General features: G+C 38.8%; 12 protein-coding genes and 1 long non-coding RNA gene across 17 annotated transcripts; 6 read left to right on the top strand and 7 right to left on the bottom strand.

Moving 5' to 3' along the window:
• Nucleotides 1-23,885: 23,885 nt before the first annotated feature.
• LOC117295478 (nuclear receptor subfamily 2 group F member 1-A-like) lies at nt 23,886-69,908 on the top strand. Of its 5 annotated transcripts, none has more exons than XM_033778149.1 (4): nt 23,886-24,307; nt 52,504-53,184; nt 54,897-55,412; nt 68,892-69,908. In XM_033778149.1, the coding sequence occupies exons 2-4, from the start codon at nt 52,536-52,538 to the stop codon at nt 69,164-69,166; spliced, it is 1,440 nt and encodes a 479-aa protein (XP_033634040.1). In that variant the 5' UTR covers nt 23,886-24,307; nt 52,504-52,535; the 3' UTR covers nt 69,167-69,908. The 5 variants fall into 5 exon arrangements, with proteins under 5 accessions (XP_033634040.1, XP_033634043.1, XP_033634039.1 ...); XM_033778152.1 differs by lacking the exon at nt 23,886-24,307 and adding an exon at nt 51,857-52,094 and having other exon boundaries at nt 54,900-55,412; XM_033778148.1 differs by lacking the exon at nt 23,886-24,307 and adding an exon at nt 51,861-52,094.
• Nucleotides 69,909-88,687: 18,779 nt separating this feature from the next.
• Nucleotides 88,688-96,712, bottom strand: LOC117295825 (snake venom 5'-nucleotidase-like). The gene is made up of 8 exons (XM_033778591.1): nt 96,350-96,712; nt 95,432-95,648; nt 94,680-94,865; nt 93,877-94,080; nt 92,531-92,770; nt 91,676-91,831; nt 90,583-90,783; nt 88,688-89,647 (listed from the first exon to the last, which is right to left on the bottom strand). The coding sequence occupies exons 1-8, from the start codon at nt 96,710-96,712 to the stop codon at nt 89,523-89,525; spliced, it is 1,692 nt and encodes a 563-aa protein (XP_033634482.1). The 3' UTR covers nt 88,688-89,522.
• Nucleotides 96,713-100,597: 3,885 nt separating this feature from the next.
• LOC117296188 (zinc finger protein 474-like) lies at nt 100,598-109,872 on the bottom strand. The gene is made up of 4 exons (XM_033779079.1): nt 109,699-109,872; nt 104,080-105,793; nt 102,978-103,167; nt 100,598-101,919 (listed from the first exon to the last, which is right to left on the bottom strand). The coding sequence occupies exons 2-4, from the start codon at nt 105,622-105,624 to the stop codon at nt 101,771-101,773; spliced, it is 1,884 nt and encodes a 627-aa protein (XP_033634970.1). The 5' UTR covers nt 105,625-105,793; nt 109,699-109,872; the 3' UTR covers nt 100,598-101,770.
• A 239-nt stretch (nt 109,873-110,111) lies between these two features.
• Nucleotides 110,112-134,580, top strand: LOC117295945 (peroxisomal multifunctional enzyme type 2-like). The gene is made up of 22 exons (XM_033778750.1): nt 110,112-110,297; nt 113,798-113,851; nt 114,432-114,539; nt 115,225-115,284; nt 116,185-116,253; nt 116,917-117,066; nt 117,579-117,701; nt 118,282-118,398; nt 119,821-119,886; nt 121,002-121,064; nt 121,542-121,633; nt 122,492-122,570; nt 123,304-123,464; nt 124,052-124,175; nt 126,398-126,504; nt 127,560-127,695; nt 128,336-128,442; nt 129,586-129,672; nt 130,214-130,294; nt 132,301-132,448; nt 133,441-133,571; nt 134,101-134,580. Exons 1-22 carry the CDS (start codon nt 110,243-110,245, stop codon nt 134,188-134,190), a joined length of 2,208 nt encoding a protein of 735 aa, XP_033634641.1. The 5' UTR covers nt 110,112-110,242; the 3' UTR covers nt 134,191-134,580.
• A 10,997-nt stretch (nt 134,581-145,577) lies between these two features.
• Nucleotides 145,578-149,669, bottom strand: LOC117295958. The gene is made up of 3 exons (XR_004519703.1): nt 149,374-149,669; nt 148,492-148,587; nt 145,578-146,953 (listed from the first exon to the last, which is right to left on the bottom strand). It is a non-coding gene; the product is annotated as an uncharacterized LOC117295958 (long non-coding RNA).
• Nucleotides 149,670-150,033: 364 nt separating this feature from the next.
• Nucleotides 150,034-151,939, bottom strand: LOC117295682. The gene has a single exon (XM_033778393.1). It carries the CDS (start codon nt 151,937-151,939, stop codon nt 150,260-150,262), a length of 1,680 nt encoding a protein of 559 aa, XP_033634284.1. The 3' UTR covers nt 150,034-150,259.
• A 3,108-nt stretch (nt 151,940-155,047) lies between these two features.
• On the top strand, nt 155,048-160,469 carry LOC117295971 (protein pygopus-like). Its single transcript, XM_033778796.1, has 4 exons — nt 155,048-155,167; nt 156,834-157,053; nt 157,752-157,855; nt 158,470-160,469. Exons 2-4 carry the CDS (start codon nt 157,011-157,013, stop codon nt 159,079-159,081), a joined length of 759 nt encoding a protein of 252 aa, XP_033634687.1. The 5' UTR covers nt 155,048-155,167; nt 156,834-157,010; the 3' UTR covers nt 159,082-160,469.
• Nucleotides 160,470-163,339: 2,870 nt separating this feature from the next.
• Nucleotides 163,340-171,657, bottom strand: LOC117295773 (DNA-directed RNA polymerase III subunit RPC3-like). Its single transcript, XM_033778516.1, has 11 exons — nt 171,463-171,657; nt 170,631-170,877; nt 170,182-170,358; nt 169,634-169,713; nt 169,131-169,235; nt 168,320-168,493; nt 167,552-167,603; nt 165,976-166,103; nt 165,139-165,374; nt 164,339-164,488; nt 163,340-163,429 (listed from the first exon to the last, which is right to left on the bottom strand). The coding sequence occupies exons 1-11, from the start codon at nt 171,607-171,609 to the stop codon at nt 163,354-163,356; spliced, it is 1,572 nt and encodes a 523-aa protein (XP_033634407.1). The 5' UTR covers nt 171,610-171,657; the 3' UTR covers nt 163,340-163,353.
• Nucleotides 171,658-172,962: 1,305 nt separating this feature from the next.
• LOC117295247 (coiled-coil domain-containing protein 87-like) lies at nt 172,963-189,354 on the top strand. Its single transcript, XM_033777784.1, has 24 exons — nt 172,963-173,056; nt 173,945-174,071; nt 174,590-174,662; nt 175,122-175,171; nt 175,773-175,886; nt 176,559-176,630; nt 177,107-177,203; nt 178,052-178,133; nt 178,734-178,863; nt 179,672-179,907; nt 180,264-180,414; nt 180,866-181,024; nt 181,342-181,442; nt 181,742-181,907; nt 182,253-182,369; nt 182,927-183,090; nt 184,553-184,856; nt 185,169-185,281; nt 185,514-185,629; nt 185,938-186,170; nt 187,028-187,177; nt 187,592-187,706; nt 188,083-188,225; nt 188,996-189,354. Exons 2-24 carry the CDS (start codon nt 173,973-173,975, stop codon nt 189,164-189,166), a joined length of 3,156 nt encoding a protein of 1,051 aa, XP_033633675.1. The 5' UTR covers nt 172,963-173,056; nt 173,945-173,972; the 3' UTR covers nt 189,167-189,354.
• A 1,735-nt stretch (nt 189,355-191,089) lies between these two features.
• On the bottom strand, nt 191,090-196,836 carry LOC117295681 (acetylcholinesterase-like). Its single transcript, XM_033778392.1, has 7 exons — nt 196,456-196,836; nt 195,166-195,325; nt 194,649-194,726; nt 194,032-194,150; nt 193,274-193,444; nt 191,680-192,299; nt 191,090-191,288 (listed from the first exon to the last, which is right to left on the bottom strand). The coding sequence occupies exons 1-7, from the start codon at nt 196,834-196,836 to the stop codon at nt 191,090-191,092; spliced, it is 1,728 nt and encodes a 575-aa protein (XP_033634283.1).
• A 3,034-nt stretch (nt 196,837-199,870) lies between these two features.
• On the bottom strand, nt 199,871-226,261 carry LOC117295680. Its single transcript, XM_033778391.1, has 17 exons — nt 225,812-226,261; nt 224,815-224,974; nt 224,491-224,568; nt 218,533-218,651; nt 218,083-218,244; nt 217,040-217,656; nt 215,987-216,174; nt 215,683-215,788; nt 211,802-211,812; nt 211,039-211,454; nt 210,258-210,417; nt 209,731-209,808; nt 204,378-204,496; nt 203,660-203,830; nt 202,521-203,137; nt 201,273-201,460; nt 199,871-201,146 (listed from the first exon to the last, which is right to left on the bottom strand). Exons 1-17 carry the CDS (start codon nt 226,178-226,180, stop codon nt 201,037-201,039), a joined length of 3,669 nt encoding a protein of 1,222 aa, XP_033634282.1. The 5' UTR covers nt 226,181-226,261; the 3' UTR covers nt 199,871-201,036.
• Nucleotides 226,262-229,358: 3,097 nt separating this feature from the next.
• On the top strand, nt 229,359-237,295 carry LOC117295765 (cholinesterase 2-like). Its single transcript, XM_033778505.1, has 8 exons — nt 229,359-229,727; nt 231,548-231,707; nt 233,043-233,120; nt 233,576-233,694; nt 234,068-234,238; nt 234,757-235,373; nt 235,629-235,816; nt 236,022-237,295. Exons 1-8 carry the CDS (start codon nt 229,362-229,364, stop codon nt 236,126-236,128), a joined length of 1,806 nt encoding a protein of 601 aa, XP_033634396.1. The 5' UTR covers nt 229,359-229,361; the 3' UTR covers nt 236,129-237,295.
• A 2,014-nt stretch (nt 237,296-239,309) lies between these two features.
• On the top strand, nt 239,310-280,801 carry LOC117295815 (protein dead ringer homolog). Its single transcript, XM_033778577.1, has 7 exons — nt 239,310-239,533; nt 244,997-245,701; nt 255,056-255,128; nt 274,284-274,467; nt 277,066-277,286; nt 279,030-279,245; nt 279,794-280,801. The coding sequence occupies exons 1-7, from the start codon at nt 239,456-239,458 to the stop codon at nt 279,949-279,951; spliced, it is 1,635 nt and encodes a 544-aa protein (XP_033634468.1). The 5' UTR covers nt 239,310-239,455; the 3' UTR covers nt 279,952-280,801.
• Nucleotides 280,802-288,358: the final 7,557 nt, after the last annotated feature.

The raw sequence follows: 288,358 nt of genomic DNA, 5'->3' as shown, positions 1-288,358 counted from the left end.
TGTGTTTGGACCGACTAGACAATTTGTGATCCAGTAATGGGTTTTTTATCGTACGTATTAGTTCAAGTTTTAAGGACACTTGAAATTTGTTCCGGCAGATATCACCAGAGAAACTTATTAAGTATAAAACAACTAGAAAACAATACAGTTAAGATTCGGAATAACTGTTGATTCTTTTACAAAAAAGTTGAAAAATAGGAAGGATTTGTCTTCAGTTGTATTGACAAATATAGTATGCAATCGTCATGGGTTTGCCTGTACTGTTTGTTCTAGTTCGAACGTGCAAGACTGCACCGGGATCACCAGTGCAGGTTGTATTACCGCTACATAATATGCAAATCATCCACGCGGATGACAAAGGCGCGCGAACTGGTCTCAAACCTAAACACCTGCCCATTCAAAAACACACTCAACTAATTTAGTTTCTAAGCCCTTGTTTGTAAGAATTGTTATCCTCAACTTTGGCGAGCACTTGTGTTTCCAATGTTTAGTTGGATTATTGAAGCTCTTCATATACTGATTTTGTTCTCGTTTTTGACGCTCGTGTAAACAGTATAGTACTGGTGCATCGGACTAAAGGACTCTATCACAAGGGGATAGCACCACGAATCGCAGGGGACAAAGCAACGCAAGAGCTTCGTGTATTTGCGGATTTGGCGGGAATTTTGCCGCCAAAAAACGCAGCGTCAATAAGACCTGATAACAAGGAGAGGGCTTACGCTGTACAAACGCACGGACGATAACTAATGCGCCATTGATTGAATCTAAAAACCGGCTGATATTTCCAGAGTTGTCAGTTTTTGGTTTCCGGGGGAAAATAGAATCAACGGGGAAAATGTGCGCCATTTACGGGGGATGAAGGTGGCCGGTCTGGTGGCGTATCGAATGACTGGTGGGGATTAAATGGAATCTGCCTGGAAATTCAATTTATAAAATGGGCCCATGCTTCATTTTGGATTTTTTTTTTCCATTTTGAAAGTTTTATTGCTGGAAATAAAAAAAAATACGTTTGTGGAAAGTTTGGAGTGGGATAGCTGGGAATTGTATTTTGTCTAACTTAATTGAACACTTATAGGGGTTCACCGGTTTTCAACAACACCTAACCCGTCTGTTTTATCTGAAGTTGAGTAATGCTTAACGGCGTAATAACTTTCCTGGTGTTGATTATGTGTATACTGTTTAAACAGTAAGGATTTGAAACTTTCCATGTTGGAAGTATAACTAAGAGAGGTTTACGAATCATCGTGTGGATATCTCTTTTTGAGTAGTGGTGGTAAAAAGAACCCGTCCGGTAGTTGACAACTCAACGTTTCGATCAGTACCGCAAACCTCTCTTAAGTTGTTTAATTGTCACTTTGTACAATAGATGACGTACAGGGAGGAAACAGTGCCCTCTCGTGACATGGGTGTGGCCACCCACCACGCTTTGTAATATAGTTAACTGCAATAATGTTGTGTACGATTCAGACCCTCTTTTACTCTCCACTGTACTTAATTAAATAGTGTCAGCATGCCGACAAGTACTAGATCCTTGAAACGTGTAGAACCGCACTGGTTTTCAGCTGTCACTTTGGTGTAAGACTATACACAATATTCCATCATCCTCATAACACACTTCGTCTGGTAGTGGTAGATTTCTTTTAGCTTAGACGGTAAATAACAAAGACAGTTGATATTCAGCACAACAAAATGAATATGACTTAAGATAATACGCCTGGTGGAACTTCAGTTGGTAACCTGAGCATTGTACGTGATAAAGAAACAACTACAACCAAACGATTTATACTTTCCTAGTTAGACAATAACGATTTATCAAATGATCAGTCCGCATACGATATATGCACTTTTTACAAGTTGGAAGTGTTTTCATACCAAATTGTAAAATCAATTTTTTTGTACCGAAGTTAATGTTACCAAGACCGTAGTCAAAACACCTTGTAATTATCTTGTCAATTTGATAAGCCATAAACCTATATAGCATGACTTGAGAGATGAAAGATTTTGCCAACTGTATCCCGGCACGTGCCTCGTACCCGTTACCCCCCTCCGTCGCCCCCGCTAAAAGCAAACCCATCGATCCTATGAGTAAAGGTAGACGGGTAAGAAAATGAACGAAGCGTGATCCAAGCCCCAAAGTGGCCGGAGCAAACGTGCCGATCGCCCGGTCAAAGCCGGGTGCGATGCCCCGCTGAGTGGACAACAACCCACCAAGTTGCGTTCAAACCTAATAGACTTGTTAGTAAACAGCGAAAGGGTTTTGACTGGGGCCATAATTATCCCCTTCCGAGACCAATTAAGATCAACTAACCCGGCTATTGTTTTTCGTGATTGTGCGGTTATCAGGTGTAATTTAGGGTGTTTTGCACACCGGAGATCGTTGAGTGCGGCAAAACCACTCTGTCCTTCAGCGTGTCCATGGGTCACTGGCCGACCGGGGATCAGCGCTAATTTCCAGTCGTTCTCTCTTGCCGCAAGTCATGTCTGTTCAACACCTCCATGTCCAAACTGTCAGTTTAAACTTGGAAAAAAAAAACCGTGGTGGGTAGCAGGTAGCATGTTGCTTATTAATTTTTACTGTTCAATATAACAATAATGTGTACACTGTTTTCCTCGGTCACTTTTATTTATGAATTTATTTTTGAACAAGATGTGAGTTGCGGGCTAACAGTTTTTTGTGGAGAAGTTGTTGACATGTTTTATTGGGGAAAAAATAAGAACATAATTATGACAATTAGCGACAGTATAGTTTTAATAGCCATGGAAATTATGTCAAATTAATAAACAAAATGTGTTTTAAAGGTTTTATTAACAAAAAATCATACTAGCACCTAAAAGCATTTTGTACAGAATTGAAGATAATTGCGAAGGTAACAACTGTCTAGTGTTTTTACCCAAATCAATATTGCCTCAAAGAAACAAAGATTGGTGGTAAGGAAGGCTGGGATCCAGTCTAGGTTAAAGATCAATGTTAAGGGGGAGATACAGTAATGGGAGGGGGGGGGGGTAGTGGCTTGGGTCCAACCAAGATTGATGACCAGGAACTAAAGACCGGTGGTAAGGGAGGGAGAAAGGGACATAAAGGGAGGGGGGGGGGGTAGTGGCTTGGGTCCAATCTAGATTGATGACCAAGAACTAAAGACCGGTGGTAAGGGTGGGAGGAAAATGTGTTGATGGGAGGGGGGGGGGGTTAGTATTTTAGGTCCAACCTAGATTGATGATCAAGAACTAAAGACCGGTGGTAAGGGAGTGCGGAAGATATAGTGATGTGAGGGGAAGTAACATCCTTTTAGGGGGCATAAGGGGTGCACCTTTTTAGGGCAGGTTTCAGTCGCCTTTTTCTTAAAAAAGCCTTAGTGTTATAAGATAATCTGGCGTTAAATAAATTGTCTGCGTGTAAGTGGAAAAAGACTTGTTAAAACGAAAAGTCTGGAGATTTCCAATCCCAAAAGACCATATTTGAAATGTGTGTGTGTGTGTGGTGGGGGGGGGGGGGGGTGCACATGGAAGGGGCACGGTTAACCATTTAGGGCGCGATTCCACTCCACCTTACTACGCCACTATGTGTAACACAGTCTCCCTAACCCATGCAATGATGGCGAGAACGTTCCTGGTATACTATGCAATGTCAGTGACTAATCGGCAATACAGGCAACTGGTAATCAGTGGTTACCAGATCGTGACGTCAGCTCTCTTTGAATACATTATTGATGCTGATGACATGTCTTGCATTTCACCTCCGAGTTCAAAATTAACCAAGTTGGACCAGGCACATTTTTATTGCAACCAAGTTGCATGCGGCATTGTGTGTCGCCCAAAGCTATTGTCATTGTTAAAGACATGTTTTGTGTGCATCAAATCTTCGTCAGTTTCTTTCAAACTACACACGTTCACTGTATACGCATCATCGTTGCATGCCTGTATGTTTAGTTTTTGAAAGGGCACGAGGGCACCAAGTCATTTTCTCCTTGGTAAAGGGCACCCTTTAAACTTTTATTGGAGCATTTCAAGGGCACCAAGGCAATGACCAGGGGAATGGGGCAATCGCCTTCGTTGCCTCCTTTAAAGACACTGGACACTATTGGTAATTGTCAAAGACTATAGCCTTCACAGTTGGTGTATCTCAACATATGCGTAAAATAACAAACCTGTGAAAATTTGAGCTCAATCGGTCATCGAAGTTGCAAGATAATAATGAAAGAAAAATAGCCCTTGTCACACGAAGTTGTGTGCGTTTAGATGGTTGATATCGAGACCTCAAGTTCTAAATCTGAGGTCTCGAAATCAAATTCGTGGAAAATTACTTCTTTCTCGAAAACTATGGCACTTCAGAGGGCGCCGTTTCTCACAATGTTTTATGCCATCAACCTCTCCCCATTACTTGTCACCAAGTAAGGTTTTATGCTAATAATTATTTTGAGTAATTACCAATAGTGTCCACTGCCTTTAAGTGTCAGCCCTGCCGTTGACATTTTGAAGCAGTTCGAAACATGACTTCATATTGATAGGTTATGATATAAGAACAAATTTTGAAAATGATATTGGACTATGGGTAAGACGAGACAACGAGCAATATTATTATCAGTGTGATCATTGGAGAGGTCGCCCGGCCGGCCATTGCCCCCCGTCCCCCCTCTCCATCCCTCCTCAGCCCTACGCCTCCTCTCACCCTCCTCTCTGCACCCCCACAGGGGCCCTGAGATACTGGCTTCTTGACCCCTCTCCCGTAGTTGACTCAAACACGGTCGATTTCTGATATGAGTGACGGAAGGCCGGTTTGATTCTATCGGATTGTAACCTCCCTTAGGGGTGCATGGTGTGGGACAAGATTTTTCGTCTCTTGTCGTGTGGCCAAAAACGATATCTGAAACTATAACCAAATTCTTACATAAAAAAACCACTGCCTGTACAATGTAAAAATGATAAGTTTTAAAGGCAGCGGACACTATTGGTAACTACTCAAAATAATCATTAGCATAAAACCTTTCTTGGTAACGAGTAATGGGGAGTTGGTAGTATCAAACATTCTGAGAAACGGCTCCCTCTGAAGTAATGTAGTTTTCGAGAAAGAAGTAACTTTCCACGAGTTTGATTTCGAGACCTCAGATTTAGAACTTGAGGTCTCGAAATCAACCATCTGAAGCACACAACTTCGTGTGACAATAGTATTTTTTTCTTTCATTAATATCTCACAACTTCGATGACCGATTGAGCTCAAATTTTCACAGGTTTGTTATTTTATGCATATGTTGAGATACACCAACTCTGAAGTCTAGCCTTTGACAATTACCAATAGTGTCCAGTGTCTCTAAAGATTGCAATCTGACTGGGAGGTTTAGAATTGCATATTCAAGTTGCTTGCCGGTGCGTCTCAAAAACATTATTTTGTGTTTTCGGTGAAAGATAATTCCACCCAATTTTCAGTGAAATTAGTTTATTAACAAATACAATTGTTTATTACTTGTGTCACTCAAGAAAAACCTAGGGCTGGAGAGCTCACAGTTGAGCGCCGGTACGTTTAACCGGAGGTCGTTGGTTCAAAGCCCGCTTCATAGGTAAACTTTTTACTTTTGGGTCAAAACATTTTACAACCATGTATCATTTCTGCTTGAAATTAAATTTTAACAATAATTCCATGGTCTAAAACGATGATCTTGATTTGTATCTAAGACTACTTTAATTTGCTCCGGATCTCAATATTTTACCCTTAAAGACACTGGACACTATTGGTAATTGTCAAAGACCAGTCTTTTCACTTGGGGTATCTCACCATATGCACAAAATAACAAACCTGTGAAAATTTGAGCTAATTTGGTCGTCGAAGTTGCGAGATAATAATGAAAGAATAAACACCCTTGTCACACGAAGTTGTGTGCTTTCAGATGCTTGATTTTGAGACCTCAAATTGTAAATCTGAGGTCTCGAAATCAAATTCGAGGAAAATTACTTCTTTCTCGAAAACTACGTTACTTCAGAAGGAGCCGTTTCTCACAATGTTTTATACTACCAACCTCTCCCCATTACTAGTTACCAAGTATTTTGAGTAATTACCAATAGGGTGTCCACTGCCCCTAAAATACACAAACATTTAAAAATCCGGTGGGGTCCTGCTATAGTGATGTTCCTTTCCCCCTTTTCTCTGAAGGGTACCACTAGGACAAAGAAAACCGTGTTGGATAAGCCATAGTTGCTAAAAGTACCCTGGTGTGTGATTGTGTTTTCATTGGAATACCAGTAATTTTATTTTTTATTTTTTTTTATTGGGGGGGGGGGGAGGAACGGTGGGGGGGGGTAGCATAGAATTATAACGGCCACTGCGTTCTAAAAGAGTAAAACAACTGCATGATGCAATGACAATAAAAAACTTGCCGATGGTGGTCCTTTGTTGTATAGAACTGCTCTTACCAGCAGTCCAAAGAACGACCACAGGGTGAACACACTCTTAATTTTATTTCGTCGCTGTTGCATAAAAATCCACAATCATAATGTCATAATCTGTTTTCTAATCCTCTGAAATCGTGTTTCTTGAAAGAAAGAAAAAAAAAAACCGCGCACATCTATCCAGATTCGATTCGATTAGGAGTTACTTATTATAATCAATTGCCAACAGGAATTTCTTAGATTGGATCAGCTAATAATTATACCTACGAGAGAATTTTTCTCGGCGTAAACAAGTTCAGCTCAGCTTTAAAAAGGTAATAATAATAACACCAAATCTTGTGTTGAATTAATTAATCAATTATCCATCACTGTCTGGTGATAATTTTGCTTTTGAAAAGAAGAAATCAGGATTTGTTTTCCTTTAAAAACTCCCCGATTAAATCGGATAAATCACAATTTCTTTCCCGGTGGTACAAAATTACCTGTAAATTATCACTGAGTTTTGAAAAGTATACAGCTCGGCATGAACAATCTTTATTGGATAAATAAATATGGTTAAACTAAGTTACCTACATGAATTAGCCGTTGTCTTTACACATGAGGAAACAAAACAGCCGTCATGTTTTGTTTGCAATGAGCGTGCGCATGAGTATAACAGTGTAAATTAAATGCCACACTACATGATCAACAATAGAACTCCAAAATCAACTTTAGCGTTTATTCAACATCAAAATCCCGTGAAAACAATAGAGTACCCGCGCTTCACTTGAGACACTTTGCTTTCCACAATTCCTTTAATGTACCTTTAATCACCTTTCAAAAGAAGTAATTATATCAAATAACTTGGTACACAGGAACACCAAACTAAAACTCACGGTAAAGAATTAACACACAACAAAGTTTGTACAAAAACTGAGAGCTAACTTTTAATCAATCACTCATGATACGCGCACATAAATAAAGAAACAAATAATTTATAAAACAAATAATGAATACATGAATATACGAATTCATTAGTACATAAACAAACAACTACATAAATAACAGTCATGATAGGCATATACTATTAATATATACTATTAGTGTACAGCCTGACGTGAAGAGTTATACCGGCACCAAGGAATAGGTGGTCTTTATTTTGGATGCTAATGTCATGAAATAATAACATTAATAATAGTAATTATATTAATTACTATGATGATTTATTATTTAAAAACTAATTTATCATTTTATATTTCGCTTTATAAAAAGCTAAATTTCATCAAAAGTTCTTGGAGTAAGATTTCTATAGTTTTGGAAAAAAGGGAACAAGTAATGATACAGATTTACATATTAATTAGCTAATTGATTTCAAAGCTAATAATAAACCCAAATTGTGGGGTTAAGTTTTTGATATCATAGAATTTCAGATCAAAAAAGTAACCGGATTGAATATCGCCATGTGATTGGATGTTGTGAAGCGTCATTCTTGTCACACGATCTCAAACTTACTTCGCGATTGACGGAGTCGCAGAATGACCTCGTTTGACCTTTTAAGATAATTCAAAATTATCTTACTGTGCAAATTACAAGATTACACAGCATAAATCAGATTGCGTCTTGAACTTATCTTGAAGGCATCGGACACCTTTGGTAAATGTCAAAGACCTGTTTTCTCACTTGATGTATCCTAACATTATGTATAAAATAACAAACCTGTGAGAATTTGTGTTAAATTGGTCACCGAAGTTGCAAGAAAATGAAGGAAGAAAAAACACCCCTGTTACACAAATTGGTGTGTTTTCAAATGCCTGAGAAAGGCCTTTTCCAAGATTCAAAAATATTCCTCAAAACTAAGTCACTTCAGGAGAGGGAGCCATTACTCACAATGTTTTAACTATCAACAGCTCTCCATTGCTCATTACCAAGTAAGTTTGTATGCTAATGTATATATTCTTAAGTAATTGCCAAAGTGTCCAGTAACTTTAAGTCTACATCACAACCCGTTTCTGTTTTTGAAACAATAAGACGCGTCATAATGATGTCATCTTCTTACATAATCACAAACAAAAATGCGCATCAGTAGCAGACGTCTTCTACAGCACTCTCTGTCGGGGTCAGGTATATTTAGGGCACGCGAACGTTGACTGCGATGGTGAAGTCACGTGACGACGTTGCCATGGCGACCGTCCTCCTTGAGGGCGGGAAACCGGAGTATCACCGGAACTATCAGCGGATGTACGAAGCGGCCCTGTAGGGAGAAACGATTAAAGGGTGGATCGCAGAACCCCACCACAGTAGTACAAAATGCACTATACTGTTTTGGCGCGTTCTTTTTTTACTCCAATTATTTATTTACGTCTGCTAGGTATGGGGGAAAAAATTGAAAATACCTGAAGACTTGCCGATGTCCGATTTGTTTGATACACTGTTAGAGTTTAGAGGGTTAAAAAAGAAAAAAAAAAAAAAAAAAAAAAGATTTTAGAAATACTTTAAGTGTAAGCGTTTATTTCCAGGCGTATATTTTTTTTGGGTCTTTTCAAAATGAAAAATTGGGTTTTATTTCCCCTGGTGAGATAACAATGTCGTATTGCGATTGACTTAACGGGCCTCTCACTTAATGTGCAGCACATTGTTAGGTTGAAGCAGAAAACCCCCCAGATTTTGTTGCTATTGAAATATTTGTTTTTCGTGTCTAACTGTGTAAAGATTGTTTAAAGACACATGACACTATTGATAATTGTCAAAGACCAGTCTTCTCACTTGGTGTATCTCAGCGTATGCATAAAAGATCAAACCTGTGAAAGTTTGAACTCAATCGGTCGTCGAAGTTGCGAGATAATAATGGGAAAAAAAATAGTTGTTTTCGTTTTTAACTATCTGCTGAAACATGTCAAATGCATCCGTAACGGAAGTCATTAAGCACTATGGGTAAAGATCAAAATGTTTTTCAAAATGTCGGTTTTTTGTACATCCTTCTTTAGATCTTTATATTTTTAACCAACAAAATAACTAGTGCCCTTTTACCGTTTCAATACGCTTGAGGTACATTAAGAGCTATTGGCGTGCCCCTTTAAAGCTTAAGATATGGCCATTTAATTAAATTATAGTATGAGACAATCATATTAGGTCCGAGTTAAATAATAAGCGTCGGCCTCGTTAAAGTACAGGCCATGGCTGGGGACGAGACGGACGTATAGTTGGCTGTGTGTAGCTGCAACTGCCGTCAACAAGCGTACGTTTGGCTGAACCCGCTTACGGCAAATGCAGTTGCAAACATAATATATGACGGTAAAATAGTTTAATATTGGATGTTGGACATTCGCATAGGTTTGTACAGCGAATGTCCAATTTGGAGTTTCGAGTAAATGACAGTGAAAATAGTTTGATATTGGATGTTGGACATTCACATAGGTTTGTACAGTGAATGTCTACTTTGGTGTTTCGAGTACATGACAGTGAAAATAGTTTGATATTGGATGTTGGACATTCACATAGGTTTGTACAGCGAATGTCTACTTTGGTGTTTCGAGTACATGACGGTGAAAATAGTTTGATATTGGATGTTGGACATTCACATAGGTTTGTACAGCGAATGTCTACTTTGGTGTTTCGAGTACATGACAGTGAAAAGAGTTTGATATTGGATGTTGGACATTCACATATAGGTTTGTAAAGTGAATGTCTACTTCGGTGTTTCGAGTACATGACAGTGAAAATAGTTTGATATTGGATGTTGGACATTCGCATTAGTTTGTACAGCGAATGTCTGCTTTGGTGTTTCGAGTAGAAGACAGTAAAAAATTATGTTGTATACTGGACATGTATGAGGTTGACTACTGAACATGTATGAGGTTTGTATAGTTTGTATAGTGAATGTCTGCTTTTGGTATTTTGACATTGGACGTTCACATACGGTTGGTAGAGTGAATGTCTACTTTCTGTTCATAAGTTCGATGTATATTGGACATTCACATAGGTTTGTACAGTGGTATTTCGATATAGGACACTCTCCTTTTCATCTATAGTTTGATATTGGATATTTTGATATCCACAGGTTTGTACGGTATCTCGATATTGGACATTCACGTACGATATGGAGTGAATGTCTACTTTTCATTTGGATATTGGGTTTTGCTGTACAATCCTATATGAGAATGTTCAATGTCCAATATCGAAATGAAGACATTCTCTGTATAAACCCACTGTATGTGAATGTCATGACTGGCATACATACAGATCACATAAGTTAGAGTTTACAGTTTACCCTAGACGAAGGATGTATGTTTATGTTTTTAAAGGCAATGGACACTATTGATAATTGTCCGAGACATAGCCTTCACAGTTGGTGAACGAGTAATGGGGGAGAGGTTGATGGTATAAACGATGTGTGAAACGGCTCCCTCTCAAGTGACATAGTTTTCGAGAAAGAAGTAAATTTCCAGGAGTTTGATTTCGAGACCTCAGATATTTCTTTTAAACGAGCATTTTTATCAATTTGTAGACCAGATATTTCAAAAAGCAGAAGGTTATGATGAACGTTAATTTTTGAAGCAAAAGTTGCTCGCAAACATGACCAAACAAATTTGAAATAGCTCCGATATTGTCATTTCAACATGTACCCAGTACATGTCTATTGAGCCTTTCACTTCCAAACTTTTGCCATTGTACTCTGAAGATATGTCTCATACAAGCATAATATACTTATTTTGATTTCCTTTGATATTTAAATTTGGTGTTATGTACCCTGTCTAGTCATCATTTATATAATTTATAAGAATTTGAATGACTCCTATAGGTTTTTTAATCGAGAGAAATAATTATTGCCCGCCAAAATGAAAACATCAATTGCCTACCAATGAAAACACCAGTGACGGTATCAAAAAAACATTCGCAGTCTAGAGTTCATTGACATTATCACTCACAGAGACAGCGGCTTTTAATTTGAGCAATTATAGAATCTCTACGGCACTTTGTGCAATCGTGAACGTCAATGAGCACCAACAAATGCTAAAGAGAAATCAGTGTGAGGAATAATGGCTCAATTAATGATGGCTGCTTAGGACAATACATAAAATCAATACAGTTAGTCTGACATGGGACATTGTATTAAAACACAAGAGGTCGCAGTTTTTTTTTTAAATTCAATCATTTATAAATCAACTATAATAGGGTCTTGGCACTGGACACCTTTGGTGATTGTCAAAGACCAGTATTCTTACTTGGTGTATCCAAACATATGCATAAAATAACAAACCTGTGAAAATATGAACTCAAGCGAAGTTGCAAGAGAATAATGAAAGGAAAAACACCCTTAAGACACGAAGTCCTTCATCAGATTCAAAATATTTGAGTGAGATATTTTCTCTTTCTAAAAAAATAATTTACTTAAGAGGGAGCCGTTTCTCACAATGTTGTAGTATACTACCAACAGCTCTCCATTGCTCGTTCCCAAATAAGTTTTTATGTTAACAATTATCTTGAGAGTGTCAATTCAGTGCCTTTAATGCTGAACATCTTGCTAAAGTGTTGTGGTGCTTGCTTATTTTGTTCGCTCGTGTTGTGGATTTGAAACATGGAATCATCATGAAGTCACCCAAGGTGTCATGAGTAACAAAACAACGGAAAACAATAGTATCAAAGATGTAACGAGTTACCCCCCCCCCGCCCCCCACCAAAAAAAAAAACACCCCTCAGTACTCGAGAGAGATCCTTAAAGACACACCAACACACTCATTTACAGGAAACCAGTTTTTAAGCCGATCGCAACAAAAAAAGCGTTTGTTCAGTGGAAATAGTATTTAAGGACTCTGCAATTTTCCTGTGGATGTTTCTCACAGAACTCGGGAAAGTACTGAGTATAAAATGCTTAATACACATCGGTATAAGGGTAAAAACAAAATTGTCATAATTGAAATGTTACTTTGGTTTTATCATCATGGCCTTTTCCACCACGACTCTGGAAGTCACTTCCTGAAGACCTTAGACAAAATGCACAGCATCACTCTCTTCCAGCAGAAACCCAAAACACACACACACATCTTCATGCTTGCTTCCCTACAATTTGACAATACTTTAACTTAACTTCTACTATAGACCGGCGCGTTTGAATATCTTTTACATGAAGGTTCGCCCTGCAAATGCTGTATTTATATTATTTATCATCAGTGTTGCTTGGTGTGCAAAATCTTAACACCAATTGCTTTTTAACCTTATCAGAAATTGTTTCCTCTTCTTTGAAGCACCAATAAAGAACACACACATAATACATCATTTTTGTTGTCTGATTTTAAGGCCCTCTCTTCCAGCAGAAACCTAAAACACACTTGTTCATGCTTGCTTTTGTAGTGAATTCCGTGTTAAGAAGAAATAAAGCCTTCTTCGTGTGCAGAAGAAACACGTTTGTGTTTCCTTCTTCTTTTGAAAAAAAAATACAATTCAACAACACTTTAGCTTAACTTCCACTACAGACCGGCATCTTTGAAAGGTTTGCCTCGTGACCTATAAAACATAAATTCTACCTCACGATTGGCCAGAAAAATCCTCATTTTCTTCGAAAGTTTTCTGCGCACAAATGAGACAACATAAATGACTGCCGCCTTGGTAACTCTACATCTTATCTCGCCCTCCCCCTCCTCCTCCCCTCCTCCCCTCCTCCTCTCCTCCTCCTTACCTTTCATCCACGGTGTAAGAGAGTCATCCACCCTCATCATCCCCCATCCACTCACACACATCCTCCCCATCAACTCATCTCGCGTCCAAACAACACCCAAAATTCGATTGGAACCTTCACTCAAAAAACCTTGAGTATCGGTGCGCGATGCACTATGAGAGGAGTTTCATAGAGTTTTGTACGGGGAGTAGACGCGTCGTTAAGGGCATTGTCACGCGGTAGTCTACTACCCGGGACTCAAAGCCTTATAACAGCTGAAATCTTTTCTGTCTTCATCTATCATAAGAGAGAGGAATAAGAAATGAAGGTGGGGGACTGGAGACGAAGATTGTAAAGGATGAGGGGACGAGTCCCAGCTGCGTCTGATATCGATTTTAAATTATCGATCGGGGATTAATTAAGACAGATTTTAATTGTAGATGTATATTTAAACGTGACAGTGTTTGTGTTTTTGGATGTGGGGATGGCAACTCGGCAGCATTTCACTGTTTAATTGTTTAAATCCTTTGCAACACAAACGCGGTGTTTTTTGGGTGAATGTATGTTGGGTTGACTTTCATTGGTTTGATAGTGATTACATGGGTTTTGCTAAAACCTGACCAAATTATGATTAATCGATACAATAATAGTTTTTAGTCTTTACCATTACTGTCATTAAAAGCCCTGGACGCAATTGATAATTACTCAAAATAGTTGTTAGCATTACACCTTAATTGGTAACGAGGGTAACGAGCAACGAAGAGCTGTTGATGGTATAAGACATTGTGAGAAACGGCTCCCTCTGAAGAAACGTAGTGTTTGAGGAAGAGGTAATTTCTCACTCAAATATTAAAAGACTTCAGGCCTGCAGAGGCATCTTACTATTTTGTGCAGCAAGGGTGTGTTTCTTTAATTCTTCACATATATATTGATTTATTATTTTAGTGCAAGATGTTGGGATGTATACACCAAGTGAGAACACTGGTCTTCGACAATTTACCAAAGGTGTCCAGTGACCTGAAAGTACGGGATAACATCGCTCATAGAAAAACAACAAACTGTTAACATTAATCGTGGCATTAGCGTATAAAATTGTCAGGGAAGTACTGTAGATCGTTACAAACCACATTTATCAAACTAAACCACCCAATCTATTGATAAGCTGCTTATTAAAGGCAGTGGACACTATTGGTAATTATTCAAAATAATTATCATCATAAAACCTTTCTTGATTACTAGTAATGGGGAGAGGTTTATAGCATAAAACATTGTGAGAAACGGCTCCCTCTGAAGTGACGTAGTTTTTGAGAAAGAAGTAACGAATTTGATTTCGAGACCTCATGTTTAGAATTTGAGGTCTCGAAATCAAGCATCTAAAAGCACACAACTTCATGTGACATGGGTGTTTTTTTCTTTCATTATTATCTCTTAACTTCGACGACCGATTGAGCTCAAATTTTCACAGGTTTGTTTTTTTTACGCATATGTTGAGATACACCAACTGTGAAGACTAGTCTTTGACAAATACCAATAGTGTCCACTGTCTTTAAGGAAACCTACAATTTTTTACATTTGAAACGCAAAAAGAAATACATAAACTGCAATATTTTTTATAGACGAGATAATACTTTGTGTTTCATGGAAAATTTGAATTTCAGTCTGTGTCGATTTAAGATAAAACTGAAACATTAACCATTTTGATGGTGGTTCTAATAGTGTTAGTGGTTCTTATATAATGATTCTAATAATGGTTCTCATATTGGTTCTAGTTATGGATCTTATAATAGTTCTATTAATGATTCTAATTTTTATTTATTTATTAATATTTCTAATTAGAGTTCTTATAATGGTTCTGAATGGTTATAATATTGGTTCTTATTATGGTCACAATATTGGCTCTAATATTAGTTCTAAAACGGTTCTCATAATGGTTCCACTGTTGGTTCTTGTTATGGTTCTACTAATTGTTCGATTGGTTCGAAATTTAGTTCTAATATTGGTCCTAATAATGGTGCTAATTATCGTTCTAACAATGGTTCTAATAATGGTTCTTATATACTGTAATGGTTCTAGCAATGTTTTACTTATGGTGCTGATAATGGTTCTATTAACGAACGGTTGTAATGCTTCCATTAACGGTTCCTACGGGTTATGGAGAAGACCAAATCGCGCCAATCAATGATAATGTGACCCTCAGTTTGTAGATTTTTCTGGTCAACTAAAAGGTTTTAAAATCCAAATGGGTTTGCAACACTAACACCACCTGCTGGCTAGTCAACAAACACGGGCACGGTAATCAGTTGAAAGGCCACCTTTTCCCAGAACGGTTTCGCGGGCTTTTTGCATAATTGAAATTATGAAATGTTGGAAATCCGAAACTGACTATTTCTATTTAATTTTTTTCTTTAAAAAACTATTCTGTTATTGTAAGAAAAAAATGGGCGGTTGGATTTTGGAATAACATTGACAAGCATACACTCTATTGATTCATTATTCCGTGTCCATTTTTACGGGTAAAGTAAACTTAGAACTTCTTGAGTAGCTTTAAAAAAAAACGTGTTTTATTCGTCGATGCAATCAGTCGCAATATGGGTTAGTGGCAGGTCCAACTTGTCGGTTCTCGAACCCTCTCTGACTCACAAATTCTAACTCGCCACGAATGTTTTCTTTGTGGTGAAACCGTAGATGCTTATTTAGTTGCTATTGATGCCCAGTTTTTTTCCCTCTTATCTTCTTCAATATTCTCTGCCCATCACGATTAGTGAGAGGGAACGGATGTAAATTATGCCTAATGCGCTCAGATTAAGCTTTTTGAAAGACGCGCGAGAAACTCGAATCGCCGACAATGTGTTTTTGATCCGGCTCTCTCCACCGAACCTGCGCCCACCGATCTCAATTTCTAATCACTAGTCATCAAGGTAGTAGCTACTACCACCCACAGACCCCGACCGCTTCCCAAAGCCCACGAAAAAAACACAGAAAAAAAAACCCACGTTCCTCAACGATGGAAGAAAAATAATAGAAATCAGCATTTCCACTGTTAATCATCTGTAGCAACGTGCCCCTTGCTTACCCTCCTCTTTCTTCATACCCAACTCTCCATGCTATAACTTCCTTGTAAAATGGAAAATCGCCGACTGGTAAATTGAGATAAAGTTTTTTTTCTTTTTTTACGGGTGGGGTTAAGCCCTACCTTCTCGTCTGCGTTTTCTTGCAATTGACAAGTTGTCACCAAGTCCCACTTAAGACGGCATGGGTATGAACTGCGAGCCCCGTTCGTTGATTATTGGGCTATTAGCAACGGATATTTGGATGGTCCATTTTCATGGGTGTTGAAGACAAGATGACTTGGCCTGGGACTCAAACGAGAGTACTCTCAAAAGTTCAGTAACTTGGACGGACGAGTGGGACTGTACTTTAGAGGTACTCTTCACTTTGCTCGTTGAAGTGTTCTCAAAGAAAAAAAACAAGTATAGCTGAAAAAGAGAACGTTGTACTATAGTCTCATTTACAAGAATTGGAACAAACAAATCCAAACTCCTTGAATGTCTCATTTGGTTGTTAATACGTCACAGAAGCAGGTGTTGTGAAAGTTTATGAAATCATTATCAACGGAAGTTATAGAAATTGTAATTTCAATTTAGCTTTGTCGAAATTTAGAAAACACTTAAAAGTGTTCAAAATATAACAAAAGTTGAAATATTGAAAGTCCACTTTAAATGTTTTTGTTTTTGTTTTTGTTTAAATCTTCCTTTGACAACAATTTCATGCATATGATATTACGTTTATTAGGGATTGTTGTAATTAACTCACTCTTGGCATTAAAAAAGAACCAACCTGTGCTCTTAGGAAATAGTTATATTCTTGTTTTGAGTATAAACAGATCACAATACAGACTGCTTGGGCACTAGTTTGAATTTCGACCTAATTCCTTAATGAGTGTCCCAGTTGCAAGCCTCGTGGCGTGACCGTGAGTGTCTGCCATTGCTATCGCCGTCAGACAGCGCCGTTTCACCCGCTAGCATCTTTTAAAATTCCCGCTGCTTCAAACGTGGAGAACGGACGTGTTCCCGGAATTAAAAATGTCGGCAGCAGTAAACACCGGTCAATTCTCAAACAAAGGTCTATTGATTTAACAAATTAGTGTGAAATATTGAAACTTTGAAGAAGAAAAAAAAATGTTTTTCAGAAGGCAATGTTTTCGCTTCTGAAAGGTCATTTTTAAATCGATAAACACAACCGCACTTGTTTCTTGAAAGGTTTAAGTTTCAGGACCGGGAACTTTAGATAAGAAGGGACGGATTATTGAAATTGTTAGGTTTAGGCTGGCACGTTAAAGATAACAAATAAATTCAGACGTACATTTGATACTAAGATTAAATGTGACAAACGCATTTTCTCCATTTGTTTTTGTCTTTTGATCTGTACAATCGGGCTTAACATTGACGTCAGGTGTCTCTTGTCTTATCTATAATTCATAATCACTGTCAATTTACGATTAATGTTTCCGATTTTCTGGAAAAGGAAGAAGAAAAAAAACCAAGGTAATAAGTGAAGCTTCATGTAACGATTACAACCTGTTCAATTGTGATATAATATCATGTTTCCAAAATGCATGCTGAAAAAAATGAAACCCGAGTGATTTGCCTGTTTTTTTTTCACAGACCTCGGGGAAGTACTGAGTATACTCCATACACATATGTATACTATAAGGGTAAAACAAAATATTAATTCTTTATCCTAAAAGTTAACAGATGAAATCGTTGCGGTACCCACTGCTATACACACATGATTCGAACTGCCTCTAGCCACCAGGCTAGCTCTGTGGTCTAATGGTTAGACATCTGGCTCTAGCACTGCAAATGTCGTGGGTTCAAATCCCACCCGAGTGATTTGCATTGATTTGTTTTCACAGCACCCGGGAAAGTAATAAGAAAGAAGTAATTTTCCACGAATTTGATTTCGAGACCTCAGAATTAGATTTTTAGGTCTTAAAATTAAGCATCTGAAAGCACACAACTTCGTTTGACAAGGGTGTTTTTTTCTTTCATTATTATCTTGCAACTTCGACGACCGATTGAGCTCAAATTTTCACAGGTTTGTTATTTTGTGCATATGTTGAGATACACCAAGTGAGAAGACTGGTTTTTGACAACTACCAAAGGTGTCAAGTGTCTTTAATTTTCGCCGTATTAAACATAGTGGGTGTCGTAAAACAAAGTCTTATTTTATTAAATCAGTAATAAATCAAGGTAACTTTCATAAATTGAACACATGTTTAATTTATTGTGACCTTGTTGTTATTTGTTGTTGACTGTTGAGCGTTCATTGCTACCGTAAGGTCAGATCAAGTCAGGTCAGGTCAATTTGCATAAATTGTAACTTGTTGACTTTAATATTCTTTAATTTACCGCGAGTTTTACCGCTGATGTGCGACCATTGTTTCACTGTAATTGGTTGGCTGTCTCCTTTGTGGAATAATTTACATTTGAATGCCAGAGCCTTCACACACGTGTTACAGCGTACGTCATTAGTTTGTTTATGCCTGGAGGAAAACTGGTGTCATTTAGAAAAAATAAATATGTTTAGATGCTTTCTTTATTCGGGTTACCATGGTTACCAGACAAGGATAGACATTGGTAGACACAACATACAAACATTCGTTTAATGAGACATGGATGCTCTGATATTACGTATCGTCTAGAGTCAAGGTTGGCGATCATTGAACTTACACGCCACTGCTTTTTTCCCTTTTTTGTTTTTGTTTTGTTTTAATTTTCTATCTAAGACATTTACACGCGTGCGCGATCGCACTCTAAGAAAACAAAATGCATAGGACGTTAAAGGTACTGGACACGTTATAGTTAGAGACCAGTATTCTCACTTGGTGTATACCAACATATGCATACAATAATAAACCTGTAAAAGTTTGGGCTCAATAAGTTGCAAGTTTATAATGAAGTAACTCAACAGCTCTCCATTGCTCATTACCAAATAAGTTTCTATGCTAACAATTATTTTTGAGTAATTACCAATATTGTCTAGTGCCTTTAAAGATGTCACACAATAGTGATTATGGTGAGAAAGCACTGTGCGGCCTCTTTTTTTTAATGACATGTCATATCCAAAGATATTCTAAGTTTGGTCGTTAGCCCTTTTAATTTCCTGATCTTAGTATCATAATCATTGGTCATGTTTATTGGTCACGTTTATTGGTCACGGAAAGAAATGTTACATCGAATAGAATAGAATTGAATAAAATGCCAGATATAATGTTGAGGTAGGCCTACTCTATGGGTATTTTACGAGCACCGTAGACCTACTTTAAAGACACTGGACACTATTGGTAATTGTCAAAGACCAGTCTTCTCACTTAGTGTATCTCAACATATTCATAAAATAACAAACCTGTGAAAATTTGTGTAGTCGAAGTTGTGAGATAATAATGAAAGAAAAAGCACCCTTGTCACACAAAGTTGTGTGCTTTCAGATGGTTGATTTCCAGACCTCAAAATCTAATTCTGAGGTCTCGAAATCAAATTCGTGGACAAATTACTTCTTTCTCGAAAACTACGTCACCTCAGAGGGAGCCTTTTCTCACAATGTTTTAACCTCTACCCATTACTCGTCACCAAGTAAGGTTTTATGCTGATAATTATTTTGAGTAATTACCGAGAGTGTCCGCTGCCTTTAAAACGACATATCCAACACAACAGAAACGTGACAAATTTACAATAAATTGGTGGGTGAATGCTATTTTGTGCGTGCATGCTAATTATTACGTACATGCTAATTATAGTGGCGTGCTAATTATTACTTATATCGCGTAGACCCAAATGCTAGTTAATGAGTACTTTAACCCAGTGACAGCATATGTTTGTATATTATGCAACTCATACAATGTATGCCAATAATATTTGGTTTACAAAATTTGTACGCGATAAACTACTTTGTAACCAATCTCCACATTTCGTTGTTGTATTTTGAATGCAACAAAGTTCTTTTTTTGATCTCATGAACAACGCCCCCATTGTCCACAATAAGCAAACGCATCTCTTATAACAGAGCGGTATAATCTAGATTGTCAAGTTTTCAGGATATTTTTCTAGTTTCAAATCTCTAACTTTAAAAAATGATTTCACATACTATAATGAAAGTGATTTGACGTCATCATTCAGCACATTATTTTTCATTATACCATCGTAAAATGTGTCATCTATTCTCAGTGTGTTTTGTCTTGCATCGTTCATTCGTCAAATTTTGACTACTCGTCAAAAGTAATTTTTTCTATACGAAATCCTTGGTTTGTTTGATTCAACCCCGAAATATTTACCTTTCATTAATGTTTTGATAGATTAAATTTGCTTTGAGGTCTTGGACCGCAACTGTTGTGTGTCAAATTTTGAAGACACACAATGTCTTCTAAAAATGTCTTACGTTCAGTTTTTAGCTTTCAATTATATTCCTTTTTTTTTAATATCACAACTTGCAACTCATATAAACATTTTTTTGTAATTGTCTCTTGAAAGATGTCTGTATCTTTTCACCACTGTTTCGTTCGTAGTGAAATCAATTAGTATCTAATTTACTCAAATGAGATATGTGTTTGGTAAAAATTAGTGAACATGTGATTGCAGGATACAAATATTTTTGCTTTAAGTTCAAACCACAAAAAATAAAAAAAAATAAAGAAAATTAATGTTTGGAATCAACAAGTAAAAGAATATATTTTGTAACTTTGGTGCCAACATTTTAATCATACTAAATCTGATTTTTCCTGATTTGACCCAAAGATTTAGCCTTGAATATTTAAATAGCTATTTTTCTAGATTAGAGAAAGTTATAAGGTTTCATTTAATGTGTACCACGAAGAGAAAAACCACTAATGATAAGTCATAGTAAATTAAATTAACTAAACTGAATTACCATCAACCATGTACAAACAACGTTTGCTTGTTTTATCTATTTTGTGCATTGTCCATTACGATTTGTTTGGTATGTTTTCCGTTTTGAAACAGCATTATCTGTCAAAATTGATACAGAGAAAAAAAAATGATGTAAACAAACGCTTTCGGCAAAAGTAGCCAGGTCATACAACTCTTAAGGATTGACTTGCAATACATGCATATCGGTTGATATGTTATACAAAAAGCAACCCTTCAAGAAAAAAAAAAAAAAAAAAAAAAAAAAAAAACTCTAAACAAAAACGACAGATCCCTTAACTCTGCATGACTGCATGATACGGTTCGTTACAAAACGTCTGTCAGTTGGTCCGCCTGGTTAGCTATTTGTATCATATTACCCCTCTATTGTAAAGTACATCATACCCCCATGTCTATTGAGATTAAAATAAGATGACGTCATGGGAAAACAACACCCAAGATCAACCGATGTAGACGAGTAAATCAACAAGGCATCATAAAATTGACAAAAACAATGTTGTTTCTGACTTTCTAAAACTAACACAAAATGCTGCATTTTATTACCATATATACCGTAGGTATAGCACTTGTATAAAGTCAGATTTTTGGGTTGGTGTGAATTTCAATTTTCACAAAGTTCAATCCGAAACTTAACATTCTCATAATCATTAAAAAGCTCACTGATTTACAAGTCAGAGTTATTGGAACTGGTCAAATTGAATTAGCTGTTGCACACTGCTTATCAACCGAGATGACCAATGGTATAAATGCAAAGAAATAGTTAATGGCCTGACGTTTCGACCCTTGCAGAGTCTCTTTCAAAGGCTAAATGACAACACAACGCACATGGACAGGTTTTGAAATTAAAACACAAAATAAAGGCAATGGACACTATTGGTAATTACTCAAAATTATTGTTAGCATAAAAACCATCAATGGAGAGCTGTTGGTAGTATAAAACATTGTGATAAACGGCTCCCTCTGAAGTAACGTAGTTTTTAATGTCATTTTGTCACACAAATATTAAAATACTTCAGGCCTGAAGAATTGTATTAGGCATCTGAAAGCACATAAACTTGTGCATCAAGGGTGTGTGTGTGTTTTTTTTCTCTTGCAATTTCGACGACCAATTGAGTTCAAATTTTCACAGATTTCTTATTTTGTGCATATTTTGGGATACATCAAGTGGGATTACTGGTCTTTGACAATTACCAATAGTGTCCTGGGGTTGATTTCACAAAGAGTTAGGACTCGTCTTATCTCTAGTAAGGACGAGTAACTCGTCCTAACTTAGGATTAATCTTAAGGTCTGCATGCTACAGTGCAGGGTTGGGACTCGTCCTAAGTCCTAAAAATAGTCTTAAGTTAGGAAGAGTTTTGTGAAATCGACGGCAGTGTCTTTAAGTATTTATTTATATTCAAAAAAGATAGTTTTAGACAAAAGCAGAAAGCCTATCATTAGCTTCGCTTGGAATGAGATGGAGTACATAGTAAAGTGACTGGAAAAGTGGCAAATATACTCCTGTGAATGGTTAGAATTGAATCTGGTAAAATATAGGGATAAGACTTTTTAAGGGGTGTGGCGTTTTAAGCAACAAACCGCGGATATTGGTGGTACCCGTATAGGGTACATGGTAACCAAGAGTAGCGGGGTATTTGACATTGTAATGGTGCAACACGTTTGTCCTTGCTCTTGAGGTCTTTGTTACCACGGGTGGGTCTTTGTCCCCAATGCCCCCCTGGGTCATGGTGGGTCTGTCACTGTTCAACAAGGGGTGAAGGTACCAGGGGGAGGGGAACAAAGACATGTCAACAAAACAGTTAGGTGGGTCTAGCGCCCTCTGCTCCTTACCCCGTGTCAAAAGATACAATTCCCATTGAAATATGCCAGAGAGTGCAGCCCGTATGAACAGACGCTTTGTAGGCTACAGTGCAAACAACGTATGTCCGAATGCTCATTTTTGTTGAAGTTTTGGCTGCACAATATTTTAAAGTAATCAATGGTTTTCTTTTTACGGTACACGTCAAATTCCACCTCTAATTCCACATTCGATGTGTCGATGATGGATTGCTCAAAATAAATTCTTTTAAAGGGAGCGTATCTCACTTTCTTCTAGATGGTATTTTTTTGTGGACTGGTGGACGAAATTATGAAGTCGCTTAGGTTTTTTCGAAGATGGTGTTTGGATCGAGTGGTCGGATTAAACAAATACTCTAATTACCGTTTGGTGGAAATTGTTCGGCAGCCATGTTTAGATTAACCAGCAATAATTTACTACATGTACCCAAAAAATAACGGTATAATACAAATCGCATACCTCGGCCTGCTTTCTGCTTAATGAAACATTGGAGGAGGCAAAAAAGCTTAGATGGATCGGCATGACAACTCGGCCCCCAGTCTGCAGCTCGAGCCCTCGGTACGTGTTGGCACGCGTAGCTGAGACGAGAGACCCCGGACAGTCCGCGTGACTTTCCCCCCTTCTTCGTTCACGCCACTCACCCTCCCCGAGTCACACCCGGTCGGGAACTACCGACCAACCGCAAAACAGTAGGGGACAAATTAGACATCATTGCTGCCAAAAAAATAAATAGAAATGACAGCGTGCTTCTTGTGCCAGCCTATCAGGAAAACCGAAGTGTTGGACACAAAATTATAGTTTAATTAACATAAATAATTAAGCGCAGTGTCAGCTGGTTGGGTCGCCTGACTTGAAAGACCCCGCCCATAACAGGTTGTGATAGGCGAATATGCCAAGGGGCCGGGTTGTGCAAGTGCAATTTTAGGGCCGGCCGATACACACGCTGCCTTGCCCATATTGCCACACACAAGACATGATACCTGTGTATTGGAAATATACACAAACCCCCGTGCGTTGTGATTCTCTGCCCGTGCATTTATTAATGTGCTCGGGTTCAGGGGTTAAAAGTGCGCAGACATTCTTTGCACCGGAGTCAAAAACCGGCACACGGCCTGCCATCGCACGAGTTAGAGCATTGTATTGCATGGGCTTAGGAGCAGAGAGTCTGCCAAAGTTCGGCACCACAGCACGGCAGGACGAACTATAGGCTCGCATCCTCATGGTAGGACACCGTCCAGAGAATTTGTACTGTATCTGAGTCTTCAGAGTCTGATCGGGGGATTTAGAGCAGTGGATAGAAGTCACGCAGTTTTGGAAAATCACCGTGCTAGGGCAGGCCTCCCATACCGTGCCAAAGCGCCTCCCGCCCCGTCAACATTATAGAGGTGACGCGCTAGAGACACACACCGCGCCGTGTGGAGCTAGTGGAGGGAACCCACCCATCAGTGCAAACCGGCGACCCCCTCCACCGAGCCTGACTTAGGAGGTGCCCGCTTGCTGACATCGCGTGTTCAAAGGTGAGACAGAGGCTAAATGGCAGCAACCATTGTTGCCCCTCAGCTGCTTTCAGTTTATAAATAGTCATCATAGACAATATCGAGAGTTAAATTCAGGGCGAATGATATGTGGCTAATGTTTGCTGTGTGTGTGTGTGTTGTTTGCCTAATGCAGGGTTGCAAGTTCACTGTCAACGGTTCAGACAAGGACTGTAATGTGTTGATTAGTTACCCGAATGACGTGCATTATTTAATCATGCACTTCAGTATCCAAAACACTTTTTGTTCGATGAACGTAAACCTGTAGGTACCACACTGCCTTAAAAACACAACCCTTAATGCACTGTGTGTACTCGCACTATCGCAACGTCGTTTAGCTGCAGACATATCATGAACAAACAAATCACAATGATTTTTTATCAACAAAGAGTGTCTGTTATTATTCCACGTTACCCGAAGCTAAAAAAAGGTTTTTGTTTTAGATGGTAAAAGTACTGTCTTAAACCATGACTTTGTGTATTGTTGTAGTTAATTTTGCTTGCATGATTTTCGCCCACTTGGCATCACAGCTAGAAATGTTACTTTAAAATATTGATGTTTGGATTCTCCACGCAAAGGTTACTGTCAGTTACTACTGAACTGCAATTTTAAAATTTGTTTCACTTCTGGTGTTTTTTCCCCGTTTAAATGTCGGTTTAGGGAAACGGGCCTCATTGCATCGCCAATTTCTTTATGACAGCGTCTGTGATTATATTCTATTTATCCTTCCATAAATATATACTGTAGTAATTGGCAAACAATTAACAGAGATATTGTTTCATTCCTATTGATTCGTTATTTAGCTGTAATATCGGTAGGAGATGCTTGTAGTATGAAACAAAATTTGTAGTCATTCCATGCACTGCATGTTGTATAGTTAATCCCCTGTTCATAACTGCTATCTGCCCGGCGGATGTATATAGGCCTACCCTACCCAAACCATTCATTTTCATCATTTGTATCTAACAATCTTTACAACCCTAAGTCTTCCTCCCTATAAAGTGGTATAAATCAGACCAAGAAAGTGGCACAGTCACATATCTTCATCAGCCATCATTTGAAACAAAATCTTGTCCTCTAAAAACAAGCTACACTACATGCTTCTATGAATCTACAACTACACGATAAAAACTAATGCCTGGCCGATCTAGACATGTTTTTCAACGAAAAAACATATGGTCTGATTAAAATAAATTGTATTTTTGTTTATGACAATTGTACGGACCCTAAAACTCAAGTCAATTACAAAATTTACTTTATGAACATTGTATCGGAGCTGGTGGATTAGAGAATTTTAACAACAGAAGGACGTGTACTAAATGCACTTGTTGTGGCGGGTTACTTATGAACTGCCATGCATTTCCATACACAATGATTGTGAGCTATTATTTAGTCTGTTTGATATTCTTAGGCACGATGGAAAGTTGAAATGGATTGTAAACGTTTGGTAATTGGAACCCACTGTAGTTTCAATCCTATAGTCTTAAAGGTATACCATTAAAACTAACATGTTAAAGGGAAGGTACACGTTTGGTAATTACTCAAAACAAATATTAACTTAAAAACTTACTTGGTAACGAGCACCGTAGAGCTGTTGATAGTAAAAACATTGTGAGAAACGGCTCCCTGTGAAGTAGCATAAATTTTGAGAAAGAGGTAATTTCTCACTAAAATAATAAAAAGACTTCTAGCTAGAAGTCTTTTATTCCTGTCTGAAAGCACACAAATTCGTCCAACAAGTGTGTTTATTCTCATCATTTTCTCTCAACTTCGATGACCGATTGAGCCCAAATTTTCACAGGCTTGTTATTTTATGCTTATGTTGGGATACACCAAATGAATAGACTTGTTTTTGACGATTACCAAACGTGTACATTCCCTTTAAAAAAATATCATTTCAAAAGGTGGTAGCGTTTTTGAGATATGGTCGAAAATCTGGAGCGGTTATGTCCTTGCAGGAAGACTCTGCAATTGAAATACACAATCTGCGACAGTAACGCTTCTCAGATTCAAATTTGGGGAATAAAAAGTTATATCTTTGACCATGACCGCAGCATTTCGAAGTGAAAAGTTTCTTTTAAAAATGCATTATACTATCCAAAGCTGCTCTACTTGTTACCAATTAGTTGTGTTTTGTGTTCTAACTTCCAGAAAGGCTCATTTGTGTTACCCAATCTTAAAATGGGGAATAGTCCTCGCTTAAGTAGCTGTGTGAAACTGTTAGGTTTTCATATTCAGGATAATCTTAAATGGGATTCCCAAATTGACAAAACAAGTAAGTTTGTATCGACATTAATTTTTAAGAGTGATTACTAAACGTGTAGGCTACAAAACCCTTTAATTAGTTACTCGTGTATAGTAGTCAATCGAAAAGACTTCTTATTATCTCCCTGCCATTATGATGTCATGAAGGAGGTCTGACCAACTTCTTTAAAGTTATGACCACGAAAAGTGGTTTTCAGGACTTAACTTGATCCATGAATAATCTGTAAGACTGCTGTTTGAGTTCGTTTGGGGCAAACTGCACACCACCGTTGTAAACAATTTGAATCTTAGCCTATGTAGTTTGTATTAAGCTGTCAAGGAAACACAATAATTTAGGCTTGTTTATCGTCCACTTTATGGGACTTGGTTGGTAATAGAAAACAACGAAGGTGTAGCAAAGTAACTGAGTGTAATGTTTTTTTTTTCTCTGATTACTCTTGATTTGAGTGAATTGTATTCGGTTAAGATTAACTAAAAATTAAAACTCCCTGTGCTATCATACAAATTAATTAGTGAAATTACACAATTACGTTACAACCTTTATTGAAATTACTCATATACAAAGGTAATTAAAAAAAAAATCGAAGCTCGTGATTTAGAAGTTAATTGAAAACAATAGCATTTGATTTTAGACAAATATAAATTGTTTCCCTCTCATGTAATTTGCAGAAACCGATGTCAATTAAAAATGTTTAAACAAATGTTGGTCACAAGCAAACATATACCCTGAACAACTTAACTGTCAATTTGTACTGGACGCTATGGGTAATTGTCAAAGACCAGTTTTCCCACTTGCTGTATCTCAACATATGTATAAAATAACAAACCTGTGAGCTCAATTGTGGTCGTCTAAGTTGCGAGATAATAGTGTGAAAAAACCACCCTTGTCAGACGAAGTTGTGTGCTTTCAGATGTCAAATTCTAAATCTGAGGTCTCGAAATCGAATTCGCAGAAAGTTACACTTTTCACTTCAGAGGGAGCCATTTCTCACAATGTTTTATACTTTCAACAGCATACCATTACTCGTTACCAAGTAAGGTTTTATGCTAATAATTATGTTGAGTAACTCCCAAGAGGGTCCACTGCCTCATACTGTTAATTTGTACTTAATTCGACTTTGCACTTGGAACTTCCATGTCGAAGAATACATTATTCAATTTCGTTTGGGTTGTTGAATGTTGATTTACCTGTTGACATGAAATCCTTTTCCTTCATAAAACTTTGACAAGTACCACTCTGAAAACGTAACCAAGAGCTTGTGTTTCTGTTCATTTTTCTCTGTTGACCCAACGTCAAATTTAAACTGTTTAAATAACGTAAATTGGGTCCTTAAATTGGCGGGGTATTTCCGCCATGATAGTTTGGGTTTGGTGGTGGTTTAGAGTGTAGCTGCACGAGCGGAAACTATGGTGTTGCCTCATGTTAGTTGACGCTATTTGGTGCCAAATACTGTGAACTCAGGAAAGCTTAAAGGAACATTCCAGAATTAAAAAGCTGATGGCAGTGTAATCCACCATATACATAAATTGACAAACCTGTTGAAGTTTGAAAAAGATCGGCACGAGAACAGTGAAAAACCGATTACACATTTTGCATGGTGTCGATTAACAAAAATTAATAAAACGCTCACTGAGCGATAAACGGGAAATTAGTTTTTAAACATTTCTCATCAAATATGACATTTCAGACACAAATATTTCAAGAAATGTTTTCTACTCTCATCATTGTTAGACCGTGAATGTAAATCTGTGATCTTTAGACGAGTTTTTTGTCTGACTTATTATGTAATGTTCCTTTAAGAGAGTGGGATGGCCTGGAAGTTTGCGCGGGAAATGAAGGTCACAATGTATGTTGTTATCACGTCTGATCACAAACCCTCCTTCCTTGTTGTGTTAGAATAGACGCTTTAGAATAAAGGCACATGGACACGTTTGGTTACTACTCAAAATATGTAGGCCTATTAGCATAACAAATTACTTGGTAACGAGCAGTGGAGAGCTGTTGATAATATAAAACACTATGAGAAACGGCTCCCTCTGAAGTAAAGTAGTTTTTGAGATAGGTAATTTCACTAAATGTTTTGAATCTGGCATCTGAAAGCACACGAATTTGTGCAACAAGGGTGTTCTTTCTTATTAGTTCTTTCTTGCATCTTCGATGACAATTTTCAAGTACTCCCTAAAAAGTACCCAATAGACAATGCTGACTCTGGTTGTTATACAGAAATGTCTTATCTTCTAGGTGAAAATGTAAAAAAAAAAAAAAAAAAAAAAAAAAACTTGCAAGAAATGACAGCCACAACTTCAGATCGAGACGAGCTTTACCAATTAGCAATTAAATCATTTTGTGAAATGTAATAACTAGTCCATTTGTAGATAAGAATAATGAGCACCCAAGTTTGGCTCTTCTTGAATGAAAGGTGCAGCCTGAATATACAGCCTGCGTACCGACAACTTTACAATTTGTCCTAGAAAGTTCTGAGCTTTAAAGTAGACGTGTAGAAATCCTACAGTCTAATGAGTCAATACAAATTCAAACCAGAGAGTCGACTGCTCGATGTTTGTTCAAAATTGAAAATCACCACCCACCGATCCCGACTCTAGAAATGAAAAAAGGGATCACACAGTCGCCCCAGAACGAAGAAGGGGGGAACTCGGTTAATTGGTCATGGTCTGGCAGGTCCTTACCGCCGGGGCGCCGCTGCCGTCGAAGCGAGCCGAGACGAGGGTGTCCTTGGCCGTGAGAACCAGGCCGGGGCTCCCCGTGCGTGCATCATGCTCCATACCCAACCTCTCCCGTAAAGAATCACAACCTCTCTCCTCTCGCACGCTGTGAGTAGCATACTGCGTGAGATTTCAGCTCTGTGGCTTTTTGGCAGCACGTGGAAACCTTGGGAAATGATTTGCTACAAACACGCACGCTTGGTGTACCATGTTGTCGCGTCTTCCGTTTCTAATTGAAAGTTATAGTGTGCTGCAAATGAAAATTTATGAATCATACTTACACTTGCACTTTTCTATATAAAACAAACTTGAGTTTTAAAAGCTTGCACACTGTTAACAACCGTGTTTAAAATTAACCTGTTTTACTCGTGTAAAATTAACCTGTTTTACTCGTGTAAAATTAACCTGTTTTATCGTAATTGAAAACAGGTCAACACAGTTAACAATCGTTTTAAAATTAACCTGTTTTGATCTCTCCTCGTTTACTAAGTCACAGTGGGTGAATCCAATATGCAATTGTAAAAGGTGCTTTTGGACACAGACACTTTGTGAAACATTACAATGACAAACGAACTCAAAGTAAATGCTTGGTTATTTCATCTTTGTCAGATTTTCATTCCAAATGTTGAATTGAATCAGTTTGCAAGAGAATCTGTTTAAATTGACACTTTGTTCTGTCCACTTTAGCTCTTCACTCAAATTCGCCTAATAGTTATTGCAGTTCTTCATTCAATTAAGAACATCGGCCCATGTACTAATACCATTCACTGTTTTAAAATAATTTTTATAAATCAAAACTCTTTGGTTTGAATTACGGTGATTTGTTTGTAGTTCTTTTCTTTTCCGTCAAAACTTATCCACTAACTTAAGTTTCAAATATCGACTAGTTACCGTCTTGTCATTACATCAAAAAACATTTTGATTGGTGTTAACACGTTGCAAGTTTGACGTTTATATGAACAATTTCTTCTGCTAATCTTAGAATTTACAAAACATAATGCATTAAAATAAAAAATTAAAAGTAATATTTTAAGCACTCAGAAGAAATGACAACGACTTTGTTTTATAAAGTAGAGAACAACCATAACCGAGAAGAGAATTAATGTAATTATGGCGGACGATTTATTAAATTGCCAACCTCTCTATTTCAAACGGTAAAGTTTCGTCATAATGACCGTGTATTTATGTTCAGCCAAACACAACATTCACTGATCTAATTTACTCTGTGAATACCGTGGAACTCGCTGACCTTTCTGTATTCACGTGACCTGTTGTATCATGGCGGGAAATCTAGTGAGAAATCAAATTACAAGAATTGCCCTGAAGACATATTCTTCGTTAGGTTTACGTCCGTACGGTCTGTATATAACATGATGCTTTTAATTTTTACACGCAATGTTGCATGTTTTTGTCCTCAAAAAAGAACGTACAAAAGCCCATAGTTATACTGCCATAGTGGATTCGAGTAAAGGTCGCCAACGACTAAAATCTACGGTATTTATTGTTACATATATTGTCTATATTTTGAATACAAATAGGCAACTTTCATGCAGTAAGGTTGAATAACGTCTTCATCACAACAAAATGAAATTTGTAAGGCATTTTCGTCAATAGGGGGCGGTATGCAACTGTGACGTGAACTGCAACAATGTGCCCGCTGCGCAGTGTACCATTATTATGAACTGAATGGTTGAGAATACTTTCGAGTGACTACATTTTTAATCAAAAAGGCAAAGTAGACTTGGAGGCTTAAACATGATTTAAAAATAAGATAGCGTGTTTTTTAGCGCAATTTTGGGATAATTCCTGCTGCTTAACACTCCGTTGTTTTTTGTGATATGTTATACCATAAAATCGCTGGTTGTCTGTGATCATTAATTTTTATTTCGGCCTTTCATTCGATTTGCATCACTGGTAAACGATTGTAGAATATTGATGTAAATATTGAGTATTTGATTCAGCGCAATATATGATTGATAGAGTTGCAAAAAATTCTTTACGTGACTCTTCCATTACCGTGTGTTTAGAACATTATTCAAATTAAGCAAGACTTTGCTCAAATTTCGCCACAGCATTGTTTGCGGTATGGTTTTAGTTCTGTTCTTCATGAGATAATACCCCGGTCGGGTTCACAGCATTCTGAAATCAAACACCTAAGATCATATCTAATAAAGCATAACCGAAGAGGGTTTGATCCCTGGGGACAAGGAACTTTACCGTGGGATCGAGGCAGGATCGAACGACATACGCGTCTAAGGTTCTAGTGTATTTCCCATTGAATATGGATACAGTAAAGGCAACTTCACATAGCACCGTACTTCATGATTATGAGGTTGTAAGTGTATACATAAGTTGTGTTGGTCATGAAATGAAGGCACTATATAAGAGAGACATGATGCAGATATGTAAGATGATATGACAGGAGGTCAAGTAAGACGGTGGCAGTCACTTGTAATTGTCTTTTATTGTCACTGAATATCTTGAAGGTGTATACTTCGGCGGAATTAGCTTGATTGCAAAGCAAAGTATTACTTCAGAATCAGTGCCTCAGCACAACGAGAACACACTGGGTTAAAGATGTATCTTCGAAATTAGTTTGATTACGAAGTGAGCACATTAGGTTTTAAAGGTATAACTTCGGAATTAGCTTTTTACAAAGTGAAGTGTAACTTCAGAATTGGCTTCATTGCAAAGTGAAGTATAACTTTGAAACTAGCTTCATATCAAAGTGAGGTATAACTTTGAAATTACCTTGATAAAACAGCGATTACATTGAGTTATAGGTTTAACTTTGAAGTTATCTTTATTACAAAGTGATGTATAACTCCGATAGCTTGATAACAAAGTGAGGTATAACTTCAGAATTGGCTTCATTGCAAAGTGAAGTATAACTTCGAAACTAGCTTGATAACAAAGAGAAGTATAACTTCGGAATTGGCTTCATTGCAAAGTGAAGTATAACTTCGAAACTAGCTTGATAACAAAGTGAGGTATAACTTTGAAATTACCTTGATATTACAGCGATTACATTGAGTTATAGGTATAACTTTGAAGTTATCTTCATTGTAAAGTGAAGTATAACTTCGAAATTAGCTTGATAACAAAGTGAAGTATAACTTCAGAATTGGCTTCATTGCAAAGTGAAGTATAACTTCGAAACTAGCTTGATAACAAAGTGAGGTATAACTTTGAAATTACCTTGATAATACAGCAATTACATTGAGTTATAACTTTGAAGTTATCTTCATTACAAAGTGAAGTATAACTCCTAAATTAGCGTGATTGCAAAGTGTAGCACAATGGGTTAAAGGCAGTGTACACTATTGGTAATTACTCAAAATAATTATTAGCACAAAACCTTACTTGGTAACGAGTAATGGGGAGAGGTTGATGGTATAAAACATTGTGAGAAACGGCTCCCTCTGAAGTGATGTAGTTTTCGAGAAAGAAATAATTTTCCACGAATTTGATTTCGAGACCTCAAGTTTAGAATTTGAGGTTTCGAAATCAAGCGTCTGAAAGCATACATCTTCTTTCATTATTATCTCGCAACTTCGACGACCGATTGAGCTAAAATTTTCACAGGTTGGTTATTTTATGCATTATGAGAAACACCAAGTGAGAAGACTGGTCTTTGACAATTACCAATAGTGTTCAATGTCTTTACCAATAGTGTTCAATGTCTTTAAAGGTTTATACCTTCGAAATCAGCATGGTTACAAAGTGAGGACGTAAGGTTTTCCCAAGGCTCGGTGGGTATATAATATGATCTTCCACATTTCCGCAATATTAGTAATTTAATTTCCGTTGAATGCCACATGAGGAATATGCTCCCATGCCAAGAAAACAAGACAAAACAAAACAGAAGTCATGCAGACAATGTACACAATAGCGAATTCTTTATTCGATTGTATTCCCACAGGTTTTTATGACAATTGGCGGATTGTAATTAAAGTTCTTTTCCACAAAAAAACCCTCTGATACGCCAAACCCCTTATAAAGAACTTCCACATATTGATGTCTGATCTTATGATGAGCTCGTAGAAATAGCATTTCAATACGCCGTTAATCACTGTTGCTTATCTCGACTACAATCAAAATCAACTTGACATTATCGTGTACAGAGTCGTTATTTGTACTTAAAGGCAGTGGACACTATTTGGTAATTACTCAAAACAATTATTATCATAATACCTTTCTTGGTGACGAGTAATGGGGAGAGGTTAATGGTATAAAACATTGTGAGAAACGGCTCCCTCTGATGTGCCATAGTTTTCGAGAAAGAAGTAATTTTCCACGAATTTGATATCGAGACTTCAGATTTAGAACTTGAGGTCTCGAAATCAACCATCTAAACGCACACATTTTTGTGTGACAATGGTGTTTTTTTCTTTCATTATTATCTCGCAAGTTCGATGTCCGATTGAGCTCAAATTTTCACAGGTTTGTTATTTAATGCATATGTTGATATACACCAACTGTGAAGGCCAGTATTACCAAAATTGTCCACTGTCTTTAAAGGGACACATTGTATTGGATCGGGCGAGTTAGTCTTTGAAAACGTTTGAAACAGTTTGTTATGAAATGCAAATGGTTAGAAATTGTACAGTCTTCCTTATACGTCGTGAACTAACACGGCACGCCGATCGACCGTGTTATATAGTTTACAAAGTAAAAGAGAAAAAAAAGTCAAAATCGAGTCATATTTGTTTTGATCATTAAAGGCAGTGGACACTACTGGTAACGACTACTTGGAATCTGTTGATAGTATAAAACATTGTGAGAAACAGCTCCCTCTGAAGTAATGTAGTTTTGGAGAACAAAGTAATTTTCAACGAATTTGATTTCGAGACCTCAAGCATCTGAAAGCACACAACTTCTTGTGACAAGTGTTTTTTTTTTATTTCATTCATATCTCGCAACTTCGACGACCAATTGAGCTCAAATTTTCATAGGTTTGTTGTTTTATGCTAAATTATAAGTTTTAAAACATCTTCCTAACAATATGCATTTTATGAAACTGTTTCAAACGCTTTTCATAGACCACATCGCCCGATCTTAAGGCAATCTGTCCCTTTCAAACACGACAACAGCCGTGTGTTTACTGAAAATAGAATATGTGAATCACCGAACAAAACACATCAATACAAAACAAAACATTGATGTATTCTCTCTTCATGTCTGTAAACAAAAACCGATCAAAATTCATATTCAGATAATCCAAAAATCCAATCGTGTATTTTTGTTTCCTCAGACAACTTTAAAAATTAAACTTGATGGATTTTGATCACTTTACGTAACATTGCCGGACATGGTATAATGGCAAACAATCGTCAAAGCATATAATTATTACACTTTTACACCCCGTAACTAAATAATGACTTGAACTCCTAAATCACGACACTCGAGACTAACCAAATGTGACAACGCCCGAAAAATTATGAGAAATAATCAAGAAATAAAAAATCAGCGACTTTTAAAACGAAGACATCAGTAGAAGTGTTATAGTAACCGGAGTATGAAACAGATTGGAAATGTTAGATCGTATTAGGCCTTAATGTCTGAAAACTACTAAACTCAAGGGTTTTTGGAGAAGAAATCAAGAATATACCCAATCGTTTTGAGCAGTATTTGTTGTCTTGAGGTTGCCAATAGCAGTCAACGTCTTGAAAAGTAACTTAAAGATGCTGAGAACTACTTCAACTTGAAGAACGATTGCTTGCCATTATTCTGTGCGGTAGTATTAAGTGCCCAATACTATCAATTAGAGTCTATAATTTGTTTGGGGAAAAGTCATACAAATTCCATTTCTGATTTTCTGAATCCGAATTTTGATCGGTTTAAGTTACACAATTAAGAGAGAATTAATCACTCGGAAAATTTGTGGCGATGACGTCCATATTGGAAAAAAAAATCTACCATTGAAATACACATTCTGAGAAACGTCACTGTCGGTAACGCTTCTTAGATTATCATATGATAGGGATAAAAATTATGTATTTTTTTTGCCATAACCACAGTTCCTCGAAGTCAAAAGTTCCTCAAAATGCATTGTACAATTCAAACCTGCTGTATACTTCTTATCAAATAAGTTTTTATCATGTTTCCATTCATTTTTAGAGTCATTACAAAACGTATACAGACCCTTTATTTACGGAATATCAAAATGCTATTTAGCAGTAGATCAGACCTCACGTTCGGCATAAAACCGAGGCATCAGAATTGTTTTTGATCTGATTCTTCTCAAACAGATTTGTTTATCATTAATTTGAGGACAATGGCTCGTTAAGACGGTTGCATTTATGGGGGCACGTGTAAGCTGTACATCAGCGGGGCTGGGTGTGAGTGGGTACCCTGGTCATCGCTGACAAGACACCGGGGTAAGGAAACGCCTCGTTAGTGACAAGCTGCGACCGGCAAATGATGAGAGAGGTTTTGAAGATGCTACAAGTGAAACGATTTCTGTTGTACACTCTTTACCAATTTCAAAATGTCGTGTGGTTATTATTTTAACACACCCTTTTTATACACATTCTCAAAAAAGCATCCTTGTGGAGCATTATTTTGTTCTTTCCTTCGTCCCACAGTTTCCCATAGACTTTGTACACAAATTTCCAATTTTCCAATTTTCCAGGTCTTTAGAATTTCCCTATAGAGTCCTTTCATTGCCCTTTTTGTTTTGTCCTTGGCCTCCAGAAGGTACCCAATTATGAGCACACACTGGTTGAATAGCAGTATATTGAAATACAATTCAGTTTAGGGAGTTATTCCAGCAGGCAAACTATCCACCAAGACCACTTCAAGTTTTCCAGCGTTTTGGGCATAATTTTGTTCTATCTGAAAAAAATGTTCTTCGAGTTTTAACTTCTTTCCAATTACTTTATACACAATCTGAGAAACGTTACTTACAGTGACGCTTCTCAGATTCCAGTTTTTGGGATACAAATTTATTTCTTTTTCCACAACCGCGGTACTTCAAAGTGCAAGGTTTCTCAAAGTGCATCATCCCAAAGCTGCTGTTACCATGTAGTTTTCACTGCCGCTAATTTTCATCGTCTTACAAAAACGCATAAAACACTTGTTATGAAACATTTGAGCAGTATTTATGGAATACAAATGTTTGCCCCATTGGTAGTAAATTATTATTACATGTACGTCATCATTCCTATGCTGTAAGTCTGACTAATGTAATCGTATTCGAGTTATGTCATTTAAAGGCAGTGGACACTATTGGTAACTACTCAAAATATTTATTAGCATAAAACCTTTCTTGGTGACAAGTAATTGGGAGAGGTTGATGGTACAAAACATTGTGAGAAATGGCTCCCTTTGAAGTGCCATAGTTTTCGAGAAAGAAGAAATTTTCCACGAGCTTGATTTCGAGACCTCAGGTTTAGAACTTGAGGTCTCGAAATCAACCATCTAAACGCACACAACTTCGTGTGACAAGGGTGTTTTTTCTTTCATTATTATCTCGCAAGTTCGATGACCGATTGAGCTCAAATTTCCACAGGTTTGCTATTTTATGCATATGTTGAGATATACCAACTGTGAAGGCTAGTCTTTGACAATTACCAATAGTGTCCACTGCCTTTAATATCATAAGAGTCATGTATCTCGAACGAGCGGTTTTTAACATAGACCTTTTGGCGAGCGTAAAACGTGCACGTAATGTCATGGCAATGCTTATTATGATCGTTTAAGCCTTGACTCATACTCAACGTATGTAAACGATCCTTTACGAGTATACACGTTACTTCATCTCATGCATTCTAGAAACAAGGGTAGCATAATTGTCGGTCTTGAAACCTTGGAAAGTTTGACAAATCTTTTCTTTTATCGACGAGATTTACGGCAGAATATATAGAATTAGCTGTTGCAAAAAAATAGTTAATGGCCTGACGTGTTGACCCTATAGCAGAATCTTTCTTGAGATTTAAGCATTGAGTTTGTAAATGCATTTAAAAGAAACCCCTGTAAGTGTGAAGCGTAGAGGGCGTGGTGACATGGTGTCAGCTTTACCAGTGGTTGGTGACCTTTGACCGTAACTATAGGTCTATCAAGTAATCGAATGTATATGCTATAAAAGCTGTTATAAAAACGATCAACACGCTTTATTATTTTGAACTACCATTTTTCATTGGTACTTGTTCTGATCACAGCTTCTTCTAAAAACTATTAAATAACACTTGTTCCACACTTGTCATCGGTTCTTTAAAGACAGTGGACACTATTGGTAATTGTCAAAGACTAGCCTTCACACTTGGTGTATCTCAATATCATGCATAAAATAACAAACCTGTGAAAATTTTAGCTTAATCGGTCGTCGAAGTTGCGAGAGAATAATGGAAGAAAAAAACACCCTTGTCACACGAAGTTGTGTGCTTTCAGATGCTTGATTTCGAGACCTCAAATTCTTAATCTGAGGTCTCGAAATCAAATTCGTGGAAAGTTACTTCTTTCTCGAAAACCACGTTACTTCAGAGGGAGCCGTTTCTCACAATGTTTTATACTATCAACAGCTCCCCTTTACTCGTTACTAAGTAAGGTTTTATGCTAGTAAGTGTCCCCTGCCTTTAATGGCCTGACGTGTTGACCTTGTAGCAGAGTATTTCTCGAGCTTTAAAGCAACGAGTTTGTGAATGCATTTCAAATAAACCTGAGAGAGGGCGTGGTGACATGGTTCCAGCTTTACCAATGGTTGGTAACCTTTGACCGTAACTATAGGGCTATTTGTCACCTGTTCTTCTCAAAACCAAAGTTCTTATCACAGCTTCCTTTACAAATCTACAAATATCATATTTTGACCACTTTCACCATTTGTCAACGGTTCTTTAATGATCACTGATTCTTATTCGAACCTTTATTTGATAGCTTCTTCAATGATCATTGTTTCTTCTTCGAACCTTAATGAAATCGGTTCTCCAACGATCACTGGTTCTTGTTCGAACCTTCATTTGATCAGTTTCAGTCCTTCTGTGAGTTTTCATTTGATCGGTTCTTCAATAATCACTTGTTCTTCTGCTAAACTTCATTTGATCGATTCTTCATTGTTCACTGGTCCTTCTGTGATGTGATCGGTTCTTCAATAATCACTCATTATTCTCTGTAACTTCATTTGTTCGGTTCTTCAATGATCACTGGTCCTGTTTTGAAACTTCCTTTGATCGGTTCTCTAATGATCAATGGTTCTTCTTCGAAAGTTCATTCATTCGGTTCTTCAATTTGTGTTGGTTCTTCTTCGAACCTTCACTTGCTCAGTTCTTCAATTATCACTGGTTCTTCTTTGAACCTTCATTTTATTGGTTGTTCTTTTCCGAACCTTCATCTAATCGGTTCTTCAATGATCACTGGTTCCTCTTCGAACCTTCATTTGATTTGTTCTTCAACGACCAACGGTTCTTCCTAGAACCTTCATTTGATCGGTTCTTCAATGATAATTGGTTTTTCTTCGAACCTCCATTTAAACATGACTTCTCCCATACTTCACAAGCTATGTTAGATTGCATTTTGAAAGTCTTTGAATTTCATTAGGGATTCAGTACACTCACGTGATATGACGCACTTAACTTTACATAATCTCTGATGACCGTTCTCACTAATAAAGATCAGACGAAATAATATGGCTCGTAATCTGTAAAAACGTCATTTTTATACGCGTTTCCATGGCAACCACCGATATAAATATATTAGTTTGCACGGATTTACTAGGCTCAATAAAATATGGTATTTTCCGCACAAATAAAGCTCCCGTTTCTTTTAAACCTCTTTACAAAATGTTTCTCAAATGGCTTTGAAAACATCTAATGAGTCGTTTTATTTGCAGAGCTCGCCATCCCGTCCACACGCCCTCTAGGGGGAAAGATCCCCAGGGTGTCTGAATATATATTTCATAATTTCTTGGAACATCAAGTCACCTTTTAAGTTGCGAGCATAACTTGTTGAGCGGGCAAGCAACCTTGAAAATAAAAATTTTACAAAGTTGAAGGTGGAATATATACGTTTGATTTGTCAGCAACTTTCTGCTTCCTGCTTTCTGCTGTTTCTTTGTTAAGTATTGCCGTCGTTTAGATAGTTATGCCATCTAGAGTTGCGTATATACTTTAGTTATGAATGGCCCGTTAATATGGATGGGTGTATTTGTTTCGCTCCTTGCAATGTCGTGTACTGTTTTGATCCAAAGCGAGGCAATGTAGGTAAGTTCATATGGTTTCAATGGCACCATAGAGACAGTAAAACGTAAGCCAATTCAAAATGGCCGCTGATGAAACGACCAATATATATTGATACATTGCTTGCGAGAGAACCACATTGTACCATATCCCCCCGCCACCCAGATCTGAACTGCTCCGTACATAATTGCATATAGGCATTCATTAGGCATTCATTAGTAGCATTGCATGAATGTTATGAAATATGGAATATTTTTGGAATATTATTATCATTGAACCAAACATTCCATGTTTGACAAAACATGGAAACAGAACAACATGATGAGGCATCGTCTCAACGTCACTCTAAAACGGGATGACACGTTTCGGAAGTCTTCCCATTGAAACTTCCCAGAGAGATTTTTGTTTTACTCTTCTCCTTCTTGACTCTAGAATCAAGAATGTGTGTACAAAGTACAGGTATGCCTTCTAAAAGCGAACTGCCGTGGTGTCAGCGACCTGTATTCAACGCAGCACATAAGAGCTCCATGCAGATGCGATATCCATTTTTTTTTTTTTGTAGAACACGAAAATATAATACGCGAAATTTTCGGCAGGGGCTTAAAAATCAGTCGTTGTTTGGGTAAGGTGTGTGGTTGCATAGGTGGTATCAGTAACCGATAAGTGAAAAGAGTGTTCGCTTTCATTGTGCTACGTTGAGACAGCGAATTACAGAATATTTTGCACGGGGAATGTTTTTGGCGATGAGCCGATTTGTGCCAGGTAACCGAATTTGACTGATATAGATCATCACTTTGGAACTGAAGTTGGTGACATTGTGATGAGGACAGGGATTTTTTCTTCTTCTTTTTTTTTGCTGGTGCAAAATGCTATTGGTATCTGACGTGTAATACATATGGTGTTTTCGAATGCGATCACTTAGCGAGTAGTGTAATGCACTGTGCTAGTTCGCCTTCTCACTCGGATGGGTTACTTGCATTTGGACGGTGTTAAATCTCTCTGGATGTTTTCACAAAGTATTCTATCAAACCGCATCCAGTAGAAGCAGGAATGAAGACAATTTTACAGTTTTTTTATGCATCAGATCCTAAAATGAGGTAACAACACTTTGCTTTTTGATTTCATGTCTTGGTTTTCATGGATGACACAAATATATCCAATATCGATGTACAAGGTATATTTATAGACATTCACTGTACAAATGTCCAATATCCAATATTGATGTATAAGAGTTATAGGCATTCACTGTACAAACCTACAGGAATGTCACACATCCAATATCGATGTGCAAGGTAGACATTCACTGAAGATGGGAATGTTCAATATCCAATATGGATGTGTATAGAAATTCACTGTACATATTTACGGGAATGTCCAACATCCAATATCGATATACAAGATAGACATTCACTGTACAAACCTACGGCAATGTCCAATATCCAACATTGAAAAAGCAACAATGATAATATTCGCTGTACAAACGTAATGTGAATGTTAAAACCAAACTAACTTTACTGTCATCAATTTTCACCTCCAATGAAATCTCTAGAGACAAGACAATTTTTTCAGTGTGCAAAGTGGAAAATCAATATTTTGTCAATGTGTGACCAATTATAGCTCTACCGGGACCGGGCTTTTGTTTAACGGTTGACATGGTAACAGCTGACCCCTAGAACAACTATTTCTCTACTATGTGACCCTAGATAAATATTGGGGAAGGACTGAACGTTTGGTAGGGATCAGATGTAACGTTATAAGTTTTGGGCAAATATATAGTTGGAGTGACTGCCCCCTTCCCAATATGATTCATAGTGTTGGCGAGAGGGTGTTCCTGGTGTCTTTTGGATGGACACTCTGTTTTAATTCGGGACACCCTGTTTTATCTGGCATTTACATGTGAACACTATTGACACCCATTTTCTTTTTAAGTTTCCAGCAAATGTTGACACCCTTTGACCAAATCCTGGAAAAAAAAACCAATATGGTTAACAGTAACCAGTAGTTTTCCGACGGCAACTTGTTACATTGAGAAATAAGATATTGTTATGTATACTGTAATTGTTTAACAACTCTGTAGTCAAGCAGAGGACATTTTGAGGGAAGAATTTCAACATTTGTTTGATTTAACCTACTATTATTTCCATTTATCCCTTCATACATTTCACTTCAAGATGACACCTGTGAATTACAGTTTCACTTCTGAACTTCGTATGTTGACTTTCAAAAAATTGTGATAAAATTTGCATTTAAAGAGATAAAGTTTTACAATTATTTTATCTAGAAAATCTGAATGAAATCGAGCCTACATTATTCACAAGTATGTCGTACTAACAACAACGAAATGACATCCACCTATTATACGTCTGTATAATATCACAACTCAATCGTGACCAGAATATCGACTGCAACCATAATGCAGTCGAAATATTTCATTGTGAAATTTGTATGATAAAATGTCATGAGCTGTCTTTTTTTCGCCTTCTTCTCTAAGACATAAAAAACAGCCCCTTAATTGGAACAGTAACATACTCAGTCTCCTACTCGAAGACGAAAAGAAGAAGACGAAGACTAGCCAAGGGCCAACCTGTTTCAAGACCTACGCACGCCTTACACCAGAAGCCCGAGAGTAGCGCTGCTATACCCACGAGTGTATCATGTAATTTATGTAACCCGCTTCAGGGTTGTGATGCCATTAGTTTATGTCAAAATTATATTGAACGAGACAGGAAAGTCGGGACAATAATCCGGCGTTATCATATCCCCTTTTGAACTACACTTAGTCCCGTGGGACCCACCCGGTTGTAGTGTTGATTAGCGCCGAGAAGTAAGAAAAAACGACGGGGTGAAGGAACGAGGAAATTTTCTCCCCTCTGTCCCCCGGTCGCGAACGGGGGAGTCATGGAGGCCCCGAGCTTATTAATAAAAAACTATGGGCTCTTTTACCGTGTTATCCAAGAAAGGCTAGACGGGGGATACTCGGGGTCAACTCGTCAAGTAGGTCAGCGAACCCGATGCTTTTTGTCCGAAGGAAGAGAGGTGCTTGGGGAATTATTATCAGCACGAATAGTAAATTAATCATATATCACCTCTCACTCTCGGCTCCATGCAGTTATTCTTTTTAATAATTGCATTTATTTCAAATCAGAATAAGGGCACGGTAGGATGGAGAGGTCTTCAAGGCAGTGTTGCGCGGTAGAGTTGTGTCATTTGATTTAAATTCGAGGCACGGAAATAAACCCTTTTTGCTAGCGGCAATTAATTGTCATTTAAGAAGCAATAAAGCTAAAGATTTGTCCTTGTATAGGTGTACAAAATAATAAATATACAACAATTGAAAACGTAAGAAATAAACTTGACGTTGATCGTTGCATCAATATATGTTTTGTTTTCCTAAGAAATATTGCTATATCTTTCATGCCAGGTGAAGAGTAACATTTTCGCAGGGTATTTTTCGGCATTATCTCACAAACGCAACCATGTTTCGAAATGAAATTTTACATGTTAATTTTATTGTATGGGATTATTAAAACAATCAAACACTTCCTAAAACTAAAGGTATACTTTCCCCTAAAGATGTGGCGAGATGCAGTTTGTGTCCAGTCATTGTCATTTTTACTTTGCCAGACAAACTTGATTTGATTGGATAAAAATTGATTCAGATAAAATGCAACAAGAACACCATAAAACAATAGTTAATCCTATTTACATTGAAATCCTTACTTTGTTTAACTAATAATTAACACTCAAAAAATCATTACATTATTTCAAATTTCACTTTTCCAAACAAACTTAAACTACTTTTATTATTTTGGCTCAATCAGATCCAGTTTTTTTTACTTTCCTCAAACTTCACCGTTTTCCTGGTATAGCTTTTAGGGGTCACATGTTTGCTAACATGTTGTCTGCGGACTGATTTCTCCCCTAGCGGTCATGTTACAACAGCATTACGGGTGTCTTCATCCGCGCTGTCAATTAACACCAAGGTATCTATCTAGGCGTGTAACGAATTTAAGTAAGGGGAGAGGGGAGGCGATGGACGATCCACGAGATGTGATTTGTGATTATAGGCCTACCTCTCAACGTAGGGAGGGGATAACGGTCAAGTCCCTTGGATCATTTACAAATTTGGTTCCATCATCGGCGGCCATTTTGAATTTCTTACGTTTCGCTGCCTAAAGGGTGTATAGTTGTGAACATCGCTGTTGTTGGCAACTACATGTTGTACGCATAAGATCGTTTGAGATGACTGAAATCTTAGATGAAATGGTTAAATTTAGGGAGGGATTCGGTCAAGTCCCACGGATCATTGACACATTCGGTTCCATCATCGGCGGCCATTTTGAATTGCTCACGTTTCTCTGCCTCAGTGTGTTTAGTTGTTAGCATCGCTGTTGTTGGCAACCACATGTTGTACGCATGAGATCATTTGAGATGACTGAAATCTTAGATGAAATGGTTAAATTTAGGGAGAGATTCGGTCAAGTCCCCCGGATCATTGACACATTCGGTTCCATCATCGGCGGCCATTTTGAATTTCCTACGTTTCGCTGCCTCAGTGTGTTTAGTTGTTAGCATCGCTGTTGTTGGCAACTACATGTTGTACGCATGAGATCATTTGAGATGACTTGAATCTTAGATGAAGTTTTTAAATTTAGGGAGGGATAACGGTCAAGTCCCTCGGATCATTGAACAATTTAACTTCCATTATCGGCGGCCATCTTGAATTTCGTACGTTTTCGCAGCTGCCCTTTAGGGTGTATCAGTTGTGAGCATCACTTGTTGGCAACTTGCTGCACTACGCAGAGATCTTCTTGAAATGACTTGAATCATAGATGAATTTGCTAAATTAGGGTAGGATACGGTCAAGTTCCCATATAATTGACTTGGTTCCATTATCGGCGGCCATTTTGAATTAGGGTGTATTAGTTGTGACCATCTGTGATATTTTTGCAACATCATGTACTACGCAGAGATCATTATTTTGAGATGCTTGAATCATAGATTTTAGTTTATTTAGAGAGGGATACGGTCAAGTCCCTCGGATCATTGAGAGATTTAGTTACATCGTCAGCGGCCATTTTGAATTTCTTACGTTTCGCTGCTGCCCTCGGGTGTATCAGTTTTGAGCATCACCGTTGTTTGCAACATGTTGTACGCAGAGATCATTTTTGAGATGACTTGAATCACTGAGCTGAAATTATATCACAAAATGATACTCATCCGCAAATCGAGTTGACAGTAGAGGGCGCTGTTCGTTTAATAGTGAGTTTACCTTGACTGTACTGCGCATGGTTCCCTTCCTCCATGAGTGAACTTACCTTCATACGGTATTTTTCTTTAACATTAAACCAATAATTAGACGCTTGTGGCCTGGGTAAACTTTTGCAGTTGAAAACAAAAACATTTTTGACAACAAGTATTTAAAGGTTTTACGCAGTGTTAAGAGTTCACATAAAGACAAGATAGTATTAGAATGTTGAAAATAATAAGTGTTGTTTATCAGAGACCTAAACAAACGTGAATATCTCAACTTTAAACCTAGTCATTCGGTCGTTACCAATCGTTTCCAGGAACAAATTCCGTCTGAAATGTTGTCAACTTGGAGAAAACCTAACATAAACAGCCTCTTACATTCAGTTTCAACCCAGTGAGCCAAAACAAAAATGCACTGTCAAAAACAGCAATTTACAGAATTGTTTTGTCGCCAAATGAATGAAACACAAATTACACACACGCACAAATCAACAAAAAACTTGATTGAAATAGAGTATATCCATCGACAATTTTAGCGCTTCATTTGATCTTTTTGTTTTCTTCAAATTCCCACGTGTAAACTGAATTGACTTTTCCAATAAAATGATTTATGATCGCAAACTTAATATGACCTTAGCTTAAGGTCAAAACAGTTAAGTGTTACGTAACCGTAATTATTATTCAGGTTAAATTACTCATATAACTGTTAGCATAAAAAAATGTACTTGCTAATTAGCAATGGATAGCTGTTGATAGCATAAATCCTTGTGAGAAACGGCTCCCTCTGAAGTAACGTAGTTTTTTAAAGAGGTTATTTCTCACTCAAATAAGATTAAAAGACTTCAGGCCTGCAGCCCTTAATTAGACATGATAGCACACAGATTTGTGCAACTTCGATGACCAATTGAGTCAAAATTTTCATAGATTTGTTATGTTTATGCATATGTTGGGACACACCAAGTGAGAGTACTGGTCTTGACAAAAGGTGTTCAGTGCCAGCCATTAGAAGCAGGGGTTAGTCGGTCATATAGACAGCATGTTGGTGTTTATCGAAGAATGGGCAACATTGTGACGTCATAGTGTCCTGACCCGCTTACCAGTGACCTTAGCTAGAGGTCATTGACATACAGGTCACACTTATTCGACCACTATCTCCCTTGCAATCTATCCATGAAGATAGTCCAGATTAATGAAAGATCAGTTGAAAAAATAACCTCTAATCGAAGGCAAATAAATCCGGGGAATTCCCTAACCGACTGGCAGATTGAAACTAACATGAAGTAGTATACGTGTTGTTGTGTTTTGCCTTTCCTGTCGTTTATACTCTAACGGGATGTGATGTTAGCTTTATGGCCTGGCCAAACTGCTTCCATCGACTGATTAAAGGTGATGTGTGCCGCTGTTTACCAGTGGTGGGTTTCTGGAAAACGATTGATTGGAAATTGTACAAAACATTCCTATGTAGGGAAAACAAGTTACCGTCTTTTGAGATTCTGAGCTTAAAGGGGAGTTATACGTTTGGTAATCGTCCAATACAAACATTTGGTTAGAAGCCTACAGCAGCTTTAGATAGTTTTGAGAAAAACTTTACTTCGAAGAAAAATAACGTGGTTATGAAATAATAAAGAAATTGTTATGCCCAAAAATTTAAATCTGAGAAGCGTTATTGCAGTAAAAGAAATGCTGTTTGAAAAATGCTCGAAAACGGCCAGATTTGATTTCTCCATTCTAACATGACTCCAAGCTTTGGATTCATGTTTGGGTTTTAATGAAGCCTAATTAATAGCTTCAACGAATAATATTGTACCTTTAAGATACACAGTTGCACAACATATTTTGTTTTCAGTGAGCTATCCAATAATAATTACAATACACTGAGTATACATGACGCCAACTTGCAGTATCGTTCAAAAAGTGGTGATCCAGACGACTGATTAATGTATCAAATAAAACAATTTGGGCCTTGGGATGCACTTTTGGCTAATATAAACACCAAACAACCGTTGGTTTTTGAAGCAGGCAAAACTGGTAATCAGATGGCATATCTTTTGGGCTATGATGTTGAACTTTAATCACTGGGTGTGTTGCCGTCAACAATAGACAATGATGTGATGATATAGAGGCGAAGTTTAACGTGTCTTTTCAATACATTCGTTCATGTTCAGAACCAAGTTATCTATGAACCCATTAGGGTCACGATGGCATTTTGGTGTACATTTCGTTGAGAGTAACCTTGCGATAGCGCCTTCTGCGTTGGTCGCCAATTGGCACAACAATAATATTGTTGTGTTTGTGCAACTTTTTTGAGGGTAAGTTTCCTTTTAAATCAGAAATCATTAAATTAAAACAATATTAACGTTGATTGTGACTTTGCAACAGACTGCGAATGTCTTGTAGAAGTTCAAAACGTGTTTTACTATTCGAGTTTCCCGCGTAAATAGAGACGTTGCTTCATATGTGGATGAAAGCAAATTTCACACATTTTAACGGGACCAAATCGCTCTGCACGTACAGGCATTGGACACTATTGGTAATTGTCAAGACCAGTCTTCTCACTTGGTGTATCTCAACATATGCATAAAATAACAAACCTGTGAACATTTGAGCTCAATTGGTCGCCGAAGTTGCGAGATAACAATGAATGAAACGACACCCTGGTTACACGAAGTTGTGTGCTTTCAGATGCTTGATTTCGAGACCTCAAAATCCAATTCTGAGGTCTCGAAATTAAATTCGTGGAAAATTACCTTCTTCTTGAAAACTACGTCACTTCAGAGGGAGCCGTTTCTCACAATGGTTTATACTATCAACCTCTCCTCATAACTCGTTACCGAGAAAGTTTTTATGCTAACAATTATTTTGAGTAATTACCAATAGTGGCCACTGCCTTTTAAGGCATTGTTCACGTTTGGTAATTGTTAAAGACCCGTATTCTCACTGAGTGTATTTTATAATCTGCGTAACAAATCAGCGATAATTTGGAGTCAATTGGTCATCAAAGTTGCAAGGGAATAATGAAAGAAAACACACCTTTGTTGCACAAACTTGTGTGCTTTCAGACGCCTTAGAGAAGGCTTCAGGCCTGAAGTCTTTTAATTATTATTTGAGTAAGTTACTTCAGAGGGAGCCATTTCTCACAATGTTTTTTAATAAACATATCCCCATTGCTCGTTACCAAGTATGATTTTATGCTAACAATTAGTTTGAGTATTTACCAATAGTGTCCAGGCAGTTCCTTTAAGACTGGCATAACCCCATAGTCTTAAGTATACCGGGTTAGTATGCTTAACATTGCATGTAAAACAAAGTATTGTGAATGTTTTATAACTATAAATAAGTAAATCTTTGTGATAAAGTGCAGAAGTACTGCAGCTAAAAGGTCACATGTATTGATAATGTTAATCGACCCGTATCCTGTATAGGTTGAATCTATTGAATGCAACCCTACATAACTACACAATCTGTATATCAAACTGGTTGAAATAAAAGCCTACCCACGCTATACGGTTGAACAAAAACAGATAATAGCATTTTGTAATAAAAGAACAAATAACAAAAAAACATACATTCAGATTGTATGCAGAACAACATAAAAATTATGATCTGTAAGAATTGAAACAGAAGTTAATATCTTTGAAATAATTTGTGTAAATAGTTTTTGTTGTTGTCATAGTCAACTCGGTCCATTGGCATTATATGAATCGAATAAGATAACTTAAAGACAGTGGACACTATTGGTAAAATGTCAAAGACCAGTCTTCTTACTTGGTGTATCTCAACATATGCATAAAATAACAAACATGTGAAAATTTGAGCTCAATCGGTCATAGAAGTTGCGAGATAATAATGAAAGAAAAAACACCCTTGTCACACGAAGTTGTGTGCTTTCTGGTGCTTGATTTCGAGACCTCAAGTTCTAAACTTGAGGTCTCGAAATCAAATTCGTGGAAAACCACTTCTCTCTCGAAAACTACGTCACTTCAGAGGGAGCTGTTTCTCACAATGTTTTATACTATCAACCTCTCCCCATTACTCGTAACCAAGAAAGGTTTTATGATGATAATTATTTGGAGTAATTACCAATAGTGTCCACTGCCTTTAAGCGGTAATAAGAAGCACCATACATAAGGGCTGTTTACAACATTACTAATGTACAAATATTTCCATACGACCCTATACATAGCAGCATCTACTTTTATTTTACCTTATTTCATGTTACAGGCCTAGACCAATGTGTGCTATACATAGTCCTGATGGCATCTATTAATTATAACAAGGCCAACATTATTAGTTCGTATGTATGATATTGTCCATCATAATAATTCACGACAGAATCAGAGCTATTCATTATTAAAAAATTGAACACCAATCCTCAAACTCGCCGATTTTCTGGTACACCAGTTGTTGCCGTAAAAAAATGCTTCCCCCCAAAACCAGCGGTTTATAGATGTTGAATGGTAATTTCATGTTCAATGCCATACTCGTAACCACTGGGGTAGAACGTCGTTCATGTCTCCAACGTCAAACTGTTTGCATGCGCTTGGCAAGTCAACCACTACCAAACAATATAATATCTCAGCGCATAAAAGGTCCTATATCGATTCATTGGTTTGTCTGGCTTTTTTTCTTTCTCCTATAAGGTCACCACTTAACAATGCCGTCAGACAATACTGTCTGGCATGCAAACACAGAAAAGAAAATAACCCCACGGCTTTGAACTTGGGCTGTGATGACCTATAGATCGCTACAAGATGGGTATTTATAAATTTATATCAGTGCATGAGTTGAATGCAAAATTGATAACCAACCAACCCTTTGGGGGTAAGGTTTAGGGTAGATCGTAAAAACTGTGTGTGCAGGTCAGAAGGGGATAGAAAGCAAGTGGATAGGCCGTGTCAGTCTAGTGTATTGTAAGTAGTTTCTAGAACAGAATGAACTTGAGCTGACTGATGCCACCCTTGACCGAGTCGTTTCATGTAAATAGTGTTAGCAAATTGAGCGCGAAATTGAAGAGTGGTAAGCTGTCCGAACAAGGGCGGCATGAAAGAAACTTAAGATCAAGATTTTAAAATGACGGAATGATTTATTTGTATACATAGTTTAAGCGATGTTTGAAGCTTTGCATGGTGTAAAGGATAAGAATAAATATATTAAAAGTAGTAAACTTGCGAGTACATAATCTCTTGCATTCCGTTTGATGGAGTGTTGACTATGAAAATAGCCGGTTTGGTATCGACGTTTCGAACAGTATACTCTGCTCGTCTTCAGGAGAAAATCTTGTACATGGTTGTACCCGCAAGTTATTATTTAGTTTATTATTATACATAGTTTAGTAAGATTCTTTTTGGTCTATGTACTGCAATTGCAGCGCGAGGCTGGATGTCTCAGCAAGAGTCACATGCGCCATATTTGCGTGTATACACCCCGAACAATCAAAAAAAAAAAAAACAAAAAACAAATAAACAAACAGACGCAACAACAAACCGTCTAGACAGCATAAAAATGTATACAAACAAACAAACCATGAATTATTAACGAGCACATTTCAGAGTCATCTCTTCTAAATGATCCGTTTCCACGCAGCAAAGTCACGAACAACTAAAGGACAACCCGCGCATTCATCGTTTGGCAAAAGTTGTTTTATTTGGGTCGGTGTTTTACGGAGGGGTGAGTGTAAGTACTTGGAATTGCGAGCGCAGGTTCAAACGGCTATTCCGGGTTACAAAGCTGGGATTACCCTGGACAGCCCGTGCGTATACACCGGTACTTTTTTCCCCTTCTGTTTGATATGAAACTTTCATTCAGGAAATACAATGAAATATATGCAAGTGTATTTAGTATTTGGCAATGGGCTGCTGGTATAAATATGTTCTTTGATGTGATAGACAAGACCTTTTTTTGTTTGTGTAATTTCTAGATTGGACAAAATGTTGTTTGCCACTTAAAGTGGTTAGATCTAGTTGTTTGAATCATCATGTATGCATCTTGCACAAACTCGCAACATTAATGCACAGGGTTAATATTACTTATGTTAAATTTGCAAGTTATTATGAATTTCTCATTCAATGTCATTTCTTCAATTTGTATACGAAGCTAGTATTTTCATATTAAGAACGAACGTTCTAGTTTCAGATTGCAAAATATGACAGGAATCATAGATTTCTCAGTTGTAATGACATATTGGCGGTTTCCCTTCGAATAATCATAGACAAAAGACTTATATAGAATTTTATGTCATATAATTTAATCAACATCCCATAGTTTGTTTAAATTACGTATGCTATACCTTGGCCAATTTCAGGTCCAACCTCAACACCCACCTATTTCAACTATTTTCAACTGTTTTAAAGTGCTATTATTTAGGATTAAATCATTATTATTAGCTTATTTTATAGATTTTGTTGATGTTCATGCAATTACAAGTAAACAATCATGCCTCCATTTGGGAATCTCGTCTTCCATACGCATGCAGCCACGTATTTATGCTTTTTATCCCTAATTTCATTCATAAATGTGGTTGATATTTTTTTGGCGATTATAAGTAAACAATCACTCCATTTTGGGAATCGAATTTGGAACAGCATTCCTCTTGATGACTGTGTCACATTGCAGCGGTGTCCACCAAACTAGCGCGCAGACGTTAAATCGGTCAATAGTTCTCACAACACGGCGGGAATCTGACGAGTCGGATGGTTGGATTGTTCCCACACGCACACAATACTGACTCTCGCTCTGCCCTTGTGACTTGGCTCAAAATGTGCCAGCTGAGTGCCAATAGTGCAACCCATAGGTTAGGAAGTCACTGGCGAGAGAGAGAGAAGAGAGATTCTCGATAATACTTGATTAGTTTACCAGTTGCCAAACAACAGTGCTGGTAATCCCCACACCACGGCGCGCGTAGGGATATACCATACCCCAGAACACGCCCACAACCTCATGCATTATTCATGACTATAATTTATCAAATCATGATGGGAGCCAATCAGGGGATGCACTGGTTGTTCTGACTGATGGACCCCGAAGGCCGTGACCGTGGTTACACTGATTAACCATCCGCCAATCAACCCGGGTGAACTCGGCTGACATCCCCCCGCCATAAAAGGCAAGGGGCCGTCATGGTAACCCAACAGTTTCAAACAGTCAGTGTCAGAGTTCAAGCTATTGTGCCGAGACAGCGAGAGCTCACGCCCCCGTTTGCAGGAGCGCGGCAGAGAAGGAATTACTCCGCTCCGGCGGGCTGGCCAACCGACGATGTCACTTTAGGCATTTTGCCCTGTCTGCGGTTCTAAGGTTACGAGATAGGTAGTTAGAGGTCGGTGGTGAATAAGCGCGTTGATCTTTACATAGCTCACCAGGTGAGTACAGTACCGTTGCGGCCGTGTGGCTGGCGTTTGATTCACGTTGTATTTCATCATTACACACACCACTCCATGCAATGCATTCGGGCTATTGAAATAATGGCATGTCATCTAGACCTTAGTTTTTCTACTCTTGATTTAACAGGATTGTTATAAACACGACCTTTGGGTAGCTGCTGGGGTTAGTAAGTTTTCTTATTCTTCTTCATTCTTCCCGGATGTTTCGCTATTGGTTGTCATTGTACTTCACAAGTGACAATCATGTATTGGTAACAGAAGCGCTTTGGTGTTTTAACCTCGACACTAACCTTGGTTTCTTTTTTTCCCTCTCTTGTTGCCCTCTCTCCACCCCTGGTTTGCCCTTTGGTGGCCCCGCTTTGACACCGACTCTTTACAACAAGTGCAGCCCGTCGCAGACCCACCGTACTCCGCCGCAACATGGCGATGGCAGTTAGTACCTGGAGTAGCGACGATCTGGCCGGGGATAAATCACGACAGCAATCGCAGCAGCAACAGCACACTAACTCCCAACCGATTCAACCCCCACCGGTGCGTCTTGGCACATGGAGCCGGGACGAGCTGGGCTCGGACAAGTCTGTGGTGTCCCAACCTCCATCACATTGGAGCACTGTTAACGTCAACGATGAACTTGCCGGGGATAAGAGCCAGCAGCATGCCCCCCAGGCCACCCCACAGCCGCCGCAAACACCGGGAACTCAGGGGATCGGAGTGCAGCAACAGCACCAAACACCACAACCCACCACCCCGACGCAACCCAGTCAAACAACACCCACACCAGGGCAGACGGCCCAAAGTCAAGTCCCCCAACAAACCCAACAGCAGCAACAGCAGAGCCAGCAAAGCCCACCCCACATTGAGTGCGTGGTGTGCGGGGACAAATCAAGCGGGAAACACTACGGGCAGTTCACCTGTGAGGGGTGTAAAAGTTTTTTTAAGCGGAGCGTTCGACGGAATCTGAGCTACTCGTGTCGGGCGAATCGTAACTGTCCCATAGACCAGCACCACCGTAACCAATGCCAGTACTGTCGGCTCAAGAAATGCCTGAAGATGGGCATGAGGAGAGAAGGTAAGCCAGCCTTAAATTCTAAATCAAAAGCGGATGTTGTTTAATCTATTTTGACCTAATTATTTCAAAGTTTGTAGTGTTGGTAACAATTGGTGCCATTTCCTCGAAGTCTTTCAGAAAAGTTTGTCAACTTCTGTTCAAAGTGTGAAACTGTTATACATTAACTTCTCAAGAAGATATTTAGCTTATTACGATGATACATTGGTGAAACTAAAGAATAGTAATATTGAAATATCTGAAAATCACACTAGCAACTTCCCGTGTGGCCTATAATATAATCAACAAACTTCAAAACACAATTTTTTTATAGACTTTGCAGTTTTCGCATTTCTTTTTTGCAAGTAGCTTTGAACCATCTTAATTTAGAAGATCTGTGAATTACCAATAAATTAAGAACTTCCCTAAGTTTTAACCCTCCATGTCCATTTGGAAAAGTTTAATACTTTTAAACTTATAATTGCACAATTCCATTTATACGCTTGTTCAAAGTATTTGGAACACTTTTAAATACGTTCGAAGGATGTTCTGCATTAACGAAACCTACATTCCACCAGTCAACTTGAAATTCACAACCTTTATACGTTCCTAGATTTTTCCTTCAACAAATTTACCAAGACATTTGTATCCGTTGTAATTCACCTATCTCTTTTACCGAAAATAAAAGTGATACCTGAAAAGAATTCTAAAACTACCAGTTTCCATGCTGACTACGTTTTAAAATTTGTCCATAAACTTTGTTTTATTTAACTTGGTACAATATTGGGTGTGCACTATGTTAAAATATTATTTTAAGTACGAGAACACTAACTATCTGAAGCTATCTATTTCAACGTTTCATTCTAAGTCGTTATAAAAAAGGGCGCAGTTAATATCCTAAATTATAATGTTTTTTTTCTACCGATACTAAAATATTAAGTATAAAATATAGTTGCACTTACAATACCCTTACAATAACAGTCTATATAATAACGTGTGTTTTGATTCATGTTCTATATTTAACATGGAACTGTAACGATGGGCATGACATATACAAACTAAAGAAAGGATACAAGAACTTCTCATAAAGGATTCTGAGAATGGCCGACAGACTTGAGTTTGTGCCCTTGCTCTTGTTGCCTTCAAAAATTATGATTTGATAATGTTAAAGAAACACACACAAATTAGTATTGGACCAAGACGCGTTTTTTTTTTTTGCATGCGTGTGACTTTGTTACTTTAGAAGTGGAAAGAAAAAACCTTATTGTATTCACTAACTGTGATAAAGGCTATATCAAGTCTATATAAATTATATTTATAGTAGTCTGCTGAAATATAAAACTTGTAATAATCAAGAAGTTGCTATCGTTCAAATCAGAATCAAGTTGGCTTTAGCAGTGGAGTTAAAAGTGATTTGATAACAAATTATCCTCGTCGCAGTTAGAATCTGCAACAATCAAATTTAAATGCGCACTTTAAAAGTTATTAAAAGTTTGGTCTTAATGGTTACAAAAACATGGTTATAAAAAAAGTTACGTAATACCGGTTAAATATTTCTCTTATAAACCACCCACTGCTATCAAACTCAATTATTACATTTGTTCAAGTTAAAGGATCACTCAAAACACAACTTTTCAAAACAACTGAGAAGTGGGAACTGAACTATAAATACGTTTTAGTTTTTTTTTGCCCAGTGAATAAGTTGATAACGTAACGCAATTCATGGTCTCTTGCAGCAGTACAGCGCGGACGAGTGCCACCGTCACAGCCAGGACCAGGCCAGTACCTCGACGGCCGATTCGAGGGCCACTCGTTCCTGTCTGGTTACATCTCGCTGCTTCTCCGGGCCGAACCCTACCCCACCTCCAGATATGCCCAGTGTATGCAGACCAACAGTGTCATGGGCATTGATAACATCTGCGAATTGGCGGCGAGGTTGCTCTTCAGCGCCGTGGAATGGGCCCGTAATATTCCCTTCTTTCCGGACCTTCAGGTGACCGACCAGGTTGCCCTGCTCCGTATGTGCTGGAGCGAACTCTTCGTTCTGAACGCGTCCCAGTGTTCCATGCCCCTCCACGTTGCCCCCCTCCTCGCTGCCTCGGGACTCCACGCGAGCCCCATGTCGGCAGATCGGGTTGTAGCTTTTATGGATCATATTCGGATATTCCAAGAACAGGTTGAGAAGTTGAAGGCGTTACACGTGGATTCGGCCGAGTACAGCTGCATGAAAGCAATTGTTCTCTTCACATCCGGTAAGTTCAAATTCATTTGCAATTTTTCCATAATAAATGTAATAATACAAAACTGCCTCAGGGTTTCTTAAGCCATATTTACACGACAGCAATATAACTTGGGTCCCTTGCTTAATTTTACCATGGCTGTAAAAAGTAGCAATGTTTGACAAAGAATTTAGAAGAGAACTTGGACAGTAGAATTTTTTTGTCCTTTCACACGAGGTACATTTTGAAAAATCATGCTGCAATTTAGCAAGGGACCCTTGCTAATTTTCTCTCGTGTGAAAGGGGCTTTAGTGTCGTACGATAGTGAATGTATACCATGACCAGGTTAGAAATGACTTCTTTCTCGAAAACTACGTCACTTCAGAGGGAGCCGTTTCTCACAATGTTGCATACTGTCAAAAGCTCTCCGTTGCTCGTTACCAAGTAAGTTTTTATGCTAACAATTATTTTGAGTAATTACCAATACTAACCAGTGCCTTTAACTGCCCAGAATCCAAATATGTGACCATGGCCTTTATAGTGAGACATTGGGACTACTTTTTTAACCATCTCGAACCAGACGACAATTTTACTTTAAAATGTAATTACGCTATTGTATCATTATGATTGAGCCCTTGCTTTAAAAAAGAAAAATTACTAGGGTAACGAAATTGTGTGATTTTTACCTCCGTTGCCTGGATGTCGTTTGCGTCTTAGGAATTTTGTATAATTACTATAACAGTTGACGTCATAACATTCTAGAACTGTTTCTTTATTGTGCAAGGCAGTAGGCCTACATGAACTGTATGTTCATTTATCAGTCTCCATGACTGTCTCGTCTAGACTCTAATGTGTCGTTAACACCACATGATATGACCATAGCAACATGACTCTCCGGTGCACAGTACAATAAAGGCAAATTGTTATGTATTACAGTTGGCTAGGCGGGAGAGCGTACATGGGCACAAGGCAGGTCTAAGCCCCTTACACACAATAGCAATTTAGCACGGGTCCCTTGCCAAATTGTAGCAAGGTTGTAAAAATTTACAAAAATGTACCTCGTGTGAAAGGACAACAATTTTGTATACTGTAGAGGCCTACAATTAAGTTCTCTTGCAAAGTGTTGTCAAACATTGCTACATTTTACAATTATGCTAAAATTATGCAAGGGACCCCAGTTAAACTACTGTTGTGTGAATAGCACTCTATAGACGATGTGACCTGTGACATCACATAATTATTTACAAAAGAGCCACAGGGCCTGGACTTCATGCAGGCATGATTTGTACACAGCCTAATAGAAGAAAACATAAAATCTTATATTTTACGGAGATAACACTGTCTAAATCCTATCAACTTTGATATAATGAAAGGGGCACATCTCAAAACTTGTCCAGCTTTTACTTTCATAACTCTTGGATTTATGTGTAAATTATGACACAAAATGTCAACTTTCACATAGTTCCAGTGCAGTGTATTGCCTGCCAGAATACCTAAAGAATGCACCAGGTCACACTTATTGTAAACAAAGTTCACATGGTCTATAGGGCCCGTATACGCTACTGACAATTACAATCATATTTCACATGGTCGAATTTACTAACACGTGATCAAGGTAAAACGTTCAATAGACGGACGTGGCTTTGTTTTGCCCGGGAGAGAGAAGGCGAGAGAGATTAAACGAGAAGACAATATAGGTCGGGATGACACCTAGCCTGCTGACGTGTTGTTATTTACATCACTTGGGTGTTAAAAGTGATGCAAGGGTTAAATCCACAGGTTAGCCCGAAGAAGAATGTGCGCCAAAAATGATATCATGAAAAGCAGACGTAGATGTCTGTGTGTGTACAATGATGGCATTGTGGCCTGGTGAAACGAATTCATTTGTGATCAGTTGATAATTCATACGATGGCGATTATGATACACCCGGGCTTCACGCCATGGGTAGATTTGATGCATATGGTTTATTCATTCAATTTTGCAAAAGGCTATGTAGTTGAAATAACACGTGTTATTGAAGTAAAAAACCATGGCGGTCGTCGCAAACACTTCTAAACGCAAAGCTTAACATGCACACTGTACATACCTCATACATTTTATGTACACAATCTAAGTAAATACTACTTCAGGATATCATAACTACTTCCCTCATATTTTATAATTCATTCAATACTTCTCAAAATACACTGGTTGTAATGATTGTGGTTCTAAAAAAAACATACATTTATTCAACGTATACATGTATGTACCTACCATCATCATTAGACTTGATGGTACTATAACTACATGTGCATCTCAATACATAGAGCAATTACTCTATGGAAAATTTATAAGCTTTCTGGTGTTTTATGGACGAATCAGGCTTTTAAATATGCACACTGTATGCCGATATCAATACATTGTCTCGTCAATAAAACACCCCTTTCAGACAAAACTTCAAGGTCGGGTCTTATAGCCTATTCATGGTATCATGGTTTATATCTCTTGATTAATCGCAGCCATTTTACTTTACACGTTCATGTAGCTATTCAATTGAGGGAAACAGTTTCAGAAATCAGTGCCCGATTTCATACTTTGAAAGCTGATAAGCAGATAGTTCTGCTCAGCAAATAGTTATATTTGATGAGCAAGAATTGAGTCGGGGCACCTGTCACAAGTTCTCTCACAACAATGTCAGTTGGCTAGTAACTTATGTCTGCTAAGCAAAACTATTCCGTGCTCAGCAAGTTTGAGTGCCTAAAAGTTTTATGAAATTTGACCCTGGGGCCAATTTTATGAAGCCTGTAAGCACAAAATTTGCTTAGCATGAAGTTTCTTCCTAGGTAAAAACAGGATTACCAACCACATTTCCACGTGATTTTCAGGATTTAGCAAACAACAGCTGAATACCAGTATCAAGCAATATGCAACAAGTGAAAATTTGTTTGGTAATCCTTTTATTACCAAGGAAGAAATTCCATGCTAAGCAAGTTTGTGTGCTTACATGCTTCATGACCTTTGACTCTGGTCGTTTCCTCTGATGAAAAACATTACCTCACATTCATTTCACCTCGAACTATTGATGTGGTGAGATACCAGTCCATTATTCCAGATCTAGAGCAACCAAGGCCGTGTCCGAAACGGCGACTTCGGCTACAGCTACGGCTAGATCGCGCGTGTCTGCCTATTCAACACTGGTAGACGCGCTGATCTAGACGTAGCTGTAGCCGAAGTCGTCGTTTCGGACACGGCCCAACTAAAGTCTTAAAGGGAAGTCAACGTTTGGTAATTACTCAAAAGAAATATTAACTTAAAAACTTAAAAGAAATATTCACTTAAAAACTGACGAGCATTGGAGAGCTGTTGATAATATACAACATTGTGGGAAACGGCTCCCTCTGAAGTAACGTAGTTTTTGAGAAAGAGGTAATTTCTCACTAAAATAATAAAAGACTTCTAGCTAGAAGTATTTTATTCTGATCTGAAAGCACACGAATTCGTCCAACCAGGGTGTTTTTTCTTTCATAATTTTCTCGCAACTTAGATGACCAATTGAGCCCAAATTTCCACAGGCTTGTTATTTTATGGTTATGATGGGATACACAAATTGAGAATTTACCTCTTTCTCAAAACCTATGCTACTTCAGAGGGAGTCGTTTCTCACAATGTTTTTTTTTTTTTTTACTATCAACAGCTCTCAAATGCTTGTTACTAAGTCAGTTTTTAAGTTTTTAATATTTGTTTTGAGTAATTACCAAACGTGTACCTTCCCTTTAAAACTACCCGAACGGGTTCCATAAACCAAAGGTATACTTTCCCTCTAAAATATGGGCCAGAATGGGCCAGTACCTTTTCACGAATGCGAATTATAGTCTGTTTTAAGAAAATAACTCTCATTGATTTCGAGCACTGTTGGAATCTACCCTCAGCGAAGATTAAATTGTACGCATCTCAACTGATGACCAATTAAAAAGTAGACTCCTACCATATCAAACTAGCTAGACACAACCCTTTAAGGCCATCTCACTGTCAACTTTAAATGAACCTTGATCTTTCTGAACTAATGCAGTTAGTCAAGTCAAGTATTAACCCATTAAATATTAACAGAAAAAAGAAAACAAAAACTTGAATACGGATCAGATTCATTCCGTAATCGGGAATAAATATTTAAAAGCACTTTCTATAAAAGGCAAATGGAGACCACCAGCAAAACATATGAAACATATCAAGAAATACAACACCACAGCTCCTGTTTTAAAAATGACCAAACAAACAGAAATCCATTCAAAGCAGGCGAATTTGCCAGACACATTTCGCGAAACAAGACTTTATTTCGTTGTTGCGCGAACTTGACTCGTTGCCACTAGACGGGTTTACAGCGACGCGACGCCATTGAATCCAGGTTCAAACAGTCGTGCATTTTGACAACCCCAGGGTCACATCAACTTGACCTTCTAGAGGTCACGGGGGTCTAACCTATAGACAAGCAGCATTACTAGACTGTCGGGGCTTATCTAGGTTGCTATATGATTGCAGCATAGACTATAGGCTATGTACCATGGGGACTGGCTGCAGGCGATAAAAATGTTGACTTGTTTCTCTGTTTTCGAGGTGATAAAAATTTTATGTTGTTTTTCCGTTACGTTATTGCTGGTATGTTATAAACAACAACAACAACAAATCCAATGTGACATGAGCTACTCTTTGTACAACGTGATTTTTAGTTTTTGCACTCCACTGATAAAGTAGGCTAACTGAACTCGGTGCTTTCCGAATATTGCAGAAAATAAAAAACATACAACTTCTACTAGGCCTACATTTTATTAGACCTATATTTTATTAGCACTGAAGATTAATTTGTTCCATATGTTTCACGAACCTGTAAATATGTTTAAAGAAACATTACAAAATTGGTTTTGCTAACAAAACAGTTGCTGGCAGTGTAAGCACTTTATGTAATCCACCATACATAAACCTGTACAAGTTCGAGATCGGTCGGCCTTCTGGGTCACGAGAGAATAGTGAAAAAACGATTACAAATTTTGCATTGCATCGATGCCAAAACAAAATATGAATAAAACGCTCACTGAGCGATAAACCCCAAACGCGAAATATTAGATTATTTATTTATCATCAAATATGACATTTCAGACAGATATATTTCAAGGGATGTTTTCTACCATTATCATCATCTTCAGGCCGTTTATTAAAGTTTAACGTAAATCTGTGATATTCACGTCTTTTTGTTTCTTATCAATTTTGCAGCGTTCCTTTAACTTGTAGCTCAAACCTTTAGCCTCGTTTGACATTGTGAAACTTCTGTTTTAATTACGTCAGCATCAAAAACAGTTTAAGTTGTATGGCCCATGCACCAATTTTCAGGGGAGATTTTGGCGCCAAAATTTTGACAAAGGAACGGCGCTATCATTGAAGACGTAACATTTTGTTATAACTTTGGATTCTTAATGGCTAAGTAAATCTTTTATTTTTGAGCTGTTCGATTGTTTTAATCCCAGGATTAGTTAAAAGGGTGTTAACATTTGCGTCCAAAATATTATTGTTTACTTACAAGGCACTAAAACGTGTAACTGGTGTAACAACAACAACAACAACAACAACAACAATAACAATAACAATAACAATAACAATAACAATAACAATAAAAACAACAACAACAGCAACAACAACAAAAACGACAACAACAACACCAACCCCAAAACCCACGCTATGATAATAACAACAAATCAATACGCTATATTTATTGCCGCTTGGGTTCCATGATATAAGGCTCTAATTAACCGCACCTTCAAGTCATTCTAGATTGCACGCAAAACGTGTCTAGAACCTTCAAATTTTACCGCCTGTAATGGTTACGTCCTTGCTATGTACGCCGTGGTTTATGCACCAGACAGTTGATTCCATGACACCTTGATTGTTACCAAGTTGAAGGTCATTTTATTTTGAAGCTGCATTCAAAAGTCTTAATTTTTATAGCGTTTTGCCGTCGTTTCCTTATAACGTCTGCCATGATAAAAACGAGAAAATAGAATATGGTTTTGGAAACAACTTATAAACCGAAGGGACCTATGGTATAAATGAAAGAAAGAAAAAAAGAATGACCTGACGTTTCGACCCCGGACTCTGATGGGGTCTAAACGTAGACCCGTATGCCCTTTTCGAAACCACGGCTTCGGCTTTGGATGCAGCTCGGGCTAGCTTGGCCCCGCGGTTGTTTTGACAACTGCGCGTGTTTTGCGTACGCACGCAGGGCTTCAGACGTGAGGATGGAGCTTGAAGCAGAATCGTAAGCCGAAGCCCTGGTTTCGAAAAGGACCATAGACTCTAGCAGGGTCGAAACGTCAGGCCATTAACATTTTTTTTTTGCATGATAAAAACGAGACACATGAATGCCATTCAACGCGAGAGACTTAAATTATTTAATAAAGTGGAATTTCTCTATTGGCAGCCCCAAGACGAGGAAATAACCTAAGTGAAACGAATTAACTATGTGTAACAAGGTGGTTGAACTTACAACCCGAATGTGGCAAGAACCGGACCTTGTTTCTCACAGTATTTTTCCGGAGTTTTCTAGGCAGAACATCCGTTACTTTTTTTGTTCAATATAATAAAGTCATATAATCTCGGACAAGCAAACAAACACGTGTTAATGAATGTGCTCAAACTGTTTATCATAGCACATTACAATGGAATGATAGCCGCCATTTTGTTTGGGTGCAGCTGGTGGTATCTTATTTCAAAGATGGCCGCTGTTATACTTTGTTCACTTCGATGCATCATACAGTCATCAGGAAAAAGACAATAACTTTTTCAACTAGCAAGACACCGCCATTAAATCACAACCAAAAGATATTTACGCACTTACACTGTTACCAATTACCTATTCGTGTGACACTACACTAAAAGTAATGGACTGATATCCATTTAAAAAAACATTAGAAGTTTCGATCTGAGAACCGAATGCTTATAAAGTTATACCGGTCACAATCTATATGTCAAAGTCGAAAAGCATCCGACTCCCAAATTTCAATTTAAGCCCATAGTTGCCATGCACAACGAGGTGATAAATTATCAACAATTAATTTACCCACAAAAACGTGATAAAATTGCATTTTTTACCATACAATGTGCAGTAGTCTTGTTGATCAAGAATGCACCTTTTGTTGAAGCTGTGAACTTTTTCATCGATCAATTGACTGATCAATCGATCGAATGATCGATCCATCGAATAGTCTCTTGTGATTGGCAATCCATGTGGTGTTTTCATTGATCATAAAAGTAATAAATATGAAGGTTCCGGACCTGTTTATCGAACAAGTGTTTGAGCACGTGCGCTACAGGAAGGGAAACAACAAAACAAGCAACTGCTTTTTCATATTTTGTTTTAAAGAGACGGCGTCATTCCTTTTGTCAGTGACATCTTGTTGTGACTAAAGAAGCCGAGTTCGTGAAAGACGCAACAATTACTTGTTGAAACTGGGTTTTTTTAAAAGACAAATTGGAGATGCTGGTAGAATGCTAATAAATCAAATAAGTTGTAATTACCATTCAATCAGAATGGAAACTTCACAGTGCAAAATCCAAAGCTACACAAACTAAGGGTTTCACGAAGCCAACTTGTGGTCATTCTAAGCTCGTATCATCCTTATATCAAGCACTCTGATAGAACAAATATTGAACTTGCTAGTCCCGTGAACCCATACCAAAGTGCAACACGAATCACAAAGGTCCAGCGTGATTCTTCCAGTACCCGGTTAATTTTTAGACCAATTTTGAAGACACTGGACACTATTGGTAACTATCAAAGACTACCCTTCACAGTTGTTGTATACCAACAAATGCATAAAATAACAAACCTGTGAACATTTCAGCTCAAATGGTCATCGAATTTGCGAGATAATAATGAAAGAAAAAAACACACTTGTCACACGAAGTTGAGTGCTTTCAGATGCTTGATTTCGAGACCTCAAATTCTAAATCTGAGGTTTCGAAACCAAAATCGTGAAAAAACACTTCTTTCTCGAAAACTACGTCACTTCAGAGGGAGCCGTTTCTCACAATTTGTTACACTATCAACCTCTCCCCATTACTCATTACCAAGTAAGGTTTTATGCTAATAACTATTTTGAGTGATTACCAATAGCGTCCATCTTTAAAATGAACGCCAATAACCAGTTAGGCCTACGTGTGCTATATTGTGAGACAGTAATAGTTAGTCAGGGTATACATGTACATATCCACATAACCCTACAGTATTAAACCCGTTTTATTTGGAAGGGTTTTCCTCAAGTCTATAATTGATACAAAAGTGCATTGATTCGTCGTAGCAAGGGGTCAATCGAGATCAGAAGGGTAAGATATGGGGGTTAGAAGCAAACAGAGATCGCTGCAGGCGGTTCTCATTCCAGAGCGGTGTGAAATGAAGACACGGCGAGAAAGAAAAAAACCTCAACCCCAACTCGATATGTTTTTCACGCCCCTGGCAGAAAAACAGCCGAGTAATTTACGCTGGATTTTGGACCCTCTTTACATAATGGATTTGGATTCTTCCGCTAAAGAGTAGAATTGCTGACTGTATTTTATGGGAACTTATTATGAGTTAGAGTTTCAATGGCGATAGTGAAACTGAGATTTTTCTCCCGTGTATAAAATATGAATATACAAAGTGACGAGTATTACAAAAAGTATGTGTAGGCTAACTTGTCTTTGTTGACTAAATAAGATTCTGCCTTCGTTGTTGTGCCCTCTTTATTTTACTTGTTGCTTGGTGAAGGGGTTCCATTAAACTTACAAAAAATTCCACTGTGTTGTGAATTGGACGCATAAGCATAAAAACTTGCTAAGCACAGAAAAACAAATTCTCCACTGAAACTCGTTACCAGCAAAAATTCAAGTTTAACCTTTTTGCAACTTGTGCCCCACTCATGTTTTGCTTAGCAAAGCAATTTACCAAGTAGCATCTTCTGCTCAACAAATTTACGAAATTCCGCATGCGCTGCAATGCAGCTCATGCGGAATTTCACTGATGCTAATTACTATATACGATAGAGTAAAGATACTAAATGTTCCACTCAGAACAGACTACCCAAGAGTGATGTACACAAACCTCACCTAATTTATACTTCCACCATGCAAAGTTCCAAATCCTACTGGTATACCAATCGCGAAAGAGTAAACCATTACTGATGTAGTAAAAGGTTTCGTGTTCAGATTGCAGAAGCAGCAGGTCCAATGTTGATACACACAGAGCTATCAGCCGCAGTTTCACAACATTTCCCCTATCTCTTATTTAAAATGCAGAACCTGACGCTGTGGCTCATTAGCCAAACTTTATGAGAAACAATAGAGCATATAATGACTTGGTATCCTGACAGACATGGGCGTATATATCATAGTTGGCGAAGGTAGATCAACTAACATGGTCAACCACCCATGTACTTATCGTCGTGAATGGATGGATATGAGGAGATGCTCATTTATAATGTTCATTCGTGGTTCCTTATTGGTACAATACACTGGTTCCATTGTGGTTCCTTCACTACACTGTCATGTTTTGAAATATTTCGATAGGTTACTTACTGGTTCCTAATTGGTACAAAGCATTGTCAAATTGTGAGATATTATTTCGATAGGTTACTTACTGGTTCCTAATTGGTACAATGCGTTGTCAAATTGTGAGATATTATTTCGATAGGTTACTTATTGGTTCCTTATTGGTACAATGCATTACATTGTCAAATTGTAAGATATTTCGATCTATGTGCCTAGGTTCCTCCGTGGTTCCTTATTGGTAAAATGCACTGTCATTAATATGAGATACTTCGATAATGTTCCTTCGTGGTTCCTTATTGGTAAAATACACTGTCGTTCTGCATTACTTCGATATGTTCCGCCGTGGCTCCTTATTGGTGCATTACTCTCATATTCTGAGATATTTTGAAAGGTTTCTTATTGGTCTGAGATACTTCGATTAGTTCCTTCGTGGTTCCTTATTGGTACAATACACTGCCATATACCAATATATATCGATAGGCACCTTTGTGGTTCCTTATTGGTAAAATACACTACCATTCTGAGATACTTGACATTGATAAGACATTACTAGATTAACGTATGATTGATTTGGAAGATGAAAATCTCATTTGAAAGTATTGCGTGTGTGATTGCAAGGTGCGGTTTTATGCACTGATTGGTTGTAACTATAATTAGGAACGGTCTAATAGTGGACACGTTTTTTTTTAATTTGCTGATTTGTTTCATAATATTTGTGCTTATTTGGACTTTTTGGTATTGCTTGTTGACGGGCGGGGTTGGGAAGAAGTTGGGTGATCATTTTGAACCTTCTGTTTTTAAACAATGTGACATCGCCAAATGTTTGCTCATAACGCTCACTAACATTTGGTGTAGCTCTCAATGTAAAATAACCCATACACGTTCATGCATAGCAATTGATGATATGAATTATTTGAGCGTCATTTGGTATGCAAATTGGCCTATCATTTTAAAACCAGTTTTGATCTCCTATAGTTCGAACACAAATTCGCAAAATTTAAAATAAAATACAAATTAAGAAAAAAAAGTGCATGTGATCATGCCTGACCTTTAGGTAACTCAATACTAAGTCTAGGTTGGCTTATTAATACAATCCCGAATTAAAACCCATGTTTAAAAACCTGACCCCAATTGCAATTGTGAACCACTACACAATTGGACCCACCAAGTAACTCGTGCGTAATGAATGGACGATACGGATCACAATCACATAATCCGACTGTGCGTGTACACACACACGGTTTCTACATCTGTATGAGCAGCCAACCCAGGGGAAGATTTGATTCTTTTACTAGTCTGGACCCGCTCAACCCCCCCCCCCCCACCACATACACCAATAATCGCACTGCTGTGCCACGATGACCTTCACCCAGAACACTATTTAGAAATCAATTTGAACTTGTTTTTGATAAAAGACTGATTCTATAGCCTTCGCCCTAGATCTGTAAAGCTTTACCGAAATGTAATAACACAAGCTACACGACAACTGCAGTGAGTATTTTCATTGAAGACTTATAACCCATATTTACAACAATATTTCTGGAGTGGAATTTAACAGACAGAAAGAAGGTTTATTTTATTTACCTCACGTGTTGCATAAAGACATAATTGCGCCAAATATACAGAATATTAGTTTGTGATGTCTGTTTTTTTTTAAGCGGGGGGGGGGGGGGGTAAATTCACAATTTTTTAATGTTACAACAATATTTTAATGTTACACTGTGACAACACTAAAGTAAACTTGGTTTCAAAATCAGTTTTATTCAGTGTACCCAAATATTCCTTTGATTGATGATCCTTTGATTGACTCGATCAAAAGTTCTGAAAATACATCGCCCTTTAGTTTAAAACTCTTGAGTAAATATCTTAATGGGCTCCAAGCATGTGCAATCCCGAACAAACCAATAACTAATATTTGAATCATTGATAGGTTTATTGCTACTTATATACAATAGAAATTGACCAAATCAAAAGATAGACTCAAGTTTGATGTACTTTTTTGAATCCTTGGGTCAAAGAACTTATTTTTTAAAGACCGAGTCCACGAAAGGCATATGGTTGGGCGGGGTACTACTAAAGAGTCCGGTCTCGGCATATGGGTTGGGCGGAGAAGTCGAAACAGCTCCCCTGCGTCAATCAACAAATCTGACGGTAGACGTGTTGCGGTCGCCTCGCTGCTATGTTTAAAATCACACCTACTCCCGGGGAATGGTTCTGTGGTGTTGCGGCACGTAACACGTCTAAATAGCTTCTCATTTTTAAGTACTTTTCCCAGATCAAGAAATCTGACGTGATATTTTCACCACGTCATAATTCCTTCATAGTGAGAACTGTTAAAGCAGTGGACACTATTGGTAATTACTCAAAATAAATGTTAGCACAAAAACTTAGGGGTAACGAGAAGTGGAGAGCTGTTGATAGTATAAAACATTGTAAGAAACGGCCCCCTCTGGTAAACGTAGTTTTTGAGAAAGAGGTCATTTCTCACTCAAATATTGAAAGGCCTCAGCCCTGAGACCTTTTCAGGCATCTGAAGGCACACAAACTTGTGCAACGAGGGTGTTTTTCTTTCAATATTTTCTGGCAACTTCAATGACAAATTGAGTAAAAAAATTCCGCAGATTTGTTATTTTATGAATAATATTGGGATAGATATACACCAAGTGAAAATACTGGTCTTCGACAACCAAACGTTTCCAGTCCCGTATAACCCAATACTATCCTGACTTCAGTCTCCATGCCATAATCATAAAAAAAAAATAATAAAAAAAAATAAAAAAAATAACGAGATAACATATTTAGCTTTGAAAATTGACTAAACATTATTTCAGAATTATCTGCTTAAGACATTATCAAATATTTATAAGAATGCTGATCTTCACTGATGAAAAGCAATGGACAGTGATAATATTTTTGTTCAACTCAAGGGAATGCGCTCGAATGGCAAGGTCGAAAAAAAACAAAGTAGGCTATTTATACTGTCCAAGAGTAGCAGATAAAAAGACAGACAATAACTCCAGAATACGATCAGAGCATACTGATCGAAACGTCGAGTTAATCCAACGGTTCTTTTCAGAACCACCCCAACTCATTTAAACTCTTCTATTTATATATATATAGACAATAACTTGTTTCATATACAGTCTCCATAGAAAAATGATTGTGCTACAAGTTGTTCGTTTGTATTGCCTTAATACGGGTGTGGGTGTTTGGTCATGGGTTGTATCGACCATTTTATGGGCCTCGAATGTCCTATGAGATCTTCTCAGAGAATGTTCTTGGCGGTGGGGATGTGGAGATGGGAGATCATGGAAATGAACTGATTGACTTGTCTCAAAAATAAAATGAAATGTAGCACTTCTTTCCTCAGTGTCTGTTTGTGTCAATATTAAAGCAATTTGTGTGTTAGACTTGAGCAATGTCTGGTACATTGACTCGCTTAGTTACAATGCACCGCTTACATTTGAATTCCTCAGACTATCAAGACAGTTGCTACGCCACGTGATTAGGGGCAAGCTTTGGCGTGGTTACGTAATAGACGGTGAACACCCATACACAATTCTGAATGGATGTATGACACAATGGTACCAGGGTTTGCTCATCCTGAAAGTTTGCTATTCAAAAGCTTGCCCCTTATCACGTGGCGTACGCAACTGTCTCGATAGTCTGAGGAATTAAAATGTAAGCGGTGCATTGTAACTAAGGGAGTCAGTGTACCAGACATTATTCAAATCTAGTTCAACGAAATAAATTGAGTGTGCAATATATATCACCCTGAACAGTGCAACCACTAATCAGTGGCGAAATGAGGAGATACATGAGGAAAGCCAACTTAATTCCCCAAAACTGATTGGTGGGGAGCGTACACATAGTTTGTGTTCGTTTGATGTATGATTAAATAGTATTGTACCTTATGTTTGTTTAAAATCATGACTTTCAACCAATCAAATTGTGTCTTACAGATGCCTGCGGTCTGTCCGACGCCGCACACATCGAGAACCTCCAGGAGAAATCACAGTGCGCGCTGGAGGAGTACGTACGGAGCCAGTACCCGAACCAGCCTAACCGATTCGGCCGTCTCCTCCTGCGTCTGCCCTCCCTCCGGACCGTGTCCTCGCAGGTCATCGAGCAGCTGTTCTTCGTCCGGTTAGTGGGCAAAACGCCGATAGAGACGCTAATTCGCGACATGCTACTATCAGGCAGTTCCTTCAGCTGGCCCTACATGACCGTGCAGTGATATTAACACGGGTTTGCCGTTGAGGGCGTGTTGTCATAGTAATATAGGTATGTCGAATTTATATAAAAAAAGGAAGCAAGAGAGAGGGTTAAACAGAGACGGGAGAGAAAGAGTTGGGATTTATGAGAAAAAAAACACTCCTCAAAATGACTGTGTTTGGAAACTGTTGGATAAACCAGAGTTACTTGAATGAATCTAAGTCCTACAATGATATCTAACGCAAGGTGGCGCCCCTCCGATTTGCGAACACTGCTGGTGTGATAATGAGTTTAACTTATACTTAAAGAGCTTTTCATTTTTACAAGAGAGCCTTTCAAAAAGGCTGTGACGTCACTTCGTTTATAATCTGTCCCACATTTCCAAGGGAAAATTTAATTCGTTTTTTGGCTTCATGAAATGAAGCATAGAAACAATGTTGTTTTCTTCGGTATTAATTAATACCTTATTGTAATATATTATTATTCTTTTGAAATAATGTACTTGTTTGCGATTTGGGAGGTATTGGTGGTCAGAGCAGGTTATGTTCATCTTAAATAATTATTCGAAACGGTTATGAAATTACAAGCTAATAAAGTCCTATTCTCAAAACCATAAATTAGCAACGGCAATTATGATGATGACTTAACACTGAGTCTGACTAACTCACATTCATACTGTTTAAGCTAACATTAAAGACAATGGACACTATTGGTAATGGTCAAAGACTAGTCTTTTCACTTGGTGTATCTCAACATATGCATAAAATAACAAACCTGTGAAAATTTGAGCTCAATTGGTCGTCGAAGTTGCGAGATAATAATGAAAGAAAAAACACCCTTGTCGCACGAAGTTCTTCGCTTTCAGATGCTTGATTTCGAGACCTCAAATTCTAAATCTGGTGTCTCGAAATCAAATACGTGGAAAAGTAATTCTTTCTCGAAAACTACTCCACTTCAGAGGGAGCCGTTTCTCACAATGTTTTATACTATCAACCTCTCCTCATTATTCGTTACCTAGACAGGTTTTATGCTAATAATTATTTTGAGTAGTTACCAATAGTGTCCACTGCCTTTAAGATAAAGCAGTACATTTGGTACACCTGACGTCACCGCGGTCCTGCGCAAGGAACAAATTGTGCGGCCCGGGTGACGTCACTGGAATCTGGACTGATAACTGCAGCATAAACATGGTGCTATGGTTTCTTTCAATGGAGTGCAAAACCACAAGAAAGTTTGCGGGTTTGAAACCATTTTCCGTGTAATCAAAGGCGGCAAACAAAATTGTTAGTAAACAACTTGATGATCATAACATGACAAAATGAGCTGTTTGGTCAAGTTGGTGCGGCTTCATCAGAGAAACGTTGATGCTTTTCTTAACAATTATGTGTGAGACTTAATGTGAGAAATGGATGTCAGGGCTTAATATAGGTCTACAACTTGCAAAGTGTGGTTCATAAGGAAGACAGTCCTTTGCCGTTAGATTTAGGAGTGTTTTGTTTTTGTTTGTTTGATAGGTTTCATATTGGTGGATCCCTCAATCGTTCAGACCATTTCCATTCATATTTAATTGAGTTTAAAAAATTTGAGTCTGGCACATCGACTACCCTATTTCAGTATGGGGTTGTCCATTTTTCAACTTGATGTAATAACTTCAAATTTATACACAGACTGGAACCACCCAAATTAATTGCACAACTTTTTTTGAACAATCGAATTGGTTTGCCCCCTTTAACTCTTCAACTTTTGGAGTGGGTTGATTTTTCGAGACATCACAACTACACATTTTCAAGCAATTTACTACCATTAACCACTACTATAACAGTCACACCCGAAACAAAATCATCAAAAAAAATAGATAATTTTGCAAACATTCAAGGGGAAAACAAGTTCAAGATCGCTGCAATATTTTGCCAACTTAAATTAAATTTTGTGTACACGAACATAGTGCCCGTCTCAAAAGACTATAAATTGTTTAGAACTTAGGGAGTCTGTAAGAAGCAAGGCAAACGAGTATCATAAAAAAAGAATGAGAATAAGTACAAACTGAAATTAAAAGAATCATTATCTTCAAACGTTTGAGTCAACTGAGGATAATATTTTTTACTGTTGTATAAGGAGTGATGAGAGTAAAGCAAAAGTGTGAATTTTGTAAATAACTAAAAAAATAAACAATAATAAACAAAAACTACTCATCCACCTGTTACTGACAAGACAATTTAAGATGGCTGCCGTTTTTCACTGCTATATTGTATACTTATTTGTTTTTTTTTTGCTGCTTGTGTTTAGTTTGTGTCCAGAGTCACAAAGAGGGCTCCCGTGGTTTGTTTTTTTGTTTAAATAATATTAATTAGTTTCATAACTTTAAAGATTGCTTTTAAATCAATTATGATTTTTGTATCTGTTTGATGATTTCCTTTTATATATTGTATGCCATTTCTTGCTATCAAAGGGTGTAATGGACTTTTAAAAGGTGTTTTTAAGTGGGGGGAAATACAATGTCAACTATTTGCATAACAAAAGAAGAAAAAACGAAAAAAGAAAAAAAAAGAAAAACTAAAAAAGGTAATTCTTAAACTTTGCAGAGCTATAATCTTTTTCGTACTAAACTGCCAAAGCCAAAATTCGTTAAATGTACGGTGTATTTTGTATTTTGAATATTGAGGTAATAATGATGTTCTCACAGTGATTAACAAAAACGATAATTTTTTGTCATAAAGAAATTTTAATCCTGGTTTTCGTTTATGTAGAAAAATCAACACACAGTCCTCCATGAAAGGCTCATCTCAAAGAATTCTTATGGGTTTTATTGCCATTTTTTATTTAACTTTACAAAAAAGTATGGCTTTTGCCATAAAACGAAACAAACGAACTCATTTACTTCCCGTTGGGTTTGATGTCCTTCCCCTGTTTATAAAAAAACTTACTATATAATAACAACTTTAAGTTAATTGAGGAGGGAACAGCAGGCCAAAGCTATATTTCCAATATTAATACTATCAATTGTTTACTGAAAACGCGAATCATGTGTCAAGTTTTAAAAGTCTGACAATAATTGTTACGTCCTAACCGCAGCTGGAAAAAAAACCTTTGAAATGAAATAGTTTTTTCTTAATTGCAGTATTTTTTATTATAAACATGAACTTATTCCACATTCAGATTTAATACTATTATATCCTATCTTTTTACCGTTTAGAAACTTGTATTTCAAGACACTTTAAAAGTGAAAATTGGTGACTGGGGGGGGGGGGTAATTTAGGAAGAACTTTTCAATGAAATAGAAAAGGTATTATTAGCCTATTTGTTCGGCACTGTTTGAACACTTCTCATTAAGGGCATGGAGACTTTTGGTAATTACCCCAAAAACTAATAACCAAATATAAATTAACTTGATAAGAGCATTAGGAAAGAGCTGTTGATGGAACATTGTTAAAAACTACCAATTTGAATAGGGGAAAGGTGAGTTTTGCACCCACAAATTTAAATCTGAGAGTGGCTTCATACACAGACCCTTTCTCAGACATCTCGAAGCACACAAGTTTGTTTTCTTCTTTTCTTTTTCGAAGACCAATTGAGCCCAAATTGTTAACAGGTATGTAATTTTATGCATACGCACCAAGTGAGGACACTGGTCTTTGACAATTACCAAAGGTATACACTGCCTTTAAGTTAAGGTGTATTATCAGTTCCAGTCTCGAACCTGTTTCAACTTTGAGTTCAAATGGATTTATTATGATACAGAGCTAGTTTTAAGAGTTAATCACTCTTGGTCCGTTTAATAAACATATCAAGTTGTTATAAACAATAGTTTACCATGCAAATCGAAATACCAAAACCAATATGTCACTGGCAAAAACAGTACAATGCTATTGTTGAAAAAAAAAAAACATATATGAATTTCTCACTCTTCTCCAAAACGAACGATGGCAAACAATCGTACAATTTCCAAATTGAAAACAATTTCCTAAGATACTGCTATAAGCTTAAAATAAATTGAAATAATTCCACGCTTTGTTTTAATACACTTTATACTGCACCAAATTATATTGTATCATAATATACAAAATGAACTATTTTATGTTTATAGGTAGTTTTAGGTCTATTGTTTTGGCTGTGTAAACATGTACTATACTCATGCATATATATGTGAGGTATATCTTTATGTATAAATTTATAAATATGTTGCGTAAAATAATGTATACATGACGTATACGTACACAATGCACATATCTATGAATATGCATATTTATATACGCTTTGAAATATATATGTATTAATATACCCTGCCAATGGACATGCCAATGTTGTATTTTGTCTATAGTACTGTGTTTCTAGGATTGTTTTGTATTGTTTTAACCCTGTAGTCCCTGCACCGCCCGAGTTTGCTGAAAACTAATACTTCAAGATTCTTGCAGTTAATTACTGGAATCGTAGTTCAAATTTTAAAAGATAGCCACAGCTTAACTTTTATGCACAATTTGAACCTCGATATTTGTATAAAAGTACAAGTTCGCATGAGAACAATGAATTGCTCTCGTTAAATTAATACGGTAATTTTTATGCCGAACATTTGTTTGTAAGGATAAAATGGACACAATAGCTTTTCAAGGCTTTTATCTGACTCAATTACTATACTGATTAAATGCGTTTTGTTGGGATAAGAGCTAAAATATTTCATCACCTTTAGCTTCATTAGCTTAATAATGACTATCGAGGATTCTGTTGACGTTCCTTTTTTCTACAAACACAAGCTAGCAAGGTTTCCTCCTACCACATACAGTATATCGATAGGCGGCTGGGCGGTCCAGTGGCTAAATGGTTAAAACAATGTAATTTCACATTGTATAAACCCATAGGGGCTAGGTATATAATAACATACTCTGTAGACCTTTGTATTACTATTTTAAATAGTTGGGCTTTGTCTTATAATTGTATTTTGCTGTTTTGTACAAAAAAGTTCTGGTTAAAACCAGAGAGTGTAAGAGAATTGTTTGTTACTGGAAAATGTTTTTTATATCCCAAAAAGCTCTCTGTAGTTATGTAATAATGTAAGGCAGAAATACACTCAAATTGATACAAAGCAGGAAAATGACATATTTTTGTATTCATAAGAAAATGTCTTTATATTATTAGAAGTAGTTTCATTCTATTTAGCATCCAACAGTACAGTGCAAACGGTGGGTAAGGGCAGGTCGTTTTCTATTTGCGAAATATGTACGCAGCTTTGAGGTTTTCCAACAGATATCAAGATGTTAAAACACCATTGTTGATCAGAATTGTTTGAAACGTACCTTTAACATTGTGCGGCCATCTTGTCCCCCTTAAAATTGCCGTCACCATTCCCAGGCAAAAGGGGAGATAGTATGGTTCCCCTAAGCAAATATCGTTTATTGCCAATCTGTACAAGGGGAACCAGTCATGGTTTGCTGCTATATGGTTATGGGTATGTAGTTCTTTGACCTCAACAGTCTTTCGAGAATAAAAACCCTTACGTATTTACTTTTAAAGATGACGGTAAAGTTAGTTTGATACTGGCCATTAGACATCGACGTCATATTAGGCCTATGTTTGTACAGCAAATATCATTCACTGTATAATGCCCAATATCAAATATCTTTGTACAATGTAGACATTCAATGTACAAACTAAACCTACGGGAATGTCAAATATCCAATATCGATGTACAAGGTACATTCACTGTACAAACATATGTGAATGTCCAATATCCAATATCGATGAACAATTTATACATTCACTGTGCAAACCTATGTGAATGTCCACAGTCCAATATCGATGTGCAAGGTAGACATTCACTGTTTGAGTGTCAAATATCAAACTCACTTTATTGTCTTTCAAAGACTCATTATTATGTTTCCCACCTCAGATTTCCTTTGATGTTGTTCAATGTTACTCCACATTATATCCACATTTGTTGCGGATGTAAAGGAAAATTTGTAGCTACTTGTTTTGACTTCAGAAGTCGTCACAAACGAACAATGGGGGACTTTGTAACGCTAGGTGGCAGCAGACTTACAAGATACATGTTCATTGTTAACGTAGTTCTGAGCATGTGCACATTACCAAGAACAATGGATTTAGCTGCTGTCACTTAGCGTACCAAAAGTCCCCCATTTAAAAGAGAAGAATAACTGGCCTTCCATATTTCCGAATTAATTTAACACATTTTGCTCTGTGTGGCTCTTCAAACACGAATTTAAAACAACAACCGGTGAATTTAAGGGAGTTTAGTTTTCAAAAAAATATTGAACAACCAATCATGGGCTCCAAGATGTAGGGTTAGACAATTTTGTTATCGTTACCATAGCGACCGTTTTTCATTGTTCTATTAAAATTGTCCTTTCACAGTTCAAAATGAAATGTGACGTGTGTGTGTCTCTAAGACACGATTCTTGAAATAATAAAATATACAGTATGTACCAAATTTTGGGATATGCGGATAATTTGTTTGTCTTTTTGTTTGTTTCTGTGTATGTATTGACTCTTATAACGTTTCTAAAACAGAATCCAGCATTCTCCTGAAGACGATCAGAACATACTGAGCGAAACTTGAGTTGTCAATAACCGGTTCTTTTGAGAACTACTACTCATTCAAAAGTGATATCCACATTTACCGCAAGCCTCTCTAAGCTCAGTGTATTTAAATCATCCTTTTCAAAAGTACTTAACTTATTCTAAAGTTTGGTTGTGATTCTTTCGAGTTCTTTTCAGAACCACCCCAGCCCATTGAGAGATTATCATTTACACGGTGTTACCGCAAACTTCTCCATATCGTTTCCCCACCATGCATACAGTTTCAACTACTATTTTGTTGTTAATATGCAAGTCGCCCAAAAACAAGACTAAAAGCCACTCTAGGTAAAGGGCGAAAGGAAGAAAGCATAGAAATGCAGAAACTCAGTGGAGCTGAAGGTAGAAATTGACATTCCTGTTAAAAGATGGAAGATATGATGAGGGGAAACATGCACCAGGCAATAAGTTCCAAAGAGAAGCAGTACGAGGGAAAAAACTGCTGGAGTAGCTCTTTGTTCTACATCTCGGTGATTCTTGGTACACGTAACTTTGTTTGTATTGGTTGCCAAGACTTTACGGCTCCCCGAACCATCTCATGCTCGATATATGGCATGTTTACCCCCCCCCCTTCCCACCCCACCATTGTGTCTTCATCTAATCATTATATGCCAGGAATCTCAGGAATCCTTTGGAGGTTTTCTCTTTGTTTCTCCGAAGAGGGAAAGAGTTATTGTTTGGGCCAAGTCAGACGAAGCGACTTTCACAGACAACTTTGACTGAGACAACTGCAGTGCACGCTACAGGACCACTTTGGTAGCACATGGGTAATTTTTTCAATGTCTTATGATCCACATGAATAATATGTGAACGTACGAATGGGAATGGATTCTCTTCTTGAAGATTGCCTGGAACTGGTTGCCTGTGAAATTGCTTTGTGTGACATGGCACTTACACAAATGGGATAAATACTCCACCACATAATTGGCCACGAGGACATGGTATCCAAGCCAAATGACTATGACACCGGTCGCCACCTTGACCTTGCCAAAGAGGAGCTACTGTAGGCCTAACGGTAGTACCGCATCGGAGCTAAAGACATAATTATCAGTGATATTTCTACCTCCATGATATAGCCTAACTGTACATCACTACTGACGCAACAACGAGACATAACCTATACCCAAACGTATCTCACGATGTACTGGCAACCTCCAAGCTGATAACTTGGGTAAGATTACTGACTTAAAGACAGTGGAAACATTGTCAAAGACCTGTCTTCTCACTTGCTGTATCTCAACATGCATATAATAACAAACCGGTGAAAATTTGAGCTCAATTGGTCATCGAAGTTGCAAGATAATGAAAGAGAAACCACCTTTGTCATACGAAGTTGTGTGCTTTCAGATGCTTGATTTCGAGACCTCAAATTCTAAACTTGAGGTCTCGAAATCAAACTCGTGGAAAATTACTTCTTTCTCGAAAACTATGGTACTTCAGAGGGAGCCATTTCGCACAATGTTTTATACCATCAACCTCTCCCCATTATTCGTCACCAAGAACGGTTTTATGATAATAATTATTTTGAGTAATTACCAATAGTGTCCACTGTCTTTAAACCATGATTCCTCCATACTGGAACGCTACACGCTGGTGGTGTTCAGCCAATTCAAAGATCACCTTTATTATACACAAAATAACAGAGTATGCATGTAATTATTTTGAAGTTTAGCCGACCATCATGTCTGCCATCCAATAATAGCCTGCACAATACGAATTCCTCCAAACTGATTGTTGTAAAGGCTCTACAGTTTTTCTTGAGCACAATTGATTTAGGAAACATTTTCATAGAGCTGCTTAACCACAAAATAGAGCAAAGCCCAACGAAAGTATGCTTTTAAAATTAAGGTTTCCAGTCAAAATACCAATATCCTGCTCCTCTTTGCTTAGCTTAAAATCTTAAGAATTTTTTCCTGATTATTAAGAAGATCTCCAATAGTCCGGCCATCCATTAATCTAATCCGATTTTTGTTTTGTTTTTTAACTATCAATTAATATATTAAGTTTGTTTTTTTAATAAATGGCGAAATACAAATTTTTAAATCAACTCGCAGAGAAAAGCAAAGTATTTAACAAAATGAAGTCAATAAACCAGAGGGGAAACTGAATAATTAGGTTAAATAACAAACAATATTGTGTTAAAAACTGCACTATGTATATATAGGCCAAGTAAGAGCGCACGCTGTAATAGGCGCATTAAAATGAAATATAATTTGAATATTCGAGCGAACGTGACCGATAGAAGAACGCAGTGTATGAAAGATTAAATCATTATTAGATGCTCTTTTGAGAAGATTAAGTAGTTTGCTTCCCCAAAGTATAACCTCATGAATTATAGTTCCAATATCAACAAAGATCGGGACTTTTCTTTCAATTTATTTACATACGTCCCCGGCTGTTGCCAAATTGTGGGTCAAACGTTGCCATCAAAACAAATTTACCTAGACGATCTTTCGGTAGCTGCCTTTAACTCTGATTCCAACCTCTTAAGAGAGAAAAAAAAAAGGAGAAACATTTAATTCAAGGGCAGTCGTCCAAGGGCAATTGCATAAAGCGAGAACCATAATTGGGTCCGCCGGCTGCCGAGCGCTCAGCGCCGGTGGAAAACGAGGCTAATTCGTGGCGCAAATGTACACAGGGGGTCAATTAATGGAGGACTTCCCGGTAAAAACCAATTTATGATGATTACAAATGACGACTGTGTGGTGGAACGCCAAGCAAGCAAGTCAAGTCCAATCGCATGCTTAGGCTTGTTGTAAAAGCTAAGCATAGCTATACCAGCTCACGGAAGAAGTGCTCGGGCGGGAAAGCCAAGGAGCACACACAGCCCTTGACTTAGTTGACTATCATTGATGTTGGCATGTCTGCTGTGACTGACCCTGGCCTACTTTATCATGTCTTATGTTTGTTTGTCTCTCTCTCTCTCTCTTGAGATATGACTGCATAATGAGGTGAAACTCTAAAAATAATTTTGCTAATTAACTGTGATAATTAAGTGTGCATTTTTTTACCGACCGGTTTGCGTGTCGTGGATTTTTTTGTGCCCAGTGCAACTCAAATGTTTTACATAAATCACAGGAGAGAGTTTTTAACTAAGGGAGGGGGGATTTGTGCGTGTCGTCTGTATTTTGTTTTTGCATGGTTTTTATACTGTCGCCTCTCTGTATTTTTTGTCAATCTTTTTTATGGTAATATGTTTTTAGAGTTGTGTGTCATAATGTGGTTTTATGTATTTTTTATATACTTTTTACATTAAGGAAAAAATAATTCCATGTTTTTTTAACATGACTCAAATGAAATGATTGAATTACGGAAGCGTATTGCCGCCACGTGATTAAAAAAAAACTCTATACTTTCGTGTACGTACACAATAAATTGCGATCCATCGTGTACGTACACGATAAATTTGGATTTATTTAGTACCTAGGGGCCTACACAATAAGTTACTCTGTTCGTCCACATTAAAAAGATATACTTTAATCTTTTTACTCCGTAGACTAGGATGCTATGTTGGCAGGAAAACCATTCAGAAAACATGCCTACTTTTACAGTTCCGTATCTCAAAATATTCCTCATCACAAAACAGTGTTACTTAGATGCTTTGACGCTGCAAGCGATTTTATATTTTTTCAAGGCAGTGGACACTTTTGGTAATTACTCAAAATATTTATTAGCATAAAACCGTACTTGGTAACGAGTAATGGGGAGAGGTTGATAGTATAAAACATTGTGAGAAACAGCTCCCTCTGAAGTGACATAGTTTTCGAGAAAGAAGTAACTTTCCGCAAATTTGATTTCGAGACCTCAGATTTAGAATTTATGGTCTCGAAATCAAGCATCTAAAAGCACACAACTTCGGGTGACAAGGGTGTTTTTTCTTTCATTATTATCTCGTAACTTCGACATCGAATTGAACTCAAATTTTCACATGTTTGTTATTTTATGCATATCTTGAGTTAAACCAAGTGAGAAGACTGGTCTTTGATAATTACCAATAGCGTCCACTGTATTTAAAGCAAACATTTTATCGGGAAGGAAATATAATGTGAGAGGGACGAGTGAGACAGGAAGCAACCACCCTTGGAAATACAACTTCAGTTAGATCTCTTGTTCTTGAATTCGTTTATTACCTATTTTGTAAAAGATGCGACACCGCTCTAGAATTGCAAGGGTCGTGGGTTCGAATCTCGCCCGAGTTCATTGCCTGTGATTTTCTTCACACAACTCGGGTAAGTACTGAGTATACAGTGCTAACACACATCGGTGTATATGGGTAAAGACCACAATGAATAGTATCCGTTTTCTTTAAATTATTTGATTAAGAAAGAACTGTAAGCCATTGGTGTTGTTGGTGGTGATGGTTAAAGCCATTGGACACTTTCGGTAAACAGTATTGTTCAAAGGCCCACACTTCGTGTATCACATATATAAAATAACAAACCTGTGAAAATTTAGGCTCAATCACTCATCGGAGTCGGGAGAAAATAACGGGAAAACCCACCCTTGTTTCCGCACGTTTCGCCGTGTCATGACATGTGTTTAAAATAAATCCGTAGTTCTCGCTATCGAGAATTTATAATAAATTGTTTTAATTTTTTTCTCAAAAAGTAAAGCCTTCATGGAAACATATTTCAAGAGAAGTCTTTCACCATTACCTTCTGTAAACCCTGTAAGTTATTTGTAAATCTGTGAACTTTTTTTTTTTTTTTTCTGTTCCGAAAGTGTATAATGGCTTTAATGATGCTATGTCAGATTTTTGACCGATTTGACCAAACATTTTTTATTTAAAATTCAATAGGTATTTTGATGGTGGTCGAGAAAGTTACAAGCTTTCATTTGAGCCATTGCTCGAAAAAGTCCGCCAATTATTAGTAGCAGTGAAACAAAGTGCTCAAAATTTGTTTTTGTCGGGATCCCGACAATACACCACGTGACCAATTCTTATGTGTTTTATAAGAAACGTTTTAATTTTTGGTCATGGTTCCTGACCATTAAAAGTAAAAGTTAAACTTGTTTTCGTTAGAGCGGGTGATACTCTTAGAAATACCATTCACTCAAAAAATCAATTGTTTAATGTTTGGGGCCAAAAATCTGACATAGCATCTTTAAGTGGTTAGGGGTGTGGGTGGGAGGGGTGGGGTGTTGGGGATAGTACTCGATCACGTTAAACATCTTGATGAATAAGATAAGTATTAACTAATAGTAAACTTGGGTACAACCATGTATACAATGTAGGTTGGCTCGTTTTGAACAGTATTTACTCTGCTTGTCTTCATCGTCGGTTTTTCTAAGATGGCGGCTGTATGACGTCAATGCATGAGGTCCGTTGACTTCACAAGATGACCACACCCTTTCGAAGAGATGAAGTCATGAGCAGAGAGAAATGCATCCAATAATCACTGGAAAGCTTATTACACCCATTGCGTAGATTAATTAGTTTCCCTTATGGTTTACCAGTATCTGTTAAGGGGATAACCTGAAAAGAGTTTTACTCGATCTCCACCAAATACAATAAACCGTTTGGCAAATAATAGCCCCCCCCCCCCAATGCATAATATTTTCCCCGGTCATTTTCGACATTTAAGCGGCAAATTGGAACATCTCGTTGTTCCATTTAGCGCGCAATTGAAAACTCCTCACCGAATAGCCACTCAATATTTCACTTACTGTGTGAGTAATTCTTCTTTCGCGCCATGCGATTATTAAACAATTATAACCATTCAATAAACATTCAACTCGAACAGCATTTAAATTCGCAGCAGCTTTTCACAGAGAAGTGCTAATGGCTTCTCCAAACGCTTTACATTATAAGATTATTTAAATATAATGCAAAGTAAATATGCATGCCTCAAAGTGAAATGTTGTAACTGAAGAGGCAAAACCGGTTTTTCTCACGAAGCCGCGATGAAAATGTATTAGGGAGCTCCATTACCAGAAAACCTTTAAAGACACTGGACACCTTTGGTAATTGTCAAAGACCAGTCTTCTCACTTGGTGTATATCATTATATGCATAAAATAAAAAACCTGTGAAAATTTGAGCTTAGTTGGTCGTGGAAATTGCAAAATATGAATGAAATAAAAAAACACCCTTGTCGCACTAAGTTGTGTGCTTTCAGATGCTTGATTTCGAGAACTCAAAATCTAAATCTCCGGTCTCGAAATCAAATTCGTGGAAAATTACTTCTTTCTCGAAAACTACGTTACTTCAGAGGGAGTAATTTCACTCAATGTTTTATACTATCAACAGGTCTCCAATGCCTTTGTTACCAAGTAAGATTCTATGCTCAAAATTATTCTGAGTAATTACCAATAGCGTCCAATGTCTTTAAAATAAGTGATTGTCAGCTTTATTTAAAGGGAGTGCATACTTTTCGTAATTACTCCAATGTTCATAATAGCAACCAAGTTGAAATACATGAATAGAGAGAGAAAGAGGCAAACAGCATCAGAAAAGCAAGGGACTCACGAGAAAGGAGACAGGAAGGGAGGAAAAGAGGACGGTTTGACCACAACAAGTTTGAAAAACAAATGATAAGATCAAAGGTGGGAAGAGGGATAAGAAGCAATTAATTAGTGAATGAGGCAGGCTAAAAAAAGAGGATATTTGTGGGGGGAAAAAGGGAGAAGGCAAAGAAATGAAAAAGTATCTTGTAAGAATGATTAACCAACTTCAAGGGTTTGCGAAACGTTTAAACGAGGTCATTGATTTCATGGTTCTGTCACCGCCACTAAAGACGAGAGAGTTCGAGCACTGGGGAAGGGTTGGCCACTCCACCCCCTTGTCTCCCCTCTGTCTAGTCGATGACCTCCCCCGTACCTCCCAAATGAATCTAAGGTTTACTGTTATTTACTCTAGATTAGCCGATTTGGGCATACGGGCGCATCCCCGCTCCAATTATCTAGAGAGAGAAGATGTTGTGATCGTCTTGTTGATGATGGACGGGTGGGGTTTATGGTTGATGGGCGCCGGGGATGGAAGACGGAGGGACGGCAATGTTGGATGATTACCGGTCATCAATGTGATCTTGTAGATAGGCTGATGCACAATTATTAACCATGTAGGCCTATGGGTCAAATATGAGAAAAATGATATGAAGAATTTACTGTAATTGCCACATAGATGCTAAATTCTGGTAAATAATACTTTATATATTCTAAGATTATCTAGTGAGGTTAACTTTCATTGTTTAGCGTTCTTAAATTATAAGGTATTATTTTTATTTTTTATTTGTTTAGATTAATTCAAACAGTAGGCCTATAATTCTAATTTACGTTATTGTGTAAATGCGTGCAATGTGTGCACCGTTTTGGTTGTATCATTTTCCCGTTTTGGTTGTATCAAATTCAAAGATTGTGGATAATCTTTTTCGCATAGGCCCTATCATACAGTGAAGTTTTTGCGAAGCAAATCCTGTCCAATTTTTGTAAAGAGCTTCCATGGCACTCAGATCATAGAGCTCTATGCTCAGATTTACGGTCCTGCCCACTTTGTAAATGAAAATAAAAATAAATCAGACTTTTGTAAAAGTTGTTTAAAGGATTTGTCCTAACTTTATGGTTTGAATGATGGGCACTACCTAAACCTTCAGAAGGAACACAGCTCAAAGGGATTGTATACGTAAGGTGATTGGAACCATATTTTTTATTTCAATCTTTTTTGTTAAAAGAAACTTTTTCAAAGGTGGTAGCGTTATAGAGACATTGCCAAAAATCTGGAGCGGTTATATGTCCACGTAGGAAGAATGATCTGCAATTGGAATACACAATCTGAAACACGTCACTGTCAGTAATGCTTCTCAGATTCAATGTTTTTAGATACAAACTTATATCTTCTTACAGTACTTTGAAGTGAGAAGTTTCTTAAAACGCATTATACTACCCGAAGCTGCTGTGCATGTAAGATTTTATTGGTATACATTTTCAGAGTCATTGCTATACATATAGGCTACACCAGACCCTTTAAAATCAGGTCAATGTTGATTGAACTACGAAATTGAACCCCACCCCACAAAGCCTTTGGCGGTTGATGATTCTTATTTCGTTTTCCATTTTCTTTTGTACCACCAGAAAACAAGTCTAGAGTTGTCGGGCTCCTTTGTTTTAAGAAACACTCGACATTATTGCCTCACAGCAAACAATACCATATAGCATTCATCATGACATCATCGATCACCTTACGACTATCATTATTCTATCGCCTTGTAAAAACTTCTTGTGGATTTTGGATGTGTGTCTGTGGTTAATGCATCTTGCTTGCAGCTTATTCAAAGCTTTTCAGATTTCAGTTTTTCAACCTCCCCCATCCCGTCGATCGTCGGTGCATTTTTTTTTTTTTTTAATGTGAGGACTGAGTAATTTTAACGATCAGCTTTCTCAGGGGCAGCCCTACATTGTCCAAGTCACGAATGGTGATCGACCCCTCGTATGCACAACATCCCCGTCCCTCAGAGAGCAACAAATGGACACATCCGGCTTTTAACTGCTTGTTTGTCAATCTCCGTGATCTATTGGGGTCCCCCGGTCGACCTGGGGTCCGCTGACAAGAGAGGACACAGTGCACGGGGGATCTCGACGGCACGACCTTCCGAAAGAGATACCCTGAGACGCGTCTATTTGGCGGGGGAATGGACGTGGTTTGCCCCGCCCGGTTTGGCTTTACGTCCCCGCTGGGCCGATCGCTCCTCCGTAACGCAATCCGTACCTCTATTCAAGCTAAGAAACTGCCTTTAGTGGCCGGACACAATAGTTAAGGAGATGTGTTTCATCCCGGGTTTCTTTTGATCGCTTCCTAGCGACTCAAAGACCGGTAATGGAGCAAAGCATCTCCTGCTGAACCTCTATTATCAGCCGTAGGTAATCAAGATGGGACTGCCCAATACCCTCCTCCTAAAAGACGAACGCCCGATCGAAGTTGCTACAAAACCATGGTCATTGAACTTGTGCCGTGTGAACACAAAACACAATCGACTCGGGATCACCTCTCAGGCAGGCTTCGTGTGAAAGTTGCTATAGAAATGAATCCAGGGAGGTGTGTTTCTGGGAATGAATTGGTCAGAGTTTTTTTTTAAAGGTGCTGTGGAGACTTTAAAGTACTTGACTTGGTCTAGTTACATGCTAATGAGGGATTGGAAATAGTATTTAAAATTAAATTAAATAAAGACAACTGGACTTGTTAAAGGCAATGGACACTATTGGTAATTACTCAAAAAAATTATCAGCATAAAAACTCACTTGGTAACAAAACTGTGAAAATTTGAGCTCAATTGGTCGTCGAAGTTACGAGATAATAATGAAAGAAAAAACAACCTTGTCACACGAAGTTGTGTGCTTTCAGATGCTTGATTTCGAGACCTCAAATTCCAAATTTTATGAGGTCTCGAAATCAAATTCGTGGAAAATTACTTCTTTCTCGAAAACTACACCACTTTAGAGGGAGCCGTTTCTCACAATGTTGTAGACTATCAACCTCTCCCCATTACTCGTTACCAAGTAAAGTTTTATGCTAATAATAATTTTGAGTAATTACCAATAGTGTCCACTGCCTTTAAAGGCAGGGTAATTACTCCAAAAACGCATAACCAGACAAATTAACTTGGTATAGAGCATTGGAGAGCTGTTGTATCTCTTAACATATGCATAAATAACAAACCTGTGAAAATTTGAGCTCAATTGGTCGTCGAAGTTGCGAGATAATAATGAAAGAAAAAACACTCTTGTCAAACGAAGTTGTGTGCTTTCATATGCTTGATTTCGAGACCTCAAATTCTAAATCTGAGGTCTCGAAATCAAATTCGGGGAACTCGAAAACTACATTACTTCAGAGGGAGTCGTTTTTTTCACAATGTTTCATACCATCAACCTCTCCCCATTACTCGTTTAATACCAAGTCAGGTTTCATGCTAATAATTATTTTGAGTAATTACCAATAGTGTCCACTGCCTTTAAGTCACGATAATCATTTGTAAAAGTTGCTCAACAAAAGTGTGATTATGTCATTAGCTTGTAAAAGCAATTGACATTTTATTTGATCCAATAAAGTATTTTCTAAAATATACCAGACAGACACTACTCTCATGATGGTTGTTGTAACCAAGGAATAAACCTTTACAGAAGAATGCAAAAATATAGTCGTTATTCGACATTTTTACCAAAAGCTAACTGCTAAACATGTATGCCTTTGTTTTTGTGTAGTAGGCCTACGTATCGTATGGGGGCGCTATTGAAATATATCAGAGAAAGAGTTCTTACCGCTTGTAGTATAAAACAGTTCATTGTGTAATCATAACACTCCAAATGGTCATTACCAATTAAAAAAACTCATTCATTTGAGTAAGAACCCCACATCAAAATCTTGGCATATTTTAGAATAAAATCTTGGCAATGTATGAACAAATAACAATGCATAGTATGGGTTCGTCATTAGTTTTGCAACAGCTCTAATTGCTAAAAAATTGTTTTAGCTTTTTTCAGTACACACATTATCAAAATAAGCATCCCTGTGGTAACATCTTTCCATTGTCCCTGTACTTAAGATTTCACAAGACTTTGAACAATGTCTTGTGGAGCACCGGTCTTTAGAATTTTCCTATGGAGTGCCTTTTTCCCTTTTTTTAATGTTTATCCTTGGTCTCCAGAAGGTACCGAATGTGAGTACACATGTACTAGAAAAATGCAAGATTTTTATATTTTTTTTTATATTTTTTAATTTCACTTCTTGTAAGAACAATCCAAATTAAAAACAGCCATTTTACATAATTTAGCATGGTTAAATCAAATTAATAATGAATAAAACTAACATCACAAGTAACAGTCGTATTGCTCCGTGATTTTTGGGGACATTGCCCGCACGGACATTCCTCCCAATCCCTTGACTCCCCCTTCCCCGTTCGAGGTCGGCTTAGACCCCCCTAAATAGACGCGGAGTAACCCCTGATGTCATTTGATTAGATAACTTCTCCCGGTCTTATGTCGTTTTCTCGTGAATAGCTGGACAAAAAAGGTGTTTCGAATGTCACCGACCAGCTCTCGGCTGATCTTAACTCCCTAGCCTTTGTTAATCCCCCTCCTCAATCTACCACACGATACATGTAGATGACGACAGAACCAGGGTATTAGAAGATACCTGCAATTTCTACCGGCGTGTTAATGGCGTTATTTAATAATCGGGGAAAATAATCCGAGATTCCTCGCTCCGGGAGATTTTTTTTTTTTTTTTTTTTTTACTTCAGAGGTTGGGGGAAACAAAATACGTTTTTATTGAATTCCAACCCACTGATAAACTTAAGGCAATAGATTAAGACGTTATTAGAAAGAGACATCCAAGATAAGAAGACGGGAGAAAAAAGGGTGAACTTTAGCGCTTCTAATCGAAGAAAGGTTTAATGGGACAGGAAATTGATGATATTGATACTGGAAGGGGGCAAGATGTGAAGGCGATGGAATAGTGGCCAAATACGAGGAGCAAATTGATAGAAACAAGAGATAGGACTGTCTTAGAAGGTCATAATAAGACAAAGACCTTTTCGGAGTACAAAGTATTGAAAGGGCTCTGGTATTTTGAAGTCCTCCACCATTATTTGCTAACAACCATGTAATATAGAGCCCTCTGTTGTCATACCTATGTTGCAGCCTTTAGCATAAACCATAAATTTGTGCATTAATCACCTTTATCAAACACTAACCCCTTATTTTTCTATCAAGACACCTTTGGGCTCCCCATCATGGATTGATTTTGCTTAAGACAAGCTTACACAACAAAGCAAAACTTTTTAATGAATAATGGCCCCAACATGGCGTAAATAATTAGATGTTTCACTTACCACCAATGTTGAACGAATCCAAGGCAGGTGCAGTGTATGTACAGTGTGCTCAAAGTGTAACCATGTCCAATGTGTATCTACGAAGAAATATCGCTCCACGCTAATCTGCGATAGCGCCCTCTCCAGTTTCAAATTATTCATTATTCTCGTTAAAAAAAATTGGTTGAAAACGGACCAAATGATGTTGGTACTTCCAAATATTTTTAAATTTATCGTTATACTAACGCAGGATTTTGATTTTAATCAAGTGACCTCTGTCGACAACAAAGAAGGTACCGCTCCATCTCATTCGCAATTTGACTACATAACAGTTTTGAGCGTGCGTATTGAGTAAACGAATATAATTATTACTCCTTGGTGGTTCAAACACAGTTTTAAAGGCAGTGGACACTATTGGTAATTGTCAAAGACTAGCCTTCACAGTTGGTGTATCTCAACATATGCATAAAATAACTAACCTGTGAAAATTTGAGCTCAATCGGTCATCGAACTTGCGAGATAATAGTGACAGAAAAACACCCTTGTCACACGAAGTTGTATGCGTTAAGATGGTTGATTTCGAGACCTCAAGTTCTAAATCTGAGGTCTTGAAATCAAATTCGTGGAAAATTACTTCTTTCTCGAAAACTATGTCACTTCAGAGGGAGCCGTTTCTCACAATGTTTTATACCATCAACCTCCCATTACTCGTCACCAAGAAAGGTGTTACGCTAATAATTATTTTGAGTAATTACCAATAGTGTCCACTGCCTTTAAATTGACTGTACGAAACATTTTCTACATTTATTTTTCTGAAGAATCGGAAGCGAGCTTTATTACAACAATCGAAAAAGAGAGACGCATCCCCGGCAACCGGGTTTCCCAAACGCACAGGGGCTAGGTTTGGGGTCGGGGAGGTAGCGGAATCCCCACCACGGAGATTTGCTGCCCCCACCCCCTGCCGATCGCAAGAATAAAGTTATAAAGTTTTCCCAAACCCAACAAACACACCAGAACGTCTTGTCTGAAGAGCAGTGTGAATACAATGGGTCATCATCATGGCGGATTAAAGAAACATGAAATCTTTTGTTAATTATCCTTACTTATGTAATTTCCATACTTTGCCTACCTTTATTCAAACAACAAAGAAATTTGTATTTCAGTACATGTGTTGATTTGTTTTAATTGCCAAAAGCATGAATTAAGAAGTAGAATTTAAATTATAGTGCCCAAACAAAGAAAGTTTAACATGAAGTGACCATTTCTACTGTGCACTATTTAGTTGAATAGTTTTGTCTGGTGAATTGTGGGGCGATTTGACCTAAATTTCAGATTTAAATTTGCAGTAGTTGATGTTCTTACACTCGAGAAAATCGCGTTTAATTTAAGTTATTGCACGAAAAACAAAAACAATCTGCTATGATATTAGAGATAGGTTTCTAAAAAACTAAAGTGAATTATCGGGATTCCGAAATTATCCCATGTCCAAGCAAACAAAACTTTATATAAAGGCAACAGAACTAAGGGCAAAAGTGGACACCATTTTATCAAGGATTCGAAGTACTACAAAAACAGAGGTGTTCAAATTGCCAAAATTGGGTGATGTCTTCTTTTAGACACCGAAGAGTGAATCGAAATTTACATCATAGCTTGAGTTCGGGCGGTGTGTTCTTGGCCCAAGTCCACGGCCATTAATTAAGAGTGCTTAGCGAATGTATAGTTCCCTTAAAAATCTGTAATAATTTAAAATATTGTTGAGGATCTTCCACCCTATATAGCTTATACCTACCACTCTTCTTCAAATTTTAATTTTCAATGGTGAACTCCTTATTAAGGATTGTGCAGAAGTAACGTCATGCAGGAGAAGTGCTTAAGAAACAAAAAGTGAAAATAAGGTGGCCACAATATCACACTAAACTGCATTTTATGATGACAAACCCCACAGGTATATAACTCGGGTGGGATTCGAATCCACGGCCTTTGTAACATGATGTTACTGGAGTATGTCAAAACAAGGGGCATCTCCGCGGTACATCCACTGGCGACCAAGCTCAACATCGTGACAAATTGGTGACCGGTTGTGAAGGTAGTCTATCAAGATATCTACGTCCAAGTCACCTGCACGGATATTACAAGAGGGTGAATAGTCGATATTCATAAATACCCCAGACAGTTTCGCTATTCCTATATTGGTGGGGAGCGCGTCACGTGGGTGTGTTTAAACGGTTGATAATGACCAGCTGAAGCTGATTATATAACCATTTTTTTTAGGATACGTTTAGATTCATTCTACGCGCACGAATGCATATCCGAAAACTGTCTTATTAATACAAATGCAACACACGTACAGAGCTCAAGCACGGACGGATCAGTTTTACAGAGTTTCTTACTTAATTACGCCTTTTAACAAAAAATGCATTTATGAATGGGAATAAAAGAGTAGTGACTCGTTCTTAAACTGCCATTTAAAACCTTGCAGGGTCGTGGCCGTGCGATAAAAGCCCGAGCCGAAAGCGAGGGCCTTTATCACACGGCCATGACCCTGCTGGTTTTAAACGGCAGTTTAAGAACTCGTCGCTGCCCTTTTATTCCCTTACTAAACACCCCCTACATAGTCGTTTGCCATGTGATAGTCCGAAGACCATTTATTAATTCATTATGAATCATTACCACGTATACAGGCCCTAAAAAGGCACTGGACACGATTGGTAATTGTCAAAGACCAGCATTCTCACGTGGTGTATCCCAATATAATTATGCTTAAAATAACAAAATGTTTGAAACTTTTGGCTCAATTGGTCATCGAAGTTGCAAAAAAAACAATATCAGAAATTTGCGTGCTTTTAAACGCCTAATAAAAGGCTTCAGGCCTAAAGTTTTTGTAAATAAAATATTTTACCTTTTTTTGAAAAGCTACAATGCTTAAGAGGGAGCCGTTTCTCACAATGTTTTAAACCATCATCAACTATCCGTTGATCGTTAGAGGTACGATTTTATGCTGATTTAGATTTTGAGTAGTTACCAAAAGTGTCCAGTGCAGTTGTGTTACTCACCTTTTCTGACGTTCATTTTATTGTCTCTAAGAGATGAATAGCCGTAGTTCCCAGACCCCACATAGTTGTTGATTGCAACTTTGTACACAGTATCTACTAGGAGTGGTTGGTAGTCTGGTACCTTACAATCAGAACATCGGACGTATGCACTTAATACACGTTTCCCTGGTGTACGGTTTAAGTCATAAGAGACGCGTATGCCTGTGAAAAAAAAATACATATATTTGTACCCGTTACACCAGTTGCTTACATGAGATAACATTTTCATCAAGCAATCATGAATTATTATAAAACAATTTCCCCGCGTGTTTCTAACAAATACTATTTGAGAACAGATGCGTGTTTGTGGAACCAATGGGAGACTCTGGAACACTAGTTGGCAGCAGACTTACCAGGTAAATTTCCATTGTTTACGTAGTTCTGAGCATGTGCACATTACCGAGAACAAATGGATTTTACCTGGTAAGTCTGCTGCCACCAAGCGTCTTAAAAGTCTCCCATTGTTTGTTTCAATCCTATATTGTAGGTACCATCAAACTAAACCTGTGAAAATTTTATTTCAGAAGGTGGAATAATCTGAATCCGGTATACACAATCTGAGAAACGTTTATGCCAGTAACTTATCTCGGATTTTTCTTTTCTGGAAAAAGGTTATATATTTACTATAGTTATTCTATCAAAACCTGCTGGGTTTTTACAAACTTTATTTGTAATGTTTGTTCTTGAAGTTTTTATTACCACCAACTTTCAGAGTAATTACAAACGTATTTACACCCTTTAAGGGTTTGATAACTTCTGTAGAACTTTCAGCTTCATTAGCCGTCAACTTTTGGCGAAAAAATATTAGCGAAAATATTAAATAGCACAGACAAGTCTTCAGGAGTGGCGCGTAAATCCGTTGCGCTTGCCACACTAATTTTCGTAACTGAGGCGAAAATTGTTATCTTTAAATTACAGCAACTCAGCAAGCATATTTAAGAAAAGCATTCTACCATCATTATCTTTTGTGTTTTGTCCCGTACACAAATTACCCAAGCCCTTTAAGAGATTAGTAGTGTGACGTAATTTCCAGTTAATACCACACAACACGTACCTGATACCTGCAACATTTGGTAATTGGTCTTTCCTTCATCCAACTCGTACACTGAATGTTCTAATGCCTCCTTTAAGTGACGACCATATAATTCAATCACATCAATGGAATCCCCATAAGGTAACACCTTGTTGAGTGTTCCAATGGTAATATCACCTGTAAGGAATTATTTTAATACAAGTTAAAGGGAATTGATTTAATCCTTTATAAAATATAGATGCTTGTATACGCTAAAAAAAAATCATTTCAAAAGGTGGTCGCGTTTTTGAGATATCGCTGAAAAACCAGAATGATTATGTCCCAGGAAGAATAATCACCTTTGACCTCCAGTCGCGTTCATTTCACATGGAGATTCGAAGTCAATGTATGCATATTAACCAACACTATATGCATGTTGCATACACACAAACAGTGTGCACAAACAGTATATACGCTACAGTATTTAACATCTATTATATCGTTGCGGTACCCGCTGCCAAAAACATAGGATTCGAACTGCCTCTAGCTGCCGGGCAACCTCGGTAGTCCAGTTGGTAAGACACTGCTCTAGAATTGCAAGGGTCGTGGGTTCGAATCCCGAGTAACATGCCTGTGATATTTTTTCACAGGACTTGGGAAAGTACTGAGTAAACAGTGCTAACACACATCGGTGTATGGGTAAAAACAAAAATTAATATTCTTCATCCCCGATGCAAATTTAACATCTATTATATATACGCTGCAATGGAAAGCTTACGTCACCACACGCTTATCCAATGAAATCATTGCACCTAACGAAATCCGACCGGGCCTGTAAAACCAGTGTATGTATTTTAATCTTGCGGATAAAGACAGGGAGTCAGACTATGAGCTCACCGGCTTTAATAGAAGAACCAATACTACCAGTAGTAGTTAGTGCAATACTGACGTCACTCCATCTCATAGTTCCATTCATGTGAGGAAACAACATGGCGTCTGCTATTAGATTCCCTATGGCACACTCCCTGGTAGCACATTCAGATAACATCAGTGGGACAAATGTCTTTCCTACCACCTGGTTGGCCACTTCATTCACGTGATCTCTCCAGGGCTTCATTTCTTGTAAGGTTGCTGCATCTGTTACATACAGCAAAGTATTATACATTATATGTAGACTAAAACTATACAGATAATACAAAAATAATAATTAGTATAAAGCGCCTTTTACAAACGCTTCAAAGCACTGTGTACACGAGCATCAACACATAAACCAAATTTATAGTAACTTATAACATAAAAGCAAATGTGCTTTTAAAGGGAATGTACGCGTTTGGTAAGTGTCAAAGACCAGTGTCCTCACTTGGTGTATCCCATCATAAGCATAAAATAACAAGCCTGTGAAGATTTGAGCTCAATTGGTCATCGAAGTTGCGAGAAAATGATGAAAGAAAAAACACCCTTGTTGGACGAATTTGTGTGCTTTCAGATAGGAATAAAAGACTTCTATAGCTAGAAGTCTTTTATTATTTTAGTGAGAAACAATCTCTTTCTCAAAAACTACGTTACTTCAGAGGGAGTCGTTTCTCACAATGTTTTATACTACAAACAGCTCCCCAATGCTCGTTACCGTTACCAAGTCAGTTTTTAAGTTAGTATTTGTTTTGAGTAATTACCAAACGTGTACCTTCCCTTTAACAATATGGTTCTGAAGGATTCAAGAGATGATCCCTGACTGATGTGGATTGTTCCATAATATTGTTCCGCTTATAGGATTTGAGGCATTGCATGATGAGGTATCAATGTAAATTTATATTTGGTTTGAGGTAACACCATGTGTGTATCTACTTGCCAGGTAGAGTTTGTTCTTAGAGAACTGTCTTGCTATATTCTACTGCCGCGGAGTAGATAATCGGAGGTTCCGCTCGTTCGTGAAGATGTCCAACAATCATCAGTTGCATTACGTTGAAACGGTAAACAATGTCAGCGGCCTGTTGTATAATTTTGAACATGCCTCGCAACGGGCCTCTCGGTGCTCATAATAAACGTCCTGTTAGATTTGTTATTATTATTTTTTTCACATAAAATTTTACCGGGGAGCACGTGTTTGCTGCTCCTCCTCCCACCCCTCCTACAATCCAGCCATTGTATTAGAAGAAGGTTGGTTTCCATTCTGGATTAGAATAACGGCAACTATACACTCATCAATGCTTATTTTGAGCTAATTATTGAATACTGTACCGTACCTTCCTCCACACTATCGTCCAACAGAATCGTATTCCCGCCAAATCCTGAAACAGCTCCCTCATCGTCGAATGAGACGTCTAAATGTCCCACGTATTTGCCGTATGCATAGGCTTGGACAACTAACACAGTAGCACTGGAGTCACGGGTAGGGTGAATCACAACTGGGTAGTCATCTTTGGGCGTCTCTGTAGATGGCTTATCACCTATTATACAAAACAATAGACACTATTTGTAATGTACTCAAAATAATCATTAGCATGCAAACTTACTTGGGAAATGAGCAATGGGGAGCTGTCGATTGTATAACACAGTGTGAGAAAAGGCTCCCTCTGAAGTAACAAAGTTTTTGTTTGTTTTAAGAAATAGGTAATTTCTCAGTCAAATCCTAAAGTTCTTCAGGCAAGAAGGCCCTTTTTAGGCATCTGAAAGCACACGAATCTGTGCAAAGAGGTTGTACTTCTTTCAATTGAATGTTCTCTTGCAAATTCGATGACCAAGTGAGTCCAGACTTTCACAGAGTTGTTATTTTATGCATATTATGTTGTGATACACTAGTGAGAATACTGGTCTTTGACAATAATCAAAATGTGTTCATTGCCTTAGTAAAACTTATGTCAACAAAATCTTCTTCATCGTATTTAAAGAGTTTTGCAAATAGACACATTTCATAAGCAGATATAAAGCAACAACCGAAGAAAGAAAAAGATAAAATGAAACTTGTTTTTGCCCAAGTCAGCAAGCCCTGGCATATCAACGCAGATTTCATGGACATTTGCCATACGGTTTACATTGAAACTCATACCTGTGTGAAGCAGAGTGAAATCTCGCCCGCTTACAACCACATCAACACCCACGAGTTGATCGGCAATATCCCGAGCTTTCTCGTAGCCTGAATTACCGAGAGCGATGATCTTGTTCACTCCCATTGACATCAGACAGTCCACGGCAGTCTGTAAACCTTGGATCTCCTCCGAGAAAATCAAGTCACCTGTTTTCAATGTCAATTAAACATATTCATAAAAGCAATCGTAAGAAATGGATGACTTCTTGAGCTTTATGCCCAGTACAAAATCCACGGAAGCGTATTGCCGCCACATGAATAACAACAAAATCTCTTATCGTGTACGTACATAATAAGTTTTGGACTCATCATGTACGTACACAATAAGTTTAGACTTTTGATAGTAGAAAACATTCCTTGAAATATTTCTGTCTGAAATGTCATATTTGATGAGAAATGAATAACACTAGTTTCCCGTTTGGAGGAAATATTTCTGTCTGAAATGTCATATATTATTTGATGAGAAACGAATAACACTAGTTTCCCGTTTGGAGTTTATCCCTCAGTGAGCGTTTCATTCAATTTGAGATTGAATCGATGTCATGCAAAATGTGTAGGCCTAATCTTCTACAGGTTTGTCAGTTCGTGTATATGCTGGATTACATAAAGTGATTACAGTGCTAGCAACTGTTTTGTTCGCAACTTCTTCTTTTACGTTTCTTTAAAATTAGTTTTTAAAGCAATTGCTTGTCTTGCATCGTTTGAAAACGAACCTGTGTCTACACTGTCTGGCGTATCTTCGTAGCTGTAGCCAACGATTCCAACTTGTTCCCCAGTCGTGAAGTTGACGATGTGGTATTGCAGAAGTAACCCGTTCAAACTTGGTTCTTTTGTAATGTCAATATTGCTGGCAATAGCTGGGAAAGAAGCACTTCTCAGGAAAGTGGCCAAACCTTCCACTTTTAAGTCGAATTCGTGTTGACCAAGAGCCTGTATGGAGATAGAATACACACAGATGTCACACAATATTATATACAGGGCATTTCACAAATTTGGCACCGTACAAAATCATGTGTTTGTTACTTTGCCCAGTTGCGCATCCATGCAGCCCCGGGAAAAAAAAAAGTGGTTCTTATGGGAATTCTGAGGGAGTATAAACCGATGTGCCTCGTAGCTAAGTTGGTGTAGAGCATCTGCCCTGAGAGTCGGGGGTCTTGGGTACAAATCTCAATGAGGACCATTTGTTTTTTCTCTCATCTCATGTTAGGGCATTGGATTTAAATATTGCATTGCATAAAACTTGGTCACAAGCAGAATTGTTCCCATAGTTAAAACAAAATCGACTATTCAGTCAACCCTGGCCGAATGTGAGTAAATAACTTATCATTGGAAAGATGAGATATGTGGCTTTCAGATGATATAGGCCTACTTGTCACTTAGGTGAACCTAACGCTAATCTTCACGCTAATCTTCTTGTAAATATTATTTGATTCGTTACAAAAAGTATGCAGTGTCTTTAACTATAAGAAATGTACTTGATGATTTTGTTCACATAATTTGGGGAAAGTACTGAGTATGCTTCTACACATAAATACAAAACTATTTGACTTAAACATAGGTTGATGTTCTTATTGCATGCAATTACTGCTACGAGCTCATCCTTCAATTTTGATTCATATGGCTTAACTCACCATAGCGTCATACGATAATTTATTCATAAAATTGGCGGTAGCCTCCCCCTTGTACACATAAAACCACATGCTGCCCTGAAACTGATGCCCAGCGTCTAGAAGTAGTACATTCTCAGTGGAGTTTCGTATCTCTTGAATCTTGGTGACTCTCCTCGCCAGGCCGCCATAGCATTCCCCGTTTGCGTTCATCTCGTCCGTGCACTCCGCGCCTCGCTTTGCCCGGATGGGATCGAATCTAGCACGGACATCATTGGTGTGAAGAACCGTCACGTCAAAACTTAGGACACCTCCCAAAGCAGAAATTATTATTCCTAAACTGAAGACAATCTGAGTCCGGAGGAAAGGACACCTTGAGTTTGCCATTGCTGTAAAACCCTGCAAATCAAACAGTTGAATGTCTACAGCGAGTGTAGCAGCAAAAGAACGTGCAAAATTTAGTCTGACCTTTTAAATACTCCTGGCTTACTAACTCCCCTCTGTCGACCACACGGTTTATTTCCCACAAAGTTTGATAAACATCGTAAAACAAACAACATTTGTCGCTCGTGTACCATGCCATTGGAAGTGACATATCTCGTCCACACGTCAAAAAAAGAACGCTTTCGATGGAAAACATGATTGAAGTTAAATTAGTTGTCACTTCATGCAAATACGATTCAAGTTATATGGGTCACTTCGTGACAAAAAAAAAATGTCACAAACGCGCCTGAACGCGGCGCTGTTGCGCTTATAGTAAAAAGACATAATCTAGTTTGAAGTTCTTCGTGAAATAAAAGTAAACCCTTTTAAGCAAATTGTTGGTACACCTACATGTGCTCGTCTGTCCTAGTTGTTTCCTGTATTTGTCTTTGTGAGTCTCAATGCAATGTAAGTCTGTCTATAGGTTGTCGGTACCAAAGCCAAGGCTTCACACAATCCTAAGTTTTGCCCTTCTAATTTGTTAATAATGTTGGCTACTGTTTATAACTGTCACTGTTAATATTATGAAACACCAATTATGTGTTTTATCATGTGAAAGCAATACCGACAAAACAATTAATTGAATTGTAAATGACAAGTCTCGTTATACGTCATTTATACTGATTAGTGTAATTACGAAACCGTTACGTGTGCAGTTCTGAAACGAATTCTTGAACGTTTGAACAGTATATTACTTTATAAATAATTTGTATCAAAAAAGGGTTTGTAAAAAAAAAGAGAGTAATATTTGACAGATAGATCGAGCGACGAACTTTGTGCACAAATTATTGAATAATTACACCGATAGCCTCTATATAATACAACCAACGAAGGTGGGCCTAAGTGGTAAACTTGTAGCACTTACTATTACAAGACCAGTCAATTACACTAGAATCAACATTTACAAACTCAAAGTCCACTATGTAAGCGACGCAGCCGGACTTTTTTTTCGGGGGGGGGAGGCATAAGGTCACGGCATTGCTCTCAGTAGGGGCCAAGTAGGGATAGATTTGTCGGGTGCTTTTATTTGAGATGGGGTGCGCTCTGGGTGGTGGGGGGGGGGGGTGGCTCCATCTTATTATAGCATCGTGTGGCCGCGGTAGCGATCCCGTTTGCGATCGTTAATTTCTTGTAATGTATACCTTTTACAGAGCAAGTTTTTCCCCTCTTTTTCTCCAATCTGTTTTCCGGGGGTGGGGGGGGGGGGGCACACTAGAAATTTGTGGGGCCCTTTGGCTACGCCGCTAATCCATATTAACGTAACTGATTGATCAAAATGTACGGACACCATAGTTTTAGAAATATCTTTAAAAAAAACCACAATATTGTAGGCCTACTATTTATTTGCCATGTGTCATGTTTGACTACAGTATTGGTGGGGAGGGGGGGGGGGGCTGACAAATAGATAACACAATCATTAGAATAAATTTCTATTGTTTCAGATCAGATAATTTCCATAACTTATCATACACTCGTCATGAACTAGGGTTCACGAAGAGGGTGTAGGTCTACATTAAATGAAGTATGTATATCAAATGGATAAAATAAGAAAACACAGTAAGTGGTCTTCAAACTTGTAATCAATGGTGTACCTTTCACTGTCACACCATCTAGCCCCCCCCCCCTCTTCTTATCCATTTGATTATGTCACTGTTCTGACGTTGTTCCGATCCCATAAAAAACACACCGGCACATTCAATGCTACACAAGGTATCAAGGACCGCCTTAGCGTGGGCGGGTTGGATGATCCTGTCTTAGGATAGATGTAACAAAAGTGATGTATACAAAAAGTCAACACACATCTGGCGCCCGTCCCCTACATCTGCCGAAGCATGCACAGACTAGTTTTGATTGGACGAAACTTTACAATCCCAAAAGTGCTTACAAATGAGCTACCAAACAAAAGTCGGCAGACCAATACAATTGCTTTGTAAAAATCTGAGACTGAATAACTAACCAACAACCAACCCCCTGTGGTTTGGAGGATTGGTACCGGTAGGTAAAAACTTTCTCCGGTGTGATGATATCTGGTAAACATTGTGTTTCTGGTGACTTGCATAACAAGATAAAAAGAAAGAAAAAAATATCTCATGTGGATTGGTATTTGGAAGAAGGTTATAACTGGTAAGAATGGTATATACTGCTAAAATGTAAACTAATGATAGATTTGGTACCGCTAATAAAAACATTAGCTCTGGAGGATTAGTACTAGTAAAAATTCTCCTCTGCAGGATTGGTACTAGGAAATGGCTGGGAGACTGTACTTACAGCTTAAAACTTGATTGAAACTGGACAATATTGGTGATTGTCAAAGACTAGGCTTCACAGTTGGTGGGAACATATGCATAAAATAACAAACCTGTGAAAATTTGAGCTCAATCGGTCGTCGAAGTTGCGAGATAAAAATTAAAGAAAGAAAAAAACACCCTTCTCATACGAAGTTGTGTGCTTTCAGATGCTTGATTTCAAATTCGTGGAAAATTACTTCTTTCTCGAAAACTACATCACCTCAGAGGGAGCCGTTTCTCACAATGTGTTATACTACCAACCGCTTCTCATTACTCGTTACCAAGAAAGGCTATATTCTAATAATTATTTTGAGTAATTACCAATAGTGTCCAATGCCTTTAAAGATGCTATGTCAGATTTTTTGCCCCAAATATTAAAAAATATATTTTTTTGAGTGAATGGTATTTCAAAGAGTATCACCCGCTCTAACGAAAAAAAGTTCAACTTTTACTTTTAATGGTCTGGAACCATGACAAACATTTAAAACGTTTCTTATAAAACACACAAGAATTGGTCACGTGATATATTGTCGGGATCCCGACAAAAACTAATTTTGAGCAGTTTATTAAATGGCGGACTTTTTCGAGCAATGGCTCAAATGAAACCTTGTAACTTTCTCGACCCCCATGAAAATACCTATTGAATTTTAAATCCAGATTTTGGGTCAAAGCGGCCTAAAAATCTGACATAGCATCTTTAAAAACAATGGTTCTTATAAACGTGTATCTCTGTGAGATTGGTAGGTGGCTATTGGTACAAACTTTACAATCACTCGATATCATGTTGACACTAATCAATTTTATTTTAATCATTACCAATCCTAATAAAAGCTTTTCAATATATTTGACACAAAATATTTCAGATATTTACTAAGTAAGATGAAGTGACCTAAGGATGATAAGAAAACAAAATTAATTACTACACACACTTTGTACAAGTACTTTAAATTTTAAAAATAAAAAATAAAAAATAAACTCCATTTTTCTCTTAGTACCTGTAAGTATACAGGCCTATATTTCAAACAAGAAATAAAAATTGGCTAACTACACACACTTTGTTCCAAGTACTATAAATTTTGACCATTAAACTTGTTTTTAACAAAATCTAACTTTTTCTTTTGTACCTGAGTAGTTCTAGACCTATATTATTTCAAACATACAATATTCAGTATACAATTTACATACTTGAATGATCAAATAAATCTGGGTAATCATTTAAATAAACTGTCTATGCAATACAAAAATACATAATCTAGGAACACAATGCAATTTGACCCCCCCCCCCCCCTCATTCGGTTCATGTCAACTTGTACTATCAATGTTTCATTTGCATGCAGAGCAGGAACCAATTTCATAGAGCTGCTAAGCACAAACAATAATGCTTAGCATGGGATTTCTTCCTTGATAAACACAGGGTTACCAACCACATTTCCATGTGTTGCATGTTGCTTCTTACTGGTATTCAGCTGTTGTTTGCTTGTCCTGAAAATCATGTGGAAATTTGGTTGGCATTTCCTGTTTTTATAAAGGGAGCAATTTCATGCTAAGCAAATTTTTGTGTTTAGCGTGCTATAAAACTGGGTCCACTTCAGTTGACTTTACATGTAATTTGTACTGCCAAAGTTTTTTATTTTTGCAAGAAGAAGTGTCCTTTTGCATAAAGGGAGCAGTGCAGTTGGTGTCACCTTGCACTGCCGAAATGTTACTTATGCATACAGAAAGTGTTCATTTTGCATACAGAGCAGTGCAACTGGTTGCCTAAAAGTTGTCAGTAAAAAATTGCCCTGTGACAAGTCTTTAAAGATGAATCTCTGCTTTAAAAGATACACACAATATGGGAAATAGGTCTATGAAAAGTGTTGTTAAACGAGTTGTTTGACTTTAGGTATTAGAGGCACTGGACACATTTGGTAAATATTGTCTGCAAACTTTCAACTAAATAAAATACATCCCATTGTTTCCAACAAAGCAAACACTATGTTTGAGTATTTGTGTCTTTTGTTACAAACAGCAGTTATCTGCACTTTTGGCTTTCCATAGTTTTTTAACCTCTGTTGGCAAAATATCGGCCTGTGACGTTGCTATAGAAAGGTCAGCATTAGCATTCAGTGGGCACTAAACAGTTTCAGTCCAATTTTTTTTTGCTAGGCAAAATTGCCGCACAAAATCACTCCTTGTTTATTGTATCAAGTGTTGTAGCCACAGTGGCAGTGCTGGGCGACCCCGCCAAGGACTCGCAATTTTTGCCCACACCTCTGGGCAAAATACATTGTGCCCCCCCAGTGTTGTAGTCGAGACCTCCCAGTCCAAGACCGAGACCAAAACAGAGACACCAAAAAAGGTCTTGAGACGGTGGGGAGACCGAGACAACACTGGTGCCGCCCAGTACAGAATTCCCCCTAGAGTAAATCAAAATATTGCCCACTGTGCATTGATCTGAGACACAGCTAATGATAAAGGAGTAGAGACATGTCATAGAGAAAGAACACAGGCAAAAAGACCATTCAACTTATTGCACGGACCCATAACATGTACAGTTTGGAAACCTGGCATCATGTCTGAAGCTTGCACTTAAGCAACGATGGTCCCATAATTAAACATGGATACTTTTGCCCTTGGTGGACTGGATTGAAAGCCCACCACCTATATTGGTCTAGCTACAACCCTCATCTTATCATTTCTTTGGCTTGCATGATTTCTGGTGGACTAACAGTCTATCTGGTAGGAACGTTCTTCCGCAGTAATCACATGGAGCTAGATTAGCCTGAGAAGCCTGCCACGCTGCGTCGTTTAGCTCATCGATGTTATACTGACCCGATCCTCCTGAAGGAATGAGAGGAGAAGAGCAAATTAATAAGAGCATGATCTGGGCCCAATTTCATGGCTCTGCTTACCGCCGAATTCTGCGCTTACGATCGCGATTCCCAGCTTACGTGCAAGCGCCGAATTTCTGCGCTAGCCATGTAAGCGTAGAATGCCTAGTAACGTTAAGTACGCACGCACAGAAGCACAAATTCGCCGCTAACCCGTGAAATACGCTTGCCGTAAGCACAGAATTCCCTGCTCCCGCAAGCGCCGATTCTGTGCTTACGGTAAGCAGAGCCATGAAATTGGGCCCTGGTAAGAATGCCTGTCTACAGTAACTTCATGCTGAGGGGTTTTAAGCACTAAATTTAAGCTCTGGTCACTGCTGGTGGTTAAGTCATTTGGGTGTGGGTTCAAATCCCGGTCGTGTTTATGGTGTCCTTGAGCAAGAATGAATGTATTTCTGTTGAAATTGGCCGGGAAACCTACATTATTAGTAGTTACACTGCTGCATGGATAACCAGTGAAGATTTGTGATGGTTTGCCAGATATGTCAATAGTGTAACATAAAACAAGCCCCCGTCTCATACCAACTTAACACAATCAGTTGTGCTCTTCATGTATGCTTCAAGGATACAATGAAACATTGAGTTTACAATTGGCTAGGAGCATTTTGGAGAATCTCCTTCTGGTCCAAGATGCTCTATTACTTGCATACTGACTTGTAAAGCTAGAGAAACATATTGCACAATAGGTTTGCAGTATTCACCATGTGTATATTGTTACCACACGTACACCGATACATGTACAACTGTACACTGACACCTGACCACGCCTCAAAGCATACAGAGAAATACATTTGTCCATTCAAAAGACAGGTTCTCAAACAGAGACATTGCAACAAACAATTTTCCTCTGGTAAGGGCCACTCAATGAGGAAAACGCACTTAATTTGTATTAGAACTTTGCAAAGGGCACCACAGCAAAAGCATACATGTATGGCATTACTGCAAAAGCATAGGGCACAAGAAGTGCTATTTTGAGGCCAGCTGTTACTTTTGTAAGATTTGATTTACCTTTTAGCATCCTGACTTGGGGTTTGACCGGCTCTGTTCGCTGTAACTTCTTAGGAAGTCGCTCGTTCTCTATGTGCCATTTCTGCAGACACTGTGGTTCGTGGATTGAAATGGATTTGGATCCGAACTCTCGGCTGCAGATGTAACAGATGATAGTCTGTGGTCGTCTGATGACTGGTGTCTTTGTCACCTGCAATATTAAAGTAATTTAGGAACCAATATTGACTTTCGACAGGATGAGGCAACCACAGATGAAAGTCTTTGCCGTTTGATGTTGATGATCAAAGGGGGACTTTTGGGACGCCAGGTTGCAGCAGACTTACCAGGTAAATCCATTGTTCTTGTAATGTGCGCATGCTCAGAACTACATTATCAATGGAAATTTACCTGGTAATTAGTCTGCTGCTACCTAAGTGTTCAAAAGTTTCCCATTGGTCTATACATCATGGAATTACATGACAACAGGGTGTAGACCAGAATTGAAATGAGAATGTTCTAATCAAATATCGGTAAGCAGTTTTCACATTTTAACTGTTTAGTTTGAACACGCTCTTTAGAGAAGATTTATCTAATTTTGTACAATGTACTATGGATAAATATCCTTCACTACTCATTGAAACAGTTAATTACAATTTTGTTAACAGATTGAAAGTCAATATTTGAAAAACCTCCAAAATAAGACTGGCATACTTTTTTTAAGTTTTTTTTTTACCCATACACCGATGTGTGTTAGCACTGTATACTCAGTACTTTCCCGAGTCCTGTGAAAAACAAATATATCACAGGCATATTACTCGGGTGGGATTCGAACCCACGACCCTTGCAATTTTAGAGCAGTGTCTTACCAACTAGACTACCAAGATTGCCTGGTAGCTAGAGGCAGTTCGAATCCTACGTTTTGGCAGCGGGTACCGCAACGAAATATAATAGATGTTAAATTTGCATTGGGGATAAAGAATATTTTTTTTTTTTGTCCGGTAATGAGTTTACTGGCCCGATGCCTGCAGTCAAGTGTAAAACTACAGCCCTCAAAAATAGTAAAATTATAAAATTTGGACCTGGTGTGTTGAAGGTCTTCAACTGATATATTTATTAAACCTACCCGTGGGGGTCTGACATTCCCTGATGTTGATGTTGATAGCGAAGTTTTTCTCCCTGTTTTCCCCTGAGCACGACAGCTAGTTGTGTGTTTTACAATCCTGTCAGTTGCAAAGGTGCGTCCACAGTTCTCACAAGGTACAAGGTTTGCCTTATGTGCCTGCCACGCTGCCTCATTTATTGTCTCTGCTGACAATTTCCCAGTTGGCGTTCCTAATATTTCAGGCTTCTTTGGAACACGCTGTCTGAGTTCCCTCGGCAACTGCTGGTTCTGAATCTTCCATTTCTGAAGACACTGTGGTTCATGGATCGGAAGAGATTTGCTGCCGAATTCACGCCCGCAAATATAGCAAACGACTGTGCGCGGTTTCCCAGTGTTGTTGAAATTCTTTGGACTTGATGTCTGCTGAGAAGCCAAACTGCTTCCACCTCTGGTTCCGGGCGGACCACAAGAACGCTGATGTACCGCCAAGCGATCGGGTAGAAAGGTTCGACCGCAATTCTCACAAGGAAGCAACTGTGAATTGGCACTTTGTTGAGCAGCTTGGTTATAATCCTCTGGACCTGCAACCGATTGGCCTATTCCGAGAGGTTTTCTGGGCGGAGGACGACGCATGTGCTTTGGCAGCTGGTTGTTTTCAATCTTCCACTTTTCAAGGCACTGCGGTTCATGAATTGAGATTGATTTTGAACCGAATTCTCGTCCACAAATGTAGCATACAACGGTGGCTGGTTTGCCTCTCATGGGGTTTGATTTTGAAGAAGCCTTTTGAGGCGGTGTAGGTCGGGCGTTAGAAGGAGGTCTCGGCTTATAAAGTGCACCTGGACTCTGAGGAGGGGCAGAACCTTGGGATGCCAAAGTACCAGACTGGAGGTAAGGCTGACCAGCGGCATCGGACTGGCGCCCTCGTTTGGCACTCTTTGGTCTAGGTTTCTTTATTTTATCAATCGGTGCATCAGGACTCGACAGCTCATTAGAAGGAGTCTCACTACTTGGGGTGCCACGTCTCAAGTCATTATCAACCGTCACAAGTTTCCTCTGCTTTAAGGTCACAGTGCTAGGCCGGACTAACGTTGCTGTACTTGGTCGAGGAGGATAATCCCCATCACACTGATCATCCGTTCCACCCCACGATTTTGACACATCTCCCCTTTCTTCCATCCCTCTAGAATCCACTCTTGACTGGGTCCTCACCCCAGATGTTTGACCGGCAAACGCTCTCCCAGCCGGACAAGTCTTCTCGTGAATTTTAACTCTCTCTGGAAGGAAAGTCCTGCCGCATTTTGAGCATGGGAGAAGCTGCGCCTGTGAAGTCTGGTACGCCGCCTCATTAAACCGATTCAAGTCCGAACCACTGCTTCCTTTTGAGATCCCTGGGAGGATATTTGGTTTTTGAGGAGGACCGGGGCGTCGCTTGTCACGAGGCAGACGATCGTTCTCTGCTTGCCACTTTTTGCTGCACTCACGTTCGTGGATCTCAATGGAGCGTGTACCGTACTCGCGGCCACAGATGTAACAGACAACGAGGCGGGGTTTACCACCAGGCATTGTTACTTGGAAGTCGATCCAGAAGTAGATGATAACTGCTGTAGTAATGCATCAATCTGTGGCTCTTCTTTTTCGCAACATACTTAGATCTACATCAACATTTTGTTCTCTTCATGGCAAACTTGTTATGATTATTGCTGGCAGCGCAGGATACATTATTTGTAGAGTCCTGAAAGACAAAATATTTGAAAATGTTAATAGCAGAGCAAAACATATCAGATGTTAGAAACATAGTACTACCTTGTTTCATACTTCCTGCATAAAATGATTTGTTCGAAGCAAATTTTCTTGTGTCACAGTAGAAGATAACTGTGCATTTCAATTGTAACGTCGCCAAAAAATCCCTTCACATTCGCATTTAAACCTGCCCGGGCTTTACTGTGCTGAAGAAATTTGTTTTAAAAAACAGCAATATAACCAAAAAATTGTTAAGTTGGTCAAAATAATATATAGAACAAAATCAACACTGTCCAAAACAGGCAATGGGTGATGGAAGAAAATACCATAAAACATAAACATTGAAACTGATCTCTTGGTAAGCTGTTTGTACACAAACATTACACTACACATTTGTACTTTGACGTTTTCTGCATACGGTAGCTCTTAAAACCTGATTCTCTCAGTATTAAAGGCAGTGGGCACTATTGGTAGTTACTCAAAATAATTAATAGCATAAAACCTTTCATGGTGACAAGTAATGGGGAGAGGTTGATAGTATAACACATTGTGAGAAACGGCTCCCTCTGAAGTGCCATAGTTTTCGAGAAAGAAGTAGTTTTCCACGAATTTGATTTCGAGACCTCAGATTTAGAACTTGAGGTCTCGAAATCAACCATCTAAACGCACACAACTTCGTGTGACAAGGGTGTTTTTTCTTTCATTATTATCTCCCAAGTTAGATGACCGATTGAGCTCAAATTTTCACAGGTTTGTTATTTTATGCATATGTTCAGGTACACCAACTGTGAAGGCTAGTCTTTGACAATTACCAATAGTGTCCACTGCCTTTAAATCTTTTCATTGCCTCACCTCACCACTGATCCCCAGAAAGAACAAAAAGCCAAATATCATACAAATCATCTTGCGTTGTGCTTCCATCAGCTTCTTGTTCATTCACTTTTAATTTGAAATGTGCAAAATTCCCTTTTACTTCAACAGCTTTCAACCACACACACACTGGCTCTGCCTTGCATTGTCTTTCATAAATGACTATTTTTTTTTACATTGGACAGTTGGATAGAGTAAATCAGTACACATGGGAGTGATGTGACGACCTCTTTTTAGATTCTGGTGCCACCATGGCAACATAATGGGGAATACATTGCATCCTTCTTCCTCCTAACTGTGCCTGAGTTACATGATGACTATTTTTATTTTACATTGGACAAGTGGATAGAGTAAATCAGTGCACATGGGAGTGATATGACGACCTCTTTATAGATTCTGGTGCCACCATGGCAACATAATGGGGAATACAAAGATGTTAATTGCATCCTTCCTCCTCCTAACTGTGCCTGAGTTACATGATGACTTTTTTTTTTACATTGGACAAGTGGATAGAGTAAATCTTGGACAAGTGGATAGAGTAAATCTTTATAGATTCTGGTGCCACCATGGCAACATAATGGGGAATACAAAGATGTTAATTGCATCCTTCCTCCTCCTAACTGTGCCTGAGTTACATGATGACTTTTTTTTTTACATTGGACAAGTGGGTAGAGTAAATCTTGGACAAGTGGATAGAGTAAATCTTTATAGATTCTGGTGCCACCATGGCAACATAATGGGGAATACAAAGATGTTAATTGCATCCTTCCTCCTCCTAACTGTGCCTGACTTACATGATGTGGAGTGTAGAGCATCTACAATCCCGGCCAAAATGCTTGGGCCACCCTTTCCTGATACAACAGTTCCCTGTGCACTTCCCATTCACATTCACATTCAAAACATTTGTCCCCCCCCCCCCCCCCCGCCCCCGCTCAATGTTGACTGTAATTCAGAACACAGTCGGCAAATGGAACCAACATTGAAAGGGGGCAGGGGGGCCCAACGAGATATGGCCGGGGTTGTAGATTCAGCTAATGGCTTCATATACTACACTGACTGTTATCAGACTAACTTGCTTTTAACATCGTAGACTACGCCTACATGATGAAAATAATGTTAGAATATTTAATGCAGAATGAGGTTTGTTTCTTTAATGGATTTGGGTACTTTTTGTACGACACAAAACACAATGTCCACAGATTTACATTAAACTTACAGCATTTGAATATTATGATAGTAGAGAGCTGTCCTTAAAATATTACTAGCTGTAGTTTTGGAGAAATGAGTTAAACAATTTGCAATTTTACACTCGACTCTCCTGAAAACATTGCTCTGTGATTTTTTTTCTCCTTCTCAAAAACTTGATGAATAATGAAGCTGAAACTTCGACAAGTATGTCACAGTGAGTACAGATTCATGTGATGTCATGGCAAAGAACTTAATTAAACTACAATTGAAAGGTACCAAAACCCTTTGACACCAAATGCCTTCATGATGTAAATATTTAGAAATATTTAATGCAGAATGAGCTTTGTTTCTTTAGAAGGGAAGCACTTTATAATCACTCATTTTGTAAAATTAATGCCAATAAAATATTTTGTTAGAAGCCTAGTATACAAAGCATTGAGAGAATGTTTACCTACATGTACAGACACTGGACACTAGGGCCTATTGGTAATTGTCACACACCAGTCTTCTCACTTGGTGTATCTCAACATATGCATAAAATAACAGTCCTGTGAAAATTTGAGCTCAATTTGTTGTTAAAGTTGCGAGATAACTATGAAGAAAAAAACACCCTCAAGTGTCACATGAAGTTGTGTGCGTTCAGATGCTTGAGTTCGGGACCTCAAATTCTTAATCTGAGGTCTTGAAATCAAATTCGTGGAAAATTACTTCTTTCTCGAAAACTACACCACTTCAGAGGGAGCCATTTCTCACCATGTTTATACTACCAACCTCTCCCCATTACTCGTTACCAAGTAAGGTTTTATGCTAATAATGATTTTGTCCACTGCCTATAACAGACTGTGTTATAAATGTAAACAGATTTATAAGGTTTTATGCCCCCAAATTTGAACCTGAGGAGCGTTACTGTCAGTTATTAAATCGATTTGAACAAACGTACACTTTTGTCCACCTTTGAACCCGACAATTTGATTCTGAGATTGAGAAGTGTTTTTGTCAGTTATTAAAAACTACACGATTTGAATAACTGTACATACACCTTTTTTCAACCTCATTATAGACCTTGTACTATTTGTATCGTGCATGTTGTTTGGTCGGGAACACAGTTAACATCATGAATTCACCTTGGCCTAGTTCATTAACTTTGTTTATTACATTGTGGTCCACTGCTAGAGTACAATGCCAGTGAAAGGCTCAATATAATCATGTAAGATGCAATATTGATTGACTTTAATTAAATAATGGGGTCTTAAAATGGTTAAAGGCTTCATAAGACTCTCAAATGAAAATGAATATGATAAATGGAGCATCATTTAAAAAATAGAAAGTTGTAGAATTCCAGAATTGAGTGATTTTTTTTTAGGGGGGGGGGTAAATTTAGTCTTGCAAAAAAGGCAATGCAAGCAATCATTATGAACAGGTATATTGAGTGTGTGCCAAGTTCGCAGGTGCCGAGTTTGCAAAGTGACACAGTGTCCGGTAAATTCTAATAAATGCTCCATCCATCATGATGATAGTTTTTAGAAGTACAGGCAAGGTAGGTACAGCATGCCGAAAACAGAGCATTATTTTAATTTCAGAGGTCCTCCATCACCCATCCATCTACAAAATAACGTCGTTATTTATCATGTTTGTTATTTTAAAGAATTAATATAATATTTTTTATAATGGCCGGCTGCTGACTGACTGTCGGTGCTGGAGAAACCATCAACCATGTCAACATATCGAAATTATCATCTCCAATTTAGCAATTAAAATTATTTGATTTGATTTTGAATTGATTTATTATATTATTATTAAATTATTATTGACATGACTCTCAAAATGTATTTAACTTACTTGTTTTTAACTTCAGCCTGGTCTTGTTTCTTATCACTTAAGAGATCCTTTCAAGAGAGAATCAAACAAACGAACACATCATTTTGTCATCGTCAGTTGAAAAATTATTCAGAAGAATTAATATCTGCGGTTTACTCCTTAGCGCCATGACAACTGTACACTAACGATTAGGGAGGCGACTCTCATTTGCAAAACACTGCACTCGACCGCCGATTACCCACTCGACCGAAAAGAAAAAATTAATACACAAAATAAACTGATCTGTGGTCGACTTAGCCAAACCGACTTCAGTGAAGCTCTCTTTTACATGAGTAAAACATTGGTCGAGTAGGTAGATTAGTGTTATGTCAATGCGTTTGTTATCTCGGTCGAGATGGTTATTGCGGACCCGACTCGTCAAAAGAGGGCGCTTTGCGAAGTGATCCTTTTTAATTTTAGCCCGACTCTTTCGTCGCGATATTGCAAGAAAAGGGAGCTAAAAATTAACTACGTTTTTGTCTTTAGAACTGAAGGCTCCAACGTACACATAGCTGGTCCTCCAAACATGGCAGAACTGAGATATGATGGCCGCGTTGCACTCATTACTGGTGCTGGTGGAGGTAAGCCATTGGTTAGTTAGAAACAAGTGAAAAACGCAGTAGACCGAGTTTTTACATAGTACATACAGTTGAGTTTAAGTACAGGACAGATCTTGCTGGTGGTGTGGTGTGGTGTCATGGATGGGCATGTGGGAGGGGGAGGGGCGGGTGGCATGGCATGCAGTACGCGTGCGGAACTCATGGCCCCCAAACAAAACAACCTTTGGAAGTTTTGACACAGTGACCATAGCGAGTACGCGTGCGGAACTCATGGCCCCCAAACAAAACAACCTTTGGAAGTTTTGACACAGTGACCATAGCGGTGACACAGTGGTCACAATCTGCAAAAGTTTGTTTAGTCAGGAAAAAGGTTTTTACCAATTCAATTGAATTAATTAAAATTGAATGAGAAATTAGTCTATTGTTTTATTTATTGTCTTGACTTGTTGGAAAACTTTGCGCCATCACTTTTTAACTCATAGTCATTGTTATAAAAATGTTTTACTTTTTTATATAATTTTTTCCCCCCAAATTTTGGATTTGTTTTTCACCAAACTGGCAGAAGATTTAGGTAATAACCGTTTTTATATAGCGCTTTTCACACCCGGAGGGCGTCCCAAAGCGCTTCACATGATAACCCCTGGTCACTGGGCCTTAATTCACTCCTTAAACCATCTCAGCTCCCTGGTGGGGAGTATGCAGCCTTAATAATTGCAACATTAATAAGTGCTACTCGGCTAAATCATTCACAAGAACCATCTCTGCCCTCACAGGTACCCATTTACCCTGGGTGGAGAGAAGCAATTATAGTTAAGTGTCTTGCCCAGGGAAACAAGTGTCACGACCGGGATTCGAACCCACACTCTGCTGAACAGAAGCATCAGAGCTTGAGTTCGGTTTCAATGTACGAAAGTCGCTGGCGTATCACAGTTCACACATACCGTATGTATGGTGTTTGATGTTGAATGCAAATACAGGGAACTTTTAATCTACAGATCTATCAGGGGTACTGCAAGGAGTTGACTATTTCTCTCTTTAGCAGCACTACATTGCACGTACATAAACAGTAGCACTGACTGAGACTCAGAGCAGTGTACCTGCTGAGTGTTAGAGGGTCGACAGTCATGACCAGTTGAGGCAGTACAATTTCATTTCAATACATACTACAGACAGGTCCAAAGTTCCACATTGTTGTGATGAATCTTATCACTAAAATAAATATCATTATCTTTTGTCTGACCTTTTTAGTTTAAGGACTGATACAAAATTTGCCTAGTTAGCTAGTGATAGCATTAATCAGGTTCTCGTCAATCTTGCCTATGTAGTCAAACCAAGGCTCAAAGGGAAATTTACCATTGTTCCCTTTTAGAAAAGTCAGCGTTTTCCTTAAAGGGAAGGTATACGATTGGTGATTCCTCAAAACAAACATTAACTTAAAAGCTGACTTGGTAACGAACATTGTGAGAAAACGGCTCCCTCTGAAGTAGCATAAATTTTGAGAAAGAGGTATTTCTCACTAAAATAACAAAAGACTTCTGGAGACTTCTAGCCAGAAGTCTTTTATTCCTATCTGAACGCACACAAATTCGTCCAACATGGGTGTTTTTTCTCTCATCATTTTCTCGCAACTTTGATGACCAATTTAGCACAAATTTTCACAGTTTTGTTATTTTTATGCTTATGTTGGGATACACCAAGTGAAAAGACTTGTCTGTAACATTTACCGAACGTGTACCTTCCCTTTAAAGGCAGTGGACACTATTGGTAATTACTCAAAAAAATTATTAGCATAAAACCTTTCTTGGTGACGAGTAATGGGGAGAGGTTGATGGTATAACACATTGTGAGAAACGGCACCCTCTGAAGTGCCATAGTTTTCGAGAAAGAAGCAATCTTCTACGAATTTGATTTCGAGACCTCAGATTTAGAACTTGAGGTCTTGAAATCAACCATCTAAACGCACACAACTTTGTGTGACAAGGGTGTTTTTTTTTTCTTTCATTATTATCTCGCAAGTTCGATGACCGATTGAGCTCAATTTTTCACAGGTTTGTTATTTTATGCATATGTTGAGATACACCAACTGTGCGGGCTAGTCTTTGACAATTACCAATAGTGTCCATTGTCTTTAAACAGTGGTCTGCTGGCCACAGAGCAGTTTTAACAGACGAGGACCGGTCAAAATTCACTGGAAGGGGTCCTGCTAGCTTTTACAGTGTTGAAAAGTATCCCTTGATGTATTTAATATCAATTAGTTGACTAGTGTCAAACCTGGGGGACTAGTGAAATGACCAGCTGACCGGTCTAGCTGGCCAGTCACTTAAAATTGTTACGTGCAAACCCTGAGAGTGAGAATCAACCAGACTTTATGATTGTAAAGAAAATTGACCAACAAAGAGCCAATTTAAGATCATTACCCTGACTTTAATTTCTAACACGGCATCAAGTAAAGTTTTTGATGCGTTTGTTTTTTAATCAATAATATGCACAAATGAATTCTTGGATTTTATTGAATCTTGAGTTTAAAGGCACTGTGTACACGTTTGGTAATTCTTAAAGACCAGTATTCTCACTTGGTGTATCCCATAATAAGCATAAAATAACAAGCCTGTGAAAATTTGGGCTCAATTGGTCTTGAAGTTGCGAGAAAATTATTAAAGAAAAAACACCCTTGTTGTACATATTTGTGTGCTTTCAGATAGGAATAAAAGACTTCTAGCTTCTGTAAAAGTCTTTTATTATTTTAGTGAGAATTTACATCTTTCTCAAAAACTATGTTACTTCAGAGGGAGTCGTTTCCCACAATGTTTTACATGTATACTATCAACAGCTCTCCAATGCTCATTACCAAGTCAGTTTTTAAGTTAATATTTGTTTTGAATAATTACCAAGCGTGTACCTTCCCTTTAAACAATGTTGCAGGGAGTAAGGAATTTGTATTCATAGTGTTAATGTACATTGTACAGAAGGGTTTGAAATTAACACTGGAGCTGTGGCCCAAGGCCAGTCATTTTAGCATAGGCCAGTAAACCTATGACTGGACAAATCGTGCTGTCTTGTGTTGATGTTCAAATGTCTTTCAATTTGAGTAGTATTAAAGAATACGTACCCATAATACAAGAGAGTTTATAGGCATACATGCACATCTTCTGTTGGTGCTCGTTCAAATTAAAACAGTAATAATAATAATAATAATAATAATAATAAGACTTAGGCTGGGTGTTCAAGGCGCAGTTCAAATCTTTAACTTGTTTTTTTTTCTCATTTTAATTCTGGTCTTGTGGAGAAACAAATTCTAGTCCACCAAGCCACGCAGTCTTGTTGATTTTCACCCAAAGTTTGAGCTCTGATGTATGATTGATAATGTATCTTCATTTTTATAGGAAATTCCAAAATCTTAAGTGTATAATATGGAAGTTTAATATAGAAACTAAATGAAGATATTGTAATTGAATGTTTTCTATTGTTTTTTTTTACCATTCTCTTTAAAACACGTTTTGTTTTAAAATGTCTGAATGCAGGTCTTGGTAGAGAGTATGCGTTGATGTTTGCTGCCCGGGGGGCATCTGTTGTTGGTAAGAAAGATTTCCCCAAACATGTTCCCTATAAATGGTTGAAAAATCTTTGTTTGCAGATGAGTGTAATCATTAAGGGAATCAATGTGTGGTGAAGAGGTTTTCAACTAGTGGTTTTATCCCAACGAGGCCTGGTTCTTGATAATTTTACCGCGACAAAGTCCAGGTAAATTATAAAGAACCAGGCCTCGGCGGGTTAAAATTTCTAGTTGAAAACCGATTCAACACACTTTGATTCCCATTCATAAATTGTACCATAGATTGTACCATTTTAATAATCAGATTTATGATTTTTTTTTAAGCACATCATTCTGGTAGTTAAATATTAGTACACCTGTACTACTACTCTGGTAGTTTAATACTATTACACCTGTGGACTAATGTTTAACTACCAGAGCGTGCTATAACGTGCTTGAAGCTGGTTTAAACAAGCCTTGTAAATTGAGCACAAAACAAAGAATTTACATATTTGTTTTTTGTAAGACAAAAATTAATATATTTTCGGATGACTTGTTTTCGCAAGAGTAATAATGTGAAGACAGTTTACTTATTGACAGTTAATTTCCTTGTATCTGGTTAGTGAATGATCTTGGCGGAGGACGATCTGGGGACGGTGATGGGACAAAGATTGCAGACAAAGTTGTTGCGGAGATAAGAGCTAAAGGGGGTAAAGCAGTGGCTAATTACGGTGAGTCCAAAACCAAATCCAACCCCTTGTATACAGTGGACCACAGGTTAGAGGCCAGTGGTTTTAGTGTCAGACTTTTGCCTGGAAATGTTTGTCGGTCAATACTTAAAGATGCTATGTCAGATTTTTTTCCCCGATTTTACCCACAAATTTTGATTTAAAATTCAATAAGTATTTTGATGGGGGTCGAGAAAACTACAAACTTTCATTTGAGCCATTGCTCAAAAAAGTCTGCCAATTATTAGTAGCAGTGAAATAAAGTGCTCAAAATTAGTTTTTTGACGGGATCCTGACAATATATCACGTGACCAATTCGTATGTGTTTTATATGAAACGTTTTAAATTTTTGTCATGGTTCCTGACCATTAAAAGTAAAAGTTAAACTTTTTTTCGTTAGAGCATGTGATACTCTTAGAAATACCATTCACTCAAAAAAAATTATATTTTTTAATGTTTGGGACAAAAAATTTCACATACCATCTTTAACGGGCTGAGTTGAATTGTTTTTGAGTCATTGCAATTTTTGATAAATGCGCACACTCTTGTCATTCATTCAGAATATGTATCTTTTAATACTAAGCTGGTTTTTTATTACAGATTAATATTTAAGGGATTCATGTATTTTAAACATATGAATTATCAAATGTTACTTACTGTTTTGATTATTTCCATTCTTGTTTATTAGATTCTGTGGAAGAAGGAGAGAAGTTAGTTCAGACAGCATTGGACAACTTTGGACGAATAGGTACATGTAACTTACTAAATCTAGCTCATGTAGATAATAAAACGTATCAGATAATTTTCTCAAGTTTTTCTTTTATTTGAACAAAGCGAAATTTAAGTGACTAATGTTTCTGTAAAGCATACATGTTCAATGTCCTTACAGGCAGTGGACACTATTGGTAATTGTCAAAGACTAGCCTTCACAGTTGGTGTATCTCAATTTATGCATAAAATCACAAACCTGTGAAAATTTGAGCTCAATCGGTCATCAAAGTTGCGAGATAATAATGAAAGAAGAAAACACCCTTGTCACACGAAGTTGTGTGCGTTTAGATGGTTGATTTCTAAACTTGAGGTCTCGAAATCAAATTCGTGGAAAATTACTTCTTTCTCCAAAACTATGGCACTTCAGAGGCAGCTGTTTCTCACAGTGTTTTATACCACCAACCTCTCCCCATTACTTGTCACCAAGAAAGGTTTTATGCTAATAATTATGTTGAGTAATTACCAATATTGTCCACTGCCTTTAATGATCAAGACTTAAAGGTTCTATGTAACTTTTGTAGGACAAAAAACACAATGTCCACAAATTTACACTAAACTTACACAGTTTGAAGATAATGATAGTAGAAAGCTTCCCTGAAAATATTACAGGCTGAGGTGCTGTAGTTTTGGGGAAAATAATTTTCGTCTCATTTTTAATAATTTATAAACGTATTTTCATGACATTGTTTTACTCATTTCTCAAAAACTACAGCACCTCAGTAAGTAATATTTGAAGGGAAGCTTTCCACTATCATTATCTTCAAACCCTGTAAGTTTAATGTAAATCTATGGACATTTTGAAAAAGTACCCAAATCCTTTAATGACTCGTAGAAGAAAGCTACATCAAGATGACGCATTTTGGTTTCTTTGTTTCAGATATCATTGTCAACAATGCCGGCATTCTCAGGGATCGTTCATTTGCTCGGATCAGTGATACTGATTGGGGTAGGTCATCGTTTGTTATAAACTGGCTTTAAAATGAGTTCTTGATTCAACTATCCCTATCAGTAATCTGCTCTGAATACTTGACCAATCACAATCCCTATAAGTTATCTGCTCTATGCCCCTTGACCAATCACCATCCCTTTAAGTGAGCTGTTCTTACCCCTGACCAATCACCATCCCTACAAGTTAGCTGTTCTTACCCCATGACTAATTACCATCCCTGTAAGTTAGCTGTTCTTACCCCCTGACCATCCCTGTAAGTTAGCTGTTCTTACCCCTGACCAATCACCATCCCTATAAGTTAGCTGTTCCTACCCCCTGACCAATCACCATCCCTGTAAGTTATCTATTCTGAACCGCTGACCAATCATCATCCCTTTAAGTTAGGTGTTCTTACCCCCTGACCAATTACCATCCCTAAGTTAGCTGCTCTGAGACCCTGACCAATCACCATCCCTATAAGTTAGCTGTTCTTACTCCCAGACCAATCACTATCTCTGTAAACTTTTGTTCTGAGCCCTTGACCAATCACAGTCCCTTTAAGTTATTTCAGTCATTTCTTCTCAGACCAATCACCTGCTTACATTATCTCTATTCTTAAACCATGACCAATCGCCACCCCTTTAAGATAACTCTTGCCCTTTCGGTCTGACCAATCACCAGATCTGATCCATAGAGTGCATGTCCGTGGTGCCTTCCTGATTACCAGAGCAGCTTGGCCTCACATGAAGAAACAGAAATATGGGCGCATCATCATGACAGCATCAGCGTCAGGCTTGTACGGCAACTTTGGTCAGGCAAACTACAGTGCAGGTGAGTGGTAGATTTTGGTTTTGCCCCAAACACTGATTATTTAATGTATTAATACAACATTGATTGTGTGTTATATAGCACTCAATCCGTCACTCAGTGATGCTCATGGCACGCTTTTGAAGTTTGATACCTTTTTTCCAAACATAAAACTAACTAATGGTTTACAAGGTGATGTGGCGCAATATGCAGCCAAATAAAGCAGGACCCCTGTGTTTGGAATTCCTTCTCTTTTCAATAAGTGTACTGGGTTCTTTTTTGTGCGTTACACGACACACAGGACCAACGACTTAATGTCCCATCCAAAGGACAAAGCAATCATGAATAAGTGTCTTGCTTAAGGAAACAATTGTCAAGACCGGGATTCTAACCCACACTCAGTTGAACAGAAACACCAGAGCTTGAGTCCAGTTTCTTGTGTCAGCTATTATTTATTTTAATTACAATAGATGTTTGCGTATTACAAATTAAACTTTGAATGTATGGTACATGTAACTGTTTAATTTACCTAACAGCAAAGATGGGTTTGGTAGGGCTGTGCAACACGCTGTCTATAGAGGGCACCAAATATAACATCCATTGTAATACTATCGCTCCCATCGCTGGGTCCAGACTCACCGAAGATATCATTCCTGAAGGTAAGGTCAAAGGTCAATAGAGTCATTTCAGGGCAGGGTTTTTAGTGGAGAGGTTAGTGGGAAAAGTGGTTTAAAATCTTACTTTACATGTAGAGATAAAGACAAAGTATACCTTTGGTGTTGGGTACTGTTTGGTTGTTTTAATCCAATCAATGTAGATGTACACAACCAAACTAAAATTTTATGGTCAAGTTTTTTAGGTTGCACCAAAAATTTTGTCTGAATTATGTCCATGCAAAAGAAAAAACCTCTAGTAAGAATACACAGTCCGAGAAGCGTTACCGGCAGTAATGTTTCTTAGACTCACATTTTTATAAAATTGATATCTTTTTTCAAAAATACATGTACACTACCTCGAAGTAAAATGTTCCTCAAAATGCTTTATACTATCGTATTAAAGCTGCTGTAGGCTTCAAAAGTCGTTATTGCCATTGATTTTAAGAGTGATTACCAAATGTATATCTTCCCTTTAAAGTTGTATCTTATCAATGACCATGCTAATTGCAACAATTGTAACACTTCCATTACTGATCCGACAACACACTAATGAAACACACTCATCAATGTTATTGTGTTCCAGAGATATTCAAGTTGCTAAAGGCTGAGGCAGTAGCGCCAGTGGTCCTCTATCTTTGCCATGAAGAATGTGAAGAGAATGGCGGTGTGTTTGAAAGTGGAGCTGGATGGGTTGGTCAAGGTATGTCATCAATTTTATTATCTTCAAGCAGACTTTAATTTCTTATTCTGATTGGTTGATCCATAGCAAGCAAGGAGTGTGATATAAACTGATATCGCAACGCCAATATCACACCCTGTAAATGTGTGTTCGAACTACTTACGCGTTTCCCACTTTAATAGACATTACACCAAACTTACAGCTTATAACATGTAAGTGTAAATTCAAAAGTCGCATGTTTGCATCCAATGTTTGAAGATCCAACTTCGGCCTATATTTGTCCGTATTCCACTTGCACTTGTGGGATTACTTACAGAGGTTAAATCTACAGGGATGAGATTGTTCAGACTTTTGGCTGAATTCAGACTTTTTATGTTAGTCTGGTGAAAAAAGTCAGACAATATTTTTTTCCACATATGAAGAAATCCTGCTCTTTGGTCTACTTCTCTAGTGCTTTGGATACTGTTTCCAAAAGCTCCTTGGAATCTATTACCCCAGGGGTTACCAAACAGTAGAAATGGCATCATTTCAACATAACTTTGAATTTGTATCCAAGTTTCAGAATTTTTCGTTAGTAATGACTCTCACCCCTGAATCTAGTATGTTGGATACAATCCATTTACAGTTTAAGAATGTCATGTTCTTTTCGGCCTTATGGTGTTGGGCCATTTCTTTGCTCCAAAGAAGAATGTTAAGTTCTACTTGCCCACCCAGGTAGTAGCTAATAAGCAGGCCAGTTTTATTTTAAAACCAAGAAGTCTCCAGAATTCCGATAAATCTACTCCCTGGTAGTATAGACCTTTATCACGGTATGGTCATCTTGAATTTTACTCCATTCCAACTCATTGTAACCAAACTGAGGCTGGATGGAATAACAGTCTGGTGCCATGCGCAATGAATGTTAGCATTCATTACTGTTATTGGATACAGGGAACATGACCAAGATGGTGACAGCGCGATAAAGGTCTATAGACCAATTCAACGAAACAAAGTTGGTAGCGCCCTCTATTGAACAAAATAAAATTGCGGTGTCTTTTTGTGCACAAACTCTGCACTGAAGACACCGCAGCAAATGGCGCGCGGTGCTCAACACCTGTGCGCCCGGTGCGCGCCTGGGTTTGTCTATAGCAAGACAAAGAACACAATCTACCCAGTAAATACACATGTTCTTACATGCATGTATGTATACATTGATACCTCACCATCCAATGCCTCAGATGTCATACACATACAATGTACATGTATAAGAATGTTATGTACTTATTAGCTTTACGGTGATTTTAGTTGTTTGTGTTGTTATGTTGTAGCAAGATATGAACGACAAGGAGGCCATAACCGAAGAGGCTAATTCTAGTTATAATCAACATCAATCAGTTATTATCATAATTAAACAATGTTAGACTGTCTGTTGATAAGGATTCATCCACTTGTTTGTTACAACAGTCAAATTCCAGAGGGCAGAGGGAGTAGTGTTTGCAACAGAAGCAGCAAAACTCACACCAGAAAATGGTAAGTCTGAACAGTTAGTGTACTACCCTGGGCCCAATTTCAATGAGCTGTTAAGCAGAAAATATTGCCTGACAAATTTCTTTGCTAAGCAAACAAATAGTGGGGCACCAGCCACAACAATGCAAACATAATATAACCTGTTTCTTCTAGGCGATACTATTTTATTTATATTTATATTTATTTGATTTCTTGGGAATAAAAGGTACAATAATACACATTAATTAGGTTAAAAACATTGAAAAAAACAGCAAAGAGCTTAGCAAGTTTTTTGGCTTATAGGCCCTATGAAATTGGGTACTGATCATGTGAAGATATGTAAGGTCAGGTTAAAGTTGAACATTAAAGTTAAAGGTTAAAGTGTACCCTGCATACTCAAAATCACTGTTTATCTCATTTTGCATTATAAGCTTTAAAGACACTGGACACTTTTGGTAATTGTCAAAGACCAGTCTTCCCACTTGGTGTATCGATCAACACATGCGTAAAATAACAAACCTGTGAACATTTGAGCTCGATTGGTCGTCAAAGTTGCGAGATAGTAACAAAAGAAAAAACACCCTTGTCACACGAAGTTGTGTGCTTTCAGATGCTTGATTTCGAGACCTCAAAATCTAATTCTGAGGTCTCGAAATCAAATTCGTGGAACATTACTTCTTTCTCGAAAACTACATTACTTCAGAGGGAGCCGTTTCTCAGTGTTTTATACCATCAACAGCTCCCCGTTACCAAGTAAGGTTTTATGCTAATAGTTATTTTGAGGAATAACCAATAGTGTCCACTGCCTTTAATGCAATGCTTTATTTAAGTTTAGCTTACCGTTTCCCATTAGTTTGAATCAGTTAAACTCAAGTTATAACAACAATTATCAAGTTTGGTCATTATTTTTGTTTCATTAGAATTACTATCTAAATTGAGGCTGGATTAAACTGTAGTCTGGGTATTTGTACTTTGGAAATAATTAGAACTGTAACTTCCACAGTGTATGAAGGCATTGATACAGAGAAGTTTGTTATAAAGTCCAAGTTTTATTAATACATGAACACAAGTTAATGAAATATACTGTTTGTATACTCTTTAAAATTTAACTTGAAACTGCCGTTGTTTCTTATTCTTAGTTCGGGACAGTTGGTCAACAGTTGGTGACATGAGTACCTGTCATTATCCCACAGCAGCTGGAGGTATGTCTGTATTTCTATGGATTTGTGGGATAACAGGCTTTCCTGCACCCCCCCCCCCCCCCCCCCCCCCTGAATACAGCTCCAAGCAAACAAAACAATTTACGATATCACCTTGTTGAAATGTTGAAACCCTACTTTATCTTGACCTTCAGACCTTGTTTCCAAAAATCTCTTGCAGACGAGCAGAGCACCTCTTTTGAAACATTAAGACCCTACTTTGTCCCGACCATTCCTCTTAGAATGTGTATGTTACATCTAGAAGCCTTCTTAGTCCTTACATCCTGCACCATGCAAAGCATCCATTCTTTTCTTATCTCCGTGTTTTGTTACGATACACTGTACATGTTATCCGGCCATCCTGCCTACACCAAGATTTCCTAACATAGTCCCAATTTGAATTTGGACAAATCAACAAGATTTTTATAACCCTGGCTTCACGCAGATTCTTATTGACTCTCATTTCTTTCTGATGCGCAGATTCTACAGTGTTAGTTGTGCAATCATTTGAAAATGCCAAACGTGATATTACAAGGTCAACGACCTCGGCAGAAGAAGATGGATTCAATCCGGTACGTTTATTAAAGTGATAAATTTGTTGTATTCACCTGTACTGTGGTTTTTTCTATGTTATTCAAGTGAAAAATTGTCTCTGTTGTATTCACTTATGGCGTGTTGTGGCCGAGCAGTCTAGTTCACCAAACCGAAGCATTGGTGTTGTCAGCAGCAACGGTCTGAATCCTAGTCATGACAGTTTTGGTCTTGAAGAAGGCAACATTTAATAGATTTTTATTTTGCATTGGGGATAAATAATATAGTTTTTGTTTACCCATAAACCAATATTTATTAAAGCCTTTATACACTTTCGGTACAGTAACAAAAATAAAAGTTCACAGATTTACAAATAACTTACAGGGTTTACAGAAGGTAATGATAAAAGACTTCTGTTGAATTATTATTCCATGAGATGCTTTACTTTTTGAGAAAACATTAAAACAATTATCAATTCTCGACAACGAGAGTTACGGATTTTAGTAAACACATGTCATGACACCGCGTAAGTGTGGAAACAAAGGTGGGTTTTCCCGCTATTTTCTCCCGACTCAGATGACCGATTGAGCCTAAATTTTCACAGGTTTGTTATTTTATATATAAGTTGTGATACACGAAGTGTGGGCCTTTGGACAACACTGTTTACCGAAAGTGTCCAATGGCTTTAAGCAGCAGTGTACACTCGGTACTTTCCTCAAGTTCTTTGGAAGAAAAAAACCCATAGAACAAATCACTTGAGTGGAACTCGAAACCAACAACCTTTGTATTTACCACTAGACCACAAAGCTAGCCCGGTGGCTAGAGGCAGGTTCCATCTGTGTTAGGTAAACAAAAATGAATACTAATAATATCGGTTGTGACCGGTTTCTTATCTATAGAGCCTGGCCATTGGACAGAAGTTTCCAAGTGCACAATTCTCCTACACACCCAACGATGTAATACTTTATGCCTTAGGAGGTAGGTTTCTGTCTTAGAGGTTCCATGAACCATTTAAAGCCTAATACTGTTGCAAGTTTGTATATATTCAGTTTGCGGTAACACCATTTGTGTGTCTACTTAGCTATGTAAATTTTGTTCTGAGAGAACTTGTTTAACTATTTATTCTACTGCCGCGGAGTAGATTTTGGAGCTTTTAACTAGTTCTTACTTATTGGTCTCAACCTTTTAGCAGTGAAGTTGAAAACAAGAAGTCCCCTCGATCCAAAAAGCAAAGTTAGTACTCTTGGGCGATTTCCTATCTTCTGCCCAGGTAGTAGTTTATCAGCAGGACAGATCTTTTCAGAACTAAGTAGTCTCCCGAATTCCAAAATCTACTCTGAGGTAGTAGTATAAATACCAGGCAAGAAAAGTTCTCAAAGAACAAAATCTACACAGCAGCACACACATGGTGTTACCCCAAACCAGATATATATTGATACATCACCATGCAATGCCTCAAAACCTACACTGTATTACTTTTACTGTATATTTTCCTGTTTTTTTGTTATGCGATTGTGTACATTTTATGGAATGGGCGCAATAAAAATGAATAAATTATTATTATTATTATTACTACCCTCAGTTTATATCTGACTACTGCAGAGCCTAATAATCTAATGATAATCCAAAGAGTTTGCGTTATTCTCCAGATATTTGTCCAATGGTTGACTTTGGTTTTGATGAGGAATGTTTTTGTTTTACTTTGGTTCAGTTGGTGCCTCTACATCCCAACCGGATCATCTCAAGTTCTTATTTGAACTCAATGAAGATTTCTGCACTCTGCCCTCGTTTGCTGTCCTTCTTGGAATTAAAGGAATGGGCCACTTATTCCTGGGTGGAATACCTGGTTTAAGGGATATTGACATGACAAAGGTCAGTACTAATAATAGGTTTTCCCAGCTAGTTTCAGTAAAAATTCACTCAATGTCATTGACATGCATTCAAATTCTTTTCTTCATAATTCGCCCAAAACTAGGGTTTCTTTCTAGCTATTAATGCATTACATTTTGTTTTTGTGCACGCATGATTTCTTTCTTCACATTCAGATTCGTGTCAGTCATTCTATTGCAATTATGGGCATTCACGAATATACACTCGAGTTAAATTTCTACTATCTATTTCAATTGATGAAATTGAATGGCTGGACCAGACCCCCCCAAAAAAGAAAGGCTTACTTTGTCTTACCAAAACAGGGCCACATAGTTTTCCAATCTTGGAATAGAAAGCTCTTATAGTGTTACTACCATCTTTAAGACAAACCTGTAAACCTCAAAACCTTTTTTTTCAGTCAGCCTCGTCATTATCCCTTTGTTGTTTTGTTTTTCTTGTTTCTTTGTATTGTTCTTGTTATTGTACTCAGCGCTTTGATCATTGTTAAAGCCGCTTTATAAATATTATTATTTTTATTATTATGGCAGTAGTTTCATTCTAATGAAATCCAATGTTTTATTCATCCACAGATTCTTCATGGGGAGGAATACTTAGAAGTATTCAAACCAATGCCTACATCTGGTACCCTGACTGCCCAGTCACAGATTGCTGATATCGTAGATAAGGGCTCTGGTGCTTTAATACTGACTGAAAGTAAGCTGATTAAATGGTTTTATTGGTTGGCCACTAGTATTTATTTGCCATTTGAGTCAAGTTTTCCAAAACCGCGAGGCTTAAAGGTAGAGATAGTCCGAGTTCTTGTTACAGTTATATATTAATGGTATTGTGTCTGCTCAAACTCGGGGGGGGGGGGGGATCCAGAATCTTTACTGAACCAGGATTTAAATTGCAAGACCAGAATCAAACTGAAAAGAGAATAGATTCAAAATGAGAATACAGTTATAGCATCTATACTGTTTTATTTGTACAAACACTAAGAGACGATTTATAGGCCTTTTAACACTAGTGACCTTCTATCCGTGTCGAACCTTATCCGGGTAGGGTCCGTGATGGTTTTGTAAAATTTCAACACGGATACAAACAGCTTCGCTTTCACACTAGCTCTGCGCGAAATCAGCTTTTTGGTTACACGTGTAACTTTCAATCCCGATATTGTGCGACCGTTTCACACTGCAAGGTCTTACACGGAACGAAGCAGGACGCGGCTACTTTTTATGTACGCAGCGCCTTTTGTACGCAGTTTTTCTGACGCGCTGGACAACTGTAGTGTGGATGGATGGATGGCGCCACGCACACTCAACACGGATCGAAAATAAACCCAGAGGTGTTCACACTACGGTGTTCGATCCGTGTTGGAATCTTCGACAAGGATAGAGATTTATCAACCCACCTCTCGGGCAGGGTTGGTTTCGACACGGATAATGCGCCATATCCGGATCAACACCGTCTTGAAAAGTTGTAGTATGAAAAGGTCAATGCACATTATCCGGATCGTATCCGTGTCCAACACGGAGATTTTTGGTAGTGTGAAAAGGCCTTTTCTCTTGTGTTTTATGGGTGATACTATGTAGGATTGAAAGATATTGCCCCACACTGAAGTCACTGGCCTCGGGGTGGTGGTTCAGTGTGAAAATATGAGCCCTGGGGCCCATTTCACTAACGCGTTTTGGTCATCGCAAACGTCGAAATCGATCGCTAAATCTAAAATCCATTGCAACTTTGCGATGGATTTTTAGCCGATGATTTCACTCAAACTTATTGATGAATATACTCGTCGCAAAGTTTTATTTAGCGATGACAATCTTGTGATGACATGTTAGTGGTCGCAAAGTAAAAGTTCATCGCAAACTTATGATACATTGCACCATTATGTGCTTATAGCTATAGCGGTGTACGTTTTGACGTATAAATTGTCCGTGATTTAGAGTAAAATGAGTGGCGCTACATTATTTTAGTCTTGCGGTCTTTTACCTGGTAGACTCAGATTGCCGATGACAACTATCAGCGACGTAACTGCAGCATAGAGCCCCTTAATATCGGTAAAAAGGAGATCTGATACTATATGGGTTTGATTATTTTGACCATCATTTTTAGAAAAAATGTGTAATGTGTTGGCAAATTGACAGTGTGAAGCTTAGTATTATTAGACAGATATGTCAGAATTTTCATCAATCCCACCGTTACAACAGATTTACGAAAACTGTTTATTAAAATCTAAAATTATAATAGAGGCCATAGGCCTATAAATGCTTTAACCCTTTGTAAATGAATGCCTAAACATCGTCCACAATAGTTCGTATGCACCAACATGACAACGATTTACATATAAACTGCACAATGCCATTTCATTTCGAGCGACGACCGACGATTTTGTCGCGGGATGTCAAAGGTCACTACTTTTAGCCTCGTACAAAAACTTTATTTCCCTTTTAACGTCATCGCAATTGCGATGACTTTAGTGAAACGCAGAATTAGCGACATCGCAATTGCGATGGATTTGAGGTTTGCGATCTCATCGCAAGTGTGTTAGCAATGATCGCAAACATAGACGTTAGTGAAATCGGCCCCTGGTTGTGGCAGCATAATGGAGGTCTTGTGGCTTTGGCTTATGGCTTATTGCTGTGGCTGCAACTGTAGTATGATTGATCTCTGCAGAGATAATACAGACTGTTAAATTTGTTTTGCTTCTCTAGTTTACATCAAATATACCATCCAACCACATTATATAAGTTTCATCAAGAAGTGGCCACATTCTGGCGAGAATTAACATTTTTATTTTAGGAGTATAGTTGCGACAATCAAAATCAGCAACGGTATATCTAAACCGAAAGTAATGTTTGCGGTAACACCTTGAAGGCAAAAACACATCCCTGGCTGTTATATAACTGCCTGTTTCTGTTTGCTTCGTTTTACAGCCAAGGCATACAACGAGAACAAGGAACTTCTGTCTCTCAGCCAAACTGCAATATTTCTTGTAGGAGCTGGTGGATTTGGCGGAAGGAACAAATCTGAAAAAGCCAAGGTGAAAATTTTTTTTTATCTGAACTTTGCATTGCTCCCTTTTCTTCCTCGTTTTGTACTCGAACTGCCCAGCATTTTGAGATTTTTGTTCACAATTAAAAAAATGTATCTTCCTGAACTTAACACTGGGACGCAGATCCTAGGCTAGAGATTTTAGCACCAGGCCTGTTAACTCCACTACAAACAGTTTTGTTTGTCTTGTGTTTTTCAATTGAATGAAAATACCTCATTGTGTAATATCTTTGTGAAAAACTGTTTTCCTATGAATCTGACAAATAACATCCAACTCTGTTGAGTATCACAAACTACTTAACGATAACATAAGACAAATGAGACAGGTCATCTCTTAGTGTTTTTTAACTCATTAAGAGTGGGCTCTTGTAAAAGCAATTCTTGTCCGGTAAAGATTTTGAGTTACAAGCCCTCAGCCCTTCCATGGCAAAAAAGCCTAACTCAGAAATATTTGTTTCTTATATAAGATCATTTTGGAGTAAATTGAGGGTTACTTTTCCATTTCAAAGATTCAAAGGCATACTATGTATGGATGTGAATGTAATGTGCCCTATGTGGGCCTCTTTTTACACTTTCAACCCGTTTTTGTGGAAAAATATCTCTGAACTTGCTTTTTTCAATTTTTTCTTTGTCGAGGGCCACCTTGCAGTCTTTTGAATTTGTTTGCCCCAAATATTTGCCCTGTTTTTGAAAGGGCCTGGTGCACCGAGGCATTTTCTCCCTGGTAAAGGGCACCCTATGAGAAAATAATAAATTTCTACAGGTGCTCTTCAAGGGCACCAAGGCAATGACCAGGGGTCGATTTCACAAAGAGTTAGGACTCGTCTTATCTCGAGTTAGGACGAGTAACTCGTCGTAACTTAGGATTAATCTTAAGGTCTGCATGCTACAGTGCAGGATTGGGACGTGTCCTAAGCCCCAAGATTAATCTAAAGTTAGGAAGAGTTTGGTGAAATCGACAGCAGGGGGCATAGAGGCAATCACCTTTGTTGCCTCCGTGAAGTATCGGGCCTGCTGCTGACTATTCACCTGTTTATTCCATAGTTGACTGTCAAGCCACCATCTCGATCTCCCGATGCATCGATGAAGGAGAAGACATCTGTTGACCAAGCGGCCCTCTATAGACTGACTGGAGATCCGAACCCACTGCATATCGATCCAGCATTTGCTGCTATGGGTGGTAAGTTCAAATCGGTCTGTTCAAATAAATTGATTAATTATGAACCTGAAAGTGCAAGTAAATACATTCATTTATTCATTCATTCAAGTAAGTTTTAATAAAGAAAAGTAGAAACAATTTCAACCTAAATATTCTTTATCCCTGATGTAAAAAGTTAACATCCTGCTGAGGATTTGAACTGCCTCTACTAGCCCCCGGGTTAGCGTGGTGATCTAGTAGTAAGACATTTGCACCAGGATTAAAATTTTGAATTACTCCTAGCCATCAGCCTAGCTCCGTGGTCTAGTGGTAAGACATCTGCCCTAACAAAGGTTGTGGGTTCGAACCCCACCTGAGTGATTTATCTGTGAATTTTTTTCACAGCACTCAGGGATACTAGGATTATACACCACAATCTTATTTATTACTTTTAGCTTTTAGTTTAATTGAAGTAAGTGACGTTTTAAGCTTTACATGATGTGAATAATAAAAACTAACTATAAATAAAAAGTAAACTTATTGGCACAACCAAGTATTAAATCTCTTTTGTGGGAGTGCTGGCTCTGAAAGCAGCCGGTGTGGTCTTGACGTTTCAAACAGTATACTCTGGTTATCTTCCCCGAAACTTTTTTATGACCTTCGATTTATTTCTACTTGATAGGTTTTTCCAAACCCATCCTGCACGGATTGTGTTCGTTTGGTTTTTCATGTCGTCACGTTTTGAAGCAGTTTGCTGATAATGATGTCAATAAGTTCAAGGCGGTCAAGGTTTGTGCATTTCCTCTTCATGGAAACTGAACTACTTTATCATAAGGAGTAATATTTTAGACAAATTTAATAGAATAAGACGAACAATCTGTTAATAGCTAAAGATTTCTGGTAATATTTATGTGATTTTTGAGGCATTGCATGGTGAGGTATCAATGTATATTTGGTTTGCAGTAACCTCATGTTTGTATCTAAACAGTTCGACTAGCTTGCTCTAGTCATCATCAGGAGACTGAAGAGGGTGAGAGGTATTGGCCTATTTTTAGGAGTTCAGAGGTTTCAATGTAGAGTCAGTCACTGCGCTGATTGGTTCTTCAGAAAGGAGAGCAATGATTGGACCTGTAAAGTCTGGTATTTGCCTCTTTGGTGTTATTCTTTATCAGTGCCTGTTCTACTTGGGCAGACTATAAAGTCTGGTATTCAACTCCACTTTGTTGCTATGTTAATTCAGTGCCGTTTTGACAAGTCTGTTTTATTAGTACAGACTACCAAGTTTGGTATTTAACTCTTCTTTGTTGTTATGATATTTCAGTGCCAATTTTGCAAAGCCTGTTCTACTATTTAACTCTTCTTTGTTATGATAGTTTCAGTGCCCGTTCGTTTAGCCTGTTCCACCAGGGCAGGCTATCATGTTTGGTATTTAACTCTTCTGTATTGTTATGATATTACTTCAGTGCCATTTTGACAAGCCTGTTCTACTATTTAACTCTTCTATATTGCTATGATATTTCAGTGCCGGTTTGCCAAGCCTGTTCTACCAGGGCAGACTAATAAGTCTGGTATTTAACTCTTCCATATTGCTATGATATTTCAGTGCCGGTTTGCCAAGCCTGTTCTACTAGGGCAGACTAATAAAATAAGTCTGGTATTTAACTCTTCTATATTGCTATGATATTTCAGTGCCGGTTTGCCAAGCCTGTTCTACCAGGGCAGACTAATAAGTCTGGTATTTAACTCTTCTATATTGCTATGATATTTCAGTGCCGGTTTGCCAAGCCTGTTCTACCAGGCCAGACTAATAAGTCTGGTATTTAACTCTTCTATATTGCTATGATATTTCAGTGCCGGTTTGCCAAGCCTGTTCTACCAGGCCAGACTAATAAGTCTGGTATTTAACTCTTCTATATTGCTATGATATTTCAGTGCCGGTTTGCCAAGCCTGTTCTACCAGGCCAGACTATCCAGACTGATATGTGGAGAGAGGGCAATCGTATTCATTTCCAAACGAAGGTAAGATTTTTTTTAGATATGAGAGGTTGCAAGTCTAAGTCACACTGCATAAAACATATTGATTTGCTGTTTGTATTGAAAAATTTAACTTGTGTATGAAGTATATATTTAGTCTGAAATAGTTCTGGGTTAGCTCTGCTCTGCATTTATAGGCCTATACGATTAAAATAACTGAACAGTTCTAAAAACCAAAGGTGTCTTTGCCCTTTAACCCTGGGAAGGGCAGCCCCCCCCCCCAAAAAAAAAAAAAAACCTCAAAGATGCCTCGTGCCTTATTGGGAAGGTAATATTATTATTCTGGTTTATTATTAAAAACAAATGCATGGTTGGCAGCCACTGACTGAAAGTACCTTGTTTACAAGTGAAAATTCATTAGTTAAAAAAAAAGATATACTTTTCCTTTAAACTTTACCTTTAACTTTGCCTTTAACCAAAGCCATGCGTTTCTATTCTTTTATCATCAACTTACTGCTAAGGTCCCATAAGATTGACAAATTAATATAACATTCATGAAATGTATTTTTATCAATGTTGTCATCAGGTGGCAGAGACTGGAACTGTTGTAATATCAGGTGCTTATGTGGATCTCATCAACCTTGCTCCACAACCGACTGTGGTTGAGGTAAGTGGGCGCATACAAAACGGGAAAGCGTTTACCTTACCAGGAAGCCCCACCCAATTTTATCATTGAGCAATCACAGCTGCGAAATCTGTGATCACCTATTGGTGCGCGTGCCTGTGTGGCCTTGTATCTTTGTTCTGGCTGCCATTAAAGTTATACAGTGGGCATCTAGAATGGTGAGCGATGGTACTGTAGGGATCCCAAGTGCGCCCTCGGTGTTGAACTTGCAGAAAGTTAACTTTGGGGTCGTCCTGTGGTGATGAATCATTCTCTGTTTCCATTATAGTTCGTCTTTGAGAGAGCAATTTTTGGGGGTGTTTTCATGCTCTATATTTTTGTTGGGAGCATGGCTCTGGCCATGCTCCAAAATCTATTTATCTGTGGGGGATAAGTTCATGGATCTATTCATGAGTATAGACCCCTTGCTATTCGCGCAGTAAACTCACATGTGCCTATCCTGGATGTTATTTTGGGTGTCAAAATCGTGTACAAACTAAAGAGAGTTGACACCCAAAATTACGCGCATTGTTCTGGCGCGTTCTGTATTGTGTAAGAAATCAATAGCTCCCCCTTGAATAACGAGAAAGGCTACAGGTTTGCTGAGGTCACGCACACGTTTTTACGTACAGAGAACAGCTATTGTCTCTTGATCTGACCCCTTTTTGAGAGTGTGATGTCATATGCAATGGTTCTATTTTATGTTTACAATCTCACTGTATACCCGAGTTACTGTGATTTGTAACCCATTGGCAGTCCCATGTGTGCGTGTAGCACTAGCCAGCCTTGTGTGTGCTGAACTTTTTGTGACCTTTGACTGTGCATTGTGTAATGTTTGTACTATTTTGGATTTTTGTGATTTTTTGTATATTGTGTGCTATAGGTTTGAAGGATTTAAACCTGTACCGGAGAGATTTATTTATTATCTTTAGACGTTATTGATTGCATTTATTATATTGATTGTATTTTGGCAAAAGCCTGCCTTTTTAATTAGAGGACAGGCTTCCTTCCTGTGTCTCTACCACCCATACCTAACGTTACATAAAACCATTCCCTGTACACTTCCCATCCACTGACAATAATCATTCTCTCCCCCGTCCCCCGTACCCACGCTCATTGTTGACTGGAACGCAGAAGACTGGCAATCAGAACCAACATTGAAAGGTGGCAGGGGGGCCCAATAAGATATGGCTGGGATGGTAGCCCCACTGTCTTTACAGTCTTTACAATACCTTTTATTGTTGTTGTTGTTGTTGTTGTTGTATGGTGTATTTTTTTTCCAGGATCCGCCCTTTTGTCTTTCTAGGGTTTACCTTTTAACTTTCTGTTTAGGCCTACTCTTTCTACATTGTTCGTTTAACCTCTTTTTAACTTAAGAAATTTCCCACAACTTTATTGTATTGTACTGTATTGTATTGTTTTGGATTACAATAATGATGCCATGCATATTTAATAAGGGAATAAAAGGGTAGCGGCGAGTTCTTACACGGCCGTTTAAAGCCGGCAGGTTCAAATTGCCGTGTGATAGAAACTGTCTGGGGTATTTATGAATAAATATTAAGAAAGGTGTATGTCAGTATTAAATCATCCGTGTCTTTAACCCAATTTAAAAAATCTTAAGACATATCTTTTCAATCAAGTATTTGAGTAAATGGTTTGTTTTTTACCCTTCATTGTTTTCTTAGATATGGCATAAAATTATATGTATATCTCTACTACATGTTCTTAATTTCTTCTTAGGTTTAGGCTTACGTTTTAACTTTGGTTATTGAACATGTGTATGTTTATTGTTTGTATTTAGTGCCATGAGCACTTGTATGGATTTGTGCGCTTGATTAGTTTTCATTATTATTATTTGTTTTATTATTATCACGAACCGAACGTCACTGCCCAGTAATGACTAGCTCGGGGAGATGGGTTGTAGGCACTGTAAATTTCTGCCACACTTGCTTTCTTCAATTCACAGTTTGCAAGCCGTTATAACTAATTTTGCTGTCTATCTTTTACAGCCAGCTGCAGCAGAGAGTAGTTTAGCTTCGGACGTTCTCTTCCAAGAACTTGGCCGACAGATTTCTGAGCATCCAGATCTTGTGAAGAAAGCCAAAGGAATCTTCTTGTACATCATCACTAAGGATGGTAAAGAAGCCAGTCAGTGGAGTAAGTACAGCGCCATTCCTGGGTGACGATTTACACGGACAAAATCGTGTAGGACAGAAAATGATTGCTTAGCGGAAATAGGTTACCAGCCTAGCTGCCATGTTATGTTCATTTTTATGCAGGGAAGGTATATCTTTGGTAATCACTCTTAAAGGGAGTGAACACGTTTGGTAATTACTCAAAACAATTATTAACTTAAAAACTGACTTGGTAACGAGCATTGGACAGCCTGTTGCGAGTATAAAACATTGTGGGAAACGGCTCCCTCTGAAATAGCATAGATTTTGAGAAAGAGGTAATTTCTCGCTAAAATAATAAAAGACTGCTTGCTAGAAGTCTTTTATTCCTATCTGAAAGCACACAAGTTTGTCCAACAAGGGATGGGTTTATTTCATCATTTTCTTGCAACTTCGATGACCCATTGAGCCCAAATTTTCACAGGCTTGTTATTTTATGGTTATGATGGGATACACCAAGTGAGAAGACTGGTCTTTCGCTATTACCAAACGTGTACCTTCCCATTAATGGCAATAACTACTATTGGTTGGAAGCCCACAGCAGCATTTTGGGAATCTATACACTTTCATTAACTAACCTGTGAAAATTTCGTTTCAAAAAGTGTCATGTTTTTTTTTTTTATAGATATTACTGAAAATCCGGAGTGATTATGTTCAGGCAGGAAGAATAATACTAAGTTGGAATACAATCTGAGAAATGTATTACAATAAGTTTTCTAAGATTCAAATTGTGGGGAATAAAAACTGATACCTGTTTCCATGACCACACTTATTCAAAGTGAAATGATTCTCAAAATACTTTAGAATAATCATATTAAAAGCTGCTGCACTTATCACCATTAAGTTTCTGATGCCATTAATTTGAAGAGGGATGACCAAACGTATATATTCACTCTGAGATTATGACAAGCATGTTAGTTTTTAACTCGTGATCGTCAAACGAAAGATTTTGAGATATTCTGGTTCTTCTTCTAGCCCTTGATCTGAAAACAGCGGGTGGTGCTGTTTACAAAGGACAACCCAAGACCGGTAAAAGTAACGTGACCGTTACCATCGCAGATGCTGATTTTGTGGATTTAGTCAGCGGTAAACTGAGTGGACAGCAGGTGAGTTGAGTAATGGTCGCTATACACGAAGTGGGGTTCACATCCTGGTCTAGCCATTCATGGCACAAGACACTTTGGAAACCTTTGAATGTTAAATGTTGTGTGTTAAATGCATTTTTTAAAACCAAGAGGATTTTCATGACGGAGAATTCTTTTTTTGAGAGAAGTGTTTCTTTGTCAAATATTACAAACCACAAGGGAAACTGACAGGGTAAAATTTAAAATGATTTGGGGTTGGAACAAAGAAAACATTTCTAGAGCGGGAAGCAGCGGAAGTTATTCTAGATTATTTGTGCCCTAACCACTTTGTGGCCATATTTAACAAAAAAAACATCTGTGTCTCCCAAGGGTATTTCATTTGATTTCATAATTAATTTCATAATGTGATTTGATTTCATTAAAACAACATGAATTGCAGCTAAATGCTTTATTGCTCGTGAAATACAATTAAAAACAACATGTATACAACCAGTCTATTACCATGGTTATAACCCACTAACATTGACCTCATTTTTTGTTTATTCAACAGGCGTTCATGACAGGTCGATTAAAGGTCAAAGGTAACATCATGTTGCTACAGAAGATAAGTCAGCTCCTAGTGGCAAAAGCTAAGTTGTAATCCAGGCCCGATACTTCACGGAGGCAATGAAGGCGAGTGCCTCAATGCCCCTGGTATTTGCCTTGGTGCCCCTGAAATGCTCGAGTAGAAAGTTACAATTTCCTAAAAGGGTGTCCTTTATCAAGGAATAAAATACCTTGATGCCCTTGCCCTTTCAAAAACCAAGCATACAGGCCTGGTTATCCCTATAGATTAAATCATGGATTAATTAACCAGTAATTTGGGGTCGAACAAAGAAAAACTGCTTGGAGCGGGATTTGAAGCATTGTCCTCTGGATTAACGCACCGATGCTCTACCAACTTGGCTATCCAGCCCAGTGTTGGCGGTCTCCCTATTTCGTCAATAGGGACTTTTTGTTTTCGACGACGGATGGTTCTGCGACGGCAAAGATGACATTTGGCGTCATCTGCGCATGCGTCGGCTTTGAGGACGGTCGTCCCTCAATTTCTACGACAGTACATGGGATGAGTCTTTGTTGTGCTGAAAACGACAACGTTTAGCTGAACAACCGTCGCAGAACCATCCGTCGTCGAAAACGAAAAGTCCCTAATATCTTTGTTAGGGGGCAATGACATTGACTGGTGTTGACTCAGTAGGATTTGCACTGGTATTGACTAGAGTGGGATTTGAACCTGTGTCCTCTAGTTTTAAGTGCATGTGCTCTACCAGCTGACCTATGTAGACCTATGTTGGCAGTCTTCCTATGTTGTCAATATATTTGTTCTGATGTGCCAGTCAGAAGCCATACAACTGTTTGCTACTGCGTAGCTTAGGATCACCAAAGTTTTTTCGATGCCACGTGGGAAGTGCCAGTTAAAAGAGATCACTTTAAGAGGAGGAATATTTTATTTTAATATCAAGTAAAAAAAAAACCTAAAGTTTCATTAAATCTGTACAGTACAGCTGGTAAAGGTTAAGTTGTAATCCCTTTTGACTTTAAAGTATGGATTAATTAAACCTGTTTATTAGCTGGCAAAGGTTAAGCTGTAATCCCTTTTGACTTTAAAGTATGGATTAATTAAACCTGTTTATTAGCTGGCAAAGGTTAAGCTGTAATCCCTTTTGACTTTAAAGTATGGATTAATTAAACCTGTTTATTAGCTGGCAAAGGTTAAGCTGTAATCCCTTTTGACTTTAAAGTATGGATTAATTAAACCTGTTTATTAGCTGGCAAAGGTTAAGCTGTAATCCCTTTTGACTTTAAAGTATGGATTAATTAAACCTGTTTATTAGCTGGCAAAGGTTAAGCTGTAATCCCTTTTGACTTTAAAGTATGGATTAATTAAACCTGTTTATTAGCTGGCAAAGGTTAAGCTGTAATCCCTTTTGACTTTAAAGTATGGATTAATTAAACCTGTTTATTAGCTGACAAAGGTTAAGCTGTAATCCTGGTTGAAGGTATGAGTTATGGTTGGTTTAGCATGGATTGATTAAACCATGGATTGATCAATATGTATTCCTTATTGACTTGGTTTACCTAAACTATGGATTGATTAAACCTTGGGTTGATTACATATGGACCCATATTGCTCAACTCCTTTCAGAGTCCAACAACAAATTTATTACATACCGAATGGTATAAAAATGGCTTATTGATAATTTTAATGTCAAATTTTGTTATATAAATTACCCAAATAATTATACAAATTCAATCAAATGTATGAATGCAGATGCATGGCATTCAGTGATTGATATTTTTATATTTGGTATAAGTATTTCATTTCAAATGAAGGTTTCAGGATAAACTGGGATTACTTGGCAAAGGTACAGCTACCAAACATTCTTAACCTACCTACCACACACTTGATGCCAGAAGCTTGATGCCAGAAGTCTTTCTCAGATTCAAATAATATTTTAGTGAAAACCACCTCCTTCTGAAAAGCTACATTTCTTCAGAGGGTTTATACTATCGCTAGCTCTCCCTTGCTCATTACCAAGTAAGTTAATGCTAATATATATTTTGGGTTATTGCCAAACATTTCCAATGCCTTTAAACAACCAACTTGTCTTTTGATCTCTTTGTAAAGTATAACCTTGGTGAAGTAGTTTGGAAACTGTTACATCAGAGTTTAAAGGTGCAAATGTTTACAAGTTTTTATTGCCATTAAGTTTCACAGTGATTACCAAACGTATAATACGTTCCCTTTGAACCTTCAAATCTGTATCATGGAAAATGGAATATATTGTTATGAGCACACAGTAATAATAAACAAAATGTTGATATTTTACAAGAATAATACAAAAATAAGGTCTCTCAGAATAATGTGAGTTTTTTATTTCAAAGTTTTCTCCTCAGTATAAGGAAGTACATGTAATGAACAGGAAATCCTGTCCGTGACGTCAGCAATCGAAATTCCTTTTATACACACATAATTTATTTTTGCAGAACTGGACAAGATTAATGGAATCTTTGGACACAACTGCTGTATGTATCCTTTATATGCCTACACTTCTATGTTTCTTTTTATTAAAGACCAACTTGAACGAAATCACTAAAACAAATTTGATAATTTATATCACAGGCATGTTACTCGGGTGGGATTCGAACCCACGACCCTTGCAATTCTAGAGGTGTCTTACCAATTATACTATACCGAGGTTGCCCGGTAGCTAAGAGATTTAGAGATTTAACATCTCATATAATATTTTATCCTTGTTGAATAATGCCCGTGTTTTGGAATTGTGCGTTCCTTCCGGTGGTGTTTGTGTATGAATCACTGTTGGTTTGTGATGTGATACTTTTTTGTAGTGTCTCTACGTTTGATTCAATATCGGGCCTCGTCCCATTGCTTTGAGTTTGCCTTTGACAACCTCGACTTTGTTGATGATATCGAGGGTAAATGATGCATTTTGATTCGCGTTAATGAAAGTTTTGTTGTTTAATTCAGTTCTCTGCATAACATAATGCGCATAAGCTTTTACGCAACACATGTGCTTGTTTAGGGGCCACCTTTTTTGCAAGTTCGTAGAAGTGGTCTCCATATCACATGTTAAAACGTCAAACTTTACCAGTCTTCGACCAATCAAAGTGCAGAAACTCACCAATGTATTTATTACTTGAAAGTTTATAAACATTGAGTCTGCTTTTCCAGTTAATTTCAGTCAAATTTGCAAACTGTTCGAACAAAATTTTCATCCGTGTACTTTGTTGCTGTATATACGTTTGTTGTTCATCCCACACAACTATAGATTTGTAATGGTCTATATATATATAACAAGTAGGAAATGACTAACAAAAATGCACAAACCATAGCGGCAGGCTACATCTAAATCCTGGTCAATGACTTAACAGGAAACATAAATTGTATTGGAATTTGGTCATTCCTTGCTTGATTAACTTCCCCTTTTGTGCCACGGTCAGGAACCAGTGGTTTTATAGGATTGTTTTCACAGTTAAATTTAGTCAAGTGGAAGAAGAATTTACTAACAATTTAAAGAATGTCTGTACAACAATCGTATGCAGATGAAATTACAATTGGATTGCCAAACCAAAGTATTCGTGATTGATTGATTTATTTATTCATAAACGCACCACAACAGAAATGGCCGCCAAGTTCTTTTTTTAATAAAATTCCCACTGTTCCACGCACAATTTAAAGGAAACATTGCCTTGGATCGGTCGAGTTGGTATTTGAAAAGCGTTTGTAACCGTTTGTTATAAAATGCATATGGTTAAAAAGATGTTTAAAAAGTAGAACACAATGATCCAAACACATTTGCCTCGAAATTGCGTGGTTTTCCTTTTACTTTGCGAACTAACACGGTCGGCCATTTATGGGAGTCAAAAAATTTGACTCCCATAAATGGCCAACCCTGTTTGTCGACGAGGTAAAAGGAAAACCATGCAATTTCGAGTGATACTTGTGTGGATCATTATATTCTACTTTTAAAATATTATGCATTCTATAACAAACGGTTACATACGCTTTTCAAAGACCAACTCGACCGATCCAAGGCAACGTGTTCCTTTAAGACATTGAGCATGTATAATATTAGTGATTTTGTTAAATAGTTTATTAATAGAACCACTTTCACAAGAAAACGCAAGTGTGTAAATGAACAATAGTTTTTTAACCATGTAACCGGCGCTACTTGCCCATACTATTTTCGGAAGGATCAATCATCATTTTAGGTTTGTTTAATCTCACTTTGATTAAGTTTCTTAATGTCAAAAGAAAATCCATGCGGTCCCCAGAATCAATTCGCCTGATATAGCTTAAAAAAACAAAACTTAAGGGAGATACACCTTAATCACTCTTAAAATTAATGGCAATGGATAAATTATATAAGAAGCTATATACAGCAGCTATTAATGGTATCATAGAGTAAGATGGTATCAAGCATTTTGAGAAACATTTCATTTCGATGTAGTGGTTATGTTCCCCGATTGAATCTGAGAAGGGTTACTGTCCGTAACGTTTATCAGATTACGTGTTCCTCTGTGGTTGTATTTTCCTGCGTGGACATATTACATTCACCCGGATCTCAAAAACGCGACTGATAAGGTTTTGAAATGAAATTTTAACAGGTTAGTTTTATGTTAAATAAAATCCACATTTTTGTTAAGGATTAGAACAATCGACAGTTAAAAAAGGGCCTACTTTGCCTTTAACATAACTTGTTATTTAAAGGCTTGTGATAATTTACCTTTTTCCGTTTAAAGACACTATTGGTAATTGTCAAAGACCAGCATTTCCACTTGGTGTATCTCAACACATATGCAAAAAATAACAAGCCTGTGAAAATTTGAGCTCAAAATTGGTCGTCGAAGTTGCGAGATGATAATGAAAACAAAAACACCCTTGTCACACGAAGTGGTGTGCTTTCAGATGCTTGATTTCGAGACCTAAAAATCTAATTCTGAGGTCTAGAAATCAAACTCGTGGAAATTACTTCCTTTTCTCGGAAACTACGATACAGAGGGAGCCGTTTCTCACAATGTTTTATACTATCAACCTGTCCCCATTTACTTGTTACCAAGTGAGGTCTTACGCTAACAAATAGTTTGAGTAATACTAATAGTGTCCACTGCATGCCTTCAACAAAGTCTGACTTTAGTACCCGATTTGATGACTTGACGCATCAAGCTCAAATTCAAGTTGCATCATGAGAGAATCTGGGCGTATACTGTCTGTTCCTTAACTGGACTTGCCGCCAAGTCTTTCGAGCTTCCAGAAGCACCAGCCTTCATTTCCAAATCAGCATACACAACACCAGAGTCTGGCTCCCCAACGTCATCCCTCTTGACAATACTGTACCCATTCTTATCAAGCCCCCACAATACAGTCGACAGTAGTTTCTTCTTTGAACGAGGAGTGGGCTGCGCGTATAAGCCGTCTGTCGGTATAGACTTGTTATCAGTCGCTGGCTTTCTGATGCGATTGGGAGTTGCGTACAAAGGAACGTATGACTTTGGGAAGAACAAGTCTGCATCTGCAGTTTGAGGTACACCACGTCTAGGCTTATTAGGGGATGCGTATACAGGGTTAGCTGATGGGGTACTTGCAGGTGAGGACAGATGCAAGTTGGTCGACTGCCCTGCAGAAGTTTGAGCCTCCAAGTTGCTCGACTGCTCCTTGTGAGGTTTATTAGGAATTTCCTCATAGGTATTTCCTCGCTCGGTCATTGGATAGTCCTCACGAGGTATTGACCTCTTGTTTCTCCTACGACACATGCAGCATAATATGACAATTGTTATGGCAAAGAATAGAACAAGAGTTGCTGAAATGGTGGCGATGATTAGCGTGATGGGTATTGGGGCTTCTGCAGGGGAGGTGATGGGCTGCCGGGTGGTGCTGAGTTCAGAGCCGGCGGTGGACTGCTGGGTAGCGTTTAGTTCAGTCGGTACGGTCGAATTTGTGTCAGTCGACACAATGTCCGAAAAAGTCGTTTGTTCTTTAGTTGTACTCAACATTGTACTCGCCTGTTCATTTAATATAACCAAAGCTGTTGAGTTGGCCGCTAGTCCATTAGGTGTAGTAACAACACAAATCACTGTGATGTCTTCTTGTATGTCAGGAATCACCACTGATGTTCTATCGTCGGATACCATGTAGCGATCCTGAGGGAGATTTCCCCCAGTGTTGGTATTCTGTATATACCATCCATAACCAATACTCGGTTCTCCATATCCATCGCAAAACAAAGATGTTCCATCCCCTTGTAAGACGGCCGACGATGAGGGCGTGACTAGAGCTGTGGGTAGAATCCTCAGTGGTTGTACCGAGCACTGTCTCGCCTCCTTTAAGGCGGGGGTCGTCATGGCGCAGATGAAATCCATGCCATTATCTTCAGCACGCAGTTGGTATTGAAATGCTATGTAAGAAGCAGTGGGCCCGACCAAGACCTCATCTGAGATGGCTCTCCTGTAAGCAACTTGAGGTGGTGGGTTACCAGCTACGGCTTCACATTTTAGAAGCACAGTGTCTCCCACTTCGTAGGTAACCGCTCCTGACTCCACACTGCACACCGGCGACTGGGGACTAGGTGGACTGAACACTGTGAGGTTAGAGCTCCCAGCATTCGTAGCCAAACCTCCTTTAAATGCATATTGGCAAAAATAAATCCCGCTGTCTGACACCCTGACGTCTGCCAGTCTCAAGTTGAATTGTTCTAAGTTCACATCGCCAATAACGGACAGTCGAGACTTCAAGGCGTCCGGTACCCGCCGGTAGATAACTCTATTGTTACTCAAATAGAGTCTGGCCTCCCTATAGTACCAATAAACTGTCCTCTCACCGACGTCACGAAAATCGCAACTGAAGATGACAGTTTCGCCAACTTGAGCAAAGATCTGACTTTGAGGGCCTTCTTCCAATGTAATTGCTTCAGCACTTTTAAATTGGAAAGTCACCGCAGCGAGCAGCACCACTGCTGCAAAACTAGTCCACATCTTATCACGATATCTCTTCGTCAACTGTTTTTGTCTTCCAAACTGTTCTCTAAAATCGACTTCTTTGATGATGTGGTGACATCTCTTCTCGACTGGTTATATTATTTTCAAAACTAAAGTTTTTCGTCTTCAACTGTTTTTCTTTCAAAACGGTTTGGTTCTCTCAAAGCGACATTCGTTTATGGTGTGGTAACATCTCTCCTCGATTGATTGTTAACACTGTAAGTTGTTCGTCTCTTTCCTCGACATCTCTTCGTCAACTGTGTTTTTCCCAAACTGTCTCTTAATGCGACTTCTTTAATTCTGTGGCGATATCTTTTTTCGACTGAATATAATTTTCAAACTGTAGGTTGTTCTTCAACTGTAATAGTAGGCCTAGTCCACATCTTTCCGTGCACAATATCTCTTCGTCAGCTTCGTTGATGATAATGTTGACATCTCTTCTGGACTGTATTTCCAAACTGTAAATTATTCGTGAACTGCTTAATTTTCCTAACTTTTTCTTTCTAAGCCGACTCACTTAATGATCTTCTCAACTTAATATCTGTCATAACTTGTTCTGCGGAGGCGGCTGTTTTCAACTATGCGTAAAGTTGGAATGTTTAATTGTGTTTAAAACCTTGAGCTATTTGTTTGTTTCCTATGGTTGGTCTCAATCCGGGGGTGACACAAATATCTCGGTTCCTATATTTGTCATTGCCCCCTCAATATATACGTCACCTCTGACCACAGAAGAATTCAATGATCTGGTAGAAAGGGTTTTATCGGTTCGTCAAAGTCAACAGAAAGCCGACGTCACCGAAAATTTAATGAATACAATAATAATTATAACCAATAAATATATATGGTAAAACTTTGGTTTTCTAGTGTTTACAGATTTGCTCTCCGTTTCCATGAACAAATTTCTGTGGTTTAATATTATTTTTTTAATTTCGGTCAAGCCATTCCAGCCTCGGTAACACTAGTTTATAATGTGTAAGTAAAACAAAGTACAATTGGTGCGAAAAGGGGGGGGGGGTCCAACCTTAATAAAATATATTATGTCATGTTTTCAGAGAATTTGTTTTTATTTTAAGGTTTTTTTAAACGTTAAGGCAGTTTAAGACCAATGTTGATTAAAATAAATGAACAAGCAAACATTTTTCATGAGTGTGGGACTTGACAACTTCTCTTTTGAAAAGTTTGACTTGTCTCTACAAAATACAACATGTGCTTATTGGTCAACAACGAGTACAAGATGTTGCATGTATTTAAAATCCTACAAACTTGTTTCTATTTCCATGTTTGATAGGTCAACATCTCGACTGTAGGCATGTATAGCTGAAATGCGTCGTTGTGTCGTGCTTTCCGGTACCTGCCTGTCTCAGTATGGCCGCATGAGTACCGTATTGGTTAGACTTGTGGACAAGTCGTTAAATCGGCCCCACGCGCTGGCACGAGAGCAGTGATCTCGCGAGACCACTATCTCAGCGCGTGGGCCGATTTAACGACTTGTCCACAAGTCTACGTATTGGTAGGCTATTGCAGTACAAGGACACGTCCGGACACGCGGTCTAACCGTAATGTGAATCAACTGCCCACAACCGTTCATACGATGCCGTCTGCAAACAGTGGTTCGGGGCTGTGCATTTTTGAGAGTTGCGACAACTTGCGGTTAGAATAAAATGTTTGGTTCTAAAACTCATTTGCGCAGTCAGGGTACCAGACTAGACTGCACATTGGGTTATGCGACATTTTAGAGGAATTCAATTTGTGGTACAACCCACTAAGATCGTCGGTCTTATTGAAACCTTGTAGGCATTTAATAATATAAGATTTGACAGCCAAGGAAAAGAGGTACATTGTACACATTCTGACCTATTGTGACACAGGGGTTGTTGAGTTTTTTTTTATAATAATAACTTAGGCCCTGAAAAAGAGCCCTGGTTGTATTTGCCGAGAGATGTTGGGCCTTTTTTCAAGATTCATGCTCGGACTCGAAGGAGGATGATCACATAGTAATTTAATTAAAAATATTATGCATTTTTATTTCAGTTCAAGCGATTTCAAGTAATACATACAATTTAATGACTGAAATTGAACTTTAAGAGTTAATAACAAGAATAGTGTACATTAATCAGTTATGCGCCATGTTTGCAATACATGAAGCTCATATTAATGGATGCCAAATTATCAAAACAGACAGTTACCATAGTTACAATTGATTACAGGGTGAAACAACAATAACTCAGTAATCAGCAAAGCAATGCCAGCAATAACTTTTAAACTGTAATACTGTTGATACAAACTATTTTAAAGGAAGGTATACGTTTTGCACTCTTTTAATTAATGTTCATAAAAGCTTAATTTTATTGGTAAGATGTATGTTGCAGCTTTTGATAGTTTAAAATATGTTGAGAATAATTTCACTTTGCAGTTATGTGGTTATGGAAAACAATATCAGGGCCCAATTTCATAGAGCTGCTTAAGCAAAATATTTGCTTGAGCACGAAAATAGCTTGCTTATTTTACACATGTTACTGGCAAAAATTTCATGCCATGTACGTTGCTTGTGACTAATATTTAGCTGTTGTTTACTTAGCATAACAATTGAGTGGAGTCTCAGCCGGTAATCTGATTTTACAAAGCAAAGATTGTTTTGCTTAAGCAAAATTTTTTGCTTAAGCAGCTCTATGAAGTTGGGCACAGTTGTTATCCCTCAAAATTTGAATCTGAGATACGTCACTGTCAGAAACGTTTCTCAGAGTTGTATATTCCAATTCCGGATTATTCTTCCTGCGTGGACATAACCGATCCGGATTAAAAAAAAACGCGATCACCCTTTGAAAATTATATTTACACATGTTTGTTGCATTATGTATACAATCTACATTTATATAGGTTAAAACAATGGAACGGTTCAAAAAACCAACGGTATATACTTTCAATCTAAATCTCTAAGTGCAATCTCAACAAAATGGCGTCAAGCTTGTCTTATAAAAACCGTTTCCCGATAGTCACTGTGTAGATTAATTGCTACGATAAATATATTTAATTAAGCTGTGCTGTGTAAAGATATATTTTGCCATTAATAATGTATTATTTGATAAAAACGTCAGGTCATTAACTTTTTATTTGCTCCGAGACCATGGCATGTGCCTATTTTTGTTCAGAAGCAGTTTGTAACAGCTAAAAGAACTTTATCATTATTTTTTGTAATTTAAAAAATTGACAAAATATTGCACTTACTTATAAACAACCCAAAAATGCATCGATATATACAAGACAGTTTGCATTTTTTGTTTACCCTCTGGTATTCAAACGAATACTTTCTTTTGATGAGCAAGAAAAAGCGGAACTACAACCAGCATTTTGTGGAGAACATACATTGTAAAACGACTACAGTATACTGTTTGTTTTTCTTCTGCAGTATTCTTTTTGGCACTAAAGGTTTTCACTCGAAAAAAATGTAGTTTCAACTTCGTTGTTAACTTTGAAGGAATCAAAGAAATTATCAGAGAAATTATCCGAGAACCTATTTAGCAATGAGTTTTCTTCAATCGGAGTTAAAAATCATAAGCCTAAACAGATCGTTACAGGAGTTGATTAAAGATGCTATGTCAGATTTTTTGAGTGAATGGTATTTCAAAGAGTATCACCCGCTCTAACGAAAACAAGTGTAACTGTTACTTTTAATGGTCAGGAACCATGACAACAATTTAAAACGTTTCGTATAAAACACATAAGAATTGGTCACGTGATTGTCGGGATCCCGACAAAAACTAATTTTGAGCAGTTTATTTCACTGCTACTAATAATTGGCGGACTTTTTCGAGCAATGGCTCAAATGAAAGCTTGTAACTTTCTCGACCCCCATCTAAATACCTATTGAATTTTAAATCAAAATTTTGGGGTCAAATCGGCCAAAAATGTGACATAGCATGTTTAAATCGGTCATTGTAAATGCCAACACTTATAATATTGATATTAGAAGGCACATTTCTTCCCTTTTTAGGGTAAAATAAGTAAATCTGTCCAAACTTTGACTCATAGGGGGCCTATTGGTCGTCGAAGATGCAAAAGAATTGTGAAAGAAAAAACACACACAGTTTTGTGCTTTCAGATGCATAAAAAAATATAAAAAGACGTCAAACCTGAAGCTTTTTCATTTCAAGAAAGAAATAGCCCCTTTCTCAAAATCTACGTCACTTCAGAAAGTAAGTTTTTATGCTAACAATTAGTCTGAGAGCGTTTTCGAATCGAAGGCTCAGGCTTGAGGCTTGAGGCTTGGGATTTTCAGGCTCCGGCTCAGTGAGACTCAGGCTTCACAATAAACAACATGGCGACGAAATTGTTTCGAACACTTCGGCTTCACGGCGGGATTAGGCTTCATGGGGGAAATAATAATGCACGAGAACAAACGTGCGTCGTCTGCTTTTTGTGTGCGAGGCATTTATTTAATGATTGTATAACAAAACAAAAAATAACACCACCACAAAACACATAATCATACCATTTGTATTGTAACAAACGCATATTTGCTTTCTGATGGTTTAATATTGTAAAAATACCTCAATAACTTAGAGCAGCCCACTTTTTAGCTTCACTTGATTGTAAAATGACTTATTTTAGTGAAAGCCAACAAATGATGGTTGTTTTCATCAACAACGAAACGGACCAAAAATGTTCTGAAAACATAGCTTTATTTTGTTGTAATATATGTCAACAACATGCCTTGCATTGAAACTGGAAAGCAGGGAAATTTCGAAAGGTATGTTCTGTTATTTGAAAACTATAGTATTCTTTTAGAATAAAAATAACATTACTCTGACTATCAAGTAAAAACTGCATACAAGCTATACTGCACAACAATGAAAACTTTATTTTATCATAAATTGAGTTACTTTTAAACAAAAGAAGTATCAATTTACAGCAATTGATTGTTTAAATAACTTTTTTTAAGATTACAAAGACGGTGCTAATAAATGATTGTTTGTGTTCTCCCATGAGGCTGGGAAAATGTTAGGTTACTTAACAACTTTTAAGTTCATTGCAATTATGATGATCTCCACTTTAAAGTCAAGAAACATAATTATTTCGTCAACTGTTAGGTTAGTATTTCGGAATTGTCAAGTTTTTTCTAATTGTATTTTTCAGCTGTAGAATAATTGCTAGCAAAAAATTGCAAATAAGGACAGGTCAGTTTGCTTTATGTTACTTTACAGAGTTAGAATTGAGCTTTATATCTTTATCGACACAGGTGAAGTTTCTTCTGCTTAATCACCAGTGATATTTCCTCTACTGATGACTAAGCCTGAGCGACTAGTGTGACAGACAAGTGTCGAAGTGGAGACTATTGATTGCCTTGTCGAGTTACAAATACCATTTTTCAACTACTCACATTACTCGACGTGCTACCATGACTACTAAAAAACAGTCACGACTAGGAAACTTTCTAGGACGATAGGTGGCAGCAGACTTACCGGGTAAAGCCATGTTCGCAGAATTATGTGCAAGCTCATAACTACGTAAACAATGGAAGTTTACCCGGTAAGTCTGCTGCCACCTAGCGTTGGAAAGTCTCCCATTGTGTCGCTCTTGCCTATTCCCTACAACTTCAATCCTTTTAGCACAAATTTTACTTGATTGGGCCTGCGGCAAACAACTTGCCGCAATGTATCTTAGGAGTTTAAAATAGTCACAACTAGTGTCAAAGTCGTGACTACAATGTTTTTGACACTAGATGAGTAGTAAACTTCACTTGTTGCCCAGGCCTACTGGTGACATCTTATATTGTTCTGAAATGAACTAACAGGTCTTTCGCTTTGATGCGGAACTGGCTAGCACATGTTACGCTTCTCACATTGATGCTTTTCTGCAGATCCTTGTAACTGAAATGAGAAGAAGATACAATCTTATGAGTATGATCAAATAGTCAATGCTTGAGTATTATACACATAATGAATGTTTATGAGTGCAATGGTGCGAATATGTTCATGAGTTGAAAGATGGAATGTTCTATTCAACGAGGCGGAGCCGAGTTGAATGGAACATTCCAGCTTTCAACGAACGAACATATTCGCACCATTGCACGAATGAAAAACATTCATTATTTGTTTTATATAACAACCAAGTAGATCTTTGTCATTTTGATTGAAAGATACAACTTTCAAAACAAACAAAGCGTAGGCCTACAATTTTTAATTGTAGAATCCGAATGCTAGTATTAGTAATTTTACTAATATTATTCCTCGCAGTAACACTGCTGCGTTACAAACACGCGCACGCAGTGATGTTTTTACTCAGCTTTTTCGTTCCATCCGAAAAGTACCATTGCACGCTGGCAGCGTGCAATGGTACTTTTCGGATGGAACGAAAAAGCACGGTGAGTGACTCAGCGTGCAATGGTACTTTTATTTGCTACCACGTGACGGACAATCCTCCAATCAAATGGCAAGGATCGGCTTGGGTGTTATATAAAATCAAATAATCAATGCTTGAGTACATGTATGATCAAATAATCAACGCAGCCCTCAACATTATAAATTGCAAAATTATAGCATTATCATACCATTTGGGTGATCATTGTACAATGTATCTAAACAAAATTGATTTTTAGCTCTTGGGATTTAATGTTGGTTTAGAGAGTTTTCTTTCTATTACCCCCCCCCTTAGATATAAAAAACAAAGGTTAACATTCAAGAGGGGATTGACTTGGAAGTCTCTCGAACTCCAGATCACCACTGATTATCGGAAACATCTCAAAAGGATGTCGGGTTAGCCTTGCTAAGCCTTGCTAAGGCAGTCAAATTGTCACTCCGAAAAAACGCAACTACCGTATACATTGTACACTGAGCGTAAAATTAACCACATCCGGCACATCGCACGACACGACGCCCCCGTACACAGCCTCCGCATGCGGTTAGTGGTACGAGTGCGGATTACTTCAGCAATGTGACAGTGTATACGGGTGGGTCGTGCGGTGTGATTACACACTACGCACAGTGTATACGGGTGGGTTTAGACCGTCGTCTTTTTCTGAGTGAATAATACCACAGCCTTGATATTTATAGTATTCATTTTGGTTTTAACCCATAAACACCGATGTGGTAATTGCACTATATACTCAATACTTACCGGAGTAAAAACCAAACTGAATACTCGTAACCTGGTGCAATTTTAATATCATTTGCAGTTCCGGCTGCTAAAATTTAGGATTCAAACTGCCTCAGCTACTGGGCAAACTCGGTGGTCTAGTTTAGCATGAAACTGCTCTAGAATTGCAAAGGTTGTGGGTTCGAATCCCACCTGAGTAATTTGCCTGTGATTTTTGTTTTCACAAAACTCAGGTAAGTACTGAGTATACAGTGCTTATATAACACACATTGGTGTATATGGGTAAAAACCAATTTTGTGATTCATACCGTACCTGACAGATATGGGCAGTGTTCAAGTATCCTTTTGCCCCTATAGACTTGAACCTAGGCCGGGTGGTTTTCCTCACACCAAAGTCACTCTTCCAACTCTACATTGTACAATGAAAGTTAATACAAGTAAGAATGTTGATGAATGCCAGTCCTCTTCTACAAAAAAGTTGGAATCCTTAATCCACAAGCAAAAGGTGTTTTTCTAGCAAAGTCCCCCCCCCCCCCCATCTCAACACCTAACCCATATAGCCTCTGCTTGATAAGTTGATGCAGGTGTACATGTATCATCATTCATTCATTCATGGCTAATATTTAAATTTATGTAATCATGTAACCTTTTTTTTTAGTTGCCAAGAAATGTATTTCCCTTCAGAAAACTCAAATAAGTTACTACCCGGTACATCATCAGTCAGAAGTAAACAATATGAAATATTATTATTAAAAAAGTAGGCCTACAACAAAAACATTCTTGAAAAAAAGGAACAAAGCGAAATATTATTCATAAGTAACAAGAGTGTTCAATGTAATTGGTTCAGCTTAAACGAAACCACAAGATTTATAACTAATAATATCACTATCCAGCTCTCGGCCTTGGGATTATAAAAAATAATAAACAACTGTCGTTTTTAATCAGCAGACAAGGAATTTTAATTTTCTGCCAACGAAAAATCAACCATAACCAAGTTAAGAAGACAGGCCCTACTTTCACAAATATTATCCTGTCAAATAATTCCCGAATGTAGCTTATCTTCATCAGTAAATGTTGAGAATAAAACCAAAAGACAATTTTCACGAATTAGATGCAGCACTAAGTTTATGGGCACACGTCATTTTTAACGCGAAGTAAATTATCATAAAAAATTACATTATATATCAAAACTTACCTTAATATCATTGATGCAAATTGTTCGCCTTCTCATGGGTGATATATCAGGTGAAGACTGTTGTTATTAATAGTAAAACACAATCAAAAGAGCCAAATTTGTCAATTTTATTGAACGGTAACCGAGGATTTTAATGGCTGCCGCAAGAAAAAGATTTATCATCCCGAATCTGACGTCATGAAGCCTGGCGAAGCCACCTCTTGAGGAGGCTTCGCCTGGCGCTGTTTTCAGCCAAAATCGAAGCCTCAAATTCGAAGCCCGATCCGGAGCCTCCGATTCGTACGCGGCTTCAAAATGGCTGCATCAGTCTGAAGCCCAAGCCTGAGCCTGAGCCTTCGATTCGAAAACGCTCTGAGTATCACCAATAGTGTCTACGAGTAGTTTGATGCGTGGCCATGAATCAAAAGAGTAGTCCCTTTTGAAACGTGACTTGGCTTCACCCCCCCTCCCCCCCCCCGGCATTGAGCCACTTAAAAACGCGCGGGTATTCAAAAAGGTTATGTCACTCAAGCCAATTAACAGGCAACCAGTTCTGCTGTGGCCGGCAGAAACTTCTGTCCCCCGGAGATGTGTACAAATTTCTTCTGAGATGATAACGCCCTCTTTTGAATCATCCTCCTAGAGCCCATGTTAATGGGGGGGGGGGGGGGGGGGGGGGAGACACACACAATTCACTGGGACACGTCTGTCCACTTGATATCGTAAGAAATTGTTCGAAAAATGACCCATGTGTTACAAGTGGTCCAACATGTCGCACGCACTGCAATTGGGCCTCCAAGTTGCCTGTAAATGTTGCCGCCAGTATGACAAGGCTCTAAGGTCTAGCCAAGTCAAAACTGTTATTACTTTATGGACTTTCATAGTCCCTCGCGACGTTGTGCCGTATTTAAGTACGAATCGATGCGTAAACAGTTTGTTCATTTGAATGGATTCCCTCTGGTTGTGTCTCATTTTCTTTATCAGAACCGCCGTGTTTATCCAAGTCAAGATCAGCATAGAGTAGCCCCGAGTCGCTTGCTACTGGTTCCTCCTCCCCATCAGCAACAGTGCTATACATGTTCTCATGTGATCCAACTTCGAGATGTTTTGGGTGTTTGGGTTTCTTCTGGGGTTGAGCGTAGATGACTGACATGTCTTGAGGTGAATCCACAGCGCCACCACGCGGCGTGGATGATGGCGATGGTCTGCCCTTCTCAGTTTCGGGTCCGTCGAGTCTGGTAGCACTTCCTCCTGCGGGGACGTGCGGGAATTTCTCCGGGATGACATTTCCTGCGTCTCGGCCACCGATTTCTTCATCGTTGGATTTCGTTCCGTTCCGTCTTCCTGCCTCGTCATCCTCAATCTCGCGCATTTTGTATCCAACTTTAGGGTCAATGGGAATCATTGACTTTCTTTTCTTTTTTTGTTGCCGTTTGATCAGCAGAATCAAAATGATGAAACCCACGACCAGGACACCGGCTACGACAATGATAATCGTGACGTGTAAGGAGGAAGAAGACGGCTGTTTGGGGTTCATGGTCCACGCCCGTGTGTTGATCTCCTCAGTGTTAGTCTCCTCTCGAGGCGTGACGTCAATTCTCACCGTGGAATTACTGGACAGTCCAGACGGCACACTGGCAACACAATACGCTACAATAGTCTCCATGGCTTGCATATACAGGGTGTGGCCCTCATTGGATAGCGAATATGTATCCAATGCCAGAGCCTCTCGAGGATCAGTTGTATAGACTTCCCAAGTGACGATAACACTAGGTACGCCCCCAGCGTTACAGTCGAGCGTAATGCTAGCCCCCTCCTCTACCACAGTAGATGACAGTGGGCTAATAGTAACAGTGGGTAATATCACGAGCGGCATAACAGAGCAGGTACGCGGTACATCAAGGGCAGGTGTTGACATTGTACAAGTGAATGTCACTCCATTATCTTCAGCAATTAGCGTGTACGGATGGGTAACGGACTTGATTTGACTGCCATCTGCAATTATCTCTTCCTCCTTGGTTATGGTGATATTAGGGAGTGGATTCCCTCCTGATGTTGAACAAAAAAGATCCACCCTGTCACCAACTGCATTGCCAGTGCCCGTATGCGTGTCTACCCTACATACTAGCGAGTCTAGAGTGGGCGGGACCAGCACAACCAGCGTGGCCATACCTGCAGTAGTGGGGTGTCCGCCAACAGCAGGGTTATACCGGCATGAATACTCCCCACTATCAGACTCTTGTACATTCTCAATCCTTAATGAGAACTCTTCTTCATCCACGTCACCAACGATAGATATGCGCTCCATAACTTCTGAGCTTGCTTGATCAGATCCTTCATAATCAGATCTGTCACGGGTAAGATACGTCAAGGTGGACCCACTGCCAGACTGATCATACGCCCAAATGATAGTGTAACCATCAACATTTCTGAGATCACATTCGAATATTACATTCTCTCCCTCATGAACTGCAGCATCCTTTGGTCTAGTATCCACACCTATCTCTGCCTGAACATGACGGCGTGTCATCCACACGAGAAACAGCAGGACAACAACATGCCCAGTTTTATCAGTAATGTTAAACATGTCGGCTAAGTTACAATCAGTAGGAGCCTATGACAAAATACGGAATCGGTGGCCTTCGTAGGAGAGTGCTCGTGGGGGCCAGCGAAGCTTACAGTAGAACGGTGGAACAGTAGAGCGGTTTCCTTCCAGAATTACTACAAACACGTCAATGTTGTCGAGAAGACTACAAATGTTCATGAAAGATTTACAAACACCTAAGGGCCTATTGTTTATTTTTTGATAGGCGTTTGTTTTTCATTATAAAGTCTATACAGGAAATGTGGTTTGCTTTTTCCGTTTACTTAAGCGTGGTGTATTATGACCTACCCTTGCTCTACCCCGGTGTACCAGGAAGTTTCCCTGCAAAATTGCCATGACTGTATTTGGTGGCATTATGTTGTATGTAGTGATGTACTTTATTCATTTTGAGTTTATAGTAATGGTCCATTAATAGACATTCATAAATACCTCAGACAGTTTCGCTATTCCTATTGGTGGAGAGCGCGTCACGTGGGTGTGTATAAACCTTTGTTTATGACCAGTAAAAAGTGTTGAAACTTGGGCGTGACACGCGAGTTTGCACCTGTGCTTATAAGACAGTTTCTTCATTCCTATTGGTCGAGAGCAACGGCCGAGACAGTTGTGTCACATCACGCGATACCCGCGACGCGCACAGCATTCCCTTATAAGGAGTTGTTTACCCGAGGGCCTTGACTGGGCCTTACCATTTCATAGCTGGAGGGGTGTTGTGTTGAAAGAAATCATTGAAAATTATAATTTTTACATTTACTTTACTTTTTGACCATAAGTGTTGATGTTTTTTGACTTCGTCTCGGTAAAATTATCAAGGACCAGGCCTCGTTGGGATTAAACCACTAGTTGAAAACCTCTTCACCACACATCGATTCCCTTAGTATTTGTAGGCGTGTGGGTCACTGAATGGTGCACCCAAGATCCGGGGGGGGGGGGGACCTTTATGGCCCCAGATGGGGTCAATCGGCGAACCTGAGCTTCCCCCTTTTTTGTAAGGGGGGGGGGCGGATTGTGAAAAAAATCAAGCTTCCTTATACATACAGAGAAACTGATTCTCAATCATTTTTTACTGGAAACAATGTATAGTAGCACCAATACAGTGGTTGAAAGAAAATGTTACTCTCACAAATCAACCCAGGGCAAGCATACATAATAAGTACTTAGAACTGGACACCATTGCATGCATTGGTAATAATCAAAATAATTGTTAGCATAAAGCATTGTAAGAAACAACTCCCTCTGAAGTAGCGTAGTTTTTAAAAAAGAAGTAATTTCTCACTAAAGTATTTGAATTTGATTTCGAGACCTTTGATTTTGAGGTCTCGAAAGAAATCAATGCATCTGAAAGCACTGTGCGCGACAAGGGTGTTTTTTCCCCTTCAATTATTATCTCGCAACTTCGACGCCCAATTGAGTTCAAGTTTTCACAGGTGTGTTATTTAATGCATAATTATGTTGGAATACACCAAAAGAGAGACTGGTCTTTGACAATCCAGTGTGACCTCCCACTGGAAGGGTTTATTAAAGTAAAAAATTATTAAAGGTTTATTAAAGGAAGCAATAATGTGATGACCGTGCGTTTGTGGATCTTAAAGTCACCTGGAAGTGGTATTTTTTCAAAATAAAGCTTTTGTCACTAATATGTGTTTTGATGAGTGGAATGTGAATAAACAGTTAACTAAGGTTTTAAAAAATCAGTTCTTATGTTATTTACAAAATTTAAGAGTAGACCCCGACCCGAGAGGGCGCTGTTCGTGACGTCAATCGAGGCAGACTTTGCCTGTAATGCGTAGAGTAAACACAATTGCAAAGTACATGTACGGACCAAGTCGTGAGTTTGTACGTTTCAAAAAAAGATTTTTTTTTTTTTTTTCCGGCAATGCCGACCAGGTGTATTGCTACTGAATGCAGAAAAATACTTTTTGAAACGTACCAACTCACGACTTGGACGTACATGCACTTTGCAAGTGTGTTTGCTATACGCATTGCAGGCAAAGTCTGCCTCGATTGACGTCACAAAAGGGGTAGGCGGAGTCAGCCCCCCAAACAACTTGATATATTTTTTAAACATATAAATCGTGCAAACAATTACTAAAAAAATTGTTTTATTGTTCGTAAGCATAATTATACTCTTATGTTTGAAAGAAAAACAATTATATTTCCAGGTGACTTTAAGCATGCATACTATTAATTTAGTGTCATGGCTACACAGACATCACTGGTAAAATAAAGTACGCCTACTATCGATCGTTTCTCAAAAGAAAGGGTCTACAATCTTTACAGATCTCTGGCAATCCCTCAAAAAGGGGAACAAAACGATTGGATGTCGGTGGCATGAGATTATGTCCTCCATACGGCGAACTGTGTAAAAACTACTTCTGATAGCGCCCTCTTTTGAATCTTCCTCCACCAGCCCACGTTGGAAAATCATAGGAATTAAAATCAAATGAAATCTTGGAATTACAACGACTGACATCCTGCCCCGCCTATCACATAAACATACAGCTCTTCGAGCATAGTTCGAACCCCCAAAATCGAAGTTGCCACCCCCTCAGACCTCTTTCTTTATGAGCGTGGACGACGGGGAATGATGGCCAGTTTAGTTTACTTCAGCCTCGGCGTTGACACACTAATTCGATCGATTGTAACATGAAATATGTCTTTAGATTGTTCAATCATGGAGTATATCTTTTGTCTGAATCAACCATGGTTCAACCATGGAGGAAGTTCACAACAAAAGATTGTAAAAAAACCGTGCCGAACACGGGCACCGTCTTCACTAGCCTTTATTCAAGGCGTGTGCAGCGGAAAAAACAGCGCGAGCTGCGGATACGTGACATCTGGGGCAGCACCTCTGGGTGCCGGGCGCGCCTTGACTAAAAGGCTACATCTTCACTAGACTTGACTCAAGTTCAAATCCCGTACCATCGCTAGAAAACTGCTCTGCATTACCCCCAAACCTGTTTCTCTGGACCACTTATATTGACTGCGGGTATGCTTAGGGACCTCTCGCACGAGAACGGGACCTGAATCAAGTCTACGTCTTCACACACTCGCCAGCCAAAGGAGTTAAAAGCAGACAATGGAGGGCGCTGTCTAAGAGTTAAAAATCAACCAAAACTCTCCGTGTGGGTGAACGTTAACAGTTCTTTTCTTCCGATCACCATCCAAGGTAAAGCAGAACACCCTTCCCCCCTGGACTCATTTTAAGCTCAGGTGAGTTATTACAAAAACGTTAAACAAAGAAAATAAGGAACAACTTATGACAAATAATTATTGGTGATGTGTGTGTTTAATATTAATAATCATGGGAAACTAAATAAATTACACTTGTCACTTGCCAGCCACATAGTAAAAAGGGATAGGCGGGGCCGAGGGGGGGGTGTTGTAAACAAACTGACTGGCCCACTGCTCTAGCCCTCTAGGTAATCCTTCATCCATGGTAGGGCGTAAGAACGTCTATCAGTGAGGAGTCAAAGCTAGGCTAGCCCACTGCTTGCACTGGCATGACATTAGTTGCGATAATGTAACCCTCCTCCCGACGGCCGCCAGGCCGGAGGGTTACGAGATTGTTTCAAGCGGAAACGGTTGATCTGGTCCAACACGTACAATTTTGACAGCTAGTCACCAGATTTGCCCCATTTTTACCACTTTCAAAAATCATGACACAAATTCTGAGGGGAGTGAGGGTACGAACTTAATCCGCAATGTCTAATGCAGCCTGCCATAATACTCAAAACACCATTGAGGAAATATTTCGAAGAAAAATGGACAAAAACTTACCAGAACCGGAGCGAAATTCACAGGTTCAATTGTCGAACCTGCGTGGGGCGGAGCTTCGGCTCTACGTGTGTGACGTGTAGTTCAACAGTACACGTGCATTAACATGTACATGTACATGTACATGGTGTACTCACTCACAATCAGTACAGTGCATTGTCCTATATGCATGTGATGACCGCACATGTGTGCACAGTTTCCGGGCTACACAATGCACCCTACGCATATTGCCACGACCTTTTGAACTACACGTCACACACGTAGAGCCGAAGCTCCGCCCCACGCAGGTTCGACATTTGAACCTGTGAATTTCGCTCCGGTTCTGGTAAGTTTTTGTCCATTTTTCTTCGAAATATTTCCTCAATGGTGTTTTGAGTATTATGGCAGGCTGCATTAGACATTGCGGATTAAGTTCGTACCCTCAGAATTTGTGTCATGATTTTTGAAAGTGGTAAAAATGGGGCAAATCTGGTGACTAGCTGTCAAAATTGTACGTTTTGGACCAGATCAACCGTTTCCGCTCGAAACAATCTCGTAACCCTCCGGCCTGGCGGCCGTCGGGAGGAGGGTTACGTTATCGCAACTAGCATGACTTGTGCCCAAATTTGACCATTGATTGTTTACAAACTGTTATTGTTACGTTATTTTTCTCTCTTTTTTTTCTGGATGTATATATGCGGTAATCCTTCTTCTCAGGTAAGAAAAAAAATCGGTGGTTTTGGAGTTAAAGGGTGGATAAATTGGTGGCGACGTGCAGAAAATTATCCCACATAATAAAGTCAGCATGGTCAGCGTTGACTGTTGTAGCTATGTAGACTAGCCCTGGTAGGACGTGGTGGTCTCTTGATTAGAATTAGTCCACCAATTGGGAATCCGGGCAAACGGTTCAGCAAAATTATTCTTGTGTAGCTATGGTATGGGGCCATGGAAATCTGTGTTGGGGAATGCACAGTGTATTTTGGTCAGTCAGAGTGCTGGGCGTAATTTGTTACTTTTGGACAGGCCCTTCCAGCACCGCAAACCGGGGCAATCTAGCCGCTACAAAACTGCTTGTAGATGCCTGTCGAGCTGATATTCATCCACACTTTTCTTTTGATTTCAGAAACAAACGAAGCTTTGAAGCATCTTTGAAGCATCTGATCAATCAACAAAGTGACATTATCATCTCGTACAACTTACTAGTATCATGCTCTTCACTGCGTCATTCAAGGATATGTAATCAAGCTTCAATCTTCGCAGATAACCAGCGGGCGTCTGCCCTCTATCCTGCTATTTGCTAATGCCAAGAGACAAAAATAAATCCAAGAGTAAGAAATTCAGAGGTAAGGTAGAGTTAAGTCAATTGATAAAAACATTTAAAAATAACTGTTACAGACTTGAAACTCGCTTTGGGCACAACAATTTTTTCCATATGGGAAGGGGCACTCACTTCTATCAGGTAAATGTAAATTTGTGTTGCAACTTTGCAGAGGGCAATCGTCACAGCAAAAACTCTCCTCAAGGCTCAATATTCATGTTCATGAAACTCGCTTAAAGCCATTATACACTTTCGGAACAGAAAAATCACAACTTTACAAATAACTTACAGGGTTTACAGAAGGTAATGGTCAGAGACTTCTCTTGAAATATTATTCCATGAAGTGCTTTACTTTTTGAGAAAACATTAGAACGATTATCAATTCTCGATATCGAGAATTACGGATTTACTGTAAACACATGTCATGACACGGCGAAACGTGTGAAAACAAGGGTGGGTTTTCCCGTTATTTTCTCCCGACTCCGATGACCAATTGAGCCTAAATTTTCACAGGTTTGTTATTTTATATATAAGTTGTGATACACGAAGTGTGGGCCTTTGGACAATACTGTTTACCGGAAGTGTCAAATGGCTTTAATTCATCCACAAATAAATGATTTTGACTCTGACAAAAATGTTATTGATATTTTATAACGTATGTATTTTAACAACTGTTTTGTTTATAATTTTTTAATGTACATTTATTTTTTATTTCTTGCTTAGCTTCTTCAGATAGTGATCTAATCAGTCAAACTGAGAGTGAACATTCTAATGTTAGTGAGCCCTCTAGCCCCAAGAAAAAACACAGGAAGGGCGCTGCTAAACAGGTACGTAAAATGTAGGGAATTGTAAACGAAATCGTTTGTTCAAGAAAACTGATGGGTCATAAAAATTATCTCTTTGTGAAAACTCAAAATTTTCTTTATGCTAACTTTTGAGACGCTAGGTGGCAGCAGACTTACCAGGTAAATCCATTGTTCTCTGTAATGTGCGCACGCTCAGAGCTACGTAAACAATGGAAATTTACCTGGTAGGTCTGCTGCCACCTAGCGTTCCAAAGTCTCCCATTCGTTTTGTAACAAAACATGACTATTGCCCTACTAGAAATCATCATTCTGTCTCGCAAAAAACCCCCTCACTGTTTTGGAAGCCACTGCCAAAGCATGTCGGCTAAGGGCCTTTCAGGTACTATAGTATTCATTGTATGCATTTTTTGGTTCTGTTTGTATTTTCTGTAATTTTTGTCTTCGTCAGTTCTGGTTGTCCTCTTTTTGACTTTCCAAAAACACTTTAAACTTCATTTTAATTTTGTGTAAATAAAAAGTGTTTATTATTATTAATAGTAGTGTTTCATCACTTGAAACTTTGTATGATATTTTTAAGAACTGCCTCTTCTTAAAAACATTGACGATATGTCTTTTTTTTTTTACTCAACTAACAGGCTGCCAGCGCTTCTGACGTCACCCAGGGTCTCTTCCCTCCCCAGCCCATCCATACCGGTCACATCAGCGCCACCAATCCCTTCGACGACAACCCTAATTCTGACCCGCGCAGAAACCACGCGGGATTCATGGCGCGCCGCATGAACCCCCGCAGTGTGAACGCGGCACAGTTCCCTGGAATGATGAATAGTAACTTCCAGCGGGGGATGCCACCGGGGAACTACCACGGGGGTCCTGGGCCAGGGGGTCCTGGGCCAGGACCCCCAAACGGTCCCCCCCATGGCCCCCCTCACGGCCCCCCTCATGGCCCCCCCCATCACGGCCCCCCTCCTCATCCCATGTTCAATATGAATAACCCCCACGGGCCACCCCTTGTTCTGTGCGGTCTTTGTCGCCAGGAAGTCCACGATACTGAAGATGCTATTCAATGTGAAAGTGGTTGCAATATGTGGTTTCATCGACTATGTACTGGTTTAACCGAAGCTGCATATTCCTTACTCACCACAGAGTATCTCGCTGAGTGGGCATGTGATCGTTGTATTAAGGAGAAGAAGATTCCTTTGGTCAGAGTTAAACCACAACCGGTTATGTTATCTGGACAACATAACTAAAGTATGGGACCGCTAAACTCCTGTTAATGATTTAAGTTAAACCACAACCGGTTATGTTATCTGGTCAACATAACTAAAGTATCTGACCGTTAAACTCCTCATTATGGATTGACTTAAACCCACAACCGGTTATGTTATCTGGTCAACATAACTAAAGTATGGGACCGCTAAACTCCTGTTAATGATTTAAGTTAAACCACAACCGGTTATGTTATCTGGTCAACATAACTAAAGTATCTGACCGTTAAACTCCTCATTATGGATTGACTTAAACCCACAGCCGGTTATGTTATCTGGTCAACATAACTAAAGTATGGGACCGTTAAACTCCTCATTATGGTTAGAGTAAAACCACAACCAGTCATGTTATCTGGTCAACAGTGACAATAACTAAGTAAGGAACCGTTAAACTCCTCATTATGGTTAGAGTTAAACCACTACCAGTTATGTTATCTGGTATGGTCAACAGTGACAATAATTCATTATATAAATACGTTAGACTGTTAAAATCCTCCATTATGGTTAGAGTCAAACCACAACCAGTAATGCTACATGTATCTGGTCAACATAAGTAAAAGAAACATTTAAAATCTTCATGACTGTTAGTTAAACTACAACCAGTTATGTTTGTTTTCTGGTCAACAGTGACAATTATCAATTCTGGTTTACTACACATAATTCTGGTCCAGTAGATAATTGTTAGCTACCTAAAAGCTTTGTGGTCTTGTGTGTTACTCAAAAAGATTTGAACCATTGAGTTTATATCAAAAAGGGTTCTCTTGAGAACCTTTTTTAGATAGTGGTTCCCACAGAACCGATGAGTCTTCTTGTTGTCAGCGGAACTGGTTTTGAGAACTGTTTTTAGATAACGGTTCCTACAGAATCCTATTGGTATTAATGTCATCAGAACTGGTTTTGAGAACTGTTTTCAGATAACGGTTCCTACAGACTCCTACTGGTATTGATGTCATAAGATCTGGTTTTGAGAACTGTTTTCAGATAACGGTTCCTACAGAATCCTATTGGTATTGTTGTCATAGGAACCGTGTTTGAGAATCGTTTTCAGATAATGGTTCAGAATTTGTAGAGTCAGAAAGGGTTCTTACAAATAATTCTAGAATGTGAAATCTCATCAATCACTGTCCATTTGTGGTTAATACTTGCAGTTGTTCAGAGGAGTTATTAAGTTGTAGAAAATAGAATTGTCTTTCATGGTAGTCTGGTTTTTTTTGCTGCTTCTTCCAAGGTTGTATCGTAAACTTGGGTGTGATCCCTGGCTACCATGACAGTTGTACCCCAAAACAAAGATACTAACAAAATAGGGAGACTACCAACATATGGCTAGATACATGTAGCTCAGTTGGTAGAGCGCCAGTACAATAATCCGGAGGTCGTTGGTTCAAGTTTTCAATTTTTCTTTGTTCGGCCCCGAAACAAACAATCAAATTTGTGAAAAGTTGTTTTGCATGTCTAAGCTCAATCAGTCATAGGAGTCACATGAAAATAGTATGTGCTTTTCCAGTTTTAAAACATTGAGTTTTGCAGTCTTGTGAGATAAAGAATAAATCTGTTTTTTTTTATACTCATTTCTCAAAAACTGCAAATTTGATTTTTCAAGGTTGATGCTCAGCCATTTGAAAAATTACACAGGTGTGGTTTTTTATTTTGGAGGTAGAGCCAAGCCTTTGGACTCCCTATATCAAATTGAGCAATAGTCAATGGATAATTTCACCTTTACTGTAAAAAGCTGTGAGACTTTTAAGTATTTTCTTTTGTATTTTTGAATGTTCAGCATTTTGCAATGTATGCTATGGGAGTTTATTTAGTGGGGTGCTCCCTAGTAGAACTGGTCATCGCAATTTTAAACTGAAAATACTGCTGAGCAAATTTCTTTGCTAAGCAAAAATTGAATGAGGCACCAGTTGCAACAATGTAAACTTCATGGAATTTTGGCTTGTAACCAGTTTCTGTTAGGCAAGATTGTTCTGTGCTTAGCAAGTTTTATGCGTACAGGCTTTATGAAATTGGTCCCTGGTCTTTTTGCTAAATGCATATGGGTTGTGCTTGGCATGTGGAGTATAGAACTGTACAAATAGGGGCATACTTTATTTGGCATACTTAATTTGGAATACTTATAAACCTCTTGGCGCATCTATTTCCAGTACAAAGTGTGAATATAGTTTCCCTTTCTCAAGTTGTTTTTTTATATATATATTGAGTTTTGTAAATAGGTGTATAATGTCAAAAGCCGATGTTAATTTCTTTGCGAGCGATTGTAGTTTGTATGATTTGAATTGTATCATCCACTGGTTGTAAATGTTTATTTGCATTCTCAATAAACTTAATTTGACGATGTTAATTAATCACAGCAGCAGTTGACTTTAGTGTTCATTTATATGATTATTCACAGGACATGTATATGGCGTAATTTTAGCATTGGCAGAATTATATCTTGCTCTAAAACTACATGCTTCAGATGGGGTCGTTTCTTACAATGTTTTGTCACAGCAATTAGCTCTACAGTGCTCTCCACCAAGTTTGTATTTTTTGGAGAAATTACCCAAAGTATACTTTCCCTTGAACATCTCTATCTAACATGGTTTCAAAGAAACCTATTTCTTTGGTTGTGACGCTTTTGTTTCTTATCATTAATTGTGTGTATACAACTTTGACTCTGGAAATGTGCTACAAACTTGATCTTATATTAATTTTGGTTTTACCCATACACACTGATGTGTGTTAGCACTGTTGACTCAGTGCTTACCCGAGTTCGGTGAAAAAAAAATCACAGGCATATTATACTCGGGTGGGATTCTAGAGCAGTGTCAAACCAACTAGATCTTCTGATTCATTGGGTCTTGGAACAAATTATTTGACAACAAATAAAACAACTTCAATCGTTTAATTAAATCAAAAAGCATTTTACTTTATTGACATAGACTGTACATAATGTGAAGAACAGCTTTGTAGCAGGTTATGTAAAATAATTCTAGGTTCAACAAATACAAACTTACTAGAGCAGGATTTGAACCTGCGACCTCTGGTCCAGTGCTCTACCAACTGAGCTAGTAATCCAAACATTCCCTTGTCGACCCCGCGGTGCTCATTCGGGTGAGCCCCTGACAAAAGCTAATTGAACGGTCACACTCGCCCTCTTGTGGTGACGGCATGCACCTCGGGCCTGCCCCAAGTGACCCGTTCCACAAGCAGAGCACTGGGGGCTGACCCATGTGAGCCCCTGGAATGACGTCAAAGCTGTTCGAATGTACCGGGGCAGACGGGGGCCGACCCGGGGAAGCTAACCGAATGCACCCACAGTTAAATTGTGTTGTTTGACACCAAATTATTAAAAAATTACCCCGTCACTTTCCCTTGTTTCGATGTCGAGAATTGATATTGTTTTAATGTTTTCTCAAAAAGTAAAGCATTTCATGGAATAATATTTCAAGAGAAGTCTTTCACCATTACCTTCTGTAAACCCTGTAAGTTATTTGTAAATCTCTTTAAAAAAAATTCTGTACCGAAAGTGTCCAATGGCTTTAAAAACACTGGACACTATCGGTAATTGTCAAAGACCAGTCTTCTCACTTGGTGTATCTCAACATATGCATAAAATAACAAACCTGTGAAAATTTGACCTCAATTGGTCGTCAAAGTTGCGAGATAATAACGAAGTTGTGTGCTTTCAGATGCTTGATGTCATGAACCTCAAAATCTGAGGTTTTGAAATCAAATTCGTGGAAATTACTTCTTTCTCGAAAACTATATTACTTCATCAGAGGGAGCCGTTCTCACATTGTTTTATACTTTCAACAGCTCTCCATTACTCGTTACCAAGTAAGGTTTTATGCTAATAATTATTTTGAGAAATTACCAATAGTGTCCACTGCCTTTAAGATGTGCTTGAGAAGATGAATGATTGCGTTAAGTTTTCATAAACTATCCTTTTCACACTGTATCTCTTACCCTAGTACAATACAGCCCTGGGGGGGGGGAGGCCCCAGGAGTTTGTTTTTACCCCACAGTTACCCCTCCACACTTTCACCCTGTCCCCACCTAAGTCCCTAATTGAGGGGGTTCCCAGTTGACGTTTCAGGAATACCCCAGGGTTTTACCGCTTACCCCTACTCCAGAGCAGGGGTAGCTTTTCCCTGGGGTATGCCAATTTGCCCGGGGTAGAGCGATCAAAGGCTGTTTAAGGGCTTGTATGTTTTCAAAGCTTATTCAGATTTTAGCTGAAATATTTTAACCGGTATGAGGATGGTGTCTTCTTCACCTGCTCGCTAGTCGAATGCTGTTACTCAAGGTAAAGATGGTACAGTCCACTTGAAGTTCACTCTGTGCCAACCTGTTGTAAAATGGAAAAGTCCAGGAAAATAGTTATAAGGGGCCATTCAGAATAGTCGTCGTTAGAATTTTGTTCTTGAAATTTTTGAAAGTGTCTAAAATGGTCTTCTGCAGTTTTGTTGTGGTGTTTTCTAATTGTATTCTGGTGTTGAATACAAAATTCTGATCCAGAAAAAACTTGAGCTACAAGCCCTTCGGTCTTGTGGGTTCCCCCTACAGTTCACTTTGTGCCAACCTTTTGAAAAATGAAAAGTCAAGTGAAATGGTAGCCAATCAGAGTAGTCAATGATAAACAATTTCTTCCTCCCATCTTGTGAATTTCCCCCCAAATCAAGCCCGGTCAAAAGGGGAATTTGACTACCAAAGTAGTAAAAATGGTTAACTGATAAATATAATGTTGGCTGTCAGTTGAGGTGCATACTTTAATAATAATAATAATAATAAATTTGAATTTATAACACGCTTAATACGACATTTCTCTGTAATGGGTTACAAGGTGCTTTGTTGCAATATGCAGCTACTCAAACCAGGATTACCAGGGCGAACCCCTTCTCTTTATGATAAGTGCACTGGGATCTTTGTAGAGCACAACATAGCACTAGGGATCTAATGCTTTGCGTCCTATTCAAAGGGCGCAGCTACAATAGCTAAGTGTCTTGCTCAAGAGCACAAATGTCATGACCGGGACTCAAACCCACACTCTGCTGATGAACAGAAACACCAGAGCATCAGTCCGGTGTTCTTATATCCAGTCCGCAACGACACGCCCAGAATATCGACTGACGAAATGATTTGACTTGGATTTAGAGCTATCAATGACTTTCAAATAAACACCCATTTAAAAGATCTAACACTAGGCAGAAATAAGGTTGAGTTGTTTCTTTTGGACATAGATATTAGAAGAACTTACTTTGACATTTTATTGCGGTATTTCTCCAGTTGATTTTTCTCTAATGGTGTAATCATATCTTCAACTTCGGCCGTCTGAGCTTGGTCAGCGCCGTGGTTTTGTAAAGAGGCGGCAATGGCCTCGACCCGCTGTGACTTCTCAATCAAACGTCTGGAAAGAAAAATATCTTGAGTTGAACAATAACAACAAACAGAGAAGCTAGTGTCTACGAGTCACAATTAGCTTGAGATGAGTTAATGAGTAGTTTGCGACGTAATTCTAGGCATTTTTGGCATGACCCTTGCAGCTGTCAGGACGTTTTGGGGAATCGGCGGGCACCAAGTTACCTCATCGTAAACAAATTTCTAATAAATTGGTTGATGCCCAGCCGATGTCCGGCAGGGCAATGTCCTTATTGGGCGGGCGCTACGCCGACAACTTTACACACAGTTAATTTAGGCAGGACATCCGACAAGTGCTTGCCAGATCGAGCAACTAGGTCCAACTGGGTCCTTTTCAGATTTTACTTTGATTAACTTAATTAGGTTCTAAAAAGAACCAGTGGTTGCTTCTTCTCATAACCAACTCTTCTCAACATGCTCAAGAGAGATTTTCACATGGTGCTAGTGCAAACCTCACCTGATAATACTCCCACCTTTCAAAGTTTCAAATCCTTTTCAGATCTTTTTTTGATGGACTTAATTAGGTTCTAAAAAGATCCGGTGGTGTGTTCTTCTCACACACCAACACTTCTCAAAAGCAATTTACACATAGTGCTAATGCAAAACGCACCTGTTTCAAACTTTTTCGATAGGACTTACTTGTTTTCCTTTGTCTCAAATGCCCTCCTACTCATGAGGTTAGCGAGTGATTTGTAGCAGTGTTCCAGTACCATCCTGCTGAGTTGAGTAATCTCTACTGTGAATAGATAGAAGGTACGAGACGGCGCATGGTCTGGGGTGCGGGGGATTTCTTGCATAGAGACGAAATGCTCTGAGAACATCTTGTAGAGTAGCTCCTTGGCTTCTTTGGCAGGAATAAGGGCAAATTCTTCCACCTGTTGGAGGCAATTAGTGAAAAGTTGAGGCATGTCAAGTATCATGCCTGGGTCGAATTCACAAAGAGGTAGGACTATGCCTAACTTAGGACTAGTCCTAGCTTAGGACTAGTCCTAGGTAAATTAAAAACTCAAGGCTAGTCGTAAGACTCGTCCTAACTTGAGATAAGACTAGTCTTAACTTTTTGTGAAATCCGCCCCTGGACTGTTACATCCAAACTTGCTTAAGAGTTGAATGGCACCTACACATGTATGCTCACGGCTGTCCTAAATGTTAACTGGGAACAGTAAATGACAAATGTAGAGCTGTATGGAGACTTTCAAAGATTGAGTGATAAGATCAGGGATTGAGGAATGAGATTTGCTGGGCACTGTAGTAGGAGTAAGGAGTCTGCATCAAAACTCATTCACTGGGAACCAAAACAAGGACGCAGGTAGTGGTCTAGGCCTAGACCAAAGTTGACCTACTTAGATCTTTTGAGGAAAGACACCAGCCTGGAGACAGCAGAGCTACGGACAGCAATGCAGCACAGAACCCCATGGAAAGCTATTACAGTTCAGGCACATCACCAGAAATAAACAAACAAAATGACAACGGTACCTGTTTCTGCTCCAGATATTTCTTCAGCAGCAGCGTCTTGAATATGCGGGAGCTCTTGGAGCCAAAACGTTCAAGTACAATCGATTCGATGGTAGATATTGCTAATGCACGACAGGATTGCTGAAAGTCTTATACCAACTTAAGGTCACAAAAAATTGCCTTTTGAATGACACGTTGCTTTTGAAATAAGGCCAATTGTCTAAAATATATTTCTTAATTAAAAACCACAGTGGAAACAGACTGGGCAAGTTTTTGAACAGTTTGGGTTTGAGCAAAGAAACATGAACAGGAGCGTGACTTGAACCAATGACCTCCGGAATAATGTGACAAAGCTCTACCAACTGATCCTATCCAGCCCTGTTTGCGGTCTCCTTATTTTGTCAATATCTTTGTTTGGCGGCTAAAGGGAAGGTACACATTTGGTAATTACTCAAAACAGATATTAACTTAAAAACTGACTTGCTGACGAGCATTGGAGAGCTGTTGATAGTATATAACATTGTGGGAAACGTCTCCCTTCTAAAGTAACGTAATTTTTGAGAAAGAGGTAACTTCTCACTAAAATAATAAAAGACTTCTCGCTAGAAGTCTTTTATTCCTATCTGAAAGCACACAAATTCGTCCAACAAGGGTGTTTTTCTTTCATCATTTTCTCGCAACTTCGATGACCAATTGAGCCCAAATTTTCACAGGCTTGTTATTTTATGGTTATGATGGGATACACCAAGTGAGAACACTTGTCTTTGACAATTACCAAACGTGTACAGTGTCTTTAACTGCCATGTAGCCAAGGATCACACCCAAGTTTATGATACAACCTTGGAAGCGGCACATTAATATTATTATAATTATATCTTTCTTTGTAAGGACCTGTTTACAATTTGGTTTGCAGTAACACCATAGTGTGTGTCTACTTGCCAGGTAGAGTTCTGTAGAGAACTGTGTTGCTATATATTCTACTACCGCTGAGTAGATTGTTCGGATTTTTCGGAGACTTATCAAAGAACTGTCCTGCTTTTAAACTACTACCTAGGCGGGAGGTAGAAAATCGGCTGGGACTATCTACTATATCTTATAAGATTGTTATTTAATGCCATACCACAAAGTGTGTTCTTAAAGCCATTATACACTTTCGGTAAACAGTAATGTCCAAGTCCCACACTTTGTGTATCACTACTTATATATAAAATAACAAACCTGTGAGTATTTAGGCTCAATCGGTCATCGGAGTCGAAAAATTACGGGAAAACCGACTCTTGGTTTCGCCGTGTCATGACATGTGTTTAAAATAAATCCGTATTTCTCGCTATCGAGAATTGATATTGTTTTAATGTTTTCTCGAAAAGTAAAGCATTTCATGGACCAATATTTCAAGAGAAGTCTTTCACCATTACCTTCTCTTAACCCTGTAAATTATTTGTAAATCTGTGAACTTTTTTTTTTTCTGTACCGAAAGTGTATAATGGCTTTAATTGGTCACAATGTTTCGACTAGCTTGCTTTAGTCATCGTCAGGAGACCTGTTTACGCACTTGCTTTATAATTTATTCCCATCTTCGAATTTCTTTAAAGGATACCAATGGTGTATGTTCCTCCTCCCATTTCTCCAGTCTTTGTTATCATTTCGTTCTATAAATAAACAAACAAACAGACACAATAAGAGATGGTACAAACAACATTACAAAACTAGCTCCTTTTTGTCTTTTTGAATGTCTGTAGGAAAGAGTAGTGTCTTATCTGTTTTATTCTTCACCAGGAAGTGTACATTTGTGGCGTGTCATAACCGAGCGGTGAGGGCCACATTAACTGATTAGGGCTGTCAACCCAGGTCAACTGCGAAAGGGCACGTTGCCACCTACTCATGGGGCTGAAACAGGGTTACCCCTTTCACAGTTCATAAGGGTGTCATCCACTAGGAGCCTGGTTGGTAGAGCAGAATGCGCTACCTTTCCAACTTTTACAAAGTAATTATGATTAAGTGCATTGCTTAGGGACAAAGGTGTCATGACCAGGTATCCAACCCACACACTGCTGCTGTCAACATCAGAGCATGCGTTCGGTTGGCCGGACCACTTTCGCACCAAACAAAATGTGTCGTGCTAATTTGTAATGCCTTGGTAAACAAACAAACAGACACAATAATAAGTCAATAGTATTTCTAGAGGTAATAATGTCCTCTTGTAATAATTGGTCGGCATGTTCGATGAGTGACACTTGTGGAGCAAATAAAACCAAGTTGTACATGTACAATAATGGCACTTTTGAAATACATAAAATAGATTGTATGTACGACGTCCTTGGCACTGAAAGAGTTAACTGATGTCGCTTTCAACAAATTATTTTACCTGATCTTCTGCGAGTAGTTTGAGATACTGTTCTACGACCCCAAACTTCATCTGGTTCTCTTTGGGTAAACTTCTCATAATATCGTTGAGAGAGATCGGTTTGGACACATCTTCAGTTGAACTATCAGATAACTCATTCAGTCTTAGCATTGTACGTACCACTTCTGCCGCATTCTGTACATGAAGGAGAATAAGACAAAAGATTGATCTTTTTAAAAATGTTAAATTTGCATCGAGGATAAAGAATATTCATTTAGGATTTTACCCATACACACTGATGTGTGTTAGCACTGTATACTCAGTACTTTCCCGAGTTCTGTGAAAAAAAAATCCCAGGCATATTACTCGGATGGGATTCGACCCCACGACTTTTTATAGCAGTGTCATATCTCTGTGGGCAATCTCGGTGGTCTAGTTGGTATGACACTGTTTTTTCTCAGTTGGCACAAGCGTATACTTTTTGTTCACCCTTACACCAATGCGTATCAGGCGCTGTATACTCTGTACTTTCCATAGTTCTGTGAAAACAAAATCCACAGGAAAATTACTTGGGTGGGATTCAAAACCCAGGAGCTTTGAGTCGCTAGAGCTATGACCACCATTGCAAGAGTCTTATTACCACTTGACCACCGCGCTAGCCCAGTGGCTAGACGGTCATGACCTTTGGTGGGAGGATAAAGGGTTTCCCCCAAATTCAAGCCCCGTCTACCACAGTGAGTAACATGTAGAAATTCATTTATATACAAAAAGATATCAAAACCCTTTGAGAGTGTATTATAGTCAGTAAGGCATGTTGATGTTTTTTTTTTACCCAATCTATTCTTCGACTGATGGCTTGGGTCACTTCGTGATCTTGAAGGTACTGGTGGAACTTGTGGAAGTCTAAACGCCAAAAGATTCCATCATCATCAGCAGTCTGGAGGAGAAAAGATTGTAGACAAATCAAAATTAACAAGGGATACTAGGCCTGGAGTTACACACAGGCTAAGCCAAGGAGGCCATGGCCTCCGTTCCCCCTGGTCTTGGACTTGATGCCCTCCAAAATTTTCCCATCGAGTTTAAGATTTTACAATGGAAGAGCCTTTTGCAAAATTAAAATGGCCTTGCCCTTATAATATTGAAAATCCGGGTTCGAATCCAGGTCATGACACTTGTGTCATTGAGCAAGATGTTTTACTATAACCCAGGGGTATAAATTTGGCAGCACAGGCTGTATACTGCCAAGGGAGCTGAGATAGCTTCAGGAATGAAAATAAATGGCACCAGTGATCTGAAATTCTATAGGCCCCCTATTCAACACTTTTGTATTCCTACCTCTGTGTCAGTTTTCAGTCTCTTAGCCGTCCTATCGGAGTCATCCTGCTCTGTTGACCTTTTCCGTTTTGCAACGTTGGCTTCTCACAACGGCAAGAAATAAAAGAAGTAAACGTCACTGGTTTGATATGTTTGTATTAATTTTATCAATGTGTCATTGCACATACTGATTAATTGATTGAGTGAAATTCTTCAGATAAAATGGATCAAGAACAACAACATGGCAAAAATACACAACATCGGGAGGTTAAAGGAGGGAAAGTTTGGCGATTGGTAATCACTCTTAAAATAAATGACAGAACAAACTTTTGATTAGAAGCCTATAGCAGCTTTTGATTGTAAAAAACATTTTGAGAAACACTTCACTTTGAGGTAATGAGTTGGAAGTTGGAACTTCTTTTTCCAACAGCACCCAAACTCTGACAACACCAGGACTGTGGTTAATTGTAGCCCTTACCTTGAAGTGGCCATTCAGTGTCTTATTATGTTAGGCTGAAGTGAATCAAACTGCTTTGCCACAGTTTCTCATTTCCAAAGTTTATTCTTACCCGTCTGTATTTCAATGCTTGCTGGTATCCTATAGAGGTTCTCTTGACTTATTTGTAGTTCAGGAATGATTGCAGCGGCATCATCGTTCTTAGCGGTAGGCACCCTCTGTAGGAAGTGTGTGTTGATTAGATCATTCATCTGAGTCTCGACATGAGATGAACTCACTGATTGTCCTCCTGGGGGAATAAATTCAAAAAAATAATAACAGTGGCTTCTTATAGCACTCAGGTCCGTCAGTCAGTGACGCTCATGGGGGCTTCAACAATATTAACCATGGTCACTTTATATCATTCCTTAAACCATCTCAGCTCCCTTGGGAATATACAGCCAGTGCTGCCAAATATGCAGCACACCAAGCTAATGAATCAATTACAAGAACCATCTCTAGCTGCCCTCACAGGTACCCATTTTATACCTCTGGGTGAAGAGAAGCAATTATGTTACTAACCCTCTGAGAGTCTTTGAGTAACCTGTCTGACCACTTTACTCATCATCATCCGACCATGCTGAAGTATCTCCTCGATGATCAACTCCCCTGCATCTCCGTATAATGTCTTGGCACAATGGATGAAGCGGGGATAGCGCACCAGGAGTAGAACTGGATCAATACTGGCAGAGTATTCCACGAAGCCTCGTTTGTGTAGAGTAAACGAGACCATGTTGTGCTGGATGAGAACACACAGAGCTTTACGCACCTGAACACAGACATATAAGTTTTCATTTCTTCAATTTTCATATTTTAATATTTTATGGGGTTTATTGCAAAGGGGGATTGGTAGTCATGGTACATCCATGGTAGTACAAAGAACAGGCACCTTTCCAAATATTTATAAACTTATCAGGAGATTAGTGTCTTAATGTTAGTGTATCTCATGTATGTTTTTTTTTAACTGTTTATTGAAAACCAATTCGCACCAATTCCATAAAAAAAAAAAAAAACACAAAATGCTTAGTTTGACCATGGAGGAAGAAATACCTCTATTAGTATTTCTACCTCCATGCCATGGTTTGACAAGTTTTAATTAAAGCACAAAAAGTACAACCCAAAAGTAAACAGAACAAAACAGACATTACTAAAAAGTATAAAGAAAGGAAAAATTTAACCCCAAAATGGATAGAGCAAAAAGCAAAATGAAATCAATTGGCTACAGTTGATTTGTCTTCTTCTTGTTTCTTTCTTACTTTCCTCGCAGTCCCCATACTGTCGGAAATATACGGTTAACTCATAGTACTCCACACACAGACTGACACATAAAAAATAACGTGACAATACAAAATACCTGATCATTGATAAGTCCCGTTTCCTGAGCAATAACACGTAGAGGTTTGGGTCCATTTCTAATGAGATGGGTACAGACTTTCTCAACGATATCACCAAAATGTTCTCCGATCAGCTGAGAGGCCAGACGGGTTTGACAAACGGACATGTTTGACTTTGGATCTTGACCGTCGCTTCAGCAGTTCAGGAGTTAGCAGACAGCATTGACGATTACGTTTTAGGCCTTACAACACATTTTACAGGATGTTATTACTGCGCGAGAGTGTGCATAAATAAAGTAGTGCAGAGCACCTTTGCTCAAAGAAAATAATGTAGTTTCAGCCAAACTATTTGTAGGCCTACTTTATTTTGTGGATATGTGTCTCTTATTGACTTGTAGCTAATGTAGTGCAATAAAATAAAATAAAATAAAATACACAATAAAATATTCATAAATTATAATAAAATAGATAAAAACAAAATGTGTCAGGAAAAGGCTATAATGTTTTGTTGGGACTCTGCATGCAGAACGCATTTTTTTCCTGTATAGTAGTATTGAATTGCCATCCTCAAAAAAAAAAAAAACCCAGATTTATTTTTAAAGGATTCCCTTTCTCTAATCAATTTAGGAAAAAAACCTTCCCCATTGAAAAGCACTCAGTGGCAATTCGTTTCATACAGCAAAAAATTGTGCGCCTCCCTGTGGCTTAAAAAACACCTTGATGCTTGATGCTTGATGAATAACCACCTAGACAGCTACCTGCTTGTCCAAGGTGTGGTATAGGGGTGCTCGTGTTGTGTGGCCGTGAAAGTGCAGTATTTTACAAGGTGCGAGTAAAAACATCCTCATCATCTTAAAGCTGTTGATGGGTGGTGGTGGGACGCATGTCTCTCACCGCCGGAAGAGGACCACTGCCTGAAAAACCTTGACTGATTGCTGTCACTGCTTCCAACGGGAGCCTGTTCCAGGTTGGAATGGTGCGGATAAAGAAGGACAATTTGAATGAGTCTCGTGATGCCTGGATTGGTAGATAATGAAGTTGGTGTCGAGTTCATGCCTATCGCTGGGTGGAGTTGAATAGAAGGAAAACTAACATGCACCTGCCCCATCCGTTACCGGCATCCCCTCTAAAAAAAATGCCCTAGGGGGGATGGGTAACGCATGGGGTAGGTAATAAGTAATATAGGATATATTATTTTTTCCTAAAGTTCCTAACCGAGTGGAAAACTACATCAGACAAAAATACCCTAATCTTGAATTAAATAAAGTTGTCAAGTTGGTCTCAGCATAGAGTAGAGCCTCATTAGCATGGTCTCTTTACTCTATGGTCTCTTCCATCCAAGCTATTAACCCGAACTATACGTAGAGAACTTGCAAATTTATCACGAACTACACTGTAAAATCTACACTCCTTAGCAACATACAGCCGACAGTCTGGTTCATCCTGAGTTGCGAATCCAAGGTTTTGCTTACTGCGCTAAACAAATTGATCGCCATGCATCGGAACCAGACTTTAACGGGGATAAAATGGAATGAGTAAGTCTCAATTTGGTCCCCAATTTGTTGAGATTTCCATGCCATAAGGTCTGTAAAATGGAACCTTTTTTCGTTTAAGGTAAGTCATGTAAGTACTTGTCCCTGTAGTGATAAAGGGAGGAATGAGATAACAATGCAATAATGTAGTTTATTCACGATGTCACGACTCGCATTGTCAGTGTTTTAATTAAATCTTTCTGACGTTTTGTTTTTATTATACAAACACACGGACGGGGAAAACTTGCCGTATCCTGCCACCACTTTTTTCACTCATTATTTAACAAAAAGGGATATACGATATAGGCTATAGCTATACTCTATAGATTCCTTTTTCTTTTTTTGGGTAAAATTTAATGAAAAAGTGATGGCAGAAATCTTTCTGAAATTCTGGGACTGGTCGTACTCTACTTTTTTGTTGATACTTTCTTTTCCATGTTCTACTATTTCTTACGACCATTTTCATTGTCAGTGACAGTCCATGAAAACAATGTTTGGGGTTTGGCATTTGATTATTCAGTCTTATTTAGACTGTTGTCATGCTTACGTCAATACGTTTAAAAAAATACGTTGTACGGCAAGTCTTTCCATGTGAGTACTGACAGGACAGTGACACTCTGTCCTTACTCTATGGTGACACAAAACACAAATGAAAGACAGACGTCCTTGCATTTTTAGCAAAGCCTAGTCTGCGGGAAATATCTTACAATGATTCAGTTCAGTTGTCAATGGAACTGTTAACTTCTCATAAATTTAATTCAAAATTGAATAAGTATTCTGCACTCTGTTAAATTCTATTTTGCTGTAACAACTCACCGTTTTATTTATTGTCTTTTCTAATGTAAGTTTATGTTTGGTTAGAGAGCAATAAAATAAAATCCAGGGACAGGATGAAAAAAAAAAAATAATATATGTAAATCTGCCTGAAATTTAACAAATCATGGAGAAATTCAATTCTTTTTTTCCCCAGCGGTGCGGAATAAAGTGAATAATCCATCATGGCTGCAGCTCAGAGTGACCAGAAGCCGTTCAACGATGCACAGTCACTGCATAGAAAAGAAGAGCTTTACACTTTGGGGAAGCTCGGCTTTGGAACTGTAAGTATTGTTGTGAAATTTCATCTTTGAGAGGGCAAGGCCATTTCAGTTTGCAAAGGGCACTTCCATTAGAAAATTTAAAGTCTATGAGAAACTTTTTTGTAGGGGCACCAAGGCCGAGTTAAGGGTAACGGAGGTCATGGTCTCCGTGACCTCCGTGTAATTTTCTGAATTGGAATAATGTTGATTGGTGATAAATCAAGTAAACAATAAATTTATAAAATCAACTGTTTATACATTAATGTTTTTCATTGACGATTGCTGATTTCACAATGACTAGAAAAAGTATTGTTGTCTAGTAACTGAAACACAATTTGTTGAGTTATGGAGAGAGATTGGCTATTGGCATCTGTATCCCCTTGTGGGAGTTTGCTGAGTTCCCTTTGCGGGAAGATCCTCTAAACAAACAAACATTTATTTATTGTGAACTATTGTTGCCCACAAACTTCCCAAAAATGTAGTGCCTCCAGTTCATTTTCCGTACAATTTCAAAATAATTTGATTATATCTCTTTGCAGCGTGATTTACAGAGGCGTTATGAAGACATCCTTGGGCCTCTGAGTCTTTTTGCTCCTTATTTAAACGAGAAAGGTAATTATATTGAAGTTATTTATTTAATTTTACTGCCTAAGCATTTTAATTTTTCTTAATTTAATTAAAATCACATTTAACTTGACTTCTAAGAGAATACGCTTGAGAAACATGATTTAAAATTTGAGTGGCCAGAACAGGGCCAATTACCCACTAGATTTTTTACAACATAGACTTGTCTGCTGTCTCAAGGGAATTCCCAATTGACTCTCACACAAACGGGCCTTTGTTTATCCTTCAAGTTACTTCAATATCCCTTAGATATGACTAGTTTATTGAGACAAGCATTGCTAGTTGTCAAATGGGAGGGTTTTTGTTATAGTGTCTCAAATGTTCTCTTCCATACTTTAGGGTTGACTTACTTTTGAAAAAATGTAAATTGTTTTGGTTATTAAGTCAATAGCACCTCCAAATCGACTGCCACTAACCTTGATACAATTTTCATTCTTTCTGTTTTAGTTCCAGAAAAAATTGAGTTGGACATTAAGCGACCAGTGACTCCCATTGATGTAAGTGTGCTCTTGAAGCTTCTTCTTGCTCTCAGAAATTTTGATCATGGGCTGAGAGATGGAATGTTCTTTGGTTTGTCGTGGCTGTGCGGTGCAGTTGACAGCACCCAAGCTCTAGTGTTGTTAGCAGCAGAGTGTGGGTTGGTTACAGGGTCATGAAACTTGTGCCCTTGAGTTGAGCAAGGCACTTGGTAGTGCATTCTGCTCTGCCAGCAAGGCTCCTAGTGGATGATACCCATGCCTACATCCTTTACGGACTGTAAAGGGGTCACTCTGTTTCAGCCCCAGGAGTAGGTGCTATGGGCCCCTGGTTGGATAGCCCAAATCAAGCCCTCACCTTCAAGTGGTCATGTCGCTGTGTGATCTCTCATAAAAAACTAAACAACAAAAAACTCAATGGAACATTCCCTCTACATGTATCAACGAATTAATAAATGTTTCTTTCTATTGCACAAATGCAAAGCATTCTGCCATTAACTATTTAAAAAAAAATTTTTTTAGCTAGAAGCTTTAAAGTCTGCATTAAGTTTGAACATATAATAACACATGCCAGCAACACCCATAACAATATGTATTATTCCCCTCCTAAACCCAATTGTAGGAAAGTATCAAGAATCCACCCTCAACATTCACTCAGCTGGCCAAGCTGATCCGACGTAGGATTGCTTCAAGGCCCGATGTCACTCACATCACAGTAGACGAGCAACAAACATTGGTAAATGGAAAAAATTAGTCTGAGTTTTTATTTCAATGTGTTTTTATTTGTCTTTATCCTGACCCTCATTTCCACAAGTTGCACAAAAATAAAGCGTGGTTTAAATCAAATTTTGACGTCACATTTGGTGTCTTTCGTAGCGAATGTTTTGTAGGAGTTGAGCACAAGTAAACTGATGTGAAGTGTACGTTGCGTATTTGTGACGGCAAATTCGTATCGCATTCGCAGGAAGTATGAACAGGGCTTAAGGCAGCGTCTCAATAGTCGTGTTTGTTAGGCTCAAAAGAATGTTCCTGTTGACATGGCTGTAATCCACTGGATTGCCAGAACGGTCAACCGGTCCAACAAGCGGTAGGCTCCATGCATTGTGTACTGCACTTAATAGAACCTAGTTCACTTATCGTAAAGAGGAGGGGTTCGTCCCCTGTGTTCCTGGTTTGATTGGCAGCATATTGCGCCACAGCACCATGTAAAACTATTACATGTTGCTATGTAAAGGAAAAGGTCTCATACTTTAACATGTAGATCTGCATACCTTGCAGGAAAATACTGAATGCTATAAAGTGCTATGATCATCACTGAGGGACTGATTTGAGCGTGTTATAAGAAGCCACTATTAATGAAACAAGACTCCTCTTTCTAAATCAAATCTCTTCTTTCTTCCTGTGATAGGCTGGTATAATCATGGGTGAAGTCAATTGCATCTGGCCCGACATCAGGAGACAAGTGGACGATCCATTCCTGGTAGGTTCTGAAAATATGTAGCGATTTGTGTTTTTCAGATACTCCCACCTTGGGTACGTCTTCATCTTCGCTCCGTTGTTTCTTTTCCTGTCTTTCACCACCACGGTTCGAATCCCACCTCAGACCGGAGCCTTGCATGTGGATTGGGTTCTTTTCAGAACTGAGAAGTCTCCTGAATTCCGAAAATCTACTCTGCAGTAGTAGAGAAGTCTACCTATTTTCCCAAAAATCTAATCTGTGGTAGTAGAATATAAAGCAAGACAAGTTCTTGAAAGAAAATAATTTACCAAGCAAGTAGAAAAGTGTTACCTCAAACCAAACATAAATTAATACCTCGCCATGGAATGCCTTAAATCTCATACCTCGCTTTTGCTGGTTAAAACTCAATCTGGCTCATTTTGCTCGTTTTTTGGTTCATAACTACCCTTAATCATCACTGTAAGTTCAAGTGTGTCTTTGTTGTTTATTCTTTACAGACTGCAAATGAGAACAAGGAACTTCAGAGGAGGATCACTGTTCACATTGTGACAGTATGTGAGCAGCTTTTTCTACACTACATGGAGAAGGCAAAAGGTATGTCACTGTTTGTCCCGAGTTGTCACTGTTTGTCATTTTCAAAACAAAACTCAAAACCTACTTGTTCATTCAGCCTTGTCATTAATCCTTTGTTGTTCTGTTTGTCTCTCCTTTCTCGCTTTGTTCTTGTTTCATTTATTGTTCAGTCCTTTGATCTGTGTTAAAGGCGCTATATAAATACGTATATTATTATTATTTTTATTATTATTTGTCCCGTGTTGTTTTTCCTAAACTTTTTGTTTAAAAATTTTTTTTAAGGGGTTTGATAACTTTTGTAGATTAATTTGTTTGCCCATGACATGAATCCTCACTCACTGTGAATGAAGATGTACAATGTACAGTATGTAATATACGTGTACATTACCCGTAGAAGTTTCAGTTCATCAGTCGCCATTAAGTTTTTGAGAAAGAAAAAAAAGTGAAAATCAAAAAGCAATTTCTTCGCGTAATCCGTTGTCCGTTGCGCATGCGAAAATACTTTTTGCCTTACTGAGACTGAATTGTTATACTCGTTTCAAATGTGCACCCAAAAGTAAAGCTATAGAGCCCCTTTCATGCCCCTGTTTGTTGGATTAAAGTCAGTTTCGAAAACTCTAACCAGTGAATGTATCACTGGTAACCAAGCAGGCACCCATGAACCACAGATGGGAGCTTGAGGAGGTGGGCTGAAATTTACTCCCAGACAGGCGAAGATGACAAAGGCTCAGCAGAGATTTGAAACCTGCCCTAAAAAGAAAAATTCCCTCAGTGACTCGAGACTTGCCCTAATAGAGACTTGAGACCTCCCCCCTCAAGAGAATGTGAATAAAATTTGACATGAACAAACTTCCATTTCTTTTTTCCAGTGTTAGAGCATCGAGCTGTTTTCAGCAAACCAGCCAACATGAGCAGGCTTAATGCTCAACTCTCTATCGATGCCAACAAGTTGTAAGTTCAGATTGTACTGGTCCGAAACATTGTATAACTAACATAGGTACATGTAAACATGGTTTTGAATGATAGATAAACTATGCTGGGCTGCAATATGTTATCAAGTGGTAAATCGGGCTGAGTTCATGAAAGTTTTAATATAATTACTACAGTAGTTCTTATAAATCGCATTTTAACACTGACGTATCAATGCGATTTGCATTTAGTGCCCTACAGCCGATTTCACAAAATGCTAGGATTAATCCTATCTCAAGTTAGGACAAGTAACCCGTCCTAACTTTAGGATTGGCTCAATTTATCCTAAGTCCTAAGATTAATCCTAAGTTGGTAAAATCGACAGCTGGTCAGTTTGCCAATAACATTCCTGTAATCTTTCTACATCCCCGTGCTGCCATGGCTCTCAAAGGGCTTTTTCAAACACAATATCATTATCATTTATACCCCTGGATGAAGAGAAGCAATTATAGTGAAGTTTCTTGCTCAAGGACACAAAAGTCATGACCGGGACACAAACCCAAACCCCAATGACAGGACCGCTCGACCCCCTTGCATTATTAATTAAATAAGAAGTATAATTAAATTTGCTCTCTTCTGCAGCCTAAACATCCTTGCAGTACGTCGTCACATTGTTGCCGATATCAGAGGTGTCTCGTCAGACTCAGAGGAGGAATATCCCGATGATGCTCCAGCAGAAGATGAAGCGGCCCCCCTCTCTTATCAAAAACTGGTAAAGAAACTTGTGTCTACACAGGTCGAAATTCAAGTTGAACCTAGTTTAACTGGGTTTAACTGGAACTAGTTGAAACCAGTTGATAAACTAGTTAAACACAGTTAAAACCAGTTGGTTTAATGGACAGAAACCAACTGGTTTATAATTTCAACCTAGTTGAACACAGTTAAACCTAGTCCAAACCAGTTGGTTAATATGGAAAATGGACGAGTTTGGTCACTTTCCAGTTGAACCAGTTGACCCCAGTTAACTTGGTTCAACTGGAATTTTGACCTGGGTGTGCACAGCCATTTTTTTCTGAAATTGCTTGGTCTCTTGAAGGTGTTTTGGATTCGCTTGGTGGTTTTTTCTCCCCTGTACTTAAACAAAATCACAGGCATATTACTCTGGTGAGATTCAAACCTATGATCATTGCAATTCTAGAGTAGTGTCTTACCAACTACTGAGACCACTGAGATCTCCCGGTAGCTAGAGGTAGTTTGAATCCTATAGGATTATTTTAGCAGCGGGTACCGTAACAATTTCATAGACATGATAGATGATAAATTACACAGGCATGATGTTTTTCCTACTTTAGGTCTGATATCCGATTTGTTTGCCCTTGGAAAAATCAGAAACTTGTGATTTAAGTAGCCTGAAATTACCATGAAAGCCTACACCATGTACATGTGTGAGCCAGTCCTTGTACCTGATAAACTAATCCTACAGTTTTTGAAGGACCACATAGTCATGCCTGGTTCAAATCGGGGCTAGTTGTCATTTCTTGTCATGAATACTTACTTTTGTAATATGAAAACCTAACTAGATTGAGACCAGCCGCCCCAAACGTAAGAAGCGCTACCGCCAGACAGTAGAGCGAGAGGTGCGTGATCTGAAACGCCAGATGCCACCGATCCAGTCCCATAAGGTGTTGGACTACCTGCCTGACGTGAACGTCCTGCAGAGGGGACTGCTGAAGCAGACTTCCGCTGAGAGAACGGCCACCGTGCGTGCTGCGAGGCTCAAGGTGGACGAAGAGGCAGAGAGACAGAGAGTTGACAGGTGGGTCGTGGGTTTCGGACAGAGGGGCTTGGAGGGGACATGAGATGGTAGAAGGATTCTTTAGCCGTCTGTATCATTTTGGAACGAGTGAAACGGGGATGAGAAGTTTATTCTGCTTGCAGGTCTTGTCTTGTTGCCCATGGTCTTGGCCTTTTGGTGCTCCATCACTTGTCAACATTTCAACTTTGTGCAGTGTCTGCTGAGAAAACAGCCTAAATCTGGTATTATCATACACACTTGATAGTGGAAAGATACCAACGGCATCTCTGGCAAATGGACATCAAGCCTCAGAAATCTGAAAAGCGGATATCAAAAAATTATTCTTTGATGATTTTTTGTTCCCGTTCATGTTGCAGAGACAAGGAGAGGAAAGCTCGACCGAGGGCCAAGCTGAGGAGATCACACTCTGTGGATGAGATAGTGATTGATACACTGTTTGATGAACTGGGTATTGACTACAATTCTGTACACCGCAGGAGGCGTAGTATTGAGTTTGACCCAAAGGAAGTAAGTTTCTATATTTGGAATGGTTAAAGAGGGGCTCCAATGTCAAGAAAGTTAACCAAAAAATAAAATTTTAAAATTGTGTAAATTCTCGTTTTGATACTTTTTCAGATTGAAATTTATTAGACAGCAACAACAAATAATATATTCTATAGTCTTTACATCCCAAAGAGGAATTTGTGCACCGTTCTAAAGGTCAAATTCAATTATAAAAAGAAAACAAAAAATAGTTAATGGCTAAACTTTGGACCCTAGCAGAATCTTTCTCGAAGACTCTGCTGGGGATCTGAACGCCAGGGCATTAACTATTTTGTTCCGCGCTTATATCACGAGTCTTTTTGGTCGGTAAGGTGTGTGCAACAACAGCTAATTCTATTTTCTCATAATAATAAATGAACATGCCCCAGTACAGGTTAGCCCTATTCCATGCTTTTAAATGTTGTTATTCCCCTAGCCATCAACACCGAAGACTGACAAAGCAGACATCAAGCCTGAAGATACAAGAGCGTACATCCAGCAGGACCTTAAGAAGCTATCAGCATATCGGTCAGCGAGGGACGATGGGAGAGACGAGCAGCTTGCTGAGGATGAAGACCTCCCTCCTCTCTTACAGGTATAAATGGTTTGGTTCCACTTGCGCAAACAAAGCGTAACCGTTCGCGCAAATGCTTTTTATCAGTGGAATGATTGGTTGCGCACTTTGTGATGTAAATATGATTGCAGTCTGTTATAAAGATGGCGACACAGTTAATCTTTCTACAAATTGGTTTCTTAAGTTAACAAAAAATTTATTACCCACAAAAAGTGTTGCTTTGTTTTTTCTCGTTTTTTGATTTGAGCGAGACTTGCACAGTCTAGGAAAATCTGCTGAGGGTTTTAAATAATAGACTCAGTAATTTATCCACTTTGGTGTCGTGAATCTTCTAACAGGCGATCTCACAGACGGCAAGAGCAGATGCACGGAGGGAAGTGTTACAGAGAGAGTTGAAGAAGATTGAGAAACAACGTGCACTTGAAGAGAAAGAGGAAAAGTAAGTGTACTCCCTAGCCAGTTCAATTCATCAATAAAAATCCATTTCTTGTTGCACAGGCAGTATTGATTTTTTCGGCAGAAGGCAACTTTTAACCATTAAGCCCAGTTCATACTTCCTGCAAATGTGAATGCGATACGAGTTTTGACGTCGCATATTTGCAACAAATAGTTCATAACAGTTCATAACAGTTGAACTGTTTTTGCTTAAGCAGCTCTATGAAATTGGCCCCTGCAGTGTAACCACTTCTCCAAGGTTTTATTTTATGTAATTTTTGTTTTTTTGAAATTTCACCTTAGGATTGAGATATCAGATCCCACCCACCCCCAGCCAGCGACGGTCACCACACGCATGCCCAACAAGTCGGTCGTCCGAACCTCAGATGTCCGTGTGTCCGAGAGAGTTAGCCTGTCATCCATTACACTCAAACTCAACACCACTGTGTTCAATGAGCTGAATGATGATGTGAGTAGCAAAGGCTAGGCATCTCATCTGTATGTAATATAAATTACCTAAATTAGTCGTCAAGTTTTTGCGTAAAAAAACGAAAAACACAGAGCAATGTTTTCAGGAGAGTTGTGAAAATCATGTGTATTAACTGAAATATATTTAGTCAAATAATGTTTCAATGGAAGCTTTCTACCATCATTTTCTTTAAACATGTTGAACCGTATAAGTTTAATGTATATCTGTAGACGTATGTGTTTTGTGTCGTACAAAGAGTACCCAAACCCTTTAACAGTAAACCGGTATGCTCCTTTTAAAAAGTAAATGTGACCATAAGTGGATGAATGTTTTAATAATTTCAAGGTGGACGGAACTACAATCAAGAAGTTGGACAGTAACCTGTTCCGAGGTCAGGAGATTAATGAAGTATACCTGGAGATTATGAAGACACTTCCCACCGACCATATGGCCTACGATCAGGTAACAACGCACAGCTATTATTTATTGTTCATAAATACACGGGACAGTTTATCCAGTTTATACAGTTTATTCTGATTTGTCGAGAGGGCATCACGTGTGTGTGTTTAAATGTGTAATGTAAACACAGTAATGTTCTTTAACATTGCTGTGGCGGTGCACAAGCTTACGCGTGGCAATAATTTACTCATAACACATTTAATACAAGTACTCAGTGTTAAAACTAGTAGCCTGCCCGCATACGCACAACCAGTGAGCTTCAATGCAAATTTTGACCCTACGCGAAACCCGATAACGTGGCAGAAACTAGAAATGTTCAGAATTTTTTTAACAGATTTGTTCAACATTATTATGCTTTTTAATAAAAGGGCATTGAATAGGAATAAAAGAGTAGTGACATGGTCTTAAACAGCCGTTTAAAATCATGCAGGCTCGTGAAATTGGCTGCTTGTACGATAAAATAACCTGTCCTGTAGGCAAGCTGATGCACTCGTAGACCATCATTCAAGTACATGTATCTGTATTGATAATAGTTAATATTATTTTGGTTCTGTTTTTAGGATGATTTCATGGAGCAGTCCTCCAGCTACGGAGCCCTAGCTAGCCATACTATCCTAGCCTCATCCATGCTGCAGAAACACGGCCAGGATCGGGTGCTCAATCCCACCCTGACCAAGACTGAAATACCCCCATGGGGTGAAGACCGTGAGGAGTGGTCCAAGAGGTAAGATGACCTGAGGTGGATTTCACAAAGAGTTAAGACTAGTCTTATCTCGAGTTGGGATGAGTTACTCGTCCTAGTTTGGGACTAGCCATAAGTTTTTAAAATCTCCTAAGACTAGTCCTAACTCTTAGTGAAATCGACACCTGAGCAAAATTTTCATTGTGCCGCGTAAGCAGAAAATGTTGCTTGACAATTTCCTGCCTAGCAGAAACCAGCAGGATACCAGTCACAAATTGAACGCGTGATATGGTAGTTTGGCTGGTAACCTTAATCTGGTAAGCACATTTAATTTTGTGCTTAGCTACATTTTTCACTAATGCAGCTCTGCCGAATTGGACCCAGGGCTAAATTGAAGGAAGCCTGCAAGCACAAACACTTGCTAAGCACCCAAAACCCCAAATCTGGCTTACCAGGAACAACTTACAAGGGAGATGAGATGGTTTAAGGAATAGAATAAATTGTCCAGGGGTTATGGTGTTGAAGAGCGTCAATGAGTGACAAATTTGAGCGCTATACAAGAAACCTATATCATTATCATAACATTATCATTATTTCATTTATGTCCTTTTTATTATTTTTTTTATAACGATTTGTACAACTTTTGTACAAACTGATTGATTATTTGTCTTATCAAAATGTATATTTGTGTTTAATTGTTGTGAATAATGGTGCTCCTCAATGGTGTGTGCTATCGGCATTGTTGTAATCATTGTACACTCTCTGATTGTTTTTTTTCTCATTTGATGATTGTACTTTAGTCAAATATCTGAATATGCTTGTTTATAATGTGTGTAGCGCAATGAGTGCTCTGGAATCGCGCTATATACATGTTGTATCAGAGCTGGTATTGCCATAATAATAATAATAATAAATATTATCTAACCAGATCATTTGTTTGCATTTCCCCTGTTTTTATTTGCTTTCTCCATGTTTTTTCCCCATAGAATTGGAGTGGTTACTGTTTTCTCAGATATATTGCTGTATTTCTTGTCTATAAAGCCTGTATTTTTATGCGTTCTTACCATGAGATACATTTCTATTGTATACTTGTTTATTATGAGTTTTAACCTAAAGTCTTATATCTGTAATTTTTAGGAATTTGTTAGCATGAAATATTTCTTTTGTATTCTTATGATTAGTAACATGTATAACCCAAATTCTAATACTTGTATTTTTTGCGTGTTCTTATAGCATAAGACTCTATATAGGCCTAATTACTATTGTTTACTGGTTTATATTTATAAACGCCATGAGTAATTTTCTATGAGTAATGTCTTTTAGAATATGTGCGTTTTTAAAATCCCTATGTTATTATTATACTATTCAAAATTGATAGTTTATAGTTTCACAGGTAGGCCTACATGTATTGATGATTATTCACTGTACATCAAGAATAGAGTGTTGTAGAGATACTCTACTACAAAGTGCCCAAATGACATTGCGACTACCCTCTTTTTTGCAGCCCCATCTTCAATGCTACCTTTGCCAAGAAACCGAGCGCCCAGCAGGGCTTCAACCTAGGCACAAGCACCCTCCTGGACACCCTAGGTACCCCCTCCAACCTCCTCAACCTAGGTGGTGGGGCAGAACTGGGTGGAGCCCTCGGCGGCCCAGGACCGGGGGGCTTGGATCTGGACGGAGGGGGTACTAAGCCGGTGTCGCAGGGCCTGGTGGATGACAGGACTGCGAGGTCGTACGCTTCGTGGCTAGCGTGGTGGAAAAACACTATCAGCTCTGATGATTATACCAAGTACTTGTCGACGCAGGTAAATATCTTGATTTTTGTTTGTTTGATTGCTCCCGTATCCCAACATGTACAGTATGCATAAAATTTTGACTCAATTGGTCATTAAAGAAAACAATGAAAGAGAAACCCTTGTGTTGCACACATTTGTGTGCCTTCAGACGCTAAAAAAAGGTTTCAGAGGCCTGAAGTCTTTTAATACTTGAGTGAGAAATTACTTCTTTCTCAAAAACTACGTTACTTCAGAGGGAGCTGTTGCTCACAATGTTTTAGACTATTGTATGATATTCTTTATCGCTCATCTACAAAATGGTCATTTTATTTTTACCTGCAGGAGACAGACTTCCTTGGTGTTGTCTTCCACATGTATGAGAAGGACCAGGAAGACAGCGACGCAGGCAAGACGGAAAAAGATGTACTCAGCTCCTCTAAGATGGCTAAACAGAGGTAAACAACAAACCAAAATGAATATTCCCTTATCCCAGATTCAAATTTAACATCTCCTAAATCCAAAGTTATGTGTACACAAAAAGATAGAGCTTTTCTTTATTCATGTGGCTTCTGTACCATACAGATTCTCAATTTGATTTTATTTACCAGGTGAGGTTTGCTTTAGCACCGTGTCTTTTGAGTAGTGTTCGATGGTTGAACTTCTTTATTTACTTTTTTCATTTTGTAGAGAAAGACAGGAGAGAATGCAGGAATTGAAAACCCAGAAGACAGAGTTCCAATCGGGGATGTGGAATGTGAACTCCATATTGATGGGCGGACTAGGGAAGGATCCTGAACTCGAAGGTCATTTTGCGGTCAATTTACCTTTGTAAAAACATACCTATCCATTAGGCTCAGGCCTGACACTTCACTGAGGCATCAAAAGCGATTTCTTCCATACCCCTAGGTCATTGCCTTGGTGTCCTTTGAAATGCATAATAGACATTCACATTTCCTCGTAGGGTGCCCCTTACCCTTAACCCACAGGTAAAACATAATAAAAAAAATAAAGGAAAAAACCCCACCATAAAACACATAAATGATATTCTTGTATCCTCATCGCAATTACGATATCTGTTAAAAACTCTTTTTGTTTGTTTTTCTCCAATCAGAAGAGGAAGAAGACGTAGTTGAATCGGACCAAGCTGACTCGCGGCCTCATTCTCGTCGCTCACAATCGCGACACCTTCTCAGGAATCCCTCAAGAGGCTCAGCCAAGTCAGTCAAGTCAGTCGCGAGTGTACTGCCCAAGCACGTCAGCCTAATGGTGCCTGGCGGAGGAGGAAGCACGAGGGCGTCGTCCCGCTCAACCATGAGGGACTTTACGAGTCGCCTGTCGAGCACGGTAAGGAGTTTTTTATTTGTCTGTCTCTTATGAAATTGTCTGAATCAATCTATTTTGTAGAGGATGTGAGCATTTGTGTCATGATAAACACAGGATTTCTCAATTTTCTGCACTGGACACTATTGGTAATTACTCAAAATAATTGTTAGCAATAAAACTTACTTGGTAACAAGCAATGGAGAGCTGTTAATAGAATAAAACGTGAGAAACGGCTCTTTCTGAAGTAACATAGTTTTTGAGATAGAGGTAATTTCTCACTCAAATAGTAGAAGCCTCTTTAACAGGGGTGTTTTTTCTTTCATTATTCCCCTGCAATGTTGATGACCAATTAGTCCAAGTGATCACAGATTTGTTACTGTATGCATGCACCAAGTGAGAATACTGGTCTTTGACAATTAACAAAATGGTCCAGTGCCTTTAATCTAGAATAAAACATTATTTGGGTGAAAAGTAAACTTACCATAATATTGCTTTAAACAAATTTAAGAAAACACAATCACCAATCACAATAGAAAACACCAATGAGTTGAATAAAAAGCAAATTGTGAAAATTGCAGGATGAACCTATCTTTTAGGAAGCATGCTTTAAAAAGAAATGAAATGAACTATTCATAAAATTAATAACAACGTTTCATTCAGAAGCTATTCAACCTGTAACTGTCATTAGCCAATGATCACACCCAAGTTTACAATTAACTCTTGGCAGGGGCAGCAGAGGGGTCACCTTTAGACAGGACTTTTTTTTTTTTTTTTTTTTGGGGGGGGGGGCAACGCCACTTTTAAAAAAGAAACTGAATGGAGATTGATCAACCCTAAAGTAATTATCTTAACTTGATTGTTGTTTTTTCAATTTCCAGAAATCCCACCTGTCGCCGGCCATCCTGGAGCCCCCCAGCTCCCAGGATAGATTGGAGGATATCTGGACCTCTCTTCAGATGCCTGATGCTCATAAACTAGACATGGCCATCAAGTATAGCTCTGATGATCACATGGACAAGCTGCAGGATGTAAGTGTTTTAATACCCAGCCATGATATTCTACTTTAGTCTGTTTTCCATTTCTTTTGCCCTTAAATGAAAAAGAATTGTGATTTAATAGCCTGACATGTCTTTTAGAATCTTTGCCATGTGTACATGTAGATCAGCCTTTTGTACTTGATGCCTGTTTGAAGAGCTGCTGTTGAGCATAAGTCAGTATCTGTCTATAATCACCTTTCACCTACATTCATTTCACATGGCGAATCAAGTAATATGTAGTACTTATGAAACAAGCGTTGAAGAATAGACAGACGCACGCGATCTAGCAGTAGCTATAGCCAATGTCGCCGTTTTGGACACGTCCTAACTAGTGGACTGTTAGGGTAAGTCTGGCACCTCCTAGTGTTCACTCTTGTACTCATTGTCCGTCCCCTGTTGTTGCAGGCCATTGAAGCTTGGGAGACTGCTACTGAGCTGATTCTACAGCGAGAGGCAATCCTCGCTAGGCTGGAAACGTTTGAACGTCTCGCCTCGGATCCAGACAGGTTCTTCCAAAGGGGTCAGTCAAGAATATACATTTGTTTATGTTATTATTTCATCTTATCACAGCATGCAAAGGAGAGATAACACAAGGCATTTACCTAAACTCTTCAAAAGTGACAGTGGTACAGTGGTTAGACTGCAGGACTTGCAATCACAATGTTGTAGGTTCAAACCCTATCACGCTATCTACTGATTTCACAATGACGAGAATAAGTATTGTCCTCTAGTTTATACTCAATTACAATTTCTTGATTTAATTTCTTTGATTTCAACCAATGTTTGTATAAAAGAGATAGGCCGTTGCCAGCTTGGCGGGCCCCTTGTGGGAGTTTGCCGAGTTCCCGTGGCAGGATGATCATTCAAACACTTTGCATTCTGTATTTCTTTTATAGGTCACCGAGGATCGTCTGTAGCTCGTCTTGAGGAGGCCAAGCAGCGTAGTGAGCTGTACACCAGACTACATGATCTAGATGTTCACGTCAAACGCAAGGTCCAGTTTGTCCACACAAAGTTTGGCGATACACCAAGTTTTCAGGTCTGTTGTAATGTTCTGCATAAGTTTTAATTAGATTTTTTTTAAGGAGGGTATAGAAAAAAAATCTCAAAATTCTACTCTGCGGTAGTTGAACATAAAGCAAGACAAGTTTTCAAAAGAACAAAATCTACCCAGCAAAGTAAATATACACAAGGTGTTACCGTAATCCAAATAAACATTAATCCATATTGTTATGATGAGTTTTTTTTCTGATCTGTGACCCCCTGCAAATTTCGGAGTGACAAATCTCTTTGGTGATAGTGTTTTATTTTTCACTTTTGTCTTTCTCCTTGGCAGCCGATCTTTTCTTTTGTCTGTGGCTCCCTCATTTAATGTTTTCCAATTTTCAATTTCCGTGTGTTTTCCTTGTTCTTCTCTAATGCCATGTAATTATTTATCATGATTTTTAACATGTTTTCACAATTTATGATGTATAATAGCGGGCGATACTTATATTTTTACATATTTTTATCTATTGTAGTAAAAATGGTGTATATGTATTGTTTTATGCCCGAATATAGTATTACACGATAATCATTACTATTAATTATCTAATCATTGTTATTAACTACTTAATCATTGTTATTAATTACTTAATCATTGTTATCAATTACCTAATCATTATTCATTACCTAATCATCGTTATTAATTACCTAATCAGTATTAGTAATTATCTTATTATTATTAATTACCTAATCTTCATTATAAATTACCTAATCATTATTATTAACTTGTAAGTGTCTGCTTTATCATCTTCTCAACTTCCACAGGGTCGACCTTACCTTCAGAAGATGAAGGGAGACTGCACGGAGATGCTTTATTGGTTACAACAGGAGAGGCGTCAGTATGCGTTGGACCACGCTACCTTGACGCAGGAGGTTAAACTACCCATAGCCGATCTGTCTTCCATTTCGTCCATCACTGCCTCATCTACCGCTTGAGTCCATTTCAGGGGTGGGGGTTGAGGTGGGGGTCGGACAGAACAAGCGTTTTTTTTAAAACAAATGTCAAACCCTTTTCTCTTCCTGCCACTTCCAGAAAGCCATAGATGAAAGAGGTTCTTTTACATATTAATTTATTACAATTTATTAAAGGCACTGGACACCTTTGGTAATTATCCAAGACCAGTATTCTTACTTGGTGTATCCCAACATATGCACAAAATAACAAACCTGTGAAAATGTTGGCTCAATTGTTCATCAAGTTTGCAGGAGAATAATGAAAGAAAAACAACCCTTGTTGCAGAAAACTTGTGTGCTTTCTGCTGCCTCATAAGGCTTGAAGTCTTTTTCAGATTCAAATATGTTTGTGAGGAGTAACCTCTTTCTCAAAAACTAAATTATTGAAGAGGGAGTTATCACAATGTTTTACACTATCATCTCTCCGTTGCTTGTTACCAAGTAATTACTAAAAGTGTCCAGTGCCTTTGCAGCCTTCCATTGAGAATGATAAACAGTATTGGTTTTTAAAAGCTATTTTTGATGTGACAAAAACCGAAAGTTGGGGTAGGCAAACAATTGCATATTACTGTAATTTTGTACAGATAAATATTATTGCTTATAATAAATTTCAAAGAATTTGTACATAAAGATTGTTTATTTGTTTGCCTAAATTAAACTAGTATATTATGATGTATCTCTTGTACAACTTTTTATTGCTCAATAAAACACCCTGTCAAGTCAACAAAATATAAGTTTGATCAGTCATTCCGTTTCACAATAAAGTTTACCAAAAATTCGTTCTTCATAAAAATATTTGCATTACTGCTTAACTATTTCTAGGATCTAACAGATTTTAAGTAAATTGCAAAATCACAGGCCCGGAGTTCTTCTGTAAGGTACGGCCGCAATAGAGAAAGCATCTTTTTCCTTTAGGATCAAAATAATTTCTTCACAGTAGTGCCACAACTTCATATCAGCAAAAGTTCTTGTAAGAAAAGCATTTTCACTTGCGCCTACCTACACCCCAGCCCCAAATTTAAAAAATTAAAAATCCCTTTTTTTTTTAAAGTGAGGCGGTGTGTTAATTTCGTGACTCAACACATTTGTATTTTGTGATCGATATGTGGCATGGTGTTCCCCTTTCTTCCCCGTAAATCAATTAATAAATAAACATTTAAAAAAAAAATTTTTTAGATTCTTTTTTTTTACATTCTATTTCCTGATCTTTCTAGCCTATTTCACTCCAATGCAGGAGGAAAGCCTCTTTACCAATTCCCCATTTCACTCTTTCCTACGCTGTCTGTAGCCAAGCAATGCCCCTATCTCACCATCTTCTGTTTTGTCTCCCTCTTTGTCATGTTAGGTTTATTGGATTCCAGTTGCTTGTTTGCATGCCCACCTGCTGCCATGCCTCCTTGCTAGGCGACCTGACTATCTCAATTTCTTTGATTTAATGGTCTTAATATTATAGTACTGCTCTCTTGATTTCTCTCTTAGGTCCTCTTTTGTCACCCTTAGTTTTTCCTCAAGTCGTTTAGTGGTTGTCCATGTCTCAGCACCATACGATTTGGACAGGTATTGCACCTGCCTTTTCAGGGATACAGGAAGGGTGCGGTCTGGAAAGATGTAGCCAAGTGTGCCAAACTTCACCCATCCCCACTGGATTCTTATCCTAACTGGGTTTTGACATTTATTATTTATTCATTCTCAAGAGTCAATATTGGTTTTGGAAAACAAATGCATTCAAATCACAAAAGTGTAGACTTGCTTCCAAGTTTGTGATCGTGTCTTTTAGTGGTCTACCCGATAGCCAATGCACAATTTTCCGAAATAGCACCCTCTTGTGCATTAACCTCAGACTTCAATTCAAGTCTACCAAAGGGTAGATATGGCAGATCCGAGTGTTAGATGGGACTTGGTGTATCAACACTCGCCAAGAGTTTTGAGAAGTTCTGGAACGAACTCGTTCCACAGGCGACACTTTTGAGCCGCGATGCCGCGCCCATTCAGCATCTCTGGTGTCAGGTCTTTGTACTCGAGTCCCTCAACGGTGAACAACGGCCACTCTGTCCTTTTCTCTTCGTCTGTGAGTTCAGCATCCAGAGAAGACCGGTTCGGGTTGCTGCAAAAATAGAAAACATTAAGTAAAGACGAGTTAAGTAGTTTCCCGCGTCGTCGCTTCCGAAGTCTAATGTCGAAAGGTTGGGATCTCTGAAACAACAGTAAAGCAAGTTGGGAATTGTTTCTGTTTGTAATCCCTGTGGGACACCTCCACAAACAAATAAAATCTTCTAAATTCTGGTTAAAGGCATTGGCGCTATTGGTCTCCCTCCTAAGTAACGTAGCTTTTGAGAAAGAGGTAATTTCTCACTCAAATATTAAAAGACTTCTGGCCCGAATCCTTTATTTAGGCTGTATAATGACAATGGTTCCAAACACGAGAACTGCTTAACACCCATCGGGGTATGGATTAAGTTGAGGTCGTAATGAACAAACTACTGTATACTACTTACCCGGTTTTGGCCAAGTTGGACCAGTATCGGATAACTTTTATCGCCATGCGAGCCTCTTCTTCAGTGTATGTACACAAATCGGATTCCACTAGGGGGAGACCGAAGACGAACGCCACTTCGTCACCGTGTGTTGCCCCGGTCCACGGCGTGCCGAGTAGGGTGGTCGTGGGGACGTGAGTCATGTGATAACGGTACACATTACGCCCTGCCTCGCTGAAGCCTCTCGCCGTCTTGTCCGCGGAGCACACGAACAGGAGGATGTCACCGCAAACTTGGAACAGACTCTCAAGATAGTCGCACTCGGGGTTATCCACGCACGCGGCGTCCGTGTACAGCAGGGTTGCTGCGGCAGAGACAAGCGGTTCGTCACTGATGAAAGATGTACAGACCTGAGAGAACGTCTCATAGGAGGTCTTGTTTACGAACGGCGCAGTCTCGTAGTTTGTTGGGTAGAAGAGAGGTACCATCGCCATTCCCTCGTCGGCGTTGACACCGATGATTGTGGAGGCATCGTTGACAGCGCCCTTTGCGTACAGCTCTGACGGGCTCTCCGGAAGGAATGAACTTTCTTCAACTGGAACGAAGAGCTCAAGAATGGTGTTTTCAAGTGCCACTATTGCCTGTGGTATTGAAAATTCAAACACAATCAGAAAGAGCGATGTTCTCATGTGTAGTCCTTCGGAATCTACTGCCAGAGTACGGCAAGTGTCGTTAAAACAAAAATGAATATAATGACTGAGTGTGTTTGAGTCTTTCCAGAGTAAACATGTCTCCCTGTGTCAACCCTTGGGTCTGTTTCACAAAGACAGTCTTCTAATATCTAAGGACTAGTCCTTAACTTATTATGAGTTATTTCAACCTTAAGGCTATAGTCCGAACTTAGGACGAGTAGCTCGTCCTATAGGGTGTCGTGGCCGAGCGGATAAGAGCACCGAACTCAAGCTCTGATGCTTCTGTTCAGCAGAGTGTGGGTTCGAATCCCGGTCGTGACACCTGTGTCCCTGAGCAAGACACTTAACTATAATTGCTTCTCTCCACCCAGGGGTAAATGGGTACCTGTGAGGGCAGAGATGGTTCTTGTGATTGATTTAGCCGAGTAGCGCATAGTAATGTTGCACCTGCTGCATACTCCCCACCAGGGAGCTGAGATGGTTTAAGGAGTGAATATAAGGCCCAGTGACATGGGGTAATAATGTGAAGCGCTTTGGGACGCCCTCCGGGTGTGAACAGCGCTACATAAAAACGGGTTATTATTATTATTATTATTAACTTGAGTAAGACTAATAGTCTGAACTATTTTTCGAAATCCATCAGTTCTCCCCCAGAATTCAAGTTGTTTCAATTCAGGAAAACCCAAAGGACCTGCCTAAACCCTGCCGTCGATTTCCTCAAACTCCTACTAACTTAGGATTAACCTTTAGGACTTTAAGACGAGTTAAGTTCCGTAACCATAAACGTTTAGGACGCATTGAACCCATCCTTGGACGAGTTACGATCGTCCCAACTCAAGATAGGATTAGTCCTAGCGTTTCGTGAAATCGGCTGGAGCAGAAAGAAAGATCTATATGAAAAAAAAAAATTAAACCATACGAACCTCGCCCTGTTGGTTTTCGATGAGGGCATCTACATCTGCAGTATTCTGCAGGCATTCCAGTAACTCCTCCGACGTGTCACGCTCGCAGCCGACGAGACCGCCGAGGGTAAAGGCTCGTCTCCGGGCCTTGTCTTTAGAGACGGTTGCCCACGGGGCACTGGGGTTGCCGCTCTGTGATGGTCAAAAGAAAAAAAATGGCCTGTCATGTTCCTATAAAAACAAGCACTACAAGTTGGTGTACATTTCAACCCCACTGGATTCACTTTACTTACGTCACTATCCTCACAGATTATTGACATTCCCACACTACACATCTTAGCACTTGAGCTATGATCTTAGGTTGATAACATGAAACAAATCCATACGAGAGGCTTGTTTTCGCTTTCGCGTCATATACTATGGAATAGCTTAATTACAAATAATAGTATTATTAGGTTTAGCGCTTTATCACAACCTTATGAGTGTATCAATAACTACGCAATTTGCGCAATATGCTGCCGATCAAATCAGGAACACCTGGGCGAGCCCCTTCTCTATTCGATAAATGCACATGGTTCTTTTACATGCGTTACACCACCCACGGAACCAACGGCTTTACGTACCATCCGAAGGACGAAGCATCACGATGTCTTGCTTTAAGGACACAGACAAGTGCCATGAATGGGACTCGAACTTATACTCTGCTGATCAGAAAAACCAGAGCTTGAGTCCGGTGCTCTTACACGGTCTAGCCGCGACACAACACAATGGTAGCTTACCTCCATGATGGCACCCCTAAAGAGGCCGGCACTCTCAGGTGAGAGCATGTGAAGACTGATGCTACCTGCTCCAGCACTGGTCCCAAACACCGCAACACGCTCGGGGTCGCCACCGAAAGCTTTATCGTTGAAACATTAAAATTTTTTACACAAATTAAAGGGAAGGATACGTGTGGTAATGTAGTTTGTTTTGTAGGACTGCACAAGTCTATTATTTTTTGTGACGTCACATATCCCGCCCTATGTGCCGCCATGTTTAGCTCAGCTCACATTAAATACTTATTGTTCATGTTTGAAGAATACTATTGAGTGTACTATTTACAAACTGAGAGTAGTCTACTACATGTAACCATTCCTAAAATGACCGAAAAGTGACTTGTGGAAGTAAAGTAGCTTTTGACAGTAATAACTTTGAGAATCATTTCACTTTGAAGTAATGTGGCTATAGATAAAGATATCAGTTTTTATCCCCCAAATCTAAGAAACGTTACCGTCAGAAACGTTTTTCAGAGTGCATATTCCAATATCGAAGTGTTCTTCCGGCGATATCTTAAAGAACGCTACCACCATTTGAATAAGGTTTTCAACGAAACTTCTGCGAACTGTACCGGCCCTACCTTTGATATTGTCTCTCACCCACTCCAAAGCGAGGCGCTGATCAAGCAGTCCCATGTTACCTTGAATGACGTCGTCTCCTACAAAACAAATTAAACGGCCGTTTCAAAAATCAAAGCTGGGGCTCATTTCTCAAAGCAATAAAATTCATCGTAAGAGAAATTAGTGATTTTTATTGTGACATCACCCTTTGCTTAACAACGACAGTGGTTTTGCAGTTAAGATCAGTCTTAATAGCTCTTTGTGAAATCTGCTTCATTTTGCCTTGATTGTATATTCATGGAGGAAGAAAAATTAACATTCCTTCATGGTATATTGTACTATCTACTTACTACTTACTACTTACGGTTTAATGGGTAGATGAATTAGGCATAAATAGCCTTTGTGACCCCAGATCCCAATATTTTCCTCCTTCCAGTGAGAATCTAGTTGTGACTTGAATCTGGTCAAACACGAACTACTTTGCAATAAAACTATACAGACCAAAAGTTAGGTAAATAATTAATTAGGATTATTCACCAGTTGACATGAATCCAAGCGCTCCGAGCCGATAGTTTAGAGTAACTACAATGACGTCACCAACCACAGCGATGGGCGTTGGGAACAATGTATCTACGGATCCAGCCCCATACATAAAGGCACCACCGTGGATGTACACTAAAACAGCTGCTTGGGGTGGCTGCAGAAAAAAAAAAACACACACACAATTAATACAATTTTTAAATAAATTAATAAATACATTTTGTAAACAGGTACGATATCACCAAACAGATATACATTGAGTAAACTCTTTGCAGATCTTTTAATCGACAAACTACACCTTTTCCATCATTGACGCAGCTCAGATAACTGCTACATTAGTGGTTTTTAAGGGCAGTGGACACTATTGGTAATTACTCTAAATAATTATTAGCATAAAACCTCACTTAGTAATGAGTAATGGGGAGCTGTTTTATGAGTATAAAACACTGTGAGAAATGGCTCCCTCTTAAGTAACACAGTTTTCGAGAATTAATTGTTTACGAATTTGATTTCGATACCTCAGATTTAAAATTATTTTAAGGTCTCGAAATCAAGCGTCTGAAAGCACACAACTTCGTGTGACAATGGTATTTTTTCTTTCATTATTATCTCGCGACTTCGACGACCGATTGATTTCAAATATTCACAGGTTGGTTATTTTATGTATATGTTGAGATACTACACCAAGTGAGAAGACTAGTCTTTGATTACATCCTGTCTTAATCCCGTTTTGACAATTGTTTTATCTTGAGGCAAACAAATGATCTCATTTTAAGCTCTTATCACTAATACCTATAGTTGGGCAAAAGATAAGCTTGGCTTAATAGCATAAATCTGGGTTTAGAACTATGAGATGTATAACACTTCCCGTTGGGCGAACTATATAAACTATATATAAAGATACACTGCTTCATTTGAAGCGGGGGGGGGGGGGGGTGGTACAAAATTAAATGAATACTTTGAATGTAATTTTTTCTTATCATTCTGTCCTTTTCAAACGAAGATACCTCCGATTGTTCTAGTTGCTTTTCCGCTTGTTGCCTTATGTTGTTTAATTGAATTTTGGTGACATATGTGTATTTCAAGGCACCCTCCTACGATGGTAGACTGTGTGGCCCACTGTTTCGTAATTCAAAACCATACTCTTTGACCTAATGGTTTGTAACGTGTAAACAAACGTTCAGTCAATATTACCTAAGGAATTTCTTGGTTTCGTACGGTCAAAGACAAAGGGTAAAAAGACTATTTCCAACAGCCATTAATACACACAAAAGAAACATAACTTACGACTTCACGAGGAACAAACACATCTAGGACGAGGCAATCTTCAGAGATGTTTCCCGTCACTGTGGCGATGCCAAGCGGGAACCGTGGCTGCGAACATGCATTGCCCAGCTCCGTGGCCATAAGCTCTCCACTCCATGACTTAGCTACGGGAGGTTTGAAGCGCAGCGGACCGACGGGCGGCTCGCCGTACGGTATGCCGAGGTAGGCGTCCACGGTCCGCTGGAACTCAGGGTAGTAGTCGACGGGACTGAATCGAAGGGTAGTGCCCGTGACCCTACCCTGTCTTGTCGTTACAACGGGAGGGCCTTCTTCACAAAATGCTACTTTTGCGATAAGAGGAACCAGCAGTAGAAGAACACTGCTTGTAAATGTATGCCACATCTTGAAGAAGGGCCCTGTGAAGGGGGTGGGGGTTCTAAGTGATTTTGGTAGCAAGAGCGTGGGATGAATTCTTGAAAAGGGTGCGATGGAACTTTGAAAGGAACCATTTATTATAGCCTATACAGCCAGAATATGAACAATCGACAGCGTCCCATCATTTTTTGTTGACAGAGAGTCTACAGTAGAGCCGATAATGTGATTTCAGCTTTAGTTTACTTTGTGCAATCCTATTATTCTGACATAATGTAATCTGCTCAGTCATGCTGTAGAAAGCAAAGGGCACATGGGTCATTCCATGTCAGACAACGCACTTTTTTACCTCATGTCTTCCGATTTTGAAAAAAATTGCTGTGATTGTAGGTCCTTATGAGCAATGAATGCACAGCAATTTTTAGCCCGATCGGACGTACCATGTGGTCAGGGCAGAAACCACTAAAATCTGACATTTTTAGGGTAAAATACCACCTTTTTGGTAAAAATATGTCATAACCATGTCAATTCTCATCACATATATGCAAATTTGGTATCAAAATGATGAGAATTGCATGCTCAAATCAGTTCTTTTGTCAAAAATAAATTTTCTGAAATGTAGGTCACTGTAATCTTTAATATGTTATCGTGACCTTTGACCCCGTTTTTGAAATAATGTATAATTCCAAAAATCAATGAAAAAAAATCTCTTGATAGAGCATGTCTTCCTCTATCAGAATCCACTAAGAAACAGTTGGGCTCTTCAAAATTTACAACTTTATGACTATTTTTGAACAAGTACCGTGATCTTTAATATGTTATCGTGACCTTTGACCCAATTTGTGAAACAATGCATCATTCCAAAAATCAACAAAATAAAAATCACTTGATAGAACATGTTTTCCTCTATCACAATCAACCAAGAAACAACTGGGCTCTTCACAATTTACAATTTTATCACCATTTTTGTACAGTTGTTAGGTCACAAACTAGTCAATTTATATACTTTACATAACAAACCTCACTCTTCTGTTTCTAAAGTTACTTAAAGTGTTCATGGTTTGCGATTTGTTTCTTGTTGAGGGCTGATGTGGTTTAACCAGAATCAGAATTTAAACTATCAGCAGTGACACACCCAGGATTTATTATTTTTTTGGGGTGGGCCATATTTTCCCCCAAAATGTCTTTCGAAGATTGTAAAACAAAAAATCAAAACAAATCAAACAAACAAATTGAATACCTTGGAGGGGCTGGGATCAATCCCCCAGACCCATCGTCCCCCACCCCCCCCCTTTCGGGTGCACCACTGTGATTATTAGTGATCCCAGTTAGAGATTACATCAAGGTTGAGATGGAGAAGCTGTCTGCCTTTCTTCAGTAGATCACAAACTTATGCAGTCTTACTTTAACCCCCTGTGATGAATCTTGAACAACAAATTAATGCATAGTAACTTTCTGAGAAATCCTCAAGAACAATTTGTTCACCATGCTGCAACTCTGACTTCAGTGCCCATTTTAATAGAGCTGCTCAGCAGCAGATTTTGTGCTAACTGTGCGATTTCCATTTAACCGTATAGCACACGAAAAGGCATGCTAACCTTCCGATGAAGTCAGAGTTGCAGCATGGTGACATTTTTTGTTTACCATCTTGGAAAGAATTTTGTTTCGAAAAAATGCCCTCCCCCCACCCCCCTCCACCCACAACCCAAATTAAATCCTGGGTGCGTAACTGCTGGTATTTTAAAGTATGATTCTGGTTAGACCACATCAGCCCTCAACATGAAAAAAACCAAAACCAATAACAATTTTAGTAACTTTGGAAAGTTTTTTATTTTAATTTTTTATAAAGTAAAGTACATGTATAAATTGACTAATTTGTAACCTACCAACTGTACAAAAATAGTCTTAAAATTGTACATTTTGAAGAGCCCAGTTGTTTCTTAGTGGATTCTGATAGAGGATGACATGCTCTATCATATGATTTTCATTTCATTGACTTTTGGAATGATGCGTTATATCAAAAATTGGGTCAAAGGTCACAATAACATATTAAAGATCATAGTGACTTGTACAAAAATAGTCATAAACTTGTAAATTTTGAAGAGCCCAACTGTTTCTTAGTGGATTCTGATAGAGGAAGACATGCTCTATCAAATGATTTTTATTTCGTTGATTTTTGGAATGATACATTATTTCAAAAACGGGGTCAAAGGTCCCGATAACATATTAAAGATTACAGTGACCTACATTTCAGAAAATTTATTTTTGATGAAATAATTGATTTCAGCATGTAATTCTCATCAATTTGATACCAAATTTGCATATATGTGCTAAAAATTGACATGGTTATGACATATTTGTACCAAAAAGGTGGTATTTTACCCTAAAAATGTCAGATTTTAGTGGTTTCTGCCCTGACCACATGGAAAGTCCGATCGGGCTGAAAATTGGTGTGCATTCATTGCTCATTAGGACCTAAAAGCACAGCAATTTTTATCAAAATCGGAAGACATGAGGTAAAAAAGTGCGTTGGTCTGACATGGAATGACCCACATGCAAGTCATATATATTTTTTTTAAGAGCACCGTCCGGACTCCCATAGCTCTTGTGTGCCTGATCAGCAGAGTGGATTTCGAGTTAAATAGAGGCACTGCAGCCGAGTTCACGAAACGCTAGCATTAATCCTATCTGGTGTTCCTATTACAGGATGGGTTCAATGCGTCCTAACGTCTTCGGTTACGGAACTGAAAAACGTCCTTAGTCGTAAGATTAATCCTAAATTTAATAGGAAGAGTTTGGTGAAATCGACGGCAGGAATCCCAGGTCTTGTGTATCTGATCAGCAAAGTGGATTTCGAGTCAAAGGAAAGCACTGGACACATTTTATCCATCGTGTAGTCTTACATGATATATCCGTCAAATATTCCTATCTGTGAACATTTTGACTCAATTGGTCATTGAAATTGCAAGAGAATAACCAAAGAAAAAAGACCCTTGTTCAGTGCCAAATTCCAATAAAAGGCTTCAGCTGCCGTTTTCTCACAATGTTTTTATACTACCAGCATCGCTCCGTTGGTCGTTACCGAGTAAGTTCATTTGCTAACAGTTATTTTGAGTAATTACCAATAGCGTCCAGTGCCCAGTGCCTGTAAAGGTTTGTTGTCCCTCGGTATGACACTGTGACTGCTTTGACTTTGGAAGTCGACAATGTGACGCGAGCGCCAGTTCGGTCGGCTTCCAGACTTTAAAATCACCTAAAGGTAGCTTATTGCTCCCAAATAAAAATAAATGGGCTACGCGTCCTCCTAGATCCTGCGCTTGTATAGGCCACAATCTCAGAGATTAGTGTTGGAAGAAAAGTACAATTCTCAATAACTCTGTCAAAACGAACTTTTCCACTGTGTTGAAGAGTCGAAGCTCCATTTATTCTGCCTAAAGACCTTTATCATAGTGCAGTCATCTTGATTTTCTCCCCATTCAAATAAATGTAACCAAACCGAGGCTGGAAGGAGAAAATAGTCTGGTTCCTTTTGTACAATATGTACGAGCATCTATTACTGCTATTGGAAAAGGTACATAACCAAGCTGGTAGCAGCATGATAATGGTCTATTTTTTAGATCATACAATAATACCTCGTTTACATAATAAAAACGGTGGTGACCACAGAGGCCAAGTACTAGTGTCTGGATTTTTCGTACGATCACCACTGACCGTTTTACATCAAGAATTACTAATTGTGACCAGAACGGAGGTCGAATATTACTCTGTCCGGGTCATTATTAAGCACCACAAACAATCAACCCAATTTTTATAGACAATAAATCCCGTTGCCCCAGGTACAAATATAATTTGTAATGTGTGGTGCAATAACGACTGTGACTTTCCTATGTCACCGACCATGGTAATCAACCAATCAGAGAACGTCTTAAACATACCGGTACATAGACATACTAAGACACGTGCCCATGAAGTCGATGATCCAACACGCACGTCGAGGATCCAAGAGCAAATATTGAGGTTTTATTTTTATTCTAGTAGTACAAATATAGCATTATATACGCCTTTACATTGAAAACAATATCACCAATTAATTATTACTTCTTGTCCTGGAAGCAAATAAAAACGTAAAATATTCTAAAAGGTAGAAAAACCGTAATACAAAAAATATTAAAACGAGTCGAAATACAGTTGAATGTCACTTCCAGGACCCCGTAGGCTTGTGTTTCTTAACTATTCTTCTGGGACCCGATCAGGACACTTGTCTTTTGTACACGTCTCGCTGTCGGAGCTGCCGTCTTGAGTCCATCTTGAGCTGCTCTCTTTGCACTTCTTTGCATCCTCTGGAAATAATCAGAATATAGAATCATTAGAGAAATGAACTGTATGAAACTGTTTCCCCACAATTCTAGAAATAGAACATACCTTGTTTTTAATAGCGTAAACATTTCTTGAAGTAACCAACTTACCAGCTGTTTTGATAAGTTGAGGAACGAACTCATTCCAAAAGCGACATTCCCTGGCCTTGATGCCACGCCCATTCAACATGTCCGGTGTCAGATCTTTGTACTCAAGTCCCTCAACGGTGAACAACGGCCACTCTGTCGGTTTCTCTTCGTCTGTGAGTTCAGCATCCAGAGAAGACAGGTTCGGGTTGCTGGAATAAAGTAAAGACGAATTGAGTACCAATGGATGACTTTGGAACGCTAGGTGGCAGCAGACTCACCAGGTAAATTTCCACTGTTTACGTAGTTCTAAGCATGCGCACATTACAGGGAACAATGAATTTTACATGATAAGTCTGCTGCCACCTAGTGTCCCAAAAGTCCCCCAATGACAAAGTTCAAGGATGTACACGATAGATGGAGTTGCGAAGATTCAATCCATGAGTTGAAACAAAGATAAAAAGACAACATTCTGGTCTTGGGTAGAAATTGAAAGTTTCCTCTTGTTTTGCATATTTTAATGGCCATGCAGCTCAATCTCTCAAAGCTGAAGACTGGAACCATTTGAAGTCATCTATGAAATGACATTATTGACTCCCTTAAACCTTTCTCAAATTTGTTTTCCAGCCCTAATTTTATTGCAGGATATGAATCCTCTTGACAAGTTCTAAATGTCACTTTAGTCTAAAGCTGTGTGTGCTAAGCAATGGCCTTATTTTCTAAAGTTAATCTATCTATATTCTAGGTAGGATTTGAAACTTTACATGGTGGAAATACGATATTGGAATGTTTGCGGAAACACCATGTAATTACTGTCTCTAAATGAGTTGGGTTGGGGTGGTTCTAAAAAAGAAGTTGGTATCAACTCGACGTTTCGATCAGTATGCTCTGATCGTCTTCTAAAGAAAGCTGGACTGATGCTGTATCCATCTTCTGTTTTGTTTCCCTCTTTCGGTGTATTGAAGTCCAAATTGGTTGTTTTGCATGTCCGCCTGTTGTCATACCAACTTGCAGGGTAATGACCCCCTCATCTCCACTTTTTCGATTGAATGATCTTTAATAATACTATCCTGCACCCTTAGGTTGATTTCGTAAGTTCTCATTTTTCCAACCTGTCCTTCTTTATTCTTTCCTAAGCCCTCTCTGTCACCTTTAGTTTTTTTCACAAGGCGTTTGGTGTTCAATAACTTTGATAGTGCATGTGTGATACATGATTGCCTGTATACTCGTTATCTCACTCTTATAATTGAAGGACCTAAATTGTTAACTTACCCCGTCTTTGCCAAGTTGGACCAGTATTTGATTGTTCGGATCGACATGCGAACTTCGTCTTCAGTGGTTGGGTAGTCGTCCAAAGGTAGGCCTACCAGTGGAAGACCAAAGACAAACTGTAACTCTTCCCCATGGTTAGCTTTCAACCACGATGGGCCGCTGATTTTCGTTGTTGGGTCGTGGGTCATGAAGTAGCGGTACACCTTACGCCCGGCTTGGGTGTAAGCCTGTGCCGTTTTGTCGGCGGGGCAGACGAACCAAAAGTCACCAATCATCTGTAAAAGTGCCTCCAGGTAGTTGCAACTAGGTCCATCTATGCAAGTTGGATCTGTGTACATCAACTTGACTGCATCTGTCACTATGGGCTCCGTGCTAATAATCGATTCAAATATCGGACCGAAAGCCTCGTATGTGGTGCTGTTTATAAACGGTGCCTCGTCAGTGTTGTCGGGAAATAACATCGTAAACCACATCATGCCTTCATCGGCATTTGAACCTATGATTGACACTGCGTCGTTGATGGCACTCTTTGCGTCAAGTTCAGCTGGTAGGCCCGGGAGGAAGTTGCCGTCAACAACCGGCACCAGAAATATACCAACTCCGAACTCTTTAGCTAGCTGCAATTATAGAGAAAAAGCTTCAGGTAAAACTTGTTGATACAGTGATCGCGGTGAGACGTAAATGTAAGACGCTTGCGACGCTCAATGAGATTGGAGCATTATATGTAGGTTTAAAATATGGTAGACAAGTCTACTGCCACATGTAGAGTAGGCCTACTGTGAGTCATAAGACAATTCTCATTTTAGTCCTTAATGAAACCAGCGTATTTGCACGGATAGGGGATTTTGTACGCCGGAGATTCGCCCCCCTCATTTGGAAGTTACCGTGAGAAAAGAAGGATGATTCAAAAGAGGGCGCTATCAGACGAAGTTTGTAGGCAGTTCGCTGGCGGCCCGGAGGGGGGGGGGGGGGGGGGGGGGGGGTGGGACACCGAATCTCCGGGGAGCAGAATCTACCACACTGTCACTGTATCTGAATTAAGATGTACATGCAAGATGGAACTCTGTTCCCCTGCGTGAATTTAAAAAGTCAGGAACTGATTGGCCAAATTATAAAGTGTTTACTAATAATAAACTTACCCCTTCTTGTTGGCTCTTAATGATGTAGTCAATATCCTCAACCTTCTGTAGACACTCCAGTAACTCTTCAGATGTGTCTCGCTCGCAGCCGAGTAGTTTACCGAGAGCAAAGGCAACCTTCCGGGCCTTTTCAGCTTCAATGGTTGCCCATGGGGAATGCACATTACCGCTCTTTCGGTAAAAAAGGGAAAAGGTCACGAGAAAGATTCAAATAGCATTTTGGATTGTGCACACTACATATTTGCCCACATTTCAAAAGTGTCTAAGTATTGTGTTCTTGATATTTCCACATGGCTGACGAGTGAGGGTGCATATTCCATGAATGGTGGTTTTAAAACGCTAGGTGGCAGAAGACTAATCAGATAGAAGTCCCTTGTTCACGTATTATGTTCCGAGTATGTGCACAGTCCACCATTATACATAAATGCTGGAAGGTTCCACTATAGTTACTGGCTCCCTATTACGCCAACACGTTCGATTGGCAAGGGCGAGGAATGTTGGAAACCTCAGAATCATATTAGCATCAACATTATCACGATGACCTACACGTATGTTTTTGTTGCACTCCCCCTTCCCCTCCCCCAACTCACCCCACCCAAAACAATATCTGTTTTCGTTCGACGGCCGAACATCTTTATTAAAAAGCCCCGAACAAAAACAAGGTGTACTAAGCTAACCTCCGAACTCCTTAAAATAAAAATCGACCGTCGTCACCTACCTCCATGATGGCACCGCGGAACAGCCCTGCACTTCCTGGGGACAGCATTTGGAGATTCACGCTAGCAGATCCGGCACTCTCCCCAAAGATTGCAACTCGCTCAGGGTCACCTCCGAAAGCTGAGGTTTTGTTTACACAATACATGAAAGCAAAAAATAAAAATAAATAAAAGAGAATTAATCTAACTACAACCATTGTCCAGCCATCCAGTTCTTCTGTTTATCATATCCAGAAACACTAGTGTTTGTGTTTCAGCCAGAACTGGACATATTTTCCTTGCAATATCGTTGTACTCTGCAAGGTCCTCAGTTTTGCATTCTTGCTCCAGTAGGGGGGGGGGGGTCTCAGGAGGTGATCCATAGTTTGTGGCTCTGTCCCACATATGCAGGTCACGTCTTCAGAGTCCAGATATCCCCACTTCTTGAGAGACACCTTGCACCGGCCAGTTGATGTTCTAAGTCTGTTGAGGCACTTCCATTTAGCCCAGCTCGAGTGAACACCAGGAGGGGAGTTCTTCTAAAGCACTCATGTCCATGGATGTTCTAGGTGGAAGTTTACCACGTCTCTCACCCCACATGGCATTTCGGAGAACCCCGGCTTCTGCATTTGGTTTGAATTTGTTGAGGAAGCTTTACCTGCACAGAGTCGTTTTTAGCAGGTTCGTGGCTAAATGGAGGGTATTGCTCATTTTTTTCTGTAGTCTGACGTTTTCTGCTGCCTTTGCCGCACTGCGTCGAACAACAGGTGGCGCTATACCAAAAAGTATGTATAGGCTGCGAGTTGTATTAAAGTATTTGTCACTAATAGGTTGCTGGTTTTCCTTTGCCATTCAGCCAGCCTACCTCAAACATCAATGTGTAATGGCCCTAAAGGGACATTTACACAACGAAAACATCTTTGCAAATTATTTGCGACATTTCATGTTGCCAAAGATATTTCCAAACATTGCAAATAATTTGCAACATTGAATAGAAAATTAACATGTATAACATGACCATTAAGGGCCAACATAGACCTTATTGCAGATAGCAAAAATCCGACGTCCCGCAAAGGATTGTGGGAAATATTTTGCACCTCCAGTTATACGGTCGTCACGTAACGTGTTCTACAAAGTTTTTTTGTAAACAATAAGTTTGTAAACATTGACATTGTTCTTGGTGGACGGTCATGCTTCTGTGGCGGAAGACAGTTTCACCCACGAATGTGTGTACCTCCATGCTTTATTTAGCCACGTCAGATGTGTAATATTAATATAAAAAACTACGACAATAATGCCATCGGACCAGTGTGTGCTTTGCGACTCAACGGAAGAACGAGGGACTGTACATGTATGTACATACGTAGGTAGGTCCATGCATGTTCTTTTGACTTTGATTGAACACAAAATAGTTTAATAAATCAATAAAGCTTGTTTATGATTTAATCATGACCGGGTCATGATTAAATCATCAAGCATGTCAAACCCAACAAGCTGTAGGCTACAATTTGAGTATTGTATAGGCTAGATTTATGTGTGATTTGTGGTAGAAACTAAAAAAGAAACATACATAGGCCTATTCAATTATATATTCCTCAACATTTTTTAGAGATGACAGATATTGATATTATATTCAGAATATAATATCAATATTCTGATAATGATACTGCTCATTAATTAGCTCATAGTCATATTAGTCATGACTGCCTTTCAGGGCAGAGTGTTTGGTTATGATTTACAAGGCAAAAGATCATTCATAAATGCCTCAATCAGTTTCGCTATCTGCATTCCTGTTGTGGTGGAGAGCGCTTCACGTGGGGTCAGGGTGTTTAAAGTTAACGAGTGATAAAGACCAGCTGGAGATGTTTATAACCGGTTGTTTTTGATATGTTTAGATGCATAATATGTGCTGGTCTTGGTGCTAGATGTTTCACCGATACGGGTGATGTTTGTGAGTTGGCCCCGCTGGGTGTGAAAGCAAAACAAGAAACGTCTTGCACCAAGACTAACTACGCACACACCACACAATGCATCCGAAAACTGTCTCAGTCATTAAAATGCAACACATGTCAGGTCATCAAATAAGATACGTAAAAGAGGAAACAAGGGCTGAACGACCACGACCCTGCCTGTTTTAAACGCCTTTTTAAGAACTTGTAACCACTCATTTATTCCCTTAGTTTTTGTCTGCTTTATCTTTCAGATAATTACTTGTGCATCAACATGCTTCGTGACAGGACTCATATTGGAAGCAGTTATTCTCCCAGTTCTGTGTTCACTCCAAAGATGTGATCTGTACTGTTGTTTTGTGGACTCGACCAACCACATCCTACTTCTTTTGCTGCAGGAGAGCTCATTGACCATCTTCTGAATTGACTAAAGGCTGTGTGTGTGTATGTGTGTCTTCATGCTCTTGAGGCCATTTTTGACTGATGACACGTAAATTGGCGATGAAAAGATAAATGTTAATTGCAGAGTGAACTGTGACGCAAGCGAAGGTATCGCAAATGCTTCTTAATATGCCTGTGCGTGGCGTCCTGCGGTTGTAGGCTACAATTCTCAGAGAAAGTAGAATAATACAATACAATACAAACAATAACACTGTCCAAACGTCCATTTCCACTGTCTTGAAGAGTTTAAAGCTTCATTTATTCTGGTTACTTAAATCATACAATAATACTTCATAATGCAAAGATTTAAATAATACCAAGGGTTGCAATTGCAAAGATCTAGAGGGTTGTAAACTGCCTCAGTACAGTCAACATGAACAATACCTGAGGCAAACAAGGGTAGATAATAATTGAGTGAAGTAAACTGCAATGTAAGTGTTTTTAAGGGGCCATGAAAATACCAAGTGTGTTATAAAGTTAATATTACCAATTTAGATATTTGAAGAAAAAAATTAAAGGATGGAAATTATAAAATAAAAGTGTTTGTAAACAAATATATTGAACAAAAAGTGTGACAGGTTTGGATTTATTTTCAGCAAGAGTTAAATTATGTGTACCCACAGTTATCAATGAAACCTTTAAACTCTCACCATAAAATGGGTCAAATAATTACAGATGCTGGTTAGATTGTGAACAATTGTTTTCACACCAACCTCGGGAGTTAAACTCACAACATGCATGATATAGCATTCACAAACAAGAATTTGTCACAGGTTTTATACAAAGCTGCAGTTTTATCATGGCACTGTCATCTTTAGATTCCATTCCAACCTGTGGGTGTAGAAGATAGTCTGATCCCTCTTCTAGAGTCTTTTTGAGTGAACAAGGACTCTGACATGCATGCCGTGTTTGCCAAAGGTGGCTGCAGCTTAATAAATATCAATTGTTTTAATGTTGGCTTTGTGAAGTCATGAGACAGCTTAATACATTACAAATTGCCTCTGGCAGTACTGAACCCATTATTAGTGGGCCCTGAACCACCTGACCACAGTGCCAGTCAACTTACTTGTTAATTTAAATCCAAATTTTTAAGATGCAGAGTTTGCAGAGAATCACATTTAAGTGCTCACAATACTTCTTCTTTGATGGCAAGGTTTGAAATGACTTTTCACCAAACTACAAAATGAGACCTATCAGTATAATTAGTTTAGAATCGTTTAGAATAAAAAATGTATTAATTGGGATAGTTGCCCCCAAAATAATAAAGTTAAATGGTAACAATTTCCAAGTAAAACCAAAAGGATTTATTTTTTGAGGATGCCCAATGCAGAATCTATTTTTGTTGTTGAATAAATCAAACTTATTTGAAAACAAAAATTAAAAAGAAATTATATTCTTTTTTCAAATTCCTACCTTAAGAAGGGTTTCCCTCATGTGACCTAGTCCTTGCTTTTCGAATTACAAACCTACAAAAACTCATAGTCTCATATCATATGATAAAATTATAGGCATAACAAACATACCATTATTACAGTACCAGTAGGGTCTAACAATAAAGCTTACAACTTGATGCTTTATGGTACAGTGTACTAAAAGTATCATTTTTGTAATACATGCACAAAACAAAGCACAAAGTATGTAATTATATTATGCACAGAATCATGTTCGTACAATACGTGTACATCAAACTTGTATAAACTGAACCCTTGATAAAAACATGTTTATGCTAGGACTACTTCTAAGTTCTAGAAACTAGAAGTATGCTAGGACCTACCTACACCAGAACCTTGTCGTACTTGTCATGTCATGATCTACGGTATAACCATGGAGGTAGAAATAGATTTATATTAATAAATATAAACATAAACCACAATTACTTAGTCACTTTTGGTCACTTTAATTTTGAACCATATCAGTGGTAGACCTAAAAAGTTGATGGTGTGAGAAATAAGGAAAAAGTATCATCTGCCACATAAAGTTTTAAAAATGTACAACTACCATGATTGAAAGCTATTCTATTTACGTCCACGTCATTGCTGATCAGTATTACAGATACAATCGAATCAAGACAATGTAACCATTGATGGGCTTTATCCATAGAGCTATACCTAGACTCTATCTAGACCAGGAATAAGAAATGTTTTTATTTTTTGTAAAACAGTCATGACAGTCCTCGATCATCATGACCTTCCTTGGCAATGTTTCTCTGTTTTGTAACAGAAAAAAATGTCTTACTTTTGTCATTGAGGTAGTCCATGCTTTTGTCGAAGTATTTATCAGCACAAATCGGAGTCACTGGTGGGAAGTTTTGGTTGTTATTTCCGATCCTTCGAGGGTGACTGATGGTTGCGGGAGGGTCACTGATCCGTGTTGCAACTTCTCGCCATTGACCTTGTCAATGTCAGTCTTCCGACGCCCTACAGACGTAGACGGGCAAACCTAAAAACAGTAATTTTATCGCGAAAAAATGTCGCCTTTGGAGTTTGTCTTTAACTACTGTGTCTTGTCACATTCACTTTAGCTAAAGATTACCTTAGTTTGTCTATGCCAGAACTATTTATTCTATCAACCAGCTCTTTCTCGGTCACTCCTGCCACATCCATTTTGCAAACCGATCGATCGTGTACGAACGTTGAACGTTGTTTACTTTTTTGAGCGAGGTGCCAAATTTTTCCCACAGTCCTTTGCGCGCACATGCGCAGTTGTTCAAAATTGCTATCTGCAATAAGGTCTATACAAATGACTCGCTATACCACCTCCAAACATTACCCATATCAATCAGATGAAAATGATTTTTTGGTTATTGGCAAATTTAAATGGCTTTCTTGGATGAGTTATTGTGAGGCAATACAATTGTCAGAAATTATAACGCACTCGACGCATGTAAGATACCACATACATGCAATCAAAAATTAAGTGCACACAACAAAAATGTTATTCATAAATCAAACACGTATCAGTTGCGATAATACTGAGTCATGATTACCTTGGATATTGTCTCTGACCCACTTCAGAGCAAGCTGTTGATCCAACAAACCGAAATTACCAGGAATGACATCATCACCTGAACGAAAGAAAACAATGCCCTCATAAATGATTCAAACTGATTAGGGATTCAAGTTTGCCTCAAATCTCATTTCGAAGTTGTTTTCTTGCATCTTATTTGATATTTATTTTGGAATTTCCACTTGAGCAAACACGATCTTTACGAAGGGAAATATATGAACCATGATAAGGATTGGGTTTTTATAATAAATAACCTAGTCCTCGACAGAGAGACCTGCGTTTACGGTGTTTATATACAATGGTTAGAAAGGGCTGATGTCAAGAGTTCCGGTAATGAATAGTATCGAGAAAATGGGCCCATGTTGGCTCCGAGCAGAAGTAGGGTGTGTGTGTTTGTGTTCAAGTCATATTTTCTACTCTGAGCTGCTGACTTTTCCAAGGTCTTTATGCCTTCTGCTCGGAGCTGCCCCAACATTTTTTGTTGACTTTACCCGTCGAAGACTTTACCCGTCGAAAGAAATCCCAAAGCTCCGAGGCGGTAGTTCATAGTGACCAGGATGACGTCACCGATGACCGCTGTTGTGGCTGGAGATAATTCCTCGATGGTCCCTTGACCCATGAAGTATCCACCACCATGGATGAACACAAGAACGGCTGCATCAGAAGGCTACATAATAATAATTATTAGCATAAAATATTACTTGGTAACAAGTAATGGGGAGCTGTTAGTATAAAACATTGTGATAAACGGCTCTCTCTGAAGTAACGTAGTTTTCGAGAAAGAAGTAATTTCCCACGAATTTGATTTCGAGACCTTAGAATTAGATTTGGAGGTCTCGAATAAAGCTCACAACTTCGTGTGACAAGGTTTGTTTTCTTTCATTATAATTATCGACGACCAATTGAGCTCAAATTTTCACAGGTTTGTTATTTTATGCATATGTTGAGATAACCAATAGTGTCCAGTGTCTTTAAGCAAGTTAATTTAGTTGCTTATTGAATAACATTGAAGTAAATTGGTTTATACATCAGGTATACACAACAAATGAACTTCAAATTCCAACTGTGCAGCAACAGATTCAATATTAAAAAATTAAAGTTGCATAATATGTGCTTAACGTACCAGCAACGAACAATTTAAACAACCCAGCTCTACCTGTGTATGATAAAAAAAACCATTTCACTGGCAATGTCGTTATAGTGTCTTTTTTTAATACAATGTCACTAGATGGCAACGGCACACATACACACATGTAAATGGATATAATTCTACACAAAAATCACCTACCACTTGCTGTGGGACGAACACATCTAGCACGAGACAGTCTTCAACCAAGCTGCTAATTTGTGAAAATTTTCCCCATTTAATTGTTGGCTGCGGACATGGGTTTCCCGGCTTCGTGGCTTGCAGCTCGCCACTCCACGACTTTGCTACCGGCGGTCTGAGTCGTAGCGGACCGACGGGCGGCTCGGCGTACGGTATACCGAGGTAGGCGTCTACGGCCCCGTGAAACTCCGGACGTCCCTCCGGACGGAATTGCAACGCGGTGCCCACAATCCGACCCTGGCTCGTTGCAACGAAAGGGGAAACGTCACCGAAGGCTCGTACGAAGCAACAAGCAAGGAAGAGAACGGTGCTCAAACTCGCCTCCATCATGGTTGTGTTGTTCCGAATGGTATCAAAGGGAATGGCAAGTTGTAGTACTGACGCGTCATGACGAGTCGTAATTTCAGGGTTCGATTGTATTCAATAAAGGTAAGGTTCCTTTTACTGCATGAATGCACTACGGTCACATCAATAGCCTATAATCAAAGCTTTAAAAAAAAAACCAACAACATCAAACCCACACATATCGCGCACAATTTCGTTGCCGTTTGAATGTCGACAAACGCAGGGTTTCAGAGGAATTTTGATTTGAAGTTTTGTTTTGTTTTGGTGGGGCGGGGGATACAAGTCGAAAGTAAACTTGATCAGAGGGTTGTTTAACCGTCGGATTAATTGCTGACTAAACTGACCATGGATATATTTTATCACTGACGACTAACTTTACAATGTTTCAAACTTTACAAAGATAATTTAGATTTTCGAATTCACTCAGATGGATCTTCAGCATTTTTAAAGATGGTATAAAACAAAATGATAGACGGGGAAAATAAAAAAAAATGGACTGAAGGCTAAAAAGATTCATAAATATCTCGGACAGTTTCGCTTTTCCTATTGATGGAGAGCGCGTCACGTGGGTGTGTATAAACCCTTGTTTATGACCAGAAAAAAGTGTTGAAACATGGGCGTGACACGCGAGCTTGCACCTGTTCTTATAAGACAGTTTCTTCATTCCTATTGGTCGAGAGCAACGGCTCAAACAGTTGTGCCCGTGTGTCACATCACACGATACGCGCGACGCGCACAGCATTCCCTTATAAGGAGTTGTTTACCCGAGGGCGGCGGAGGGCTTTACCATTTCATAGCTGGAGGGGTGTTGTGTTGAAAGAAATCATTGAACAATTATAATTTTTGCATTTATTTTACTTTTTGACCAAAAAGTGTTGACGTTTTTGACCGAAAATGTATTTATGAATGGGAATCAAAGTGTGTTGAAGAGGTTTTCAACCAGTGGTTTAAACCCGCCGAGGCCTGGTTCGAGATAATTTTCCTCGAATTCGTCTCGGTAAAATGATTAAGAACCAGGCCTCGTTGGGATTAAACGACTAGTTGAAAACCTCTTCACCACACATTGATTCCCTTATTAATAACAAATTATACAGACATAAGTTAATAAAGAACAGCAAAAGTAAATGATTAAAATAAAACAGTGAACAAAGCTGTGAGATTTGAAATTTTAACAGTTATGATCTTAAAGACAATGGACACTGTAGGTAATTGTCAAAGACCAGTCTTCTCACTTGGTGTATCTCATCATTTATGCATGAATTAACAAACCTGTGAAAATTGGTCGTCGAAGTTGCGAGATAATAATGAAAGAAAAAACACCCTTGTCCCACGATGTTGTGTGCTTTCGGGGGCTTGAATCATGACCTCAAAAATAGAATTCTGAGGTCTCGAAATCAAATTCGTTCTTTAAGGTTTTATGCTAATAATTATTTTAAGTAATTACCAATAGTGTCAATGCCTTTAAGTATATTCCACCCCTATCGCCAAAAAGGCGCAATGTTAAAAAGAAAGCATTCATTTTTTCGCCATTCTAAACTTCTAAATTAAAATAAATAAATAAATGGTGAAAATGCATTCTCCAATTTAAGCACTGCTATATCTGGCCCCGTGTGTAATAACCCAGCCATCGCTGCTTTTAAATCACAACTGTAAACAATTTCTAATCTGTTTTATTTTTTTAATCAGTCATTTATTTTACTGTTTTTAAAGAGTCTGTATTTACATTTCTGTTTTGAAATTTTCTTGTGTTTTAATCATATAACAAATGTAGATTATACAATAAAACAAACCCATAAACTCATGTAACCCGTTCAGTAACAACCGATGACGCGATTTAAGTTAGTGTAACCCTTTTATTCAGATGCACTGGCTGCGTTCGTTTAGCTTCCTTGGGTCGACCCCGGTGTTTGGCGTTTTTTCCCCCAGGACGAACGTGTGCAGATAACAACCCATGTTCGTCCTGGAAAAAAACCCTGCCACACACCGGGGTCGACCCAGGGAAGCTTAACGAACGCAGCCTATGTAATCTACTCAGTCGTAATAGAAAGCAAAGGGCACATGTGCGTTATACAGTTATTTTAAAGACACTGGGCACTATTTGTAATTGTCAAAGACCAGTCTTCTCATTTGGTGTATCGACAAATAACTACGCAGAAAATAACAAACCTTTGAAAACTTGAGCTCATGGTCGTCGAAGTTGCGAGAAAACAGTGAAAGCAAAAACACCCTTGTCAACGAAGTTGTCTGCTTTCAGGTGCTTGATTTCGGGACCTCAAAATCCTCAAAAACTATATACGTTACTATTCAGGAGGGAGCCGTTTCTCACAATGTTTTATACTACCAACAGCTCTCCATTGCTTAATTGTTACCTTACCTAATATGTTTTAATGCTAACAATTAGTTTTGAGTAATTGCCAATGTTTCAGCTCTTGTGTATCTAATCAGCAAAGTGTATTTTGAGTTAAAGGCACAAGGATTGATTTCACAAGGAGTTATTGGACTAGTCTTATCTCGATTTAGTTACCTTCTTAACTTTGGACTACCCTCAAGTTTGTGTTATCTCCTACGACTAGTCATAAGTGATGACTTTTTCTAACTCGCCTCCTGGACACCTTTGCTAGTTATAGTCAAAGACCAGTATTCATGGCGTAGCCTATGCCTATTTTATGTATACAATAAAAAATCTGTGAACTTTTGGACTCAATTAGTCATCGTAAAATGCAAGAGAACACTGAACAATAAAAAACAAAACCAGGTTGCACAAATTTGTGTACTGTCATGATGCCAAACTGGCCTTAAGTCTTTTAATATTAAGAGAATCTACCTCTTTCTCAAAAACTACGTTACTCCAGAGGGAGCCATTTCTTACAATGTTTTATACTATCAAGAGCTCCCAATTGCTCTTTAAAGACACTGGACACTGTTGGTACTGGTCAAAGACCAGCCTTCTCACTTGGTGTATCTCGACATATGCATAAAATAAAAAATCTGTGAAAATTTCAGCTCAATCGGTCGTCGAAGTTGTGAGGAACAATGAAAGAAAAAACACCCTTGTCACACGAAGTTGGGTGCTTTCAGATGCTTGATTTCGAGACCTCAAATTCTAAATCTGAGGTATCGAAATTCGTGGAAAATTTACTTCTTTCTCAAAAACTGCATTACTAAAGAGGGAGTCGTTTATCACAATGTTTGATACTATCAATTTCTCCCCATTACTCTTTACCAAAAAAGGTTTTATGCTAATAATTATTTTGAGTAATTACCATTAGTGTCCACTGCCTTGAAGGATGTTGTTATGCTAACAATTACTTTGAATAATTACAAATACTCTCCAGTCCCTTTAAAGGCAGTGGACACTATTGGTAATTGTCAAAGACTAGCCTTCACAGTTGGTGTATCTCAACATATACATAAAATAACTAACCTGTGAGCTCAATCGGTCATCGAACTTGCGAGATAATAATGAAAGCACAAACACCATTGCCACACGAAGTTGTGTGCGTTTAGATGGATGATTTCGAGACCTCAAATTCTAAATCTGAGGTCACTAAATCAAATTTGTGGAAAATTGCTTCTTCCCCGAAAACTATGGCACTTCAGAGGGAGCCGTTTCTCACAATATTTTATACCATCAACCTCTCCCCATTACTCGTCACCAAGAAAGGTTTTATGCTAATAATTATTTTGAGTAATTACCAATAGTGTCCACTGCCTTTAAAGAAGATACTTTATATTGCCTGCTTTGACTTTGTTAAGCTATAATGAGACTGGTATATCAACATGCTGGATTGAGAATTATCAATAAATCATTTATTTTGTTTGTGGCGATTAACAGTCAACGCATCTTACTATTAAACCCTGTAAATTTAGTACGTCTTGACTCTCGACAATACTGCTGTGGTACCGTCTTTACAAAAACATACAAAGTCTCTTTATGTATTTTTCGTTTTCATTAATGACATAAACAGAGCTTTGGAAATGCTAACCGATATCGGATGGCCTCATTGCACTCAAAATTTCCCTACGGTGTATGCTGTATTAATAACTAATATTTTCAATTGTTTATCTGGAAAATCGAAAATATAAAAAAAAAACAAAAAAAAAAAAACGCTGACGTTGAAAGCCATTGCCAAAGTCGAATTCGAACAAACGCGGTTCTTACAGAAACTTTAGTAAGTCCTCACTTTAAGATAATATCTGAAAAGTCAACGAGCCGAACGTGTCTCTTCCAGGACTCCATAGATGCTTCATGTTTTCAACTATTCTTCTGGGACCTCTGGACACTTGTCTTTTGTGCACGTCTCGCTGTCGGAGCTGCCGTCTTGAGTCCATTTTGAGCTGCTCTCTTTGCACTTCTTTGCATCCTCTGGAACAAAGACAGAATCAGAAGAGAAATGAACAAGCCACTGTCGTTAACAGTTTTTCAAAAATATCTAAAGAGTACAAAGGGTTGTTTTATGTGTCGAATTTCATCAACTTTTAACTTTAAGTTTCAACTTTAGCTCTGGGTGTAATGTTTCATGGAATCTACATACATTGTAACCCTTTCAAGTAACCAACTTACCAGCTGTTTTGATAAGTTGAGGAACGAACTCGTTCAAAAAGCGACACTCCCTGGCCTTGATGCCACGCCCATTCAACATGTCTGGTGTCAGATCTTTGTACTCAAGTCCCTCAACGGTGAACAACGGCCACTCTGTCTTTATCTCTTCGTCTGTGAGTTCAGCATCCAGAGAAGACAGGTTCGGGTTGCTGCAAATTTATTTCATAGAAAGCATAAAATAAAGACGAGTTAATTGAAATTGTACCTAGGAACGTTAGGTGGCAGCAGACTTACCAGGTAATTTTCCATTGTTTCCTAGAACAATTATAGATTCACCTGATAAGTCTGCTGCCACCTAGCGTTCCAAAAGTCCCTCATTGACGAAGTTCAAGGATATGCACGTTTAGCCTGAACATATGACGTCACACTTCGAGGCTCGTGATCAACGCCAGCGGCCGGCCTCCAGAAGGCGTGTACAATCACCTTTGACCATTATTTGTTTCACATAAAGACACGCAGTCAAATGATACGTGATACGTGATAGGACGTGATAGGAGTGTACTGTTGGGGCATTGGAAAGCTCATGTCACTGTGCACGTTTATCCAATGATATCATTATATCCAATGAAACCACTGGATCTGAGCAGCAGGTACCTGTCTTTGTCTTTGCGGACAAAGATTCAACCCATGAGTTGAAACAAAGATGAAAAGATAAAAAAAATTGTTCTGTGAAGAATATGCCGTGCAGCTCAATCTCTCAAAGATGAAAACTGAACCATCCGAAGAAATCTTTGAAACGACATAATTTTCCTCTTCTATACTTATTTCTTTGTTCGTGTTTGAGACTCACTCCATAGCAGGATAATATCATCCTTACAATCTTTCTACTTCAGTCTATCCTGAGCGGTCTGTTGCTAAGCAATACCCCTTTATGTTCTTAATTGTTATCTATCCAGAGTCCATTTTAACAGGACATGAGGTATGGTGCACTAATACTTGTTATCTCGTTCTAATAAGTGGAGGAATTCAACCAAAACAAAACAAAAGGAACCGTTATAGAAATAAACTTAGTACCCAGTCTTTGCCAAGTTGGACCAGTATTTGATTGTCCGGATCGACATGCGAACTTCGTCTTCAGTGGTTGGGTAGTCGTCCAAAGGTAGGCCTACCAGTGGAAGACCAAAGACAAACGGTAATTCTTCCCCATGATTAGCTTTCAACCATGATGGGCCGCTGATTTTCGTTGTTGGGTCGTGGGTCATGAAGTAGCGGTACACCTTACGCCCGGCTTGGGTGTAAGCCCGTGCCGTTTTGTCGGCGGGGCAGACGAACGAAAAGTCACCGCTCATCTGTGAAAGTGCCTCCACGTAGTTGCAACTAGGTCCATCTATGCAAGTTGGATCTGTGTACATCAACTTGACTGCATCTGTCACTATGGGCTCCGTGCTAATAATCGATCCAAACATCGGATAGTAAGCATGGTAAGTGGCGCTGTTAATAAACGGTGCCTCGTCAGTGTTGTCGGGAAATAACATCGTGAACCCCAACATTCCTTCATTGGCATTTGAGCCTATGATTGACACTGCGTCGTTGATGGCACCCTTTGCGTAAAGTTCAGCCGGTTGGTCCGGGAGGAAGTTGCCGTCAACAACCGGCGCCAGCAGTATCCCGTATCCGAACTCTTTAGCTAGCTGTATATGATAGAGAAAACGTTTTCGGTAAACTTGAGACAACTTATGAAACAGTGATCGAAGCGAGACCATACGGAAGACGCATGGGACGCTAAATATCAGCCTTGAGCCTACGTCAAACCCCGACAAAAGAGTGAATCATTAATATTGTTTACACAGTTCAGGCAAAGTTGGTAAGTCTGCTGCCACCTAGCGTCCTGGAAGTATTCAGTAGTTCTCATCCTTGAGGAAACAGTGTATAAGACTGGTCCCCTGTCCTTGCCGCAGAGTCGTAACAATATAAAACAACAAATGACAGTTTTGTTATTGTAAACGTTCTCTGAAAGATGGGCTTGTACTGATCGTGTTACTATGTCCGTAAGTAAATTTTATATTCATGAACTTACGAACGTGAATTTAAACAGTGTTTTCTAATTTGGAACTCACCCCTTCTTGTTGGCTCTTAATGATGGAGTCAATATCCTCAACCTTCTGTAGACACTCCAGTAACTCCGCAGCTGTGTCTCGCTCGCAGCCGAGTAGTTTGCCGAGAGCGAAGGCAACCTTCCGGTGGTCAGTTGTTGACAATGGGGAGTGCGGATTACCGCTCTTGAGTAAAAAAAAAAAGAGGAAAACCAGTTGTTGTTTTGTGATGCTCTGCATTCCCCCAACATGTTCCGCGTTCTCGGGACGTGACATTTTGACGGCGAGTTTGCTATAATAGTGTAGTTGGTGCGATATGTTTAGGGACTTCTCACACGAGAACGGAACTTGTATCAAGTCTCATTGGTCCTTAGTGATCCAACACCTTCCATTTCCAGAAGAGGGGTCTTGGAAATTTCAAAATCACCCCAATATAAAAAAAATAAAATAAAAATCGACCGTCGTCACACCAACCTCCATGATGGCACCGCGGAACAGCCCTGCACTTCCTGGGGACAGCATTTGGAGATTCACGCTGACAGATCCGGCACTCTCGCCAAAGATTGCAACTCGCTCAGGGTCACCTCCGAAAGCTGTAAGTTGTTTCACACAAAACATGAAAGCACAGCAACAAATCAACATTTTATTTAAAAGAGCTACAACCATTGTCCAGCCAGTTTTAAGTATTTATCATTTCATTCGCAGGTTCCCTTCAACATTCAGCCAGCCTACCTTGGGGGACATTATACACAACGCCAAAATCTCTGCAAATTATTCGCATCATTGCATGTTGTCAAAGGTATTTCCGAGCATCGCAAATATTTTGCAAAGTTGCTTAGATATTTGAAATGTAAGACGGTCCTTATCATTCATTCATTCATTCATTCTTTTTATTAAAAAAACAACTGGCAGCACGAAGCTGAATAATGTGGCATTACAAGATAACAATATTGATAAAAGTTGCACAGATAAAATACACAAAAACTGCACCACCACAAAAATGCACAGGGTGTTGGGGGAACCCTCTTATACATTGAAACCCCTCTATGGAATAAACCAGCTAAAAAATAGTAATCCTAGCAGTTAAAAACTGAAAAAGAAAAAACAAAATTACAAAACAATACACAAAAACAATGATGGCAAAAATGGGAAAACAAATTTGATAAAACAGATAAGATTTACAAACAAATACAGGATGTGGGAGACCCTCATTTATGAGAGCATACTATAGCATTGAACACAAAAATTACAGCCCAAACGCACACCAATAAAACAAAAGCAAATATGGAAGATCCATTCTAAGAAGATTGGTTTAAAAGTTGAGTAAGGAATGGAATTGCACTGTTGCCATAACGCTTACTCCAGGTTTAGGCACCATATATTTAGTAGCATTGCGAAGACCCATACTGTGAGTGTTGTTGTTATGAGGGAACCAACCGGCATATCTATCAGAGGTACTACATTTTACAGCAAATCAGTCAATCTCAAGTGGATCAAAATATTCAAATGAAACTTTTCTTCTTATCTGACAAAAAAACCCAAAGACACAGTGTGATAACCTGTTGTTGATTATTGTGTTAGCGCCCTCTATTGACTGTTTGTAGAAAGGGTGTTTTGTAGTTGTGTTGGCATCCATCTTGTTGTTTATTAAAGTCATGTACACATGGTTCGTTAACCTAATCCAGTGAGTTAAAGCATGGTTAAAGTCAGTAATTGAAGTTACTACATTTTGGCGACGAGGATGGGATCCTGCTAAACAGGGAGAACATCCAGAAGAAATATCAGTATGAATACCTTTGGGAATATCGGTGAATTTCAAGATGAAAAGGACAGTGAAGCATGGCCTCTGTATGTGGAACGATTGAAGCAGTTTTTTGAAGCGAACGATGTAGAGGATGCTGGTAAGCAGAGAGCTATTTTATTAAGTGTTTGTGGTGCTGACACATATAAGTTGATATCAAGCCTTGTAGCACCAGAAAAACCAGGAGAAAAGACTTTTGATGAACTAATATCGATTGCTAAGGATCATTTCAACCCACTTCCCTCGGTAATCGTTCAGCGATATAAGTTTAACACACGCATTCAGCAACAAGGAGAGACAACTGCAGAATTTGTTGCTGAATTACGCCGTCTCGCACGACACTGTGAGTATGGGTCTACACTAGAGGATATGTTGCGTGATCGCTTAGTATGTGGCTTAAAGGATGAGCGAGTGCAACGAAGGCTGTTATCAGAGCCCTCCCTTAAATTCAAGAAAGCGTGGGAAATTTCACAAGCCATGGAGCTAGCCATGAAGAATGCCAAAGACCTTCAAAGAAACCTCGAGTCTTTGCCCGTATCAGTGGCCGCTGGACCCCTGCAGCAAGCCAATAAAGTTGCTAGTAGTACCAGCACCAGGGGGCCTAACCAAACAAGGCCATATCCACAACAAGCACAGCCCCACAAACAAGGTACACACTTCACTAAATGTTATCGATGTGGACGCACGGATCACTCTGCAATTGATTGCAGGGTACGTTCGTATATTTGTCATAACTGTGGGAAACAGGGACATCTAGCCAAAGTTTGTCGGGGTGGTAAATCGTCTCACACCCCAGTAGCGTCAAAAGTTCACACGGATAAAGCGTACTGCATGGAACCTGACTTCGAAAACCCTGTGAATGCAGAAGCTAACTATACAATGTATAAAACCTCGGCACAAAACAAAGAGCCACCGCTTATCGCAAATGTACTGATAAACAAATGTAAGGTCTCAATGGAAATTGACACTGGTGCTTCTGTCTCCATTATGAGTGAGACCACTTATGACTCCATATTTAAGCACGAGAAACCTTCACTTCGTACCGGGGAACACGTCGAGTTACGAACTTATACAGGCCAGAAAATACCTGTGGTTGGTACGTGTTCAGTTACAGTAGAACACAACGATCAGAAGACTCAACTCTCACTTCTCATTGTGTCGGGTAAAGGACCAAATCTTCTCGGACGAGATTGGCTGCGCCATCTTAAGTTAGCGTGGCAAGAAATTCACCATGCCAGGCACACTGATTCGACTGCTGAGATTATGAATCATTATGAAGAGTTATTTCGGGATGACTTGGGTAAACTAAAAGGACAACCTGTAAAAATAAATATCAAAACAGATGCAAAGCCCAAGTTCTGTAAGGCGAGAACCGTGCCCTTCTCCATGAAAAAACAAGTGGAAGATGAACTCGATAGGCTCCAAAAGAGTGGTGTCATTGAACCAGTAACATTCTCGCGTTGGGCAGCACCCATTGTTCCAGTTATTAAAGAAAATGGGCAGATCAGAATCTGTGGAGATTACAAGGCCACAGTAAATCAGGCTGCTAATGTTGACTCATACCCCCTCCCTCGAGTGGAGGAATTGTTCGCTGCAATGTCTGGTGGTCAGACATTTAGCAAGCTCGATCTCAGTCATGCTTACTTGCAACTTGTACTCGATGAACCTTCGCGTGAACTTGCGACAATTAACACTCACCGTGGACTGTTCCAGTATACGAGAATGCCTTTTGGAATTTCAGCTGCACCGGCCATTTTCCAACGGACCATTGAAAGTTTGTTAGCTGACATTCCCCAAGCAGTGGCATTTCTCGATGATATCCTTGTTACAGGTAAATCTGAATCAGAGCACATTGCTAATCTTGATCGAGTACTTACCAGACTACAAAGTGCAGGCCTCCGACTGAAACAGGAGAAATGTAAGTTCTTCGCACCAGAGGTAGTTTACCTCGGACATCGGATAAATGCAACAGGCTTGCATCCCACAATGGAGAAGGTGCAAGCGATAAAGGATGCGCCAGTCCCCCGTAATGTAACTGAGTTAAAATCCTACCTGGGTATTCTCAACTACTACGCAAAGTTTTTGCCCAACTTGTCGTCGCTCATAGCCCCTTTGCACTGTTTGTTGAGGAAGGACACCCGCTGGTCATGGGACACAGCCCAGGATAAAGCCTTCCGTGAATCTAAGGAATTGTTAGTTTCAGCTCAAGTTCTGGTGCATTACAACCCAGAGAAGGAGTTAGTGCTATCATGTGATGCTAGTCCATATGGTGTGGGCGCAGTGCTGGCCAACCGAATGTCCGATGGAACAGAACATCCAATTGCGTATGCATCACGTTCCCTGTCTCCACCAGAGCGTAATTATTCACAACTAGACAAGGAAGGATTAGCAATGGTCTTTGGAGTAAAAAAGTTCCATCAGTATGTGTACGGTAGGAAGTTTGTGATATCTACTGATCATAAGCCGTTGCTCGGTTTATTAGGTGAAGGGCGAATGATACCCCCCATGGCATCATCCAGAATTCAGCGGTGGGCACTTACACTTTCCGCTTATGATTACCAGTTGGTCTACAAACCAGGGTCATTAAATGGTAATGCCGATGCACTGAGCAGATTACCATTACCCCATACACCTTCGCATGTACCAGTTCCAGCGGATTATGTCATGGTCATGGATCACATGGAGTCAACACCAGTCAGCCCAGAGAAAATTCGCCTCTGGACAGGCCGAGACCCGGTATTGTCACAGGTGCGATCATTTGTGATGAATGGTTGGCCAGCAGAATGTGCAAATTCAGCATTGCAGCCATACATCTGTCGTAAAACAGAATTAAGCATCCAAGACGGCTGCATAATGTGGGGGTCACGTGTTGTCATCCCCCCACAGGGTCGCCAGCGTCTTGTGGAGGAGTTACATGAATCGCACCCTGGAGTGTCGCGCATGAAATCGTTGGGTCGCAGTTATGTATGGTGGCCCTGCATGGACAAAGACATTGAGAGTAAAGTCAAACAGTGTTCGCCATGCCAAACCTCACGTCAATCACCACCAGTTGCACCACTGCACCCATGGGAGTGGCCCCAGCGTCCATGGTCACGCCTTCACGTGGATTATGCAGGTCCATTTATGGGACGAATGTTTCTCATAATTGTTGATGCACATAGCAAGTGGCTAGATATACATGCTATGCATAGTGCAACGTCACTGGCTACAGTAGAGAAGCTGCGTCAGACCTTCGCGACACATGGATTGCCAGATATTATTGTTTCCGATAATGGCAGTAATTTCACCAGTGCAGAGTTTCAGGAATTCTTGAAAAGGAATGGCATTAAACATGTCCGGTCCGCGCCATTCCACCCATCATCCAACGGGTTGGCTGAGCGTGCAGTTCAGTCTTTTAAGGCCGCAATGAGGCGTATGAATGAGGGTACTGTTGAGACAAAGTTGTCACGATTCTTGTTCACATATCGCACCACGCCACATGCCACGACAGGAATTTCCCCAGCTCAATTGTTGATGAATCGTCGACCGCAGACAAGACTTGATTTGGTCCGTCCGGATCTACGACGTCGAGTAACCAACAAGCAATGTGCACAGAAGGAACATCATGATAAACACGCAAAACCTCGCTCGTTTCATGTGAACGACACCGTTTATGTGCATAATTATGCGCCGGGCCCTAGATGGATGGCAGGGCGTGTAGTATCATTGTGTGGCCATCTTATGTACACAGTCCGACTTGAGGATGGTCGTGTGTGGAGGCGCCATGTTGATCAAATGCGTTTTCGATATGTCTCAAACACACCCAGTTTGGAGCCAAATTGGCCCATTCCTTCATCGGAGAGGGAGGAAATGGTTGGTGAACAACCACTTGTACAGATTGACAGTACACCATCAGTGGAAGAGCCAAGTCCAATGCCAGCAGAGCAGACTGGCTCACAGAACACAGAACCAGACATTGAACTTCGCAGATCCACACGCGTTCGCACCAAACCTGAACTCTATGGATTTCCAGATCTGTGACTCTAAAAAACACAGTTCTTCTTTTGTTACCATTGAAACAGTTGTTGATTAATAATAGTTCCTCATGTAACAGTGGAACCAGCCAATAGGTTAATGCATGTTTTCCTTCAGACCTGTGAAAGTTGGTTCTGAAACTAATTCTCTTGGATTGAATGTTCTAGTGTTCAGGTTGTTATTTCCTTAAAGTTGTTGTGTTAAGTATTATCTAAAGGAGGAGGAGTTGTGATAACCTGTTGTTGATTATTGTGTTAGCGCCCTCTATTGACTGTTTGTAGAAAGGGTGTTTTGTAGTTGTGTTGGCATCCATCTTGTTGTTTATTAAAGTCATGTACACATGGTTCGTTAACCTAATCCAGTGAGTTAAAGCATGGTTAAAGTCAGTAATTGAAGTTACTACACACAGTGAAGTCGCTTTCGTGGTTTCTGATCGTGAAGCAATCGAATTCTGTAGAAATTAACCCGCCCCTTAGCCAGTGCTAAGAAGTTATGCCAATGTACGCTCGTAAAAATAACCGCCTCATCAAAATTCAGAAAGAAAACATTTTTTTTTAAGGAATCAAACATGTATCAGTTAAATGAATAAAATGGCGATAATACTGAGTCATAATTACCTTGGATATTGTCTCTGACCCACTTCAGAGCAAGCTGTTGATCCAACAAACCAAAGTTACCAGGAATGACGTCATCACCTGAACGAAAGGAAACAATGGCCTCGTAAATGATATTCACACTGATTTGGGGATTAAAGTTCAAATCTCATTTTGATGTTGTTTTCCTGCGTTCTAGTTTGATTTTTGTTATACCTGCGAAACACTCGCAGCGAAAACAGCTCTCGGTGAACGCCATTATTTCCCTTTGCATGGAACATTCGCAGAAAGTAGAAACATAGCTTAAAGTCTTTCCTCAACGCGCAACCGAAGCTTATTATGGCTTACCAGTCGAAAGAAATCCCAGAGCTCCAAGGCGGTAGTTCATAGTGACCAGGATGACGTCACCGATGACCGCTGTTGTGGCTGGAGATAATTCCTCGATGGTCCCTTGACCGAAGAAGTAGCCACCACCATGGATGAACACAAGAACGGCTGCATTAGAAGGCTATGTTGCGTGGGAAACAGTTGGGTACACATAGAGAGATGCAAGATTATAACAGAAGTGGTGAACTTTACTTAAATTCACACCTCGTCAATGAGGGACCTTTTGGACGATTGGTGGCAGCATAACCATGTAAAATTCATTGCTTTCGGTAATGCGCAAAATGCTTACTCTATGCTCAGATCAACGGATTTAATTGAACATTACCAGGTAGGTCTGCTGCTACTTAGCATCCAAAAAGTCCGCCATTGACCTAGTTTCCAATTAGTAATATTGTAATAAGTATCAATGATCGTTGAACATTATGATTAAATACGGAACCTGAGGTCGATTTCACAAAGAGTTAGGACTAGTCCTAACTTAGGACTAGTCCCAACTTGGGACTAGTCCTGAGAGATATCAACAATGTACAGCTAGTCCTAGTTAGGACGGGTAACTCGTCCTAACTCAAGATAAGACTTGTCTTAACTCTTTTTTGTGAAATCCACCCCAGGGGGGCTGATTTCACAACGAGATAAGATTGATCTTTAGAGTTTAGTGTGTAGCAATCTTAATTACTGTAAGGCAAACATGTTAAATCACTTTACAAAATTACTCTGAACGGCTTTCTAACCTTAATATAATTGGGTAAAATTGAGCTCAGGGCGCGGTCTTTAATCAGCCTGCCACGAAGGCTTTACATCATCAAGTCATTATAAGTTGCCCAAACAACCAAGCTCTAACTTAACGATCAATGATAGAATTACCATTTCACTGGTCGTTATTGTGTTTCTTTTTTTTTCAAAGTTGGTTATACATGGCAAGATCAGAAATAACATGGATATACTAAAAACCACCTACCACTTGCTGTGGAACGAACACATCTAGCACGAGACAGTCTTCAGCGAATCTGACAATGGGTGACAGTTTCCCCATTTTAATTTCCGGCTGTGGACATGGGTTTCCCGGCATCTTGGCTTGCAGCTCGCCACTCCAGGACTTTGCTACCGGCGGTCTGAGTCGTAGCGGACCGACGGGCGGCTCGGCGTACGGTATACCGAGGTAGGCGTCTATGGCCCCGTGAAACTCCGGACGTCCCCCCGGACGGAATTGCAGCGTGGTGCCAACAATCTGACCCTGGCTCGTTGTAACGAAAGGGGAATCGTCACCGAAGGCTTGTACGAAGCAACAAGCTAGGAAGAGAACGCTGCTCAACCTAGCCTCCATCATGGTTGTGTTGATCCGAATTGTATAAGAGGTGATGCCAAAAACAGACCTACAGCAGTCAACTTTGCTGGTGTGTATAGCCGTTTCAGGGCCGCATGTACATGTATTCAATAACTGCATTATTCACTTATACTGCATGACTGCACTACCCCATGTTGACATTTAGTACGTCACTGCCTATTTTTAGATGCTAGTCGGATCATCTTCCTCCATGTTCGGATCAGCAAACGACCTCCGCAAAGCGTATCGCGAAGGCTGGGGGGGGGGGGGGGGCGTCACAAGTTTACTCGATCCGATCAAGGTTGTTTTGGACTTTGTTCAACATAGATGAGGTAACATCACAGTGTTTGTGTTTACTCGTTGGATTTATCATACATTAGGCTTACTCAGATTTACTCCGGATAACATTTCAGCATTTTGAAAGATTGGCGTAAAACGAAATGATAAATGGGGACGAATACTTAGAACTAAAGTTAACTCGAGCAGATCAAAGGTTGTTTTGGACTTTGTTCAACATAATTGAGTAACATCAGAGTGTTTGTGTTTACTCGTTGGATTTATCATACATTAGGCCTACTCAGATTTACTCCGGATAACATTTCAGCATTTTGAAAGATTGGCGTAACACGAAATGATAAATGGGGACAATACTAAAGAACTAAAGGCTAAAATTATTTTTTTAAATATAATTGTAAAATACCTAAATAAGTTACTTTTAAGTAACTATCAGTAGGTTCTTAAAAGAACAGTGAAGAAAATGATTTTAATAAAACAACAAAAATGGTAAGAGATAAAACATTTATTTAACCAGCGAGGGAATAAAGTATTCCACATTCGATCGCCAGAAATCGCAATGCAAGAGCAGAAGCATTAATTGTTAACTGCTAGATTAAAATAAATACTTTGTATGCTATGATTGAGCTGGATCAGATACAAGAAAATATGTTCGTGTGGTGGCCCAGAAGAAACACCAAACATATAAATATTCTTAATTTGTGCACCTCATCAAAAATGTTAACGAAATTAATGTTGATCGTGATTTTGGCAGTGTCACGAGTAAACTTTAAAGCCAGTGGACACTATTGGTAATTGTCTTCTCTCTTGGTGTATCTCAACATATGCATAAAATAACAAACCTGTGACAATTTGAGCTCAATCGGTCATCGAAGTTGCGAGATAATAATGAAAGAAAAAAATAACAACACTTGTCACACGAAGTTGTGAGCGTTTAGATGGTTGATTTCGAGACCAAGTTTTAAATCTTAGGTCTCAAAATCAAATTCATGGAAAATTACAATTATTTCTCGAAAAATATGGCACTTCAGAGGGAGCCGTTTCTCACGATGTTTAATACCATCAACCTCTCCCCATTACTCTTCACCAAGTAAGTGTTTATGCTGAAAATTATTTTGAGTAATTACCAATAGTGTCCACTGCCTGTAAGTATATCAAGTTGTGTGTCCCAATTTACCCATTTGTCAACCTTTCAGGGCCACCGTAATAGGTTTGCCATTATCGGATATGACGCAATGGTTTGCTTTAGGCCAAGTAACAAAAAATACCAGTTGATCGTCCGGGTTGGCCAAAAAGAGGATGGCGATCGAGGGCCTTTTTAATTTTCAATTTGTAATTATTTCAAAGGTTGCCGCCAAACATTTTAATTCAATAGGACCACCAATTCTCCAGTTTTAAGTCACCACTTATTTATGTAGTTAAAGTTCTTAAAGGAATAGTAAGTTGAATGAGAAATACACACAAAATTTGTCCTTTTGAAAAGAAAATGTAAAAAGTAAAAGAAAAACAAGGATGAGGAAGGGGACGATCAACTGGCATTTCTTTTTGTATTTGACCGTAACGCAAAATTGACTGCATTAGGATGTAGTGGGTCTAATCCAAAGCAGTCGTAAAAACAAACAAACAAGGGGGTAATATATTGTCCAATTACCGCTTACTTTAAAGTGAAATGTTTCTCATAATGCATTATACTACCCCAAGCTGCTGTACTTCTTACCACGTAAGTTTTTATTGCAATTCATTTTCATAGTAATTAAAACGTTAATATTTTGTTCCCCGTTTAAAACTTTTGTTCCCCTAGCCTTTGGTTCCTTTTTATAGTCTGTTCCCGTCTATTTCGTTTTACGCTTTTCACCCCTTTAGTATAATTATTTGCATATTGTGTTTGTTTAAGCAAACCATTATGTAATCATCTGTAATCCAGGTATGGCAAACCTTCATGTGGCCTTGGAGGTTCCTTCCTCCATGGAGGGACACATATCACATGCGTTGTTTCTTGGTGAGGTCACCATTATGGGACCATGTTATGCCCACGTATGTCTGCACGTACATACCTGGGGCCAATTTCATAGAGCTGCTTAAGCAAAAAATTTGCTTAAGCACGAAAATAGCTCGCTTATATTACACATGTTACTGGCCACAATTTCCTGCCATATACATTGCTTAAGACTAGTATTAAGCTGTTGTTTACTTAGCATTACAATTGAGTGGAGTCTTGGCCGTTAATCTGATTTTACTAAGCAAGGATTTTTTTGCTTAAGCGAAATTTTGTGCTTAAGCAGCTCTATGAAATTGGGCCCAGGCGTGATAGTAACTCGATCCACTTATGATAAAAAAATGTGACATTTTAACAATCTTACTCTATGATCTGACGTACACGTTCACGTATTGCTCCCGACTAGTGCAGCTAATTATTCGCGCCACGGAAATATAAGCGTGAGTAACATTACTAATGTGGATATTTACGATTTAGGGAACAATTCAGAGTGCTGAAAAAAAATCATCCGAAAAGACCCTTCGCTGAAACATTCTGCAAAGTTAATATTAATCAGTGCTAAACATATCCACCGGTCAGCCAACGGGTAACATCATGATGTTACACAATGTGTTGGACAAAGTCCAAAAAAAAAAAGCAATTTTACGCGATATGATGTTTCTATAGCTTTGCGGCGTTCACGGTTTGCTAATCCGACAAAATAAACAAAATCTTAACAAATAGACGATGACGTAAACTTGATATGCTAGATAAATCAACGTGGGGGTAATGTAGCCATGGAGTTAATTAACAATGCATTTATTGAATGTGACAATAGGGGCCTGGAACGACTAGTCAGTACTACGACTGCAGGCTTTTTTTTGCATTCCTTTGACCATTCGGATCAACACATTCATGATGGAGGCGAATTTGAGCAGCGTTCTCTTCCTAGCGTGTTGCTTCGTACGAGCCTTCGGTGACGATCCTTTCGTTACAACGAGCCAGGGTCGGATTTTGGGCACAACGATGCAATTCCGTCCAGAGGGACATCCGGAGTTTCACGGGGCCGTAGACGCCTACCTCGGTATACCGTACGCCGAGCCGCCCGTCGGTACGCTACGACTCAGACCGCCGGTAGCAAAGTCGTGGAGTGGCGAGCTACAAGCCACGAAGCTGGGAAACCCATGTCCGCAGTCAGAAGTTAACATAGGAAAAGTGTCATTAAATGGCAGCTTGGCTGAAGATTGTCTCGTGCTAGATGTATTCGTTCCGCAGCAAGTGGTAGGTAAACTTATGTGTTAAAGGCAGTGGACTCTATCGGTAATTACTCAAAATAATTGTTAACATAAAACCTTACTTGGTAACGAGTAATGGGGGACAGGTTGATAGTATAAAACATTGTGAGAAGCAGCTCCCTCTGAAGTAACATAGTTTTCGAGAAAGAAGCAATTATGTTTCACGAATTTGATTTCGAGACCTCAGAATTAGATTTTGAGGTCTCGAAATCAAGCATCTGAAAGCACACAACTTCGTGTGACAAGGATGTTTTTTCTTTCATTATTATCTCGCAACATCGACGACCAATTGAGCTGAAATTTTCACAGAAATGTTATGCATATGTTGAGATAGGCTCCTTGAGATACACCAAGTGAGAAGACTGGTCTTTGAAAATCACCAATAGTGTCCAGTGTCTTTAACTTATGTTGTTGCCATATCGCGAACTTGGATATAAGAAACACAAACCAGTGGAATTGCTTTTCTATCATCGTTTAGGTAGAGCTGGGTTGTTCAAAGACAGTGGACACTTTTGGTAAATGTCATACACAAGTCTTCTCACTTGGTGTATCTCAACATATGCATGAAACAACAAACCTGTGAAACTTTGAGCTCAATCGGTCGTAGAAGTTGCGAGATAATATAAACAGAAAAAACACTATTGTCACACGAAATTGTGTGCGTTTAGATGGTTGATTTCGAGACCTCAAGTTCTAAATTTGAGGTCTCGAAATCAAATTCGTGGAAAATTACTTCTTTCTCGAAAACTGCGTCACTTGAGAGGGAGCTGTTTCTCACAATGTTTTATACTATCAACCTCTCCCCATTACTCGTTACCAAGTAAGGTTTTATGCTAATAATTATTTTGAGTAATTACCAATAGTGTCCACTGCCTTTAAGCACAATCTGGGAAATCATGTCCTCGGTGTCGGTGTTCGTCCCATATCGGTGACGAGTACTCGAGGGTGGGACGTGCAGTATTATTAGTTCACGACCTAAAAGGAAAACCGTGAAAATTCGAGAAATATTTGTGTGCATCGTTATAATTCTACTTTTGAAACATCTTTATAACCATATGCTTTTCATAACAAATTGTTTCAAACGCTTTTCATGGACAAACTCGCCCGATCCAAGGCAACGTGTCCCTTCAGGATTGGTACACAGTTAAGATCGATCCTAACTCGTTGAGAGATCGGCCCCTGGTTTCTATAATAATCAAAATGTTCACAGTTTCGATGATACTCTTTACATAATAGACCTTTCTTTTGTTGATAAACAAACCGCCTTGGTTGGCATGGTCGGCCGAGTGTTAGTAAATCAATAAATCGTAAAAACAGATGTTTTAACAAAATTCAACATTTTCTGCGAACTTTCAATTTCATAAAAAATACCTCTCATAATTAGTTGTTTTATTTAAACAAAATCAACAAATTTGGTTCATTGTTACCAAAAAATATTGATCTTTTCTTGATTTGCACATTTTGGCTTTCCATAGTTTTCCAATCTAGGTTGGCAAAAACTCGGGCTGTGACGTTGCAAAAGAAAGGTCTATACTCCTAACATCATTTATTGGACATAAGGTCAATGTGAGACTTTGAAACTCTGGATGGCAGTTGACTTACCTGAAACTTCCATTGTTTGTTTAGATCTGAACATGCCCACATTACCGAGCACAAATAATTTTACCCGGTAAGTCTGCTGCCACCAAGCGTCCAAAAGTCTCTCATTGACGAGGTGTGAATTTGTGTTCCTTGCTCTATGGTTGTAACAAGTATAGTGCACCCAATGCTGTTACAATCCCCAAATTATACCCAAATATTATGTAGCCTTCTGATGCAGGTGTTCTTGTATTCATCCATGGTGGTGGTTACGTATTTGGTCAAGGGACCTTCATGGATTTACTCCCAACACCAACAGCGGTCATCGGTGACGTCATTGTTGTCACTATGAACTACCGACTTGGAGCTCTGGGATTTCTTTCGACGGGTAAGCCAAAAGAAGCTTTGGGTTGCGCATTAAAAGAACAATATTTTAGCCAAGTGTTGCAAGAGATTCTGTCACTTCTCCGGAGATTCCACATACCATACGCAAACTATGTATAGCGCCCTCTTTTGATTCATCCTCTTTCCGGCACTAGTTAATTTCCAATAATGGGGACAAAATCTCCGGCGGACAAAAACTACCTCGGACACCGGTTCATACTTTTCTGTGAATGCTTTATGCAAAGCGAATTAATGACCTCGATGAACGACATTTTTTCGCTGAAAATGTTTCGCAGAAGTTCAGCACAGCCGAATTCTTAGATGTTTGCTGCGAATGGCGTCAAAATTCGTTTCACTTTCGCATTCGCAAAACCAGGCTTTAGGCCTATTTGAAAATAATTACGATTTTTTCCCCACAAAATAACAAAAGAACCAAACTACGAAGGTCTCTACTCTTAAACAATTTGTAGTTTCGTTGATGAAGCTAATAGAAACTTTGAGTTGCCATGATATAAGAACCTTTATTGAGTATTGTGTCCCATCCCTTTATCATCTCGCGAACCACCATTTGAATACCCTTAAAGCCATTGTACACTTTCGGTAAACAGTATTGTCAAAGTCGTACACTTCGTGTATCACAACTTATGTACAAAATAACAAACCTGTGAAAATTTATGTTCAATCGGTCATCGGAGTCGGGAGAAAATAACGGGAAAACCTATTCTTGTTTCCGCGCGTTTCGCCGTGTCATGACATGTGTTTAAAATAAATCCGTAATTCTCGCTAACGAGAATTTATATTGTTTTAATGTTTTCTCAAAAAGTAAAGCGTTTCATGGAACAATAATTATTTCAAGAGAAGTCTTTCACCATTACCTTCTGTAAACCCTGTAAATTATTTGTAAATCTGTGACATTTTTTTTTCTGTACCGAAAGTGTATAATGGCTTTAACCCCTGGCAGGGTCCAAAACTAGGCTACTGCTTTGGTGGCGTGTAGAATGATACGTTGGATGTGGGATGGCGGAGGGACTCGACTAGTCGCACTTTATATAGTCGCGATAACGACACTAGTCACAAATGTCTGATTGCATTTAGTAAATTTTGTTGTCATGAATAGTGGTGAGCGACACAATATTGGTTCACCAAACTGGTTTAGTCGCGACTATTATTTATAGCAGTTGAAAAACGGTAGTCGCGACTCGACTAATGATTTAATAGTCACGACTACGACACTGGTCGCACTGGTGGCCCAGTCCTATGTGTCACGCCCAAATCAACAGGAAGCAAACACAAAGCAAATAGAAACATGTAATATATATAAGGATATTGTTTCTTTCAGATGATGACGTCATTCCTGGTAACTTTGGTTTGTTAGATCAACAGCTCGCTCTAAAATGGGTCAGAGACAATATCCAAGGTAATATATGATTAAAATCGTTTGCCGTTTGTGGTAATTTTACCAACTTATTTTTACTAGTGACGAACAACTTCTTGTGCTCTTAATTTTGATGATGTGTTCTTATTAAAACATGCCCATTGGCGTTAACTTCTGACGATTCCATTGCTTCGCGATGATCAACCAGTAACGCAATTCCAATGTGTCAATGTGTCTTTGTTTAGTTTCAATGTTTTGCCAATCGATTTATAACTAGATAGTTTTTATTTATTTATACATATTTCGATCCACTCGTGGATAAATTTACTGATATTATGAGTAACACTTGGAAAGGTAGTGAGTATACGGTGGCCCTATTGGTCTGTATTCGTTTGGTTTTGAAACCCTTCGAAAGTTTCAATCCTACATCAATGTTAAATCAAACTAATCAATGGTCGCATTTTTGTTTTGCTTTCATTTGTTATGTGAAAAATAAGCTTTCGGAGGTGACCCTGAGCGAGTTGCAATCTTTGGCGAGAGTGCCGGATCTGCTAGCGTGAATCTCCAAATGTTGTCCCCAGGAAGTGCAGGGTTGTTCCGCGGTGCCATCATGCAGGTTGGTGACGACACGGTCGATTGCTTTTTTGAGGAGTTTGAATTTTAAGATTAGAACACCTTATTGTTTTTTTGTTTTTTTCTGGGCTTTTTAAGATGTTCGGCCATCAAAAACCGTTATTGGGGTTTTTCTGGGGGTGGGGGTGGGGAGGGTTCCAGACGTACCTAGGTTGCAGCAGGCTTTACCCGGTAAATCGTTTGTTCTGGGCAGTGAGCATACTCAGAACTATACGTAAACTATGAGATTTTTATCTGGTAAGTCTGCTGCCACCTAGCGTTCTTAAAACATTCCTACCATGGGGTTGCCCCTCCCTTATTGTAACGGAATTATATAGTCTTTATCGTTACTTTTGTTTCCCCTTTTTTCAATCAAGAGCGGTGATGTGTTTTCCCCATGGGCAATTATTGAAGCTGCAAAGGCCCGGAAGGTCGCCTTCGCTCTCGGCAAACTACTCGGCTGCGAGCGAGACACATCTGAAGAGTTACTGGAGTGTCTACAGAAGGTTGAGGATATTGACTACATCATTAAAAGCCAACAAGAAGGGGTAAGTTTATTATAAGTGGAATAATACAGGAATTTGGCAACGTTCCTGACTGTTTAAATTCACGCATGGGATCAAAGTTCCTTTTGCAGTCCATCTCAATTCAGATACGGTGTGACAGGAGATTCTGATACCCACATCTCCCTCCCCAGAGATTCGGTCCCCCATAATGTTTAAGGCGAATTGTGTACACATTTCTTTTGATAGCGCCCTCTTTTGAAGCATCCCCCTACAGCCCACGATGGGACTGAATCTCCGTTTGACGGAGTTCCCCGGGGAAAGTAGCATATCCGTACAGATACGTTGGTTTCCTCAAAAACGGTGAGAACTACTCATACTTCTAGGACGTTAGGAGGCGGCAGACTTGTTTTCCAGATTTAAATGCATTGTTTTCGAAACTGTGAAAACAATGATCCACTTTCTTTCATCGTCCCAAAGGTGTTCTATCTTACGTCTCACCTCCAACATTGTGTCAAAGTTGTCCTAAATTTAACAAAATACGTTTTTTCATATGATTTCAGCTAGCTGAGGAGTTCGGAACTCAAAGTATTTTGCTGACGCCGGTTGTTGACGGTAACTTTCTCCCGGGCAAACCGGCTGAACTTTACGCAAAGGGCGCCATCGGCGATGCAGTGTCAATCATGGGTTCAAATGCCGATGAAGGAATGGGGTTCTTTATGATGATTTTTCCCAACAATACTGATGATGAGGCACCGTTTATCAACAGCACCACATACGATGCTCTCTATCCGGTGTTTGGATCGATGATTAGCATGGAGCCCATAGTGACAGATGCAGTCAAGTTGATATACACAGATCCAACTTGCACGGATGGACCTAGTTGCAACTACGTGGAGGCACTTTCGCAGATGGGCGGTGATTCTTTGTTCGTCTGCCCCGCCGACAAAACGGCAAGGGCTTACACACAAGCCGGGCGTAAGGTGTACCGCTATTTCATGACCCACGACTCAACTACGAAAATGATTGGCCCACCATGGTCAAAAGCTAATCACGGGGAAGACTTACCGTTTGTCTTCGGTCTTCCACTGGTACCTTCAGACGACTTCAAAACCACTGAAGACGAAGTTCGCATGTCGATCCAAACAATCAGATACTGGTCCAATTTGGCAAAGACTGGGTAAGTTAGCAATTTCAATATAGTTGGCAGTTGAAACATGGCTGATTATTTTCTTTTCTTTTTTGAAGTCCTTCAATTATTTGAACGAGATAACAAGTATCAGTGCTTCAATTGTTCCCAGTAATGTGCGCATGCTCAGAACTACGTAAACAATGACAAAAAAACCTGGTAGGTCTGCTGCCACTTTAGCATTCCTTACTCCCCTATTGATAGTTAACTCGTCTTTATTTCATGTTGTCTATTAACTTTTTTCAGCAATCCGAACCTGTCTTCTCTGGATGCTGAACTCACAGTCGAAGAGATAAAGACAGAGTGGCCGTTGTTCACCGTGGAGGGACTTGAGTACAAAGATCTGACACCAGACATGTTGAATGGGCGTGGCATCAAGGCCCGGGAGTGTCGCTTTTGGAACGAGTTCGTTCCTCAACTTATCAAAACAGCTGGTAAGTTGGGTATTTCAAGATACAATAGTAAATAGTTTTGAAAATGGTTCCATAGTGCATTAGTTTCCCGAGTAACGTTTGGAACTTAGAGTTAAAGTTGATGAAATCTTACGATAAAAACAATCAATGTGCTGTTTTCTAGAATTGTGGGAAAACTGTTTAGAACAGTTTATTTATCTTCTGATTTATCTTTGATTCTTTTCAGAGGATGCAAAGAAGTGCAAAGAGAGCAGCTCAAGATGGACCCAAGACGGCAGCTCCGACAGCGAGACGTGCACAAAAGACAAGTGTTCTGAGGTCCCAGAAGAATAGTTCACAACACAAGCCAATACGGAGTACTAACTTGTTGACGTTAGACTCATTGACTTTAGATACAAAACAAATCGGGTGGCATTTCCAAAGCTCCGTATCGATCGTTTTTGAAACGGCCAGTCCTTTTCAACCCAAAGCATACAATATTTTTGTTCAACCTTGAGGTAACACGATTATTTCGAGGGGACGAAGTAGTATTTCAATATTTTTTTTATCAATATTTTTTAGTATTCGCTCTATAGAGCCTCGACTTCAGTATGCATTGTGCTTAGTGAAAATGTTTGGTTGAAGGTGTCGAGGCTCTACGTGCAAAGGCTGACCGTACAAAGGGGAAAATGTGAAGACGATAAAACACCATTAATGTCCTGAATCGAGACTAATAATTGCAAGGTCAAGAGTAAGATACGCTGACCATGGAGGAATGAAATAGTTTTGGTAGGCATTGCTTCTACTGAAACCTATTAGCTTTACAGTTTTACACATAATTTCGTTTATGGAAGGTACCCATACAACAATATTCTTAAAGTCAGACTGAACAAGTTGTGTTGATTGGCCCAACCAGTGGTCTGCATTTGTTTTGTTGATATTATGCGCCGATAATAATCACAAAACGAACATGCTTGAAGAAGGGTTGAGCCAGTCAGGTTTGCGCCTTTTATCGGCTACTAATACAATAACCAGCGGCCCCCCGCATAACTTATTATTATCTCGGCAAATAATTCACTTTGCTCGTCCCCAGCACCTTGCTTTAACCAAATGCTCATTGGTTTGATATCTGTGCAAGCTGATTAGTCCATCCAGGTCCTGGATAGACTGGCCGCTGTGGGCCGAGCGAAATAATTCATTTTCTCCGTGCTCAACACAAAGATCACAAGAGGGCGCCATACAAGTGGGGACCAAGAACATTAGACATACGGTGGTTTGCATGGACAAGCCCGTCGAGCTATAAACAGTCCTCAAAAAATGAGCAATGTGTGCTTGGTGTACAGTCGTTATAAATAGACGGCATAGCTCATTATTGCTCATGATGAACACAAAAGGTCGTTATGGGAAAATAGTAATTGCTTTGTTTTCTATTTAATACGTTAACGCCGTCGCTTTGTATGTAGTCGTCCCATAGTGTATTATGTTTCATTTCATCTTTACATTGAGACAGCACGCTGCTAGAGGCTTGTGCCGTTATGCTTTATTATAATAACCATAACATAAGAAATATACAATTTGAATATCAGTTTGAGGCAGATACTTATTATTATGATAGTCAAAAACCAGTTATTCCACTTGGCGTATCGCAGCATTTGAAAAAATATCCAATGTGTGATTATTATTTTGTTAATAATGGTCAGCGAAGTTGCAAGAAAATAATGAAGAAACCAATCCGGTTGAATAGAAGTGTGCGTTTTTAGGTACCTGATAGCGGATTTTATGCTTTTCCAAGATTCAATTTTGTGTGTGTAAAATTACCCCTTTATTTAAAACTACACGTCACTTCAACCATGGTGTCAACAGTAGTCTCCAGTGTGATTCACCATGGACAATTTTACTGTAATCATTTCTTTTTTTAAGTCGAATTACAAAAAGGTATAGGTACAGTATACCCTTCCTTTTAAAAATAAGGATTCCTCTCCGAAGAGAACAGAAATTAATGTGAAATGATTGACATGTTTTTGAATCCCTCTCTCTTAAAACAAATTTAAAGGGAGTTGCTCTCCAAATGTTGTACATGTACAAACAATTTCAACAGCTAATTCTGAGTTCAGCTTTGATGGTTAATATTAATGTAATTTTTCCCTCGACTGGTCATCGAAGTTGCAAGAGAATAACAAAAGGAAAAACACCCTTGTTGCACAAAATGTGTGCTTTCAGATTCCTTATTAAATGGTTTCAGGCTTTAAGCCTGTTAATATTTGAGCGAGAAATTACCTCTGTCTCAAAAACAACGGTACTTCAGAGGGAGCCGTTTTACAGAAATGTTTTATACTATCAACAGCTCTCCAATGCTCGTTGAAGCAAGTTTTATACTAACAATCATTACGAGTAATTATCAATAGTGTCCAGTGCCTTTAATATTTGAATAAGGGTGCTTATGAACAGGAATTGAAAGAGAAAGAAAAATTAAAGTTACACTATGACGTCTGTGTGGTGTTTATTGAACCCTGATAGAGGATATTCCTTGTGAACGAACCATTTCCGCACCCCGTGATTAAACCAATGGCTCTTGTGGTAGTGGGAACGTACTCTTCCCCACCACAGCCAATGATGTATATCGACACCTTTATAGCCACCCAGTAATCCATTTACTAAGGTGATAAAGGAAGTTGCCATTCATGGAACAGGGACAACCACTCCAAAAGCTTCACACTTTTGCTTTCAAGTCGTCCCATCACTCCACCAAACCATACACATCTTCAATCCATTATTCCCAACAAATTTAAAAACATGTTTAACGTTCTGCCTTTGTAAAATGATTTTTTTTTTAAATTGCCACCCGTCACATTTTTAAAGACAACGGGTCGGTCTTTAAACAAATATGAGATCGCTAAAGTTTTTTTTTTTAATGACAAACACCCCCCCAGAAAAACAAAAAACAAAAAACTGTTGTTCATTAAAAGAAAAGAAAATAGAGAGAAAAAAAGGCCATCTCTGAAAGAAAGCGGATTGGGACGCTAAACATGTGTTTGGTTTTATTTGGCCTTAGGACTTGTCTCCCCCCCCCCTCCTCCACAGTATCGTCCGCGCCCCTTTGGTTCATCCTCTCCCATTGGCCAATTAAGTTAATTAGACCGTCTATAACAAAATAGTGACAAGTGGTTCATAGCAAAATTCCGGTTTGTAATTCTAATCTAATCTTCTAAAGGCATGGATCATTTTCTGAGACTCTGTTTTAGAAGGTGTCCATGGTCTGGAGGGGCCGTGAAGATTCCAGTGATTATTCGCCAAGGGAAGTGCCACATTAATGCAGATGTATTGAGATTGGTGGAGAAGTGTTTGTTTATTTTTGGGGATAAACTGTCCACTGCTTCTCACGTCAGTGACTTCAATCCCCCCGGTGATCGGATTTTGAGCTCGGGTGGAGTACGGGCGGAGGTGGCGCTGTTTCAATACTTACGCGGTGTGCGTAATAAACACAACATTAACTGACACACGCGGCATATAAAAGCATTATTGCGACCAGGTGAAAGTCAGCGAGTGGTTGTGTGACAATCCATGCCCGCAGAGTTCACCCGTTGGAAACTCCACACACGCTCTGCTACAACCCCACTGGGTTCGAGTTCTTCAGACACGTGAATTCTTCCAAAGAAAGTCAAAAGTTTTCGTGTGAAAATAATGGAGAGAAGTATAACTGCAGAAGTGCTTGAGCAGGGCCGGAGCAATGGAGTCGCAACACAGGCACGCATGTTCCCGGTAAGTACCCCAAAATAAAATGTTCTCTGTCGCTCTGCTGCACAGGCAGAGCTTAACAATAAACTCTAATAGCTACTGTGCGCCAATTATTTTGGAGTCTCACGATGTTGGGGGAAAAAAAGAAATCCACCACAAAAGATATGCGCTGAAGCACGGCCGTATGTATGATTTTGAAGCCATGTGTATCTATGTGTGAATGCTGTCTCGGAAAAGTAACTGTTAGTGTTACGGTAGATTGTACTTTCATCAAAAGCTTGAATGAATTGTTTAGCTTGACAGTTATTTTAAAGCTGGCAAGCTGCGCGAATTGACTTTCAGCCCTATAATGACTGAGACGCAACCCAGGCGTAGTGCAAGCAGAGCCTCATCAAAATACGGAAAGATTTCCACTTTTCACTAAGGTTAACCCCATTAGCAGAAGAATATCTTTTGAGCGTGGTGGTAGAAAACCTCCACGATTTGAATAGATACTCAACGACAGTGGACACTATTGGTAAGTACTCAAAATAATTATCAGCATAAAACCTCACTTGGTAACGGGGATGGGGTTGATAGTATAAAACATTGTGAGAAACGGCTCCCTCTGAAATGACATAGAAAGAAGTAATTTTCCATGAATTTGATTTCGAGACCTCAAGTTTAGAATTTGAGGTCTCGAAATCAAGCATCTGAAAGCACACAACTTCGTGTGACAAGGGTATTTTTTTATTTCATTCATATCTCGCAACTTCGACGACCAATTGAGCTCAAATGTTATTTTATGCGTATGTTGAGATACACCAAGTGAGAAGACTCGTCTTTGACATCTACCAATAGTGTCCACTGTCTTTAAAAAAGAAAATGACATTCAAGTTATCGAACCTGATGGTATCGGCGTTTTGATAAACTGAATACTATATACTTAAAATTTTAACTTTGCGCTAAAATGTATACCTCATTAACATTTTTATTGGTATTAAAAAGCAATTTTTTTGAGTGTATTCATTAATGCCGTGTTCTTCATTTATTTCTCGATTTTATATCATGGACAACTACACTTTATTGTAACGTACTTTTATTATTGAAAATTAATTTCATTTAAGTTTCATTTTAATTGATATCATTTTATGTTTTTGCATTTTTATTGTATCAATCGAAACTGACGATTTAAAATGCTGGTTGAATTTCCGTCTGATAATGCAAGTTTCACTTTTTGACATCTGTCTACTGTTTTTTTTTTTTTTTTTGCGGCACTTTGTTTTGGCAAAATAGTAGCAAACCTCTAGTGGGCCAATAGTGGTTTTGTTGCTGCACTATAGAACATCTTAGAACAGCTGCACACCATTGGGCCGGCATTAAACCGACGTCGGTCATAATATGCAAATTTCAAGGCAGGGTGTCAAAACTGTCCCACAAGATGGCTTAAGATTGTGAAGAAAAAAAAATGACGCAGTAATGTATTACTTTGTAGTGATTTGTTCGCTTAATAAAAACCCAAATTGTAGATGTTATTTGAGGGACCTTTTTTTTTTATAAATAATTATAATTGCAAAAATGTAATAATTTTGAATAATTGATGGTCAATATTACAACCATAGGTACAAATTCAACGGAAGTTGAACTACTGTGGCTGCTTAATGCGCCGTAGCACCTTGTTAACCCTTATAAGGTGCTAAATAATTGGGTCTCAGAATTCACCACTGCAATAACCTATCTTTCTGAAAGTTTGTATATACTCAGCGCCTTGAATACCTTGTTTGGTAGATACGTGCGCTATATAAGACTTCGATATTATTATTATTATTACAAATCCATCGGTGCTATTATACAGCATATAGTTAGAGCATTAGGCTGTAGGCTGTTTGTATTGAGCTGAAATGATCACAATGTTTGTTATTTTATGCAAATGTTTAGATTTCACCATGTGAGAAGACTGGTCTTTGAAAATCTTTACCAAATGACTGGTCTTTGACAATGTTACCAAATGTGTCCAGTGTCTATAAACCGAGTTTTGCGAGGGTCGTGGGTTCAAATCCCACCCGAGTAACATGCCTGGGATATATTTTTGTTTCACAGTACTCGGGAAAGTACTGAGTATACAGTGCTAACACACATCGGTGTATGGGTAAAACACGTTTTATTTTATTTTATATATTCTTTATCCCCGATGCAAATTTAACATCTCTTATAGTCTTTAAGCTTGTTCTGTGCGCACTGAATTCTAATAGTTTTTGAGTAGTAGATTGTGACATTTTGTGTAGCAATTTGCTCTGCAGCTGTCCAAGGGAATTCGTTCACTTATCTGTCAAAATCCTTTCGTTAGTGATGTGTTCCTTTCCATTGATACAAAAATGAGATCAAGTTAGCGCTAACAGATTTTTCTTAATTCTTTGAAGAGTACCTACCCACATATTTTGTTGTGGTTGAAACCCATCAAGATTGCACTATTAACTATGTTTCTATTCGCAATACTTTATTTTTACCTCATTACTCAAAAGTACAAAGAAAATGTACGATTGCTTTTCGTAACTTTTATTTTGTGTGGATTGTCACATCCAAAAGTTTGAAATAATTTTCGTCGTCAGAAACTAAAATGGTTGGCAATGATGACGAGCAGCATAAAGCCCAGCCTTCTCCTGAAGACGATCAGAGCATACTGATCGAAACGTCACGTTAAAACCATGGAGGCAGAACCATGTTGAAACCAACGGTTCTTTTCAGAACCACCTCAACTCTCATTAGAGATAGTCATTTACAGGGTGTTACCGCTAACCTTACTTTTATCGTATTTCCACCATGCAAAGTTTCAAATCCTACTCAATGATGGTTCGTTATGTGATCAGGTAAATTATTTTAAAATATATATTTTTTTAATTAGCAGAGGCTTATCTCACCTCTCATTTTATAATTGGTGACTTTTTGTTAATATAATGCTAATTGATTGCTGGCATGACTAAAGCCACAGAGACATTAATTAGTTTTCTTGTATGATTTGTACGTATGAATTTAATCTCGCTAGTTGAAGTTACACAATAAAAGAAAATTGATGGATTTAAGTTAATTAATGTTGGGTACAAAATGGATAAATTAGCATAAAGTGGATTGTGGATTAACTGCCATATATTGACTAATAACTTTTACCAGATTTTGGTGAAGTAATTGCGTTGTGGCTATTCATTTCACTGTCTATTGCTTGAAATAAAAAATGCGGGCAATTTTTACTTCACGTATATTTATGTGCGTTCTCAACGAAAAAGGTCTAGACATTGGTAACCAATTACTTGGGTTATTCTTGTTGATAGAATCTTATAAAATGCACCTTTTTCTCTTTTATTTATTAACGATTGCCGGTTTGAACTATCGAGTCCAAGATGTTTAAAAAAATACGGTGAAACGACCCCCCCATTTATTTATCTTGACTCTAATGACCGCTATACATGAATTGCTATAGACGCGTTCATGTTTTGTGTGAAATAAGAACACTGTGAAAATCTGGGCTTATAATGCTTTAGGTCATGAGAAAATTAGTACAGAAAAACTATTCAAAATTTTATACAGGAATGGGATAGAGCTGATAAGTTTAGTGGCAGACAGTGTTCATGTTTTTGTGTGAAATAAAAAAACTGTGAAAATTTGGGCTTATAATGCTTTACGTCAGGAGATAACTAATAGAGAAAAAAAACATGCACAATTTTATACAGGAATAGAAAAAGCTGACAAATTAAGAGCAGACAGTGTTCATGTTTGGCGTGAAATAACAAAGCTGTATAATTCTGGGCTAAATGCCTTATGTGAGTCAGGAGAGAATTAATAACACAAATATATTGCACAACTTTCAGCATATAAACACATTGAGCTTGCGTTTGGTTTTCAGACCTTTATTTATTATTTTTTGTGACTTCGATGACCAATTGAATAAAAATGTTCAGAGATTTTTTTTATTTTATGCAAATGGTGGGACGTACCAAGTGAGAATACAGCCGTCGATTTCACAAAGAGTTTAGGACTCGTCTTATCTCGAGTTAGGACGAGTAACTCGTCCTAACTTAGGATCAATCTTAAGGTCTGCATGCTACAGTGCACGGTTGGGACTCGTCCTAAGTCCTAAGATTAGTCTTAAGTTAGGAAGGGTTTTGTGAAATCGGCGGCTGGTCTTTGACACATACCAAACGAATGTGCCCAGTGCAGTGCACTTTTATCACAGACACCTTGACTGTACAACTGGTGACAGTCGAGTCTCAGACACATTTTTAAAAAGTTTCGATACAACTGTCTTTTCAGTGCACACTATGTGTCATCTCCTTTGTCAATTTGTTAGAATTGAACTTCATTTCACTGAACTCTCTCAATGTCATATTTGTCTTTCATTAATAACCCAAAATTCACAAATTTGTTTCGCAACATTTGTCAACACTTGGATGATTTATAAAAGAGCTTTATGACAAGGGCTGCACCAATAATTTTAACGAGTATAACTTGCAAAATGGTTTTGGGTGGTGGTTGAGGTGGGGGGACGCATTACACAACATTAGGTAGGCTATAAGTTTTCTAAAACAAATGATTATTTTTTTTTTTTTGGGGGGGGAATTCACTAAACTTATTTTGTATCGTATTATATAATATAATCCCTGGTCATACTCTCTTAGTGTAAAAGAGTGAAAACAAATTTGTTTTTTGAGTGGTCTTCCACTCTTGTAGATTGAAATTTGCATCTTTTTGAGTGATTTTCCACTCTGTCCTGGAGTGAAAACCCTCTAAAAGAATGAAATAACCTCCACTCTGAAGAGCCATATGAGGGACAGCTCGAAATGTTAAGAGTGGTGTTTTTCACTCTTTTACATTTAGGTACCGAAATGACACCATTGGTATTCCATGACTGTTCTTGAATCTGTCAAAAGAAGCACAATCCTCATGTTTGACCTGGTTTTGATTGATTTGACGGATTCGATTGATTCATGTGTTTTGATATTGGAAACCAAACCTTCCAACCCAACGCACCTGTTATAAGAAACCAATAAACCAATGTTCTGCAAATGCTATGCTGACATTCTTTGTGTATGTTATTAGGAAAAACCTATCGGTATCCCGCTGCTTCATAGCTCAGTTGGTAGAGATCTGCCAAGAGTGTCAGTGGTCTTGTGTTACAAATCCCAATGAGGACCATTTTCTTTCATCCCATGTATGATTGTTTCACTTGTATTATGACTAGGCACCACCAAATTTATTGTGTTTATTCCTTGGAAACTTTGCATCATAACCTATAAGTATCAGCGATACATAAGTATCTGCAATATTTAAGCATTTTCAAATTTGCTATGCACAATTTATGGACTGCTATGTACAAATTTGATTTTGATGTACAAACTTTGTTTCTAATAAATTTATAACAGTTTTGCTATGCAAACGTTTTGGACGAGACCGTTCCCTGAATTTGTGTAGTAAGAGTTGAACGTGTAATGTGTCTTTTTTGTTTGCATCCCACAGCCCAGACACCATCCATTCTACAGCCAGGCCATGATGTCAGCTCTATCCCTCGACCACGCAAGGCGACAAGAAATATTCCGTCGCCTCGAGATGATGAACGGCCTGGATGGGTACGACTCGGATGAGATGGACGGCGACCAGATCCGCGAGGACGACGACGATGACGAAGAGGCGACACAAGTCCGAGGCAGCAGGGAGATCGACCTCTCGATGGGCCACCGGAGTAAGATCCGTCTGTGCCCACACCCCGTGTTCACCCCGAGACACCGCAAGACCACACCGCCCCCTTTAAATAACGGTAGCCCGAGTCGGTATGAGCCTCGCAGCAACGATGAACGAAGGAACTCACTGTCCCCTGTTTCAATGGTCAGAGACTTGTCCTCAAGGAGTGAGAACTCCACCGAGAAACCCTCAGCCACGTCCCCTGTAAGGTCCACCAGCGAGAGGTGTAACAGTGAGGGGTACGCTTTCGAGAGGAGGAGCCTCTCATCCGACGAGGAACTGAACTCTGGTAGCAATAACCTGCCCGAGGACTACTCAATGAAACTGGAGAAGCCCACCAAGGAGGGGTCCATGTTTTCCGAGGACGAGAGCGAATTCCCTCAGGAAACCAAGCCGCCCGTGTCGCCTTCATTGTTCAAAGAGTCGACGAAGTTGGAGAGGGGAGGACAGTCGGAGTGGACATTTGAAGAGCAATTTAAGCAGGTAAAAACAAATTGTTTTCATTATTTTGAAAAGGGTACTGTCTTGTTTTCCCCCCAAAATAAACCAACGTCTTTAAACTCTTTACTGATGAGCTCAATATTGTTCTTTTCATTATGCTCATTCATGATACATCTTCAATGGGTGATCAAAGACAAAGGCCGTCCATTGTTTGCAATCAAATTCTATAAGTCACAAAGTCGGTACCATCCGATGTAGTGTTTTGAATGGTAGATAAACCATACGAGCCTGCAACATGTCATGTGCTGTACATTGTACATTATACACACAAAATAGTTCTTTGCTCAGTTGTGCCACCGTACACTAACCCAAACAGCGTTTTCAAAGGATCGGTGAACCAACTGCAAAATGTTACCAAGAGTTAATCGAGCAGTCGTTAAAGGCAGTGGACACTATTGGTAATTGTCAAAGACTACTAGCCTTCACAGTTGGTGTATCTCAACATATGCATAATATAACAAACCTGTGAAAATTTGAGCTCAATCGGTCATCGAAGTTGCGAGATAATGAAAGAAAAAACACCCTTGTCACACGATGTTGTGTGTGTTTAGATGGTTGATTTCGAGACCTCAAGTTCTTAATCTGAGGTCTCGAAATCAAATTCGTAGAAAAATTCATTCTTTCTCGAAAACTATGGCACTTCAGAGTGAACCGTTTCTCACAATGTTTTATATTATCAACCTCTCCCCATTACTCGTTACCAAGTAAGGTTTTATGCTAATAATTATTTTGAGTATTTACCAATAGTGTCCACTGCCTTTAAGGTTGTCAGTGCTCTGCTGTTTAGAATCGCTGATGACCTTGTTGTATGGTTATGCGTTAATGGACTAAAAACACATGCATTGAATTGTGATTCAATTCAGTAATACGCCTACGGCAGAATTCCGCGCTAATAATAAGTGTATAATAAATTACACCCTTGTCGCCGAATTACCAAATTTGGTTGAGCGTGTTTTTATAAGACAACGACAATACCTTAACATTTATAAAAAGTGAGGTGAGGCAGTGCGGCCAAGCCAGCCGGAACAAACTGGGGCAAACCCCTTCTCTGTTACGAGAAGTGCTCTGGGTTCCCTTACGTGTAATACACAACACACAGGACCAATGGCTTTGCGTCCAATCCACAGGACGAAGCAATCATAAGCACATGCTTAAGGACATCAAGACCGGGTAAGGAGTGCTATGTTATGGCCTAAACTGTGTGAGGGTTTCGCCCACCGAATCGATCTAAAGCGATTCCCGCCAACGGTTTCTAAAGACGTATAAAACCAGAACTCTGGTAAACACTAAACCATGGTACGTTGGTATTTATTTCCATGTTTTGCTCCCTAGTGCACTCAGAATGCTTGACTGACTGCAGCTTTATTGACAGTTTAAAAGATTGTTTTAAAACGAACATTTCACACGAAAAACTTGGAGACAAAACCCTGTGTACAACTTTTGGGGGCGAAGTACTTCTCATAAAAAGTTCCATGGTTCCTATCAAGTTTACTTCAATAGATTGTCTTTATACCCACACTATCAAAAATTACCTATTAAAAAAGTAGTCAGTTTCCTTTGTGGTTTATATGACTTAAAATGTCATGCCCTCACTTAAAAAATGAGAGAGAATATATTCAAAAAGTTCAGCTCCGTAAACATTGACTGTAACTGAAGAGGTGGCTACTGTTTGCTGTTACGCAAAGAATAAACTGTTGTCATGTTTGCTTAGTCAGGTGTTTCAGAAGCTAGTGTCATTTGTTTAGCTCTGACATACTGGAGAAAAAAAACTTTCTTTGTCAATATGGGAATAGATTAACTGCAGCGGACCGCAGAATAGTCAGCCAGCCGCTGATTAAAGTTATACACCAGTGCTCGCTTGATTCAGGGTGCTTGAATGGGTGCTTGAATGGTGTACGTGTCCTTTCCGTAGTAACAACCTCCCTGTATCCCTCCCTACGACTTACCCGTTCACCCCTCCACCATCAGTAACAACACACCCCTCCCATAATGGTGATCATGTCATGTGATGTTTCGTAATGAGTGGTTCTTCTCCCTGCACCCCAATGGGCAGGATTCCAACATATTCCGTTATTTACTTGTGATGACCACACCCTCCCTCTCCCTCCGGTTTACCCGTTCACCCCTCCGACACCATCAGAAACAACACACCCCTCCCAATATGCGCTCTGATGATCGCCTTAATAATGTGAGGTTTCGTAGTAAGTGCTTCTTTTCCCTGCACCCCAATGGGCAGGATTCCAACATACTCCGTTATTAACTTAATGACTACACCCCTCCCTCCCTCCGATTTACCCGTTCACCCCTCCACCCCTCCGCCATCAGTTCATTCCTTAACAACACACCCCTCCCAATCACTACACCCTGACCACCACCACAATAATGTGATGTTTCGTAATGAGTGCTTCTTTTCCCTGAATCCCAATTGGTAGGACACCAACATATTCCGTTATTAACTTGTGAAAAACGCCCATGGGGCCAGACCAAAGGGTGGGCACAACATTGGTAGGTTTATGGAGTGTATTTGAAAAAAAAAATGTGCATTGTGTGAGTGGGTGTTAGCGCACTGACACACTTTATACCTCTTTTGCATCCCCGTGGGGTGCACCACACTAAATATACTCCCAAAGTAGCCAATGTTAAATCATGAAGGAATAAATTTATTCCTCCATGGTTAAATGTACCAACTATAAACACCAATATTTCAAGTATCCCAGCCTTATAAATACCTATCAAATCGGCTCTATTTTGTTTTAGACCACTACACTTCTTTTCAGTTTTTGGTAGGTCAGCCGTTTGGAAGTTTTACTAATTACCATTGTGCCACTCATTCAAGAAACGTTTGACTTAGAAAAAATTTATTAAAAAAAAACACCCCAAAACAACAGAAAATCCACCCACACACAAAATCCTCTCAAATATTGCATATTTTTTAATTGCATAGTTTTTAATTTTCTGTCAAATCCAAAACAAGTGTAGAGTATCATCTAAAAAAAAAGGTTTCAACTAGAATATAAAGGAAAAAAAAATATAAAAAAATCCACCCACACGCAAAAATCTTTTAATGTGCTTCTTAAATTGCATGAGTTTTAATTTCCTGTCAAATAATCCAAAACAAGTATAATATTAAAAGCTACCTAAGCGCCAGCCAAGAAAGGTAAAATAAAATCCCTGTGTTGATCATTGGGTTGCATTAAGCCTAAAAAAAAGAAGGGGAAAAAAAACTCCTGAAAAGGCTGCCTACCCAGACAGTGTTCAGCTTTGTCCCCGACATTAATGATTAAGTCCCCATTGTCCCCGAACATGTAGCGTCACAATAAGGACAATGTCTCCTAAGCCTTGATCCCCCTTCTATCAAAAAATTACCAACAGGGGGGTGCTAAAAAGAGAAACTGTAGAGGCACTGGGATCAATAGGGATTACATCGGTTGTATCGTCTTAATTCAATGGTGTCCTTTATGGTGAAGCAATCGCCCATCTGCTCCTGAGCATGTAACATTCTGGCAGGTACATGTAGTCCAATTGTCATCTTATTTAAAAAAGGGGTCGATTGGGGAGCGACGTTAGTTTAATTGTTGGAGTGGTTTTGGGACGATGGAGGTTTGAAAGATGGGTGATGATTCTTTCGCCTCTATGATTGATTGAATAAATAATGATATGTCGTATTGGTTGCGCCATTAATCCGTATAAGGGATTAACGGAAAGTCTGTTTGTATGGTCGGGTATTGAATGTAATTTTGTGTACGTCCCGGCGATAGCCTGTGGTGGATTTCACAAAGAGTTAAGACTAGTCTTATCTCGAGTTACTAGGGCTAACTTAGGACTAGCTGTACATTTTTGATATCTCTTAGGACTAGTCCTAAGTTACGGACTAGTCCTTACTCTTTGTGAAATGTTATAATCAAGAAAGGAAAATCTCTTCATTTTTAAAACTGCAGGGCCAAACTAAAAAGCATACCAAGTAATGTACACATTGCTTATGATTGTGTTCACCAATTGCTTGTCTCCCCCCACTCCTACACGTATGTCATGTTGAAACCACACGTACACTGCGCAGAACAGTAGAGTGCCCTTTCCAAGTTTGTATGCCAAGATTTAAACAGTGCTTGCTACTCTTGTTTCACTTTCTATATTATAAAAGTAAAATACAAAAAAATCAGTGGTCTATAGTGGTCACCACGTATTTCAGCAATGGCGCACCAACAATTAATTTCATTAAAATTATTCCATTAAGAATGACATGATTAAATACTAACTGAATTGGAAAGCTAATTTTTCCCCTCACCGTGGAGTCTTTGAAGTAACGGTATATTGCTCTGCAGTTGATTGATCAACTTTAATAAATAATGATAGATGATTGAATAAATAATGATTTGATTGAATAAATAATGATTTACACCGAACCCTCAAAACTTCTCACGGTGGGAGAAATTTTATTTTAAATGGATCGGTTGGAAAGCGGACCTTTTTTTCACTAAAGTGTGTTTATTCAAATCGTTTTTTTCGTCTTCATAAGACCACTGTTAGTTGTGCTTGTCATTTCAATTTGTTTATTTATTGTTTATCAAAATAAAAAACAAATTGACAGTGATACCCATTTTTTTCTAAAATAAATCACGAAATCTTGTAAGACAAACGTGTATATATGTATAGAAACAAATATATTTTTTAATATTATTTATCAAATATATTGTTGTTGTTAATTATTCATTATTTATTTTCAAGAGAAGTCGTGCAAAACGGCATGCAATTCTAAGTGAAATTTACATAGTATACGCAAATGAGTTTGATAGATTCTGTGGAATCTTACTTCCGGTAATGCAGGTGTGACATTGCGGATCACATGTTTTCTTGAACAAATATATTATTTGTTTTCCTTGAATATTGTTTTAGTTCCCTGTTCATATAATGAAGGGGTTCCTTAAAATGTTTGTATTGAAGTTGCAAAGTATCTGCAAAAACAAAAGACGGAGACAGAGACAAACAAGTTATTTGAATCATTCCCTGCATTAAAAGGTCGGTCCCCCCTTCAATCCACTGTCAAGGCGTACAAATAAAGAAGAACAATTATCTAAGAAGTCTTAAACTCCCTTGCCCCTTTCAACCCATAAGACGTGTGTTTCCTCAGTAAGACTCGATCCTGATTTTATCTGCGAGAAACACCTTTTGTTTTCTTGCCTCTCGTTTCCTGTCAGGCGGTTTCCCCTCCTCCAGTCTTAATTACCCCCAAGGCTAAATGAGTTGTTCCGTCCCCCAACCAAAGTATGATTATCAAAAAATATGGCGCCCGATAAATTCTGGACATCCTTTGTTATTAAACGATCCTGAATTTTTGATTTCCTCCGTGCGAGAAAGACGTAATTTGTTTTGATGTTGGCTGTTTGGGGTTTTCTCTTATGATGGGCTCGGCTTAAGGGAGGGTTTGGGAGGTAATATTAATAAGGCCGTGATAGGCTTTTGGTAATCCCAGAGGAAATTATTGATCAAAGGACAAAAAAAATCCCAAACTAATATGAAAGTTTGAGATGATTCTTGACTTCCCCTTAGCGATTTGTGGGTTGTAGGGGGCCCTCAAAACTTTAGGGAAGAAGACTTAAGAGAAGATTCAACTAGGGCAGGGGAGTTTAGGAAACTCTGGTTGGAATTTCGTTTAGAATTTGAAGAAGTAAAACATGGGTATATTATAGCCCCTTTCACACGAGAGTAATTTAGCGTGGGTCCCTTGCTAAAATGTAGCAAGTGAGAATACTGGTCTTTGACAATTACCAACGGTGTTCAGAGCCTCCAGAGCCAATCAATTCATTTGGATAGAGCTAGGGCATAAATTGATGTGTGCCACACCTTTTTAGAAAATAAAAATACTCGGGTGATTGAAAGAGAAAACCGACGGAAATTGCTTGTAAAGTTGTGCAAAAACACTGGCGAGACTTCTTAAAACAAAAAAAAGTAAAAAAAAGGTTGACAGTTTCCACAAGTTTGTTTTGGCCCTTATAAAGTTATATTTATTTATTGATTGACTGTACCGTTGGCGGTTCGGGAGGCCGGGGGGGGGGGGGGGGGGGGGGGGGTGATTTCCCTCTTTGGGGGTTTGCCCTGTGGAACAGCATCAGGTTTTGGGGCATGAGGTGTACCCTTTATTTGATTGATTGTGCCGACGAATTCGAATTGAAATAGGGGGAGTGAATAACATGTAGTGGTGTGTTGATGTGCACCATTTCGTAAGGTGTTACAGACATTTTTGTTGGGTACTGTTCTTGGATTAGGCTTGCTCGTTGGTACTTGGGTTAGCTTGTAGCCCCTTCGTGGTCATGCGGAGGTTTTTGGAGGATCGAAGTGTGTGCAGTACTGTGTGGAGATCTCTGATGAGGCTTGTTCGTTTCTACTTGGGGTGGCTTGTAGCTCTAGGGGAGGGGGGGGGGGGGGGTAAGGTGTCACGAGGGTTCTGAAGGATTGAACTTTCTGCACTTCACGTTTACATGGAGCTACAGTTCTCTTTTGGAATCAGATCTATTATAAACAAATAGATAAAAAGGACTCCTAAACCCAGAAGAAGTAATGGTGTGAAAACAACAGATTTTCATTCTAGCGTTTGGTTCCGTAGGGCCATAAACAAGTGTTGATTAAATATTATATAATTTATTCACGAAGCAAGTGGCCGAAGACCCCCCCCACACACACACACACCTTCACGTACGTGAGATATTGTAACTATTATTTACCAAAGATGACTACAAACCGTTTTTCATAATTGATCATACAGCAATGCCCACGGTGTGAATAGTGTCACACTTACAGGTGCACCGATTAAAAATTGATTCGAGGCTTGGAATAATTGAAAAATTGATAACAAATAACATAATTATATACATCAGAAGGAATACAAAACGGAAACCGCAACTGGGATTGAAAGGTGCTTTAATACATGAAATGTTTAAACTGGAATATTTTGACAGTAGTGGCAAAATTTGCTCTAGTATCAAACACGATCGGTCCACTGTCAAAGTGTGCACAAATCAAAAAGGTTTCCAAAAGAGGCAGAGAAAACCCTATGCCTTAATGCAGTTTCCTATTGCTTTTCGTGATTAAATTCAAGCATTCAGCTCATGTGGAGGGGGGGGGGGGCAATTTCATAAAGCTGTTAAGAAGAAAGTGGGCACCAGCAACAAGTTTAGCACGAGTTTTCGCTGTGCTAAGGAAGTTTTGTTTATGTCAATGCTTTATGAAATTGGGCACAGGTATTTAGATGAGTGATGCGGTGGTCTAGATGGGCGGGGATTGTTGATGGAGGGGGGGGGGGGTCGTGAGATATGTTTATAATTTTTTGTATAGTCGTAAAGAAAAGACGTTCTCTATTATAAAATAATCTCCCCACCCCTCCCCAATCAAGCCAGCATTTTCTATCTCCGCCCCCTCCAAAGAATTTGTATGGGTGCACATCTGGAACACGAAGGTCAGACCATGTCAGACTTGCTAATTATTCCAAGGCCAGCTTTGAATGCTGTAACATTTTTTGAATGTGACAAGCTGACAAGATGACAACAACGTGACCAGTTTCATACCACAGACTGTTTATGCCACCATTTTGAGCGTTGCTATGGGAACGTCACAGACGTACATGATTTGATAGCGACTTCCCGGGAATCTGAAGTAAAAACAGTCTGTGTACAGAGTGAAGCTACATTTCAGCTGCATGCTAAATATGTGTCCATGTTTGCTAAATAAATGTAGAATTATGATTTAAATCATTGATTTTGAATTTGTTGTTCAAAACGGGACACAACAAGGTGGATGTAGTGTTTTTTTGGATCGAAGTTTAAGCCCTTGACATATAACATTAACTTGTCATAAGGGCACCAGATACCTTTGGTAATACTGTCAAAGGCCAGGCCTCTCACTTGGTGTATCCCAACATATGCATAAAATAACAAATCTGTGAAAATGTTGACTCAATTTTGTCATCGAAGTTGGTAGAGAATAATGAAAGAAAAAACACACTTGTTGCAATGTGTGCTTTAAGATATCTAACAATGATTCATGCCTGAAATGTATACCTCTTTCTAAAACACTCACATTACTTCTGCATACAATGTTTTATACTATCAAAAGCTTTTCATTGCTCGTTTACCAAGTATTTTGTTATGCCAACAATTATTCTGAGTAATTACCAAAAAGGTGCCGAGTGCCTTTTAGAATGACCATTGCAGTGTTGTATACATGGCTTCGCAGGTTATAAACGAAATCTTAATAAACAACAAGAGACCTGATTCTGAGGTGAATGCCCTGGCGCTATTAATTGTCCCTGACTCGCTATTAATTAACACGATCACAACTCTCAAATGGAGCTAATTAGCTCTGCCTGTTTGTGACAAATTAAACTTTGATCAAATGTAATATCACCACATTGGACGGCATCACTCGAGTTGAATGGACGCACAGCCACTGCTCTCATTAACAATTACAAGACGGACGTTGTGCTTGTGACACTTTGCGATTCCTAGTAATGCGTGGTGATAACGAGATATTGCAATGTTCATTGTTTATTAACGGTAACCAGGAATTCGTTGAACGATTTCAGCTAGCAATTTATTCCATAGCAAAATACTAGACTGAACTTGTTTTGTGAAAACAGGATACTAATTATTGAGCAAATTAAGATTTTTGAGTTAATAGCAACTGATACATTCACGTTAAGAAGTGTCAATGCACTTTCCATGTCTGATGCTTTATAAATAATGTTGCATACATAACCCTCTCAAATATTACTGTAGAGGATATATAGGCAGTTTTTTCTTGTAAAGGGCACTTTCGTTGGACAATCTAAAAGGCAGTGGACACTATTGGTAATTGTCAAAGACTAGCCTTCACAGTTGGTGTATCTCAACATATGCATAAAATAATAAACCTGTGAAGATTTGAGCTCAATCGGTCATCGAACTTGCGAGATAATAATGGAAGAATAAACACCCTTGTCTCACGAAGTTGTGTGCGTTTAGATTGTTGATTTCGAGACCTCAAATTCAAAACTTGAGGTCTCGAAATCAAATTCGTTGAAAATTACTTTTTTCTCGAAAACTATGTCACTTCAGAGGGAGCCATTTCTAACAATGTTTTATACCATCAACCTCTCCCCATTAATCGTAATCAAGAAAGGTTTTATGATAATAATTATTTTGAGTATTTACCAATAGTGTCCACTGCCTTTAAAGTCTTTGTGAAACTTTTTAAGGGGCACTAAGACCAAGAAGAGAGGCATGTCCTCCGTGACATCTGTGTAATGCCAGTTCTGACATTGATACATTATTTAATATTAATGTGTGGTATTTTTGTTTCTTCCAGTTGTACGAGCTATCCGAAGATCCCAAGAGAAAAGACTTTCTGGATGAACTGTTTTTATTTATGCAGAAACGTGGTAAGTTTTTTTTTTTTTTTTTTTTTCTCTCCCTTGTTTCGAAAGGAAAAAATGACCTTGAGTCGATTTAAAAAAAGAGTTAGGACTAGTCCTAATTTAAGACTATAGTCATAAGAGATATACAAATCATATGGCTATTCTTTTAGTCAGGACGAGTATTCACAAAGAGTTAAAGACTAGTCTTATATAACTCAAAATAAGATAACTCAATATAAGACTAGTAATAAATCCACCCACCCCTGACCAGACTGCTGTTATTTCATATAATGTTTCTGAATTGTTTTCTACAAAAAAAAAAGTAACAAAAGTTCAAACAATGTCTGAAAAACCTGAAGAAAAATACAGGGTATCGTGAAATGCTATCTCGCAGGAACAATGATTGCTGAGTAATGACAATTCAGCATTTCAGGTTTTTTTTATGGGAACTTAAGAATACAAGACAGTGGACACTATTGGTAATTGTCAAAGACTAGTCTTCACAGTTCGTGTATCTCAACATATGCATAAAATAATAAACCTGTGAAAATTTTAGCTCAATCGGTCATCGAACTTGCGAGATAATAATGAAAGAAAAAAACACCCTTGTCAAACGAAGTTGTGTGCGTTAAGATGGTTGATTTCGAGACCTCAAGTTCTAAACCTGAGGTCTCGAAATCAAATTCGTGGAAATTTACTTCTTTCTCGACAACTATGGCACTTCAGAGAGAGCCGTTTCTCACAATGTTTTATACCATCAACCTCTCCCCATTACTCGTCACAAAGAAAGGTTTTATGATAATAATTATTTTGAGTAATTACCAATATTGTCCACTGCCTTTAAGGACAAATTGGATTTTACGCAGTTGAAACACGAATGAGTTGTTATTTTTTATTACACCTCACAATCAAGATAAACCTTTGCCGCGATCGTAATTTTGAGTCCCAAACCATCCAACAATGGAAAGTATTTTAATTTTGTATTATTCTCCTAACAAACCCATTATAAAAAATTAATGGGACCGTATTTATTTATGAGTGAAAGGATACAAGTAAAAAAGAAAACGATAATACAAAATTAATAATATTTTATGACTGGTGGCAGGCAGAAGATGGAGTAGTTAATTGATGTTTACCCTTTTGCATATTTTAATTCGTAATTATCATTTAACAAAAGAAAGTGCCCGGTAACGCAAAAGAAAAGTCTTCGTGGATTAAAGTGCAGCAAATCTTTGTCATTCGTTGAAAAAGTTTTCTGAATAATTTTTTGAGCAATAATATCCATGCCCTGTAATCATTGCTTTTGTGCCCTGGAAATAGATATTTACAATTTCCTCATAGGGTGTGGATCCCGTGAGAAAATGCCTTGGTGCCCTTGTCTTTTTAAAATCGAAGCATATACAGACCTGTGTGATTGTGCTTTTGATGATACTAAAGCGAAATTTGACACGTGCACAGCAGTCAGACAGATTCAACGATAAAGAGATTGGGCTATAAATAGAGCAGATTTGCCCTTTGATCAAAATATGGGTCAGAATAACAAGAAATGGCAGCCATTATGACAAGTTTTGAAACTTGCTTGTCATTCTTTTAATGAGTAGCCAGATATAGTCCTGTAGCCATATATAGTCCCCATCACATACTCTGGCTGTGTGCCAAAGTATTCAAATGTTTCCCCTGGTTTGTCTTGCTATAAAGACAGCTATGTCAATAACAATAATGCATATACAATAACAACACTTCTTATGAGCGTTATTTGTGAGGCTTTTAAAAATTGTGTCAAAGTGACTCACACCTTCTGTTTATTGAGCCTCAAACATTCCTGAAACCCTCTCTCAACTCGACTCTTTTCGAGTTTGCAGCATAGGGTCGTACCTGAAATCGACTCAACTCATTTGGAGTATGCAGCTCCATCGCCCAAAATAGGTACCTGATGAAGATCTGGGCCCAATTTCATAGAGCTGCTAAGAGTACCAACACATTTTCCATTTGTTGAATATTACTTGTTACTGGTAATTAGCTGATGTTTGCTCATCATGAAAATCATGTGGAAATTTGGTTGGTAATCCTGTTTTTATCAAGGAAGAAATGTTATGCTTAGCAAATTGTTGTGCTCAGCAGCTCAATGAAATTGGGCCCTGGATATACTTAGAAGCCACAAGGCCATGTTCTCCGTTGCACTGTTCTTGATATTGGTGACCGATCAAAATGTATTACACTTCTCGTAAGAATTTCCAATGGAAGTGCCTTTTGCAAATTAAAAACGGCCTTGCCGACTCAAGAGTGAAATTACAACCCTGTATATAAACACTCAACCTGCAAATTATTGATGCCGACGATAAACAACGAATGTTAAATAAAATATGGTCCCACTCCAATATATTACAAGTCATTATTATCAAGAGCTGTGTAAGCTTCATTTAACTCTCACCTAGGTTAAGAGTGCGCTTTCGCCAACGTTAAGATGCACACCAAATGTTTTTTTCTTTTTGAAGAATAGAAAATGCTTTTAGCAAACAACTTTGAAAATGTTGACATTATTACCATGAGTGGATTGTCATATCATTGGTGCCCTAAATAATGTGTTCCCGCGGACCATGTGAATGTAGGCCGACCCCAAATGGCTGGGAAAAAAAAGTACACTTCAATTGGTTTGTGTGACCAATGTATGACAGTAAAGTTAATAGTTTGATATTGGATATGGTTTGTACATGACTGTCTACTTTGGTTTTTCGATATTCGACATTGGACATTCACTAAGGTTTGTAAAGTGCAAATCTATAGTACGTGAATTTCAAATGTCCGTTATTGATGTCGAAGTTAGTTTGATATTGGACAAAGGACATTCACATGGTTTGTACAGTGAATGTCTACTTCAGTGTTTCGATATTTAGACATTGGAAATTCACGTATAGATGACGGTTCGTATAAAATTACAAAACTGCGTGAATGTTCAATGTCCAATATCAACGTACACGATTTAGGCATTTACTGTACAAACCCATGGGAATGTCCAATGTCCAATATCGATGCACACGGTAGACATTCACTGTGCAAACCTAAGGAATGTCCAATGTCCAATATCGATGTACTAGGTAGACATTCACTGTACAAACCTACGTGAATATCCAATATCCAATATCGATGTCGGCCTACAAGGTTTACATTCACTGTACACATCTATAAGTGAATGTCTTATGTCCAATACTAAACTTACTTAACTGTCATGATGCAATCTCTGGGGTTAATAATATTATCTTGGATAAGTATTCTCTCACGTTCTACTTCAACACATTACCTTTTTTAATTTACCGTAAAACATTCACGAGAACAAAGATGAAAGAATGAAAGAGTGCCGCCAAGGTCAAATTCAGGTTTTATTTATGCACCTATCTTTCTATAAAAAATTACAGTGTTATTTTCTAATCCCACATTAAAGGGACTGGAGACCTGTGGTAATAATTGTCAAAGACTCACTTTTTGTATCCCAACATATGCATCAAGTAACAAATCTGTGAATATGTTGACGAAATTGGTCATCAAAGTTGCAAGAGAAAATTGAAAAAAAAACTTGTTGCACAAGTTGGTGTGCTTTTAGATGCCTAGTAATGAAAGGCTTTCGGCCTGAAGATCTTAAAATGAGTGAGGCATTATCTCTTTTACTAAAACTACTCTACTTCGGAGAAGCGGTTTCTCATACATTATTACATACTTTTAAAAGCACCCCATTGCTCGAACCAAGTAGGTTTTTCAGAAAAGTGAATGGATATAATTGATTAAAATTTTTGGGTGAGCAAAAACAAAAAATACTAGGACGGGGTTGATCGAAAACCGACGACTGGCCCCGAACAACTCTACTGACAATTAGGAGGACCGCCAACAATAGGGCTAGGCAGCTCAGTTGGTAGAGCACCGGCACGTTTATTCAGAGGTCAAGGGTTCAAAACTCCTTCTAGTCAAATTTTCCCGCTCACCCTGCAACATTTAACAAAGCATAATAAAACCAATAACGCAACAAATAATGGATGGGCTTTTCAACTCAAACAATAAATTAAGTTCTAATTCTAAAACCGTGCTTGTCCGACTACCAATAAAACAGAGGTAAACTTAATCATCAGTCCAATAATATGTCCAGGGCAAACATTAATACACAATAAAACAAAATAAAAACACATCGCTGACGATAATTACAGGCAATTAAAATGACGTAAAAAAAGTAGAAAAACGAGAGAAAAAAAAACGAGCATCAAAGAAAAACCGAGCATCATGAAAACAAGATGATCATTATTTGTTGAAATAATCATGTTATTTGTTTAAAACCGGTCTTTGAAGTACATCAAAAGGTAATTTATTCCCTGGTCATTGTTGCAGACTACAATGGTTGAGCAGATGTGGTCCTATAGAGGCAAGCCATTACAAATTCATTCCCCACTCAACAATAAAATAACATAATGGAGACCCAAGCCCATTAAACACAACAATAATTACCGCTTTGCAGAATGATTGATTTTTATGAATTAATCCTCGCTGACATGTGTGTCTCTTTTGCTAGCAATGGAAAGTCTTTTTTTTTGCGCTTGAGGCCACCGTCTTCTGTTTTTATTTTTGTCTGGCCTGTGGGCAGGCATAACTATCCACCCAACTTCCCCACTGAGACGGTATCAATGGATTACGGTGTTCAAGGCTCGGTGTCGGGATTGTGCAGGTCTTAATTGGTGTTAATTAGATTAACAACACTACCCAGACACTAGACACGCATTGTTATGTCTTGTTTATTCAAAGTGATGTTTATCTGTAGTTTTTTTCTTCTTCTATAATTCAAGTGATGGATGTTTTGTTGCTGCAATGGGAAATGATTGGTGATTATAGTTGACTAATATTCAGTTGATGTGGCACACACCTGCTAAAAACGAATGTACACAAAATATACACTTGAGGACAGAAAAGAGCAACTTGGGGTCTTGCACGGAAATCATGTAAATAATTTATGTCTTCTTTATGATGTTGTCCTACAAAATAAAAGATGTTGCTAAATCATTGAACTAACAATTTATAGACTCCCGAAAAAAATAAATGAAAAAATACAGGAGCAAAATTGATGTAATAACTGGCAGGATGCCAAAACATAGTAATCCTCAATGACTAGAACATCATTTCAATTGTTTGGATAGAATGTGGTGTTATCCAATTAGCTTTGTATTGATCCGCTGTCCAGGTCGTGCCCTTAATTAACTTGCGGTCTCGTGATGAAAGGGACAAATATAATGTGACTGAAAAGAAAGGACAGATGAAGAAGAAAAAGAAGAAGAAAACAAAAACACAGACGGATGCTCTTCGTGTAATAAAAATGTGTAATGACAACACATGAAAGTGTTATAACGCCATCAATAATAAGAGAAGCAAGACTCATTAACGGTGATCTATAATTGAAAAGTGAACGATAGATTCATACCTACGAGCTGTTGTTTATCATACCATACATTATCAAGAGTACAATGTACACCTTTTAGTCCACACGGTGCAGTGACTTGGAAACGAAGACATTTCGAAGGTCAGTTCAAGGGAGTGGAAGTAAATTGCTTGATGTGCTTATTAAGAGAGGTGCACACTTTGTAAGTACTTACCTGACCTGTATGTTGTAGATCAAATAAAAAATTAATAGAGATGAGTTAGGGCTTTCAAATGTGACTTTAAGGCGCACAGAAAATATTTACTAGAAATAAGAGAATTGTGTTGCTTAAAGACACTGGACACCATTGGTAATTGCCAAAGACTAGTCTTCACAGTTGGTGTATCTCAACATATGCATAAAATAACACAAATGTGAAAATGTTTGCTCAATCGGTCGTCGAAGTTGGGAGATAATATTAAAGAATAAAACACCCTTGTCGCACCATGGTCACACATAGTTGTGCGCTTTCAGATGTTTGAAACATAATTCAGAGGGAGCCGTTTCTCACTTGTTTTTTTTTACCATCAACCTCTCCCCATTACTCGTAATCATTATATATGATAATATTTTGAGTAATTACCATTAGTGTCCACTGCCTTTAAAGGCAGTTACCTGACCTGTATATTATAGATCAAATTATTATAGAACAATTTTGTGCTTAAAGGCACCGGACACTAATGGTAGTAGTTACTCAAAATAATTGCTAGCACACAAAATTACTTTGGAAACGAGCAGTTGAGAGCTGTTGAAAACTTTGTGAGAAAACCACCCCCTCTGAAGCAACATAGTTTTTAAGAAAGAGGTTATTTCTTACTCAAGTATTTGAGTCTGATAAAAGACTTCATGCCTGAAGCTGGATAAAGTGTGTTTCTTTGTGATATGTAATGTTTTTAACAATTTTGGAATTTTAAAATGATTTGATTATTAGTGTATAGAGTTCTGAAACAAAGAGACAAACTGAGTCACAGGAAAACAACAATTAGGCCCTAAACAAAAACAACATTCTTCGCAAACTACATTTTGTTCCCGTAACTCTAGGGCCTACCAAGTGCACACAACTGTGATAAAATTGCGCATGCAATAACTATTGTATCAACGGAACTAGATAAAGCTGTTGCAAACTGCTTTATAAAAAAAAAAAAATATGGTATATAAATGCTAAAAATAAATAGTTAATGCCCTGACGCGTCATGACGTTTAGACCTTTTCTTGAGAGGCAAAACGTTATTGTATCCGAAAGATTGCTTAATCTGTATGAAGGAAATTCAGTATTTTATAGTATTTTTGTTGGAAGCCGGGAGTATGGGGCTAATCCGTTTCCTCCGGGTGGGGTTAACAATGAAATTAGTCCGTGAATATTCTGCTCATAAAAAGTTCATTATTGGCTGCCAGTTTTGGGGTTGGGTGTCTCGACACAGTTTAGTCTAAATGTGTTTTAGACAGAATAATCGTAGATTTAACAATAAAATAAGCCCATGAAACTATGCTTGTAGTTTTTTTTCCCCACGGGTGAAAATATTTTACAAACATGCCTCGCAGAATTTTTGTAAACTGAGAGTTCATTGTTGACTACCAGTTTTTTTTTCAAGTAGGCCCTCCATTCTTCTTGATACAGAAATGTGTAATACTTTATTATTGTCAACCTAAATATTCATTGATTGAACTTTTTTTTTTAAAGATTCCTTTCCACTGTTGTAACTATGTCCACGTGTCCACAACTCACACCTGTATCCACCCATGCAACAGCATACCGTCCCCGTTTAATTTGCATCACTCCATAATATACCTCCATCCATTCAGGGCAGCACGGGACAAAGTTTACGTCTTCCACCAGTTTGTTAATCCCACCTCGAATTCGCAAGTGTGTCGGCCTTTTTTATTCCGTAAAAAAAGGGGAAAGAAACCCCCTTGAATGGGAGGATGTTATCACAGTTGACGAGAACAGAATCTGACAACCACCTGCTTATTCATCTAAAATCCCCGTCAAAAAGAAAGAAAGAAAGAAAGAAAAAAAAATTCCGGGTGGGCTTGCCGATCGCCTTTATAGCCACTGGATAAAATGTGTGTTTGTCAATTGTTGCAAGAGTTACCACTTCAGATTTTGTTGTATAAGTAGGAGGTGGTTACATGTTGCAAATAAAAAGTACCCTTTTATATCTTGGAGTGCTGGCCAGTGCCGATGTTTAATCTGAAAACCAATAAGGAGAAAGGGGGGGGGATAAAGTGGTATAAAGAGTGTTGTTTAGCTAATAGTTTCCGTGCTCCGAGAATGGTGCACTCGTGTGGCCTTTTGTCCCCCTAGCGGGTAGCACGATAGACCGTATAAGCACAGACAAACAACCCATTTTGTAGAATTAAATGCATCAGCCCTACCCACTGCATGTTCTTAATTTCAACATGATAGCTTCCTTTGATGATGCTCAGCCCACTTTCTGATGGGTTTCTTTTGATATCATCAGGTGAGAAGTGGAAGAGAGAGTGTCTTTTTAAGCCTTCCAGGCACATCCGCAAGAAAGAGTGTTTACCTGGTTTTGTAAATGGCCACCTCATTATTATTCAAGTTAGTGGAGAAGGGGAAGGATGGATTTGTTTCTTTTTAGGCATGAGGAGAACAAGTTACATTGAATAACGTCGCCCTCAGGGCATGAGTGCATATTAATAAGATTGCGCACCGGCTCAAGCCTGATAACACGGCGGGGAAACAACAAAGTACCAAGCAAGGAGGAGTTTACAAAAAAACAAAATAGCTGATTAATAACAGAAGAGGAAGAAAAAAAAAGGTCAACAAGTATTTGCAGGCCACTATAATAAAAGAGAATCTTGCCTCTGGATTGCAACATTCCTTAGAGAGAACCATCAAAGATTAAAGGAAAAAACTTGTATAGAGGTTTATGTACTGAGGGTTTGGTATGGTCGTCTCGATTAATCACCCTCCATTCTTATACATCCACTGCACTCCGTTAATACTTGTTTGTTTGTAGACGGACTCAAATTATCAATACCTAACCTGATGTATTGTGCGTGTTGCATAAAAGGAGGATGGCAGGTTTTGCGGCTTGATCCAATCGTATTCGTCAAGATGTGACATGCCAATGCTTGTATTCACTTGCAACCACAGCCTGGGGCTTTTACAACTCCTTTACATGAGATGAAGACAAAACTCCGGGAAAACATCTACGATTATTATTTCTTTTTTTAAGGGGGACCAAGGCTTACCTTGAGGATTTTTTTTTTGATAATTAAGAAACACCACGTCTATTTTCATAGTGCCCTCAACAAGGGCAATATGGATGAGTACTGTACACGTATAGTTGTTGTACTTAGTTGTACCTTTAGTCGAAAACGGAACCCAAGTAGTTTCAAACTTATTGACTCGAGAGAAATCACCAAAGTCTTTAATATCTTTTTAGGCATCTGTAAACGCACAAATTTGCGCACATGGGTTGAATTTCCTTTCAGTTTTCTTGCAACTTCGACGACCAATTTAGCCCAAATGTTCACAGATTTGATATATATGCATTTGTTGGGATGCACTAAGTGAGAATAAAGTGGGCCTTAAACCATCGATAACTAATGGTCTCACAATCGATTACACCAAACTGTTCCTAACTTAGGATTACTCTTATGATTTAGGAGGAGTTAAATGAACACGTTGCCTTGGATCGGTCGAGTTGGTTTTTGAAAAGCGTTTGTAACCGTTTTTTATAAAATGCATATGGTTGGAAAGATGTTGTAAAAGTAGATGTTGTAAAAGTGGATCAATACAATGATCCACACAAACATGCCTCGAAGTTGCACGGTTTTCCTTTTACCTCGTCGACTAACACGGTGGGCCATATGGAAGTCAAATTTTGGACTCCCATAAATGGCCGACCGTGTTAGTTCGCACAGTAAAAGGAAAACCACGCAATTTCGAGGCAAACTTGTGTGGATCATTGTATTCTACTTTTAAAACATCTTTCCAACCATGTGCATTTTGTAAAAAAGGGTTACAAACGCTTTTTTATAGACCAACTCGTCCGATCCAAGGCAACGTGTTCCTTTAAGTTCCGTATCCATGGACGTTAGGACGCATTGGACCCATGAGTTACTCGTCCTAGCTTGAGATAGGATTGATTCTAGCGTTTCGTGAAATCGGCTGCAGGGCCGTGTGTAAGGTCCTACGGGACACCGATGTCCGCAGGACCTATATTGAACACTGGTGTTCAAGCATTTACAAGGGCTACGGGATGCAACTGCCTGTATTAGGACAAACGGAACAGTGGTGTGAAACCTTTTAATTAATCCGACCTGTTCATGTTTAATCACATCATTATACAAAGATACCCTCTTATTACTTGCAGGATCACAAGCAGAGAGAGAGAGACAGTTCCTTCATGATGTAAACTAATAACCTGATCAAGTTTTAGAGACATGATAAACCACTTATTAGGGCCACTAGTATACATGTTCCGTCACCTATAATCCCAGGATGATCCTTGAGCACCTGTTGCTTAATCCGCATGTTATTGTGTGGGGGCCCCCCACCCCTAGTGTTGCAAAACCTGCTTGCAATTAAAGCGATTAGTCCTTAATGGTTCCATCCCCGATCTTGTAATCTGATTGGATCCACGGTGGCAAGAGAATGACAGGTTTAAGGGTTATACAAAAACCCTTTAAAAAAAAGTACATCATTTATTGTTTATTACTCTATTCGGGTGTAATAAGCACTGCAGTGCTCCGGGCTCCGATGTGGCTCTTTTGTAGAGTGACGTCACATGTCACATGGTCTCCACAGACCTAAGGTCCAAGAACGATCAGGGTCGTGGGAAATGTCATGGATGGATAGGGGACAGTAGGGAGAATACATTTTGGGAAATGTATTTTCCTGTGTCACAGGTTGAATCAGGAAAGTTGTTTATGTTGTGCACTAGCAAGTCTGGCATTCTCAACTCAATTTTGGTAAACATTCTGAAAATAATGTTTAAATGTGTGACAAGGCCCGATATGCATGCAGAGCATACCTTTCGTTCCTTTCTCATTCTGGTGAGTCAATGAGATTTGGTTCAATGTAAAAAAAAGAAAAGAAAAATGTGCCGTTTGCTGCGTGGCCGTATTTGTAGTTTGTGTTTTTTCATAGCGCCCTGAATCAGCGCCCGATCGCAAGTTTTTTTTGACAAAAGGACACAAGGGAACAGCCTGAAAATCAGAAGTCACATTACGAGGCTCTTAAGATGATTCCTGCCTTGTTGAGTACCTTGCCAGATCCTGCCAGATGTACCTTTGACCTCGCACCCATTTCACAAGAAGATTCGCAGTAAATTTGCCCGTACTCTTACACACTAATTACACCATTCCTTATATATCCTCCATAACCTTAATGCCAGGTATCCACACCTTGCAAAGCTTCACATCTAACTTCATGAATGCGGTACTAAATATAGACATCATCCAAAGAAATGTACAAGCGGTTACTTTTACCAATATGTTTTTCCATCTCAAGGGAAACTTATCATCGCGGCTTTCGTTGAGATTTTGTTGGTGTGTGCAAGGACTGGAATTTCACATAAGGCCACGGCGGGAACGGTCCATGTTCCCCTGGTGCCACTCGATCTCCTCGGTGTCTCGTAGAAAGTTCACCCTTCTTGGTTCTGAAAAGAACTGATGGTTGACGCCGCTACTCAAAAGAGATTTACACAATCTGTGCTACCTCACAAACCCCACAAGAGTATACTTCCACCATGCACAGTTTCAAATCCTACTTAAAGGCAGTGGACACTATTGGTCATTACTCAAAATAATGTTTAGCATAACAACTTATTTGAACCATCAATGGGGAGAGGTTGATAGTATAAAACATTGTGAGAAACGGCTCCATCTGAAGTGACGTAGTTTTTGAGAAAGAAGTTATTTTCCACAAATTTGATTTCGAGACATCAGATTTAGAATTCGAGGTCTCGAAATCAAGCACCTGAAAGCACACAACTTCATGTGACAAGGGTGTTTTTTTCTTCGACGACCAATTGAGTTTAAATTTTCACATGTTTGTTTTTATATGCATATATTGAGTTACACTAAGTTAGAAGACTGGTCTTTGACAATTACTAATAGTGTCCACTGTCTTTTTAAACTTTAATAATAGTTTTTAGTTTGCTAAGATCTTGTTTGAAATTGTCATATTGTTTATGTTGCTGGCTGTCTAGAGTTTTATTATTCTGAGTCTTCACACTTTTTATTCTCTTCGTTTCATTTCAAAACTGTGCGCAAAAAAACCCACATTTTACTTCACAATCAAGGTTAGACGCAGAAGTATTAAAAAGCAATAACAAACATTTCTGTTTTCGTGTCCACAATTCACTTTTTACGGCGCTCACGGGAAAAGGCCATTTTCGTGTGGCTTACAACCCAGTAATTGGTTGATTGATACGAGATTTATGGCTGGGTATTTAGACGAATAACACGTTTGGAAATCACCCAGGTGTTTCTTTAAAAGATTGGAGTAGGATGGGGGGTGGGGGGGGGGGGGAGTGTGCCCCATCAACCTGGTCTCGTGGCCTCATCCTCTGATCTATCGCCTTAGTGACTAGGTTGCAACCTGTTGCATATAGCACCCTTCCCTCCCCTTCTTAATACCCAATAAATCCCGACGCGTTGGGTAGTACTCTCAGCATCAAGCAGGCGAGAGAGCACCGCACGATCAACTGCCACGCTGAGGCCATGCTTCCTGTTTGTTAACTGTTGAAATTAGCGCGTAATTTAACAATTTCCCTATCAACGTCGCACATCAGATTAAACTGAGTCCCAAGAGCTTTCCCCATTGCTTACCTGCCATTCATTATAGAGACTGTTCATGGCAATGGGGATTACTGCGATAAAAAACCGTGCAAGGGAGGGGCGCTCTGATTGTAAGAACAAATTATGTTTTTGGCAAAAACAGAGAGATTTTTTTTTCTTTTTCAAAAAGGTATGTGCAAGTATTGGAGGGAACCCTATAGGCCTACTTGTTTACCAAGTAGTCTGTCTCGTGGGGGATATTTTCGTTGGGGGCTAATTCTACCCTTAATTGTTGATTAGAATGGAGAGTTTGGGTGTGGCGGCGGGGGCCAGACTTATAATACGCACACGTCAGAAATTGATCGGTGGGGGGAATAGGTGACTGAATGTTTTGTTGTTTGTGTATTTTTAAAGGTACAAGGTAGGCATAGAGTAATTAGTGCTTAATTTGTTTTTAAAGTTTGGAGCCATTACCTGTTTAGGGTAAGGTTAAATAGGTGTTTAGGATTGCACAATAAGTTTTTAACTGTATAGGGTAAAGTTCAGATCATATATTTTTAAATACGAATGTACTGAATGTTTTGTTGTTTGTGTATTTTTAAAGGAACAAGGTAGGCATAGAGTCGTCAGAGGTTAATTTGTTTTTAAAGTTTGGAGCCATTACCTGTTTAGGGTAAGGTTAAATAGGTGTTTAGGATTGCACAATAAGTTTTATACTGTCTAGGGTAAAGTTCAGATCATATATTTTTAAATACGAATTTTGAAGTTGTTTTATTGGGCGCTTGCTGTTGAATTGAAATTTATTTTGGGATTCCTGTTCTTGAACTTTTTATTCAGAAAAGAAAAAGTTGCCTATAATAGAAGCAAACTGCTTATAGTTTCAATATATAGATTTTTAAAGTTTTTTTTATAGTTTATGTTTTTAAAGTGAGCACACGGTCAACTTCTTTAATAGTGGACGTGACTTTAAGTTGAAATAAACAGCAACGAACCCACCCAGTTCACAGAACTCGTAAAAGCTATTGTCCGATTTGAACTGCCAATTTCATAGTAGAAAGGCCTATTTGAAAATACATTATGATACTGGAAATTGTTATTAATTAGTACTTGTGGAGGTCGTTTAGAACTAATATGAAGATGCGTTTTTTCGTCAAAGAAGATCTAGATATTTGTTTGTGACACAAAATCGTATTTAGGCCTATCACAATATTTTAAAACATATCATTGTAGGTACGCCAAAATATTCTAAAGGAAAAGAGTTTTAAGCCAATGGTTTTTGTCTTTGGAAAAGCAAAAAATTAAAAGCTTCATTCTTTTACTTTTCATGAAAAACATTTCAAAGTTTTAATAGTTTTGATTTACATCATTGATTGTCTTGATACAACCTTTGCTCCATACCTAACACCCCTTTAAATTCAAAAGACCTCTCCTTTTAAAAGCAGTGGACACTATTGGTAATTGTCAAAGACTAGCCTTCACAGTTGGTGTATCTCAACATATGCATAAAATAACAAACCTGTGAAAATTTGAGCTCAATCGGTGATCGAAGTTGCGAGATAATAATGAAAGAAAAATAACCTTTGTCACACGAAGTTGTGTGCGTTAAGATGGTTGATTTCGAGACCTCAAGTTCTAAATCTGAGGTCTTGAAATCAAATTCGTGGAAAATTACTTCTTTCTCGAAAACTATGGCACTTCAGGGGAGCCGTTTCTCACAATGTTTTATACCATCAACCTCTCCCCATTACTCGTCACCAAGAAAGGTTGTATGCCAATAATTATTTTGAGTAATTACCAATAGTGTCCACTGACTTTAACGAGTAAGGCCTACCTACATCGGTTCGATGAACCTGCATTTACAAACCCAGACTTTTTATTAACCAATTTACACTTTGCACCATGTGTCTAATGAACAGACCTATAGTCCCCCTCCCCTTTCCCCGTCCCCAGGGGTGTCCCACAGGAGCGAATGTTGACCACACTATTCATCATCGTCGATTTTTTTTCCCTCCTCTGAGCCCCTTGAAAAAAGCACCGTTCTGACAGTCAAAGGCGGCTTGGGCCACCTGTAGCAGGGGAGTGGCTGCCCCCCTTGCAAAAAAGGTTGACAATTTTTAATTGGCGCGCAAATTCCCAACGAGTTTTCCCTAATTCGCGGGTGCCAGTAGTCTGTCGCCCAATCTGATCGGGTCCCAGACTCGATGGGGGTTTGTTTCTGCGTTGGTAAAGGCGAGGAAAGATCTGGGTTTCCTGTTGATAAAATGAAAATATGTAACGGACCAAGCGGTCGAGTTGTCTAATTTTAATCTCTGGTTGCTTTTTACAAAAGTATTGATTGAGTATCGGATCAGTGCACTGTGCTGTCCTCGTAAGATAAACTGTTTGTTTTTCGCGAGTTCAACACGCGAGGCTGTGATGTTCAATTTGGAGCGGCGCTTGATCTGTTGACGCCATCTCGCTCTATGATCAAACTAAAAACAACAATTCTTTTTATCTAATTTGTTTTATTTCAAAATTGTTTTGATTCAAGGGTACAGACTATTTATGTATGTATTATAATGCATGAAATGACGTATGACAAGCGCCGCATGATTTGCTATTTTCTAAAGGATGTCTATCCAGTGTTTAAGCTTTTTAACGCTTGCATTGTTTGCGAAATATAGTGCACATTGTAATAATTTTGAATGAAATCAGCCAATCATGTAAAAACAATGTTTACACTACACAAGTGATTGTCGAACATTTTATGGCATCGTTTTTTGCAGCTGCTCTATTTAAACAAAGCCTTTTTTTTATCTTCCTTACATCAAGATCTGTATCTGTTTGTTGGTATTCCAGCGTAGGGTGTCTGCGATCCCCGGAATATTGCCTCAAGGGTTTTGTTGATGCTATTCAGTCAAATTTGGGTTATTTTTGTGCAAAACGCTGTTATTTGATTTCTTTAGATTGTGAGTTGATAGGGCTGTGATGCCCCACTAGTCCCATCCATCATTGTGTTGACACGCCGATATGAACAGGCAGAACTTGGTCGATGGTGTGTTTATAGCCTTTACACTTTTTTGTTTGTAGTGAAAGGTGAAAGTTATTGCAATAATCATGACTTCGTGGCTGAATGGTGGAAGGATCCATGGTTGCTTGGATTGCAAAGTGCTTGCAAACTTTGGTTGCAAAGTGTCGTTACCGCAATGCTGCGGTAACGACACTTTGTGAAATCTTTGTGGATGCTTTTTGTCCTTAAAGGCTCGCTTGACACCTTTGGTAATTGTCAAACACCAGCAGTATTCGCACTTGGTGTATATATCTCAACATAGTTGTTTGCATAAAATAACAAGTCTGTGAATTTTTTTTACCAAATTGTTCATCGAAGTTGCAAAGGAATAATGAAAGAAAAAAAACACCCTTGTTGCACATGTTGTATGCTTTCAGATGCCTCGAAAAGGTGTGAGAAGATACCCCTTTCTCATAAAACAAAGCTACTTCAGAGGGAGCCGTTTCTCACAATGATTTATACTATCAACAGCTCTCCATTGCTCGTTATTAAGAAAGTCGTTTATGCCAACAATTATTTTGAGTACCAAAAGTGTCCAGTGCCCTTAAAACAAATTAATGAATGCGAAATTGGGTCGGCTGAGTAAAAACTCTATGCATTAAAAGGGTCCGGGGTGACTACATAAGTTTGCGATTTCCTTCCAAATCTTAGAATTAAAACATTCCCTCGTCCTCTATCAACTTCCCCAAGACATGCATACGGAAACTGTATTCAGAATAACCGACGGCACCCACATCAGTTGCCGTGGTGCCCTGTGCTTTTGCTGTGGTGCCCTTTGCAAGGTTCCAATAAAAATTCACATTTTCCTTATAGAAGTGCCCCTATCAGAGGGAAGTTGCTGTGCCCCTCTAAGAGTGAAGTTCAAGGCATGAAACAATACTATGAGGATGAATATGGGCTGCTCAGCGGCAGAGATGTACACAACTTGAACAAAATAAATACAAAAAAGTAGGGCTATAACTCTCCTCCAAGCTCACGCAATTTTAAAAGTCAGGACTTTTTTTTTCAGTTTGTCCTGAGGCCAACAAACCTATTGAAAACAAAAACAAATACAAGGCACATTGGCACAATCGCTTTGTTGACCAACATACTTGTGTGTGCGATCATGCGTGGATACCTGTTCTGTTAATTTGTTCTAAACTTTCGATGACTTTGTCAGGCCCGATGATTTTTGCTTTGGCCCGTGGGCACAATGCCTGGGTGTAATAATAATAATAATAATAATAATAATAATAATAATAATAATAATAATAATAATAAGACTTGTAATGCGCACATATCCACCCTGGGTGTTCAAGGCGCAGAACTCTCGATAGTATGCCCCTTAAAAAGGACAATGTTATGGAAAAAAAGGCAATGAATGCTTCACAACCTTTTAATATAGTACATTTCAGTTTCCCAACTGTCCCCGCCTTTTAATTCAAATATCAAGTCATACAAACACATATAGGTATGCCACTTTTTTAATTTAACAAGTACATCGGGAACGTTCACCCATTCAGTTTTCCAAGATATTTTAAATTATAAATTTTATTTTATATTTTATTTCAGCCACATCCAATAACAGGATGGATAAAAGCATTAAATTACATTAAAATAGCACAATACAATTATATCAGAAATATAATGAATCTGTTAAATGCGGTATACAATCTTTATCTGTGACCCAGTCAACTAACCCTTCAGACTCAGTCCTGAAAAGCCCACATGCCCCCGTAAAAAAAAAAACCTGCAGACAATTAACAAGTGTGGTAATAAAAAGAGGGAGGGGGAGTAGACACGCCCCTTCTTTCAATCTCATTCGGATGACGCCATTAATCTAGAATTGTTATCTGTCAGTTTGTTTGATCATAGAGTAAGGACAGAGATTACTCTATGGTTTAATATAAAACAGATCCATTCCACTGTCGCCTGTCGCCTCTTGGGGGCGGCTAAGGGGGGGGGGGGGTAGCATCCAGTGCACTAAGACATATCCGTACCTCCACATGCACTCTTAAAACTGAAACGTACTGTAACTTGATGAATGGTTGTCTTCCAAGCAGTAGGGGGGGGGGGGCAGTTGTGTTAGGGGGATGGGTATGGGGGGGGCGGGGTTGAGTATAGCAGACCATTGCATTAAGGTACATCCGTACCTGCAGGATCGGGCATAGAAAGGGAAGGGGGTAGGCCTTGATTAATTTTCCTGTATGACTTAATTACAGAGCAATTTATCAAGAAATACAGCTGAGAGGGGTGTGAGGGGAATCACACGTGCAAATATTTGAAGGGAAGTCAATCTAGGGATTATGCTTTAACATTCGGCAGTGCAGTGTTAGTATGGGCGGAAACACTTTCTGTAATAATAGCTCGTATTAAAATGGCTTGTTCCTGCTGGGGGCAGGTTTGTTGTTGAAAAACAACTAATGACAGAATTATAAATAACGCTGCCGACAAAAATGTTGAGATTGTGGTTTCGTTTTGGCTTGTTGTACGTGCTGCTGAATACATTAAAGATGTTTCGACGTATTGTAACAGTTGTTAGTTTGTTTGTGTGTTCTTGTTTGTACATTTTAAACTTACAGATGAGTGTTACCGTGCTAAGGCAGTGGACACTAATGGTAATTGTCAAAGACTAGCCTTCACAGTTGGTGTATCTCAGCGTATACATGAAGGAATAACTAACCTGTGAAAATTTGAGCTCAATCGGTCATCGAACTTGTGAGATAATAATGAAAGAAGAAAAAACCCTGTCACACGAAGTTGTGTTTCGAGACCTCAAGTTCTAAATCTGAGGTCTCGAAATCAAATTCGTGGAAAATTACTTCTTTCTCGAAATCTATGCCATATCAGAGGGAGCTGTTTCTCACAATGTTTTATACCATCAACCTCTCCCCATTACTCGTCACCAAGAAAAGTTTTATGCTAATAATTATTTTGAGTGTCCACTGCCTTTAATATAATGTATGTTTTAAGAAAGAGGTAATTTATCACTGTCTCATATAAGACTTCAGCCCTGAAGCCTTTTAAGGTATCTGAAAAAGTGTCTGGTGCCTTTAAAGCACGAAAATTGGAAACGTAAAGGAAAGTGGCATTTTGACCACCACTACTTAAAATCGGAGTCCGAGTACATGTTCAATAGCCGTGTACATGCCTTTGAGTACAGATACTCAGTCGAGTTTTGAGTATGGGCACGGAGTACGAGTATTTTCTAGCCAAGTGACCAGTGCTCGAATGATATTACTCGAATAAAAAAAACAAGTAAGAGTCGAGTACCAAAAGTGGCACTCTAGTTGTGCTACTCGAGTACGAGTTTCTAAATAAGAGTTACAGTACCATCAAAACGGTACTTGAGTAACATTACTCGAGATACGAGTACCAAGTAAGAGTCACCACAGTGTACCATAAAAGCGGTACTCGAGTTTTAACAGTTGAGTACTACTACCCGAGTACGAGTACAAAGTAAGAGTCACAGTGTACCATCAACGCGGTACTCGAGTTTTACAAATATTTGAGTAATACTACCTGAGTACTAGTATACCAAGTAAGAGTCACAGTATACCATCAAAGCGGTATACTCGAGTGATACTATAGTCGAGTACGAGTGCCAGGTACGAGTGCAACAAGACTGGTGTAAGAGACAAGGTACTTTTAACATCTATGAATTAAATGCGGTATCCGCTGCTAAAATATAGGATTCGAACTGCCTCTATAGGGCAATCTCGGAGCCCAGTTGGTTAGACGCTGCTCCAGAATTACAAAGGTCATGGGTTCGAGTCCCACGCGAGTGCCTGTAATTACTAGGGAAAGTACTGAGTAGGTCTTCACAGATAGGTGCAAGTGTAAAGCTAAAATTAATATCTGATGCCAAATTTACATATGTAGGCCTACCCCTAAACTGGCTTTAACAATACTAAACCGGGTTCAATTCTTTCTTTTCAACCAATAGGTACACCAGTCAACCGTATTCCGATAATGGCAAAGCAAGTACTGGACCTGTACGAGCTCTTCAATCTGGTGACGTCCAAGGGTGGTTTGGTGGAGGTTATCAATAAGAAACAATGGCGTGAGATAACAAAGGGTCTGAACCTCCCAGCTTCCATCACAAGTGCTGCCTTCACCCTGCGAACACAGTAAGTAAAGATAATTATTAAGACATTTTGTTTACAGGACGTGCCCCCAAGAGTGGCATTGGTTTTTGGGTGGCTTTGTGCCCCTCTCACTGCAAAAACATCACATTGCACTTTCGAAAAATATGATGCAACAAGGAACGGTGTTTGTATTCTCTTGCAACTTCGATGACAAATCTTCACATTGTTCACAGATTTGTTATTGCATGCCTATGTTGGGTCACACCAAGTGAGAATACTGGTCTTTTACAGTTACCAAAGATTTCCGGAGCTCTTGAATAACCAAGTAACAATATTAAACTGAAAAAGTACCTGCATGCTTATGCATTGGACCCAGCTTTGACATTTACAATGGAGTATAGAACTTAATTCTTTGCAATATATGTTGCTGAACCAAATGGCATTAAAACAAATACCAGCTATTCTGGCAAACAATTTATGACAAAGGGCCCAAAAAAGAGTTCCATGAAATTTATTATCATTTAATAACCATAAATGGTATTAAAGTACTTGTAAACTCCCTAATTATATATTGTTAAAAACATTCTTTTGATATGGAACGAGGCCCATATCAATGATGCCTACTCCAAATTGGGCTATTAGACAGAACCAGTCGCCCGTGACGTCTAAAGCTTGGGGTCTACCCTCGATTGGGAAAACCAGTGCTTTATTTTCTCCTTAGTATACCGTGAATAACAATAACCATAAAAAAAGAAACATAACAACAGGAAGTAAAACTCTTTTCACGTTGCTTTGCCGGTTATTAATGGGAGGCATTGTAGGCATGGATGCCCACGATGAGCACATTTATATGCAGGCATCCGTGTTAAATATGTATTGCTTTTTAAGTTTTGTTCCAGACTTAACTTCGACCTATAAATAAAGTGGAGGGACTAGCAGATGGTGATATTGGGCTTATGAGTACGTTAAACAACCCTAACCACCTAGGGTACTCCTGCTGGGAGCAGCCATCTTAAAACACACAACAACAACAAAAGACAATAAAATGATTGTGTAGGGTGGCTGACCCCAAATCCTTCAAAATCGTCTGCACTATTTAAATTTCAATTTGCTTCCATGTTTTCTGGAGGATTTTTACCGTTCTTTGAACTATTATTATTATAGGCCCTCTAAAAGGTATATTCAAAGTTGTAATTGCACGTGTGTGCAGCTTGTACATTTACATTGATGTTTCCTAATGTGATTTCAATAACAAGAGCAAAGACTCCGCTTGAAGTGGTTCCCTCTTTGAAAACAAGAAATCAAAACATTCAATGCACGAATTCTTTATAAATGGAGCAAGGACAACTTGCTTTGTGGTGTCTGTACACACCCCTTCTCCTCACGAGTCGCCACCAGCCACTGTTAACTACAAAAAGAGGAAGTAGAAGTTACAGTTTCTTCTTTTGTTGGGCAACAGTTGCATGAGTCCGCATGGTAATCTATCTTTATAAAAAAAAAAGTGGATAACTGGAACGAATAAAAGTTCCGACTGTTTTTTAATGGCACCAGAATTGTCCTGTTCAGAATTTGTTACAAAGCAGGACATGCTCTATATGACTGCAAATAGCCCATTCCAGGGACATTGTACAATTCTTCAATTGCAGAATGATTATTACTATTGCTTTGTTGGTATAAAACCCACATCTAAATCATTCCTAAAAATAGATTTACAGCATTTGACTTTTTTTTATTGCACATGTAATGTCATTGTTATTTTTTGGCATCGAGAGCGACTTTTTTTGTACCGTCTCGCCCAGAAAAACCTCCCCGTTGATTTCCCCACATCTAAGTAATTCCTAATAATAGTTTTATATAATTGACTTGTTTATAGCCCACGTAATGCCATTGCCTCTTTTTTTTGGCATCGAGAGCAATTTTTTACCATCTCGCTCAGAAAAAAACCTCCCCCTTGATTTCCCCCAAGTTAGCCACGGTTGGCTACTGCTCAAGGCCACAATGTCTCCCCATCACTTCGGGCCAGCGATTGAACTGAATTCGTATCTCCCGAAAGACTGGGTCATTGGAGCAAACATCATCAGTAAACTGTCATGACTTTGACCGCCGTCAAAGGAAGGGGCCTTCAAAACAACCAACGCGCAATTTATAATACAAATGATTCATGAGCAATATAATAATAATTAATCGAGCATCAAGGGGCCGTAGGTACATTAAGAGACCCCGATGTAAATTATTCATACAGATACAAAACAACTTCACCGGGTGCTTATGCACTTCTACAACAGCTTGTTAAACAAGGTCATCTTTCAAGGTTCAGGTCATCTTTCAAGGTTCACCACTCTGAATTTAGCTGTTCTTTTTTTAATGTGAAGTGAAACAAAAGTAAGAACTTAAAGAAAAACAAACAGAACTTCAAGTTGTTGCTGAAAACTGTGATGAAGGGTTTTGCCAAACCAAGCTTGGCACTATGGGGTAGAATATAAAGTTATTTGACGAGTGTGAGAGACGTTGTGATACCCTTTTTAAGCGATTCAGTCTGTATTCAGAAATTCAAGCAATAATTTTCTTTAAGATTGTTTTTTTTTGTGATTGCATATGATGTCTTAAAAACCGTATTTTGTCCACAATACCCTTTTTCAGGTACATGAAATATTTGTACCCGTACGAGTGCGAGAAACGTCAGCTCAGCACCCCGTCTGAATTGCAGTCCGCCATCGATGGTAACCGACGCGAGGGACGGCGACAGGTCTACAATAACACCAATGCTGCCTTCGGTCTGTCCCCACACTCCCCACCGCTACCTACAATGATTCCTCACCCGTCGGTCATTCCTCTTGGCAGCAGAGAGTCTCCAGAATTTGGTAAGTAGATGTGAATTTTTACATCAGGTATAAATAATACGATTTGTTTTTTTCACCCCTTTTGTGTTAAGTGATTTCCAGAGTTCGGTGAAGAAGATCTCAGTTGTCTACTTGGTGTGTCACCGCCCTAACATTGTAAAGTTAGTGGGTTCGAATCCCACCTGAGTATTAATGCCTGCATTTTTGCCCACAGAACTGGGGCAAAGTGCTTTTAATTATCGTCGGTTCAATGGGTAACAAACACAATTAGCATAACATCTTTTAGATCAACAGTGGTAAGACATCAAGCTTGATTAGCAATGCAAACGTCGTGGGTTCGAATCCCACCTGATTGGTTTGCATGTGGATGCTTTTTTTCTTCACATAACTTGGTTAAGTACTGAGAATACAGTACTTAAAGACTCTAGACACTATTGGTAATTGTCAAAGACCAGTCTTCTCACTTGGTGTGTCCGACATATGCATAAAATAACAAATCTGTGAAAATGTTTGACTCAATTGGTCACCAATGTTTTGCAAGAGAGTAATGAAAGAAAAACACCCCTGTTCCAAAAATGTGTGTGCTTTCAGATGCCTACAAAGGCTTCAGGCTTGAAGTCCTTTTTAGCAATTTTGATTAAACATTCAAACAAACATCATCCAACGGGCGAATCTAGAACAGAAAACTCTTTCCACAATAATAATATGTCATAAATCAGACTTGTGTGATCAATTAGAATCCTTTGTCAGCCAATTTGGTTTCCACCTCGTTATCCACAAAGGTAGTCATACTTAGTGACCCTCAAAATAAAAAGTAACAACAAAATAAACGAGAAGAACTGAAAACAAGTATTGTTTGTCAATATTTGTTCGCAATCAATGTAAATGGAAAGCAAGTGTCATGTGTGACCAATCATAATTGCATTTGGCCTTCAATATCCAATCAAACTCGCACCTCGTTATCACACTATACCCCAATTATTGGTCTGACAAGTTATTACAAGCTCAACCAATTATCTCAGTCAGCGGAAATATCATTTCTGTGATTACATCCATTTTTCTTTCTCTATAATGATACACCTGTCTTTGTGTGAACCATTTACCAAATGTGTCCCATCAATCTGAAACGGAATGGCGTGGGTTTAGTTTCATTAGAAAGAACAAGAAAATAAAAACACTAGAAAAAACGAAAAAAACAAACGGTATGTGATTATTGGATGGGTATACAATAATTAGTAGTTCATGGAATTTTACATGATTGGTATAGGATAAACACCGCTTTGTTTAATAATGAAGTTCATACGAGAGTCATGTTTTGTTTGTTTCGGGTGACACAGTTTGTCCCTCTCGCATGACGTTTCACCCCAGAAAATTGTAGCAGAAAACCTAAAAATAAAACGGTTTCGACTGTTCAACAAATATTTAGGACAATTTGTGTACTTACTGAAAATATCGTTCATGATTTTCACAATTTTTCTCTTACTCACACACAACGGATACAGTCCAAATTGCCACAGGTTTCTGTGACTTTTGTCTCCTGGTAATAATACCTTTAAATTTTGACACGCTTGAAAGTGAGGTCGTTTGGACCACACAAAGGACTAGACATTAAAATATTTTAAATAAAAAATGGTGTGTCTCAGTAAAAGAAAACGAACATCAACCAACATTTGCTGAGTGAGTACACCAGCGAGTGTACTTTAACAATTATTTGACTTTTGGTATTACAAGTTTCTGAACATCACCTTTTGGTTTTATTTGCAGATGATGAACGTGATGCAAGAGATATGCAATACCCACGGGCCTTCATCCAGCCACGCCTCAGCAAGCACCCCATGAAACACTCTCTCTACGATGAGCCGATCACCCCACCTGCAAAGCGCCCTCTGTTGACTGAAGAGCAGCATCACCGCTACTTGATGCAGCAGCAACATCAGATGGCACCACCTGCCGCTCATATAAAGGTTACAAGCAGTCATGGTAAGGACTCTAGGAACCAGATCAATATACAATTATTGGCCTTTTTTCTAAACCACGGCTTCGACTTTGGATTCGGCTTTAGGTTCCGTCCTCTCGTCTGAAGCCCCGAGCAAGAACGCAAAGCACGCGCAATTTGTCAAGACAATTTGTCAGAATCTGTGGCCGAAGCCGTGGATTCGAAAAGGCCATTAAAGGAAGGTGGTTAGCGACAGCGGCTACGGCTGTGTCTTAATCATTACGTTAACAGGCCTGCAGCTAGGATTAATCCTAACTCGAGTTAGGACGAGTAACCCGTCCTAACTAAGGATGGGTTCAATGCGTCCAACGTATTTGGATACGGAACTGAACCCGTCCCAAGTCCAAAGATGAATCCTAAGTTAGGAAGAGTTTGGTGAAATCGACGGCATACATCATAGGATGCCCATAGTGATGCCAATCATTGCTGCTACGGGCGCACCATCCCCATAGTGTATGATTCGTTCATTAACCCCCGTTTGATCTTCCTCTGATCAGGTACTCTTATACTCTTTTTATTTCATTTTCTGCAGCTCAACGTGAGACCGGACTGCCCCTCTTTGAGCTCCGAGGTGATAACTCCCTAGTCGTGAGCATTGAGCTGAACGGGGTCCTCTACCAGGGGGTGCTGTACCCACGAGGTACACCCCTTCATGTCCTGACGAGCAGAGCAGCAGGTTCCTCATCTTGAGAGAGATGTCGAGAACAAGATCAACAAGAGGGAGTCATATCTTTAGGAGAAGTTTCTTTGTGCACAAAACCTCAGGCCTGGGGGTTTTCCGTCAAAAGCTACCAAAGGTGTCCAGTGTCTTTGAAGCATCGTATATTATAAGCAGTAAGGTGAACATACTGTACAATTTATGCAATATATACGTTTTTGTATATAAAGTGATTTGTTTAACTGCTTAAATTCAATCATTTCTGTAGACAGTTGTTGTACACGTTCACTTCGTTGGTAGATGACGGGAAGGGTACAATGCATCATTCGAATAGTATGGCCACCACTGTTGACCAGCTCCCTGTATTCACTATATGACTGTGAAACAAAATAAACTCAAGGGATCTGTCTAACTCCTGTACGTTGTTGAAAATAATGTGCATAAATAAGTCATCTTGTGTTTGGTATTCCTCGAAAACAAGAAAGAAAGTATTTTGATGGTTTCATAAACAGTTTTGTTGATTAAACATGACTGTCAATTACATTATGTGCAAACGGGAAAGCTTTTCAGATGTAAATATAATATACAATTAGTTTTATTTAGTATTTTTAGGAATTTTAGGACTTTACTAGACAGGAACAAATTGTGTTTTTAACCCATATGAAAAACCTTTTTGGTTTTAGATGTTTGAAAATTTGATATTTTTCTCGTTTAAATATTGTTCACAAGTCTTTCCTTTCATCATATATCAGCTGGTTAGAAAAGGAAGAAAACAGAAGATAGTCTGTTGTGCCTTTTTGTTGCAATAAAGTACAAATAACTTTGTAAATGCTGACCACTATTTTAATGTATATGTAAGAAAAGCAATAATTAAATAATTACGTTCCATTCATCATGTTCATGTTGTTTTAATACTGACAATCATCTTTGTAAATGCTAATTGTTTTTATATTATAACAAAATCCCTTTTATTTGATTTATCAAGATTTATTCGTTGAGTTTTTCATACTGACAATCTTTAACTTTATAATTTATTTTATGATAACTATTAAGTAACAATTGAAGCTTTGTAGGGTCTGCTTAACTAGAAGCAATTGAGTTGTTTTGTGGATACAGTCGTGTTAAAGGAACACATTGCCTTGGATCGGACGAGTTGGTCTTTGAAAAGCGTTCGTAACCATTTGTTAATGCATGGTTGGAAAGATGGTTTAAAAGTAGAATAGAATGATCCACACAAGTTTGCCTCGAAATTGTGTGTTTTTCCTTTTACTTTGCGAACTAACACGGTCGGCCATATTCGAGTCAAATTTTCGACTCCCATAAGTTTTTAATACATTACTTTTAAAACATCTTTCTAGCACTGCATTTGACAACAAACGGTTACAAACGCTTTTCAAAGACCAACTCGACCGATCCAAGGCAACGTGTTCCTTCAAGGTGTCTTTGGGATGAGTGTTGGCTCTGAGAAGTTGTGATGTTTGAAGCTTTGCATGTTGTGAAGAATAAGAATAAACTATAAGTAATAGTAAACTCGTGTGTACAACCACGAATTGAAACTCTTTAAGGGGAGTCTTTGCTATGAAAAGACCTGGTTTGGTTTGGCTGATTTCTCTTGAAGACGAGCCGAGTCTACTGGCTGAAACGTCGAGACCAAAACCGGATCTTTTCAGAGCCAACACTCCATCAAAAGATATTTATTATTTGGTTCTGATAGTTCTGAGAAATTGGTATGATCTCGACGTTTCAATCAGTCACTCTGCTCGTCTAAGTTTCTCATCATGTAGCCGCAACAACTACTTTAAAAACACTTCTTGGGACAAATATTGTAAATTTGTGGTTTAAAAAAAAAGAAATAAATAGGTTTGGTGAATGTATAAAGTGACGACAATCAATAAGAAAATCAATGGTATTGACAATGTTTTAGAATCAGTGTTTACATTTTGGTGTTAATGTAAAAATGGTAATTTATTCATTTATTCATTTTTATTGTATTTCTCTTCATTGTGCCTTTATGGAGATACATTCCTCAAATGGATTTGATACGTAATTCGAGTATGACTTGAAAGCCCCACCTGTTCCGATCTACATAGCTCTCCTTTACTTCAAGTGTTCTCTGTCTTCTTCTGCCCGCTGCACCCTGAACAATTGCCGGGTCAGAATTGACTTTAATTCCGTGTCATATAGGGGCCTGACCCGAAAAAGGCTTTCACAAAGCGATACAATGAATCGACAAATTACTACTATAATAGTGATTTGTATTGTGACATCACACTTTACTAAGCAGCTATACGATTGATTTGGAGTTAAGATCAAATAGCTCTTTGTTAAATCGGCCCCGACCCGAAAACCTGTCTGAAATGGGTTTTGAATGCGGATACTGGGTCAGTTTGACCCATTTTTGGTCATACTTACCCATAAATAGGTCAGGCCCCAACGGGTCAATTCTGACCTGAGATTGTTTAGAGTGCTGTTGCGACCTACTCTAGATAAAAGTTGCCGCTATAAAAACAAAATACTCATTATTATAGGCCTGTGCTAAATATTGGTTTTATCTTCTGTAGTTATAATTCTACCTTCGAAATTCAATTTGCGAGACTGCGAGTAGACATTCATTTACCGAGTCTTTTTTTTTCTTCAAAAAATTTACATATTTAATTTAGGTTAACCTCTTCATATTTCCTTGAAAATAAATGAGTTATACTTCCAGAAACTATACAAAAATGTTAACAACTTTTTGCACTTTTCCTTTGTTAAAACCTTGAAACACTTTTTGATATAAGCTTCAAGGTGTCTAAACAAAGATTATCTTTTGTGTAGTTTTGCGATTTCGAAACTATTCTTTTTAGAAATTAATTGCAGATTTTGCAGAAGTTGGAACTAAAGTGACTCATAGTATGTAAACCCTAATTGTGCCCCAAAGTTGAAACACACAATAATTGTGTTTTAATATTGAGATTAAATCCGTCTCTTGGCAATAATTTAGTTTTAAGTTTGTTTAATATAAGCAACAGCAATAATTTCCAGTATTCACTTGGTATTCATTTTTTAATTATAAATCTATTACATTTTGTGTTCAGTAATTGAAGAAAATATCTGCTCTCTCTTTCTGGTGGTTTTCGTAAAAACTTTGAATATGTTTATTTTTGTTACTAAGACAAAAAACCCACTAACTTTTTCGGATAACATTTAACCTAACATTTCTTATTTTCATATACTGTGCAAGTTAGGGTTATTTATTAATTATTCTGAACCTAACGTGTAGAACTGTATTCAGGTGCCTTATGTATGGGTTTTTCGTAAAGTTTGGTGATTCGGGGAAAAGGATAGTAATATCCTTTTAAATTGTTTAGTGTTTTTCCCCACAGTCGGCATATCTTTGGAAAAAAATATTTGTAACACTGTATTTATAAACTATTTTTTAACAACTTCTTTGTTTTGACAATCGTTGGTTTTAATTAAATAAACTGACCACCGTGCTGTTATAAAAACAAACAAATAAATAAACAATGCATTTGGTAAACAACACAAAGGTGCCTTCAGATATTTCAAAATAAATACTTGTCAAGTTACTGCCTTATATTCATGAATTTGTACATTTTATGCAAATTTGTTTTAGGGTTGTTGTTTGTTAGTTATGTCCACACTTTTGGGTGTATTGGATGCGTTCGTTAAGCTTCCCTGGGTCGACCCCGGTGTGTGGCGGTTTTTTTTCCAGGACGATGTGGGTAATTATCTGCACACGTTCGTCCTGGAAAAAGAAAACACCAAACCCCGGGGTCCACCCGGGGAAGCTAATCGAACGCACCCACAGTTAAGGTTTTTATGGTTGAGTGCTACAAGGTCAAGTGGTCGGGTGCCCTTGCTAGAAAAATTATGTAAAACACGCCCAATAATACCAAGTGGGGCCTCATCTTGTATGTGAAGTAAAATACGCATCCGGCCATTAATTGTGTGTAGCCACTGTCGAAGCCGTCAATCTGGGCAAGGTGTCCCATCCAGGGAAAATGTCCATCTGAGATTCTGTCCCACATGGGAAATGAACACGCTATGAAGGAGAATGGTTCTATTAGAAGTAGATTGTGTACACAGTTCACCGGAGCCGTTTCTCACGATGTGTTATATTATCAACCTCTCCTCATCACTCATTACAAAGTAAGGTTTTATGCCAATAATTATTTTGAGTAATTTTTAATTGTGCCCACTACCTTTAAAAAACAAATTTGGAGAATGATTTCGTTTGTGCACTGATAATAAGTATCAACTCAGTTTTCCGTTGAAGGAAAGGCGAAGGAAATATGAGGAGTAAGAGCTATCCTTAATGTTAAAACTTTTTATTCAGACGGAATGACCAAGTTGCGCATTTTGGACTAAAGAGGGCAGCATACACAACGCACAGCCAGGGTGTTCTCAACATGGGCCCTTTTCGAATCCACGACTTTGGCTTTGGATTCGACTTCAGGCTCCGTTTTCTGGTCTGAATCCCTGAAGACATAGCACGCGTACAAGGAAAACAACTGAGGTACCTAGCTAGCCCCAGCCGAACCCGAGGGCCTCAGCAGCCATGCCCGTAGTAGACTGGTCCCCTGTTCTTATTCACGAGTCTCGGAATGTGACGTCGGGTGTTCAGACTACTCTGCCCACATCACCTTGCTCTATGGATAAACCCACATAAAAGGGAACTGGATTTAAATGTGCATAGTGTTGTCGTTAAACACACGCTTTTACTTATTAATTGGGGGGTTCTATTCTGTATGACAGCTCCGAGCACGAATTGGTATCGCTGTTACGGCAAACTCCTACACTGTTCTGTATAACCACAGAGCAGCTGATGTTTAAAACCCCGAGTGAGGTATGGTAGCCCTAACATAGGCACATGTTACTGTTGGATCTGAACCCTCGGCTATGCATGCACTGATGCAGTATTAACCCTTGGAGCTCACGTACCAACTAGGCATTTCGCTTTCGAACCGAAATCGCCAGTTTTATAGCAATCATCACATCAACTGCTATACTTTGATGCATGGTGTGCATTGAGTAGAAAGTAACTCTGAAAGGAAACTATACTGGGATGTTAAAGTGTGTGACAAGTGAAACGGTGAGTGGAATTCCTAATCGTTTGTGTGAGTTGTGACTGCGCCAGAACAATAATATGCAGTTACGCAACTAAAACGCTTACTTGCACCTCTCCCCCCTGTCAAGAAGCAGTTTAAACAAAACTTTCCATACTCTAACAGGAACGGCGTAGTGTGACTTTAATACCAACACTGTTGTGTCCTTATTTTACAAAATTTTCACTGTTTTCTTTAATAATCACCCAATGAAAACAGCCACCACTTTTTCACTTAATTATGAAATAAAATAGTATCTAATTTACCTATTGGATATTCCTTCTTATAAAAATTTGTGTACATGTGGATGTGTCCATTGCGCCGAGCCATGAGACGGGAATTTTTATTGGGTTTCACATGCTCAATTCTTTTTTAACTGAATACACGCGAGCCTAAACCTCAACCAATCAAAACAGAGGTTACATTGTTAGAAAGCTGACAAGTCAGAGAGAAATGACTCAATAGATCTAAGCTCCACGGGGTGGCGCTATTTTATTATGATGATGTTAGTGGACCAGTTTTTGGCTACGCGCGCATTTTACACACAACACGGGTGAGTTTTTGGCTAAAAGTGCAAGATTTAACACAAATTCCACAAGGGAAAATCAATTGTTTTTTCCTTTTTTTTTGCATTTTCTGAAAGAATGCAATGTTACGGTCATAATACTGCAAGATCTAAGGTATAATGTGTTGAATAAAGTTGTGGTGGCGAAATACGCAAAAAAGGACTGGTTTTTCGATGTTTTTCGATCAAGTTTCCCATAGAGGTGGCGCGTGAAAACGGGCTGTATGGCTTAGTTCACCAAAGGAATTCATATGAGTGAAGTGGTGGCAAGATAAAGAAAGTTTTCCCAAATCAAATTTGGGTATCGCGCAAACTTAAACTATACAAATTATGAGACTGAAAACTGACCATAACTGACTATATAGGCAAATCAAAGGTTGAACAAATCGCGTCATTTAATTACATTTAATTCAACAAAGGGTCGTTTGGTAAACATACATGAGTAGTTAGTCATATTGGAGGATTGACTAATTGGTATTCACTTGCCGCGGGGAGGGGGGGGGGGGTAATCAAAGAAACGCAACAAGTGTTTCTGTAATGACAGGGTTTGTGGTGACTTGTTTCACACATTATGGAAGTCGATTTGTAACTATTGATTTCGTTTTTGTTCACCAGTCAGTCAGTTAGCGGAACCAGCGGGACTCTCTGCTTGGATAGAGTACCGTTGACATCCAGTGGCAGAACCTCCCAACCCAACCGGAGTCTCGAACAGCGCCCTCTACACACCTCGAAGCTTCATCAGCGTGGCAATTTCAACCATGGGCTTGCAAGTTCGATCAACGACCATTTTGTCAACCACAAGTCAAAGTTCCATGGTTACCTGTGCATCAAAAACATTCTTGGTATGCCCGACCAGGCAAAATCGTGCAATAGTCGACAATAGTCAACTTTAGTCCCTTGATCGAACTTGATCCGTGTTTTGGGTGGTCAGGTTGGCTCAAAGGGACGAGCCCACAGATAATTCGCATGTTGGATACTCCAGGTACAATCGGTAAGTCAAACAATTTCTAATAGTTCACTATGCACTGAATTTCGTGGAGAGCTGTCTTCGGCTCGGGCCTTTATATCACACGGCAATTCGACCATACCTGTTTTAAACTTCCGTGATAGAACTAGTAGTTCCCTATTATTCCCTTAATAATTGTATGATCCCCAGACAGTGATCCAAATGGGACAAGACTTACTTTGGTTGTATCAGTGTACAGTTTCTAAGATGATGCAAATTAGTTTATATTGGATTTTTCCACAATTTATATTTGTTTATTTACTTATTACCGTAAACAATAAGGGGAAACTGACTGATGGTTAACTTTTCAATGATTTGAGGTTAAACAAAGAGAAATTAACGACCTCCGAAGTAACTTGCTAGCGCTCTACCAACTGAGCTGTCCTGCCCTGTATCGGCGGTCTCACTATTTTTCGTCGTCTTTGTAAATCTCTAATTACCTTACCGGGAGAAGAGTGATGTCACAAAGATTCTCGTAAAAAGAGTCACTATTTGATCTGATGGTTTGCATCATCATGTCGATCTAAGCAAATTTCAGAAAAATATCGCGAATATTTTGGAATAAACATAAAAGACAACAATATTATGTACCATGTGGCAGGAGATTCTGCCCCCCCCCCCGTAGTTTCTGTCCCCCTATTATGGCGAACTGTGTGCAAACTTCTTCTGATATGATAGCGCCCTCTTTTGAATCACCTCCGTCAGCCCATGTTAATTTAAATATAATGGGGGACAAAACTCCGGCGGAAAAATTCTCTTAGACACCCCTCCCCATTTCCCCTTAAAAGTATAAAAATACCAGGGGTCGATTTCACAAAGAGTTAGTCCTAGGAGACATACAAATTGCATGGATAGTCCTAAGTTAGAACAAGTAACCTGTCCTAACTCGAGATAAGACTAGTCCTAACTCTTTGTGAAATCCACCCCTGTTCCTATACGATGGGTAGTGCACGCAAAAGAACCCAGAACACTTAGTTGGAAGATTAGGGTTAACCCCGGTGTTTTGGGTTCACACGTCCAGCACCTTTGTTTACAGGGTTCCTCGAACTTGCGAGCTACATTGGTTAAAGCTCACTTATGAGGCATACTTGGTTTCATTACTAAAACATAACAAAGAAATGATAACATAACAAGGTATACAGTTTTGTTGGAAAAGACTGTGCATTTAATAAGCAATTTTACACAAGTATGATAATGACGATGCATTAATTATTGAAATGATAATATTTTTACAGACTTGGTTGTGAAAATGTGACATGTGTTATTATTTGCAATACCATTTCGATTGGTCAAATGCATAAGGGCGATATCTCGGCCGTAAACGTTGGGATTCTAGAGAAGTAATTTAACCTTACAGCAAGAATAATAGATGTTAAATTTGCATCGTGGATAAATAAAATAAATTTTGGTTTTGCGTGTAAGTTCTGTATACTCGGTACTATTCCCGAGTTCGGTGTAAGAAATTGCAAAGGCCGCGGGTTGGAATCCCACACAGGTAAATTATGTTTTTTTTTCCACAGAGCTCGATAGAGTACTGAGTATACAGTGTTTACATCGGTGTAAGGATTAAACCAACATTAATAGGAATACCAACATTAATAGGAATACATAATGATTCATTTATATATATTTTGATATTTTTTTTTGTCAGTTTAAAAGGAAAGACAATAACACCATCCCTTAGTTTGTTTTTGTTCTGCTGTAAGATCAGCCGTCGATTTCATCAAATTCTTCCTAACTTAGGATTAATCTTAGGACTT

Source organism: Asterias rubens, chromosome 10 (assembly GCF_902459465.1).
Source record: "Asterias rubens chromosome 10, eAstRub1.3, whole genome shotgun sequence".
Classification (NCBI taxonomy): domain Eukaryota; kingdom Metazoa; phylum Echinodermata; class Asteroidea; order Forcipulatida; family Asteriidae; genus Asterias; species Asterias rubens.
This window is presented reverse-complemented; position numbering and strand designations above follow the sequence as displayed.

Bases quoted from the DNA above. Each gene is read 5' to 3' on its own strand.
- LOC117295478 (XM_033778149.1), top strand. From the start codon at position 52,536: ATGGCGATGGCAGTTAGTACCTGGAGTAGCGACGATCTGGCCGGGGAT. The intron at 53,185-54,896 runs GTAAGCCAGCCT...GGTCTCTTGCAG, and splicing joins GATGGGCATGAGGAGAGAAG to CAGTACAGCGCGGACGAGTG. The intron at 55,413-68,891 runs GTAAGTTCAAAT...TGTGTCTTACAG, and splicing joins AATTGTTCTCTTCACATCCG to ATGCCTGCGGTCTGTCCGAC.
- LOC117295825 (XM_033778591.1), bottom strand. From the start codon at position 96,712: ATGGCAAACTCAAGGTGTCCTTTCCTCCGGACTCAGATTGTCTTCAGT. The intron at 95,649-96,349 runs GTGAGTTAAGCC...ATCTCCATACAG, and splicing joins AATTATCGTATGACGCTATG to GCTCTTGGTCAACACGAATT. The intron at 92,771-93,876 runs GTACGGTACAGT...TGTATGTAACAG, and splicing joins GGACGATAGTGTGGAGGAAG to ATGCAGCAACCTTACAAGAA.
- LOC117296188 (XM_033779079.1), bottom strand. From the start codon at position 105,624: ATGCCTGGTGGTAAACCCCGCCTCGTTGTCTGTTACATCTGTGGCCGC. The intron at 103,168-104,079 runs GTAGGTTTAATA...TTAATATTGCAG, and splicing joins GGAATGTCAGACCCCCACGG to GTGACAAAGACACCAGTCAT. The intron at 101,920-102,977 runs GTAAATCAAATC...TCATTCCTTCAG, and splicing joins CCAAGTCAGGATGCTAAAAG to GAGGATCGGGTCAGTATAAC.
- LOC117295945 (XM_033778750.1), top strand. From the start codon at position 110,243: ATGGCAGAACTGAGATATGATGGCCGCGTTGCACTCATTACTGGTGCT. The intron at 127,696-128,335 runs GTAAGTTCAAAT...TCTACTTGATAG, and splicing joins AGCATTTGCTGCTATGGGTG to GTTTTTCCAAACCCATCCTG. The intron at 133,572-134,100 runs GTGAGTTGAGTA...TTTATTCAACAG, and splicing joins GTAAACTGAGTGGACAGCAG to GCGTTCATGACAGGTCGATT.
- LOC117295682 (XM_033778393.1), bottom strand. From the start codon at position 151,939: ATGTTTAACATTACTGATAAAACTGGGCATGTTGTTGTCCTGCTGTTT.
- LOC117295971 (XM_033778796.1), top strand. From the start codon at position 157,011: ATGCCAAGAGACAAAAATAAATCCAAGAGTAAGAAATTCAGAG. The intron at 157,054-157,751 runs GTAAGGTAGAGT...TTTCTTGCTTAG, and splicing joins CAAGAGTAAGAAATTCAGAG to CTTCTTCAGATAGTGATCTA. The intron at 157,856-158,469 runs GTACGTAAAATG...CTCAACTAACAG, and splicing joins GGAAGGGCGCTGCTAAACAG to GCTGCCAGCGCTTCTGACGT.
- LOC117295773 (XM_033778516.1), bottom strand. From the start codon at position 171,609: ATGTCCGTTTGTCAAACCCGTCTGGCCTCTCAGCTGATCGGAGAACAT. The intron at 165,375-165,975 runs GTACCGTTGTCA...TGCCTCCAACAG, and splicing joins AATATCTGGAGCAGAAACAG to GTGGAAGAATTTGCCCTTAT. The intron at 163,430-164,338 runs GTAAGTTCTTCT...ATTTTACAACAG, and splicing joins TACCGCAATAAAATGTCAAA to GTTGGCACAGAGTGAACTTC.
- LOC117295247 (XM_033777784.1), top strand. From the start codon at position 173,973: ATGGCTGCAGCTCAGAGTGACCAGAAGCCGTTCAACGATGCACAGTCA. The intron at 174,663-175,121 runs GTAATTATATTG...TTTCTGTTTTAG, and splicing joins TCCTTATTTAAACGAGAAAG to TTCCAGAAAAAATTGAGTTG. The intron at 175,887-176,558 runs GTAAATGGAAAA...TTCCTGTGATAG, and splicing joins TAGACGAGCAACAAACATTG to GCTGGTATAATCATGGGTGA.
- LOC117295681 (XM_033778392.1), bottom strand. From the start codon at position 196,836: ATGTGGCATACATTTACAAGCAGTGTTCTTCTACTGCTGGTTCCTCTT. The intron at 194,151-194,648 runs GTAGGGCCGGTA...TCAACGATAAAG, and splicing joins GGTGAGAGACAATATCAAAG to CTTTCGGTGGCGACCCCGAG. The intron at 192,300-193,273 runs GTTCGTATGGTT...TCAATACCACAG, and splicing joins TCGAAAACCAACAGGGCGAG to GCAATAGTGGCACTTGAAAA.
- LOC117295680 (XM_033778391.1), bottom strand. From the start codon at position 226,180: ATGATGGAGGCTAGGTTGAGCAGCGTTCTCTTCCTAGCTTGTTGCTTC. The intron at 216,175-217,039 runs GTACTAAGTTTA...ATAAATTTGCAG, and splicing joins TCCAACTTGGCAAAGACTGG to CAACCCGAACCTGTCTTCTC. The intron at 203,138-203,659 runs GTAAGTTTATTA...CTATAATTGCAG, and splicing joins TTAAGAGCCAACAAGAAGGG to CTAGCTAAAGAGTTCGGAGT.
- LOC117295765 (XM_033778505.1), top strand. From the start codon at position 229,362: ATGATGGAGGCGAATTTGAGCAGCGTTCTCTTCCTAGCGTGTTGCTTC. The intron at 229,728-231,547 runs GTAGGTAAACTT...AATATTATGTAG, and splicing joins TATTCGTTCCGCAGCAAGTG to CCTTCTGATGCAGGTGTTCT. The intron at 235,374-235,628 runs GTAAGTTAGCAA...AACTTTTTTCAG, and splicing joins TCCAATTTGGCAAAGACTGG to CAATCCGAACCTGTCTTCTC.
- LOC117295815 (XM_033778577.1), top strand. From the start codon at position 239,456: ATGGAGAGAAGTATAACTGCAGAAGTGCTTGAGCAGGGCCGGAGCAAT. The intron at 239,534-244,996 runs GTAAGTACCCCA...TGCATCCCACAG, and splicing joins CACAGGCACGCATGTTCCCG to CCCAGACACCATCCATTCTA. The intron at 255,129-274,283 runs GTAAGTTTTTTT...TTCAACCAATAG, and splicing joins TTTATTTATGCAGAAACGTG to GTACACCAGTCAACCGTATT.